We start from the raw sequence: 288,358 nt of genomic DNA on the forward strand, positions 1-288,358 counted from the left end.
ACAGACCCATGTTTTAACCCAAGGTCTGCTTGTTTCAGGAAGTTGCTCAGTGACTTCACCTGTAAACGGGGGACAGGATGAGATTTCCAGGAACTAACAACTGCGAGGGAGTGGGCACAAGAGGCATGCTCCGTAAACAAAGCCTGAGCCCTTCCACTTCCTGCTGGGATGGATTCTCCCATCCTGGTACTGCTTGTTGGCATTGCAGCCCCATCCAGACATCCTTCCTTTGAACCCCCAACACCAAAGCTGGGTGTCCCTCGTGAGCCCTGAAGAAATTCTCTGACCAAACTCTGCTTGACCTTCTCCCCATCCAGACCTTGAAGTCACTGTCAGGAGCCCAGATCCCTGACCAGAGCTGCCGCTGCTCCTGTTTCTCCTATTTCTCATTTCTCTCATCACTGGGTTGTGTGCAAACCAAGAGACAGGCAGCTGTGTCACCAAAATGTCCATGCCACTCTGACTTCTCATTGTGTAATTAATTTAAAAATTGGGGAATTACCGTCATGGCTCCGTGGTTAAAGAACCGACTAATATCCATGAGGATGCGGGTTCTATCCCTGACCTTGCTCAGTGGGTTAAGGATCCATCGTTGCCATGAGCTGTGGTGTGGGTCACTGACAATGGGAACGCCAGATCGGAGCCTCATCTGCAACCTTCACCACAGCTCATGGCAACACCAGATCCTTACCCCAAGGATCAAACCCACATCCTCACAGATGCTAGTCAAATACGTTTCCACTGAGCCACAACAGAAACTCCGAGTGTGCTTCATTTTTTACAATTCTCTTTTCTAACTGATTTTTTCCATTAACCACTCACTGCATAGTTCAGCTTTATCAGCTGAAGAGGTGGGTATATTTGGTAGACAGGTAACAGCCAAATGCACTCTGGACATGCTGCTTGAATCAGCTGGACAAAACTCCATCCACAAGCATCAGAACCTGAATATCTCATCACCAGTGCAAATTAAACATGGTCTAACATATCACCATTTTTCTACAGCTCTGCATGGTACCAAGTTCTCTTATCCCAGTGGACACCCCAACATTACTGGCCACCCAGTAACACTGACCAATGAAAATACAAAATGAAGTCAACTATACTCCAATAAGATTTATATTAAAAAAAGAAAATATAGGGAGTTCCCATCATGGCTCAGTGGTAATGAATCCGACTATGAGGACATGGGTTCAACCTCCTTGCTCAATGGGTTAAGGATCTAGCTTTGCTGTAAATTTTGATGTAAGTCACAGAGGTGGCTCGGATCCTGAGTTGCTGTCGTGTAGGCCGGCAGCTGCAGTTCCGATTCAACCCCTACCCTGGTAATTTCCATATACTGTGGGTGCGGCCCTAAAAAGGCAAAAAATAATAATAATAATAATAATTACTTGTTTATGCAGCAATATGGATGGACCTAGAGATTATCATGAGTAAGTCAGACAGTAAAAAGCAAATATCATATGATTTCATTTATATGTAGAATCTAATTTTAAAAATGATACAAAAGAACTGATTCATAAAGCAGAACCAAAGTCATAGATTTCAAAGCCAATCTTATGGTTACCATAGATGAAACTGTTGGTGGGAGTGCAGAATTGGGAGGGTGGGAATAACATATACACAGCATGAAATAGATGATTAATAAGAGCCTAGTATAAGAGTTCCTGTTATGGCTCAGGAGGTTAAGAACCTGGCAAGTATTCATGAGGATGTGGGTTTTATCCTTGGTCTCACTCAGTGGGTTAAGGATCTGTTGTTGCTGTGACCTGTGGCGTGGGTCACAGACACAGCTCAGATCCAGAGTTGCTGTGGCTGTGGTGTAGGCGGGCAGCTGCAGCTCCAATTCCACCCCTAGCCTGGGAATTCCATATGCTGTGGATGTGGCCCTAAAAAAAGGCACCTCCCCCCCAAAAAAAGAAAATATAATATGAGCCATAGATGGTTTTTTGGTTTTTTTTGGGTTTTTTGGGGGGTTTTTTTTTGGTTTTTTTTTTTGGTCTTTTTGCCTTTTCTAGGGCCACTCCTGAGGCATATGGAGGTTCCCAGGCTAGGGGTCTAATCAGAGCTGTAGCCACCGGCCTACGCCAGAGCCATAGCAACTCAGGATCCTAGCCACGTCTGCCACCTACACCACAGCTCATGGCAACGCCCGATCCTTAACCCACTGAGCAAGGCCAGGGATCGAACCCTCAACCTCATGGTTCCTAGTCAGATTTGTTAACCACTGCGCCACGATGGGAACTCCCCATAGATGTTTTCTTTTTAAAAAGTACAAAGGAGTAGGTGAAATTAATTTTATAATAATAATAAAAATTTTAACCCAATATATCCCAAATATCTTTTCAACTTGTAAACAATATTAATGTATTAATGAAATTTTTTCATACTGTCTTCAAAGCCTGTTGTGTAATTTACATGGCAGCACATCAGCACAGTTCAGACCATCCGTATTTCAAGAGCTCACTGGCCACAAGTACATGGCAGCTGTATGGGACAGCTGAGATATCCTGCTGTTCTTATATTCCTATCTTCTCAAATTAATTCCTTTTGCTTTATCTTTCCAGTTAATGCCTTGGTCCAGGTTGTGGTTAGTTCTTGCCTCGTCCCCTGAAGATTACTTCTCTAATCACTGGTAAATCTCAGTTTCTAAGCTTGCTGCCAATACCACATTCGCCATCATGCACCCCGATGAACCATCCACCATCGTTCCGTGTCCATTGCTCAACAGCTCAAAGCCCAAGCCATGATCCTTTTCCTTAGGGAATGTCATCAGTGAGCCCTAGGAAATCTCTTTGTGCCTCCTGCTATTTCTTTCCCTACCACATTTTCTCTCTTAAATTCCTACATCATCGTCCCCCAAACTGCAGTGTAGTTACATCTACCCCACCCTTACCTCTGTGTTGTCCTTCCCTCTCCCAAGGCCACCCTCAGTGCCCCCCATTCCTGTCGTCCCCACTTCCCCACCACTTGCCTGAAATGTCAGCTCCTTTCTCTCCTGGCATTTCCCTTTGGTCAATCCTCTTTTCTCCTCTGGGCGGTGGTGGGGGGGGGGGGAAACGGGGGACCGGAAGTTCTCTGGAGTTTGCATTCCCTGTTAATTATCATCCAAACGCCTCAATTTTCTCAGAGCTCACTCCCTCTCCCGCTGGAGTTCACTCTGTGGATTCTACCCACCCAACATTCCCTGACTTTGCAGGGCTCCCACTGCACATGCTCAGCTGGCTGACGTCATCGACACCTATGTTGCCAGGTCTTACTTCTCTGCTGCCCTGTGGGTAACTCCTAAGACTGTGTCCTGTATCCAGTCCCTCCCACAGAGAGATAGAGACTTGCCTTACTTGTGTGTTTGCCTCCACAGCCCAGCATGGTGAAAACTATGGCCCCCCGGGCTTAACATGCTTGCAGATGAGTGAATGAACTACTCAATGTGCTACCAACTTTCTTCTACCTTTGGCACTCAGACTTAGGCCTGTGTTTTTAATGCTCTCTTAAGTTCTGCTGCAGGATCCCTTCCTCCATGTAACACCACCAGTTTCCTCTTCACTCATCAAAGGTATTTCCCAAGTTGCTTGGATGTAACAAGCCATTTGAGTGCTCTTGCGTCTGTGTAATTCCTCAATGTAGCTCCTATTTCTGTCTACCTTATTTATTATTGTCTGTATTATCATCTGTCTACCAGATCACAATTACAATATTCAGAAAAGTGGATTTTCCATTACATTTTTATCTTTGGAAACCAAATTACTGAAATGAAAACCAAATTGCCAATTTCCAACAGATAAACCTCCACAAAGAAGGACTGGTTTTCCTTTCAGCTGTTGGAAGCCAACCAACATGAAGAATGTGTGACAACCTCACACATAGGACGCTAATTTTGTGGGTCTCCAGGATTTTTTTTTTTTTTCCTTCTTTTCAAGGCCATACCTGCAGCATATGGATGTTCCCGGGCCACAGTTGAATAGAACTGCAGCTGTGATGAACACCACAGCCACAGCAACACTGGATCCAAGCCACATCTGTGACCTACACCACAGCTTGCAGCACTGCCAGATCCTTAACCCGCTGAGCAAGGCCAGGGATCAAACCCCCATCATTACAGACACTATGTCGGGTTGGTTCACTGAGCCAAAATGGGAAGTCTAGGATATTAAGCATTATGTAGATATACGAAGAAGTATAGAAATTCCTCATTATGAACAATAACTATGCCTTGTCAACTGTGATACTCTTCAATCCATAATGTTTCTTGTACCATTTTAAATCACAAATATCCAAGAAAGAAATCTGTTCACTTCTTTTTTGTTTCTGTTTTTTGTGTTTTTTTGGTTTTGGGGTTTTATTTGTCTTTTTAGGGACACACCTGTGGCATATGGAGGCTCCCAGGCTAGGGTTGAACTGGAGCTGTAGCCACTGGCCTATATTACTGCCACAGCAATGCGAGATCCAAGCCTCATCTGTGACCTACACCACAGTTCACAGCAACGCTGGATCCTTAACCCACTGAGCGAGGCCAGGGATTGAACCTGCGTCCTAATGTATACTAGTTGGATTCCTTACCACTGAGCCACAGCAGGAACTCCTACCTCTTTGTTTTATACAACACACAAAATGTCAAGGTCTCTTATTTGTGAAAACTGCGCACTTCCTTGCAAGGCTCAAAATCGCAAATGTGAGTAAAATGTGGGTTGTGTCCACACACATGTGTTAAAGTGTCTCAGGCCTTGGGCAGCATTTTGGAAGCCTCTGCTTCTAGGGGGACTGAACTAGGTGCTAATAAGGTTGAAAATGAAGCTGATCGCACAGGGAGAAAAACAAGCGAGCCAACACGCAAACCTCTCATTCATTACCAGGACCACACCCTTAATTTCAAAGAATCTCTGTGGATGACAACACACCCAACTCCTCTGAAGGAAGGCTTTACATCATCCTGTGGGGAGGTGCGCAGTCAGTCACACCATTGTTTGTGAGTAAAAGAAAAGAAGAAAAAAACTACAGCACATTCATCAAGTGGCTGCTCAGACACTCTCCACCTACAACTATGGTACCATCACATGGTCATCACTCTTGTGCACCATGGTGTGAACTGGCTGAAGACTTTGAGGTTAAACAGGGTTCTCCTATGCCACAACAAGCCTGGTGTCAGCCCTGTTGTTGAAAAGTAACTCACAGATTGAGTCCAGCTCCAAATTCATGAAGGAGAGGGTTTGCTCTATTCCCCACTTGGGTGCCTGATTTACTTCTTGAATCTGCATCCAGGGAGGGCAAGGGCTGACTCCTCTAGGAGTGAGGGGCCACTGCAGGCAGTCTGCAGGCCACTGCAGGAGATCTGCCCAGCGGGTCCTGCCAGCCCTCCATGCCTTCTCCCAGTGACTTAGTGGATTGTCTCTTTGAGGGGGAATCCTAAATTGAAAGGGATAGGGTGTGACTGAGAACTAGGCAGGCAGGATTTGTGGGACTTGCATAAGAGAGGAAGTGTGGGAAGGTGGGGATCAGGAGAGAGGGATATAGTGAGAGAGGAGGAGGAGGAAAAAATGAGAGGGAGAAGGGAAGAAAAAAAGCAACAGTAAGACAGTTGAAAAGGGTAATCAATCTCTCTAAGGGTCTTAGGAAAGAGATAAACTTCACCTACTTTGGTGTGATAAGTGTGGCAAATTTGTCTTCCCCCTGGAAGACTAGTCTTAAATCTATATCTTATTAGAGATAGACAGTAGTATAACGACAACAAAAAATTAAGAACTAGAACATTTACAATGTGTTTCCCCCTCATTCTCTAATTTGATTCTGATGATGACATCATTTCATTATCCACCTTTTACAGATAAGCCACCTGAATTCACAGAGGAAAAGTTCCAAAGCAAGGCTACAATGAGGTTGTAGATGAATATTATTATTATTATTATTATTAATTATTATTATTATTTGTCTTTTGTCTCTTGTCTTTTTAGGGCCGCACCCGTGGCATATGGACGTTCCCAGGCTAGGAGTTGAATCAGAGCTGTAGCTGCTGGCCTACACCACAGCCACAGCAATGCTGGATCCTTAACCCACTGAGCAAGGCCAGGGATCAAACCTGCAACCTCATGGTTCCTAATCAGATTTGTCTCTGCTGCACCACAATGGGAACTCCAAGATGAATATTATTAACTCAAAGACATATTTGAGAATTACTCCTTCATTTAACCTTTTGGATCTAAGCTGACTGTATTTTAGGAAAACATACTATAAATCTAGACTCTTAACAAGTTACTAGATGCCAAGAATGAATTGAATTTCTATGTTCTTCTCTCTGGCTGTGAAGAAATTGTTTCTGTGCCTTTACCAACAATAAACTTCGATACGTCTATGTAAAGGTGATGGTGGTGTCCATCAGATTTAACTTAAAATAATACATTCTGGGGTTCCTTGGTGGCTCAGCAGGTTAAGGATCCAGTATTGTCACTGCAGTGGCTCAGGATCAATCCCTGGCCAGGGAAATTCTGCATGCTGTGGGCACGGCCACCCCGCCCCAAATCCCATCCCCCCAAAATGATACACTCTGCTATTTTCAAAAGATTCTAAAAATGGCATAAAAAGATAATATAAAAGCTTACAAAATATCCTGCTAGGCCCTAGTTACCTGGGGGACTATATAGCTTTATAGGCCTTAATTTTTCCACTAATACTATACACCATGTTTGGGAATGACAATACCAAAATAAAAATCAAATGCCATGCATTCATCAGATAAATAGCACAGAGAATGACTGTTTTTTTTCTTTAGCTGTGAGATCCTGGCCATCTTATACATTTTTAAATCTTATATATAAACCAATCTTATAAATAAATAAGGTCTTTATTTATGGTGTGAGTTAAGTTGCTCAGGAATCTACAATGATAACTGTAAATATTGCACAGGTGTGCAGGGCACATCCCTCCCCTATCTCCTCTCCCTCACCTCCCCCCATCTCCTCTCCCTCCCCCTCCCCTCTCCCCTGCTTCCTCTCCCTCCCCCCTCCCCTCTCCCCCATCACTTCTCCCCATCTCCTCTCCCTCCCCCATCACTTCTCCCTTATCTCCTCTCCCTCCCCCATACTCTCCCCTATCTCCTCTCCATCACCCATCTGCCTCTCTCCCATCTTTTCTCCCTCCCCACATCTTCTCCCTCCCAGGTCTTCCAGGCACTCTCTACCACCTGCCAAGTCTTCCAATGCATTTCCTTCTTCACCCTCATCACAAGGTGATGTTTCTTTACTTGTGTTGTTTCTTTTTCTCCAGAAAGCGAGCACCTTGAGGATACATTCCTACCACCAGTCAAACCTATAAAAGAGATTCAATAAATATTTGCCAAAAAATGAGATATGTCCTAACACTTTAAGTCCACAAGAACTTTATGCCTTTTAAGCTTTAAAGATTTCAGGAAAATAATCAATGTACCTCTAAAAGAAGAATATCATTTTTAACAGCTTTAATATCTAAAACCTTTGAACAAGACACTATGAATTACTGGCTTTAATCTTCCATGATCTTACCACATTGTACAAATAAGAAGACTAAGGTTTAGAGAAGTTAAATAATTAGTACAAATTTATATGAATAGGAAGTGATGAAGTCACTGTGGTGCAGTAACACAGCATTATTTCCATGGGGTACTGCTGTACCACTATTCACTCATTCATTCAACAAACTTTTATTTAGAACTAGGTGTTTGGTTGTTGCTTGGTGGAATGTGATCTGTTAGGAACACAAAATTAATTAACATATAATTCCTACCAGAGGGGAGCTCAGAGCTCACTCTCCAGTGTAGAGACCAAACACTGTCTTTTCCAGTGATGAGCATGTTCACACATATGAGAGAATTTATTTGAAAAGTGATTTTGCAGAATTGAAGTCTGGGAAAAAAAATGGAAGAAGGGGCTATTTGAGTGTTTTAAACACCTTGAAAACAGTATGCAATAAATGTCCAATAACTAACTTGGTCAAGTAATTAATTAATTCACAGACTCAGAACACACCACACTCCAGCTGCTTGGGAACCCACTTGTGGCAAGGAAGTGTCATCAAACACAGAGTATCATGAAGTCTTCCTGGTTGGGTAAAGAAATCAGGTTCAGGAGTTCCTGATGTGGCACCATGGGTTAATGATCTGGCTTGTCTCTATGCATTGCCAGTTCGATCTCCAGTCCATGGGTTAAGCATCCCACATTGGTGTAGGTCACAGATATGGCTCGGACTCAGTTCCTGGCCCTGGGAAATTCCACATGCGCTGGGTGTATCCAAAAATGGGAAAATGGCTGATAAACATCATTGCAATGTAAAATTTGAAGGCAAGATTTTGAAGTTTCTATTTTTGGGGGGTGGGGAAAGCTACACCAGTGGTATATGGAAGTTCCTGAGCCAGGAACTGAATCTGAGCCACAGCTTCGACCTATGCCACAGCTGCAGCAACACGAGATCCTTAACCCACTGCACCACAATAGGAACTCCTAAAGTCTCTATTTTTAATAAATCTTCTAAGTTACAGTACTGTTCTAATAACTATTTATTTATTTATTTATTTATTTATTGTCTTTTTGCTATTTCTTTGGGCCGCTCCCGCAGCATATGGAGGTTCCCAGGCTAGAGGTCTAATCGGAGCTGTAGCCACCGGCCTACGCCAGAGCCACAACAACGCAGGATCCAAGCCGCGTCTTCGACCTACACCACAGCTCATGGCAACGCCGGATCGTTAACCCACTGAGCAAGGGCAGGGATCGAACCCACAACCTCATGGTTCCTAGTTGGATTCGTTAACCACTGCGCCATGACGGGAACTCCTAATAACTATTTTAAGTTTGAGTGTGCATTTGGTACTTATATAAATTTAATTTATGTAGTATATATACTGATCTCATTTTATAGAAAAATATTTGTAAAAACTGTATTATCATTTGGTGTGCATATGGAAAAATAAGAGTCTCTGATGAAAAGGATGAGTATTGATTCCAAATTTTCCATTTCCTTGACATTCCATGTGAAAAACATGAAGCAGTTAATTTAGAAAATCAAAACTCAGTTGCCTTGTTTAATTTGCAGCTTTTTGCTGTCGTTGTTTCTATTTTGCATTGGGGATTTTGCCGGGATTCTTATAGCTAACTGTGCAAGGTAAACATTAACAGTCCCATTTTATAGACAAGGAAACAGAGACTCAATTAAGCAACCTGTCCAAGGTCTCACAGACAGGCCACCCAGTGAACTGATTCCAAAGCAGGGTTCATTGTAGTTTCTATCCCCTTTCCTCAGACCTCAAGCAAAATACTGCATCATTGGCAAGGGAGTTAACTGCTGGATGGTAAATTTCTCATCAAAGTCCCAGCTCCAAGCCCTGTTCTATGTCTGTCCATTACAGAAAGGAGATTCAAGTCTAGACAAGTGATTAAATTAAATGACTTTCATTTCATTGAAGGACACATAAACATTCCAAAATTTTATCACCAACTCTGGAAAAGCTCCACTTCCTCCAGGTAAGCATTCATGCTAACAGGACATAGAAAAATATCTTCTTTCTGTTTTACAGTCTAAAAGCCAGAGTGCAGTGAGTTCTTTAGAAATAAGCAAGATTCTATAATCCTGGCCTTCTGTTTAGACTCAAAGGAGATAATAATGTTCTTACTGTTTCTTACAGGTTGGAATGTGTTTCCCCATCCCACCCCCAAAAACTGCAGTCCGAAATCTAGGACCTGTGAATGTGAACTTCCTTGGAAATAAGTTCTTTGCAGAAGATCAAGATGAGGTCACTAGGGTGGGCCCCTTTGAGACTAATGTCCTTAGACAAAAGGGGACATTTAGACACAGAGATAGACACACACGCACAACACCATATGAACACGAAAGCATAGATTTGGAGGATGCATCTATAAGTCAGAGAACAGCGGAGATTGCCAGCAACGCACCAGAAGCTGGGAGAAAGGCGTGAGACAGATTTTCCCTCAGACCGCTCCCCATGGAACAGATTTCAGAAGAAACCAGCCTTGCCAACACCTTGATCTCAGACTTCTAACCTGGAGGTTAGAACAGTGAAACAAAAATTTCTCTTGTTTTAGCTCCCCAGTTTGTAATACTTTGTTATGGCAGCCTTAGCAAAATAACACATTGTTAACTAGGTTTTGTTGGTTGTTTTGCTTTGTTGGTCTTTTTTTAGGGCCGTACCCGTGGCATATGGAAGTTCTCAGGTTAGGGGTCAAATCTGAGCTGCAGCTGCCACACAAGAGTTTTTAATCTTGATATGGATCAATCTATTATTTTCTTTCATTGCTTGTGATTTTGGACACATTGTAAGGAACCACAGGCTTGGTCAAGATCAACTCCTATGTTTTCTTGAAAGAGTTTTATAGTTAAAGCTTTTACATTTAGTACTATAATCCATTTTGGGTCATTTTATGTTTATGGGCTGGAGTATGAATAAGCATTTTTTCTTTTGCATGTGGATATCTAGCAGTTCTAGCACCATTTGTTGAAAGATGATTTTATACTCATTGAATTGTCTTGGTACTCTTGACGAAATCAATTGATTACCAGTGTAAAGTTTTATTTTTTTAACTTTTGATTCTATTCCATTTGCCTATATGTCTTTGCTAAGCCATTACCACATTGTCTTGAATATTATAGCTTCATAATAAGTTTTGAAATTGGGAAATGTGAGTCCTCCAACTTTATTCTTTTTCCAAATCATTTTGACTATTCTATGTATCTTGCATTTGCATGCACACTTTATTTTATTTTATTTTTATTTTTGGGGCTGCGCCTGTGGCTGTTCCCAGGCTAGGGGATGAATTGGAGCTGCAGCTGCAGGCCTACACCACAGCCACAGCAATGAGGGATCTGAGCCACATCTGCAATCTATGCTGCAGCTTGCAGCAACTGGGGCTCCTTAACCCACTGAGTGATGCCAAGGATCGAACCTGCATCCTCATGGATACTAGTAGTTCTTAACCTGCTGAGCTACAACAGAAACTCCTGCATGCAAATTTTAGGATCAGCTTGGCATCTTTTATAAAAAGGCAGCTGGGATTTTGATAGGGATTGTGTTGAATCAGTAGATAAATTTGGGAAGTTTTTTTTTCCTCTTCTTTTTTTGGCCACACCTGAGGTCGGTTCCTGAGCTATGCTAGCCACAGATTCATATGGAGCAGCTTATGACATGGCTACAGCATGGTCATCGTGCAGTTTTATTATTTGCCAAACAACTCAGAAATGTTCATCAGGCACTATTATTGATGTCCTTCAGGGAGGAACTAAAGATTCTGTGATTGCCCCGTGACTGATTTGCTAAGTTACCAGTCCTCTTGGCCTAACTATTTTTGCCATATCGTCTACACCCTTTCAACCATTAATTCTTGAGCCATGCTTTTGTGACTTAGGGGAGGCCCCTAGGAGAATAAAACCTTTTTCTGCAAACAAGAAATAGGGAACATAGAAGAACTTTTGTACCTGGGAGGTCCCCGCAGTGTCCTGCTCAATTTTATTAGCGTATATATAGAAATACAATTTATTTTTGTATATTGGTCTTGTATTCTGCAACCTGGCTAAGTCCATCTAGTTAATCTAATTAGTTTTAGTGGCCTCTTTAGGATTTTTTTTTTAATACAAAAGATTATGCCATGTGCAAATAGAAGTAAATTTACTTCTTCTTTTCCAATCTGGATGCCTTTTATATATTTTTCTTGCTTAATTAGCCTGTCCTAAGGTTAGCTGTGGGTTTGTGGTAGATGCCCTTTATCATGCTGGGGTAGTTCCCTTCCACTGATAGTTTGTTGAGTGTTTTCATCATGGCAGTGTTTTGTTTTGTTCCTATGGCCACACCAGTGGCATATGGATGCTCCCTGGCCAGGGATTGAATCCAGATCGTTTAACCTACTGGGCTGGGTCAGGGATCAAACCCAGGCCTCCACAGCAACTCAAGCCACTACAGTCAGATTCTTAACCCACTGTGCCATAGTGGGAACTCTGATAGTGTTGAATTTTTTTCAAATACTTTTTTCTCCACCTATTGAGACAATCACATAATTTTTATTCTTTTATTCTATTAACATCATATTTATTGATTTGGGGATGTTGAACTATCTTTACATTTCTGGGATAAATCCCATTTGATAATGGTATGTAATCCTTTTTGTATGTTATTGGATTTGGCTTGCTGATATTTTCTTGTGGACTTTTTGCCTCTATAGTCACAAGGGATATTGGTCTGCAGTTTTCTTTCTTGTGATGTTCTTGTCTGGTTTTGCTATTAGCGTAATACTGGTCTCATAGAAAGTGTGTTGAGTGATAAACAGTTGCTATTTTCTCTGTCTCTTTCTCTCTCTGGCCACTGACAAATGTTTTCACTTTCCTAAAAAGTGTGTACCTATAGGTGTTTCGGTCAACAATGATTGAACATTCATCCACTTAATATTTACATGAAAATAACTTTTCTTTTAGGTATTTTTGTCAACTTCTTCTGTTTCAGTCCAAAATAGTCACATTATCCTTTAATTTAGCCTCCCTAGTAATCCTAGACATTGTGTAGGACCTGGGGAATCTATTAAGATAAACTCTACTACAGTCCTTGAGAACTTTCCAGTCTACTGGGAGTCACGTACTAGCAAATTGATCTCTACAATCCAGCGTGCTGAGTGCCATGATAGGGGAAGAACAGCATGGAGAAGGTACATCAGAGAAGTACCCATGTTAGACTGGGAGAGATGAGATGGGAAAATGATCACCAGAGGGACATCTGATCTGAGACTGGAGAGTGTATGGGAGTTACCAGGTGAGGTCAGAAGTTCTTGGAGAAGACTGTTCCAGGCATCAGGAAGAGAATGTGAAAATGCCAAGAAGCAAGACAAAACAGGGCTTTTTGCAAGGACTGAGTTTGGAGAAGGCTAGGGAGGTATGAATAGGATCAGTTATGACAAAACTTGGTGATTATATGAAAAATGGTTATAACAACAAATTAAAATATCTCCATTAGAACCACTGATGAAGCTGGAAGAATCATTAGAAACAAACCCATTCAAACCCCGTCATAACAGGGCTTTCCTCTGTTACATACCAATCAAAGGTTCTCTAGCTGCTGCCCAAGTCATCAATGAAGGAGCAGGTAACAACCTCTAATGTTTAGAAAATTCTTTCAAAGTTTGAGTTATTTTTTAAAATCCTTAGGAATTCCTGCTGTGGTGCAGTGGGTTAAAAATCCAACTGTGGCTGTGGCAGCTCAGGTGGCTGTGGAGTCTCAGATTCAATCCCCAGCCTAGTACGGTAGGTTAAATGATCCAGCATTGCCGTAGCTGCAGTGGAGATTGCAGCTGTGGCTCAGATTCAATCCCTGGCACAGGAACTTCCATATTCCACGGATACAGCCATAAAAAGAAAGAAAAAGTCCTATAACTTTATTTCTGAGTAAGGTTTCTCTCTCTGGGGCAATAAAAAATGCCTCATCCTCTTTTATACAACAGTATGTCAGACATTCAAAGACAACTTTGCTATTTCTATTTAGTCCCCTTGTCACACACCATGCTTTCCAAAAGACCAGTGCTTTCCAAAAGATGAAAATGTTCTATCATCTACATGGTCAAGTGTCTCTCCCATGCTTGACAGAACTGCTCTAGGCCAAGTCTTATATTCACTTACACTGTTTCTGTGCCATGATTGCTAGACCTTAAGCCATTCCTGATCACTCTTGTGAATATTAACCAAAATGTGCTGTAGTCAACATGATAGGTTTTCCACATGCTCTAATGAGGGGATTGATTACCTTCTCTGCAGTCTGGGTTTGCCAATAATTCTGTAAGGTTGTTTCAATTTTGGAAGCAACTTGGTCCTTCTAGTCTACTAAAATTCTTAAGCTATTCATATATATATTGCAGTTAATCCAGGTCTGAAACTCTCACTCTCTACTTGCACAACTGACCTTTAAATGAAGGCAAAACATTTATTGGATCTTGACTCTGTCATGTAGAATAAAGTGTTAGCTTTCTTTTTTTCCTTTGCCCTAATCATAAATTTGATAAGCTCGCCTTCAATGGCATCATCCAAGCCAATGATACATGTGTTTAATAGGACAAGGGCACAGCAAAGCCTCCTGTCACCACCCTAGAAACTGGCATTAGTCAAGGTAGGTTGTATTCAGTTGTTCAATCAGATAAGAATCCAATTATGTTCCTGGCCAAAAGTGATAAAGGAGGGAGTTTCCCCTGAGGCTCGGTGTGTTAAGGAACCAATGTTGTATCTGTGAGGATGCCAGTTTAATCACTGGCCTTACTCAGTGGATTAAGTATCCAGTGATGATGTGGCTGTGGTGTAGGCTGGCAGCTCTTATCCTATCCCTAGCCTGGGAATTTCCATATGCCACAGTACAGCCATTAAAAAAAAAAAAGAAAGAAAGAAAGAAAGAAGAAAGAGATAAAGGAGGTAGTCAAATTCTTGAGTTGGGTAGTGAATGTATGGATGTGGTTGTTCATCAAACTGTAACCTTTTGTTTGTATGATGTACCTCAATTAAAACTTAACACAAGGTTTGGAGAGAGGATTAAGATGGCGGCGTAGAAGGGCTGGAGCTCAACTTCTCTCCTAAAAACAACAAAACTCACAACTAAAGGCTGAGTAATCTCTACCCAAATGGACTGGAAACCTTAAAAAAGTACCCTACACCAGAAGAAAAAGAGGAGGCCACATCAAGAGGTAGGAGGGGTGATTTCATGATATAAACAACCCCATATTTCCCAGGTGGGAAGCTCCACAGACTGAAAACTTACTGGTTCACAGATACTCACCTACAGGAGTGAGAGTTCTGAGCCCCACATCAAACCTTCACGTGCAGGGATCTGACACTGAGAGAAAGAGCCCCTGGAGCATCTGGCATTGACGGCCAGTGGGGCTTGTCTGCAGGAGCTCCACAGGACTGGGGGAAATGAAGACCCCTTCTTAAAAGGCGCACACAGACTTTCACGTGCATTGGGTCCCAGGGCAGAGCAAATCTGGGTCAAACCTGACTGCAGTTCTTGGAGGACATCCTGGGAAAACAGGGGTGAATGTGGCTTGTTGTGAGGGAAGGACATTGAAAGCAAAGCTCTCGGGAATATTCAGCGGCCATGCCTTTCTCTGGAGGTGGCCATTTTGGGAAAATCTGGCCCCACCCATCAGTCAGTGCTGAGAAGCCCCAGGGTAAACAACAATCCAGGTGGGATCACAGCCCCACCCATCAGTAAACAGGCTGCCTAAAGACCCCTCAGGCACACAGCTGCCTCAAATCACATCCAGAGACTAAGCCTCACCCACCAGAGGGATTAGAATCAGCTCCATCTACCAGTGGACAGGCATCACCCCCTTCCATCAGGAAGCCTATAGCAAGCCCCTGTACCAACTTCAGCCACAAGGGGGGCAGACACCAGAAGCAAGAGAGGCTACAACTCTATTATGTGTGAAAAGGTCACCACACCAAAAACCTATAAAAATGAAAAGACAGAGAACTATAACTCAGATGAGGGAGAAAGGAAAAACCCCAGAAAATCAGCTAAGTGATGAGGAGATTCTCAGCATCCAGGAAAAAGACTTTAGATTACTGATGCTGAAGATGATGCAAGACATTGGAAATAAACTGGAGGCAAAGATGGATAACTTACAGGAAACACTGAGCAAAGAGATGCAAGATATAAAACTTAAACAAGAAGAGATGCAAAATACCACAACTGAAATAAAAAATTCACTAGAAGCAGCTAACAGCAGAATACAGGAGGCAGAAGAATGAATAAGTGAGGTGGAGGACAGATTAGTGGAAATTACAGATGCAGAACTGAAAAGAGAAAAAAGATTGAAAAGAAACGAAGAGAGTCTCAGAGATCTCTAGGACAACGTTAAACTTGCCAACATCCATATTATAGGGGTTCCAGAAGGAGAAGAGAGAGAGAAGGGGGCAGAAAAAATATTCCAAGAGATGATAGCTGAAAACTTCCCTAACATGGGAAAGGAACCACTCACTCAAATCCAGGAAGTACAACGAGTACCATATAAAATAAACAGAAGGAGTAATACACCGAGACACATATTAATCAAACTGACCAAAATTAAAGACAAAGAGAAAATCTTGAAAGCAGCTAGGGAAAAGAAACAAGTAGCATACAAGGGAACCCTAATAAGGTTATCGGCAGATTTTTCAGCAGAAGCTCTGCAGGTCAGAAGGGAGTGGCATGATATACTTAATGTGATGAAAGGAAAAACCTCCAACCAAGATTACTCTACCCAGCAATGCTCTCATTCAGATTTGAAGGAGAAATCAAAACCTCAGATAAGCAAAAGCTGAGAGCATTCAGCAACACTAAACCAGCCTTACAACAAATACTAAAGGAACTTCTCTAGGGAGAAAAGAAAAGGCCTCAATCAGAAACAAAAATACCACAAATGACAAGGCTCACCAGTAAAGGTATATATACAGTAAAGATACGAAATCATCCATGCACAATTATACCACCAACATCAGAAATCATGAGGGAGTTCCCGTCGTGGCACAGTGGTTAACGAATCCGACTAGGAACCATGAGGTTGCGGGTTCGGTCCCTGCCCTTGCTCAGTGGGTTAACAATCCGGCGTTGCCATGAGCTGTGGTGTAGGTTGCAGACGCGGCTCGGATCCCGCATTGCTGTGGCTCTGGCGTAGGCCCGTGGCTACAGCTCCGATTTGACCCCTAGCCTGGGAACCTCCATATGCCGCGGGAGCGGCCCAAGAAATAGCAACAACAACAACAACAATAAAAGACAAAAAAAAAAAAAGAAAGAAATCATGAGAAGAGGTGGTTACAAATGCAGGACACTGGAGATGAACTTGCAATTAAGAGCACAACAACTTAAAACAATCTCATATACATGAAGACTCTTATACAAAACTTCAGAATAACTGCAAACCAAAGGTCTACAATTGATACACAAACAGGGAATCTCCGGAGAAGAAATATATCTCATAGTAAATAAGTGCATAATCCACCATGAAGGGGGTCATTTGACATCATTCTTGGAATGCTGAAGTCTTCTTAGATCTGATTCTGATTTCCTGTCCATCAAAGAATTTATGATAATTATAATTAACTAATGCCACTGTACAATTAAATAATACAGTGCTACAACTGTATTATTTATAACCATTTCTCCCTATGGTACAATGTAAGGTCTATAATGTCTTGTTTATCACATCACCTAGAATGGTGTAATGCCTATACTGAAGAATCAATAAGATGTAACAAATTGTGAAGACATATTTATATAGTTACACTGTTTTTAACCAATTTATGCATTTTACATTTTACTTATTTTCAGAGGGTGTATTATTTTTGTTATTCTTACCAGTTAAGTTATTCTTTTTATTATGCTATATAAAATATTTAATGGTATATAAGGCTTTCTTTATAAACTTTAGTTGCATAATATACACAATTTTAATATAATGCTAATTGTTAAAGAAAAATTGAAATGTAATAGATAATTCTAAATAGTAAAGATGGAAGCCATACAAAGTGGGAAAAAGTATAGAATAAATTTCCTATTTGTCTCAGCATATTTTCCATTCCACTTCTCCAGAGGGAGTCACTTAATCTCTTTCTTAAGAGCCATGATATAATAATCTGTGTGAATGTAATTGTGTTTAAATATATGTATTTTATTCTGTAAAAAAAAATTAATAAAATTTCAAAAAAAAAAAAAAGACTCTAAGCAGGTTTGCATTAAATCCAAGCTCCCTTACTGTGCCCTCTGCCTCAACTCTCTCATCTTTAAAATGGGAAGAATAATAATAACTTACCTCCTAAGTTTGTTATAGGAGTTAAATGAATTTATATTTATAGCACTTATGACAGAGCCTGACATTATATTGATTATATACTTAATAAACATTGTCCCATTTTGCTCAGAAAAAAGAAAAAAACTTAATACCACAGTATTGCATAATACTGACAAGCAGCATTGAAAGCTCTATTCAGAACTCTGTTTACAAAGGTTTTAGGTCACAGGCCCCCTTCTTCAACTTGGCATAGCCACCCCTCGCAGGGAGTAGGTTTAGTCTCTGGATAAATTGAATAGAAATTGAACAAGAGAGGTTCAAGACTCTCTAGGTACTGGGGGGCCTTGGGTGAGGTAGGCTTGGGGCTGAGAATAAAGGGATTTGTGAAAGGGCACTCACTGCATTTGGAGATCCTAGGTCCCCTTTCCATATCTGATTTCTAGAATGATGGCACTCTTTTCCCAGACAGAGATTAGAAGATTCTTCTCTGGAGAAACTGAAGCCAATTTACAGAAAAAGACAACGTCTGAAAAGACTGAGTGCTGCCTGACCATCTAAAATAGTTTCAGAATCACATTTGCAAATCCTTTCCCTCCTCAGAAATGTAACTCATTTGAACTTGGAAACTTCAAAGTTCATTTAAAGCTATTAGGTGCTTGAGGAAATAGCTCCTCCCCTATATTGGGATTCAGTTCCCTCTCAGCAGGCTATTTTGTTCCTTTCCCACCTTGAAGATGACTTTCCCTTGATAAAGAAGTGAGAGGAGGTTCTGAAGCCCCTCCAGTGTGTTAACCGTATGTCATCCACCCATGAGGAGTCGCCCCTTCTTTATTCTCATGACCTCCTTTTTTAAAAATTTTTTGTATTTTTATTTTTTTATGGCCAGACCAGGGATTGAATCCGAGCTGCAGCTGGGACCTACTCTGCAGCTGCGGCAATGCTGGATCCTTTAACCCACTGTGCCAGGCTGGGGATCGAACCTGTACCAATGCAAGTGACATGAGCTGCTGCCATTGGATTCTTAATTCACTTCTCCATAGCGGGAACTCCTCATGGCCTCCTCCTTACCGTTCTATCACTAGCAGATGAATTATTTTATAGCAAAAGAATGCTCATAGGCTCTTCGTGGAATACAAGAAGTCTGGCTCAAATCTGCCAATAGACTAAAGCAAATTTTACATTTTATTTATTAGGTAGACAGTTTTTGCCAGGTTAAATATTTAAACATGCCCTCTAATCTGTAATTTGTTCCCTAAAATAACATATCAAGCTGCATATTCCATGAGAATCTGCACCCATGAAATCAAACCTTAGGATTCTGAAGCATCAGCATGCAGTCAGACTTCGACCGGCCCAGGCAGCCCCATACCTGGCTCTGGCTTTGATGTAAACTTCAGATACTCCCTCTCTACCTGATGCTCCCCTATATTCACTGTCATTACTTAAAACTTTCTGAATTGATTGTTTAAACGGCAGTGTCATTGCCAAGTCCTACATTAAGACCATGAAGACGCTATTAGAAGAGTTCCCGCTATGGCTCAACATGCTGGGATGCAGGTTTGATGCAGGTTTGATCCCTGGGCCAGCACAGTGGGTTAAGTAAGGATCTGGTGTTGCCACAGCTGCAGTGGCAACTATGGCTGCAGGTCACAACTATGGCTCAGATCCAATCCCTGGCCCAGGAACTCCTTATGCCCTGGGGCAGCCAAAAAAGAAAAAAAAAATGAGGGTGCTATAACAACGTTCTCCCCCTTTTTAAACTCAATAGACATTTCTCAAGATTCCTACTATGTACAAGGCATTGCACCAGGTGTACAGAGGATATGGGTATGCGTCGGGGGCAGGGGCGGGGGCGGGGGGGGGGGGGGGGGGAGATAGAGAGGATCAAATTCACAGCTCTGCCGCCAGCACAGCCTCTCATGACCTGCATGACTTTGACCTTATTAGTAATACTCACTGATCCTGTTTTGGGCTGAGAGATTATCATGAGTGAAGGTGCAGAAGAATGAAAAGTACAGAGTGGCAAAATAGGTCTTTGGTTTAAAAGAGGTAGCAATACAAGGCAGCACACGCCGAGGCATGATGGGAGAAACACAGAACTGGGAGCAAGGGAGGGTGGTGAGGGGTCGCTGTCACATGAGGCAGGAATAAGGCCTCAGGGGGAAAAGTGGGGCTAGTGCAGGGAGGCTGGAGCTGGTTCATTAGAGAAAGGCCAGGAATTTTTAACAGAATAGCCAACACTTAGCGTGCGCAACGCCTACTTCAAGAAGAGTGTCTTGCTTTATCCTCACAAATGCCCTATGAAATGTTATCCTTCTCATTTCACAGTTGAGGAAATAGGTGTAGAGTAGAAGGAGGGCAGTAAGGCTTTCTGGGAAGTGACCAGTTACTTGGAGCAAGACCTGCTGTCATAGCAGCTGTAGCTCTGTCCTGTCCTGTCTGCAGCTGGGTTGTCTCCTGTGAGCAGCTTGCTGGGGGAGGTACCCTGAGCCTGCACCTGGCCCCTGGGTTTCACATTTGCTTTTCCTTTTTTTTTTTTGTTTTTGTTTTTTTGTTTTTGTTTTTTCTAGGGCCACACCCTCGGCATATGGAGGTTCCCAGGCTAAGGGTCTAATCAGAGCTGTAGTCGCTGGATCCAAGCCGCGTCTGTGACCTACATCACGGCAACGTTGGATCCTTAACCTACTAAGCGAGGCCAGGGATCCAACCGGCAACCTCATGGTTCCTAGTCGGATTTGTTGACTGAGCCATGACAGGAACTCTTCTTTCTTTTTTCTTTTTTTTTTTTTGCTTTTTAGGGCCACACCTGCAGCATATGGAAGTTCCTAGGCTAGGAGTCCAATTGGAGCTACAGCTGCCAAGCCTACACCACAGCCACTGCCATGCAGGATCCAAGCTGTGTCTGCGACTTACACCATAGCTCACGGCAACACCGGATCCTTAACCCACTGAGCAAGGCCAGGGATCGAACTGGTGTCCTCATGAATACTAGCTGGGTTCGTTACTGCTGAGCCGCAGTGGGAACTTCTGACATTTTCTCAATAGTTTGAAGGTAGTATTTCACATAGTGGGTTCTGCCCTCTCACATCCCCTTCCTGTCAGCATTTGGAGCACAACAGTACCCTTAGCATGTTGTAAAGACATCTTACCGTGATGATTATACAGAAGAATGTCAGCATTTGATAGCCACCTGCCAGAGCATCCGTTTAACCAAGGGCACGTGGTTCTTCTGATTATCGGCTGAAAGATTCTGATCTTTTCAAAGAAAGGAGCTAAATCCTCAGAGGTAAACACACAACCAACCCTCTGTGCCCTCACTCATGAAGCCCTTGAGTAGCATCTTTCTCCAGCTAGGGGCATTCAATCACCCTAGGCTTTATGTGAGAGAATAGGAATTGGGGGTTGCATGAAAATTTCTTTAAATATTGCAGCCCAGGTTTTTACAAAAGTCTAAATGTCTTTAGATTATATAGAAAAGAGTAAAATACTCTTTTAATTATGACATTGTGGATATTAATTTAACTCTGAGCCTATTCCGCCACTCATCTTGATTACAGCATTAACTTTAAGCTTTGATATTACTCCTTAAGCAAAATCCGAATATATATTCAAAGAAACAAAGGATCTCTTATTTTCTTCAGCAGACTCAGAGTTATGTATTATTTTTATACTCCGGTCTTCATATTTATTTATTTCTGCCTTACTGTCAAGTGCTAAAAAACAGATACTTTAATTCAGGTAATTTTAAAAGAAGTCTGGACAGTAAATTATATCAAAATCTATACTGAAGTGCTCATGAATGAGTCTACTTTCCGGGTGGCTACTGGCTTAGAACTTTATTTTCAGGAGTTCCCATTGTGGCATAGTGGAAACAATCCGACTAGGAACCATGAGGTTTTGGGTTCGATCCCTGGCCTCTTTCAGTGGGTTAAGGATCTGGCGCTGCTGTGGGCTGTGGTATAGGTTGCAGACACGGCTTGGACCTGGCCGTTGCTCTGGCTGTGGTGTAGGCCGGCAGCTACATCTCCAATTCCACCCCTAGTCTGGGAACCTCCACATGCCAGGGCTGTGGCCCTAAAAAGACCAAAAAAAAAAAAAAAAAAACTGGGCGTAAGAATGAGGGGGAAATTCTGGGGAATACCCCGAGATTTTCTTAAAGATGACGTTAAGTTTGCAGCGTGGGAATACAGTGGCCACAGCCATGGCTTCTAAAGTCTAGTCTGACCATATGGGTGTGGAGTAACTTCACCTCTCAAACAATTCCTTCATATATGAATGGAAGAAAAGCATCTTTCTCAGAGAGGTGAGTTCATGCATTAAAGCCCAATTCAGGGTACACAGTCAGTGCTCAGGAAATGGTAACCTGTATAAAATTAGAAAACACCAAGTTGTTTTAAGTACTTAGCACCACGTTCAACAGTAGGTGTCACTCTCTCCCCAAGAGCTGGGAGACGTGGCTGTCTGCTCTTAGCTCAGAAGCCTGAGTTCTTGAGTCCCGGGCATGAAAGAAGACAAAAAAGGAATCCTCATAGAGATCCTACACCTAAACAGCAGTTTTAAATGTGGTTCCCAAATTGCTGTTTGTGATTTAAGAGCTCACAAATGTATTAAATCACACACACACACAGGTGCAAGGAGGGCGGAAATGGAGAATGAAAAGGTTCAAGTTAGAAAACATAATCTAGTACTCTCAGCTGTGATGTTCTCAACCCTTATTTGAACTGTTTCACTGTATGTTTTAAAAATATATAAAGGAACTAACTAGAAAACAGTTCTATATTTTTAAAAAAGTAACAATGTGGTTCTTCCACATCAGTGTTAGAATTACCACCTCTTGGGCGTTCTCTTGAGGTACTCTGGGTTAAGGATCTGGTGTTGTCACTGCAGTGGCTTGGGTCCCTGCTGTGGCAAAGATTCTATCCCTGGCCTGGGAGTTTTCATGTGCTGCAGGCACAGCCAAAAAACCCCCCCATCACTTCTTGATTTAAATTAGACTCCAGATGTTTAAATTAATCTAGCCCTAAAAAGTTTAGCTCTATTCCTTCATCTGTACCTTTTCTAAGTAAAAGAGCTGCTTTAATATACTCCACTGTATTAGGTCAACAGAATTTCCCACAATAGATTGCCTAATAAATATGTTAAAATCGCTGGAGTTCCCATCGTGGCTCAGTGGTTAACGAAACCGACTAGGAACCATGAGGTTGCAGGTTCGATCCCTGGCCTTGATCAGTGGGTTAAGGATCCAGCGTGGCCGTGAGCTGTGGGATAGGTTGCAGATGCGGCTCAGATCCTGCATTGCTGTGGCTCTGGTGTAGGCGGGAGGCTACAGCTCTGATTAGACCCCTAGCCTGGGAACCTCCATATGCTGTCCTAGAAATGCCAAAAAGACAAAAAAAAAAAAAAGTTACAATTGCTGAAAAAAAGTTTAGCAAAATGAAACATTTAAAATGCTGAAACAATTCCTTCTACTACAAAATTTAATAACTTAGTGATTTCTATACTTTTCCTGGTAAGAATGAAAGGTGACAACTGATGTTCAAAATTGGAAACTAAATAATCAAACAAAATCACATTTATTTCAATAACTTCAAGTGCAAATACAGCAAGTCAGTTCACAAAGTCTCAAGATATAGCTTTAAGTATAATGAAAAATTGATATACAAAAACAAAAGGGTAGTTAGCAGAAATAAAGCTCAATTTTAAAAAAATTCAAGTAACCCGAAAACCTGTAGACTAAAATATTCTTACATCAATTTGGAAATGCCTTAATTTATAGATAACAGTAGTATGTTGCAAAAAGACTCCTCAAAGAAAGAGAATCACCTCAAACTGGTCAGCTCCAGATAAGAGTAGAAATTCTTGGTGCTGGCTATTTCGGATTCGGCAGCCTCACTCACACTGTATGGATTGGTGTAGGTCAACCCATGGTATTTGATTTTTAAGGAAATTCCAAAAGTGTTTAAAGTTCAATATGAGGCCAACACCACTACTAAGAGTTCTTGAAGTGGCCACTATATATAAAAGATTTAAAGACCAATTTCTGCTTCAGGTCTCTGGTACAACTGGGTGAACAGACATAGATTAATACTCCGTTACTTAAATCCTTTTTGTAAGGTTAGCAACATGTCCTTTAAAGTTTCCTCATGGAAATTACTTAAATATATAAAAGTTCCCACCAGGAAGATAATGAAAGGTTGTTAATGTTCTTTTGATCACTTTGCAGCCAAGAGACATGTTTATTTCTGCTCCCCAGAAGCAATGTTAGCTACTAGCTTCAATTCAGGAAAATGTGTATCTTCGGGAAGGTTTATGGGAGATGTTTTTATTCAGTCTTTTTCTCAGCCTTTTTCCTCTTTTCATTGTAGGCATTATATTGAGAGTCTGTTCCAAAAATTCTGTCCCACCATGTAAATGTCGATGCGTAGTTTCCAATGAAGTTCATGTGGTGGAAGTCATGGTGACGAGAACCAGCATAGAAAGGGATGAGATGTAAAGGGTTGAGAGGGATGTCATAACCACTGGGGGGGAAAAAAAATGATAAAGATCATTAAGGACATAAAGACACAGTAAATAATCAAAGTTTTCACTGCTTGTTAACCAGTTCATTCTATTTTACCAAGTCACAAAAGACAAAAACTCACAGAAAATGGTGTGTACTCTAGAAATCACTTTAAGAAATTAAATAAAAAAAATTTTAAAAAGAAATTAAATAACAACTTGATGGTATTCTTGTTGTAGCTCAGCGGGTTACAAACTCGACTAATATCCATGAGAATGCAGGGTTTTTTTTGTTTTTGTCTTTTTTTTTTTTTAGGGCTGCACTCACGGCATATGGAGGTTCCCAGGCTAGGGGTCTATTCGGAGCTGTAGCTGCCAGCCTACACCAGAGCCACAGAAACACCAGATCCGAGCCGCGTCTGCAACCTACACCACAGCTCAGGGCAACGCCAAATCCTCAACCCACTGAGCAAGGCCAGGGATTGAACCCGCAACCTCATGGTTCCTAGTCGGATTCATTTCTGCTGTGCCACGACGGGAACTCCCGAGGATGCAGGTTTGAACCCTGGCCTCACTCAGTGGGTTGGGGATCTGGCATTGCTGTGGCTGTGGTGTAGGCCGGCAGCTACCCCTAGCCTGGGAACGTCCATATGCCGCAGGTACAGCCCTACAAAGAAAACAAAAAAACAAAACACTTGATCGACTTATAGAAATTAATACTGTCCATTAGGGGATAAAAGAGAGGGGTTATAGTAATGAATCTTTAGCCAAGGATTCTTGTTTTTTCTGTTTTTGAGGAGCTTTCTCACCATAGTTTGTAATGCCCATAATACCACTACATTTGTCTTTTAGGAAAAATGATACGAAACTAGTACCAACATTAAGAAGGTTAAACCTGTGGATCACTGTGTAGCAACTTTTTTTAGAGTGGGTTAAGGATCTTGCATTGCCATGAGCCGTGACGTAGGCCAGCAGCTGCAGTTCCAATTCGAGCCCTAGCCTGGGAATTTCCATATGCCACGAGTGCGGCCTTAAAAAGAAAAATGAAAAACAAAAAACAAAAAAAATGTTAGTCAACAAGCACACAGACAGCTGTGTGGCCTCACCAGCCCCTGGGGAATCCATATCATAACCCTAAATGCTCTCTGCTCTCCTACTGACCAAAGTAACATGACTGTAACATCCAGACTGGAAAGGGGGCAGGGAAAGCGTTCTTACAGGCCTCTGCTGGGCATGCAGAGGGGGGCAAAATCTTATTTCATTTTCTCAAGTAATTCATGAATGAATATTCCCTTACCACAAAAATAACAGCCATAGATAGACAGGAATGTAAAAATAAAATAAAATAAAATAATCTATTGTTTGAACTTTTATCCAATGTTTATATTCTCTTGTTTTCTTAAAAATAACAACATTGACAAGATTAATGTCTCTTATTAGTCTACTTAGGAAAAAAAAAGCTAATCTATGACAATGATTACAGTGGGTGAAATGGGTGAAGGTGGTCAAAGGTAGGAACTTTCAGGTATAAGATGAATAAGTCCTGGGCATGTAATGTGTGTTGACTACAGTGTAATAAGGACTATAGTCAACAATCCCGTGAATTTGAAAATTGAGAGTAGATCTGAAAAATTCTCATCATAAGAAGAAAAAAAACCTGGAGTTTCTGTCGTAGCTCAGTGGTTAACGAATCTGACTAGGAACCATGAGGTCAAGGGTTCGATCCCTGGCCTCGCTCAGTGGATTAATGATCCAACATTGCCATGTGCTGTGGTGTAGGTTGCAGATGCAGCCTGGACCCTGTGTTGCTGTGGCTGTGGCATAGGACGGCGGCTACAGCTCTGATTAGACCCCCTAGCCTGGGAAGCTCCATACACCACAGGTGAGGCCCTAGAAAAGACAAAAAAAAAGACAAATAAATAAAAACAAAAAAATAAGAAAAAAAAGTAACTGCATAGTGATGATTGATGTGCTGATCATTTTGCAATACATACAGATATCAAACTATTATGTGGTACACCTAAAACTAACACAATGTTATGTGTCAATTACATTTCAACTTAAAAAAAAGAAAGACAATCTACAACCATGAAAACAGAATATTTTGATAGCTTCTACTTGAATAGAAATTGTTAACTCACCTATGGACATCGATAGTTTCTATCAAACGAACGGTCACCCAGGCCCAAAGAAGAATAACATGATCACATAACAGCATGATTCCAATGAAAAATCCAGTTCCCAGAATTAGGGTTTCCAGAGGGTGTGCATATTCAGCTTCCATCCCAAATGGAGCCTAAAACAAATCAGAACTGCTTACTGTACTGTGACAGTTAATGTTATGGATCAACTTGCCCAGACCGTGGTGCCGAGCTGCTTGGTCAAACTCCAGTCCAGATGCTGCTGTGAAGGTCTTTTTTTGGATGTGACTGACACTGAAATCAGTAGACCCTGAGTAAAGAACAGGACCCGCCATAACACAGGCAGGCTGCATCCAATCAGTAAAGGCCTTAAAAGCAAAGCCTGAGGCTTCCCAAAGAACAAGGAATTCTCACTCCTGCAATACAGAAGCCTTGCCTGGTTTCCAGACTGCTGCCCTGAGGGATTAGGACCCAGGATGCAACACCAACTCTAGTCCACATCTCCAGCCCGTGAGCTGCCCTACAGATTTCAGATTCACTAGACCCTACAACTGCACGAGCCAATTCCTTACAATAAAACTCCTACTATGTGTGTATTTCCTATTGATTCTGCTTCTCTGCAGAACCCTGACTAATATATATATGCATATATATATTCTAATTTATTTATGCATATAATTTTATAAAATGATGTCCTTTCTATATGTGATGGTGGTACAGTCATCCTTTGGTACCTGATGGGGTTCCAGGATCCCCATGGATACTAAACTCTGAGGATGCGCAAGTATCTGACATAAAATGGACAGTATTTACACATAACCTGCACACTTCCTATTTACCAATAATACCTAATAAAATGTAAATGCTATGTAAGTAGCTACAAACACAGTTTAAAGGTTATTAAATAGTTACCCGCTTAAGACAAATTCAAGTTTTGCCTTTTGGAACTTTCTGGAAATCCCCCCCCCCCATTATTTTCGATCTGAATTCATGGATTCAGAACCCATGGATTCTGAGGGTCAACTGTATATTCAGCCATACATATATGAACATCAACAGTGATTCTCAATAAAAATCTTTTTTTATTCTTACCAGACATCAAAAGGTCTTGGGATGTCCTTAATACAATCTATTTCAATAGCTATCTCTGAAGACATAAGATAAAGGCATTACACAACTGACTTGAATTCTAATTTTGATTTATGCACCTGAATTTGATCTTCCAAGAAAGGGATGTTTGGTTTGGCATATCATGTAATCAGGATAATGCAGAACATACCAAAATAACCAAAATCTAACGACAAAGCTGTTCTGACACACACACACACACACAAATCACTGTTTATGAGAAGGAGTTAGCAATGAGATAGAAAAGGCATTAAAACTAAGCTGGCAGTTGTTTTGGAATTTTACTGATTCGAGGTTTGTTGTTTGGGGTCCCACTTACAACATCAGAGCTGCTCTCAAACTGCCAGAAACCCAACTATGTCAGGACAGTGCCCTGGGCCCCAAAACATAAACGAACCATTTCATGGAACATTCTTCTTTCCAGTTTCAATTTACCATGAAATTAAAAAAAATAAAGAAAAATTGTAGAACTGGCTTTGTGTGTGTGTTTATTACATTCTTAATAATCATGCTCAAAGAAGAAGAAAGAAAAATATCACTGACAATTTTTTTTTAAGTCTAGGGGATTTTTAAAAAATATTATTGCCTCCAATAGAAAAAATGTATATTAAATATAATTCTTACATACCTGAAACTCATGATGAATTTTATGAATATATTTATATATTCTTTTGTGGTGTAAGAGCCTATGCAGGAAATAGTGCCAGGTATCCTCAATCACAGCACAGCCAAAGCATCTTGCCAAAAGCATGTACCTTTAAAGTGAAAATGCCATAATGAGGATAAAATAACTTTTACTTAAATAATCTAGACTTTTTACCTGGGTCACTGCTGGAAACACTGCATAAAACCAAATACCAGGCGGTTCCCGTTGTGACTCAGTGGTAATGAACCTGACTAGTAAGTATCTATGAGGATTTGAGTTTGATCCCTGGCCTTGCTCAGTGGGTTAGTGATGCGGCGTTGCACTGCTGTGAGTATAGGTCACAGACACGGCTCAGATCCTGCATTGCTGTGGCTCAGGTGTAGGCAGGAGGCTACAGCTCTGATTAGACCCCTAGCCTGGGAACTTTCATATGCCATGGGTGTGGCCCTAAAAAGCAAAAAAACAAAAAACCAAGAAAGAAAAAACCAAATACCATCCTGACCTAACTGGATATACTGATCAACAAATTCTCAAAACTGCTAGATACAATTGGCTAAATGACAGAAACTAAAGAGTTAAAAAGTCTGTGACCACCACACCAATTCCAGTTCATTTAAGAAAAAGTCACAGGTATAAAATCAGAGTTAAGAAATAAGATTCAAAACTTCTAGGAAAAGAATAACATTGATGAAGGACTCAAATTATGAGTAGCAAAAGTAAAATCATTAGGGGTTTTTTTTCTGCCAAAGAGAAGGACATAGTGCAATGGGCAAGAAAGACTTTATATACATATGAACACACACACAGACATTCTTTTGAATACTGAATATACATTAATAAGAGAAACATACATCTATATATTGTACATCTATACTCAGGTTATGTCAAACAGTTAAATATAAATGTTATGGGAACAAACATTTATGCTCAGATAATATACCTTTGTGTCTGTATGGACATAATTTTTATAAACCTCACAAACTCTCTTATTTTTTTCCACTCATTTTTGACTTAAAATGCAATGTATTTTTTCTCAGCATAAGCATAAGGATGCTATGGAAACTTCTGATACAAGAAACTCACCTTCTGGTAAGATATTACATAAAATTAGAAACATAAAAACGGGAACATTTTAAGTTTCTACTGTGGTTTACTTTTTCTACATTTTTACTACTCTCAAAGTTTCAAACAAATAAACATTAACCAAATGAGGAAAGAAGATAAACATTAAGGATATTTTAATCAGATGATAAACCATGACTGAGTATAAAAACCATATTTATCCACATACCATCTTGGCATTGTTTCCCAATCGTAAGGAATACTGAAATACTCCGTAAAATAATAAGTTCCACAAATCAAAGGAAACTGGATACAAAAGTGATTAAACAGAAGTACTTTAAAGCATTTCCACTGGTTTTCCCATGTTTCTGGTTTATCCTATGGAGAAAAATCACAGTATTTAGTTTAGCTTCTGCTATCATGAATTTCACCTGAAAACACGATAATTATTAATTTTTCCTCTAATGTTTATATAGGACCTTAATTATGTTATTTAATTAATCCTATGTTATCTGAATTTTATGTTATAAGCACATTAACCCCCCTTCTTAGTCCCTGACCAACTATTACCACCACTTTAAATAGGTAAAGAGATTGTTAATAGACAAACCAGCAAAATAATCCCAAAGACCTCAACAAACCAAAGCAACACCACAGAATGAAGAGCTCTTGTCTTTTCTGCCTGCAAATCACTTGTCTTGTACCAGGAATTCCAGAGGGAGGAGCGTGTTCTGCTAAGACCACAGTCAGATTGTGCACACAGCATTGGAAGACTTGCCATGCAGGTAAACCAATGCTTCTAGCCATTCAGAATATTCATCCCCAGAAATAAGTGCATTTCTGTCCAAATACACTAATAGAATTATAAATTCTCTGAGCTGGAAGAACTTGAGAAACAAACATGTCCAGGTGGTTCCCAAAGAATGGAGAGCTACTTGCCCATAGATGCAGGAGTTCAGATCAAAGTCAAAATATGGAAGTACAATCAATGGAGTTCAATGTTACTAAAACCTCATCAGGGTGATCGACTTGCTCAGCAAACCATATGGAAAAACCTAGATTTATTCCATTTAAAGGGCTGTACTAACACTACTCACAATAGCCAAGACGTGAAAAAAACCTAAATGTCCTTCGACAGATGAATAAATTAAGAAGATGTGGTGCATATACACAATGGAATAGTACTGAGCCATAAAAAAGAACAAGATAATGCTACCTGCAGCAGCATGGATGCAACTAGGGATTCTCATACTAAGTCAAGTCAGAAAGAGAAAGACAAATACCATATGATTATCACTTCTATGTAGAATATAAAATATGGCACAGATGGACCTATCTGCAAAACATAAACAGACTCACAGATATAGAGAACAGACTTGTGGTTGCCAAGGGGCGGGGAGGAGGGAGTGGGATGGACTGGGAATTTGGGGTTGGTATATGCAAGTTATTACATTAAGAATGGATTAGTGGAGTTCCCGTCGTGGCACAGTGGTTAATGAATCCGACTAGGAACCATGAGGTTGGGCGTTCGGTCCCTGCCCTTGCTCAGTGGGTTAAAGATCCGGCGTTGCCGTGAGCTGTGGTGTAGGTTGCAGATGCGGCTCGGATCCCGCGTTGCTGTGGCTCTGGCGTAGGCCGGTGGCTACAGCTCCGATTTGACCCCTAGCCTGGGAACTTCCATATGCCGCAGGAGCGGCCCAAGAAATAGCAACAACAACAACAGACAAAAGACAAAAAAAAGACAAAAAAAAAAGAATGTATTAGCAATGAAGTTCTGTACAGCACAGGGAACTAAATCCAATTTCTTGGGGTAGAACATGATGGAAAATAGTATGAGAAAAAGAATGCATAAATATTTATGACTGGGTCACTTTGCTGTACAGCAGAAACTGACACAACATTGTAAATCAACTATAATTTAAAAAAACTTTATAAAGGTCTACATTTAAGAAGAAGTGCATTTGGTTTTACCAAAAGATGGTGATAATAAATAGAAAGCTATTACTTTGTTTTAAATGTACTTACTTCAAAATTCAGAAACTTGCTAATCAAGATTTTTTACCCAAATCAAAAGATCCCAAGGATGGAAACCACTTGCCATTGGCAGAGGCCCAAAGAAGTCAACCACCCTGCCCAGGATCACACATGCTGTTATTAGCAGAACTTGGACTAAAATCTATGTCTCCAGTGTTGTTTTTGAAATTCTTTAGGACAGTCACTTCCCCTGACAAAAAAGGAACAGCAATCAACTGGTAATCAATCTGGAGAGCTGGCTCTAATCTCAGGGCCTCTGAGGCTGACAACTCAAGTTCCTCAGCAATAAAATAAGGGGTTCAGGCAAGACAATTTAAAACTGTCTATTTCTACTCTGAGCATGATCTGACCTGGCTCCTCCAAAGTTCTAGTCTGTGACCGGGGTCAAAATAAATGGAAGATTCTGGCTTGGGTTGGCAAAGGGACTCTTTTCCCCGTAGAACTATGTTTAACAGACTTTAGCAGATATCCTGGCTAGAATCTAATACTCACGTGGCTGCAGAAATTAATAAAAAATGAATCAACTGCAACTAAAAAAAAACCCTGTGCTTTACTTTTTACCAGGCCCACGGACTTTAGAAAGAATGTTTTCAGTGGACACATCCTTGAAGAAAGTTCCTAGAGAATTAAGATGTATGACTTTTTATTTTTTGCCTTTTTAGGGCCATACCTGCAGCATGTGGAGGTTCCCAGGCTTGGGGTCAAATGGGAGCTCTAGCTGCTGGCCTATGCCACAGCCACAGCCATGCCAGATTTGAGCCGTGTCTGTGACCTACGCCACAGCTCATGGCAATGCCAGATCCTTAACCCCCTGAGTGAGGCCAGGGAGCGAAACTGCATCTCCATGGATACTACTCAGATTCCTGCTAACCCATGACGGCTTGTTTTTAAACCCTCTTAAGTTGTGAAAATTTGTACTGATTCACAATTTTAGTATCAAAAAAGCTCAAAGCAGGGACTTTAATGATTGCAAAACTCAAGACATGTCAAGTACAGACCTAAAGCCCATTGATCTCAGTTTTTAAGTTACTAGTTGGAACCCATTAGATTACTGCCTGTCCTTTCTTTTGCCACATTTTATTCTAAAGTCTCCATAAACTTTGACTGGAACATATCTTTCTCTCTCTGAAAGTGTGTTACCACCTCTGACCAGTGAGTCAACCGCAGAGGGCAGAAAGCACAGAGATACTTTGGCCTGGTCAGCCATACAACCCATCAGCCCTATAAAGAAGCCAGTGGGTGACCCAGGGCAGCCAGAGCTCCAACAACAACTCAAGACATCCAAACTCAACTGTGCCTTTCAAAGTAGGCCTTTTTATGAAAAGCATTTTGGAAATTTTGTGCTGATGTATCATTTCTCTAACAAGCTGGTCCAGATTCTTCCCTGGGAACTGCGCCCAACTCCATAGTCTACACATTACAAGAGCCTGCTATTTTCTCTACGTTTAAAACTGGGTATATCTCAGCACCTTGTCATGCACAGAAATCTCACAAGAACCAGAGCTCTGTAGTTCCCATTGCGGCTCAGTGGGTTAAGAACCTGACATAGCCTCCACAAGGATATGGGTTTGAGGGTTCAATCCCTAGCCTCGCTCAGTAGGTTAAGGATCTGGCATTGCCACATGCTATGGTGTAGGTTGCAGTTTGGCTTGGATTCAGTGTTGCTGTGGTAGTGGTGTATGTGGCAGCTGCAGCTCTGATTCAGCCCTTAGCCTGGAAACTTCCATAAGCTGCACCTGTGGCCGTAAGAAAAGAAAAAAAAAAAAAGAAAGAAACAGTGCTGTGAAGCAAATATCTGGAAGCTAGGAGTATCATCACTTTTCTAGGTTGATAGGAACTACCACAATATATTTTGGGTAAAAACAAAACCTCAACCATCCTGATCAAAGTCTTAGAATATTAACATACATGTAGGAGCTGAGACATCAGAGGTTAGAGTGAACTGCAAATAATACCCATAAATCTCCATAATCTTCTTTCCAGCTAATTTAAAAATTTAAAATTTATATCTGATAAAACCTCTCCATAAAGTGGATATAGAGGGAATATATCTCAACATAATAAAGGTCACGTATGATAAACCCACAGCTAACATCATACTCAGTGGTGAAAAGCTGAAAACATTTCCTCTAAGATCAGGAACAAGACAAAGATGCCCATTTTGACCACTTTTATTCAGTATAGTATTGGAAGTCCTAGCCACAACACTCAGACAAGGAAAGAAATAAAAGGAAAACAAATTGGAAAGGAAGAAATAAAACTCACTGTTTACATACACAAATACTAATCAGTCATTATGGCACAATGAAGTTTTGCCACTTGCAACAACATGAATAGACCTGAAGGATTACACTAAGTGAAATAAGTCAGACAAAGACTACATGTTCATGATCACTTATATGGTAGGGAGAAAAAACCCTATACAAATGAATGAATAGAACGAAACACAGACTTCACAGGTGTAGAAAACAAAATTGGTTACCAGTGGGGAGAGGGAAGGAAGAGTAAGATTAAGAGGATTAAGAGGTACAAACAATGAAATATAAAACAGATAAGCAACAAGGATATATTAAACAGCACAGGGAATATAGCCGATATTGTATAAATTTAAATGGAGTATAATCTGTAAAAGTTTTTAATCAGAATGCTGTACACCTAAAGCTAAAATATTATAAATCAACTACACCTCAGTAAAAAATTTTTTAATTTACAATTTATAAACCCAAATGGGATAAATGTCATATCTACCTAAGGCACAATTTAAAAAATTATTCTTAAAACCTTATCAGTAATGACATAGGGCAGTGCTATCTAATATGGTAGCAGCTAGAAACGTGGCTAGTGAACATTTTAAATGCAGCTAGTCTTACCTGAAATGGGCTGAAGTAATATACACTGGAATTCAACGACTTATTTTAAGAATAAGAACAACATATCCCATTAAGAACTCTTAAACTTTGATGACTTTATTGAAATGACAACAGTTCAGATTTATTGGGTTAAATAAAATATATTGTGAACATTATTTTCCCAAATAATTTTTACTTTTTAATGTAGTGTAAGAAGATTATATATGTGGTCTCATTACTTGTCTATTGGTCGACCTTGATCTAGAGTCTACTTTCAGTTATGAAGTTACATTTACTTTAAAGATATTCAACAACACTAACGATAACATTCCATTCCAAGTTCATCATACTCACCTTCTGAATTTTGTACTTTTTCATGTAAGGTATAAATTGAAACAAAAATCCAGGTAAACAGATAAAGAAATAAAGGGCCTCATGAACTATGAGGGATCCCCACGTTGCAATCTGGAACTTTGTATAATTGTTCAACATATAATTCCAAGCATTTTTAAATGGTTCCTGCAGAGGATTCTCAGGTAGAAGTGAATCTACATACTCCACAGCCAAGGATGCCGAACTAAAGATGCTGATACTTTCATTTGTTGCCATTTTTCAAATGTCTGCAGACAGCCTTATAATTCTGTAAATATAAATAAATAAATAAGCATGCAAGCAGAACAATGAAATTCTAAAAAACAGTTTTTTAAATGCTTCTGATTAATTTCTAAAGGCCAATCTCTCAGGTCCTAAACATGTGATTTAAAAATACCAGTCTAGAAGTTCCTTCTGTGGTGCAGTGGGTTAAGAATCTGACTGCAGGATTTGATCCCTGGCCTGGAGCAGTGGGTTAAAGGATCTGGTGTTGCTGGAGCTGTAGCATAGGCTGCAGTTGTGTGGCTCAGATTAAGTTCCTAGTTTGGGAACTTTCATATTCTATTGGTGTGGCCTTAAAAAAAATAAAATAATAAACAGGAGTTCCCGTTGTGGTGCAGTGGAAACGAATCCAACTAGGAACCATGAAGTTGCAGGTTTGATCCCTGGCCTCACACTGTGGGTTAAGGATCCGGCATTGTTGTGAGCTGTGGTGTAGGTCGCAGACGCGGCTTGGATCCTGCGTTGCTGTGGCTGTGGCTCTGGCGTAGGCTGACAGCTGTAGCTGTGATTAAGTCCTTAGCCTGGGAACTTCCATATGCCGTTGAGTGCTGCCCTAAAAAGCAAAAAGCAAAAACAAACAACAAACACCAGTCTACAGGATGTCATCATCATCTACATTTGTAGATATGATTTAAAAGCCACATGTTCACTCTCAAGAGCAAGATATAAAGAACAATAGTGGATAAGAAATTTCAAAACGTTTTTAAAGAGATTTTTCAGTGTGGTCTCTAAGATAAACCTTGTCATTTCAATGAACAATAGTTGAGTTTAAAAATGTCAATTAAAACCAAAAGAATCTATAAAGAAAAAGTCTGCCAAATTTGACTACATAAAAATTAAATACTTACATAACTGGGAACTAAAAAAGCAATTATAAATAAAGTCAAAGATCAAATGACAAACTGGAAAACATATTTCCAAGAATCATGATAAAGGGTCACAAAGCACACTTTGGAAAAAGCCTAAAAACCTAATAGAAAAATGACAAAGACCATTCACAGAAGGTTCACAGAAAAATAAATACAAATGCTCATGAAGCAAGTGAACAGTTCAGTTTGATTCAAATAGGAAATTCATCTTTAAATCTCTAAGTTTCACAATACTTAGTACCCAACAATTTGGAGGAACAGGCACCATGGTATATTGCGGATGGGAGGATTAGTCTATCTTTGAAGAAAAAATTCACAGTATTTATTACAGTTCAAAATGAATACACCTTTTGGAGTTCCTGCTGTGCGGCAATGGGATCGTGGAGTCTCTGCAGTTCCAGGAAGCAGGTTTGATCCCCATCTAGCACCCAGCATGGTGAGTAAAAAGATGCCCCAGCTGTGGCTCAAATCTGATCATCCCTGATCCAGGAATTCCATATACCTTGGGGCAGCCAAAAAAAAAAAAAAAAAAATATATATATATATATATATATATATATATATATATATCTTTTGAACTCCCCAGTAGCTCAGCAGGTTAAGGATCCAGCGTTATCACTGCTGTAGCATGGGTTTGATCCCTGGCTCAGGGAACTTCTGTAAGCTATAGGGGTAGCCAAAACAAAACACCAAACCAACAAAATAAATACAACTTTTGACCCAGCATTTTTCTCACTCGAGTGTACAAAGACACTAAGACTGAAGGAAGCATTGCTTATAATAGCAAAAAACAAAGAGAAAAAAGAAAAATAAACTAAGTCCAACAATAAGAAATAAATAAATTCTATCATGTCCTTCCAAAGACACACAGCCACTTAAAAGGAAGATGTTCTACATGTTCTACATACAAAGATGTCTAAAGACAATGTTAAATGAAATAGCAAGTTGTGGAATGTATATAGCAAGAGCCCCACTTACATTTTTGTGAAAAGTTTGTATACTTTAAGCACTTTTATGTATCTGTGCACATCAGACACACACACACAAACACAGAAAACATAGAAAATGCATATACACTCATGGTGGGGGGGGGGAGTTACAAAGAGGAGACAAATTCAACTTTATACTGTATACTTTCTTACAATTTAATCTTTTTTCATGAGCATGTTTTATTTTCATGATAAATAAGTTTAATAGATCAATCAAAATACAAACTTATGAAGAATGACACTTTCCTGAAAACGTTTACTTCCATCCCTAAATTACAAATGGACCACTAAAATTACAAATGGACCACTGAAAATAAATATATGAAGCCTCAGAAGCACTCTTTAATATTGTTTAAAATGATCCCCCATGGAGTTCCAGTGGTGGCTCAGTGGGTTGGGGGACTGATGTTGTCTCTGTGAGGATGCAAGTTTGATCCCTGGCCTCATCAATGGGTTAAGAATCTGGCACTGCAGCAAGCTGTGGTGTAGGTCACAGATGCAGCTCAGATCCAGTGTTGCTATGGCTGTGGTGTAGGCCTGCAGCTACAGCTCCAATTCAACCCCTGGTCCAGGAACTTCTATATGCCACAGGGAGAGCCATTAAAAAGGCTCCCCCTCCCTCAACTTGACCTCTTATCAAAGAGGATACAGGGAAGCTTAGCCAGCTTACCCAGGACTCTGAATTCACTTTGCATCCTTATCTAGTCACTCTGTGACTAGAATGTCACAGCCTGAGCTCACTCACCCTCTCCTCTTAGACTTCCTGGCCTTGTGTTCTAATCCTACCTCATGAAGAACTTGTCCATCACTTACCCTTTCTCACCTTCCATCTTTCCCTCTTGACCGAGTCCATCCTGTCAAGTTTTAAAACATACCCAAGTCTTCCTTCCTTGAGAAAAGTTTTCCTAACCTCCATCCATAACCTCCTCTCAAGCCACTGTTCCTTTTTCTTTGGGCCAACAAACTTATCTCAAGGTAGAGATCCCCACACAGCCTCTTACTGCTGAATTCTCACCCATACAATTTGCTCAACTACAGCTGACCCTTCTATAACACAGGTCTGAACTATGAGGGTCCAGTTAGACTTGAATTTTTTTTCAATAAATACAATGGAAGATTTTTTTTGAGATTTGTGTCAATTTGAAAAAAACCAAAACAGGTGAGCCTCAAAGCCTAGAAATATAAAAAAATTAAGAAAAAGCTAAGTATTTCATGAATGCATAAAATATATGTAGTTACTAGTCTATTTTTACATACGCATAAAGTGAGCGATGTTTCATATAAAATTAATGTTACATTTTCTGTTTTACAACTCTGCTTTCAAAGAATTACATCACCATACACTATTCTCTCTCTCTTGCAATTGGAGAAACTGCAAACCAGTCTATTGTCACAGGCAAAGTGGTTTTAAAACATAGTAACAATGTTTCCAATACTATATCATGAGTATAACAAATACTGTATGCTATAAAACTTCATAATGATTCACTCATCAGTGTGCAACCTAGGCTACTGTGAAGCAACTGTAGCAATTATACTACTCAACCACAAAGCAATCACACTGCTGCTTTTTCATCATTAATGATGAATCCTTACACCTGTAAATAAGTATGAATTCCTTTTTCAAGTCATCTTTTTCATTTCTGATGTCTAGTGTTAGTAGTATGTATAATATCTACAGTGTTTTGATCATCTAAGACTAGGTTGTTTTGATCATCTAGGTACTGACATAAACTTACAATGTCAATAAATATGGCACAGAACTGTACAGGTGTTTTCCTTATTTTTTAACATTTTCTTTTCTCAACTGTTTGTGTTATTCAACAGTAGGCTGTTAGCAGTTCAGTTTGTAGGGGCGGAGGGAGTCAAAAGTTATGTGTGGATGTTCAATTGTCCAGGGGGTTGGTGCTGCAACCCTCAAGTTGTTTAAGGGCCAACTATACTTGCAATTAGCTCCCCACACACATGAAAAGTCTTCAATCTTCTAAATTACAAAATAAATTTTGTTCAATCCTCATTTTTCATGAGATCATCATCAAATCTGACAATGTTGAACCAACACCACTTACTAGCTGTGTGACCTTGAGCCAGTTAAGTAACTTCTCTGAACCTGTTTTATTATCTGCAAAATGTAAAGAATAACAATAATAACTTGATGATGTATATGTATATCAAATTACCCCAATGTACCCCTTAAATGTCTTACAATTTTTTCAATTATACCTTGGTAAAGCTGAAAAAATAAGGAAGAGCAATATGGTTCTTCTAATGAATCTAAGGAATAATGTATGTGACATACTTAACATAGGACCTGACACACAGTAGCTACAAGAAGCTAATGGAGTTCCCCCTGTGGTGCATCAGAAATGAATCCGACTAGGAACCATGAGGTTGCAGATTCGATCCTAGCCTCGCTCATTGGGTTAAGGATCTGGAGTTGCCATGAGTTGTGGCGGAGGTTGTAGATGCAACTTGGATCCTGCGTGGCTGTGGCTGTGGCTGTGGCTGTGGCTGTGGCTGGCAGCTGTAGCTCTGATTCGATCCCTAGCCTGGGAACCTCCATATGCCCTGCATGCTGCCCTAAAAAGACAAAAAAAAAAAAAAAGAAGCTAACATTCACTAAGCACTTTCTATAACCAGTAGCTATGTTCTAACAGTGTTACATTACTCTTTATTAAAGACGTTAATACTTTAATCCCTACCATACCTTCAAGGTAGGCATTTTTATTATTGCCATTTTACAAACGAAAAACTGAGGTTTAGAAAGATGAAGTTTCCCAAGTTACAAAAAATGTGAAGTGGGGTACCTGTGCTCTCATCCACCACACTATACTGCAATCCTAAATTTAAAAAAGCACATAGTTAAATATTATAATAAGGGGGGAATCATTCCTACAGTTTACTTAAGCCTCCTGAAAGAGTATGCTAGTTAGGCTGTCTTCATCTTCACATTTCCCCACTATTTAATCTGTTCCCTAATCAATATGTTGAATCTACTCTTAGTAAATGAAAGGGTCTCCTAGCTGCCAGATCTAGCCAACATTTTTGGGGGTTTATGTGGCCACTCTGGAAGATTTGATACTTCTCTCCTTGAAACACCCTCCTTTCCTCATATGTATTCACTCTGATTTAATGTTGCTAGTATGTGCTGCCACTGTGCTCACTGCTGCCCTTGGCCTTGACTTCAAAACATATAATCTAGTGAGGAATCAAAGAAGTAACCAGACTATCACAAAACCTGTGATAAGAACAATAAGGGGCTGGGAATTCAGAGTGCTGGAATGGAGAGGCCCAGGGGAGAGAAAGATGCACCTAAACTAAAAGCTGGAGCTTGGAGGGGCGGGACCAGATTGGAAAAGAGTAATGTAGGGTAGGATGGGGTGGGTAGGCCTGATTTGAGTAAAGGAAACATCAGTTCCTAAAACTCAACCAGGAGAGGATAAAGGACACGGGCCCATTCTGATTCAGTGTGTCTGTGGTACAGCTTTTGAGAGAGGAAGGCTCAAGAATTAAGGCTCACCCCTAAATTCCCAGGGATGTTTTCCTTACCCTTTTCTAATTATTCCAGATTACCTGGAGAGTAATCTGTGTTAGGAAGATGCTGATATTCAGTCTCTCTCTCCAGGCCTCATTCCGAAACTCCAGGTTCTGATTATCCAAAAATCCTCTGGCCACCTCCAACCAAGACAGTTAGTTCTGAGGCACGTCAAGCCGCCGCTCCCTGCAACCCTGCCCAGAGGCTCCCTCACCTCCTACACCTCGTGACCTGGTTCATCACCTATTTAGTCATCTCAGAATGTTCCAGGTCTCTATCTCTGCTGCCTGGGTTAAGTCTTCAATCACTTACCTGATTTACACATAACAAGCTTAATGAATATTCAGGAGTTTACTCTCTGGACTCAAGGGAGGGAAATGGGTACACTGTTGCCAACTGAACAAAAGCGAAAAAATTGGAGTGAAAGAGGAAAGAGTGAATTTTCTTCTCCTTTTCATATCCCTGCACAACCAGACTGCCTGAAAGCCGGCTAGGTGCTCTGACAGAAGAAATGCAGCTGTTTGCGGATTCCTTGAGAAACCTGAACTTGAGCTGTCTCAGGGCTGCCAGCCGTGCCTGCCGCGAGCCGAGCCCCACCGCACCTCCAAGCACGCCCTGCCTCACCCCTCCGTCAGGTCACGTTCATCTAAACAGCAGGCAGCTTCCCCCTTCCCCGGGCCCTGAAAATTCCAGGGAACTTCTCCCCAGCTAAGGACCCGGGCCTCTGCTCTCCTCCTCCCTCACCTCCTCACCCGCACTCTCCGTTTTCCTACACGAAGGCCGCGGACTGTCCTGCGCTCCAGGCCTCTCTGACCACGCAAAACAGCTTCCTCTGTAGGTGCGGCCTTCTGCCCAACTCCTACTCATTCTTCAGTACCCTCCTCGGATGCCCCTTCCAGCCACACGCTCGCCGCGCACACACACAGGCCCTGCTTCCTCTTTGTAAACGTCTGGCCTTTGTCACTCGGTGCTATGACCATTGTCCCCAGTGACCACTGACTGCTGTGAGCCATACCCGGCTCGACACTGACGATTCCACCCGCGCCCGCCACAAGACGGCCTCCACCCGCGAGCGCCGGCCAAGCTCTGCATCCCAGCCTCTCACCTGCACGCTGCGCGGCCGCCGCCTCCCAAGCTCCACTGGGATGCGCAGCTCGGTGAGGCCTCCAGCTCCTCTGGTCGTTATTCGCTTGCGAAAGCCCGGCCCCACCTTCCAGGCTCTGTGATTGGTCGGTGCAGCTGCCGTCATCGTGTGACTCTACTGAAAGGAGGGCTGGCGGCTCGGCCATTGGCTGCACGGATGGAGTGAGGATCGTGAGAGCGAGGCATCCGGCCAGTAGCGGCGTCCGGTGCCTGCTGGCAGGAGCGACCTTCAGTCCGGGAGGTGGGCGTTCCCCCACCCCGCCCCCGGCGCGGGTCGCTTGGCAACCGCGGCTCCAAGAAAGAGCTGGGAGGCTGCGCTCGGGCTCTGAAGTCTGTTTTCGCTGCGGTTTGTTCGCAGACCGCCCTTTCCGCAGTCGCGCCCGTCTTCAGACCACCTTCCCTCTAGTCCCAGTCCAGCGCCCTTTGATAACCGTTACCTGTACGTGGGAGATGAGAACTTCCGGTGCAGTGCTGCTCTCGTTGGAGGAAGGGAAGCCGAGGCTCCGGAGGTTTAGTGGGGTGGCGCGGCAGCTGGCTGGGCCCCCAAGGACACCGACGCTACTGACTCGCACGGGCTTACCCTTGCAGCTGGGCTCGGGTGTGCACAAATGGGGAGCACCTAAGAATTTAACTTGAACTTAAGAGTGCCTTTTAAAACTTTCATAAGGGTGTAGTGGAAGGCACTTACTATGAAGGACTTTATACAAACAGGACGCTGTCGCTTCTCGCGGCTGTAATCAGACTGACTCTTGCCTATAATTTAAGGGGCCAGCAGTTCCTCCCCTACCCATGGATTCAGGAACTATCTGCTTTAGGAAGTCCCTTCTTGAGAGATGTGCCTCCTCTGAGGTTCAGGGACCTCTGTCCATTCGTCTGTGCCATGTTTTTGACACCCATGTCCTTTGTAAAGTATCCTGACATAAGTCACATCAAATGAAAAGAAATGGGGTCTGTCCCATTTCTGGATGCTCAGACCTGTCTTTAGGAGGCCTGTTGATGTCCCGCTCAGGTCTCCCTCTTCAGGAATGAATCAGGCCTTCAGCTGCTGAGTGTTGGCAAAGAAAGCCACTTTCCCGTGGCACACATCCCTTCCCAGGAGGCAGCCTAAGTCCAGTGATTGGTTGATGCTAGATTATAAAGGCCCAGCCCCTCACTCCAATTTAGGCATCCTTTGCTTTGCAGGCTAGCTCCAGAGCAACCCCCGCCTCCACCGCGCCCCGGCCCCGCCCCTCCTACTGGCTGAGGTTGTGGTATGACTGCACTGCAGCCCATTTTCTCCTCAGCCCAAACCTGCTGCCCTCCATCAAGTAGTGTTAAAAGCATGCACCCCGGAGTTCCCATTGTGGCTCAGTGGTGAACGAATCCGACTAGGAACCACGAGGTTGTGGGTTCGATCCCTGGCCTTGGTCAGTGGGTTAAAGTGATGAACCTGTGGTGTAGGTTGCAGACACGGCTCCGATCCTGCGTTGCTGTGGCTCTGGCGTAGGCCGGCAGCTGCAGCTCCCACTGGACCCCTAGCCTGGGAACTTGCATGTGCCGTGGGGGCGGCTCTGGAAAAGGCAAAAAGACAAAAAAAAAAAAAAAAAGCACCCTGGGTCAGACCTACCAGGCTTTGTCACTCGCTGTGTTTCGGTAACTTAGCTCTCAAAATTTTATCGAGTACATTCATAAAATGGGTACTATAATAACGTTAGCTATGGCAATAAATGTGATCATGTACGTAAGGCCCTCGGCACAGGATCTGGAATACAGGAAGCACTTAGTAATATGGGTTGGTTATTATCTCTGACTTAGAACCCTACCACAAGCATGTATATATATATATATATTTAAACATCAGAGCTGGTGTATGTATGTGGAGGATCAAATTCCTATTTTATATCTTGGAGATTTAGAGCTGAAAGGAAATACAGATATGGCTTAAAAAATACAGAAATAAGCTCACCTCATTTCCTTATAATGGAGAAATGGGAGGTTCAGAGAATTGCAACAAGAGTGGTAATCTAATAAAGGTCTTCTGTATTTCAAGCACACTAACACATATCATTTCTTTTAAACTCCAGTGACCTTGTAAGTGGCATAGACACTACTGTTGCCATTTTAGAGGAGACAGAACAAGGGTCAGAGGTTAAGAAATGTGTTTAAAGGCACAGCTAGTAACTGACAGAAGGGGTGCATACACAGCCATGATCATGGGCTGTGCAATACGTCCCCTACTTTCTTCCTTAGAGTTGTGAAGTCAGGGTCAGAATGCCAGAAACTTGACTCAAAGCGTGATTCCATTTTCCCATGTAGCCTCCTCTCTAAAACCAGATGCAGGCATACAAGCCAGCAGGAGGCAATTTGCTCAGGACCAAACTGAAACAAGCAGCAACCCAACCCATTACATCACTATGTAATATTATGCTACGCTTATACCAATAAAACAGAAGTCTCATAATTCACCAACAGGATTATAAATACCTGAGTCCTCATCCTGTCTCTAAAGGATAAAAAAAGCAGTAATCATACGCCAGAGTGCCTAAGGAATGGGAGGGGAACTGAAAGTATACGTATACACACCTTAACTCCAACCATCACTGCTTTCAGCTAAGAAGGTGCAAAGCCAAGCAAAGTAGGCAGCAGAACTGCTCCACAAAGCATGTACATGAAATCTAGCCTTGAACTCTGCTCATACCTGGTGCTGTTGCTTTGGCAGGATTTCTAAGACTTCTGACCTCTCTTTTTTGTACAATAATAGATCAAGCCAGGAACACTTTTATAAGCCTAACCAAAACTTCCAAAATGGAGAGAAAAAAGGCTACATGGGGTGTATATTCAAAGCCTTTGAAATCAAAGGGTTATGCATCTAGCTGCTGACAAACCTCGGCAAACTGTTTTATGGTACAGCTATTAAAGCTTCATAGAAAGAAAAGACAAATCTGACGTGCTAAGATTTAAGACTTTGTTAGCCTAACAGATTATATTTAAGGAAGAGCTTTAAAATTTTTAGGTAAATCTTTGATAGATTTATGGAGAGTTTCATGGAACATTAGTGTTTATAAGTGACCAGGAAAGGTAAATGGCACATTCTTCTTGGTGCACTGTCAGAAGCAACTGGCAGTGCTCCAAGTTCATTAGATGCTTGACATGTTAGTTGACAATGGATGTCCCTGGAGCCACACTAAAGCAGAAATTCATATTTTCATAAAGTGAGCACAGGTTTTTACTTTTTCTGATTAAATTCTTTATATTTCCACTTATAATGGAAATTCAACTAAGTATTAAATGCGGTTCTCTGTTTAAATGTGAATATATTAACTAAACAGTAATTTTATCATAGTTCTTTCCTCTTAATTATCGACTGTTCTGGCAATAGCTCACACCTACCTTTTAAATTCCTGAGGAATAGCCACCATAACCCATCACCCCCTCCTATCTCCTCCTCTTCTGTGTCTAGCACCTCACCTGTCCATCCCACTCCTCCCAGTCCTATTTCCTCAATTCCTTTTATTTGGTATTAAAACCACAATTTATTTCTCAGTTGTTTCAGAGCAGATATTTTTTCTTTGACTTTCTTTTTTGGTCTGATGCTATTTATCTTTATCTTGCGCCCTGCCAATATTAGGGACAGAATATAAAAACTTTAAATTTCACCATTCCTTGGGAGACTTTTTCCTTGATTGCTGAGGTAGCTTTTTCTTGGAGAACAGTTTTCAGTGACTTTAGTTACTGATTTAACAGACTTGCCTTGTAGGTTACTCTGGCAACAAACTAAAAATATTGGTTTAGGATGTTAGAAAATGCAAATTTTATAAAAACACAGAAAGTGAACAAGCAACTTTCTTAATAGCAAATTAAAGAGAGAAAAATCAAGGACAATGTGAAACAAATAATATACAAACTTTTATTCAAAGTTAATTCAAGAAAGACATGTTTTGGTCATTTTTAAAGTGAGATTAATTGAAGATCTCAGAAAAATTGTATCTGATCAACACACATGGCTACTCACAGAAAGTTCTCTCTTCTGTTAATAGCAGCTAAATTTATACACACAGAAAAAATTCTTAAGACCATGCAAATTCAGTTGAATTCCATACATTCATTAAATTCATCAAAAACCTGCAGTAATGTTCATGCCAAAGTGTTACTTTAAGAAAAAAAATTAGAAATACACACCAAAACATGACCAAGATTAAACCAAGGAAAATAATAAATAAGCATAATTTATATTTTATTTAAAAAAGTTTGGCATCACACATTTATTCAAGTGTGTTACACCATGTTCATTCCTCAGAAGTGGCATTTTAAAGTGTTAAGCAATGTTAAATATCAAAAAATACAACTCTGTTTTACAATGTAGTACTGGCATAATTCAAAGTACTGTGCCAATTATAAATAGTATAATCAAGTTTCAAACATCTTTTCAAACATATTTAAAGGAAAGCATATAGACACACATTTATATGCACACAATTTATTATACTCATGTAATCAAACATATTTTATAAAAGCAGTTTTATCCCTCGACTAGCTTGTATACTTACATAGATTTTAATGCCTGTTCAAAGATTTTCAGTTCCTGTGTATACAGATTTTCAAGAGAAGGAATAAAGATGAAATTTAATTTTACAAGAACACATATTACTTTATCTCCCTTCACAAAATAACCCATGGTCACTCAAGGTTGGTAACTAGTCTTTATGGAAGCAACTGTTGTCCAGAAACCACAGAATAATACTGCAGGTCCAAGTTTCTTATTAAAATTCAGTCAGCTGCTGCTCGTTGCAGAAAAAGCCTACACGGTGCATCTACCAAAAATAATCTTCAGTATGTGAGGCCTATAAAGGCAGATGATCTTATCTTCTGCTGAGACTTAAAGTGCAGCTACAAGTGGAGAAGTGCTAGACTCTCGGCAACTTCAGAAGTACTTGTTGAAGCCTGCTTCTCATGTGGAAATGTGCCGAAAATGTCCTTTAGGCTCATAATGGTTTATCAATAACTGTGACCCCTGAACAAAGAAAAGAAGAAATAAAACGTAGTCCTGGGAAGCATTCTATATCTCTGAGAAAATACCGAGTCTTAAAGTAGTTTATTATTTAAGTAACAGGGACTAACAGATCATGATGTTTCAAAGTCTCTTTCTTAGCAACTTTAGGACTACCATCATTTTAATCTAAATGACAATGAAATCTTTGTTCAAAAATTTCGACCAAAACTACGTCTGCTACTTGATATAGAACTAGTCTTGTGCTCTTCACAGTTACAATTAAGGGGAAAAATTTTTACTCAGGGAATACTAAGATCCACCTAATACTGAAAGGGGCACAAAGAAACTTTTGAGAGTGATGAATATTTGCATTATCTTGATTATGATGATCCTTTCATGATTATATACCTATGTCAAAACAAATAAAACTGTATACTTTAAATATATGATATTTATTCTATGTCAATTATAGCTCAATAAAGCTGTCTGAAACAAAGTTCACATAATTTTGAGGAACACTATCCTAGGATCCTACTGTATATAGTTTTCTTAGGTGGTGTTCTGTATGACACATAAACAACAGTCATGGTTAATTAGTATAAAATTTTTTCCTCTATTGGATCAATATTAGGATATTGCTGAAATGTTCTAATGTTTAAAGCAATATAAATATCATCAGAATAATTAATATGCAACATATAGTTTTAAAGGCTCATCTTTATATTTATTAAAGAGTATTACTATTTCTTTTACTAAGAGAATGGACCAAAATGGCATTTTATAATTCAATCAGTACTGTGCTTAAGTGAGAAAATTACTCTGTAGCCTCACTATAAAACTACCACATGGAGCCCTGCCAGGGGAGATGTTGCAGGGGGGTTCTATCTTTTGGATATATGAGTAATTAAACCCTTGCCACAGTCATCAGATGACTGGTGACACTGCATACAGGTGTTAGCCATATTAAATTTTATTGTATGATTCCACAGTGGAAAGATTTATAATTTTTTCTGTCTGTGTCTTTTCTGTCTTTTTAGGGCTGCACCTGCAGCATATGGAGGTTCCCAGGCTAGGGGTCTAACTGGAGCTACAGCTGCTGGCCTACACCACAGCCACAGCAACTCGGGATCTGAGCCGGGTCTGTGACCTACACCACAGCTCACGGCAATGTTGTATCCTGAGCAGGGCCAGGGATCAAACCTGCGTCCTCATGGATGCTAGTCAGATTTGTTTCTGCTGAGCCATAATGGGAACTCCAAGATTTGTAATTTTGAATTACAAATCAAATGACTACAGAATGACCAAAGAATACCAGTGCTTTATTTCAGAACGTACATATCCAATATGAATTATTTTGAGAGTTAAGAAATAAAATATACTTTGAGAGAAGACCTTCTTCTTATATAGGAGAAAAACATTCCTTATGTAAAAACTGTAAGAAAAATGAACAATTATTACCTGCATAACTTCTTCCTGTGCTCATACAAGATGACACGACTGTCCATTTATCAGTTGTTGGATTATAATATTCTACTGATGCCAAATTACAGGAACCATCATCCCCTCCAACTACGTATAACAGACCGTTAACTGCACAAACACCTTTTAAAAAATTACACAGAGATAAAACAATTATTTTAAAAATTTGGATGAATACAAGTACCTTTAAACCTGTCTGGTGAGGTGATCCAGAGACGTACTTCCTTGAAAGAGGCAAAAGGAGAAGATGCGGAGCCTAGAAAGAATTTCTTTATGTGAGACTAATACCGACTATAAGCTCCTACTCATGTTACTCATACAGCAGTTGCTTTATTATATGCATTGTTTCACTTAACCTTCACAATAACCTTAACTTCCGGGTTAGAAACTATTTTAATCCTTGTTTTTATTAGAAACAATAGAAAATTTAGAGTTAAAGAAATTTAGTAACTCTCCCAAAGTCAGCTTCTAAGGGAATCATAAGGAAAAAGAATATATATATATATAAATAAAAGGTAAAAATGATTCTGAATTTCAATTATTATACTGACTGGCTAATTATCTCCAAAATGGTAGAATAGTATAATTTAATTTTATTATTAGGATAATATGGTTTTTTTGTGTGTGTGTGAAAATTCAAAACATCTAGAAAATTATGAAGAAAAAAAGACCATCACTAATCCTATACCACTTAGAATCCTGACCACTAAAATTACCATTATTATCTTTTGTCAACTTCGGGCTGCACCCATGGCATATGGAGGTTCCCGGGCTAGGGATCGAATCAGAGCTGCTGCTGCTGGCCTATACCACAGCCACAGCAATGCCAGATCCGAGCCGTGTCTGCAACCTACACCACAGCTCACAGCAACGCCAGATCCTTAACCCAGTGAGCGAGGCCAGGGGTTGAACCTATGTCCACATGGTTCCTGGTCGGATTTGTTAACCACTGTGCCACGATGGGAACTCCAACCTCAGCTTTCTTAAACTTGTTGTTTTGGCGTTTCCATTTTCTAGAAATCCTGATCTGTATTAAACTGGAATTGCCATCTTTACGCTTCCCCTCCAGATTCGAATAAACAACTAGCTTTTTAATCTGGTATAAATATTTACTCAACCAGAGTAAATTCCCTGAGAACTGGACTCTAGAACATGATACACAGTAGGCAATCGAAAATGTCTGTGGTAAGAATGGATGAATTCAAGTATTAGTTAAAGAGGGTTCTTCCTATAAAATAGTCTCTATATTTATTACCAAAAAGTAGCCTCTAATTGAAATATACATTAACAGAAGGATCACATTAACCTGTTATATTCCAGACACTATGCTAGGTATTTACTATATTGGATTATTAAAAAAGTTTCTGCTTTAGAGAGAAAGTCTATTAGGAACCCAGATCAGTAAAAGAACAATGGAAATATACAGTTAAGCTAGTAAAACTATGAACACAATTCAATGTAAATTTCATAATCATAAACCAGACAGATACCTGCATTTCTTCTGCACATGTTCATATCTGCAACCTGTCTCCAAGTGTTGCTGGCAGGATCATACACTTCAACACTTTTTCGTACTAAAGGGCCATCATGACCTCCTACAGCATACAATAAGTTGTTTAACACACCAACACCTGTAAAACACAAAGAACCAACTACAGTAGAGTAAAAGAGACAAGAAATCCGTAACATATTAGAGCAAGTCAATATTAAAGTATACAATCTAAGAGATGGAAGTGAATACAATTATAAATGAGAATCTCAATAAGATCTATTCTAAAAAAGCACACCAAATACAATAAAAATATGTAGGTAAAACACAGAGAGGGAAGTCCTTTAACACAATCCTTCTGGAAACACTTTCGCAATAAAAGCAAATCAGTAGTAAAACACAAAATTTGTAACAAATGGATATGAAGAGAGTTGATTCTCCAATAAGCATTAAAAACAAAAACCTTAAAGTAATGCCAAACAATATAATTAAATGAAACAGAGAAGACGCCTTTAATACAGCACTTTAGGGATTTTACAAAGTGAAATTTAAGTGCAGCTACCTATCATTCTACCTACATAATTCAACACACATTTTAACAGTGTCACTAGAATCAGTATATATTTTCTGCTAATATAAAGAGGTGTCATCATTTCACTTGTTTAATTTTTTTCCATCCTTTCCATGCTTCAATTGTGGAATGAGGTTCCTAGTCACCTGCTCCACTCCGCCTGGTGCTCATTTCTGCTATATAGGTCCACTCATTCGCTGTAGCGTTGTAGCATTCTACTGTGCTGAGACACTGGCGTGAAGCTCCATCATAACCCCCTACAGCGTAGAGCAGACCTAAACATGGAATCACAAAGAGAGCCGAATTCATAAAGTGCTATTTTTCAAGTCAGAAAATAATAAATTTTCCTCCATGGTAGCAGAGTTTCCCTTTAAAACATAAAGCAGGGCTTCCCTTTAAAACATTACTGATTTTTATGAGTTTTATGAACTATTAAAATCTAATGGTGACAATGGGTGGAGTTACAAATCCTACTATAAAGATCTGTAGGATATATATGATCTTAATTTAACACTTTCATCAATAATCTGACTGACAGAACAGAAAGTACACTAATTATACCTTTGGATAACACTACTTCTTAGGTCAACAACATCCCGGAAAACCAAATTAAATATCAGTTGTCTTGGTAAATTGAAAAAAAAGTTAAATCAAGAGTTAGTACTAGTACACAATGGAATATGATTTGGCACTAAAAAGAAATTAGGTACTGGCAGATGGTACAACATGAGTGAACCTTGAAAACATTATACCAAGTCAAAGAAGCCAGTCACAAAGGACCACATACTGAATGGTTTCATTAATATGAAATGTCCATAAGTGGAAAATTTATGTAGAGACAGAAAAGTGGAGTAGTGTTTGTCAAGGGCTGCAAGGATGGGGGTGATGGCTAGGAGAGTAGGGCTGCTTTCTGGTGTAATAAAAATGTCCTAAAATGAATTGTTGTGATACATGCACACTTTAAATGAGTGAATTGTATGATGTGTGAATTCCATCTCAATAAAGCCGTTTAAAAAAGTGCAGAGGATTATACCCACCATGGGGAAGGCAGTGGGAACCCAGAAATTTTCTCAAATAAGAAAAAAAAAAAATCATACTTACAGCCTTCCTTAAACTCTGTTGGGGGACAAAGTAGGATATAAATAAATAACTATGGCAACTCATCCCTTAAATGTTAAACAACTGCTTCTCTACATGTAAAATTTCATGTTCATGCCATCTGGTTTGTTCCCCATAGGGCTGTATTAAGATCTGTTAATAGAGATGAAGGGCCGGAGGAAGGAGGAGAGAGGGAGAGAGGAGGGGGAGAAAGGGAGAGAGAGAGACAGAGGGGAAAGAGAGGGAGAGAGAGGGAGGAAGAGAGAGGGAGAGAAGGAGGTGGAAGAGAGAAAGAGGGAGGGAGAGGAAGAGAGGTGGGGAGAGGGAGGGAGGAGAGGAAGAAAGAGAGAGAGGCATGCCAGAGGGCAGGTGTTCCTTATATAGGTTAGTTTATATAGACAAACTGATTTTTTTTTAAAAAAGGATAACTAACATTTTACGATAACCACTGTTTTCCCTTTTTAAATGATCATTTGCTTGCCCATTTAGAACACTGGTGTGTAGGTTACTGGAAGAACCACTCCTGGCCACCAGGAAGCCATGCGCACCTCCAACCACGCCAACACCCACGCTGCTCCTCCTCGTGTTCATGGGGGCCACGTGGAACCACTCGTTAGACTTGATGTTGTATGCTTCCACGGAGGACAGCCCTGTAAGGAAAAAGGCACAATGGGCTCCACCTCCTCCTCAGGCTCCTTATATGTATTATTAGGGGAAATACTTCAGCTACATTCAATTGGGCTAAAAATCCAACTGCCTGATAAAGAGGAAGAGCTCCTACCCTGGCTGCTGACATTTATTGGCTTTTTAAACTTGGGAAGATGACTGATACTGAAGCATGAGAGAAAATGTACATACTCAGCACTCTTAATGTCATTTAAAGGAATTCTGGATGGGAATTTTAAACTTATCTTCATAATGTCTGCTAGAATGCTCACACGTCTCCTAATTTTTACCATAAACATGATTGCTGTGCTTGTCCTCACAGTAGTGTAGAAAAGATAAAAGGAAATTGCCTGTACTCCCGTCGAAGCCTCCCACAGCATATAACAGTCCATTCAACACAGCGGCCCCCAGAGTGCTTCTTCGGTCCCGCATGTTAGCAACGCTGGTCCACTGATCTTTGACAGGGTCATAGGAATCCACAGTGCGGACCCTCAAGGAACCGTTAAAGCCACCAACAGCAAAAACGAGTCCAGCCATATAGACCATCCCTGAAAAGTAAATACAACCGTTAATGATGCATATGCAACCAACCACTACCACCTTCTCAAGACTGCACTCCAGTAAGTCTACAGCTGTTGCCAGAATATAAGTTCCCCTTGGGAGAAGCCAGGCTGAACAGGTCCTAAGTAATGCTATTAATTAGCAAGAATATATAACGACTAAACCGTGCTTTCTACTACTGAAAAATGCAGAGGCATGGGCTGAAATACTATTTTGACTCTTGGCTTTTTCAAATACTTATTTACAGGCTTAAACAAGAAGCCAGTATTTTCCAACTACCTGAACCTCTACATATCTGCCATGGCTTTCAATTCTGGACCTTCTACTCCATATGTTTATACTTAATTTGCATAATGCGCTCCCAGTTTATCATGTTAGTGGGCTAAATCAGGGGCTGGTAAATTATAGCCTGCAGGCTATTTTCGTAGAACCTCATTGAGTTAAGAATGGTTTTTACACTTTTAAATGGTTGAAAAGCAATCAAGAGAAAAAGAATATTTCATGACACATAAAATTAAAATTTCAGTGTCCATAAATAAAAAGTTTTATTGGAACACAGTCCAAGCCATTCATAGTGTCTACAGCAGCTTTTGACTATAGCAGCCCTTGAGTAGTTGTGACAGAGACCACATATAACTTCCGAAGCCACAAATACTCTCTGGACCTTTAAGAAAAAGTCTGGTGGTCTCTATGCTAATAGATGCTAGGGGATCCCTGGACAGAGAAACTAGACTGCAGACTCTGGGTTTCTACCATCTTTTCACTTTCCTGAGCTTTTTCATGCTGCTGTCCTGCTGAGAAGCTCCTCTTAGAGTTGCAAGCCCCAGAGAAAATTCCACATTCTTTATGAGCTTCCCAGAACCACTAATCCTGAAAGGATTACTGTTAACTTATGAACCCCTAAAGCAAATAACACCTATTTTAAGGTTAATAAATCTTATACAGTTTATAATATCATTGCTCTAAATTGTTTGCATTTTGTTGTTCTTCAGTTCTGTAATGTTGATGTCACTGCCCCAGCTGGAGGGCAGGTCCTGTGCCTCAGTTCTTTGAATCCCACTACGAGAACAGGAATTAACAGCTCTAAGTATCTGACTAGCTCAAATTTCATATGATGCCTTAAGGTAAATAAGCATGCACCACTACTCCCTAATGTCTTACCCTCTTTACCCCCCCCCCCCCACCCTGCCCTAGCTCCCCAGAAACACATGGATGTGCAGTTCTCCACATGGCATGGAGATTGCAGTTCAAATGAAGTGGCCTGTGCTGGCAGCTCCCTGTCAGAGAGGAAGGATTTTTCAGCCCCTGGTTCAATCAGGACCTGAATATTCAAGCTACATCCTGGAAAACCCAGAGTATGCTAAGAGAACTGTGAGCAATGGGCAATTTAAGTGTGAACTAGCAAACGATTCAGGGTATCCATCAGATTTTCTGAGAACCCAAAACAGGAAGGAATGTGGCAGATCTCCTGGGAGGGCCTGGGGGCCAGTGAGCAGTGACACAGCAGGCAGCACAAAGAAGCATAGAAGAAAATGTTATAAATCTACTGAAGGATATAAAAGAAGACATGAGTCCTATCAGTAGGAATAGTAATTAAAACTGTTCTGTTTTGATGCAGGAGGCAAGATAAACCAAGGGACCAGAACAGAAAATTTAGGATAAAACCCAGTAAATTTAGAAATTTACTATATGTTAAGGTAACATTTAAAATGATGGGAGAGGAGTTCCCATCGTGGTGCAGTGGTTAACGAATCTGACTAGGAACAAGGAGATTGCAGGTTCGACCCCTGACCTCGATCAGTGGGTTAAGGATCCGGCGTTACCGTGAGCTGTGGTGTAGGTCGAAGATGTGGCTCAGATCCTGCATTGCTGTTGCTCTGGTGTAGGCTTGTGGCTATGGCTCCAAATCGACCCCTAGCCTGGGAACCTCCATGTGCCATGGGAGCGGCCCTAGAAAAGGCAAAAAGACAAAAAAAAAATAATAATAATAATAAATGAGGGGAGAGAAGTTCCCGTTGTGGCTCAATGGAAACAAATTTGACTAGCATCCATGAAGACTTGGGTTCAATCCCTGGCCTCGCTCAGTGGATTAAGGATCTGGCATTGCTATGAGCTGTGGTATAGGTTGCAGACGTGGCTCGGATCTGACATTGCTGTGGCTGTGGTGTAGGCCAACAGCTACAGCTCTGATTGGACCCCTAGCCTGGGAACCTCCATATGCCATGGGGGTAGACCAAAAAGGCAAAATAAATAAATAAGTAAAGTAAAATAAAATAAAATAAAACAAAACGAGGGGAGACAAGAGTTCCGGTGGTGGCTCAGTGGTAATGAATCCGACTAGGATCCATGAGGATGTGGGTTTAATTCCTGGCCTCATTCAGTGGGTTAATGATCCGGCATTGCCATGAGCTGTGGTGTAGGTTGCAGATGCAGCCTGGACCCCCTGTTGCTGTGACTGTGGTGTAGGCTGGCAGCTCCAGCTCCAATTCAACCTCTAGCCTGGGAACTTCCATATGCTGTAGGTACAGCCTTAAAAAGACCAAAAAAAAAAAAAAAAAGGAAAGAAAAAAGAAAGAAAAACAAAAAACCCAGAAAAGAAAAATGAGGGGAGACAGACCAATAGAGGATGTTGGGACAATTGGCTAATCATTAAAAACAAAATTGACATCTTATTTCCTATATCAAAATGAAGTCCAGATGACTTTTTATATAAATATAAAAAATAAAACTGCAAAGTACTAAAAATGTCATATTATTAAAACATAATTATGTTATAGGGGAGAAACCTAGCAGACACTACCTTTATCAAGTTACTAAGGTTAAAATCACCAGAAATAATCATAATTACTACCAATCTAATCATGATGAAATATTAAACCCAAACTGAGAAACATTCTTCAAAATACCTGATCAAGTGCTCTTCAAAACAATCAAAGGCATGAAAAAAAAAAAGGAAAGACTATGGAACTGTCACAGAGCAGAAGAGACTAAGAAAACATGATCAGGATGGTAGAGTAGGGGACACGACGCTCACCTTCCCCACAAATCCATCAGAAACACATTCACATGCAGAACAATTCTCACAGAAGACTAACCAGAAACTGGTAAAAGACCTCCTTTACAGCCAAAGCTGCAACAAAGATCTCCACGTAATCAAGTAGGATGGGAAAAGAAAAGGCATTCAGGACGGGACCAGAGCCCCTGGGGGGCGATCTGTGAAGGACAGACATGGGCAGGCCCTCACCCTGGGGAGCCCCTTGCCAGCTGGGAGGTCGGTTGGGACAGACAGAGGGGCTGGAGGTGTTACAAACCTGGGTTTTGGACTCTTTAGTTGAGAGAAAATGACAAGAGGCCAGATGAGGAATTCAGGCAAAGCTTTACTGGGACACCTGTGCACAAAGGAGTGAAAAAAAGTAACTGGTTCCCTTGCTTGCTCTCTGAGGAAGGGAGAGTTGGTCCCTTAAATGGAGCGAGGGTGGGGATGAACTCTATGGGTTGGGCTTAAGGGGTGGCTCAGGTGGTGTGCCCATCCCCTTGGTGGTACTATGTGCAGGGATCATGTGCTTTTGCTCCAGTCATCTCAGAAGCAGCAGTTGGGTTTGGGCCTTTTTGTATCCTATTGTTCATAACAGCCCATGTGTATAGTTATTTTTTGTCCATTACAGTTTCTTTGTATTCTGAGATGTTTGCCCACATGCAAGCACTCCAGTAGAGGGTCCCAGGTCCCAGCCTGTTTCAGAGGTGTCTAGACTCTATTCACAATGAGTATGTAGGTGCTCGCTTGCTAGCAATCAGGGCAGAGACTGACTGGAGTTGATGGCTGCAACCCTGCCACACTTTCCAGTCCAAAACGCATGCTGGGCTGGGATGCTAGTACGCACACAAACAACTAGATGCTGAATCTTGGGCAGGTCAGCCCTAGGAGGGGACTTGATCTAGCTGCATGGAGACAGCTTGTAGGACCTGGTGTGGGGTCCTGGCTGAACCCTGGAGCCCACTATCAGGGTTCACACGCCAGGGGCAGGTCTGGCTGCTGCAGACTTTGTGGGCATGCGCAGTGAGGGGAGGTCTGGTCTAGGAGCTCACTACCAGCTCTGGCACCTCAGGGGCAAGTCAAGCCCCAGCTGACACTGTCAGCATACACACTGGGTACTGCCACAGAAATGTATGTCTTGTGGGGACAGTCTTTGGGGAGGAGTACACACGGGTTCCTTTTCCAGCTGGAGGGCTCTGGCTCTGCCCACCCTACAATGAAGCTTAGAGCCATATCTGATACAGATAGGTCCTGGGAGAGGAGTGCAGCAGGGGAAGCCCAGGTCCCAGGTGGCAGCACAATGACCTTGATTCCTACAGCCTCAGTGCCCCAGACCTCAGCATCAGCCCACTCCACATCACACATCAGAATCCAGCACTAGGTCTGGGATGAGCACAATGGAGGAAGGGACACAACCTTGGGCCACTTTTGGGCAAAACCACAGATGCCTGCCTGGGTAGCACATAGGTTCACCATGACCACATGGGCCTCCTTCATTTTAGTAGTCATCTCCTTTGGGATACAGCAAGGGCAATGAGGCCATAACGAACCTGATCCTCAGTGCTTCTACTCCAAGAACTGGGGAGCAGACTCCACTCAGCAGGGCCATGACAATCACCAAGCAAAGAGGAGGTTTCCACCCACATCCAGTGTAGGCTCTGAACAATATACCAATCACCCCCTCTTAGCAAGGGGATAAGCGGGTAGCACAGTCTGAGGAAAGATGTGGCTGGCAACAAGACCAAAAACACCCCTAGCACAAAAAATACTGGACTCATACAGTCTAAAGAAGGACAACTCCACATAAAAACAAACACTCCTTTAAGACCACATAGATAACTTAGGTCCTAAATTTACACAGAGTCAGAGAAAGTCAAGTAAAATGAGAAACCAAAGGAACTACAATCAATTAAAATAACAAGAGAAAACCTCTGAAAGAACAATGAAACAGACCTGAACAATGTACCAGACCCTGAGTTGAAAAAGGAAATTAATATAAATGCTGAATTGAGAGATTATTGATAGAAATGCAGATCACTCTAACAAGGAAGAAGAATTTACAAAGATAAAAACCAAGCAAAACTAAACAACTCAACTGCAGAGACAAAAAACAATCCAGGATAGCACACTAAATAATGAAGAAGAATGAATAAGTGATCTAGAAGACAGGATGATGGAAATCATCCACTCAGAACAAAAGACAGAAAAATTAAAGAAAAAAAAAGAAACTTATAAGATCTACAGGATAATATAAAGCATGCTAACCAACACATAATAGAGGTTCCAGAAGGAGAAAAGAGAGAAGGGGATTGAAAAATGAGTAAGTTATGGCTGAAAACCTCCCAAATTTAAGAAAGAAATAGATATCCAGGTACAGGAAGGACAGAGGATCCCAAACAATATGAAATTAATCAGACACACACTAAGATATTTCATAATCAACATACTTGAAAACCAGTGTACCCACAAATAAAAAACATACAAAAGATTCTCAAAATCCAAACAGAAAGGAACTCAAGTATAATACAAAAGAAAATCAGCAAACCACAAAAGGAGAAACAAAAAGAAGAAATTAGAAAAGAAAGGAAGGAAGGAGAAATGAAAACCAATACCACAGAATTTAAAAAAAAAAAAAATACCATAAATTGTTGTACGGCAACAAACTGGAAAACCTAAAAAAACAAAAAACAAAACAGATGTTTCTAGAAACATATAGCTAGCTAAAACTTAATCAAGAAGAAACATTATTTGAACAGACTGATCACTTAAAGTGAAACAGAATCTATAGTTTAAAACAAAACAAACTCCCTGCAAACAAAATGTCAGGATAGGCTTACCTGTACTTCTCAAAGTATTTCAAAAAATTGAAGAGCATTCCCAAATTTATCTTACAAGGCCACCATTACCCTGATACCAAAACCAGACAAAGACACTACAAAAAGAGAAAAGTATAGGCCAGTCTCTCTGATAAATATAGATGCAAAATCCTCAACAAAGTATTAGCAAATCGAATTCAATAATACATAGGAAGGATCATACACTATGATCAAGCTAGATTCATTTTGGGGTCACAAGGATGGTGCAATCCATCAATAAGCTATAACCACCACATTAACAAAAGGAAAGACAAAAACCACATGATCACCTCAATAGATGTAGAAAAGCTTTTTTTGTTTGTTTGTTTTTAGGGCCATACCCATGGCATATGGTGGTGCCCAGGCTAGGGGTCAAATCGGAGCTGTAGCTGCCAGCCTACACCACAGCCACAGCAACTCGGGATCCGAGCTGAATCTGCAACCTACACCACAGCTCATGGAAACACTGGATCCTTAACCCACTGAGCGAAGGCAGGGATCAAACCCGCATCTTTATGGATACTAGTTGAATTCATTTCTGCTGCACCACAACAGGAACGCTTAGAAAAAGCATTTGATAAAATCTAACATCCGTTCAAGACAAAAACTCTCACCAATGTGGTCTATAGGGAACATATTTCAACATAATTAAAACTACTTATGACAAACCCACAGCCAACATAATACTCAACAGTGAAAAGCTGAAAGTTTTCCCGCTAAAATTCTGGAACAGGGCAGGACGCCCACTCTCGCCACTTCTACTCAACACTGTATTGGAAGTCCTAGCCACAGCAATCAGACAAGAAAAATAAATAAAAGGTATCTAGATTGGAAGCAAAGAGGTAAAACTGTCTTTATCTGCAGATGACATGATATTGTATATAGAAAACCCTAAAGACTACATGAAAACTCTTAGAACTAACCAAATTCAGCAAGGCAGCAGGATACAAGATTAATATAAAAGAAATATGTCCCATTTCTTTGCACAAACAATGAAAGAGAAAGTTAAAAAAAAAAAATCCCACTTAAAACTGCATCAGGGAGTTCCCATTATAGTGCAGTGGAAATCAATCCGACTAGGAACCATGAGGTTTCGGGTTCAATCCCTGGCCTTGCTTAGTGGGTTAAGGATCCTGTGTTGCCGTGAGCTCAGCAACACATAGGTCACCAATGTGGCTTGGATCTGGTATTGCTGTGGCTGTGGCACACTGGGAGCCGTAGCTCCAATTCAACCCCTAGCCTGGGAACCTCCATATGCAGTGAGTGTGGCCCTGAAAAGACAAAAGACAAAAAAAAAAAAAAATTGTATCAGGAGTCCCACTATGGCTCACTGGTAATGAAGCTGACTAGTATCCATGAAGACACAGGTTCAATCCCTGGCCCACTCAACAGGTTAAGGATCTGGCATTGCCAAGAGATGTGGTGTAGGTCACAGACACAGCTCAGATCTGGCGTTGCTGTAGCTCTGGCTCTAATTTAACCCCTAGCCCAGGAACTTCCATATGCCACAGGTACAGTCCTAAAAAGACTAAATACATAAATAATAGTATTAAAGCCCTTCCCCAAACAAAAACAGAAACAACAAAACTAGGAATAAACTAAGGAGGTGAATGACTTATAGGCTGAAAACCATAAAACATGATAAAGGAAAATGAAGATGATTCAAAGCAATGTAAAGATATCCCATGTTCTTGGAATGGAAGACTCAATATTGTTAAAATGGTCATAAGTCTACAGATTTAAAGCAATCCTTATCAGAACTCCCATGACATTTTTTCACAGAACTAGAACAAATAATACTAAAATTTATATAGAACTACAAAAGACTCAGAATTGCCAAAGTATGGGGGAAGGGGGAGAAAAGTTGAAGGCATAACTCTTCCAAACTTCAAACAATACTACAAAGCTATGGTAATCAAAACAGCATGATATCAAACAAAATCAGATATGCAGATCAATGGAACAGAACAGAGTACCCAGAAATAAACCTACACAACTACAGTTGATTAATCTGTGACAAAGAAGGCAAGATAACACAATGAGGAAAAGACAGTCTCTTCAACAAGTGGTGTTGGGAAAGCTGGACAGCCACATAAAAATCAATGAAATTAGAACACTCCCCCATACCATATACAAAAATAAACTCAAAATGGTTTAAAGACATAAATGTAAGACATGACACCATAAAACTCCTAAAAGAGAACATAAGCAAAACATTCTCAGACATAAACTGTAGCAGTATTTTGTAAGATCAATTGCCCAAGGGAAAAAAAAGCAAAAATAAACAAATGGAATCTAATCAAACTTATTAAAAGCTTTTTTGCACAGCTAAGGAAACTGTAAATAAAACAAAACAAAACCTACAGAATGGGAAAAAATATTTGCAATGGATGTGACTGACTAGATGTTAATATCCAAAATATACAAACAGCTCCCTTAATTCAGTATATATTAAAAAAAACCTATCAAAAAATGAGCAGAAGACCTAAATAGACATTTCTCCAAAGATATACAGATGGCCAAAAAGGGCATGAAAAAATGTTCAACATTGTTAATTATTAAAGAAATGTAAAGCAAAACCACAATGAGATATCACATCAGTCAGAAAGGCCATCATCAAAAAGTTTACAAACAATAAATGCTGGAAAGGGTGTGGAGAAAAGGGAACCCTCCCATACAGTTGGTAGGAATGTAAATTGGTGGAGCTACTATGGACACCAGTATGGAGGGTTCCATAAAAAAGCTAAAAATATGGAGTTCCCATTGTGGCTCAGTAGGTTAAGAACCCTAATTTCTTAATTTTGCTAACTGCATAGCAGTTACATATGATATTAATATTAGGGAATTACACACACAAATATTATTATACACACAAATAATTTTTTTTTTTTTATGTCTTTCTGCCATTTCTTGGGCCACTCCCGTGGCACATGAAGGTTCCCAAGCTAGGGGTCCAATCGGAGCTGTAGCTGTCAGCCTACGCCAGAGCCACAGCAACGTAGGATCCGAGCCGCGTCTGCAACCTACACCACAGCTCATGGCAACGCCCGATCCTTAACCCACTGAGCAAGGGCAGGGATCAAACCCGCAACCTCATGGATCTCAGTCGGATTCGTTAACCACTGCGCCACGATGGGAACTCCACACAAATAATTTTTGAGTAAGGCATTTCTATACAAGAAACAAATTCTTAAATCCAAAGACAAAATTTGAGATAGAGAATTTCATAAAAACTAATATTGTCACATGGCAAAAATTACACAAAAATACCACAAGTCAAAAGATAAAAAAATTAATACAAAGAAAACTTCACAACACATGACAGACAAAAAAGCTACTTTCCATAACATATCAAATCAACAAAACAGTATAAAAAATGGCACAAAGCATGAACTGACAATTCAGAAACATGTTTAATTTTCCTCAGAATACAAGTACAAAGTGGCTGAGACAGCATTTTTCACCCGCCAGATTGTAAAATTCTAAACATTTAATTACAAGGCATTGCAGGGTATATTCTTCGTATTTTACTGTTAGTGGAAGTCATAATGGGTATATCCTCTGGTACCGTTTGAGTCATTAATTCCAGTTCTAGAGTCTTATCCCACTAAAATATACTAGCATGAAGACAAAAAAAAAAAAAAAAAGGGAGTTCCCGTCGTGGCGCAGTGGTTAACGAATCCGACTAGGAACCATGAGGTTGCGGGTTCGGTCCCTGCCCTTGCTCAGTGGGTTAACGATCCGGCGTTGCCGTGAGCTGTGGTGTAGGTTGCAGACGCGGCTCGGATCCCGCGTTGCTGTGGCTCTGACGTAGGCCCGTGGCTACAGCTCCGATTAGACCCCTAGCCTGGGAACCTCCATATGCCGCGGGAGTGGCCCAAGAAATAGCAACAACAACAACAACAAAAAAGACAAAAAAAAAAAATTAAAAAAAAATATATACTAGCATGTCTACATAATGATGTGTGTATGAGGAATTCACTGTAACACTGTTTATAAGATTAAAAACCATTTTAATGTTGAATTCAAAACTAGTAAAAATTATACTACATCCAGACCCCCCCCCTTCAAAATCCTACACAGCTCTAAGAGAATGAGGTAACTCTATGCTATTATGAAATAATCTCAAAGATACAGTGTTAAAATACTATCATGATAGAAATGTTCCATTAGTTACACAGAACTCATTTTGCCATGGGAGCTATGAATTACAGATTCGTCCAGGGCTGAGTCCCAGGAAGAGTCCTTAGAGTGTGAAACTGCCTTTTCTGACTGCAGTTTTGGCTAAATAAGGTCTATTTCAATAAATGTTGAAAGAAGACAACATGGCTTGGAAGAAGGTAATATAGCTTGTTGCTAAGTCAGGAATCTCTTATAACTAAGGGTATCAAGCTAAAGAATCCTTTTTCAACACTTCAGCAAAGGTAACTAGGAAAACATCCAGCAAATTACTAGCTACTCCACCTTATACTAGAGAATCAGAAAAATATGTGAAGTTGAAGACAGAGTAGCTCTCCCCATCAATGCCTCGTGAGTTATCAAGGTTCTCGAATCACTGTTTACCTATATAGCTACTTTAATCAAAGATTTTTGGAGTTCCCCTTGTGGCTCAGCAGAAACAAACCCAACTAATATTTATGAAGATAGGAGTTCGATCCCTGGCCCTGCTCAGTGGGTTAAGGATCCAGCATTGCCTTGAGCTGCAGTGTAGGTGCAGTTTGGATCCCAAGTTGCTGTCTGTGGTGTAGGCCAGCAGCTGTAGCTCCAATTCAACTCCTAGTCTAGGAGCTTCCATATGCTGCACTTTCGGCCCTTTAAAAAAAAAAAAAAAAAAAAGCTTTTCTAATAAAGATTCTTCAAATTAATAAAATAACGCTTGAGAGAGAAGCTCCCAACGAATGACCCAGTGGTAGGGAAATGATCACAATGCCTCACGCTTACCTGCCCTACATCTTCTGGAAGGCAATTCTGCTACTTGGTGCCATCGCTCTTCTTTGAAGTCATAGCATTCCACACTTCGGATAGCCTTTGGTGCTTGTCCCCCAACCACCACCATCAACTGGAAGGGCAGAAGTATAAGCACTTGAACAAACAACTATTGCATATTCAGGGATTTAAATTGTCTTACAAAGACAGTGATGTGAAGAGTGTTAGGATGAAAATGGCAGGCTAAGCTGGGGGAAAACAACCACCTAGTCGACATTTAATAAACATCAACAAAGGGGGCATAGGTTAGAACTACAATTCTAATATCTAGCACATTTAGTCAAAAATAAGGATATCAGAAACTAAAATAAGTTTCTGATCCTTCAAGCAAAAGCAGTATTTAAGCCAAAAACAGCAGGCAGTCGGCACTGGCAAGGCTGCATATGTCACAGGGCTTGCTGTAAACTAGATCCCAGCTTCTTAATGACCAGGGATTAGATCTCCACTGCCTAGGAGAGCAGACAGAAGTGAAATTGATGTTAGTGGGTAGATGAGGTGGAAAGGACAGTAAGGCATTAAAAGAAAGATGAAAGAAGGAAAAACAAAAAACCTATTGAAAAAGGAGGACTAACTGAATTGGCTTTCACAAGAGAGCATATTCCTGATCTCAAGTAAAGAGACCTCCCTGGACGCCCCACAAATACAACAACCAAGAGGACAGATAATGAGATACTAGAAGTCATGATGAATGAATGCACACTAGTCTAGTGCTAAGAATAAGTGAGGTCTATAAATTTCTTCAATTCAACTCAATCCAACAACTATTTATTAAGTGCTTACCATTTGTATTTGATCAGAATTATGCTAAGGTGTTCTATAGAGGAGCTGTAAGACACAGCCTCTACCCTCAAAAGCTCATCTATATCACAAAGGAGATAAGACTCTAAGGTAATTCAAGAACAATATACAATTACAAATGATCAGAAAGCTATGTGATTAGTTATAGACACTAACTGCTATTCCTGATCAGAAAATGAAACGTAGTCCTAATTTAGTGACAGCTTCCTGGAGAGGGTGGCATCTTGAGATAGATGGAATTTAGCGATGTATTTATTCATCTTTTAATGAGAACAAATGGCACACTGGGCACTCTGTGGCAACACTGAAAACACAGCTATAAATGCAGAATAACATAAAAGTTAATGATGTCATATATGGAACACGGTAAATAACGGCAAGCACCTTTCAATAGAAAGGTGAGATGATAGGAAAAACAGATGTTCAAAAGAAACCAACAAAAAAACCCAAAACAAACAGAAGATGGTATGACTCATACACATAAAACAGGGAGGTTTGCAACCTTGACTGAGCAATGATCTGACTACGTGTACTTAAAACTACAGAAAGGTGGGCACACAGAAATCAGAGTAAATCCTATTTCCACAAAGAAGCCAATTTTAGTAATTTATTAACTGGAGAGTAGAGTTTTAAAGGTCTTAAAAAGATGACTGAATATAAACCAATTACATGATTTTTTTCAGACCTGCATCTACTAGTGTTGAATGCAAATAAATAAAAGGTAGAAGTAATAAAGAAAACCTGCAATACCCCCTCCCCTCCCCAAAGGACAAAAGCGGAAGGGCAAAGTTGTGAAATCATAGAGGTGCAACAGACTGAAAGTCAAGGTGTATCTAGGGATCCATAGAAGATCTACCTGTGTATAAACTTTAAGATTCTGCCCGCCAGGAAGACAATAGTTGAAAGAGGCTTGGTTAACACTGCTGATCAAGGCCAGTTAATAAAACTCTCTGAGGGGAATACTTTTCAAAAAATACTTGAGAAACAATATTGGTTTATTAAATTTCATGATTCTCAACTATGAATCTCATGATTTCCACATAATATTTGGCTTTCATATAAAGAGGGAAGTGAGGTGGAAGCAAAAATGTGCTACTGAATCTGTCCTTTACTCACCCAAGAGAGGTAAAATGGGGAAAGGATCTGGGATTCCAGGAATCCAAGATAATGGGGACAAGGAAGAATTATAATGGGAAGACAAGAATAGGGATATTTGCATGAGCTCAAAAGACAGAGCTAAAAACCACTGCTACTACTATAAAGACGTACAATGACTCTGATATACCAATTATTTGTAAAAGACCCCTATCTCATTTGGGAAAGAAGACACTAGTCATGCTAATGTAAGGAAGAGAAAACTGAGAAGATATTTGCATGGAAAAATTAAATGTAACATATTTAAAGAAGGCAAGGGGTAGGGAGTTAACCAAATTCAAGTGACAATCCTCAAATGTAAGTCAATAAAACTTTGCTCTTTCATTTTCTTCACCTTTTAAATAGCAGTTTAAAATTTCCCTTTGAAATACCAAGTTTCATAATTTTCCAACTGGAAATCTCAATAGATATCCCGGTATAGTAAAGAAAAATATACACATAGAAATCATATGATAGCATTTGTACAAATACAGTGCCCCACACAATCCCAAGATGGTTTATTGGAGACTAATGCTTGAGATATAAAAAGACCATTCGTGCAAATTATTATGAGTCCATAGAATCAGAGCTACGGAGTCACTGTTGAAGTAGAAATATTATTATTCCAGCATTGCTACCATATTTGGTCTGGTGTGTCTTACCATGACTGTGATAAAATACATTACTATGAAATATGTCAGCATGAGAAATTAATCTCTGCCTCATTCTTATCTAGAGTTAATCTTGACTATAACCACTCTAAAATAACAAATACTGCTGTTGAAAAAGCATCTAACACAAGTGCTTTTTCAAAACACTTGCAGATAAATAAACTTTGAGAAGAGGCTACGCAAATGCAAAATCAACAGCAGTACAGCTCCCTGCTACCTGCCAGGTATGCCAGCCTCCTCCCTGCCCACCCTGTGGGGATCAGCATGCCAGCCACATGGGTCAGCATGCCTGTCGCTAAAGAACTGAGAAATCCAAAGTATAATAGTTGGAAGAGTCACTCCAAAGCCACAGAGAAGCCCAGAAACAGTGTCAACTGATCACAACTCTACCACAGAGAAAATACTTGATAGGATCCTACCAAGAACTCTTAAAATGTTTTCAAAAGTGACATGCTTATTCCAGAATTAGAAGAGAATTAACTTTCACTCTAAAGGTAAAGGCAGAGCTAAAGATAGCAAAGCTGAAGATGCTAGAAAGAGGGAATACATAAGTTGAGATCTTTTACAAATATGAAATATTTTAAAAATATTAAAGATAAAGCAAACTATTTAGAAGGAAGTTAAAAAGACTAGCATAAAAGAATAATTCAAATGAACTAAGTCTATGAACAACTTTTATAAATTGATTTTTTTGTAAGAACAAAAACTGACACCAAAATAATATGGACAAAGATGAAGTAATGAAGACTTATACAGATGGCTACTTATAAAAGGAGGTAAAAGGGTATTTGGAAAATGTAAACACTTAAAAATCAGCAGACCCAGATGGCATGCATACTAAGGTGTTAAGGGAACTAGCTAGTGTACTTACTGAGCCACTTACAATTATTTTTGAAAAATCTTGGAGAACTGAGGAGAGATCAGAAAATTTAAAAAAGGCAAATACCAATTTTCAAAATAGGGTAGAAAGTGAATGCCTTGTAAATGCTTTTTAAGTAATAATAAATCTCAGTAAAAATTTAGAATATTTTGAGAAAAGCATTCGAATTTCTAGGAGCCTTACGACATGATGATAACACGCAGAGGGATGTTAAAAAAATCATGCCAAATGTGAATCTATGTGATCCTGAATCTCATCAGATGTTATATGCCAAATTATTTATTTTTGGCTTAGATAATAAACAATCATGGACTATGTCAGTAAGTGGGTATTTCTAACGAGGTATCACCAGGGAGAATGCTGAAGTCCACTCTAAATTAAAATATTTACTAATGACCTAGAAAAAGGAGGGAGTAGCATACTGGCAAAATAAACAGTTCTAAACTGAGAACTCCTTTTAACAATGGGGCAAAGCAGAAAACACTACTAATATGGATATGAAGCAATTAAAAATGTAGATTCAAAAAATGCTTCAAAAAACATTAAAGTGAAAGAACATAAAAGATATAATTTAATGAAAAGAGAAGTTAACTAAAGATGATATAAGAAAAAAGTAGATAACAGATTAATTCTTATTTCTTAATCCATTGTCCCAAACACACATGAAGGCTTAAAATCAAACAATTAATCAATCAATCAAAGCACCACATTATGGATCACTCAGATTAGACCATACACAAAATGGTGCTTAAAGTGCTGGTCTCCTGGTACCATAAAGATGCAAACAGAGCAGAAGGAATTGCAAACAGAGACAAATGAATGGTGATTTGTAAGGAAAATTAAATCAGTAAAACATGAATGGCTTCAACTAAAAAGTTAAGAGGTAGAATATGACCTTTCACACAGGAACTACATGAAAACTGGAGATCTGGAAGGACAAATGGGAAGCCTACACTGAAATGGCTACATATGATGTGCGAGTGAACTATCAAACAGTACACAGCAGAGAACTGGAAGGAACGAACGGAACAAGTCAGCATCCTTAGTTCTTAGCAATTCTGTGAAACTACTTGATTTTCAATTATTGCATAAACATGTAGCTTATAAGGAAATCTTTCTACTTAGTCTGATTTTCCTTTCTGCTACAACTGGAGCTAAAAAACTTCAGAAGGGACAAACACCAGTGGCCTCTATTCCAAAAGGAGTGACATTATACAGTTTATAAGATCAAATGAATCAAACTCAACAGAGAAGTTGATCATACTACAGTGAGTATACACTACAGTGAATTCCTGTGTACACGGAAATTCAGGTGAGTAAAAATATTAGCAGCCTCACTATGGCTCTTTCAGATGAGATAGTAACAAGAAGGAACAGCAAATCCTACTTTGGGAAGGTTCATGGGTGTCCTCAGACGGGTTCGGACACTCTTCATCAGTATTCGCTGCTCTGTTGGTAGTAGGTGATACTTCATAGCTTCAATGAGGTAATCTTTGCAAGCACTGCTGTTCTTGACCAGCGCTTCCTCCTCAACCCTCTGGAAGAAGAAATCAATGAGGGGATAGCTACTTCATGATAAAACTGCCAAACAACTGAAGAAGAAGATAACTGGTTCAGTCTAAAAGTTAAAGAGGAAAGTTAATAAGTACCACTAAGAGAGAAGTAAATAATGCCAAAAAATGCTCAAGTATCTGGTCTGCAGAGGAAAAAAAAAGATGTAAAAAAGAAGAATTGCAATGAAAATTACATACTTCAATGTCAGCTACAGAATAATCTTTAGATAATATGATGTTCATCTATTTCCTAACTTTTTTTTTTTTTGTCTTTTTAGGGCTGCACCTGCAGCATATAGAGGTTCCCAGACTAGGGGTCGAATCAGAACTACAGCTGCTGGCCTACGCCACAACCACAGCCATACCAGATCTGAGCAGCATCTTTGACCTACAACACAGCTCACGGCAACAACCGGACCCTTAACCCACTGAGCGAGGCCAGGGATCAAACCTGCGTCCTCATGGATGCTAGTCAGATTTGTTTCCACTGAGCCATGACAGGAACTTCATATTTCTTGACTTTAAAATCAAGCCAAATGATAAAAATTAGAAAATTTAGGAGTTCTTGTTGTGGCTCAACAGCAGCGAACCCATATCCAAGTGGACGTGGGTTCAATCCCTGGCCTTTCTTAGTGGGTTAAGGATCCAGTGTTGCCATGAGCTGTGGCGTAGGTTGCAGACATGGCTTGGATCTCATGTTGCTGTGGCTGTGGTGTAGACTGGCAGCTACAGCTCCGATTTGACCCCTAGTCTGAGAACTTTCATATGCCATGGGTGCAACCCTTTAAAAAAAAAAAAAAAAGAGAGAAAATTTAGATAATGAATCCTTCAGATGAGGAAGGCAATATTTATAAAGACATCTTTAAAAAATAAAAATAAAAATCTATTTTGAAAAGGGATTCAAAACACTTAATAAAATGTGCCTACCCCACAAATAAATCTTGTCCTTGCTATCCTTGACCTCAAGTGCAGAACAGGTTTTTTCTGTTCATTTCCTTAAAGGCAGAGTACCAGTGATCATAGAGATTACAACAAACAATGAGGCTTTAAGAAATTATAAAATGCTCAGATCTAATCTCTCATAAATAAATATTTCATTAAATGGTTTTAATCATATACAAAAATGTTGAAATGTTTCTAGTAGAATGCTAATAATAAAAGAGTAAATTTAAAATTGTTCAGAAGTTCCCGTTGTGGCTCAGTAGGTTAAGAACCCAACTAATATCCATGAGGATGTGGGTTCAATGCCTGGCCTTGCTCAGTGGGTTAAGGATTCGGTGTTTCTGCAAGCTGTGGTGTAGGTCACAGATGCAGCTTGGACCCCGCACTGCTGTGACTGTGGTGTAGGCTGGTAGCTGTAGCTTCAATCTGACCCCTAGCTGGGGAAATTTCATATGCTGCAAATGTGACCCTAAAAAGAAAAAAGAAAAAACAAAACAAAAAACAAAACACAGCAACATTGTCCATTGCCATTTATTATTAATTTCAAACAACCTGGTTTTCCTGAGCTTAGAAATGAAGATCATGGGTCTGTATCTTGCAGCTCCTACCACATCGTGTCATGGGAACCTACATGCTGGCAGACCAGTGACATGGTGCCAGGCGTATTCATGTGTTCTGCAAGTGCTTTTACCTGAACTAAATATTCCCGAGGAAGCAAAGGTAACCGTACATGTTCCATCAGCCGAGCCATAAATTCTTGCCTTACATCCTTGTCATGATTCACCCAAGCTATAACTGCTTCAAATACCTTGCAGAAAACATGGGGAAAAGAAGAATAGGCAATGATTTATGTACCAAGGCATATGAATAAAATAGGATGAGGTAACATTTTATATACAACTCTTCCTTGATAAGACATTCAAGTTTAATCCATGGCTCAAATTTTTCAAACGACTTGCAATATACTTAAAAAGCCATCCATTCCATTTCTTTCTTTGTCTCTTTCTAAAAATTTGGCACTTAGTAAGTACTTTATTTTCTTCCAGTTTTATTAAGATATAATTGAGAAGCAACACTGTCAGTTTAAAGTGTAAAAACATATTGATTTGATATACTTACATATTGCAAAATGAGGACCACCATATCTTCAGCTAACACCTCCATTATGTCACATAATTATCATTTCTTTTTTGAGTTGAAAACATTTAAGAGATACTCTAAGTAACTTTCAAGTATATAACAGTATTGTTAATTACAGTCACCATGATGTACATTAGGTCTCTAAAAGTTATTCATATTATAACTAGACGTTTGTACCCTTGGACCAACATCTCCCCAATTCCCCTACTCCCAGCCCTTGGTAACCACCACTCAACTCTTTCTATGAGTTCAACTTATTTTGAGCCTGTACATAGCTGAGATCATACAGTATTTCTTTGCCTGACTTATTCACTTAGCATAATGCCCTCAAGATCCATCCACATTGTCACAAAAGGCAAGATTTCCTCATTTTTGTGATTGAATAATATTCCATTGTGTGTATACACCACTTCTCTGGCCCCTCATCCACGGATGGACACGCAGGCTGATTCCATATCTTGGTTACTGTGGAAAATGCTGTAGCCAACATGACAGGTATCTCCTCAAGATGCTTTTTATTTCCTTTGGATAAATAGCCAAAAGTGGGATTGCTGGATCACAGGACAGATCTACTTTTAATTTAGTAGGTACTTTCAAAAGGACTTTTAGTTCTTTTATATATTTAGTGAGTACTTTTTCCTTGGTATTTCCGAAGTATCTCTCCAAGTGCCTTATTTAATTTTCTTGAACTTGAGTGGTAGCAGAGACAATTTGATAATATATGACCTAAATCACTGCTGACACCTTTCCAAATTGGATCTGGTTCTACTTAGATTTAAATCTCAAGTCCCATTTGAATAAAGCTCCCCAAATAATAAAGCAGTGATGTCTGGAATGAAAATCATGTACTCTTATCAGCAATTCATTTTTTGGCTTTTTCTTCTGGTTTACAAACAAATGTTGGACCATATACTTCTAAATTAAGGATCTTCAAAATAGACTGACTCTCTTTTGTCATAATAGTAGAATATATTAAAATGTATTTTTAATTAAGAAAATTTAAATAATAAAGGCATTACAACATATACCTATGAGAAAGCTAATAAGCTAATCTGAAGACAATATTTGACTATAGAATTTCCTTCCAGACTGATGAATATATTATAACCCAATTATTTTTAAAGGCTTGTAGAAAATGTCTGATGACTGGGAGTAAAAATAGGTTATTTTGATGTGGGAATAGGAGAAACTAAAAATAATCTACATTATAATTAACATGACTCTTTAATTCATTCAGTCAACAAGTACCTCTTCGTGCTAGAAGCTAGACATAAAAACCGTGCTGTCAATTCCATCTGCTAACTAGTTCTCAGCTCTGCCCTCTCTTCTCCACCCATTTCTACCATCTTATGTCACTTCTATTGCTCACTGGTAACTTCGACACCCTCCTATCTGACTCTCACCCCACTTTTTGTCTATTCTGCACAGCATCACTAGAGAGCTAGTCTCCAAAAATGGTCCCTATAAACCACTTCTCCAGTAACCACACTTTATGTGGTAACCACCCACAGTCATCCGAGTTGGCCTGTGTAACCAGCAGAAGGTTGTGGAGGCAGCCTGCAGGGCTTCTGAAGCTGGGTCATAAGACACCTTCAGTTTCTGCTCTAATCTCTTGAAATATTCAGTTGGAGGAAGTCTGACTACTGGACAGAGTATGTTATGAGAGACCCAAGCTGGTTACAGAGAGGAAAGTGAGAGGGGAGGGAGAGAAGAGATACCAATCATCTCATAGCCCAGGAGCCAGACAGGTGAGTAAGGAGCCATCCTGGGTGTTTGGACCCACTAGATGCCATGAGCAGAAGGAATGAAGCCTCAGGTATATGGCTCCAGCAGGACCATGCCATCTGTCAAGCCAACCCCGTGAAGCCCCAGCCCTGCAGGAATTCTGCCCACAGAGTGTGAGCATAACAAAATGGTAATAGTTTTGCATTACTATATTTTGGGGTGGTTGTTATGCAGCCGTAGAAAACCAGAACAGCCTCTGTGACATTTCTACAGGGAAGGCTCAGGTGCCAAGAGGTATGAAAGAATGATTGCATTCAGTTGGTTCAGTACAATTAGAGTTTAAAGTGTATTTAGCAGAGTGTAGGAGATAAGATGTGGAGATGACCCAAAATACCTTCTTAGCCATATTAAAGAAAAAAATTGACTTTATCCTAGTGATGAAGAGCCTCTGAAGTGTTGAAAAATCCACCCAAAGAGTAAAACCTTCTCCCTCCAGTAATATGTCAAGTGGCTGACACAGGCAACCCTAAATGTAGAGATGGAGGCTAGACACAGCTGCACAAGGCTCTGGAAGGGAACTAGGAAGCACGGGGAGGGTGTGGTAGGAGCTGCAGGGGCCAATCTAAAGGAAGAAGTTCAGTCTGGAACTAGCTAAACTTTGCCGCCTGGGTGACTTCTTCCAACTCACGTGGTGGTGAAATTACTTTGGACTGAGAAAACTGTGTTTAGATCACAGTTCTTCCAGGTATCGAGAAGTGGGAAGAAACCCATTTCCCAAAAGGCCCTTTGTTTCAGATTGTTTAATATGTGCAAGTTCATACTTATAGGGTCAAGTACAAAACTCTGGTGTCTAACAATTTAGGAAAGCTTCTAAGGAGAGAGGATACAAAGTCACTTACACAACTAATAAGTGAACTAACTGAGTTTAACTTCCAGACCAAAGATCACTGGCTGTCACTACACACATAGGATCCCAAAGTTACAAAAACAAAGCAAAAGAAAGGAAAGAATACTGTATCACTATACACTGAGAAAAAGAAAATACACTTACTTTCTCTTCTGAGGAAATGGTGAGTTTATCACTTGAGATTAAGCTGCACACCTGTTCAATGCCAAGGTTGAGAAATTCTTCACTAAGTACAACATCGGCGAAATGTTGCTCTGTTTGGAGGTCACAAAGAAAATCCATTAAGGCCAACATTCCATTATCACAGTTTCAAACTACCTCTAAAAGAAGTTTTTCTTAGTTTAACCTATGCATGAGAAAATCAAGTGTGCTTCCTCATGGCAAGAACAAGACAAACCCAAGTAAACTCACCTGCAAAGTGAGGACTAGGCAGAAGCAAGGGTAGGAAGGTGACCTTAGTGTACACTCAGGTGAATCACTTCTGTTTTATAAGGTGGTAATATTCAACTTCTACCTATTCCTTATCTGGTAAGACTATCAGCACTGAAATTCATAAAACCTTTTGATTACATAAATCAGATAAAGTACATTCACACACTTGAATGTATCACATAAAACATTAGAGGGCTTTAGAACAGAATGGGGTAAGGAGAAGAAGGGGCTTTATTTGAAAATTAAAGACCAAAGAAATCTTAGATGTTGGTCAGTCTGAATATATGACCACCATTTAAAAAAATTGTTTTATTATATAAATAAGTCTGAAGTCTATGAAAGCAGTTGACTTGGGGACTACCAGTGAAATTAGTAATTCTTAAAACACTTAAAGAAAGAAACCCTTTCTGTGATTTCACAAATATATCCACTCTCCCAAGGGGGTGGGACTATTAGTGTAATCAGTGACTTTAAAACTTAAAAAAAAAAAAAAAACCAAACCACCTAATCATTCACCAAGTATCCTTTCTTCCAAATCCACCTCTCATTTCAAAGTGTGAGCTCACGAGGAAATGTGGCAGTCAAATCCCAGCTCTGTGTAAAACCTTGGGCTAGTTTGTAATTTCTCCAAGCCTTGTTTCCTCATCTATAAAATGGGGATAATAAAAATACCCTATCTGACAAGATTGCTGTGAGGATTAAATCAATTAATGGTTTGTAAGCACCTAGAACCGTGTTTGGTAAAGAGTAAGGATTCAACAATTTAGCATTTATTGTATTGTTAGTTCTATGTTCTAAAGTAAAAATCTGGCAGGAATCCTAGGTATTTTCTAGGTCTTTACAATTAACTGTATTCTAATGGTAATTTTTTTTTTGGGAAAAGGCTTTTCTATGGTGAAATAAGATTCATTTCAAATACGTGTTTCAATGTACCATAAAAAGGATTTGTTTGCTTCCCTTTCAGAGGACACAGGGCAATCAATGCTGCCAAGATTGAAGAGATCAACAGGACACGCCAGGAGGCTGCAGCTTATTCAAGCCAAGCCTTACAAGTGGAACCAGTGCTAGGGTAATAAAATCTCAGAGTGGGTGACTCTGAGAATTAAAAACCCCAGGGGAACCCAGTCACAGAGAGATCCCCACAATATCGTGAGATTTACCTCCAGGAGCTGACCAGTTTCCACAGGAAATATCTGAGATAACGCCCCTCTGGCTTCTGGTGTGGGAAGGAAAAGTGAAATAATCTAAAACTCCCAAAGTAACCTGTTCTTAACCAGGCCTGTCCTCAGGAGAAACTGGTTAAGCAGAGCCTCATCAACCCTGAGGAAGGAGCACATCCAACCCTACCCTGCTCCAACCATCTTGTCCCATCTGAGGAAGGAGAAGGAAGCTGAGAAGCACTCATGAAGTTCCCATGCAGAGCCAGAGGATCATGAATACAGAGCCCTACCCAAGCACTGGACAAGGCTTCTCTCCTCGCATCTCACCACCACGTCACCAGAGGCCTGTTCGCAATAGTTTCTTTCACTGGTACATTACGCCTGACTTTCAGGAAGAAATTACAAGGCATTCCAAAAGGCCAAAAAGACAACCTGAAGAGACAGAGCAAGTGCCAGAACTGGATGTGGTAGCAACGTTAGGTTTATCGGACTGGGAGTTTAAAACCACTATGAGAAACACACTAAAGGTTCTAACAGGATGAAGCAGACAGCATGCAAAAGCAGATGAGCAGTGTGAACAGACGGAAAGTCTGAGAAAAAAGCAAAAGGAAATGCTAGAGACTGAAAACACTCTAAGAAAAATCAAGAATCCCTTTGATGGCTTATTAGTACACTGGACACAGGTGAGGAAAAGGCTTCTGATCTTGAAGATAATGGTGGATACAGGTCATAATACACCGGTCAAAACCCACAGAATATACAGCCTAAACAAGCTCTAATATATACTATGGTCTTCAGTTAATAATAATGTATCAGGAGTTCCCGTTGTGGCAAAGTGGAAACGAATCTGACTAGGAACCATGAGATTGTGGGTTTGATCCCTGACCTCGCTCAGTGGTTAAGGATCTGGCATTGCCGTGAGCTGTGGTGTAGGCCACAGATGCAGCTCAGATCTGGCAGTGCTGTGGTTGTGGTGTAGGCTGGCAGCTATAGCTCTGATTGGGCCCCTAGCCTGGGAACCTCCTTATGCCATGGGTGCGGCCCTAAAAAGCAAAACAACAACAACAACAAAAGGTATCAATATTGGCTGACTATCTGTAACAAATGTACCACACACCAATGCGAGATGCTAACAGCAGAAACTGTATGGAAAGGGAGGATACAGGAGGAACTCTCTGCACTGTCCATTCAATTTGCCTATAAACCTGCAGCTGCTCTAACAAATAAAGATTACTAGAAAAGAATGCACTAATAAAGAATATGAATGATTAACTTGTAATGAATCAAAAGTCAAAATGGAAAAACTGGTTTTGAAAAACTATAAACTGAGGATTAAAATTAAATACCCATTTTTAAGAAGTATCTAATCCTCATAACACAGTATTACTTCACAATAGTACTTCAAAACCTAGTGGGGGATTCTTTGATAAGGTTACAGATTTTTTTAATTGTTTTTAATTTTTTTTAATTTTATTATTGTTAATTTACAATATTCTGTCAATTTCTGCTGTATAGCAAATTGACCCAGCTATACATTTATATACATTCTTTGTCTCATAAGATCTTCCATCATGTTCCATCACAAGTGACTGGATATAGTTCCCTGTGCTATACAGCAGGACTTCGTTGCCTATTCACTCCAAATACAACAGTTTATATCTACTAACCCCAAACTCACTGTCGATCCCACTCCCCCCTCCACTTGGCAACCACAAGTCTGACTACCCTCCACGTCCATGAGTTTGTTTCTGTTCCGTAGATAGGTTCTTTTGTGCCATACTTTAGATTCCACATATAAGTGATACAACATGGTATTTTTCATTCTCTTTCAGACTTATTTCACTTAGTACGAGAATCTCTAGTTCCATCCATGTTACTGCAAATGGCACTATTTTGTTCTTTTTTATGGTTGAGCGGTATTCCATTGTGTATATATACCACATCTTCCTAATCCAATCATCTGTTGATGGACATCTGGGTTGTTTCCATGTCTTGGCTATTGTGAATAGTGCTACTATGAACACTGGGGTGCATGTATCTTTTTGAATGAAAGTTTTATCCGGATATATGCCCAAGAATGGGATTGCTGGATAATATGGTAGGTTCTATATTTAGTTTTCTGAGGTACCTCCATACTGTTTTCCAGTAAATTGTAAATTTACATTCCCACCAACAGTGTAAGAGGGTTCCCTTTTCTCCACACCCTCTCCAGCATTTGTTATTCGTAGACTTACTCATGATGGTCATTCTGACTGGTTTTAGGTGGTACCTCATTGTAGTTTTGATTTGCATTTCTCTAATAATTAGTGATGTAGAACATTTTTTCATGTGCCTGTTGGCCGTCTATATGTCTTCTTTGGGGTTATAGATTTTAATAAACCATCATGATTAATTACAAAGGTCCCTTCCTTTCTACATCTGAAATATGATCCTACTATTTCCTGACCTCACAAGAAGTTTACATTAAAAATTATTTCAAAACTTTTTATACATAAGAAATAAGGCAAAACTTTTTTCCAATTGTTGGACTGGCTTTTTATAGAATGAACATAAGAAAAGCATATATTCTTTGTATTTTAAGTTCCAAAATAGAGAAATAAATTCAACTTAGTGAAATAGCATATAAATAGCATATAAATGTAAGGATATTTATGACAGTAACTTGAAAATTCAAATATAAGTACATAGTAGCTACTGAACAAAAGACATCAGTATAAACTTATTTTTTCTAGTCATAAAATAGTTTCACTTCCAAACATATGTCTCTAAGGGTTTTATACCATGCTTCTTTTATTTAAAACCTGAATCAAAGAAAGACATTGCTGGCCTCCGTATACTTTTCATGGGGGAGAAAATCTCTAGTGATAAGGAACACAACAGAGACAACATAACTTTTCTATATCATGACTATGCAAATTACCCAAGCCTCTGCATCATCAATTGGAAAAATGGACTTGCTAAAGATAGGGTCTTTTAAAAAATAATTACATAAATTTAGAAGTAATGGCATTAGTGAAGTCTATGCAAAGTCAAGTTTGGGTTCTAAATTCATTGCGTACTCTTTACTAGTGATCAAAGGAGGTTAAGAGAGCAAGGAAAGTGATAACTACTACAACTGCATGGCTGGCTCTCCCATATCCTAGACTGCAAAACCTAACTGTGTTCATCATATGGCATGTTATACAGGGGACTGGAGCATAGAGGGATGTTAGTATCATCAGGGCTCCTGGAACCGGTCCCCCAAGGACACATAGGGATGACTCTATTGCCAAAACCACAGCATAGCTATTATTCAAACAAATGAACCCCACTCCCATCACTAAGCACCAAAAACTACCCTCAAACAAAAAGTAGAGAAAGAACATTTCCATATTTTTAAAGGGTTCCAACTTTCACACACATCTACTTTCTACCTGAATAACCTCTCCTTAGTAAAATCTCTTGGTATTGGTATCTAATGTTCACCCCTCCATATTTAGTTTTCTTTGGAAAGGGTTTGGAACTATGTGAGCATTACTGAACGTGGAGGGCAGTGGTGGGCAACATCAGGAGTAAATTATTTCACTGTAAAACCTGCCCTTCCTCTCTATATCAACAGTATGGATCTTCAAATATCTGCTATTATTAACAGACAAGCAGTTCAGTAAGACTTGCTCTAACAGACACCCAGATATCCCAGATGTCTGGCTCAGTCACTGGAAGACACTATAAGGCACCAATTAACACTTTGAAATGCTTTGGTTATACAAGTTTGTCCTGTGAATAATATTCTTGATTTAATACCATCTAACTTGATTGAGCACTTACTGATTCTCCCCATGAAACGTGAAGATTTTACCCACTTACCTAAAACAACTCATACAATTTATGTGGCTTGACTTCATCCCACAAGTCAGCAAGGCTCATGAATATCCCAGGGCTACAATCCCTGGGCTACAATCCCTGGCCCAACCCTCACTAATTCCAGAATGGCTTACACTCGACATTGCCCACTGTCTGCTATTTTGTATGTTCTGATGCCTCCACCTACAGTTCCTATTGCTTCTCATCAGTCCATGCTTGCTCTGCATGATCCTACCAACCTTAACGTTTTAACCAACTCACTCAGTATCACACTAAAAACATTCAAAGTAGCATCCATTCTTTTTGATGAGATGGAAAATGGGATTGCTTCCTTAATTATTCTTTCTGATACTTGGTTGTCAGTATACAGAAATGAAAGATTTCTCTGCATTAATTTTGTATTCTGCAACTTTACCAAGTTCATCCATGAGCTTGGGGTCTTAAGGATTTTCTATGTATAGTATTATGTCATCTGCAAACAGAGACACTTTTACCACTTTCTTTCCAATTTAGATTCCTTTTTATCTTTTTCTTCTCCAACTGCTGTAAGCTAGGACTTCTAAAACTACATTGAATAAAAGTGGTGTGCATCCTTGTTCCTGATATTAGAGGAAATGTTTTCCAGCTTTTCAGTACTCAGTATAACATTATCTGTAGGTTTATCATATAGGGCCTTTATCATGTTGAGGTATGTTCCAGCTTTGCCCACATTTAGAGGGTTTTTGTTTTTTGGGTTTTTTTTTTTTTTTTGTCTTTTTGCTATTTCTTAGGCGGCATATGGAGATTCCCAGGCTAGGGGTCCAGTCGGAGCCGTAGCCACCGGCCTACGCCAGAGCCACAGCAACGCGGGATCCGTAGAGAGTTTTTATCACCAGTGGATCTTCAACTTTATCAAAAGCTTTTTTTGCATCTATTGAGATGATCATATGGTTTTTATCCTTCAGTTTGTTAATGTGGTGTATCACATTAATTGCTTTGTGGATACTGAAAAATCCTTGCAACCTTGGGATAAATCCTACTTGATCATGAACTATGATCCTTTTACTGTATTATTGTATTTGACTTGCCAGTATTTTGTAGAGGATTTCTGCATCTATGTTCATTGCTTACATAGGCCGATAATTTTCATTTCTGTGATATCTTTGGTTTTGGTATTAGGTGATGGTACTGGCCTCATAATCAGTTTGGAAGCATTCCTTCTTTTGCAATTTTTTTGGGAACAGTTTTAGAAGGACAGGTGTTTGATATAATTGACCTGTGAAGCCATCTGAACCTGGACTTTTTTTGGGGTGGGGGTTAAATAACCTGATTCAGTTTTATTACTGGTAATTAGTCTGTTAATATTTTATATTTCTTTCTGGTTCAGTATTGGAGATACTACTTTCTAAGAACTTGTCCATTTCTTCTAGGTTGTCCATTTTATTGGTGTATAGTTGATCATGGTGAAATAGTTGCTCTTATGACCCTATGTATTTCTGTGGTGGTGGTTTTAACTTTTTACATTCCTGATTTTATTGATTTGGGCCCTTTTTTTCTTGATGAGTCTAAAGTTGTTTATCTTCACAAAGAACCAGCTTTTAGTTTCAAAGATCTTTCTTTTCCACTTTTTTTTAAGCTTCTATTTCACTTCTACTTTGATATTTATCATTTCTTTCCTTCCACTAACTTTGGGTTGTGTTTCTTCTTCTTTATCTAGTTCCTTTAGGTGTAAGGTTAGGTTGTCTATTTGAGATTTTTCTTATTTGCTGAGGTAGGCTTGTATCACTATAAACTTCCCTCTTACAGCAGCTTTTACTATGTCCCGCAAGTTTTGGATTGTCATGTTTTCGTTTTCATTTGTCTCAAAGTATTTGAGTTCCTCTTTGATTCCTTCAGTGATCCACTGATTGTTTGGTTTAATATTGTTTAGCCTCCAAATTTGTGTTTTTTTGCAGTTTTCTTCTCGTAGATTTCTAGTCTTATAATATTATGCTTGGAAAAGAAAAGGAGGTAAAAGACCTTGTACTTGGAAAAATGCAAGACACTGATGAAAAACATGAAAGATGATACAAGTGGATGGAAAGATGTATCATGTTCTTGGATTGGAAGAATCTTTTTTTAATGTTTTACTCAAGTATAGTTGATTCAGAATGTTGTGTTAAGAGTCAATATTTCTTTAAGTGACTATATTACCCAAGGCAATCTACAGATTCAATGCAATCCCTGTCAAAATACCAAGGAAATTTTTCACACAACTAGAACAAATAATTTTAAAATTTATATGGAAACACAAAAGATCCTGAATAGCCAAAGCAATGTGGAGAAAGAAGAACAGAGCTGGAGAAAGCACTCTCCCTGACTTCAGACTATGCTATAAAGCTACAGTAATCAAAACAACATGGCAGTGGCACAAAAACAGAAATAAAGATCAACGGAACAGGACAGAGAACCCAGAAATAAACCCATGCACCCATGGTTAATTAATCTTTGACAACAAATGCAAGAATAGGATTTTAAAATTATCTGTTCTAGTTGTGTGAAAAACCCCCTAAGTATTTTGATAGGGATTGCACTGAATCTGTAGATTGTTTTGGGTAGTATGGTCACTTAAAAGAAATTCTGACTCAACACTTTTCTTTCTCACTGGGGACAGAAACTACTTAGGCTTATTTAGTTTGGGGATGTTTTGTTAATTTCTTTGTTTTAAAATTATCACTTGCTAATGTTTCAGCGTGGTTAAAAACGTGTTTTTTGGTCATGGGCCTAAGACATCTCGCATTCTTGCCTTCCCTCCTTATGCCACAAATATTCTCTATCCCTCCACAAATGAAAAGTGACTTTGTGGGAGTGGTGGGGTCCAGCAGCATACCCTAAAGGGGCCTGGAAGGTCTGTGTATTCACATCAAGGCTTAGTTCCTGGATCTACAACCTCCTCTCCATCTTTACTACCCTAGTTTTCACTGTTACTAACTTCACCTACTCTTCCAGTCCTCTACCCCACAATGCTGACAGATTACACTCTGTTTATACCACAGAGCTTGCACTGTGGCATTAGTGATTTACCTCTACTAGTTTACTGTGCCACTGAGTAAATGGCATATTCATGACATAGTCCACACTACCGGGAATCATGCCCCATTGCAGTTATGGGATTAGTTCAGAGAGAAAGAAGAGATTATCAAGTGCCAGTGTAATTAGATTGGCTCTACTCAGGGAGTTAATGCATTTTATCATCTTGACTTCAGCAAACAAACATCTGCTATCCTCCCAAACTGCCCTACCTTGCTGGCCTTTGTACCAAAGTTCTTTAGGGCAGATCTTAATACTCCACACAAATTGATGTACTCACATCACAGCCTCTGGCCCACTTTTAAACAGATTCAACCCCAACCCATGTACCAGCAACACATACCAGCAGTCCTCTAAAACTCATATTGGTTACTTACTTTGGCCTGTTCTGAGTTTTGCGGCTTGACTTTTCAATCATCATGCATCTTTTCATTGATGAGTTTGGTTCACCTCTTGGTCTGATGCTCAACAAAGATTCTCTGGCTGAGTCTGCTGATTAGCTCCTCAAAAAAATGAACATCTTCTGCTGGCTAAACTGTCTTTAGCCACTGCTTAAGCTAAATCCAGAAGTACCCGGTCTGAGATACTTTAAATTAGTACTGCACTCCACTGGTAGTCATCTCTTGAGCAATCAAGACTAACACCACCTACACCTTCCTCCTGGCACCTGCCTTACCTCCTGTGTTTCTTCTGGGCCTTTTTTTTTTTGTCTTTTTGTCTTTTTGTCTTTTCTAGGGCCGCTCCCATGGCATATGGAGGTTTCCAGGCTAGGGATCTAATTGGAGCTGTAGCTGCCGGCCTACACCAGAGCCACAGCAACGCAGGATCCAAGCCGCGTCTACAGCCTACACCACTGCTCACGGCAACGCCAGATCCTTAACCCACTGAGCAAGGCCAGGGATCGAACCCGCAACCTCATGGTTCCTAGTCAGATTCGTCAACCACTGAGCCACGACGGGAACTCATTTCTTCTGGGTCTTAATGGCTCTATTATCCACACTGACCCCAAGGCTAAATAAAGTCTCAGTCACAGTTGATTCCTCACTTTACCCCCCCAACTTTTTTTTTTTTATTGTGGTAAAAACATAAAAAAATTTACCAATATAACCATTTTTAAGTATATAGTTCAGTAGTGTTAAGTATACTTACACTGTAAAATCTAAAACTTTATATTGAATAACAACTTCCCTTTTCCTCCTCCTCCTCTTTAAATTCTAAATTTAACTGTTTCCAAAATCCTCAGAATTTTTCTCAGTAGTGACACAGGAAATCTTAAGATTTAATGGTGTAAGGCATCTGAAATGTAATTTGGCCACAACTTTTTTATAGAAGAGTCACCTGGAGGTTCCTATTCAGTGGATACCTGGCTATGGTTTGCACACATCAGCAGAGAGCAAAGCAGACACATCATCCTTGAGTACTTACTGTAAGTGAAGGTTCTTCTCCATGCTGCACTAAAATCTTTCTCCTTATTTTGTTACACTGACGCTACTTATGCCCACCACAGAACACAATTAATCTCTTCCTCCCATGAAATTCCTTTACAGAGAGCATTATATTCTCCCAAATTTGCCTCCCATGGTTTATAAATTCCCACGTCTTTCTCTATACTCCATATTGTGTAGAATTGCATCTGAGAAGTGAGGTTAAGTGCATGGATTAAAAACAATATTTTAGATCCAAATACAGCTTACCTCTGAGAGACAAAGTATTTGGGGGGGGGGGGATATAAAGGTATCTCTACTTTTCATTTTCTTAATTAATAAAATGAAAGTGTTAGACTAGATAACTGCTAAGCTTCCCAACTAGTGCTAATACTTTGAATCTTTCATCTAGAATATTATTAGTCTCCAGGGAAAAAAAAATTCCCTGAAAACAGCTAATTCATCTCAGCTAGAGAAACTGTCAAACAAAGCAGGACAGAGAGACTGCACACAGTTTACCAGAACAAAAGTGAGGATCACAATGAGTGTAAGAATACAAAAATGACTAATTCTTTTAAGTGTCAGTTAAGTCAGCATGAATTCAATCAAGAAGTGGTGTACATCAAATACTTTCATTGTTCTCCACAAGATCTTCCATATCAGTAAATTAACATCACAATAGACACTTGAATAATCAGCATATATTCTTCAGTATGCACACCACAAAGTCAAGGTTGGTGATACCACTATTAAAACTACTGTCTCCAGTTTCTTTCAGGAGGTCAGCTTTCAAAATCATGAGCTTATTTTATTTTGACAGATGTTTACCCCAAGCAGTGATTTCTAGCTAAAATTATAGAAGGGTGGGTAAACTGAACGCAGAAGAAAATGTTATGGAACCAGCTTTCAGAGAATAAAGCATAATCTCGATATACTAAGTCTCGGTTGAGTGGGTTATTATTGGTCTATAAGCTCCTTGTAAGCAGGGGTTAATTCATATTGAGCCTATAATCACCCACAGCAGTTTGGGCAATACCGAGCGCAGAAAGAGAATGGTTTTGTAAGGATTTATCACTGGGTTTAACCTAGGCAGCCAAGAGATGACTGGGAGAACTGGGACCAGACAGCACAGATTTACAAGGAAGTATAGGAGCACACAAAGGCAGGAATATTGGTCAGTACAAAGGGTGAACCTTAACAGTTCCAAATACCAACAAGGTTCAGCAGTTGTGTTCTAAGGTAGCAAATGGGTTTACGGAGGGAAGATAGTGGTCACAAGGATGTAGGAAGAAGGAGTCTCAAGGGAGCCAACAGTATAGATTTTGAAGTTGCTGATGGCAAGAGAAACAAAGCACAGAGGGAAAAGGCAATCTAAGTGTCAGACAAATGCCTAGAGGCCTAGAGAGAGAATGGGCTGCAGAGAGAATGCTTAAGACCGACAGGCAGCCAGGGCAGAACAGCCTGGAAGTCAATCCTTCTACCCACCTCCCGGGTGAGTCAGGAGAAGTGTCCCTTAAAAAAGTTTGTCCTCAACATGCAAGTAAGGGAAAAGGCAAAGTTTAATTAAAGACAAAGGGAGAGGGGACACACGTGAAATCAGCTGGGCATATGAAAATGTTTGATCACTGTGCAAACATACTGGAAAGGCTAAAAGCAGGGAAGGATGGGGTGACTGGACAGGATGAGGATGTATAAACCAATAGGGTTCAGAGCAAGAAGAGAATGGGAAATAAACAGAAAGCATGTCAGCGACTGGAGAAGAGGACTTCTTCATAGGCAGCCTGTTACTGAGGAATGCCAGGAGTTTACCAAGCCCAGAGCTTCAGCTAGCATACAGGCTTGAAAATGATATTAAGAATTTCCCCAAAGGTCAGTTAGAACCCATATTAAGTAGTTTCTCAAATTTTCAGTGTGGGGAGTGATGAAATGTAGGAATCACTAAGAATCTGAAACTTAAAATCTGTTGGAAATTCTTACAATCCAACCACTGGCAACTTTTGTTTATCAACAAGGAAGGTTAAATAAAATTCACATTTCCAGTTAAAATTAAAATCTAATGTCCAGAAAAATCTTCAACTTGGATTATAAAAACGCATCTAAATTGCTAAGTTCAGTTTTTATATCCAATTTTCGGTCCAGCAAAAATGCTCAAGACAAAGGCCTTAATGATTTGGGAAGTGAGTATAGTATGGACACCACTCAAAACACCTAAGAAATAGAGTCCACAAAACAGCCTTCTCCAAACAAGTCTGTATACTTGGAGTAGGTGTGAACATTTTCATTTTTCTGTATAACACAAAAATAATTTCATACAGCTTTTTAGCTAAGAAAATAATCATTCCAGAGAATAACAAAGGCTGACTACAGTGCAGAACACCAGCCCTCAATACACGGGTCATTGTACCTGGCTGGACTGGTGGCCCTCGGCTGTCCACAGTTTGAGGCTGCTCACGACAAACCCAAGAGAAGCCTCGTGGGCTGGGGGATGGGCTGTGACTGAAGCCACAGGTGGGGGCACCAGAATGGGCAGCATGGACTCTGTGCCCCCTTGCTCAGACCTACCATCCCCACTTGGCTTCCCACATTTTTACTTTTTCTGAAGATGTTGATATTATGAAAAATAAACATGAGTTCACAGAAGAGATTTCCATGGAACATCTTAATTCTTTCATTACACTAATCCTAAAGAGCTCATTTCTAGTCAGTAAGAGAAAGGAAAAAAGCAGATCTTATGCCTAGAATTTCTGGTGAATTTTTAGAGGATAAGGAGTGCTCTAGTCTCTGAAGCGCATTCACAGTTAGATCAGAGGTTATGCAACTTTCTTCCCTTTCCATTCTCTCCCCTCCTCAGCCCCTCTTCTTCCGCTTCCTTCCCTGTACCTATGTCCCATGTCCCTGTGTATGTATATTGTTCCTTATTTCTTCCTTTCCTTCTTCCTTGCCTAGACAGGCCTGTCACAGACCCTACTTAGCCTACTACCTAGGACAGGGGGGAAAAGTAAGATATTTACTTCCTCTACTGCCACTGTTCTGGGAACACTTTTACTCTACTAGGTCTATTCACATGCTCTAACTTGAACTTGAAAGTAACTTGGGAGTTTAGGTAGGGCTTCCAAACACATGCAGTGCTTGAAATGTAAAAATAAAGGAGGGAGGGACTGACAAGCAATTTGACTCCCCACCTTCTATTTCCTTAAGTTAGCTTAAGTTAGTTTCCTTAAGTTAGCCCCCCTCCTCCTGTTTCCTTAGGTTTTTGTTTTTTCGGGTTTTTGTTTCGTTTTTTTTTTTCCCTGTCTTTTAGGGCCACACCCACAGCATATATAAATTCCCAAGTTTCCAGACTAGGGATCAAATTGGAGCTGCAGTTGTCAGGCTACACCACAGCCACAGCAACACCAGATCTAAGACATGTCTGTGACCTACAACACAGCTCATGGCAACAAAGGATCCTTAACCCACCAGGGATCAAACCTGTGTCCTCACAGATACTAGTTGGGTTCGTCACCACTGAGACACAATGGGAACTCTCCTGTTTCCTTGAGTTATAAACAACAATCTGATGTTTTCACTATGAAGAAGAGCTATTTTAGTTTAATTTTATATTGGATTATTTTAGAAAGTTTGTTGCAACTAATTATCAATACAACAAAATTATGGAAATAGCTTGATTATATGAAGTTGGTCACTGTAATATTTTATATTTAAAATTATAAAGATGAAATATGTAGCTGAAATAATATAACTGAATTGCTTCAAAATAATACAAGAGGATACAAAAATTCATCAAGCTGTAGACTCAGGATGTGCATACTTTTTATATATTCATTAGACTTCACTAAACAGTTTACACATAAAAAATAATAACAGAAGAGGGAGATGTTAAGAGGGGATAGGTGAAACAAGATTATCCATGAATTGACAATTCTTGAAGTTGGGGGATGAGTACTATTCTCTTTTTATATATGTTGCAACTTTTCACAATGAAAGATGCTATAAAATGTTACTTATAAACTTAAGAAACTTGAGCAATTTTTTTTCTTTTTTAGCTGCACCCGTGGCATAGGGAAATTCCCTAGGCCAGGGATAGTATCTGAGCCAGAGTGGTCACCTACATCACATAAACGTTAGCAATTTTAAGATTCAGATGTATGGTATAAAAGCAGTACATCTTTAAAAACAAGATTCTGATTTAAAATGTACTGCATTGGGAGTTCCTGTTGTGGCTCAGTGGTAACAAACCCAACTAGTATCCATAAGGTCGCAGGTTCAATTCTTGGCCTCGCTCAGTGGGTTAAGGATCCGGCATTGCTGTGAGCTGTGGTGTAGGTTGCAGATGTGGCTCGGATCTGGTGTTGCTATGGCTGTGTTGTAGGCCAGCAGCTGTAGCTCCAATTCGACCCTAGCCTGGGAACTTCCATATGTCATACCTGCAGCCCTAAAAAGTAAATAAATAAAATATACTGCATTAAAAATGAAAAGCCAATTTTCTTTGTAATTCTGTTCAAAGTGACAAATTTTCCACAAAAAATTCTCGGCATAATTAAGAAGAAAGAAGACTCTGTAAACTAAGACACAGAGGTATTCTAATTCTGGTGGAAAATTGTTGACATTTTGTAGTATTTGACAATAAATTTAATATTATCAATATGAGAAAGAAATAATAAAATCTAATTCTCTCCTAAAAACAGTAAATGAGCTGGTTCTGACATGAGTAAAACTAAGAGTTCTAGTGTATCATGTGAACTACCTATGGACATCTTTCGCATCAATTCTGCTTTATTTCTTCTCTTCCCAGCCCCTCTTCCATCTCTTTAAGATTTAGTTACATTTACTGAGTACCATGAGACAACTAGAAGCCCGAGAAAAATATATTAAATAGTGATTGTCTTATACAGAAAAAACTATGCAAAAAAATAAACGGGCCACCATGATTTTCCTTATATAAATCAGTTACAACAGGTGCATCATGTCTAGCAATGGATTTTATGCATTTAGAAGGAATATTTTCCATTTGGCTGAAGAACAAATTGGTTGTACTAGAACACATCAATGAATCCAAATTTGTCTTTGGTTTTTCTTAAAATACCTCATCCCACTCGAAAGGACTATGTGAATATCATTACATATTATAGGCATTCTCCAACTTAAAGAAGGGTTATGTTACTAAAGTTCATCTGTAAATAAGCATTCTGGAATTCAGACCGCCTTTTCCCACGGAAACAATTTTATAAAGGATAATGTGGCCAACCAGGCAGCCCCACAGAAATCTAAAAAGCTCAAACTTACTGGACAGACCATGTTTTACTATAGCACCGTGTTTTTCTTTGTCCCAACTAATCACCTTGGACAACTATTTCTTTGATAAAGGCAATAGGGATTCCAGACACCCTTCTCCTGTTAGATGTCTGTGCACACATATATGCCCGTGCGTGCATACACACACACACACCCACACCCCATACCTGTGGCTATGCGCCAAAATCTTCCTTCATCATCAGAGAAAGCACAGTGGAGCACATTTAGATGAGGGACTCTTGTACTGGAAGGCTGTAAGAAGTTGGGGTCCTACAGTTTATGAAGGGGCACTGGTCTTGGAAGGTTCTAAGTAACTGTTCGTACTAGGCCTCAGAGCTATGGGGCAGAGATGGCAGATTATAACTCCCACCAGGTTTTTCTTCTAGAAAAATGGTTTTAAAAAATTAGAAACTTCCTAATAAGCAATGTTTGGCCACACCCATTTTCCTGGGCCGTGGATAAAACTTGCACCCTAGCAGCGACAGGAGCTACTGCATTGACAATGCCTTATCCTTAACCTGCTGTGCCACAAGGAAACTCCAATCACTTTTAATATGAATTTTTAACTTTTATTACTATTTTTTGCTTTTTAGGGTCTCACCTACAGCATATGGAAGTTCCTGGGCTAGGGGCTGAACTGGAGCTGTAGCTGGCGGTCTACACCGCAGCTTGCAGCAATGCCAGATCCTTAACACACTGAGCAAGCCAGGGATCAAACACACATCATTATGGATACTATGTTGTGTTCTTAACCTGCTGAGCCACAACAGGAACTCCCTAATATGAATTTTTTAAATTCTTAAATACTCAGAGCAAAATAAATTATAGGTTACTTTTTTGTACTTCAGCTACATCCAAATCTTTAACAAGAACCTCTTCTCCCCAAATGGATAGCCACAGCCCTCTGTTCACCACAGGGAGAAGATGCCAGCAGGAGGTCCCGGAAACCACTATTTAATGCAAGGAGAGGCGCCTATATTTGCAATCAACTTTTCTACCCCACCCAAAGGCAGCGAGATTTCACTCCTTTGAAGATTTTAAAGCCACAAGATTGTATTCATGGACACAGGGTATAAATAGCCACAGAGATAAAATGACTGACTATCACATGTAAACACTTTCTCATATGTCTATTAATCTGACAATTTGAAAGAAAAATAGATAGGGATTCAGTATTTGCATGAAACTAGCTAAATATTATTTAGGCCCAATAACAGCTATAATTTTTTTTTTTAAAATTTGGAATTCTATGAGCATGCTTCAATTACGTAGTATTATATATTTAAACGCATTTTTATAAAGTCCAGATCCAGAAACCTGACACAACTTTCCAGGAATCACTACAGAATCACATCAGAACTCAGTATGATATGAGTTTCCCTCTTTCAAACTCAGCAGAGGTCTAGTCCACTTGCCTGCATAGGTGTTGGCCTTGTTGAGGAGATCCGTACATGCGTGCATATCAGCAAAAGCTCGGATCCCTAAGCAGTTGACAGGATGAAGCTGAGATTCCAAAAATTCACAGCAAGTCTTCTTCACATCCTGTAACTGTAACAGACCAGCTGCCGGGAGAAGTACCTGTTAACACGTAAGTAAGTACGGTTAGGCAACTGGCTAGAAAAAGTGGCACTGTTCGCTGTGGTTAGGGGTCCAGCCACAGCTCAAAATTTGCATCCAGACCCCAGCATGCCACAGAAAAGTAATGTAATAATTATTTGCAAAAAGGATGACGTCTCCTTCCATTCCGCATAATTTCTATGGAATCTTTCAAAGGTTTCTTCTTAGTCACAAAAATATAGAGATAGTAGATCATATTAGATTATGATTTTTTTTTGAAAAGCATAAACAAAATGTTCCTTTGGATTTTAAAAACATAAATTATTAGGATGCTAGGGGGTGCTATGGTTCAGTGAAAATGGTTTTGTTCCCTTGGTTCCAGTAGTTACAAAAGCTTCAGTGATTTGTGGGGAAGGGGTGAGCACAGAGTGACATATGTCACAACAAAGCCTCAGCTTGTTTTTCCATTGTCTGAAAAACACCACAAACTGCTTTCCTTAGGAGGCTAGAACAATTTTAAACTCAACAGTCTCTAACTACAAGCAGACAGTTTCTCTGAAATGTAATATATGTACTAAAAAGGAAAACATAAAAATTGCCTAATAATAACTTTTTAATTTGTATTTTTAATTTAAGAACACTAAGAGATTTTTTCATTTTTTTAAAATTTTATTGAAGTATAGTTAATTTACAATGCTGTGATAATTTTTACAGTATAGCAAAGTGATTCAGTAATACATGTACACATATGTATAACTATTCTATTCAGATTATTTTTCAGATTCTTTCCCCATATAGATTATCACAGAATATTGGGTAGAGTTCTCTGTGCAGGTCCTCGCTAGCCAGTCATTCCATATATCATAGTGTGTGTAAGAGATTTTGTATTAATTAGGATACTCTTTGAGATTTAACCAGTATCTTCACCATAAACACTATATCCAACATTACAATTGCTTTTCTAACAAGTCAATGATGGAAACATTTTTCCTTCTAAATTAATTTGTATGATGCTATGTTATTTGAAATTCAAATTGGAAAACTTCGTAAAAAAGTAGTCAAGTCCTTCTGTATAAATCAAAAAGAAAAAAACCTCTCAACTATCAGAACAACAGAACAATAGTCAATCTTAGAAAAGGTCATATTGGTATATTAGCATGAAAAATAAATAAGATGTAAGTTCCTTCAGGAAATGATTTTCACCAAGCTGCAGCCCAAAGAGAAAAAGATAAAACAGTACTTTTGAATATCCTTTACCATTTTCCTCAATGTACATAGTTAAGCCCTAAATGTGGAAGGGAAAGAGTACATCTGCATTTTTCTGTAATATAAACTACTCTATTTTCTTAAAGGAAACACAACTGCTTTAACTCTCAGATCTGAAGGCTCTGTACCCACACATACACAATCAAATGGTCATGAAGCACAGACTAAGAGGACAACTTTTTGTGTTTTGAGTCCAATTTTACCAATACTAGTTTTCCACGAAAACATCAGAACAGTCTGTGATAATGCCTTTTCTTTATGAATTTAAGAAAAATGAAGTACAGAGTTCCCGTTGTGGCTCTGAGGGTTAAGAATGTGACTAATATCCATGAGGACAGGTATTCAATCACTGGCTTTGCTCAGTGGGTTACAGATCCAGTGTCGCCACAAGTTGTAGCTCCCTAGCCTGGGAGCTTCCGTGTGCTGCAGCCGTGGCCCTGAAAAGACAAAAAAAAAAAAAAAAAGACAGTGCAAATAATTCTGTTTATAGCCAAATCTTTTATATAATATGTACAGTGTTTCATTATCTTATAGGAATGAATCTCCATGGAAGGCTTTAGTTGCTGATAATTTTCAAATTGGAGTTTTTCTACACTGGTATAATTGTGCTCTGAAGTAATGTAGAGTACATTCTAAGATGCTTAACTGTGAAGCCATTTAATTCAGCAAATACACAAGAGTTAACAAAGTGGTCTTTGGCGTAAGATTCAATCTCTGTGAAATTTGCACAAATAGTAAGGCTCACCCATCTAATTAGCATTTTTCCAAAGACAGCTAGAGTAGTATAATAGCATTCAAATTGCTTGGTAATGAAGACAGGGATCCTCTGCGGAGGAGGCGGGGAGAGGTCAAGTAGATGCAGGCTCACCCACTCATTGCTGGTTGGTGGATACCCTGGTTCAACCTCCATGAAGAACAATTTGTCTATTTACAAATGCATACATCCAAAATTGCAAATGCAAATATCCTCCAACCCAGTAATTTAACCTATAGGTATACTAACATATGCACAAATCTCACATGCACAAGACATTCATTAGAGCGTTATTGTGGGTAATAGCAGCAATTAGAAAAAGGCCTAACTGTCCACCATAAGCAGACCGGTTAAACCCTGATAATCATCCATTTGATGGAACACTGTACAGCTATTCAAAACAATAAGGAGATTATATCAATGGGACAATTTCTGAGATATATTCTCAAGTGAAAAAAAATCAACGATCGGCTCATACCACCCTAACATATACACACACATCGACATTTACATACAGAAACAACTAAAGAAGCAGCTGTAACAAACTTCCAAAAAATTTTATTTTGCTTCCTTGATTTCAACTTCATCACTACAAAGTCTAGATCTACCTCATCAGGAGACCGAAATTCAGAAAATTATAGGATCTCAGATCTGGAAAGGATACATATCACGTAGGCCAGGGATAAAAAGTTTATTTCAAATGTAGGCTATGTGGCTAAAATTCACAAAAATTATTTTATTGATAGCAATAATAAGTCAAGTGGTTCCATCCTTATTTAGCAATTAAATACACCTTAAATGTTAGTAAAATTTATAGAAAGAATTTTATATTTTCCTTTTATCAGTAAAATCCTTCAAAATCTTCAGTTTTATGACAATCTTACTAGGGCTAAAGTTCAATAGCTCATAATTACTAACTAATTATATACATACTTCAAAGACAATTAATAATTGGCCCAGGATTACTAACATGACCCCTGCTGACCATCAATCACTCATGATGAAAAAATAAATGGGGTCATACCAACTGTTCAGATTACCTGTGTTTATTAGAGTAAAAAAGCTAAAAAACCCAATCAAACAAAATATGGTCCACACTTCAGATGTACCATATTCTACAATCAGAACCAAAATGGCAGTCTATGAGCTGGATGTCTTGGGATCAAGCAAAATCAAACCTTCTAATTTGCCTGACGAAGAAACCAAATCCTACAGAGGCCAAAAGATCTGACCAAGTTACACAGCCTAGTAGAGAGCTAAGGATATAATCAAATTCGCTAACCTTTTGGGCTACCGTTCTTTCCACTACCTGGAGCCCTATCTATAGAGGCAGAAAGGAGGTACTTATCTAATTTCCAAATCTGCAGTATTGCTCTGTTGTCAGCAAAAGCAATAAAGACGACAATCATCCCGACAATGCATTCCTGCAGTTGCTTCCATCTACTGATTACTATGTCAAGCACAGTGCTAAGCACTTGGCAGGCAACAACTGGTCATCACCCCATTAGACACAATGAATTCAGAGGCTGGGAGAAGCTGGTAACTTGCAGAAGGTCAGACACTTGGATGGGACAGGTCGAGTCTGCTAGGAGACTGCTATTAACCAAAGTGGGTATTACACTTTTAGAGGGTACAGATAAGCATTCTCATGTTAATAGTCAGGAATATGTTTTTAAAGTTCTGTCTATTTATTTCAATAATATAAATTTTTAAGTAAACTCATGTAAGCAAAAATAGAGTCATACAGAGAAAAACATTAAGTATTTAATACTTTAAAACATTAACTACAGAATATAGCAAATCATGAAGATGGCACTGATTTGGGAGATCAGATTTAGTACTCTACCCTTTTAATCAATATCTGATTATCATTATGATTTCTGTGGTTTTTACATATCACTGAAAAGGAAGAATGTTCTTTTTAATCTGGGGCTGTCATAATCCCATGTCTTATTTTTTACCTGTACAGTTAGTAACAGATGTGGGAAACACCTATATTGTAAAGAGATGGTTTCTTAATGTGCTATTCATGTCACAAAAATATCTGGGCATTGAAATTAAGAGGTCTGAAGAATAAGTTTATGTTTTTTAAACTAAGTTTTCTGAGCTCTCAAGATGTAAGTGCTGCTTCTTACATGAAGTGGAAGTATATTGATACAATAAACCTCCAGCCACAAAGCACTATAATGTCATGGAAACTTTTCATTTGCTTAATTTTCCATATGCTTCACTAGTATTAACCCTGAAATTGATTTAAAAAAAAAAACCCAGGCACTCTAAGATCCTGAAGTGTATTCTAAATCATCAAAGAAAAAGCAATTATATTTGCAATATATTCTGCATGCTAATGATATATTCTAAGAATCTAAAAGTAATTAATTCTTATACAGTGTATATATTGAGGGAAGGCCATATTCCAAAAGCCAAACCATCTCTCTCAGGCACAAAAAATATAAAGTAGGCAGTGTGTCATGGGGCCGGCGCTCACTTCTCCTTTCTGCCACCTCCTCCCTACGTGCCTCCCCATTAGCACTACTCCATCAAGCCTGAGTCTCTCCACTCACTCTGGTGCTCTCACCAAAGTCTCAGTCCCTTCAGTTCACTACTAACAGCATCACTCTGCTTCATTTGCTCTGTTACAATTAGTGCTGTCAGAGTCAATCTTACATATTTGCCTCCACATTTACTCTCTCTCTCTTCCTGCAAAAGCAAAAGAACATACACTGTAAGTTGGTAGAGTCACATTGGTTTTACCCCACTGTATCCTCAGGAGTGGCAGAATATGCAGATGCCTAATAAATAAATCAACCTGGATATAAATTAATTTGTTATTCCGGTATTGTTTTTTAAAAGGGATACTATTTTTGGAGTTCCCTTCACGGCTCAGTGGTTAATGAACCTGACTAGGATCCATGAGGATGTGGGTTCGATTTCTGGCCTCGCTCAGTGGGTTAAGGATCCGGCATTGCCATGAGCTGTGGTGTAGGTCGCAGACGTGGCTTGGATCCCGCATTGCTGTGGCTGTGGTGTAGGCTGGTGGCTGTAGCTCCGAATTGACCCTTAGCCTGGGAACCTCCATATGCTGTGGGTGCAGCCCTAAAATAGCAAATAAATAAATAAATAAATAAAAGAGATACAGTTTTTGATGTGCTTTGACCCAAGAATACAAATTCTATTTCTAAAAGGTATGTGGGACACTTGTGTGGTATTGCAAATCCTCTCTGTCCTACCTCTTGCTCAAGCCACAACTGCAGCAACCAAGTCCAGGTGGGACTTGATTACCTTTGTAAAGATGTACCGTCGTAGTGCCTTATCCCAATGCCCACCGTACCTCTCACTAGCTGCCTACTGCAGGGTGCACTAAGGACCCACAGCTGCACAATCTGGAAGTACAGGGGAAATGAGGCTTGTGTACAAGTCAGAAAGAGAAAGACAAATACCATGTGATATCACTTATATGTGGAATCTAAAATACGACACAAAGGAATTCTTGTCGTGGTGCAGTGGTTAACAAATCCGACTAGGAACCACAAGGTTGCGGGTTCGATCCCTGCCCTTGCTCAGTGGGCTAAGGATCTGACGTTGCCATGAGCTGTGGTGTAGGTCGCAGATGCGGCTCAGATCCCACGTTGCTGTGGCTGTGGTGTAGGTCTGATTAGACCCCTAGCCTGGGAACTCCATATGTCCATATGCTGTGAGAACGACCCTAGAAAAGGCAAAAAGACAAAAAATAAAAAATAAAAAATAAATAAATAAAACTAAAAAATTAAAAAATAAAATACGACACAAATGAACATCCTACAAAACAGACACTGACTCACGGTGACAGAGAACAGATTTGTGGTTGCCAATGGGGTGGGGGTGCGGAGCGAAGGAGATGAAGTTTGGAATTAGCAGAGATAAACTAGTATATATAGAATGGATAGACAACAAGGTCCTACTGCATAGCTCAGGGAACTATATTCAATAGCCTGTGATAAATTAACAGAAAAGAATATGAAAAAGAATGTATATATACACAGAACTGAATCACTTTGCTATAGAGCAGAAATAAACACAATATTGCTATTCAACTACATTTACAAAAAAAAATAATAATAAGAAAGCAAAAGTCGGGGAGAAACAAGTAAAGAAACGACTCCTGGGGAGTTCCCATCGTGACTCAGCAGAAATAAACCCGACTAGTATCCATGAGGACCCAGGTTCAATCCCTGGCCTTGCTCAGTGGATTAAGGATCTGGCATTGCCGTGAGCTGTGGTGTAGGTCACAGATGTGACTTGGACCTGGCATTGTTGTGTCTGTGGTGTAGGCTGGCAGCTACAGCTCCAATTTGATCCCTAGCATGCGAGCTGCCATATGCTACAGGTATCCCCTACCCTCCCAACAAAAAGAAAGAAAAACAGAAAGACAGACAGATAGACATCCTGGACCTCTAGAATTCTAGCCAATATAGCAATGGTAAAGGCAGCTGTTTATTTAATGACTACCACCCACCACTCACCAGGGACTGCCTCAGTGTAGCCTGTCCCCTGAACACTGTGAGGCTGAAAGGCCTTTGTCATAAAGCCAGTGCTTCATAGAACACTGCATAGGTTCTACTCATTATCCATCTTGTTAATGTGAATAGCAATATCTTAAGTGCTCAGAGAAACATGAACTAAAAGAACATACCATCTGATTAAATAATTTCAAAGGCTATCATCCTGTTAAACAGAAAAAAATAAACTTCATTTAGATATGTTGATTTCCAAAATATGGAGACAAATAAAGCCTAAACATTTTGTACTGTGGAGATATTTTCTGCAATGAGCAAAGAGGTGGGGGGAAAGCTGCTCCTGATTCCTGAAGACAAGCAGAACACTAGACATGGAAGACACCCAAGCCAAACAACGAGCACCCAAAGACACTCTTAACCAGCTGCACATTTTAAAGGAAGATGCTTTCATCCTATTTCATGTTGTCTGACAAGCCAAATTACACAGAAGATGTTTCGTTTAGACAAGTACACTCCTTCTGCTTGGCTATCAGGATCTGTAGTTTATTTTCAGCTTGGGCACTTACTCCACAGGGGGAAACAATTTATGTAGTAAATCTTTTATTTTTATTTATTTATTGTCTTTTTGCCATTTCTTGGACGGCTTCCGCGGCATATGGAGTTTCCCAGGCTAGGGGTCTAATCGGAGCTGTAGCCACCAGCCTACGCCAGAGCCAGAGCAACGTGGGATCCGAGCCTCGTCTGCGACCTACACCACAGCTCACGGCAACGCCAGATCCTTACCCCACTGAGCAAGGGCAGGGACCGAACCCGCAACCTCATGGTTCCTAGTCGGATTCGTTAACCACTGCGCCACGATGGGAACTCCGTAAATCTTTTAAATCCTGAACCACTAGCAGTGTGTTTATTAGAAGACACTACCAAGAGATCTGATTATTCCATAGACGTAAGAATTCCAGATGTCTAGGAAAACATGCAAAGACGACGCTTACAGTTCAGTCACTGTTAATATTACAGTCAGTGTACACCTAAAAAGCAGATTTTTATTCATTTACCAGCCATTTTATATTTGTATCAGAAGCGCTTGTTTATTTAAAGTGCCAGGAATGACATAAAAACAAACAAGGAAACAGCTGTCCAAAGGGCATGAGCGGAGGGTAGAAATAACCCCCAAACTTAAAGTAGCTATACATTGTTAAGACTAAAAATGTCTCATTATGAAACTTAACCTGTAACTTTCATTAGCACACATCTTCTAAAATCTACATTTGGGAGTTCCCTGGTGGCCCAGTGGCTAAGGGGCCAGCATTGTCACTGCAGTGGCTCGAAACACTGCTGTGGCACAGGTTTGATCCCTGGCCTGGGAACTTCTGTGTGCCATGGGCACGGCCAAAATAAATAAATTTTTAAAAAACCAATCTACATTTAAGTCCCCAATTTATAAATAAATCATGTTCCACAGTTTATTTTTTCAACTGGCTGCATGACACCCACTGCACATTTACTCATAGAGATGGTATTAAAAATATTAATAAGCCACAAAAGCAATGAACACGATAATACTACTTGACTGCTTAACTTCAGGGGGCAGTGGGTACAGGGAAGGAAGAAGAGAGTTTCCTTCCTCTTTCTGGGATGCAGGCCTGACCGGAGACAGAATTTTGACATAGGAAGTGTTTGTAACTGGCATCCTGCCCTCTCTCTGCTGTGCACCCAGCTGTGATTCTCCACCCAGATCTGCCTTTCCGGCTAAGTGATTCACCATCTAAATACATCTACTCCCCTCCTCCTTCCAACACACTCCAACTCAAGCTCCACCCCTCAAGCTAGCTACTGCCAGCAGGCTCAAAAGGAAAGCTATCTCGGGAGTTCCATTTGTGGCTTATCAGGTTAAGAACCTGACTAGGATCCATGAGGATTCAGGTTTGATACCTGGCCTTGCTCAGTGGGTTACAGGATCCAGCGTCACACAGTGTAGGTTGCAGATGTGGCTTGGAACTGGTGTGGTTATGGCATAGGCCCACAGCTGCAGCTCCGATTTGACCACTAGCCTAGGAATTTCCATGTACTGCAAGTTCAACCGCCCAAAAAAACCCATCTTATTAATTCATATTAATAATTAATAACACAACACTTATCCAGGACAAATCCATTCCAGAAGTATTTAAAGTTTTAAGAAAGGCTTTTAAGCAGAATACATCTGTAACTGATGTCATTTCCAATGATATATAAATGCAGGGGAAAGGTAAAGGTGTCATGGAAAGAAGAAAATGGGGGTGTATGGCCTTCAGGCATACCTCCCCCATACCACCCTTTTTTACAGCTGTTTCTTCCATTATTTTTAACCCAAGATTTCTCTAAAATCTCCAACTCTGGATAGATGTCCAGGAGTGGGATTGCTGGATCAAATGGTCACTCTATTTTCAGTTTTCTGAGGAATCTCTATACTGTTTTCCACAGTGTTTGCACCAAGTTACATTCCCACCAACAGTGTAATAGGGTTCCCTCTTCACACCCTCTCCATCATTTATTGTTCACAGACTTTTTGATGATGGCCATTTTGGCTGGTGTAAGGTGGTAACTCAGAGTGGTTTTGATTTGCATTTCTCTAATGATTAGTGATGCTGAACATCTTTTCATGTGTTTTTTGGCCATCTGTATGTTCTTTGGAGATCTTCTGCCCATTTTTTTGATGGGGTTGTTTTTTTGGTATTGAGCTGCAGGAGGTGTTTATAAATTTTGGAGATTAACCACTTGTCAGTCACTTCACTTGCAAATATTTTCTCCCATTCTGTGGGTTGTCTTTTTGTTTTGTTTAGGGTTTCCTCTGCTGTGCAGAAACTTTTAAGTTTAATTAAGTCCCATTTGTTTATTTTTGGTTTTATTGTCATTACTCTAGGAGGTAGATCTGAGAAGACATTGCTATGGTTCATGTTGGAGAGTGTTTGGCCTACGTTTTCCTCTAAGAGTTTTATAGTATCTATCCGGTCTTATATTTAGGTCTTTAATCAATTTTGAGTTTATTTTTGTATATGGTGTTAGGAAGTGTTCTAATTTCAGTCTTTTACATGTGGCTGTCCAGTTTTCCCAGCATCCAGCAATCCCATTCCTGGGCATCTATCCAGAGAAAACCATAAAAAGGAATGAAATAATGGCATTTGCAGCAACATGGATAGACCTAGAAATTATTACGCTAAGTGAAGTTAATCAGAGAGTGAGACACCAACATCATATGTTATAACTTACATGGAATTTAAAAAAAGGACAGGAGTTCCATCGTGGTTCAGCGGAAACAAATCTGACTAGCATCCATGAGGACGCAGGTCTGATCCCTGGCCTTGCTCGCTGGGTTAAGGATCCGGCATTGCCATGAACTGTGGTGTAGGTTGCAGATGCAGCCTGGATCCCGCATTGCTGTGGCTGTGGTGAAGGCCAGAAGCTATAGCTCTGGTTTGACCCCTAGTCTGGGAACCTCCATATGCTGCTGGTACGGGCCTAAAAAGACAATCAATCAATTAATCAATACAGGATACAATGAACTTCTTTGCAGAACAGATACTGACTCACAGACTGTGAAAAACTTATGATTTCCAAAGGAGATAGGTTGAGGGGTGGAGGGATGGGCTGAGGGTTTGGGATGGAAACGCTGTAATATTGGGCTGTGATGATCATTGTATAACTATAAATGTAATAAAATTAAGTAATTTAAAAATATCTCCAACTCAGTCAACAGTGACTCAAATGTATCATGAGGATAGCACCTACCGTACTGAGTTATTGAAAAAATTAAATAAGTTCGTCAACCATTCAACACACAAGACCAGAGTAGCAATATTAGCTGAAATTCAAGGTCTTTTTTCTTAGTTTGAACATTCAATCCCACTACAATGAAACGCCCAGACTTCCTTTCTTCCTCACAAAATGATGTTCTATGCCAGATGATTCACAAGCAGCATAAAGTTGCCTTCTTTTTGCAGCAAATATTCCAGAAGTAAAAGATAAAACCAGGGACAATTTGGAAAAGAACAAACATGACATACAAAACTGGAAAATACTTCACTAGTCACCAAATAAATATAAATTAAAATGAGAGTATTTTATGACTATTGATAAAAATTATCATACATTCAGGTCAAGGTATAGTAAGCCCTGGACCGTAGCATATTTTTGCTGTCACTGGAAACTAGACAGTTCTCTCAGAAAGGAAACAGGCAACATTCTTCAAGATCCACCAAAAAATATAAAAGTTTAAAGCCTTTGACCCTGAAAGTATGTTCTGGGAATCTATCTAGAGAAAACAGTTCAAATAATGAAATAGGCTACATCCATGAACTCTATCCTAGCATTACTTAAAAGAGCAGGGAGGAGTTCCCACTGTGGCTCAGTGGGTTAAGGACCTGATGTTGTCTCTGTGAGGATGTGGGTTCGATCCCTGGCCTCGCTCAGTGGGTTAAAGATATGGCAGTGCCACAAGCTATGGTCTTGATGGCAAATGAAACTTGAATCTGGGGTGGCTGTAGTGTAGGCTGTAGCTGCAGCTACAATTCAACCCCCCTGGCCTGGGAACTTCATATGCTGCACGTGCGGCTGAAAAAAGAAAAAAAAAAAAAGAGAAGGGAAAAAAAACAGAAACAACTCAAGATTTAAATATGACAAATAAATACGTTACACTCACATAATAAAATACTATAATCAATGACAAAAAAGAACAATAATGGTTGAAAAAATATTTCTAAAATATTTGCAGTAATATAGCAGCATTATAAAATCAAATCTTTTTCCAGAAGAGTATTTTATTCTATTTCTCCTACTATTTATCTGAATTAATCCACTTTAATCTTCTCTCCTCTACTTCCTCCTGTCTAAAATCAGTACAAATCAAAAAACATGATTGCTGGTCTCTTAACATACCGAGCATGTATTTTACTCCTAGGGGTCAACATTCCCTTCTGTATCTCCATCAGATCCTCAAAGATTCTTCCTTTCTACAAATTTAGAATTTCATAACTAAGGAACTGACCATCAATGACTCCACATCCACCTTCCAAAACCGGAATTTAAGCTGGTTAGATCAAGGTTGTGAGACTGAGGCATCTAACCACTGTCGAGAGAAGAAAAGAAGGACTAACAAGAGCCATCAGTAGGCCTCAAAAATATTTTTAAAAAACTAAAATAAAAACAAGCACATTTAAGGGAACAAGATTATCAGTTAACTCAAAGAAGTAAGATATGTCTCTCAGACTCTGAATAGGGGATGAAGAACAGGGGATGAAGGACACCTCCGACTTTTCAAAGGTACTGTGTGGATATATTCACAACTGCAGACCATCACCAAATTAACTGCCATATAGACTTGTCAAAATAGTTCATATTTATTGCCTCCTTTTTGTGTCAATCATTAGGTCTATGTACAAATAATCTTTCAAACCATTATGAATATAGGATTGGATTAAACTTTCATTTAAACATGTAGGGAAAACCAGAAATTTTTTAATGGAGGAAAAAAAATTTCAATTTGAGACATCCTTTAGCAAGGGATTACTATTCTACCAACAAATATTTCTTCCTTACTCCAAAATCTGTAATGTTGATAAAAATGGGAGAGTCTTTATCCAATCACCATTGTTCACTAGGTATCATAGAATAGTTAATGGGGAACAACTTCACATGTGTAATGAAATGAATAAGGCCTTAAGCAAGAGCTCTAGTTTTAAAAAAACCTGGGTCCTATGGGGGCACGATGTGACTCAGTGACACACGACACCCTTCTCTTCCTCTTCTGGTTCTGTCTTCTCCTCATCCTTACCCTCTTGTTCTTTTGTCCTTGAGTGCTCCTTTTCCATCTTCTTTCTGAATGGATTTATATTATTCAGAGGTCCCCACAAATTATCAAATTTATTCCAATGGGATATTTCATGGCTGAAGAGATTGCTAAATAATTTTTAAAGTGTTATTGTTTTTCTGTAACTGTAATGTTAAATCAAAACACAGACATGTGTGCATGTGCATACTGCACATTCTCTCACACACAGACACACACACACATGTAACACACTTAGTCCACAGACAAATAGCTCTTTTCAGGTACGTGCTATTTTTTATCAGAAATTATTCTATATTCTCTCTTCTCAACCCTGTCTGCAATCAATATTCATAAATTATCTTTCAACTTAGTTCCTCAAAGCCCATGCCTAACATGAAAAAGACATTTTAATATAAAATCAAATTACTGCCGCAGAATGGAAAGTGAGTAAATACATGATAAGAAAGCACATGTTAAGCAAAAAAGAAAAAAACCAAATCATATTTAATAGGCAATTAAATAACTTCATCCATCTTATAAATAGCTTCTTCCTGACCCCAACCAGAGCTTAATTCTAGAGTGTGTGTTACTCTTAATACTCCTCATTAAAGTGCTTTTAGTGTTATTCATAACTGCCAAAAACTTTAAACACATGTTCATCAACATGCTAAACTGCAGTAAATCCATACAGTGGAATACTTAACATATTTACAAAGACAAACAAACTACTGGAACATGCTAATATAGATAAACCTCACAAATGCTTAAGTTGTACCAAAAAAAGTCAGCCCCAAAAGAATACATTCTGTGTGATTCTATTTACCTGAAATCATATAGGTGGTTGCCTAGAGTCAGAGTGAGGGATTTATTAGGAAGAGCCTGAAGTTATAAATGTTCAATATCTTGATTTGGGTGGGGTTGATGAGTTTCCATATTTGTTAAAACTTAGTTAAAATCAATGGTATGGAAACTATAGCTCATGGGGAGATGGGGGGAAGGTAGAATGATTAAGCTCATACTGAGATTAACCAGAGGTCATTAGGAGGCATTTATAAATTATGAAACAAATGTCTTTTTTTTTTTAGGGCCGCACCCACGGCATATGGAGGTTCCTAGGCTAGGGGTCGAATCAGAGCTATAGCTGCTGGCCTATGCTACAGCCACAGCCACGACAGATCTGAGCCACATCTGCAACCTATACCATAGCTCATGGCAATGCCAGACCCTTAACCCACTGAGTGAGGCCAGGGATCAAACCTGCGTCTTCATGGATACTAGTCAGATTCGTTTATGCTGAGCCATGATGGGAACTCCCTGAAACAAATTTTTTAATGAAAAATAATCCTATCTGATAGAATCCGAAAAGAAAGGTAACCCCTCCAAAAAATCAAATATATTCACATGATGAAATTTCTACACTAGTAGTCATAAAGTTAATTTACAAAAGCAGCTATGAATACATGTTAGTGATATATCTATATTTTCATAAAAAGTAAAGTTTTCATAAATTATATGTCCTGGGAAAAGACATAAGTACATTTACACCAGATGATCAGAAGAACACTAATTTTACTAGACTGACAATGGGATTAAGACATTAAGGTCCAAAAGGTAATAATTTTAAAAACTGTATGTCAATAATGCTAGGGTTTATAAAATCCTTGGCTTATGCCAAACCACAGATAAATTTAACAATTCAAGACTCTCACCACCTAAAATGGTTTGGAGAGAGAGGTGTTAACACTGGCCACATGCCTGATGTAAACGTGCTATCCCCCACATTGGTTCCACACCTAAGCATGAGGCAAAGACCAAAGATCAAGAAGAAGAAAAAAAAAAAATCCACCTGATAAGGACTTTGATTTTTTTCTAACTTTTTTCATCCCCAATCAAATTATTTCAATATTGCTTAAGATGCTAAGTCATAATCAGGACAAAATGATTTTTTGTTCATCAAGATAAATACCTTACACATAGCACATTAAGTCCCTTAAAATATGAACTACAAAATGATTCAACCATCTGGACATCTTCAACGATTATATATTTTTAATGACATGAAGCCACAAAAAATAACATAATTACTAATGCCTCTGGAGTAACTTGCTTTTCTCCAAATAAGAACTTTAAAAATGGAGTTCCCATTGTGGCTCAGCAGTAACAAATCCAACTAGTATCCATGAGGACACGGGTTTGATTCCCTGGCCCTGCTCAGTGGGTTAAGGATCTGGCACTGCCATGAGCTGTGATCTAGGTTGCAGATGTGGCCTGGATCCCCCATTGTTGTAGCTGTGGCGTAGTCCAGCAGCTGCAGCTCCTATTCGACCCCTAACCTGGGAACTTTCATATGCTATAGGTGTGGCCCTAAATAGACCACAAAAAAAAAAAAGAACTTTAAAAACCACTTCAAGAGTTCCCCTGTGGCTCAGCGGGTTAAAGATCTGGCATTGTCACTGCTGTCGCTCTTGCTACAGTTGATGCTCAGTTCAATCCCTGGCCCAGGAACTTCTACATGTTTCAGGCATGGCAAAAAACAAAAAACAAAAAAACAAAATCAAAAGCAACCATTTCAAATGTGATGTCCTTCTAGTTCTATTAGATGGTCTTACAATAAAGCTTCCAGATTTTCTCAAACTAGCTGACCTCAACGGCTTCTTTCATATTCAGATTTAAACAGGTTTTTCTTCTGTTACGTACTCTTAATTTATATAGAGTAAAATATGATTTAACTGGCAAGACTGAAAACTGGATGTTCTATGTGGTCAAATATTTTGGTTAAAAATTATAAGTATTACCAAGTTTCAACTTACAGCATAATAAAATACAATTAAGATCAACAAAAAAAATTCAAGGGGAGTTCCCATCGTGGCCCAGGGAAAACAAATCTAATATCCATGAGGATGCAGGTTCTCTCAGTGGATAAGAATCCAGCATTTGCCCTGAGCTGTGGTATAGGCCAGCAGCATTGCTCCAATTCGACCCCTAGCCTGGGAACTTGCAAATGCCATGGATGCAGTCTTAAAAAGACAAAAAAAAAAAAAAAGATCAAAACTCAATTGCAAATACTTTTAAATTTTATGATAATTATTAATATAAAAAATTCATCATTTTGTGCCTCTGGATGATAATAATAATAAACTAAAATTATCACTACTCTGGTAAGTGATAAAATGCTAATAAATACCCAGATTTCTGGGTATTATATTATCAGATAAATTCATTCCCATGATAGGACTTCCATTGCTATACCATTAACAACCACTAATCCTGAAGGTTTGACTCAAGACTTCAAGACATTTTTTTTCCTAAGTTTTAACCCGTGTATTGCAAGCACATCAACTGCCAAAACCCTTACAGACACAAAGAACTTAATTTCTATCTCCTTAGAGAAGCAGAACTCAAAGAGAAAATAGTAATAAGCCTTCTGCAGACTCTGCTAGGAGAAATACCTCTGGCCACCACACATTAAACCAACAGAAAAGCCTGTGATATGTTACAGGTAGAAAACTAATGCATCACCCCAGAATGCTGTCTCCACACTAATTCTAATATTAAGGCTTGGTGAGTGGAGAGAAAATTCAGCAAATTAAGAATCTTTTTTTTTTTTTTTTTGTCACAAATATACATTCTGGTTATGAAGAGTGAGAGTATGAAGAGCGAGGGAAAGACTACATGAGCACTTTTTTTACCCAGTGATCCCAAACAATGTCAAATGAGTTCTTCCTCATGGCCTCATGTTTTTTATTGCTGCCCCATTTCTTATTTCTAACATTCATAGAACACTTTAATATTTTTAGAAGCTTTAACTGGTATATTTCACAGCATCTCTATGAGGTGTCAAGGAATTATTAGCTCATTTAATAGCTGTAAAAGAGACAGAAAGGTTAATGTCTTACTCAAAGCCATTCCGGAAGTCGATGGTAAATTCAAGATTTGAGCTCTGAATTCTAATAGGACAACAAACCAGAGTCCACTGGTCCATGAAGTTTTCTAGCAGAGAGCCAACTTAAGACTCCTTATTATGTTCTGAGTTGTTCATTGATAATTTATTTATTCATTTATTTATTTGGTCTTTTTATCTTTTTAGGGCTGTACCGGTGGCATATGGAGGTTCCCAGGCTAGGGGTCCAATCAGAGCTGTAGCCGCTGGCCTACAAGACAGCCACAGCAAGACGGGATCCAAGCTGCATCTGTGACCTACACCGAAGCTCATGTCAACACCAGGTCCTTAACCTACTGAGCAAGGCCAGGGATTGAACCCACATCCTCATGGATGCTAGTTGGGTTCACTAACTGCTGAGCCACGACGGCAACTCCTGTTCACTGACAATTTAAATATGCAGTATTAGTCACTCACGTAATTTTATGCTAAGATGCCACTGTAAACATTTGTAAAACTGCTCAGTAGGTGTTTTCATCTTCACCTTGAAGATGAACCTTCTTCCTTATTGAACTTCTTCGGTATTTAGGCAACGTCTAAATGTGTGGCTGAGGTTGGAAAATGGTCGTCAATTCAAGATAATTAAAGGGCAAATCTAGAATATGACTATAACCAAGCTTAAACCATAATCAAGTGTATAGTCACAATCTCTGTCAGAAGAAATTATTTTTAACGCAAAGTGCAAAACGGTCCTTGTTATTCAATTTCCATGTGAAGACAGAAGGGAGTTCAAAACTACTACGGCCCTCTGCCCTCTAGTTAGAATTCTGGCCTCATTAAGCCACTGTGGTTGGTAGACTGTCACATCCTCAAGTGTCTGAGGGGAGAAAAGACACCTACCAGAATATAAAATGTTCAGAAATGGGTTATCTGAAGAACAGTTATTTGTCAGAGTTTTTCTGGGCACCACACAGGGTGGAGAGATATTGGACTTGAGGGCACTCAGTCAATATTCTAGTCACTAGAAGTGTGTGTTTGACAGAGGGATTAGAGCCCTCCCTTACCCATTTGAAGTAAACCCTCCCTCTCCATGATTCCAGCTAACCACAAATCCTTTGATTGATAAATCTATCACTTAGGTACCTAGACCCAAGGAATGATGCACACTGAATAATGTAACCTCTATACAGTCAGTAGAAACACCAATTATTTATAAAGTAATAGGCTGTAAAGGGTCTCAGGACAGGGGCCTTGTCTGTCTTGCTTGATATTGCATTGCCAACGGCATTGTCTGGCATAAAAAAGATGTTCCATAAGTTTTTAGTGAACTATTATTGAAAACTGGAATGTATCTGGATCAATAGCTGCAGTTAAAAAAAAAAAAGGGGAAAGCTAAATAGCTTAGAAGTATGAAAATGAAAGAATGAACCATGTATAAAAAGCAGAAAAATGGTTATTAATCTTTATCTGAACTTGCTTGATATAGCTGTAAACCTTAAAAGCCTTCGATCTTCAAGTTCAGAACTATTTAGTCCTAAACTAATCCTGATTGGAAAGTTTATTAGAAGGCTAATCAGTGATTATGGTCATTAATCTTGCTGCCACATAAACCAGTTATCTAATCATGACGTCCCAAAAGCTCTTACTTAAGAAAGTACAGAATCATCCCCGTTTTTTAGACAAGAAAATCAGGCTCTGAGAAGTTAAGAAATTTGGACAAGGTCACATGGCATTTAAATAACAAAGGCAAGATTCAAATCCAGTTTAAGTCTATACTCTATTCATTATATTTTGTTTCTTGTTCATTTTTTGGAGCATCAAGACCATCAGGCCAGGCCTGAATACTCAGCAGATATTCTGTCAGTGTCTGTCTAACTGATACTGTCTTCAACACCTATTTTAAAAATAAATAGCCATCAACAGGAATCTCATTTCAATGTCTATCTACACAATGCAGAAATACAGCAAAAGCATCTCTCACCAACCTCCGCTTAACCTACTCATCTGACTAACCATCTCTCTCAGGCCCCCTGTACACTTTAAAGATTGCACCTCTTCAGCTGAGTTGCAACTTACCAACCCACACATGTTAGATTTGCTCCCAAATCTGTTTATGACACTTGTACTTGTTACTGAGATTACGTAATTTAAATAAATATATGTTATCCAATGAGATGTGAGTATAAAGAGTTTTTTCTAGGAAAACTAAGTTGATTGCTTCAGAATGATTTGTTTAATGTGTTACCACAAAAAAGTTTTTTAAATCAAATTACACGTGTGAGGAATGACAGGAAAAGGGTATAATCCAAAGACAACTCTGCACGGAGATTTCTTTTCAAGAGTCTCAGTCAGTTCTTGTCACATCTTAAAAACACTGGGAGATTACGACTGATGCATCATTATGATGTGGCACATGCAAGAACAAATGTTGGCTCTCCAAGCAGTTGGCCATACTGTTTTACAACAAAACACTGGCTTACAATTGTACATTATGTGTTTTGGGTTAAAATAAAATATTTAGGGCATACAAGTACTCTTTTAATGGTTCCTCCACTTCAACAGCCTTTTTAAAAATTTATTATTTTTAAAATTTTATTGAATTATAGTTGACCTACAAAGTTGTGTTAATTTCTACTCTACAGCAAAGTGATTCAGTTATACGTACATATACATTCCTTTTCATAATTTTTTCCATTATGGTTTATCACAGGGTATTAAATATGGTTCCCTGTGCTGTACAGTAGGACCTTGTTGTTTATTCATCCTACACATAATAGTTTATAGCTACTAAACCCAAATGCTCTCTCTATACCTCCCCACATCTTCCTCCCCCACCTGCCAGCAATCACAAGTCTGTTCTCTGAGTCTCAACAGTCTTTTCTTGATTAAGTGGTCAATATCAACAGGGCTCCTCCTGTGGAAGCCTCTCCTGGGATGCACTCCTATCAGGGGCCCTTATGGGTAAAAGGCTTCACGATAACACACCCTGGCACTTTCGCTCTCAAACAACAAACACCCTACCCTATACCACCATGGAAATGGTCTACTGAATGGTCTACTGGACTGAGGGTATGTTAAACATTCTGGTGTGTTTATTATCAATCATTAATTTCAACCGTCTCTTCAAAGACTCTTGTTTAAATTCTGTTCCTTTTTTAAAGGGATGAGATTTTTATCTCAAAGCCATCCCTTCAAAATTATCAGATGCTTCTTAAAATCTGCTGAGGTGATGAAAGTTCTAATGTAGACACAACTTGTAGATGAATTCTCATAATATTACTTTGGGAATAACATCATTTACTTACATTGGCACTGTCTACTAACAGCCTTACCTTAGTTTTTCATATACATCAAGTGAAAAACACTCATCTACATTTAGCAAGCCAAAATAAATAGCAAAAAGTTGAAAAGTAAAAATGTATGTATCAAAACCACAAATTTAGCAATAGTAATTATTTTTAAAAATTCAAGATCCTTTAGGAGTCTCCAAAATGTTAATCAACACATCAAATGAAGAATAATAAGCCTTCAATAATATCTGGATACTGAAGTTTTTTTTTTTCAGTCATAAATGTATTTTAATTTTTGAATTTACAAATTTTCTTTTTAAGCAAACTAGTAGTTAAGGACAACTTAAGTATTCCTATATGATGCTGAACTTATTACTTAACCTTCCTGAGCTTCCTCATTTTCAAAATTGAGTAACACCTATCTAATATGCTGGTGAGTATCAACTGAGACACATGGAAAATGCCTAGCACACAACTGAAAGTAAACCCAGGTGAAAACTCTTCACACACACATGAAACCTAGATATAGATATATATATATATATAAATATATATGTGTGTTTATTAAAAGCATTAAGAGTACATGACCTGTCTGAAAGTATACACAAAATTTCATGCTTACATGCTTTTTGTGCACTTTATTTGGAAAAGGCTCCAGAGTTTTTCATTAGCGTCTCAAACGAGTCCATGTCCCCAAAGAAGTTTAAAAGCCTACTTTTATAGTAGCCTTTGGCTTTATTTTCTCTATTCCCAGATTTATAAAGTTTATTAAATTTGACTGGAAAATTTGGACAAGTAATTTAAATTTTTCAACAGCAGAAATAGCAAAAAAGTAGAATTAAAAGTGTATTAATGGCAAGATATGTATTCTCCTTTAATTTTTCTTAAAAAAGAAAACAAATTCATTTGGCTCTCCAACTATTCCCCAACTTTCCCATAATTAAAAGCAAATATCTAGAAGAAAACTGGATTAAGATGGTGGAGTAGGGCTGGAGTTTACCTTCTCTCATGAAAACAACAAAATTACAACAAACTGCTAAAGAGTCATCAACAAAATAGACTGGAAACTACCAAAAAAGATACCCTACACCAAAAGACAATGGTAGGAAGGGTGATTACACAATATCAGCAACCCCATACCTGTTGGGTTGGCGGGCCACAGACTGGAAGGTAGCTATATCAAAGAGGCTCACCTACAGGAGTGAGAGATCCAAGGCTATAACAGGTTCCCAGGCCTGGGGGTTTGGCATTGGGAGGAGGAGACCCCAGAGCATTTGGCATTCAGAGCCAGCGGGGCTTGTGCACAGGAGCTCCAAGGGATAGGGGGAAATGAAGATCCCATTCTTGAAAAGCGCACACAGGCTTTCATGTGCACTGAGTCTGAGAGCAAAGAGACTCCGTAGGAATCTGGGTCAGACCTGACTGTGGATTTTGGAGGTTCTCCTGGGAAAACAGGATGACTGTGAGTCCTTGTGGGGGAAGGATACTGGAGGCAAAGGTCTCTGGAATAATCATCAGCATGTGCTCCCCTACAGGTGGCCCCATTTTGGAAAAATCTGGCCTCAGCCATTAGGGCTGAGAAGCTCCAGGCCAAACAACAAACCAGGTAGGAACACAGCCCCACCCATCAGCAAACAGGCTGCCAAAGACAACCCAGGCACACAGCCCACAGCTACCTCTAATCACACCCAGAGACAAAGTGCACCCACCAGAGGGATGAGAATCAGCTCCACCAAATCAGTGGGCAGGCAGCAGTCCCTCCCATCAGGAAGCCTACAGTAAGCCCCCATAGCAACATCATCCACAAGGGGGGCGAATATCAGAAGCAAGAGAGGCTACAACCCTACTGTCTGCAAAAAGGAGACCACATTAAAAGCAAAGGAAAAGGCAGAGAATTATGACTCGAATAAGGTAACAGAAAAACCTCCAGAAAAACAGCTAAGTGATCTGGAGATTACCAATCTCCACAGAAAAAGACTTTAAATTAATGCTAGTAATCTTGTAACTAATGAAGCAATCTTTTTAAGATAATAATCTTATTAAGATCTTAGATTCAAGATCTTAGATATAAACTGATGTCAAAGACTGATAAATTTACAAGACAGTGAACAAAGGATAAAAGATTTAAAGCTGAGGCAAGAAGAGATGCCAAATACAATAACTGAAATTTTAAAATTCACTAGAAGCAACCAAAAACAGATTACAGGGGGCAGAAGAATGAATAAGCGAAGTCAAAGAGAGATGTGGAAATCATTGATGCAGAACAGAAAAGAGAAAAGAGACTGAAAACAAATGAAGACAGCCTAAGAAAACTCTGGGACAATGTTAAACACACCAACATCCATATTATAGAAGTGCCAGAAGGAGAAGAGAGAAAGGGCCAGAGAAAATAATCTGAAGAGATAAGAGCCGAAAATTTTCCTAACATGGGAGAGGAATCACTCACTCAGATGCAGGAAGCACAACAAATAACATCTGAGGAGCAACACCTTAAGACCTATATTAACCAAACTGACCCAAATTAAACACAAAGAGAAAATACTGAAAGCTGCTAGGGGAAAGAAACAAATAACATACAAGGAAACCCCAACAAGATCACTGGCTGATTTTTCACCAGAAACTCTTCAGGACAGAAGGGAGTGGCACAACATACTTAAGAGTGATGAAAGGAAAAAATGTGCAACCTAGATTACTCTACCCAGCAAGGCTCTCATCCAGATTTGAAGGAGAAATCAAAAGATTTATAGACAAGCAAAAGCTAAGAGAATTCAGCACCACTAAACCAGTTTTACAACAAACACTGAAGGAAATTTTCCTAGGTCTAAAACTACAGGCCACAACCAGAAACAAAAATACTACAAATGACAGGGCTCACCAGTAAAGGCAGGAAATCATCCACAATCAAATATGATACCAAAAGCATAAATTGTGAGAAGAGGAGGGTACAAGTGCAGGATACTGGAGATGCATTTGCAATTCAGAGACCAACAATTTAAAACAATCATGTATATAGACTCCTATATCAAAACTTCATACTAACCGCAAACCAAAAATCTACAATAGATACACATAAATAAGAAAAAGCAATCCAAACATAACAATAAAGATAGTCATCAAACCGCAAGAGAAGAGAACAAGAGAAGGGAAGGAAAAAGACCATCAAAAACAGAGAGCTCCCATCGTGGCTCAGCAGAAACGAATCTGACCAGTATCCATGATGAAGGGGTTTGATCCCTGGATTTTCTCAGTGCGATAAGGATCTGGCATTGCTGTAAGCTGTGTGTGGTGCAAGTCACAGACATGGCACAGATCTGGCATTGCTGTGGCTCCAATTTGACCCTTAGCCTAGGAACTTCCAATATGCAGTGGGTGTGTCCTTAAAAAGAAAAAAAGGACCAATAAAAACAAATCCAGAACAATTAGTAAAATGGCAATAAGAACATACATATCAATAATTACCTTAAAAGTAAATGGATTAAATGCCCCAACCAAAAGGCACAGACTGGCTGGATGGATACAATAACAAGATCCATATATATGCTGTCTTTTGTTTTGTTTTGTTTTGTTTTGCTTATTAGGGCTGCACTCACGGCATATGGAGATTCCTGGGCTAGGGGTCGAATCAGAGCAGTAGTTGCCAGCCACAGCCACAGCTACAGCAACACAGGATCCAAGATGTGTCTGCAACCTACACCACAGCTCTTGGCAATGCTGGATCCTTAGCCCACTGAGCAAGGCCAGGGATTGAACCTGCTTCCTCAGGGATGCTAGTCAGATTTGTTAACTGCTGAGCTATGACAGGAACTCCTAAATGCTGTCTTCAAGAGACCCACTTCAGTTCTAGGGACACATGCAAATTGAAAGTGAGAGTATGGAAGAAAATATTCCATGCAAATGAGAATCAAAAGAAAGCTAGCGTAGCAATACACATATCAGACAAAACAGATCTTAAGGAATATTGTAAAAGACAAAGAAGACATTACATAATGATCAAAGGCTCAATCCAAGAAGATATAACAATAGTAAATATATATATGCACCCAACACCAGATAACCTCAATATGTAAGGAAAATGCTAACAGCCATAAAAGGAGAAATTGACAATAAACAATTAAGAGTGGGGGACTTTGACACACTACTTACAGCAATAGACAGATCATCCAGACAGAAAATCAACAAGGCCTTAACGATGCATTAAACCAGATGGACTTAGTAGATATTTATAGAAGACTCCATTCAAAAGCAGCAGAATACACATTCTTCTCACACAAGAACATTCTTTAGGACCAATCACATTCTGGGCCATCATGTATCAAGCCTTGGTAAATTTAAGAAAACTGAAATCATATTAAGCATCTTTTCCGACCACAATGCTGTAAGACTAGAAATCAATGACAAGAAAAAAGACTGCAAAAAAACCCACTAACACATGGAAACTAAACAAGATGCTACTAAACAAACTAGAAACCAAAGAGGAAATTAAAAAATACCTAGAAACAGATGACAACAAAGACAGAACACTCCAAAACCTATGGGATGTAGCAAAAGCAGTTCTAAGAGGGAAGTTAACAGCAATACAAGCCTACCTCAGGAAACAAGAAAAAGCTCAAATAAACAACCTAACTTTACACCTAAAGCAACCAGATAAAGAAGAACAGACAAAACCCAAAGTTGGCAGAAGGAAAGAAATTATAAAGATCATAGCAGAAATCAATGAACTAGAAAACCAAGAAAACCACAGAAAAGTTCAATGAAAGTAAAAGCTGGTTCTTTGAAAAGATCAACAAAATTGATAAGCCCTCAACCTGACTCATCAAGAAAAAAGAGAGAGGACTCAAATCAATAAAATTATAAATGAAAAAGGATAAGTTATAACTCACATCACAGAAATACAAAGGATCATAAGAGACCACTACAAGCAACTATATGCCAATAAAACAGAAAACTTAGAGGAAATGGACAAAGGCTCAGAAAAGTACAGTCTTCCAAGACTAAACAAAGAAGAAATCGAAAAGATGAATGGACCAATCACAAGTACTGAAATTGAAACTGTGATTACAAAACTTCCAACACACAAAAGTTCAGGACCAGATGGTTTCACAGATGATTCTATCAAACATTTAGAGAAGAGCTAACACCAATCCTTCTGAAACTATTCCAGAAAATGGCAGAGGGAGAAACATTCCCAAACTCATCTTATGAGGCCACCATCACCCTGATAACAAAACCAGACAAAGACACAACAAAAAAAGAAAATTATAGGCCAATATCACTGATGAACATAGAGTCAAAAATCCAGAACAAAATACTAGCAAACTGAATCCAGGAATACATTAAAAGAATCCCCCATGCATCCCAGGGATGCATGGATTCTTCAATATCCGCAAATCAATCAGTGTGATTCACCACATTAACAAACTAAAGACTAAAAATCATATGATCCCTCTCAATACAGAAAAAGCTTTTGACAAAATCCAATACTCATTTTGGGTACCAACTCTTCAGAAAGTGGGCATTGAGGGAATCTACCTCAACATAATAAAGGCCGAATACAACAAACCCACAGCTAACAACATCCTCAATGGTGAAAACCTGAAAGAATTCCTGTTAACATTAGAAATGAGATAAGGATATCCACTCTCACCACTACTATTCAACATAGTTGTGGAAGTCCTAGCCATGGCAATCAGAATAAAAAGAAATAAAAGGAATCTAAATTGGAAAGGAAGAAATAAAATTATCATTGTTTGCAGAGGACATGATATAATACCTAGAAAATCCTAAAGACACTACCATCAATGAATTTGGTAAAGTTGCAGGATGCAAAAGTAATACACAGAAATCAATTGCATTTCTATACATTAACAATGAAAGATAAGAAAGAGAAATTAGGGAAATAATCCCATTTACCATCACATCAAAAAGAATAAAATACCTAGGAATAAATCTACCTAAAGAGACAAAAGATCTGTACTCTGAAAACTCTAATAAGACACTGATGAAAGAAATCAAGATGATACAAACAGATTGAAAAGGTATACAATTCTCATGGATCAGCAGAATCAATATCATCAAAATGACTATAGCTACCCAAGGCAATCTATAGATTCAATGCAATCTCTACCAAATTACCAATGGCATTTTTCACAGAACTAGAACAACATACTTTAAAGTTTGTTTAGAAGCACAAAAGACCCAAAATAGGCAAAGCAATCCTGAGAAAGAAAAATGGAGGTGGAGGAATCAGACTCTCTGACTTCACAGTATACTGCAAAGCTAGAGTCTTCAAAACAGTATGGTACTGGCACAAAAACACAGATCAGTGGAACAGGATAGAAAGCCCAGAATTAAATCCACACACCTATGGTCAACTAATACATGATAAAGGAGGCAAGAAAATACAGTGGGGAAAAGACAGTCCCTTCAATGAGTGGTGCTAGGAAAACTGTAGAGCTAAATGTAGAAGAATGAAATTAGAACACTTCCCAATACCATAGACAAAAATAAATTCAAAATGGATTAAAGACCTAGATATAAGACCAGACACTACAAAACTCTTAGAGGAAAACATAGGCCAAACTCTGACATAAACCAGAACATTTTCTCCCATCCACCTCCTAAAGTAATGACAATAAAAACAAAAGTAAACAAATGGGACCTAATTAAACTGAAAAGTTTCTGCCCAGCAAAGGAAACCCTAAACAAAACGAAAAGACAACCCACAGAATGGGAGAAAATCTTTGCAAATGAAGCTAATAAGAGATTAATCACCAAAATATACAAACACCTCCTGCAGCTCAATTTCAAGAAAACAAACAACTGCATCAAAAAATGAGCATTAGATCTAAACAGACATTTCTGCAAAGAAGACATACAGATGGCCAAAAAACACATGAAAAGATGTTCAACATCACTCATTAATAAGAGAAATGCAAATCAAAACAACGAGGCACCACCTTATACCAGACAGAATGGCCATCATCAAAATGTCTATGAACAATAAATGCCAGAGAGGGTATGGAGAAAAGGGCACCCTCTTACAGTGTTGATGGGAATGTAAACTGTTGCAACCACTATGGACAACAGTATGAAGGTTCCTCAAAAAACTAAAGGTAGAATTACCTTATGATCCATCAATCCCACTGCTGGGCATCTATCCAGAGAAAACCATGACTCAAAAAGATACATGTACCCCAATGTTCACTGCAGCACTATATATGACAGCCAAGACATGGAAGCAACCTAAATGTCCATAGACAGAGGAGTAGATAAAGTTGTGGTATATATACACAATGGAATATTACTCAGCCATAAAAAGGAATGAAATAATGGCATTTGCAGCAACATGGATGGACCTAGAAATTACCACGCTAAGTGAAGTTAGTCAGACAGTGAGACACAAACATCATATTCTATTACTTACAGGTGGAATTTTAAAAAGGGATACAATGATCTCATTTGCAGAAAAGAAACAGAAACAGACTCACAGACCTTGAAATTCTTATGGTTACTACAGGAAACACGTTGGTGGCGGGAGGGTTGGAATGGGGGTTTGCGATGGAAATGTTCTAAAATTAGGTTGTGACAGTGACATCAGTCAGACAATGAGACACTAACATCAAATGCTATCACTTACATGTGGAATCTAAAAAAAAAAAGACACAATGAACTTCTTTGCCGAACAGATACTGACTCACAGACTTTGAAAAACTTATGGTTTCCAAATGAGACAGGGTGGGGGATGGGGGAATGTCAGGAGACATGTTTCTACAATATTTTCTTAGCCTCTTTGCTTCTATTTTCTATGCTGAAAACTCCATCTTGTCCTGCTTTACTTTATCCGATATTCCTGCTTGAAAAACAGTCCCAGTGCTGGTAAATGCCTTAAGCTTAAGAACAAAGACCTAAAGGCCTAAGTTATTCATGTGGTCAGCTGAATGAGGACATAATGTGTTGGTCTAGGCACGCCGGGCCTGTGCAGATTGGCACACTGTTTGCACAGCAAGATATGTCCTATTAAAATAAGAGAAAGAAACCTCATGACCCCAAGTGGTTTATGAGCAGTCGTTAGCAGAATATGCATCAGCAGAGAGAACCGAGGTACAAAGCTAGGCACGCCAGGTTGCCACAGATAGGCTTGCCATTTGCAAAAGCACAATGATGGTTCTCTAGATGCTATGCATAGATAGCTGATGCCAAGCTTCCTCAATGCTAATGACTGTTAAATGCCTAAAGGTCAGAGTAAAAGCTTAACCATCTACCAGCTATGTGGCTTTTAAAATAATAAAATAACTTTTTAAATAATAAAAAAAAAAACTGGAGTTCCCGTCGTGGCGCAGTGGTTAACGAATCTGACTAGGAACCATGAGGTTGCAGGTTCGGTCCCTGCCCTTGCTCAGTGGGTTAACGATCCGGCGTTGCCGTGAGCTGTGGTGTAGGTTGCAGACATGGCTCAGATCCCGAGTTGCTGTGGCTCTGGCATAGGCCAGTGGCTACAGCTCCGATTCGACCCCTAGCCTGGGAACCTCCATATGCCGCGGGAGCGGCCCAAAGAAATTGCAAAAAGACAAAAAAAAAAAAAAAACTATATCCTGCACCTGCAACCCCTTCCTCACTTGACCTAATCCTAAAGAGCACAATAAAAGCAGTGTGGTATCTTGAGGTGGGGCTCTTGGTCCCTGAGACCTTGAGTCCCCTGGTTCCCACCTTTAATTAAGATAAATGTCTCTGTGTCTTGCTTTATGTTAACTTTTTCCATAAGTTTCACAGCACCCGTTCTCCAGCCCTCACCTGCTGAGCTGGTCTCAGCAGGGGGATGCACTGAAGGTTTGGGATGGAAATGCTATAAAATTTGGTTGTGATGATTGCTGCACACCTACGAATGTAATAAAATTCATTAAGTGATTAAAAAAATAAACTGTATCATAAAGTAATCTTAAAAAAGATAAAATTAGGTTGGGATGATGCTTATACAACTATAAATATAATGTTCATTGCAGCACTATCCACAATATCCAAGACATGGAAACAACCTAAATGTGGATTAACAAGATGTGGTACGTATACACAATGGAATACTACTCAGCCATAAAAAAGAACAGAATAATGTCATTTGTGGCAATATGGATGGAACTAGAGATTCTCACAGTAAGTGAAGTAAGTCAGAAAGAGAATGACAAGTACCATATAATATCATTTATATGTGGAATCTAAAATATGGCATAGATGATACTATCTACAAAACAGAAACATGGACATGGACAGCAGAAGTGTGGTTGCCAGGGGAGGGAGTGGGATGGTAGGGGATTTTGGGGCTGGTGGATAAAAACTAATATTCGGAATGGATGGGCAATGGGCTCCCCCTGTACAGCACAGGGAACTATGTGTGACTGGGTCATTCTGCTGTACAACAAAAATTGAAGAAACATTGTAAATCAACTGTTCTTTAATAAAATAATAATAATAAAATTCATTGAATTAACAAAAAAGAAAATATCTAAACTTAAAATCAAAGTTTGAAAACCCTGAACAAAAAAATAACAGCAACACCAAAGGGGGTAAAAATATCAGGAAACCCTAAACAGCCAAGAATTAAAGCCCTATTACTTACACAATACAGTGACAACTGTTCCCTATTTAGAATTAATCTTTCAAATTACTTCATTCCCCATTCAGACTCAAAGTTAACAAGCCTCACCTCAAACAGCTATTATATGTATTTTAAATCTATGTAATAAGGAGATTGCAGAGTATCACAGAAGGAACCAAAAACTAGCAATCAAGGAAACCAGGGTTATGGTTCTGTTACCAATGTCCTCTCAGACAGCTGGACCTCAGCATTCTATGGTTCTGTGATTCTACAAATTAGAATCTCAAAGTAGACAACTAAGATACCAGCTATCCTAAGATTATACTTGATTAATAAAATGGAAGAATACAAAAGCAAGATTACCTGACAAGAGATCTGATTCTAGATCTAATGAGAAAATCCACCCACACTGATAAACTTCTGATTCAGAGAAAGTTCTGCCCCCACTGTCCACATTCTCCCAGCAGATAGACTCAGAGCAGGGCTTCTAGCTGGGGCTATTTAAAACTTCAGCTTCACATTAATAAGAATACCAGATACCTCCCCCAAAGATACCCTCCCTTTCCTAAGGTGAACAGCACTTAGAAGAAAGTTTTAATGAAGTACAAAGAAAAAAAAAAAAAGACAAAGTACAGAAAACAAAAAATAAGAGAGGAAGAAAAGAGCAGTTTGGTATATCTTGACAGGTAAACCCTCTACTTCATTAAAAAATACTTGTTATGGAAAAGATAGCTGATTTCAATCAATTTTATTTCCAAACTGACTTTTCCAAAACAAGTATTTTTCAATGGAGTATAAAATAAGGCTTTACACACCAAGACATTCCTATGCTGAAGAAACATCCCTCTTCCAAAAAACTACAAAAAACCACAATGTGACTGTTAAACATTTAATGAGTCTGCCAAATACAACTCCTTGAATGTATTTCCTATAAGAACTAGCAATATACACAAAAGGCAAATTAGCAGGGAGGTTTCCTGAGGGTTGTGATGACTAACACCTCAAGATTGGAACGTGATAGTTATTAAAAGATACATGAGAGGCGTTATCCCAGCTCCTCATAGGCCAATATCTCCGCCCCCAAGAACTACTACAAACAGCGTTCAGGGCTGAATTCACAGTCTAGTCTCTCAGGCCTAAACCACTTTTTGCAATTTTCTCCCATGTGATGCATTATGTTAGTCAAAGAAACCAAATTAATAATTCATTTACTAAAGGTCAGATAACAGCACAATGAGACTCATGCACTCAAATGAATAAAAAGAAGGAAAAGAGGAGTTCCCGTCATGGCGCAGTGGTTAACGAATCCGACTAGGAACCATGAGGTTGCGGGTTCAGTCCCTGCCCTTGCTCAGTGGGTTAACGATCCGGTGTTGCCGTGAGCTGTGGTGTAGGTTGCAGACGCGGCTCGGATCCCGAGTTGCTGTGGCTCTGGCGTAGGCCGGTGGCTACAGCTCTGATTAGACCCCTAGCCTGGGAACTTCCATATGCCGCGGGAGCGGCCCAAGAAATAGCAACAACAACAACAAAAAAAAAAGACAAAAAGACAAAAAAAAAAGAAAAGAAACCCGAGATAAGGGTCTTGTTGAAAACAATGCCCCCGAATCCAGCAAACAGCATAACTGTACAGAAAAGACCAGAATGAGATGACATGTACCAAATATTTTATTCCGTGATAAAAATATGTTCACCTAGCATCTGATTCATACCTTTGAACCACAACTTCAGTATCAAACAAGATCTTTCAAATGCTTTACCTCATGAATAGCACTTCCAAGCAGAGGCTAATTGAGGCCATTGAGGACAAATCTCCAGGAGGCCTTAAGATTTAAGATTTAATAACAGCATGTCCTAACAAGTTAAAGTACAATGATTTCCATCTTCAAACACAAATATTCTGTAGAATATTTCAACTAATCACAAGGGACAAAAAATTAACTCACAATTTCCTATTTGTGCAAATAGAATTTAGAGATTATTTAAGAAGTTAGTCCTAGTTTGTTCTGCTATCCTCCAAACAGTCTACCTATTCAAAAGAGCAGAAATAAATACTATCTTTTAGATGCTAATTTGGTATAATGATCAAAAGTTAAAAAAGGCATGTACCTTTTGACCTAACAATTACATTTTGAGAAATCTATCCCATGAAATTTTTGAATGCAAATTTTTATGTTCATTCACTGCAGCATTTTTGTAAAGGTGAAAAATTATGTATGCTGATTAACATATAGGACACTATACAAAAGAATGAACTGACTCACATTACTGACTTGTAAAGAACTCCAAGACACTTTGTTCAGTGAAAAAAGCAAGTTATAGAACAAGCACAGTAAAAATATATTTATGTCCAGCAAATGGCACATGAGTGTGTGTGTGTACACATCACCATATAGAAAATGGTCTGAAAAGATTAACACCAAACAGATAACATGCTACGCACTGGGGAAAGAGAGTAGATCACTGGGTGAGATGGGTGGGCGGGAAGAGAAGAACACTTTTAAAGAGGGACTTTCAACTCACCTGTATTATTTAAACATTTAACATCATATATAAAAAACATCAGTTCTCTTAGAAGAGAGATGCAATGTCAAACTGTAGCTAAAATCTAGAATCACTAACAGAGGACGCTGAGACAGTCAAAGAAGTAAAGGCTGTCAGCCACCAAAAACACCCTCTACAGACTTAACCTGTCAAGGAATAAAGGAAAATGTGGGCAGCACTGAACAGTAGTTAAAAATGAACATGACCATGTAAGAACAAGCATCATTCACAGAACTAAAGGTTCTGTATCTTAGAACTTTAAGAATATAAGAAATACCGAAATCAGGAACATTATTAAAAAGGTATACTAATTTTATTTTATTTTTAATTTTTTTTTAATTTTTTTGGCAAGGTATACTAATTTTAAATATGTCTTAGAAATACAGTTTGAACAACAAAGTCTATCACCTTGGTATAAAGTGTCTATGTATGGGTGTGCTCTTTTGCATTAGAACACCGGAATGTGTAAACAACCAGGTGGTATGAGGTGTCACCTTTACCTGCACATTCTCTTCAGTCACCTGAATCTCCGCCGTGTAAACATAGTCAATCAGCATCCTCAGGGTCCAGCCGTCCACCTCCTTGATTCGCACCCTCTTTGCTCGGCTCTCACTCATCTCACCTGAAACACAAGGAGCAAGGCTGACACTGCAGCAGACACCCAGTGGGAAGACCATGGCCTAGGCAGAGGTTTACTTTATTCAGTCGGCAACATGGTCAGCTGCTTCAGCAGACCTGTACATTCCCACACCTCTCCTAGCTCACCTGAACAAACCATACAAGGTACTTCTGCTACCTTGTATGGTAATCACTATGCCTAGAAATCACATCATGATGATGAATGGCCACGTGTCCAACTGCTTAACACCCAGGACCTTACACTGTCCATGCCTTTTTTTGATCCATGCTGTGGACAAAGGTCACCTGCCACATGAGTAAACAAACAATATTGCAGCCATCAAGCAATCAGCTACTATGGACAACCAGAACTGTGCACAATAAGGGAATTCAGGATGGGGAAAAAAAGAAAAAGAAAAAAAAAAAAACCAGACTACTGACTCTAGACAGTTAAGATGCACATCAAAAGAATGATGTCAATAAGTCTAGACTCTTGCACCTCCCCATACATAGAAAAGCACCAAATTTAGGAGTTCCTGCCATGGCTAAGTGGTTAAAGAACCCAATGAGTATCCATGAAGACGCAGGTTGGATCCCTGGCCTCGCTCAGTGGATAAGGATCCAGCGTTGCCATGAACTGTGGTGTAGGACACAGATGCGGCTCAGATTTGGCATTGCTGTGGCTGTGGTGTAGGCTATCAGCTACAGCTCTGATTCAACCCCTAGCCTGGGAACTTCCATATGACAAGGGATAATAAAATAAAAATAAAAATAAAATAAATAAAATAAAATAATAAAATAAAATAAATAAAATAAAATAAAATAAAAATTTTAAAAAAGCACTACATTTATTCACTTGAGATACCCATTTTTTTCTTTAACAGTCATCTTCTGATGTTTCAACTTTGTTTTCGTTTTCGCAAAAACTCCAAAACACCTTAGCTCCTTTCCTAACCTCTTCCAAGAAGTCCCTCAGAGCTATCTGCGAGGCTGTCTCCTGGGCTTAAGTCCTTAGCAACTCCACCAAATAAAACATAATTCCCAACTTTGGAGTCATGCGTTTTTTTCAGTGGTCAGTGCTTTTGGGCAGTTTATTTTCCTTTTGGATTTTTACTCAAGACTAGAATGCAGGGTTACCCACTTCAGCTGACAGCAAGGAGCACATGCTGAGGAGAAGAGCCAGGTTCGAAGCACATACTCAAAAGCAGGGATGGACACACCTTTCAGGCAGGAAACATCAGAACACAAATTACAGAAGACACAGAGGGACTTTAAGTCAAAAGATGGATCATAAAGAGGTGAGTCAATGGCCAAGACAAATGGCAATGAGCCTTCTAGACCGAGTTCTGCCTCTGTTTGTCATTTCTGTGGCAACTTCATCATGAAGTCATCTCCATACCAGCATTTATTACTAAAGCCAGATGCCCTTCTACATCACTGCCTGCTACTAAGTGCTATACGACCTCCCTCCTAATCCCCACTGAACTAGTTAAGGATCACAAAGATGATCCTCTCCTGTGGAAACAAACAGGGAAGCATAAAAGAGAAAGGATGGCCCCTGAACTCAGGGGATTTGGGGAGTAAGAAGGTTTGGACACACCGGTGCAGACAACATGAAATGACCCAAAATTAGGGAGATATAAGCAGCAATTGTTCAGGAAAGAAAACTTCAGCTGGAAACAAGACAGTCTAAAAATAATGTTGAGCCCTAGGCAACACCTTAGCAAAAGGTTTGGTTTCTACATTCATCAGGTTTCAAAGATAAAAGCAGCAGCATGAAAAACAATGCAGCTCTATCACCTCACCTTCACCTCCATCAGCATTTCCTGTTAGAAAAACAACATAAAGGCCTCAAGATTTCTTGAAAGCTCAATTCCTTTTCAGGTACATGACCATAAACTATCAGAAAAGCCTAGATGAATCCATAATTACACAGAATTCCTTTGCAAACACAAACCCTGGGAAGAGAGAAATAATAGGGATAAGATATACTTAATTCCCTGCCTTCCTGGAGATTGTCTCTGAAAGGATCTCAGAAAAAAAGCTGCTCCCCTGGAGTTCCCGTCGTGGCGCAGTGGTTAACGAATCCGACTAGGAGCCATGAGGTTGCGGGTTCGATCCCTGCCCTTGCTCAGTGGGTTAACGACATTGCTGTGAGCTGTGGTGTAGGTTGTAGACGCGGCTCGGATCCCAAGTTGCTGTGGCCCTTGCACAGGCTGGTGGCTACGGCTCCGACTGGACCCCCTAGACTGGGAACCTCCATATGCCGCTGGAGCGGCCCAAGAAATAGCAAAAAAAAAGACAAAAAAAAAAAAAAAGCTGCTCCCCTAAGAGCTAAAATAACCTAAAAAACTTCCCAGGTGGAACATCCCCAGTACTATAGGGGAAGAGCGGAAGTTCATGATACAGTCCTACTATAAGCCTATACAGCAGAAAGACAAGGGGTTGAGTTATGCGTCTGCTACCTCAGCTCATTTCTTTTTTCCTTTTCAAGAAAAGGGGAAAGCCCATTTCCCCCCTTAAAGAAATGGGAAAAAAGCAGGATGGAGGAATATAGAAAGATAATTCTTCATCTGAATCTAAGGCACCTTTCTCTGCCCTCCTCTCACTAGATCTTGTAGTTGATGGAACTTGCGTCCCCTGAAAGTTCTTCTGTGCCTAAAATAAAGGAACCTTGGTAATTTCCACCTGGATTTAGCTAAGGACCACTCTAACTCATCTCTAGGGCTCTAGTGATGTGCAAAGCCCCATAGGGCCTGGGACCACAAGAGTGTAAAACCACATAATTAGATTTCAAGGAATGAATTCATTCCCCAGGACTCAGGCATGATTTAGACAAGCTTGATGGTGGAGCTCCTGCTGTGGCGCAATGGGATCATCCATCTCTGCAGCACCAGGATGCATGTTTGAAGGCCTGGCATAGTAGGTTAAGGATCCAGCATTGCCCCAGCTGTGGCGTAGGTGACAACTGCGGCTCAGATCTGATCCCTGGCCTAGGAACTTCATATGCTGTGGGGCAGCCAAAAAAAAGCCTGATTTTAATTTACATATATGACTGAAAAATTATCAGTCCTTCGTTAAGCAGTTTTTGATATTATAGTTTTAAGGTATTGCCATATGATGCATTGTGTTGATTCAGACATTCCTTGTGTATCATTTTTAATAATTACCTCTCTCTGAAAAACCATCATCTACTTTCAACAAATTCAATCTCTAACACATATGCTTTAGAAATGTTCTCATCTTTATTTTCCATATTAATTTACAAAAAGTTATAAAAACAAATAGCATGCCACAGACTGTGTTAATAGTTTAAACATTCCAGTAACTACTAAGAATCAAAACACATACTAGAATTGTAAAAGCTATTTAGAGCTAATTTTAGTTGTTACATATTACTTACTGCCTTTTACCTGTTTATAGAGGACATTTATTTTTGATTATGAATTTCTTAAAAGATACCCACCAATAGGGTAAAGAGTTTGTGTTTAAAACACTTAAAATTAGTCTTGATTGTGGGTATTCTAGCTCTGAAGGATTTCAGTCAACAAGCGTTTCCTGAACATTCACTACACAGGCTGAGCTAAATAGTGAACACTGCACCATCTCTACTTTTTTAGGGAAAAGAAATAAAAGTCCTCCAAACTGCAAAACTTTATGGACATATATGTATGGAAACATTTCCATCTCAAGGATTCCTGAAGCCCAGAACAAACTGGTAACTATTTACCCATTCTGAAGTTCTAAAAAGTGACTAAGTTTAAGAGGGCAAACCCTAAGATCCATTTCAATAATAGGCTCATATGATTCTAATTTTAGTTACTGTTTAGCACATAAAAACATCTGAAAAATAATAAAAGCTTAACAAAGTAGACTCTATACTAGCTGAAACCCTAAGAAATGAATGATAAATTTACAGCCACATTTCATAAATAAATTTTATTCTATCACTCTTCAGGTTCCACTTGTCACCCACTCTAATCACTATAGCCCTTTTGTTCGTTATTAGTCCTAGGTTACAAAGAAGATTCCGAGACACTGGTGTCTTCATTCCGGCAAGTTGACCCTAATGCCCCAGCCAGCCACTGGCTAATAGTGGCATGGTACACAGTCTCCCAATTCCACAACTAATACAAAGCGAACGTGGTAATCGCATTACCCTGCCAATTTGAGTAACTTCTGGAAGAAGTCTCCTAGCTCCTAAAAGAAAACAAGAAAGAGACAATCCCTGTCCTTCATTGAGATTTTGGATCCACTCTGGGAGGCATATTGCACTCAGGAGGGGAAGTAAGCACAGGATATAACTTGTATTGGGGACAGCAGGGTGGGTGGCAAGACAGAAGGAAGTGGATCCCTGATGATCCGACCACGCCTGGTGCCTATTTGCCAGTTCGGAGAGAATATATTTCCTTGCTATTTAAACAAGTTTAAGGAGATTCTTTTGTTATATTCAGACTTATGCATTCTAACTTAGGCACCTTATGCGCGACACCCTATTTAATATTCTTCACAGCAGTCAGTGATGTGAGAAACTATCTTTCTCCAGGTTTCCTCTGTCTAACCTTTCCTTCTCTCCCCAAACCCTAGGATAATGCCTATCACACAGACGCTGCTCAATAACTACTCCTTGATGAATGGAAGCATGAATCTTAGAGAAATACAACATTTACACAACTTCAAAAAAAAAAAAACCAAAACTCACATCTTAATCATTCAAATGATAATTTATCTTCTTCTATTCTAATTTACCTTATACTAAATCATGTTCAATAAAAAGAAATAATCAAAAAGCCTCCTCAAGAAAAAAAAAAGAGTAAAAATAAAAATTCAACATTTCCCACTAGATTTCAGATATGTTAGCCTGAGGCACCAAAGAAGCCTCAGATACACTTGTTAAGGAAAAAGCCATTTTCAATGCCACATTTGTAAACAAACAAGTAATTTAAAAACACAAGAACCAATCTGATATATTCTTTCTCAAGTAACAGTTAAACAACTTGGTTGTGATTTAAATAGGCCCCTACTTCACAAAGGAAAAGCCTGTGACTAAATCACAGAATTACTTTTCACCTCCCTTCTCTACCCAAATACTTGGAACAACAATGAGTAAAAGAATTCTTTTTTTAGGTGATAATCTGAATGAAAAATTCACCTACAGTTTATGAGAGATAAAAAACAAGGGCCAAAAAGGACATGTGTAGTGTCCCCATTTCCTAACAGGTGAGTCCCAAGGAACAAGAAGGATGCAGGGGAGCAGGCTGAGCCACTGCAAGCACCTCCACTTACTGCTCATCACTGAGCTAGAGGACACAACATCACCATGGGTCACGGATGGTAACCATGCCAAGGTCTACTTGTGGGCCTCACCTTACTGTTCATGACAAATATAACAGGGCTTCAAATCAGGAAAAGACATAAACAATGGGCTCATAGTCTAGCAAATCTTAAATATACATATGTACACTAAACAACCTAGACCAAACCTTAATAACCTAATCTCTGCTGAACTGCTGACTATTTAGTGGATTCAAAAGAAGAAAATGAACAGTGATTGCCAGAAAGATAAAGAACATCTAATGCTGAAGAACCATAAGTCTAGCCTAACGAGCACAGGAAAAGACACTCAACTACATTAGTTATTAGGGAAATGCAAAGTAATACTTTATAAGAGAAGCAATTTCACACCCATTAGAATGACTACAATTGAAAAAAAAAAAAAAAGAGTAACAAGTGTTGGCAAGGATGGGGATAAATGAGAACACTCATACATCCATGCTTGGGAAAAAAGCATATCAAGTTTTTTTACGTTAAATATAAATTTATCACATGACCCAGCAATTCCACTCGTAGGTATCTACCACCAAGAGAAATAAAAATACTTGTCCACACAAAGAACTGCAAATGAATGTTCATAGCAACATTATTCATAATAGCCAAAAATTAGACAACAACCCAAATGCTGGTATATGGATTGTCCAAATGTGCCATTTTCATACAATGAAATCAATTTAGCAATAAAAAGGAACAAACTGATGATACATATTATGACGTGGATGAACCTCAAAAATACTACGTGGGAATAAAAATGTTCTAAAGTTGATTTATGGTGATGGCAGTACTACTCAGGAAATTTACTAAAAATCACTGAATTCTACAATGGGTAGAGTTTATGTAAAATCTGCCTCAATAAAATTGTAAAAAAAAGTCATAATCGAAGTACTTAATTCACATTTTTTATGTTTCAGAAATTAACACAGTATCCCTATTTTGCATCTACCTCAGAATAGAGCAATCTAAGATCTGACCAAGAATTCTCAGGCAGAAACAGGCTGAACTGCAAGAAGTACCCATCCACCAGGCAACTAAGATAAATTAGGAGTACCTAGAGTCAAAATGTCTTTAGGGCCTCATTCCCATCATTAGGCAAAGCTCACTTATCCATAAATTGCATGTCAGCTAAAACAGGAAGAGGTGAGAGCCACTGCGCCCCCAAGAAAGCTGGGGGAGAAGCTGAAATATAGTTTAGATTATAAAGTAAACAGAGAAGAAAAACAGAGACCTAATAATACCTCCCTTCTCTGGCATCCATGACTCTGGATGTCTAAGGCGCAGGGAGTCTGGGACTTCTAGTGCCACCCTTTGAAGTGAAATGAAACTAAACTTCATCTTGTAATTTTAGGTTAATCATGACATTCTATAACTAGAAGGTAAAATATTATCAAAAAAAAATTCTAGTTTAAGACGTTTCAATCTCTTATTCTTATAATATAAAGACATTTAGGAATTGGGGGTAAAAATAATAATGATGATCACAATTATTGCCATCATTAATTGAACATTTTCTATGTGCCAAATAAAAAGGTAAAAATGTACATATATGATCTCATTTAAACTTTACAAAGATCCTAGGAAGTAATATTATCATCTTCATTTCCAAGATGGGGAAACTGAAGCGCAGGCTGATGAGTGATAAACAATCCAAAGAGGAAGTAGCCATAACAGTGTCACCTGAAGGAACTCCATCACGAGGACAACACTTTACTCAGGAACACCTATGTTAGGCCAACACATTCCAGATCAAACACTCCTTTTTGCAAACCTAGAGATTCTGTTTAGAAAAGTGTTCAGGAGTAATAAAGATGGTATGAACCAAGAGATTGAAGTAACCCAGGACATAAAAATCCCACTTCATTCATACTGACTCTTCAAACCAGCCACAGCTAAAGGCACCCTGCCCAAACCATTTACCCAACTTGGCTCACGGCTTACAGACCCTCTATTTTTTCCCTACATTCTTGACTATTTCAGTTCAGGAACAGTGAGACAGCAACAGGGTGAAAAGTGAGGTGTCCTCCAGACTCCTCTCTACTCCCAAAACACTGAGCTTACTCTCTCCACATTGCCTTCTGCACTTTTCTTCACCTGTGTAAACACTCTATATCCCTTATGTTTCAGGAAACATCAGATCCCCTTTTCTCAATGCCACCCATCACATTTCTCGCCATCTGTATTACTGCTTCGGGCACACAGATCTTCCGCCCACTATTTTGTACTTAAAGTGTGCACATCTCATTTCCTCAATGACATAATAAACTACTGAGTCAGGAAGTACACTAATATTGTTTTATATTCCTTGAAGTAAAACAAAATATAAGTCACAGGAAATATTTAATAGTTTCTAGAGTATGAACAGATTGTACTTGTGCTTTTTTCTGTCGATATATATGTTTATGAGAATTTTGTTTGTGCAACTGTTAGGTAGCTAGTCAGACAGAATCGAGTCCTGTCCCATCCATCCCTGATGGAGTCATCCTCCTCCCTCTCACTGGGACACTGACCAAAACATGCCCAGAGATTTTCCCTTTTGTGATTAAGGACCACCAAGTTCCCAGCCTTATCAGGCCCAAGTATAAGGTCAAAAACACAGCCGGGCTTTCCAAACTGCTAACACTACCTGGCACATGAGTGTCAAGACCTAAGAGGTGAACCAAAATGACCTAGGTTCATTACACCATATTTATAAAATATAATAAAGTGGTATTCTGGGTTTTGCCTCCTACCCATGGGTTTTGCTTGGGTGCTTATAGGTAGGTGCCTGTGCACAAAAAGAAAAGTTAGATAACCTAAAGCTGTCAATCACCTTGTCAATCAAATGATGCAGGACACAGGGAGGGACCCCCCCTCACTGTGGGGCTGCTTCTGTTTTCCAGCCAGATAGCCCAGTCTATTCTTTTCAGGAGTGTACTTTAACTTGCTTTGTTTGATAAAACTCTGGCTGCTTGAAGCTGCTCTGTCTCTTATTTGAATTCTTTCCTTCGGGGGACAAAAGGACCAAGGAATTGTAACACTACCAATAATCTAAGACTATAAGCTCATTCTTGGAACAGATAATAACTGTACAGTATGCTTAAATTTTGTCTTTTTAAGAATAAGATTAAGGGAGGGTGTGGCCAGGTGGCGGAGTAGAAATATCCTGAGTTCATCCCTTCCTACAGACACAGCAAAATTATAACTACTCACAGAGCAACTATATGAGAATGTCCCAAACACTCTCAGATAAGATTTTACACATCTAAAGACATAGAGAAGGAACCACGGTTAAGATGGGTAGAACGGGAAATGACATGACCTAGTCAAGACCCACTCACTCAAGTCAGTGACCCATAAATGGGAGGATAATCACAACTGGAGAGCTTCTCCCTAAGAAGTGAGGAGTTCAAGCCCCATGCCAGGATCCCCAGCCCAGGGGTCCTACACCAAGAAACCCTCAAATATCTGGTTCTGAAGGCCAGAAGGGCTTGGGTACAGGAGAGTTAAGAGGGCTGCAGGAAACAGAGACTCAACTGGGAAGAGTGTGTGCAAAAGCTCACACACTCTGAGATCCAGGGCAGAGGCCACAGTTTGAAAGTAGCCTGGATCAGACCTATTTTCTGATCTTGGAGAGGCTCCCAGAGAGACAGGAAAGCTGGCCCTGGGGACACAGGTGCTGGTGGCAGCAATTTGGGGGAGCTCACTCTACCATAAGGACAATGGTGCTGGCAAGCATCATTTTGGTCTACCTTCTAGATTATTAGTGCCAAGGGCTTACCTGCCAACCAGTGGCCCAGCAGCAGCCCTGTGCTCCACCTGGGCCACACAGACAGCCATGTGGGAAACCTATCCCAACCTCTAGCCCGACCACAGCCACTGTGCAAGGCACGGCTATTCAGCCAAACAGGCCAGGGGCCAGCCCTGCCTACCAGACTGCCTACAGTTCTCTGGCCACCACAACAGACAGGGGTCACAGCCCATATTGGGGCTATATGGGCCCACTGAGCATATAGCTGTGATAACAGGAGTGGAGTGAACTACTGGGCCCCATAGGATGTCAACTGCATAAAGCCACTTCTCCAAGATCCAGAAACATAACCAACCTACGTTAAATACATAGAAGTAACTATGGAAAATTGAGCAAAATCAGGAAACAAAGAAATATGTTCCAAACAAAACAAGACAAAATACCTCAGAAAAGAACTAAACGAAGTGCAAATAAGCTACCTGATACAGAGTTCAAGGTAATGATCATTAAGATTCTCAACAAGCTTGGGAGAAAAATTAGCTGAACATTGTGAGAATTTTAACAAAGAGTTAAACAAACCATAAACAAACAAACAAAAGACAGTGAACCAGGCAAGGCAAACAAAAACAAAAATTAATAAATGGGATAGGAGTTCCCGTCGTGGCGCAGTGGTTAATGAATCCGACTGGGAACCATGAGGTTGCGGGTTCGGTCCCTGCCCTTGCTCAGTGGGTGAACGATCCGGCATTGCCGTGAGCTGTGGCGTAGGTTGCAGACGCGGCTCGGATCCCACGTTGCTATGGCTCTGGCGTAGGCCAGTGGCTACAGCTCCGATTCAACCCCTAGCCTGGGAACTTCCATATGCCGCGGGAGCGGCCCAAGAAATAGCAACAACAACAACAACAAAAGATAAAAGACAAAAAATAAATAAATAAATAAATAAATAAATAAATAAATAAATGGGATACATCAACTAAAAAGCTTTTACACAGTGAAGGACACCATCAACAAAGGAGGCCTACCAAGTGGGAGAAGGTATTTGCAAATGAACTACCCAGTAAAGGGCTAATATGTAAAATATACAAAGAACTCATACAACTCAACATCAAAAAAACCAAATGACTTCATTTAAAAAGTGGGCAGAATACCTGTACAGACATTGTTTCAAAGTCATACAGATGGTCAACGGACACATGAAAAGATACTCAAAATCACTAATCATCAGGGAAATGCAAATCAAAACCACAATGAGCGACTACCTCATACCTGTCAGAACAGCTATTTTCAAAAAGATAACAAATAGGGAGTTCCTAATAGGCTCAGTGGTTAACGAATCCTACTAGGAACCATGAGGTTGTGGGTTCGATCCCTGCCCTTGCTCAGTGGGTTAAGGATCCGGCGTTGCAGTGAGCTGTGGTGTAAGTTGCAGACGTGGCTCAGATCCCGCATTGCTGTGGCTCTGGCGTAGGCCGGCGGCTACAGCTCTGATTGGACCCCTAGCCTGGGAACCTCCATATGCCGCAGGAGTAGCCCTACAAAAGGAAAAAAAAAAAAAAAAAAGATAACAAATAAATACTGATGAGGACGTAAAGAAAGGAAACCCTTGTGTACTGTTTCTGTGATTGTAAACTGGGTGCAACCACTATCGAAAACAGTATGGAGACGCCTCCAAAAATTAAAAATAGAACTACCATGTGATCCAACAATTCCACTTTGAGGTATTCACCTGAAGAAAACAAAAATAGTAAGTAACTGGAAAGATATATATGCACCCCTATGTTCACTGCAGCATTATTTACAACAACCAACATATGGAAGAAACCTGTGTCCACCAATAGATGAATGGATAAAGAAGATGTGGTGTGTATATACATACATACATACATACATATATATACACACACAATGGAACATTACTAGGCATAAAAAAGAATGAAATCTTGCCATTTGCAACAACATAGATGGACCTAGAGGGTATCATGCTAACTAAAATAAGCCAGAGAATACAAATACCATATGACTCATATGTAAAATCCAAAGAAACAAAACAAAATGAAAACAGAGATACACAGAACAAACAGGAGGTTGACAGGGGGGTAAGGGGTGAAGATGGACAAATTAGGTGAATAGTTAAGTGGTACAAATCTCTAGTTAAAATAAATAAGCCATGGGGATATAACATACAGCACAAAGCCAATACTGTAGTAAGTTTGTATGGAGACAGACGGTTAAAGGACTTTTTGTGGTGATCATTTTATAAAGAATGCAAACCTCAAATCATTACACAGAGCTCCTGAAACATAATACTATACATCAACCTTATTTCAATTAAAAAGGGGGAGAAATGAATTTAAAAGCTTCCAGTGTGGCACGCATAAATTACGGTTTTATCAGAAATACTAAAATCATTCCATGTATTTTTACAGTTGCCTAAATATCCAATCTACTTTCTTATATTTCTGAATCAAAAGGCATTAAATAAACATTTCTTTGTTCACAATAAACACTGGATGAGGCAAAAGTGAAAATAACTTGAAAAAATGTAAAATAATAAAAATATTTTCTTTTGGTAAAAGAAGAAAAGTGTCAAAAGCTATTATAACTGGCAAGAAGGTAAACTTAGCCAACATATGTAAGTATAAATGTAAAGGGGGGAAACTGAGCATAAAATTGTATTTTTATGTAATAGACACATATACACAACATGATCACAATAATGAAAAACAAAGATGACTAATTTGAAATAAAGCAAGAGTATTTTCTTCTATAATAATGCTCAATTTCATTTCAGTAAAATGTTAGTAAGAAAATATGGAAAGAATAGCCCAGATCTGCATACATTTTTAAAAACCTCCCTACCAGAGTTCCCATTGTGGCTCAGTGGTAATGAACCTGACTAGAATCCATGAGGACATGGGTTCAATGCCTGGCCCCACTCAGTGGGTTAAGGGTCCTCCAGCATTGCTGTGAGCTGTGATGTAAGTCACAGATGCGGTGCAGATCCCATGCTGCCATGGTTGTGGCTGCAGCTCCAATTTGACCTCTAGCCTGGGAACTTCCATATGCCACAGGTGAGCCCTAAGAAAACCACAAAAAGCCTCCATACCTAAAACAACATACCTGTAAACATGGCGTGAAAGTAAGGACTACAGGCAGCCAGCACCACTCTATGAGCAGAGATTTCCATGTCTTCAGCTACAATTGTGACATCACACAGCAAATTCTGACTGTTTACAAGACAAAGAGAAAAAATTTTAATAACAGTAAATGTATTGAACATCTTGAACATTCTATGCAAAAATTTTACAATTTTTGCCCAATTTTCCAAAGTTGAGACTAACTAAAAGCTGCCATTCTTTTTTTTTTTTCCTTTCGCCATGCTTATGCATACAGATGTTCCTGGGATCAAACCCAAGCCATAGCAGTGACAATGTTGAGTTCTTTCTTAACCACTACATCACCAAGGAACTCCCAAAACTGCCATTCTTAAGAATGGCATGAAGCACATGGTAAAGAGTTTTGACACAAGCCAGGATGCCTTGGCCCTCACTAGAATCTTGCCTTTGTTTAAGAGAAATCTTTCCAAACTTGATTTCTGATTTCTCAATCTAATGAAAATTACTGACAAAACCATCAATGGAGTGTAAGAGCAGAAGTTGTTTGCATCAGCAGAAAGGGCAGATGGCAGTAGATGCTAACACAAAGACAAAATAAAATACATGTAGAAAACTAAACTGAGTCAAAGTGTCCAAAATACACGCACACAGAAAATACCCTAGGTCACCAAAGATAAAATTACATTCAATTACAATTGCTGCTTAAAAGGCACTTGAGCACTTGAAGTATAACTTAGAACATTTTTCCAGTGTAAAATATCTAATTCATCAGAGCCAAAAATACTACCATATATAAAATTTAAAAGCATTGTTACCTGAAAACAATTATTTAGCAAACATAATTATACCTCCAGTTCTAAAATATCCATTTTAATCCATTAAAAACATGCAGTGAATACTTTTCTCATGCTATATAAGCTGCTAGATGACTCTCCAGCTAAATAAGAATTTCACAGTGTATCTTTTTTGGTGAAAAAGGTTGCTGATGCTAATTCCAGAAACAAGAAGGGGCTGGTTTGAAATCCTAACACCAGCCTTACTTACCATTAATCACGTCATTAAAGACTGAAAAAGGTGTGAGGAACCCAAGGTCCTTTCCAACCTACAAAGTCTTTGCACTAAATGTGTACAGTGTACACAGGTCTTGATGGACCTCCTCCTCCACCATTCTGCCTATTTCCTAAAATGGTGCCTGCTGGCTTCCATAATTTCTAGAAGCTTCTGAGCAACATTTTCGCATTTAACTCAGTCCTTGAGTGTTTCACTGTTCACAAACTTATTTCTGTGGAGTTCATACCAAAACTTCTGTTGATCCTATTGGTACTACTGTCCCTCCAGTCTAGGAGAAACTGTGAGAAAAGGGGCCAGCTCAGCCCTGGTGATGAGCTCACTGTGCTCTGCAAATTGAAGCATGGGTCAAAACTGCCATATGAGACATCAACCAGGTCATGTAGACTTTCTGAGTAGACTCGTAAGGAGGCGGCACATCACTCATCTGTAATTCCTCCAGATCAGTGGGGAAAACTGACAAAGTCCATCGTCTACTCTGAGCATATCCAACCACTCTGTAATTCTATGACTTCCACAGGTTGATAAATAACTCGGGGGAGTCAGCGGTATTTTCAGGAAGGTGTTATGCAGGAGCTCCACTAGCATATATTATTTCACTTAGACCCTGCCAAATTCTTATGAAGTACATGTTCTTGTTATTTTCACCCTTAAAATTTATAGCTGGGAAACCAGGGGGAAGACGACTGAGCAGTGTGATGTCACAACTAGTGGCAATGTCAGGATTCAAATCTGTGGAGGCTAGCTCCAGAGCCTCTTACACTACACAAGACAACCTAAAGCTGTGCCTTTTAAGACCTGTTAAAACCTGAACAAATCAGGGAATAGAAAGTATAAATAATAAACATCACCCATTCATTATTTGACATATTGTATACTGAAACTACCTTTTAAAGTTCTGTATATAGTTTATAGAAGGCCCAGTTTTAGTGGGTTTTTAGTACTCCCTCTACAAGAACAGTGAGAGACATCAAATTCAATAAAGCCTGCAAGATTACCTCTGCCCTTAAGGAGACTAGCAGAAAGGACTGCCAATGCAAGGATTATGGGACAAAGTGGAAAGTGCCAGAGTAAAGATGCTAGGAGAACAGGAGAGTATCTAAACCAGACTAGGGGTCAGAAAAGGCTTCCTGCAGCTACTGACCTTAGTTGAGTTCTGAACACAAGCGTTAGCTGGATGGAGAAGGAGCAAGAGGAGCCCACACAGAAAGAGCAGCTAGTGCTGCTGGGAAGAGACCTGAAGCAGCAAAGCATGATTGGGCCTGTGGACCAGGAAGCATGTGCAAGAAGGAGAGAGGAGTGCTGGGGCCAGTAGGGCCATCCATGTGTCCCATGGTGACCAGGGCATTGAGACACAGCTCAAACATGAGACAAGTGCATCTTTATGTCCATTTTCCTTTTGTCAGTAATCTTTCCTAGTTTCAAGATGGAACTTGAGTGGAATTACACTTAACATCTCAAAATTACAGAATTACATTCAGCTTCAATTACAATTACTCATTGACCCAAACCTCCTATCAGAAAACCTGCTGGCTGTCACACACTTACTTTGGCCTTACTGGCATATTAGTTGACGTCTGTTATGAGTAAGGTAAAAACACTGCCAAACCGGTTTTCAGCCACACCCAATGGTTTGGTTACATGGAGCCCAAAGGCATGCAAGCCACCTCACAGATCAAGGACATACTTAGTTTCAGTGTTCAATTTGTTCTCTTTGTCTCCAGCAATAACATATTTTTAAAACAGATCCCCTTACAGATGGGAGAGATCTGACCAAACTTCTTATCTGTCAGCCAGTGTGTTTATGTGCCAACCTTGGCCCTTACCTCGTCTTTCCAAGTACGCATGCTCACAAGGTGAGTGACTCTAGGTGAGAAGAGGGCCACAAATAAAATCCAACAGTTAAAATAACACATTTCTTTGAGCAGCCCATACCCAAAGTCTACATATGTCCTTACTATGTAAAAATCTAATGAGGAAATGGACTGCAGAAGGAAAAGGCTTTCAAAATAATAAAGTTGTTTACTTAGCAAAATATGCATTTATTCACTGAAACATCTAAAGTGCCTACTGGGCACCAAAGACTCTGTCAGTTTACCAAAACAAACAAGATAAAGTCTGTGATAACACAGAGTTTACAGTGGAGCCAGGGAGAGAGGCAAGCTAAGGAGTGCTTAGGAAATGAACCAATGACTATTAGGGCAAGCCCAACCTTACAGGAAAGGTCTGCAAAGGAAACTGCTCCTAAGAGGGGAATGGGAGTTACATGGGTCTTGGGTAAAACTCAGACGGTGAAGAAAAAAAAGATAGGCACTTGTCTCTTGAGTGAAATGTCATGAAAACTTGTCCTTATCAGGAAAAAAAAATGCCTGAAAATGAATCATGCCTAAGTACACCAAGGTATCCTTTGGTTTTCTGCTGTCAAATGTGTGAATTCCTAAGACTATAAAACGCTATCACTGCTGTATATATAGAAGTTTCCCTTGTCCACAGGGATGGGTTCCAAGACCTCCATGGATCCCTGAAAACCACAGAAACAAACAGGTACTATGTTATTTCCTATACAAACACACCCACAATGAAGTTTGACTTATAAATTAGGCACAGTAAGAGATTAACTGTTACTAATAACACAACAGAACAATTACAACTATACTGTAGTAAAAGTTAGGTGAATGTGGCCATGCTCCCTCTCAAAAATCTCTTATTGTACAAATCTAATTCCTTTTTCACCTTAACCAAGCAATTATCGTGCCCTGTGGATGTAACTTTCACAGTTTGAGGTGTGACAGTAGAACTAGCGCAATTTTTTTTTCCTTTTTCACAATTTTACAGAGAGAAGATTCGCTCTTACTGAAGATCTTAGCAACCTCAATATAACAATTTTTTTTTCTCTTTTACTAAGTCAAGAACATTCACCCTTTTCACTTGAAGGAAGCACTTTACAGCTTCTTTTTGGTATGTCTGAATTGTAAGCATTATTTCTGAGCACTGATGAAGTAAAATAAGGGTCACTTGAATATCAGCAACTGTGATACTACAAGAGCTGACCTGATACTGGAGAAGACTACTCAGGGACTAAGGGCCGGGACATGCTGGACAGGTGATTCACATCCCAAGCAGGACAGAGCAGGATGGTGGGATTTCATCACACTACTCAGAATGGTGCTTAATTTAAAACTTGTGAATTGTTTATTTCTGAAATTTTCCATTTAATATTTTCAGACTGTGGTTGACCACAGTAACTGAAACCTCAGATAAGGGGGGACTAATGTATGTATACCTTCTTAAAGTAAAATGTACCATCAGGCTCTGAGATATCAAAAATAATTGGTAGTTCATGAAACAAAAATTTACTTTCTGAAGTTCCCACTGTGGCACAGTAGGTCAAGGATCCAATTGCAGAGGCTCAGGATTTTTTTTTGTTTGTTTTGTTTTTTTAGGGCCACACCTGTGGCATATGGAGGTTCCCAGGCTAGGGGTCTAATCGGAGCTATTGCTGCCGGCCTACAACAGAGCCACAGCAACACCAGATCCAAGCCGTGTCTGCAACCTACACCACAGCTCACAGCAACGCCGGATCCCCAACCCTCTAAGCGAGGCCAGGGATCCAACCCGCAACCTCATGGTTTCTAGTCAGATTCGTTTCCGCTATGCCACGATGGGAACTCCCAGAGGCTCAGGTTTGATCCCTGACTTGGGAATATCCATATGCCACAGGTGCAGCTAAAAAAAATAAGGGGGAGTTCCCGTCGTGGCTCAGTGGTTAACGAATCCGACTAGGAACCATGACGTTTCGGGTTCGATCCCTGGCCTTGCTAAGTGGGTTAACGATCTGGCGTTGCCGTGAGCTGTGGTGTAGGCTGTAGACGCGGCTCGGATCCCACGTTGCTGTGGCTCTGGCGTAGGCTGGTGGCTACAGCTCTGATTCGACCCCTAGCCTGGGAACCTCCATATGCCGCAGGAGCGGCCCAAAAATTCGCAAAAAACCAAAATAAAATAAAATAATTTAAAAAAAAATAAGAAAGGATTTACTTTCTACTGATGTGGGGGTGGTGGAAAGATACACAGCATCTGTCCATCTTTGTCCCTCAGTGCCAGGCTGAGATCTGGACACACTCCTGCCACACGGAGCAGAGTCTGAATAATAGCCAAGGTGCCAGGCTGGTGAGATGCACTCCAGCCAGAGACCACAGGGCAAACACAAGCCACAGCCTAGGAATGTGCCCAAAGGCATCTTTGGGATAGCATCAGGTGTTAGGATAAAGAAACAAGAGTGGGTAGAGGGAGTAGGATGGACAAAGAGTTTGGGGTTTGTAGATGCAAACTATTACATTTAGAATGGATAGGCAATGAGGTCCTACTGTACAGCACAGGGAACTATGTCCAGTCTCTTGGGATAAAGCATGATGGAGGATGGTACGAAAGAATGTGTATATTCATATGACTGGGTCACTGTGCTGTGTAACAGGGAGTGGCCCAGCACTATAAATCAACTATAATTTTTAAAAAAATGTTAAGTAGCAGCACACAAAAAAACTGATGTGTGGTTGGATTACAGCATTGTGCCAATTTCGGCAGTGCGGCAGTGACCCAGCCACACGTATACATGCATTCTTTCTCTCATGTTATCTTGAGTCTTGTTCTGTCCAGGAGGTTGGCTATGGGTCCCCTGTACAGTGGGACCTCATTGCTTATCCAAGTTTCATACTTTTAATAGAAGTGAAAAGTTGGCATTCAGTCCTTTATTTGTAAAAACATATGGTAATTATAAAAGATGCATTTAAATATTTTAATGTACCATGGGCTGAATTTAGACACAAATGCATTGTCCCATTTTTTTTTTTTTTTGCAGAAGTTCATCCTATAAGGTCTGTACGATTATAAGACACATTTTTATTTTTTAATTTGAAATTTTTTTTTTATTAAAGTATAGTTGATTTACAAAAAATAAAAAGGAAAAAAGAAACAAAAGGAAGTTCCTATTGCAGCACAGCAGAAAATGAATTCAACTAGTATCCATGAGGATGCAGGTTTGATCCCTGGCCTCACTCAGTGGGTTGGGGATCCAGCGTTGCCATGAGCTGTGGTGTAGGTCAGACATGGCTCCGAGCTCCCATTGCTGTGGCTGTGGTGTAGGCCAGCAGCTGTAGCTGCTATTCAACCCCTAGCCTGGCAACTTCCATATGCCACGGATGAGGCCCTAAAAAGCAAAATAAATAGATAGATAGATAGATAGATAGATAGATAGATAGATAGATAGATAAAAGAGTGAGACATAAAAAGAAGTTAGGCAAAAGGTTAGAAGCCAAGGAAGTTGAAAACTAGTGAGGAAGCAGACAGGGAGGCAGACAGAGTTGTGTGCAGCTGCTTCATGGGGTGCTGGCTGCTGGCATGAAGGGAGGTGAGGGACAAGCTGTTTTAACGGCAAAAGGCTTCCTGACTGCTGATTTCAATCAGTCATATTTAACCAAATCTCCTATAACTGATAATGTCATTTAACAGACAAGGGAGATGAAACTTAGTTAAAAATGTCAATAATCTTGAAGAGCAACACAACTCCATGACAAATGCCACAACTGTCTTTCTTTTCTTCTTAAAACTATGATGGTTTGAATTTGAATTTCTGTGGCAGTTAAGCACCGGGAAAACCTAGCATCTGGGTTTACTAATAAGTAATAATACCTGAGAGGAGATGAAAAGAATAAACAGAAATAAAGCAAAAGAAGATATTAGCAACAAGGAAAAGATGACAGGCAGGAGGCAAAGTGGAGAGATGAGGATTTCAGAGAAGGAAGAAAACAGTAATAGCAGTGAGTTTCTAAAGGTGTGACAAAGGCTTGACTACATGGAGAAAATGTAGAGTATGTACAAAGAAAACTTCCTCATTAAAAGTTATTAAAAAAAAAAAAACTTGGTGAAACAAAATATGAGCTAGATACTCTTAGCTACAATAATTTAAAATAAAAGCAGCAAAGCACCCTGAACAGGCTAGGCACCCAGCAACCCAGGCAAAGTGAAAAAACTGAAACAAATTCATTCACTGCTATCCACTCCTCACATCTTTGAAATGTTTAATAATGCTATCCAAACTCAATAAACACATTCTAATAAGAAATATACCACAAGTGCTTAAGATACACTACAAAAGATTACCAGTTAAACTGAGCCTGTGAACTTCAAAATGTCTCAAATGTTCTTAAATAAACAGGCTTGCTTGATTTGGGGACTCTTCCCAACTGCTCTGTCCTTCAAGGAATATTTTATATTCTACTTTAGTACAACACAAAAAACAAAATAATCTGACATTTTATTTCTATAATATATATAATGTATATTATACATATGTGATTAAAAAAATCCACACCCTGTGTAGATTCCTAACATCGATTTTAAAAACCGTGATAAAGCTATGGAGAAAAAGGCAGTCTCACTTCAGTTAGTTGTTTAATTCTCTTGCCACCTAAGCAATGAAGTACAAATAACCAAAGAAGAGCCACAGCTCAGTTTTCATAGATGCAGAGCAGAGAGAATCCTAGCAGTGATCTGAGGCCACAGTACCTCAAAGTCCTGGGGGAAAAATACAGTAAGCATTTCCTTGAGACAGATCTTCAGGCTCTTTCTTTAGATTATCTTCTGGAATGTAAGAACTGCTGTTATAACTGAACTTAATATTTACAACTTCTGTGGGATATATAGGCAAACATTCTAATCACTTCACAGGATTTACCCTTACTAACAACTTTCAACTCCTAAATGTAACTTAAGGATCAAACTTGTCTTCCTTGTAAACAAATAATACTCTACCCCCACTGATGCTTATTGAAGTTTTTAAAACTCAGGTCTGGTCTTATCCCATATGCTAGAAAACAGATGTCTTGGGGTTTTGGGGGTTTCTTTTTTTTTTTTTTTTTTGGACTTTTGTCTGTTTCAGGGCTGCACCCACGGCATATGGAAGTTCCCAGGCTAGGGGTCTAATTGGAGCTGTAGCCACCAGCCTACACCAGAGCCACAGCAACGCCAGTTCCGAGATGCATCTGCGACCTACACCACAGTTCACGGCAACGCCAGATCCTTAATCCACTAAGCGAGGCCAGGGATCAAACCTGCAACCTCATGGTTTCTAGTTGGATTCATTTCCGCTGCACCACAATGGGGAACTCCAGTGTTGTTTTTTTTTTTGTTTTTGTTTTTTTTAATTTATTTTAAAGGCAAAATGTTATATTTGACAGTTCCTTTTTGGTCATCTCAAAAAGCTCACTGTGTAATGTCCTCAAGCAAATGTGTGTCAGGGAACAGCCTACTTCTGTCTCCTCCACAGGCCCAATACAGTGTACTGTACATAATGAGCACTCTGTAAAGGCCTGGTTTTGAAAATGTTAGTTTGCTAGTGCTTTAAAACCTTCTTCCCCTGCCGAGCCATGCCTAGGAAATGTAAAGAGCTGAATCCCTGTCAGGGCTGTGCTGCTGCACTAGACTCGCCTCTCATTACACTGCTGGCTGCTCTTCTGACATCATTAGTCTTAAATGCTACTCCCTTTCTCAAAAACGTTTGCTGATTCCCACTGCCCATGGAGTTATCACACTGTTTTAGCCTGCTGGAATTCTGACCTTTTCTACAGACTCCTCAGTGTGAACTCTTGATTCACTTGACCAATAAGTTACATTTCTCCTGTTCCTTGCTTGTGCAATTATCCAGCCCAGAAACTGCCTTTCCTTTCTAGCCTTTTTTTCTTTTTGTCTTTTAGGGCTGCACCTGAAGCATATGGAAGTTCCCAGGCTACAGGCCAGCCTACACCACAGCCACAGCAATGCAGGATCTGAGCCATGTCTGCCACCTACACCATAGCTCACGGCAATGCCAGATCCTTAACCCACTGAGCAAGGCCAGTAATTGAACCTGCATCCGTGCTTATGGACATTAGTCTGGTTCATTACCACTGAGCCACGATGGTACCTCCCTCTCCAGTCCTTTGTGTGAACCCTACTCCACCCCTATCAGGCCCTCCTGGAACCACCTCTGTGAATCCTCCTGTGAGAATCCCTTCAGCCCCCAGTTTGCACGCAAGCTCCACCACTTCATCCTCTTCTCTGCACTTCTGTGCAATCGGTCACTCGAAGGGAAGGAGCCAAGTCAGCACCAGCTCTGGCTCCTAACCAGCCTTCTGGGCATCCTGGCTGACTTCAAAGGAGAAACAGGTCCTTACAAATACTTAATGGATACACTGTTTAGAAGTGACTGCGGGGGTTTTTAAACCAAATAATTTCAAGTTATTCATGCTCATATTGGGCTGGGACATAGAGCTACACCTCGGTCTCCTGTTTGAAAGAAACAAAAAACTAGTTTAAAGAAAATGCCACATTTCTTTTCTATAAACCAAACCAACTCTAAAACTTAAACCTTAAGAAACTGTTGTCCTCCTAGTCCCACAATCACAACTTAACACTAACTATACTGGAAGAAGAATGACTTTTACTCCTAAAATTTCACTTTCATCAGCCAAAAATTCTTAAAAACACTCTCCGTGTGTACAGCTGTTATTCTACCTACTAGAGGTGCAGCCCAAGAGCAGAATGGACAGGACCAGGATGTTCCCCCTTCCCCGAAGTCAGGAAACCACTCTCAGCTACCCATTTCTGGCAGCAGGAAGCTGATGCAAGGATAGGAAATAATAAAGAACTTTCAGCTGTACAAGAAGTAGGCCTCCTCAGAGAGGTCTTTTTTTTTTTTAAGAATTATTCAAATTGTCAATAAGGGGTAAAAGAGAATGACATTAAAAACAAACAAACAAAAAAGGAATCCTAATGAGCCCCAAAGAGAGTTCATCTTTTTAAAAGCACTGGTAGTCAGTAACTTTATTAGAACAATTCTTGTGGACTTGGCAGCCAACACTGTCAGCTCTTCAAAGGTCATCCTTCATCAACTATTGGCCGGGTTACACATGCTTGCTACTAAAACGGTGCAACACAAACAACAAAAACATACTGTTTGACAGCCTTACAGTTCACCCCCAAAAATGGGACAAACTGTTGAATGAAGGATAAAACTAAGTAACCTGAGGATGAGACAAGGGCACCACGTGACCTGCAGGTGCTCAGGAAAGCCTGCACAGACTAAGAGAAAGCCAGGGCAGCCATGAACCTTACTATGCATTCTGTTCATGCCCTTCATTTTATAGTTAAGGCTCAAAAAGGAAAATGACTGGCCCAAAGCCAAAGACTTTGTCCTAAACTTCAGGTCATTCACCCCAGGGGAAGAAGAGCTAGGTGTGGCCTTCCAGGCAATTAGTGAGTCAGGCCTGGGGCAACAGGGGCCCGTTTGCACATCAGCGGAAGGCATGGCTACCAGCACCACAGGAGTGGGGGAAAAGGCAACAAGAAGAGATCTATTAAAAGTCAGTCTTTCTAGACTTTTCAAAGAAAAAGTAAACCATTAAAGATTTCAGTCTCAAAATAACCAGACTATTTTTCTTACCTTTCTCTCAGTGTCACTTAACAATCACTGCATTTTATATCCTAATAAATACTTTTGCAATGAGATTAACAAACCGAAACAGCATAACAGGACTTGCTGTATTTCACAGCTACATTTTCTCCCCCAAAATAAATGAAAACATTCTTACTAAAAATGTTGTCAGAGAGGCACCAAGAAACAAATTAAATATCCACTATTAAGTTTAACATTTTCTTTTTTGTGTGTGTGAGCCTTTATTTTACTTTATATAACACTTAAGTATGTAAAGATGTAAAGCCCTCCACCCTACTGCCCCATACCTCACCCCACACCTCATACCCCAACACCTGCTTCCCACCATCTGATCCCAATCCCACCCCTTCTAGTTAATACCCTATTTGCTAAATGTCTTTCCAGACTTTTTTTTTCCTTATTCAAATATAAATCTATAATACACACAGCATACATATACACTTATAGAACCTTTGGAGGTTTTGTTTCAAAAAAACACAACTGGCTACCATATTTTTTTTTCATTGAACAGTCTTCACCAGATACCAGTAGCATACCCTACCCTAAAAGACTGTGACAACCACAAATGTCTTTACACATTGCCACATGTCCACTGGGTGACAAATATGCCCCTGGTTGGGAATCATGGAGGCAGTGAGGTACTTAGGAGTAGTCAGAACAAGGGTAAGAGAGTTGCAAGTTTAATATTTTCTTGTTTCTCTCTCTCCAGTCCACTCTCCACAGAGCAGCCAGAGTGTTCTTTTCAAAACACAAATTTAATCAAGCCAGCTCCCACTGGCTTCTCCCATGGCAACTCCCGATGAAGACCAAAACGTAGAAGGCCCTAAGAATGCTGGCCCTCACCCAGCCACTCAGCCTCCTCTTGCCATGACCCTCTGGCCACCACTCAGCTCCTCCAGGAGGCTAGCTCCTACCCACCACAAGACTTAGGCACTGCCATTTCCTATGATTCACTTTACTTCCTTATTTCTGTTTTCCTTTTGATCTCAGCACAATTATCCTTCTCAGGGAAGCTTTCCCTCACCACTGTTTTATTTTTGTTTGTGTTTGTTTTGGCCACACCCATAGCAAGTGGGAACTCCCAAGCCATGGATCAAAGCCATGCCACAGGAGCAACCCAAGCCACTGCAGTGACAAAGTCAGATCCTAAACCTACTGCACTCTAAGGTAACTCCTCCCTGACCACTGTTATCAATCTCCACAGCCTCTATGTGGCAGTTACTCCCATTAAAATTTACAGTAAGTTATCTGTGTGATTTTTTGAGTAGTACCTGCTTCTTGTAAGCAACCATAAGCCCCATGAGGGCAGCAACCATGTCCGTTTTGGCTCACTACTGTATCTCCAGCACCTAGCCTATAAACACTTATTGAATCTTTAATTAAAGAAGAAACAAACAAACAATGGAACAAAAAAGGGGACATAGCACAAAAAATTTAATCCATTCCTTTCATAGTTTTAAATTCATGTACTTTCACAAAAGTAATGATGGGAAAATATATGTCTTACAACAAGTGCTAAGAGAGCAAAATCATGAATGTTAATACATACGGTTTTTTAATTTAAAAAAGCTACCCATGGAGTTCTCATTGTGGCTCAGCGGAAATGAATCTGACTAGCATCTGTGAGGATGCAGGTTGAATCACTGGCCTCACTCAGTGAGTTAAGGACCTAGCATTGCTGTGAGCTGTGGTATAGGTTGCAGATGTGGCTCGGATCCAGTGTTGCTATGGCTGGGGTGTAGGTAAGCAAATACAGCTCCAATTAGACCCCTGGCCTGGGAACCTCCATATGCCACAAGTGCAGCCCTAAAAAAACAAAATAAATAAATAAACAAATAAATAAGCTGCCCAGATGGGATTTAAGATGGCAGAATAGAAGGACTGGAATTCACTTTCTCTCATAAAAGCAACAAAATTACAATCAACTGCTGAACAACTTTCAACTAAATAGACTGAAAACATTCAAAAAAGTTATCCTACTCCAGAAGACAAAGAGAAGGCCACAATGAAATGGTAAGAAGGGTGATTACACGATATAAGCAACCACATGCACACCGGGTGGGCAGCCCATAGACTGGAAAGTAATCACACCTACAGGAGTGAGAGTTCTGAGCCCCATGCCAGGTCCCCATGCCTGGGGATCTGGCACTGAGAAGAGGAATGCTGGAGCATTTGGGGTTGAGGGTAAGCAAGGCTTGTGCACAGGAGCTCCACAGGACTGGGGGAAATGGAGACTCCACTCTCGAAAGGCACACACAGGCTATCATGTGCACTGGGTCCCAGAGCAAAGCAGAGACTCCATAAGAATCTGGGTCAGACCTGCCGTGGTTCTTGAAGGATCTCCTGGGAAAACAGGAGGAGACTGTGGCTTGTTGTGGGGGGAAACATTGGAGGCAAAGGTCTCAGGAATAATCAACAGTGTGAACTCCTCCAGAGGTGGCCATTTTGGAAAACTCTGGGCCCATCTATCAGGGCTGAGAAGCTCCAGGCCAAACGATAATCCTGATGGGACCACAGCCCTACCCATCACAAAACAGGCTGCCTAAAGACCCCCTGGCACAGAGCCAACTCTATTCTTACCCATAGACGAAGCCCACCCACAAGAGTGATAAGAATCAGCTTCACCTACCAATGGGCACACACCAGTCCCTCCCATCAGGAAGCCTACAGCAAGCCCCTGTACCAACACCAGCCACAAGGGGGGCCAACATCAGAAGCAAGAGAGGCTACAAAACTATTGTCTGAAAAATGGAGATCACACAAAAAATCTATAGGAAAGGAAAAGGCAGAGAATTAAGATTCAAATAAGGAAACAAGAAAAAATCTCCAGAAAAATAGCTAAGTGATCTGGAGACTATCAACCTCCATGAAAAAGACTTTAGACTGGTGATAGCAAAGATGATTCAAGATCTTGGAAATAAACTGGAGGCAAAAGATTGACAAATTATAAGAAATACTGAGAAAAGAAAAAGATTTAAACCTCAAGCAAGCAGAGATGCAAAATACAATCATTGAAATAAAAAAATTCACTAGAAGCAACCAACAATAGAATACAGGAGGAAGAAGAACAAATAAGTGAGGAGGAAATCACTGATTTGGAAAAGAGAAGAGAAAAAAGATTGAAAAGAAATGAAGAGTCCAAGAGAACTCTGGGACAATGTTAAACTCACCAACATCCATATTATAGGGGGGCCAGGAGGAGAAAAGAGAGAGAAAGGGCTAGAGAAAATAGCTGATGAGGTAATAGCCAAAAACTTCTGTGACATGGGGAAGGAATCACTCACTCAAATCCAGGAAGCACAAGTACCATATAAAATAAACCCAAGGAGGAACGCCTCGAGACACATATTAATCAAACTGAACAAAGTTAAAGACAAAGAGAAAATACTGAAAAGCAGCTATGGAAAAGAAGCAAATAATATACAAGGGAACCCCAATATGGTCATCAGCTGATTTTTCAGCAGAAATTCTGCAGGCCAGAAGGGAATGGCATGATATCCTTAAAGTCATAATAAGAAAAATCCTCCAACCAAGATTACTCTACCAAGAAAGGCTCTCATTCAGATTTGAAGGAGAGATCAAAGGCTTTGCAGACAAAAAAAAGCTAAGAGAATTCATCACCACTAAACCAGCTTTACAACAAATACTAAAGGAACTTCTTTAAATGGAAAAGAAAGGCCACAACTAGGAACAAAAATATCAAAAATGACAAGGCCCATCAGTAAAGGCATACATATAGCAAAGGCAGGAAATCATCCACACACAAATATGATACCAAAATCAGATATCATGAGAAGAGGGTACAAATACAGGATACTGGCGATGCATTTAATGAGAGAAGGGAAGAAAAAAGACCAACAAAAACAAATCCAAAACAATTAACAAAATGGCAGTAAGAACATACATATCGATAATTACCTTAAATGTAAATGGACTAAATGCCCCAACCAAAAGAAATAGACTGGCTGAAAAGATGCAAAAACAAGACCCATATATATGCTATCTTCAAGAGACCCACTCCAGTTCTAGGAACACAAAAAAATTGAAAATGAGAGGATATAAGAAAATATTCCATGCAAGTGGAAATCAAAAGAAAGCTGGAGTAGCAATACTCAGAGCAGACAAAATAGACCTTGAAATAAAGATGCTATAAAATAAAGAATATCGTAAGAGAGACTCTCTAACATAAACCAAAGTAACATCTCAAATCCACATCCTAGAGTAATGACCATAAAAACAAAAATAAACAAATTGGGAGCTAATTAAACTTCAGTTTCTGCATAGCAAAGGAAACCCTAAACAAAACAAAAAGACAACCCACAGAATAAGAGAAAATATTTGCAAATGAAGTGACTGACAAGAGAGTAAGCTCCAAAATATATAAACACCTCCTACAGCTCAATACCAAAAAACAACTCCATGAAAAAAATGGGCAGTAGATCTAAACAGACAACTCGCCAAAGGAGATATACACATGGACAAAAAACACATGAAAGAAGTTCAACAACACTAATTATTAGAGAAATGAAATCAAAACTACTATGAGGTATCACCTTACACAGGCCAGCATGGCCATCATCAAAAAGTCTACAAACAATAAATGCTGGAAAGGGTGTGGAGAAAAGAGTACCCTCTTATACTATTGGTGGGAATGTACATTGGTGCAACCACTAAGGAAAACACTATGGAGATTCCTCAAAAAACTAAAAATAGAATTATCATTTGATCTAGCAATCCCACTCCTGGGCATCTATGCAGGAAAAACCATGACTCAAAAAGATACATGTACCCCAATGTTCACTGCAGCACTATATACAATAGCCAAGACATGAAAGCAACCTAAATATCCATCGACAGAGGAGTGGCTAAAGAAGATGTGGTACATATGTTCAATGGAATATTATTTAGCCATAAAAAGGAATGAAATAATGGCATTTGCAGCAACATGAATGGACTTAGAAATTATCTTGCTAAGCGAAGTCAATGAGACAGCAAGGCACAAATGACCTAATCTATCACTTATGGGTGGAATCTAAAAAAAGGATACAATGAACTTCTTTTTCAAACCCACAGACTTTGAAAAACTTATAGTTATCAAAGGACACAGGTTGTGGGGGGAGGGTTGGGCTGGGGGTTTGGGATGGAAATGTTGTAAAATTGGGTTGTGATGATGGTTGTACAACTATAAATATAATAAAATTCACTGAGTTTAAACACAAAAAAAATAAGTAAATAAAAATAAAAAGGTGGAGTTACCCTCGTGGCTCAGCAGTTAATGACCCTGACCAGTATCCATGAGGACAAGAGCTCAATCCCTGGCCTCAGTGGGTTAAGGATCTGGTATTGCCATGAGCTATGGTGTAGGCTGCAGATGTGGCAATTCAAACATTGCTGTGGCTGTGGTAAGCCAGCAGCTGCAGCTCTGATTCAACCCCTAGCCTGGGAATCTCCATATGCTGTGGGAGTGGCCCTAAAAAAAAAAAAAAAAAAAGAATAAAAAAGCTACCCATTTTTCAATCAAATTTTAAAATAGCTCTTTTCATTTCAGTGACTCTTAACATATTTGAGAACTGTGGGCAGGTCACTACTTCCCCAAATAACTAATACTACCATCACCACTACCAAAGACAGAGTTAGATTTTTCTGTAAAAGTTTTCTTATATTTCACACGAATGGAAATGACAAGAAAGCAACAGCAGCAATACTCATCAGACAAGATAGATTTTAAAACAAAATCTATGACAAAAGACAAAGAAGGGCATTATACAATAACGAAGGGAACAATACAAGGGGATGTAATGCTCATTAACATACATACGCCTAATACAGGAACACCTAAATATATAAAGGAAAAGGAAACATTAACAGACATAAAGGGAAATACTGACAATAACAATAACAGACTTTAACACCCCACTGACATCAATGGAAAGATTATCCAGACCAAAAAAATAAATAAATAAGGAAACAGTGGCCTTAAGTGGCACATTGGATCTATTGGACTTACTAGATATCCACAGGACAGTCAATCTAAAACAGCAGAATACACATTCTTTTCAAGTACATAAAGAACATTCACCAGGACAGATCAAATGCTGGGCCACAAAACAAAGTCTCAACAAATTTGAGAAGATATGGATTACATCACTTTTCCAAACATAACTGTAGGAAATAAGAAATCAAATACAAAAAGAAAAATGGGAAAAGTACAAACATATGGAGACTAAATAACATACCAATGGGTCAATGAAAAAACAAATGAAGAACTCAGAAAATATCTCAGGACAAAGGAAAATGGGAACACAACTTCCAAAATCCATGGAATGTTGCAAAAGCAGTTCTAAGAGGGAAGTTAAGAGCAATACATGACTTCTTTCAGAAAAAAGAAAAACATCAAATAAATAACCTAATCTACATCTAAAAAGGAATTAGAAAAAGAACAAAGCCCAAAGTCATCAGAAAGAAGGAAATAACATAGATCAGAGAGGAAATAAGTAAAATAGAGACAAAAAAATAGAAAATATCAATAATAAAAGCTGGTTTTTGGTGCCCCTGCTGTGGTGCAGTGAGTTAAGGATCCAACATTGCTGCAGCTATGGTGCATGTTGCAGCTGCAGCTCAGATTTGATCCCTGGCCTAGTAATTACCACATGCCTTGGGTACGGCCAAAAAAAAAGGGGTGGGGTGGTTTTTTGAAAAGATAAAGTTGATTAAGAGGATACAAATAAAAAAAGACATGAAAGAAGAGAAATAACAGATACCGCAGATATACAAAAAAATCATAACAGAATACTACAAATATGTAGACAAACTAGACAACCCAGAATGGACAAGCTTCTAGAAAAAAATATAACCTGCCACAACTGAATCGAGACGAAAACAACAATCTGAAAAGACCCATCACTAGTAGTGAAACTTAATTTGTAATTAAAAAAAATCAGAACAAACAAAAGTCCAGGACAGGACAGCTTCACAGGGGAATTCTACCAAATATACAGAGAAGAGCTAACTATTTTTCCAACTATTCTAAAAAACTGAAGAGGATGGAACACTCTCAATTTCATTCTACAAGGCCAGAATTACCCTGATACAAAAAAGACACTACAAAAAAAGATTACAAGCCAACATCTCTGAGGAACATAGATGCAAAAATTCTCAACATTAGCAAACAGCAGTTTCTGTCATGGCTCAGCAGAAATGAATCTGACTAGTATTCATGAGGATGCAGGTTCAAGCCCTGGCCTCGCTCAGGGGGTTAAGCATCCAGTGTTGCCATGAGCTGTGGTGCAGTTCACAGACGTGGCTCGGATCCCACATTGGTCTAGGCCAGCAGCTCCTAGTTGGGAACCTCCCTATACTGCAGATACAGCCCTAGCAAACAAGTTCAACAATATATAAATAGGATCATATACCATGAATACACCAGGATGCAAAGATGGTCCAACACCCACATTTTTCTGTGAAAAATGTGGATAGGTATCCTGACAGAGATTTCTTTAAATTTGTAGATTGCTTTGGGTAGTGTGGACATTATAACAATATTAATTCTTCTATGAACATGGGATATCTTTCCATTTTCTTTGTATAATCTTCTTTCTCCTTTGTCATATTTTATAATTTTCAGAGTGTAGGTCTTTCACCTCTGTGGTTAAGTTTATTCCTAGGTATTTCATTCTTTGTGATGTGATTTTAAATGCAATTTTTTTTTTAATTTTCTCTGTCCAATAGTTCATTATTATTAGTGTGTAGAAAAGCAACATTTCTGTATATTACTTTTGTCTTCTTCAACCTTACTGAATTCATTTATTAGATCTATTTATAGGGGGCAAATGTTAGGGTTTTCTATATAAAGTATCATGTCAACTGCAGGTAGTAACAGTTTCACCTCTTTCCTTCCAACTTGGATTCCTTTTATTTATTTATTTATTTATTACAGCTTTTGTGATACCAAAGCTGAAGGTATCACACCCCCTGACTACAAAGCTACCATCATCAAAACAGCATGGTACTATAAAGTTTTTATCATAAATGGATGTTAAATTTTATCAAAAGTTCTTCCTGCACCTACCAAGATAATCATATGGTTTTTACTACTCTACAATTTGTTAATGTGGTGTATCACACTGATTTTCGGATACTGAAAAATCCTAACATCCTTGGGATAAATCCCACTTGATCATGGTGTACGAACCTTTTAATATACTGAGCATATAGTACTTAATAGCATTTGGTTTGCTAGTATTTTGTTGAGGATTACTGCATCTATGTTCAATAGTGACATGGGCCTATAATATTCTTTTGTCTGGTTATGATATCAGGGTGGAAGATGGCCTCATAGAATGAGTCTGGAAGTATTCCTTCCTCAGCAATTTTTGGAATAGTTTCTCTAAGTATTTGACAGACTTGTGAGGCCATTTGGTCCTGGACTTTTGCTTTTTGGAAACTTTTTAATTATCAGTTCAATTTTAATACTAGTAGTTGGTCTGCTAAAGTTTCTATTTCTTTCTGGTTCAGTCTTAGGAGATCATACCTTCCTAAGAATTTGTCTACTTCTAGGTTTTCCATTTAATTGGGATATGGTTGATTACAATAGTCCCTTACGGTCCTTTGCATTTCTGTGGTGTCAGCTGTAACTTCTGCTTTTTCATTTCTAAAGAGCTCATACAGCTCAATGTCAAAAAAAGCCAAAAAATGGGCAGAAGATCTAAATAGACATTTCTCCAAAGAAAACATACAGATGGCCAATAGGCATATGAAAAAGGTACTCAATATCACTAATATATTAGGGGAATACAAATCAAAACTACAATGAAGCATCACCTCACACTGGTGTGAACAGCCATCATTAAAAAAGTCTACAAATTGGAGTTCCCATCACGGCACAGTGGTTAACGAATCTGACTAGGAACCATGAGGTTGCGGGTTCGGTCCCTGCCCTTGCTCAGTCAACGATCAGCGTTGTCGGGAGCTGTGGTGTAGGTTGCAGACGTGGCTCGGATCCTGCGTTGCTGTGGCTCTGGCGTAGGCCGGCAGCTACAGCTCCGATTCGACCCCTAGCCTGGGAACCTCCATATGCCGTGGGAGCAGCCCAAGAAATAACAAAAAGACAAAAAAATTTAAAAAAAAAAGTCTACAAATAATAAATGTTCTTTGAGAGGGTATGGTGAAAAAGGAAACTTCCTACACTGTTGGTGAGAATGTAAACTGGCGCAGCCACTATGGATAACCGTATGGAAGTTCTTTTAAAAAACAAAGTCACTATAAGATCTAGCAATCTCAATACTGGCCATAAATCTGGAGAACACTCTAATTTCAAAATATACATACACTCCAATGTTCATATTAGCACTATTTACAACAGCCAAGACATGAAAGCACTGACAGATGAATGGATAAAGAAGATGTAGTATGCATGTACAACGGACTATTACTCAGCCATAAAAATGCCATTTGTAGCAATACCTTGAGTGAAGTCCATCAGTGAAGTAAGTCAGACAGAGAAAGACAAATATAAGATATCACTTATATGTATGATCTAAAAACATGACACAAATCAACTTATTTACAAAATAGAAGTAGACTCTCAGACAGAAAACAAACGAGATGAACAAGGACTGTATAGCACAGGGAACTACACTCAATATCTTTTAATAACTTACAATGGAAAAGAATCTGAAAAAAGAATAGTTTTCTTGGTGTGTGTGTGCACATGCAAGAATAACTGAATCACTTTGCTGTACCCCTGAACCTAACACAACACTATAAATCAACACCTCAAAAAAACCCAAAAATCAAAAACAGCATGGTAGTGGCACAAAAACAGACACACAGACACATACATGAATGGAACAAAATGAAGAGACGAGAAATAAACTTGCACACCTATGGTTCATTAATCTACAACAAAGGAGGCAAGATTATACCATGGAGAAAAAAGAGTCTCTTCAACATGTGGTGCTAGGAAAAGTGGACTACACGTAAAGAATGAGGTTAGAACATTTTCTCACATCATACACAAAAGTAAACTGAAAATGAATTAAAGATCTAAATGGAGACCCAAAACCATAAAGCTCCTACAAAAAAACACAGGCACAACATTCTTGGATACAACCTGTGGCAATATTTTTTTGGATCTGTCTCCTAAAACAAAAGAAACAAACAAATAAATGAATGGAATCTAATTATACTTAAAAGCTTCTGCACAGCAAAGGAAACCATTGACAAAAGGAAAAGATAACCTACTGAACTGGAGAACATATTTGCAAATTACATGACTGATAAGGGGGTTAATATCCAAAGATATAAATAGCTCATAAAATCCAATATCAAAAACACAAAAAAAAACTGATTTAAAAATAGGAGGAAGACCTGGATAGACATCTTTCCAAAGAAGACAGGTGGCCAACAGGCACATGAAAAAATGCTCAACATTGGTAACTTTCATAGAAAAGCAAATCAAAACCATAAGATTATCACCTCGCAACTGTCAGAATGGCTATCATCAAAAAGTCTACAAATAACAAATGTTTGCAAAGATGTGGAGAAAAGGAACACTCCTACACTATGTACAGAATGGATGGATTTCAGGGATATATTGTACAGCACAGGGAAATACAGCCATTATTTTATGGTGAATTTAAATGGAGTATAATCTATAAAAATGTTGAGTCTCTTTGTTGCATACCTGAAACTATTATGATATTGTAAATCAACTACCCAATTAAAAAAAATTTTTTAGGAGTTCCCATCATGGCTCAGCAGTAAAATGAACTCAACTAGTATCCGCTCAGTGGGTTAAGGATCTGGTGTTGCCATGAGCTGTTGCACAGGACACAGATGCAGCTCGGACCACATGTTGCTGTGACTGTGGCATAAGCCAGCAGCTAACGCTCCAATTGTACCCCTAGCCTGAGAACATCCAAAAAAAAAATGTAATAAGTTTTCTTTTCCTATTCCTTGCAATAAGTTAGAAACCCTAAAACAGCCAGTCCAACAGAAATACAATGCAAATCAGAATTTTTTAGTAATCCCATTTAGAAATAAAAAGAAACAAGTGAAATTAACTTCAGTGATAATTTTATTTGCCCTAAAATATCCAATATTATAAATGTATTTCAAAATGTAATTAATATTTTTAAAACCTATTAATAAATATTTTACCTTTTTTTTGTACTAAGTCTTGAAAACCTATTACGTATTTTCCAATTCAGACCAGCCACACGTGGCCAGTGGCTATGGTGTTGGACAGAGCAGCATTACAGCAGTCACACGTCTGAAAAATTATCTGTTCTCTTCCTTCTTTTAAAAGAGAAGAAAAAAGCATGCAGAAAAAGCTTTACATGTTCTCTGTGTCAAACAAAGCAACAATGAGGGGTGCGGAATATATTCATTATAAACAACTTAGAAATAAAGGAAGGAGACCCATGGTTATATGTATTTAATGTAAAGATACCTTCTTAATTCATTCATGACTTTAAAAGCTTTCTTCATATGCCAAGGATTCACTGTCACTGGGCAGTGTTTTTCGGTATTATCATCTTTTGAATCGAGAGGCTTCTGATGACCCTGCTTTGTGCATCTGTACATGAAAGAAAATAACAAAACACAGAAAAAGACCTTATTAAAGACAGTTTAGTTAAGACTTAACAGGCTACAAGAGATACAATGAATGCTCATCTCTCCAACTTACTTACAGGAAGTCTCACCGTATATCCCAACATAAGACTAAAACACCATTCAGAACACTTTCTGATGATCACTGTGATTTTAACCAAAAAAGTAGATAATTAGCCCCCTGGTGTCAAAGCTCTCTCAAAGATGAGCACAAAAAATTCAGTACAAATGGTTTAACAGATACCTTCAAAAGAAATGCTGAGAAATTATCTTCTCTGTTGGAAGTTAACCTCTTACATTCTGCAACAGACATACATATTTACAAACCAAGGCAGGAACTGGCTATTTTAGACGTACTTCAGAAACTTAGAACCTGATTGTGAATTTTGCTGCAAGGTTATTTACCCCATATATTTTGGACCTACTCTGTCTATTGAATATTAGCTATGAGGCAGCCACTGCAGTAAATTTTCTTTCATTGTTTGTTTAACCCTCACAACAACTCTGTGAGCTAATTACTATTATTATCCTTATATAACAGATAAAGAGATTGAGGCAGAAAATAATTTGAGTAACTTGTTAAATGGCAGAGCTGGATAACAGTGGAGCCAGTCTGACTCTCAAGCCCATTCTTTTCGCTAATGTTCAATCCATTTCCTACATTAAGCAATGGATAATTTCATATTTAAATGTGTAATTTTTAAAAGTACAAAGCTATATTAGTATTGCATAAATTTTTCTTCCAAGACCCGGGAGACAAAAAATTAATAAAATTAGGGTGCCATTGTGAAGAAGGTTAACTGTAAATGGATGGACACAGGAATTTTTTGAGATGGTTACATTATTCTAGAAATTTACGAAAATCACTGACTTGCACAATTATAATGGGTGATTTTTATGGCATGGAAATTATACCTTATTAAAGGCATTAAATTAAAAAAATCAGGATAACAAATTAAGCCTAAAAAATCATATCTGTATATATATCATGCAAAGAACAGGTAAACACCATTATTTATTGCACATTTCTCTTCATGCCTCTTCCTTTCTTGACCCATTTCTGAAAGGATGATTCGTTTTCAAAATATTTTTATTAATTCATTCATCAAATAATTTTTGAGTGTCAACTTGTACCAAGCACTATTCTTGGTATTTAGAGTATATAAATAAACAAAATAAAAACTCCTGTCCTCATTGAGCTTGGAGTCTAGTTGGGAGGAGGAGACAATGCACACACAGAGAAATAAGGTAGGAAATAAGCACTACATTAGAAAAGAAGAACTACAAGGGAGTTCCCTGGTGACCTAATGGGTTAAGTATCCAGAATTGTCACTGCTGTGGCTCAGGTCGCTGCTCTGGCATGGATTTGATCCCTGGCCAGGGAACTTACACATGTTGCCGGCATGGCCAAAAGGAAAAAGAGAAAAGAACTAGGGAAAAAAGAAAAGGTAAAGAGAATCAGCAGTATGGGGTGAAGGTGCTGGAGTGATGGGACCTACAGTGTTAACAGGGTGATCAGGGCAGGCCAAATTGAGAACTGAGAGGAGATACTAGGCCAGGAGGTGAGAGAAGGCCCAGAAGGAAGGAAAAACTACAATCAAGGCCAGTATGCGCCTCGTGTGTTTTGGGACACAAGAGCAGGGCTTCAGGGAGAGGGGAGTGCAGCTCCTGCATGGCCATGATGGACGCTAACACTGACCCTGAATGAAATGGGGTGCTACTGCAGGAGAGCAACACAATCCAACTTAACGTTTTCAAAGGATTTCTCTGGCTGCTGGTTGAGACTGATATATATTGGTCAAAGATGAAAGGAGGTAAGCTACTGAGCAGAAAAATGCAGGAGGGGATGACAATAGCTTAGAGCAGGGCAGCAGCAGTGTAGGTGGGAGCAGTGATGAGAAGTGGCTGAGTTCTGGATATACTTTAAAGGCAGTGCTAACAAGATTTGTTGACAGAATATATGTGGCATGTCAGTGAACGTCCAAATATCTCCAAGGTTTTTGGCCATTAACTAAATGGGGGAGGCTGCAGATAGAACCAGTTTGGAGGCAGGAAGACCAAGAGTTCAGTTTTCACACATGTTGGTTTTAAGATATCAGACTTGTAAGTGAATATGTCATCAAACTGGCAGGTGACTATAAGAGTCCAGAGGTGGAGAGAAAAAAATCTAGATGGAGAAAGAAACATAAATGAAGCTATGAAATTTGGGCACTCACTCACTCAGATAACCCAGCATTAACCACAGCAGTTATCCTTGCTCATTCTCCCATCCCCCAGAATCAGCCCTCAATGAGACACCTGATCTGAGGGCTTGCCCAGTAGAAGTGGACATCAACCCTCCTTCCCCACCTCTTGAGTTTTTAAGGGGCACTTAGAAATAAATTAGGGCAAGATACTACCTCCAGTGGACGAGTCCCTGTGGCCTTGTGTGTCTGTTTGTGTGTGTCCATGCACCCACACACACATGTGCACAGAGGGGTGAGCTACACCTGGCCTAACTAAGAAAAAGAGTTAGTGAAGTCTAGAAGCCAAAGCTGAAAGAACATCTTGTTCTGGCAGAGGGAGCCAGGGAAGCACTTTACAGCAAAAGATATATTCTCATAATGCCATTTCCCACCACCCTTTCATAAAGAAAACAATGGGAAAAGGGGAAATTATATAGATATATGCAACCTACATAAATTTTCTGATCATGTAACACTGAATATCCACATTTGCAAGTTAATGATATTTACATCTGCTTTAAGTCTAATAACTTTAAGTTTACAACAGGGGGAAAATATAATATTGAGGACTGGCAAAACTATCACACAAGGCCTTTCAATGCTCAGAATGGAAGCAAAAGCAACTCTGCCTTACAAGGAATATCATCAATAATCAAGTGTGTTTGCATTTGCTTAAGAAAATAGAAATGAAAACCTCCTGCATTAAAGAATTAACTTTAAGACAGATACCATACAACAACAAATGTCTATATTGGTGCTTTCTTAAAGCTATTTTTAGCTCCTGCTTTTCTGATGTACTCCAGAAACTCTGCAAAGAAAAGATTCTATTCAAAGGCTAAAAGGAAAAAATAAGAAATAACACTGCATTCTTTTAAGTGTTTTTGTACTGAAAGCCACTTATAAATGCAGCACCCTGCCACAGGTCTACATTTTTAACACTAAAATCCTTTCCACAGTTTTCCAGTTCCCATGTGGTTATGTCAGAAGCAGAACTGAGGAATAGAAAATATCTAAAATTACAGATGTGGAAGATCTAGAAAGCAGCCAAGTGGCAGGGAAAGGTTTACCTTTCAAGTCACACCCTAAGTGCAGTTAACCTTCCCCCTGCTTGCCTTGTGAAGCAAAGAGCTAGCCTTTTCCAGAAAAGCTCTTCATTCTAAGAACTATCACTTCTAACATATCTGGAGAAGAGGAGTTCCCACTGTGGTGCAGTGGAAACAAATCTGACTAGGAACCATGAGGTTTCGGGTTCGATCCCTAGCCTCATCAGTGGGTTAAGAATCTGGCGTTGCCGTGAGCTGTGGTATAGGTTGCAGACATGGCTCGGATCCTGCATTGCTGTGGCTGTGGTGTAGGCTGGCAGCTATAGCTCCGATTCGACTCCTAGCCTGGGAACCTCCATATGCCATGGATGTGGCCCTAACAAAAAAAAAAAAAAAAAAAGGGGGAGAGATACTTTTTCAAATTCTCTCACTTTTAAGTCTTTCCCCAACTCTACATCCCATTATCAGTTTTAAAATTAATCAACAGCCTTTTGTTACAAAACATACTAACAGCTGAGGTTTCCCAGGGTTTGGATCCCAGAACACTGCTAACAGATAAATCCTACCTTCCTCCTGTGACAGATTCTCCTACAAATTCCCAGCAGTGGGCAAGTCAGTTTCTTAAACCAGGTAACTTTCTAACTCTGCCTCAGAACACACTAAAGGCAATAACTAAATTCTCAGAGAGGAAGCAAATGAATAAAGACTCTATTAAGGGCTGTCTTCAAATAGTTAAGATTCCATAACTAAGCAAAGGTTTAAACCTACTACAAAAATGCTGAGGATATCTTAAGAGTTCCCGTTGCCACACTGGAAATGAATCTGACAAGCATCCAGAGGATGAAGGTTGGATCATTGGTCTTGTTGAGTGGATTAAAGATACAGCATTGTGGTGAGCTGTGGTGTAGGTCGAACATGAGGCTCAAATCCTGAGTTGCTCTAACTGTGGTGTAGGCCGACAGCTGCAGCTCCAATTCAACCCCTAGCCTGGGAACTGCCATATGCCTCTAGTGTGGCCCTAAAGAGCAAAAAACAAAAACAAAAACAAAAAACTCTGAGTATATATTAGAAATAACATACAGTTTCTTTAGATGCGTATTATTTGCTCTTGAATAGTGATTTCCAGTAGAGAGGACAGAAGGACCATGTGACCCAAGCAATTTTTTGAAACTATACATACCTATCCCTCTTCACGTGAAGACTCGGGCAAGTCCTTTTTACAGGTCTGGGTATGTCAGAATGACAGCATCTCCAGGAGGAGGGGTGAAAGCCAGCTGTGTATACTTTTTCTTAAAGGGGGGGGGTGATATAATATGCCCCACTACCCACTTGCCTCCCACCACAGTATGATCATCTCAGATGGAAAACAAACACCTTAGGAAATAGAAATAGAGGTTTTCTTTTCAAGGCTTTCTGGTAGAAACAATGTTGTAAGTCATGTGAAAAATGCAGCTGCAAAACTTAACAGGGGACCAGACATTTTCATATTTAGGACAAAAACTCCAGCCCCTGGGTGGCCACCATCTCTGCTTTCCCCTTTGCCTGTTCACCTCAAAAGCTGCAAGACTCCCCTGCTTGCAATGAGTCACTCGCCATTACTCACAAATTTCTGCCAAGTTCATATCAGCAGCTGTTGTTTTCAAAGTCACCATCCATGCTGTACTGCTCTGAAGTTTTCCCTTTACATTTCTATTCTCTCTGCTGTCTCCCTAGCTAAACTTGTATTCAGAAGCTCATTACCATATTAACATTGCTCCCACAACAAAATCCAAATCCAAGATGTCAGAAGCAGAAATTCAATCATAACTTTTTTTTTTTTTTTTTGCTTTTGAGGGCCACACCCGAGGCATACGGCAGTTGCCAGGCTAGGGGTTGAATTGGAGCTGCAGCTGCCAGCCTACACCACAGCTCACCGAAAAGCCAGATCCTAAACCCACTGAGCAAGGCTAGGGATCGAATCCGCATCCTTATGGATCCTAGTCGGGATCATTAACCACTGAGCCACGAAGACAACTCCCCATAACTAATACTTTAAACTAGTATCTGTTATGCCACTCTAGTTTCCCAACAAAATGCTCTCATGCTTCATCTCACCCAAATAACCGCCAAGTAACTTGGAGGTTGTAAAAGCAAAGGGCTTTCTCCATTGGAAACATTTTGGTTTGTGGTAAGAGTTGTGCTTTCGGTTTTTGCAATTAGCAACAGGCAGACATATTTTGTAATTTTTTCCTTCCAGCGTTTGGAATTTAAACTTTTATTAGGTACGGAGCCAGTGGACCAACTGTAATCTATGAATATATGGTCATATTACCAAATAATGTTAATGTCTCCCCTACAGACATACAAGAACTTGAATTAGACTTTCAGTATACAGACCTCTAGGATTGAATATGAAGCATCTTATGAGATAAAAAAAACTTCCTAGCCAGTTACAGAACACCTTACAGATATAACAATGCCAGTGAATACATTTGTATAGCACATGTATTGCTAAAAGTTATGCTTCTGATTTCCCAGAACTGGAAAGAAAAAGCCTAGAAAAGATGGAAATGCCCAATTTTACTAAACCAGCTTATCAGTTAAAGCAGAGTGCTGAGAGATGGAGTGGGGCATTACACACAGCCCTGTCCTCCCCCAGGACAAGGCACGGGGGGATGGACTACAGGAGGAGATGGCTAGGACTCTGAGGTGGAACAGTGCTGGAAGATGGAAAGTATTGCGCTCAGATCACAGAACAATAGAGCTGTAAAAAGCTCTGCTTCAGTTCAACCCCCTCCCTCTCCTGCTTTCCCTCCCACCTACGTGACAGAGCACAATCAGGCACTTTTTGTCCCCGACAGTGACTACTAACAGGAAAGCGACCAGGGTAAAAGCATGTCTTATGCAAGATCAGTCTTATTTTAAAGAATATGTTATAAACAATTAACACAGCACTGTCAGAGTGGGAAATGTGTGAGGTGCTAAAGGAGGAGGAGGCTGATGATCCATTGCCAACATTTCCGTGTCTTTTATCACTTCTATTTTTGACCTGTCTTTTGCCCCTTTTCCGAATATTGCCATCACCTGGCTAGTAAGGGGGCAGCAAAATGACTTAGCAATTCAGTGGAGGGGGCTACATTTTCCCACACTTGAATGAAAAGGCGCTAGAAGAGGAGCAAAATCAGCTGGAAGATGTGAACTGGAATCCCGGCTTGTGCCAAAATGCTAACCAAGTGATCTTGGATTAGTCACTTAGCCTCTCTGGGCTTCAGACTGTGTATTTACAAAATAAGGTTTTGTTATTCTACAAATAATGTCTAATATGAAATATAACATGAAAGTCAAAGATAGTAACACCTCACATACCTCAGGGAGCTGTATAAGCACTGAACACTACGTGAATGTAAACACAGAGCTAAGAAGAAAAATGTTGAGGTCAGGGAACTATACTGAACATGGAGAGATATTTTTATGGGTTTTCTTAGCCTTCCTCATTTTTTTTTTTCTTTTTATGGCCACACCTGCAGCATATGGAAGTTCCCAGGCTAAGGACTGAATTGGAGCTGCAGCTGAGGCCTACACCACAGCCACAGCAACACCAAATCCAAGCCACAACTGCGAACTACACCATAGCTTGTGGTAACTCCAGATCCTTAACTACCTGAGAGAGGCCAGGGATCAAACTCACACCCTCATGGACACTATGTCCCACTGAGCCACAATGAGAACTCCAAGCCTTCCTCTTTTTTTTTTTGTCTTTTTGGCATTTCTTGGGCCACTCCCATGGCAAATGGGAGGTTCCCAGGCTAGGGGTCTAATCGGAGCTGTAGCTGCCAGCCTACGCCAGAGCCACAGCAACTTGGGGTCCGAGCCTCGTCTGCAACCTACACCACAGCTCACGGCATCACTGATCGTTAACCCACTGAGCAAGGGCAGGGACCGAACCCGCAACCTCATGGTTCCTAGTCGGATTTGTTAACCACTGCACCACGACAGGAACTCCCACCTTCCTCATTTTTAACTGCAACACTGAACTAAAGTTACTAGCAATATTCCACCACCACTGTTAATAAAAAAAGTAAATAAATCCACAGTGCCTAGATATCCAGTGCTGTCCTCTACTAAGCAGGTGAGGGATATAAAGGATGCTGAGCATAGGAGCCTTCTCCAGTTACCAGCTAAGTGAGGAGGCACATCAGAATCAACTGGAGAACGGAACAAAGTCAGGACACAGATTCAAGGTTCTGAGCTACCAGTTATAAATAGTATAGGAATACAAAGAGGAGCTAAATGAACTGGAGTAAGGGAAAGACTTTGTGAAGGAGATGGGGTTCCAATGGGGGCATTGGAGGAACTCTAAGTTGTTTTAACTGCAGACAGGATATGAAAAGGCTGGAGACTCCTGGCCCGTGATAAGATGGAGTTTACCCTAGGAGGTTAAGGCACATAATCTTGTGCCTTATAATTTTGATTTTGAACATATAAGACCAAAATGATAGAGGGCTAAGACCTCCTGGCTGAGATATCTGGTTTTGGTAATTCTTTGACTTGACTCTAGATGTTGGGGAAGTCAAAACAGTAGGTAGACTGAAAGGTGAGGAGAGAATACCTAAGAGTTCAAAAGGAGAAAAAAATTCAGGTTATCAAGGGAGGAAACTTATCCATAGGAGTATCAGCAATCAGAACAGACTCCTGAAACCAAGAATGGATGGTTCCTGGGAACTGATAAAATGTGGCAGATGATGAAAGAGAGAGAAACCAAAGGCCATTTCAAGGATTTGTGTACCCAGGACCAGAAGAATGATTACTCCATTGAGCAAGTACAGATGTTATAAAAGGGAAGTCAGCTTGAGAACAAAGATCACGAACTCAGCTTTAGACAAGCTGAATCTGATGTGAGTAGGTGTTCTGCAAGAACCTCAAAATTCAAAACTGAAGCACAGGTCTAGAGCCCAGGCCTAAGATACAGATGGAGGCACAACCTAATGATTAATAGTTGATTGAAAAGAACTGGCCAAGGCCTGCATCTACCTGTGAGAAAACAGCTACTGCCCACAAACAGAAGTCATGTAAGCCAAAAAAGTGATCAACAGAGATTAGAGTCCCAATTTCTCCTCTATTTAATAAGCTTGGGAATGTAACTTAACCTCTGAAAACTAATAACAATAAGAGATCTGAACAAGATCTGTTGAACCTACTGAATAAGGTAGGTTGTTGACAAAATTAAATGAGATAAAGTAATAAAATTAACAAAGTAAATCACACCTAACAACCTAAACACTAGAGAAGGAAACGGGGAAAAAAAAAAAAAGTGTCATAGAAGCAAGGGCTTATTTTTCAAGGAAAGATCAGTGAAAAGAAATGGTCAAAAAAAATACTTTAGCAAATGCCCGTAGCCTGAAATGTGAGAGAGAAAAGCACATAACACAGAGTACATAGATCCACTCACTAAAGTAACTATATCATATATTTGTTTACTGTCAGTTTCAACCATGAGGAAAAGGACTTTGTTTTGTTTTCTGAGATACTCTCAAAGCCTGGTCACAGCAGGCACCCAATATCAATAGAAAACCTAAATTCTCTTATTATAAACAGTAAATACATTTGGAATTTGGTAGAATTCCATAGAAGAGCATCTGAAAGGCAATTTTCAATCTCTGTATCAACTTGAAAGAAACTTCCACCTGATCTGAAGAAAGAAACTCACTTATTTTCATAAACACTCCTGGTACAGTTCAGTAAGAGCCACAGCTGAGTGAACTGACGGTCACCTTCACAAATGCACATTCACTAATATTCACTGCAAGCCTACTATCTGCATGAGAAAATGTACATTAGGAAAAAGAGTTTAGGACTATATGGTGGGAGGGGAAGGAGTGATTTCCCAGCATCAGAAAGTTTTAAGACTGTAACACAAATGCTACCTATTTTCAGAATCCACTTCTCAAGTTCCCAAATGCATCTCAAAATTTTCCTTACACATGGCACTTGTTCAACACATGTTAGTCCATGTGTCTTCTTTTAACATTACCTTATGGGTCATTATTATCCCTAAATATTTTAAACATCTCTGTTTATCATTAAGGAAACTGGTCTATAATCTGAGAGATGCCCAATTTACACTGATGACTAGTTAAACAAAACAGGAACACATTCCAATGGGCTATAAAAGACAAACATATGAATATTGGGGTAACTCGTGGCAAGATTCCATATTCATGGTCATTAAATCTTAGAGTGAACATGAAGGTCATCTGCTCCAGTAGATTTAAGATGTCTGTCTTCAATGAACTTTTTATTCATATTTCAAAATGAGGACAATGTAGTATATTTTCATAAAACTAAATGTATTCAATTTAAGAAATATTAACAACAACAACAAAAGAAAAAAAAAAAAAAAAAAGGAGTTCCCGTCGTGGTGCAGTGGTTAACGAATCCGACTAGGAACCATGAGGTCGAGGGTTCGGTCCCTGCCCTTGCTCAGTGGGTTAACGATCCGGCGTTGCCGTGAGCTGTGGTGTAGGTTGCAGACGCGGCTCGGATCCCGAGATGCTGTGGCTCTGGCGTAGGCCGGTGGCTACAGCTCCGATTCAACCCCTAGCCTGGGAACCTCCATATGCCGCGGGAGCGGCCCAAGAAATAGCAACAACAACAACAATAACAACAACAACAAAAGACAAAAAAAAAAAAAGAAATATCCTTTAGCGGGGGATTATGTCCTTCTTTGCATTTGGGGAGGGGCACTAATATGTCCTTTCTTTTACAAAAAGATGATAGTTGATAAGTATTATTTTATCTTTTTTTTAAAACTTGGCAAAACAAAAAACCTAGAAATTCTACATTGGACTTCAATTTTTGTTTGTTTGTTTTTTAATTTTACAGTCAGTGAAACCCAAAAATATAAGAATGTCTGCTCTAATTCAACTATTTTTCTGCTGCCTAAATCCCTTAGAACATGGTCAACAAGATGTGTGTCTGCCTATGCTGAATATCTCTAATGTTCAAGAGCTTCCAGTGATGTGAAATCGACTGAAAAAAGACATGGCTGTATATCTGAGGCATGAGTGCTTAGTTTCATGAAGAGCAAAAAAAGCAAGGCCTGTAGGGAGCAAGCCAACTTGTAAAAGAGGGCCAACAGGAAAACAAAAGCCAAGAAAACTCTTCAGAGACGGGACATCAAAGGGATGCACTCTGTCCTACACTCATAGCTTTCCCTCAACTTAGTAATTATGAAAATCCTTTACAAAAATAACTGTAAAAGCTAGAATGTATAAAACAATCCTGAGGTCAGCATTGATCAGTTCGCATTTCCTTGCATCCAACAAGTACCTGAGATTCCTCCTTTACTAACCTAGAAATAATTTTAGTTGCATACCTTTCTTTCTTTCTTTTTTTTTTTTTTTTTTAAGGGCTGCACTTGCGGTATATGGATGTTCCCAGGCTAGGGACTGAATCAGAGCTATAGCTGCCGGCCTCACCACAACCACAGCAACACAGAATCTGAGCCGTGTCAACGACCTACACCACATCTCATAGCAACATCGGATCCTTAACCCACTGAGTGAAGTCAGGGATAGAAACTGCATCCTCACGCATACTAGTCAGGTTCCTTAACTCTGAGCCACCACAGGAACTCCCTAGTTGAATACTTTTCAGATTCAATCTGGCAAATGTCCCAGGATCTTAAAATCACCCAGACCCCAAAATGCAACAGAATCTAAAAGCCACATAGACTCAAGGATGCAAAAAAACAATAAACAGATATAAAGCCCGTGACAATCAACATGAGAACCAAAAGGGATGAGAACTTGAAGAGCATTTGAAGTAGTTAAGCAATGAGATCCTGCTGTATAGCACAGAGAAGTATATCCAATCACTTGTGATGGAACATGATGGAGGATAATGTGAGAGGAAGAGTATATATATATGTATGCGTAGCTGGGTCACTTTGCTGTACAGCAGAAATTGACAGAACATTATAAATCAACTATAATAAAAAATAAATTAATTTTTTTAAAATAGAGAGAAGCACTTGAAGGAAAGCAGTAGAAAGAGCAGATGAGATCAAAGTACCTAATCTCAACATGGCCATCTGAAGGAACTAAGGATACTGAGCAACGTCACCCTATCCCTCCAAGACAATGTTTAACAGGCTGAAAGGGAGCAAGGTGGGACTTGAAAATGATGCAAAACTGGCTGTTAAAAGAGAAGCAGGAGCAGAAGTATCACACTCAGGGCCAGGAAGAGACAGGCATTCAAATATTTGCAGGACAAATGAATTAATGAACCAACATTCACACAGAGAGGATTTGATTCTGTGCTTCCAACATCATCCAAGGCACTTGAAGTCCACGTCAAACAACTTTTGTTGCCTTAAACCCCAGGCTAAAAATCTAACCTTATGAAAAGCTGAGCCGTCCCAGTAAACTCCACTGGCCTCTGTCCTGGCCCAGTTCTAGCACAGTGAGGCCTGACAAAGCTCCTTCCCCAAGAGCTCTCGTTTCTCAAATCTAGCACCCAGCATTCAGTGTGGAAGGAAAAAACAAGTTATTGAGAGTGGAGGCACACAGGCCAAGGGGTGGGAAGAATAACTATTTCTGATATACAGAATAGAAAAAATACTACAGTTCTGAAATTAGGGCTATTCCAAACAAACGAAAACAAAACTTTTGTATTTATTATTAAATGAACAGAAACAAAAGTCTCACCAACTTTAGCCACTCATGACTGAAAGGAGTGTTTGGTTTTTGTTTTTATTTTTTAAACCGATCTTTCATCCCTTATGGCATTCAGGCTTTCCATTATATCTCAGCCTCTCACTGTTCCAGCACCACTGATGAAGTCTCAATAGCAAAGAATGGCGCTGGACACCAAAATTATGATTAGTTTATCTGTCTTTGATTCAGTGTATCAACACTTGCATTTATTTCATTTTTCATCATTTCTATTTAAATCATTTTTTTGTCTCTATCTCCCTTCAGAGCCTGCTTTCCCCACCCTTTTCTTACCTGCATTCTAAGGTCCCTATTCTCTTTCCTTTAGTTCCCTGGTTCCAGAATCAAAAAAAGAGACTGCAGGGAACTGAGATAAAGGGGGCAGGTCTACGAAAGCTAACATACTATGTGAGATATTCTCTATATTACCTGTTGTCTATAGACAGGTAGCATTTCCTGCCTTCCCTAACTCAGAGCCTGGACAGAACACACATGCTTGTGCATTCATGATGCTGATGCTAACAATCCCGCATCATGTTTCCTAGAAGTTCAGGAGCCTTCCTGAACCCACTGAAGAGCACGACCAGATCACAAAGCCCTTGAAGCCACTGCCACCAGGAAGCAACTGATCTCTTGTTCCTACCAACCCAGGAGGAATTCAAGGGAGGAATGTATTCCCTAGATCCCGCATGACCTGTTCCACTCAAGCTAAAATTTCTGTAAGGTACTTTTAAGAAACTGTAGTTCCAGAATCCTATCAGCTCTCCTAAAAGGGCTAAACACCAAAAAATTATTCAACCCAAATCAAATATTTCTATTCTGGTTGGCATTCTGCCAAATAACCACCAAAGGCTGGTGTGGTACAACCGCCTTGGAGGGAAGCTAGCCAAATCTAAATGAAAAATGATAAAGCTCCAAAAACAAGCTGTCATGAAAAGGTACACGATTCTTCAAAATAAGATCTGCTTGCGCTTGAAAAGTCAGATTCAAAAGGCTCTTGTTCTTTCATAAAGGTTAAACTAAGACAGCAAATCAAAATTGAAGTGTTCAAAATTCCTGGGGATTTATAGTTCACTTTTAACAAAATGTTCAGAAAATCTTGTACTGAATAATGCAGTATCTTCTATGTCTACCACATTAATTGTTCGGCTGTTATTTCTGGAAGCAATTTTGTTGCAGGTGGTCTTGACTGTACTTGGGTACCAAGGAAAAAGACACCTGTGCCTGGCAGGTCGCACACTACTCATTCGCACAGGGTGCCAGGCAAACAGAAGATGCTGTGATTTCTGGATACGATTTTCTGCAGTACCAGGTAAAAGAGGTCACATGCCCTTAACAGCCGCGGCTCGGCTCGCACAGAGTGATGTGCAACCTCCTCAGAGAGAATTTTGCTAGAAATTGGGAGAATAAGGCGAGCTGAGGGGAATTCCTCTCCGCACCGGCATCGATACTTTACAGCTTCCCTTTCCGACGGCCTCGCGCGCATACAGGGTCTACATCCCGTGTAGGCTTGGCCTCCCGGAGCTCCCGCACGCCGGCGGAGGACCCTCCCCATACCCCGCGCGGCGACGCCCCGCCCGCGGGCTAGGCTGGGTTCCGCCCGCCGCCCGGCCCGCCGCCCGGCCCGGCCCGGCCCCGCCCGCTGCCCGTCCGCTCACTCACGCGGGAGGCCGCGGCGGCGTCTCCATGGCGGCTCCTCTCGGGCTTCAGCTCGCGGGCGCCCGCCGCCGCCTGCACCATTCCAGCTGCGGACGCCGGCCCCGCCCGCCCGCCGAGCCGCGTCCCATCCGCCCGGGCGCCCGCCCGCCGCCGCCGCCGCCGCCCCACGCCCGCGCCCGCACCCGCACCCGCTGCGGCCCCACTCGGCGGCCCCAGTCGGCGGGCGCGCTCCGCCTGCCAGCGCTGCTGGGGGCGGGGCAGAGGGCGGGCACTTCCGGGTGTGACGCGCCCGCGAGGCTCCGCCCCGCCCCTTCCTGCAGCCGCCGGCCGCTTCCCCGGTGGGTCCTCCAGCCCCTACGCTGGAGGTGGAGGGGTGAGGGCGCGGTCCGACCGGAAAGCGCGGCACCCCGGCGCTCGGCGCTCACTGACTACCCAACTCCACGGAGGCGCTTGCTCTATTCTCTCCCCACCTGCGCCCGGGAGCTGGGAGGGATGGGCGTGGCCGACCTTTCCTGTATGGACGGTGAAAAGGCCAGAAGTGACTCTCCCGTCCAGGGTCTCAAGCTGGAACTGGAGCCTCCCTGCTCAGGCTGCGATCCGCTCGTCGCATCTGCTGGGCAAGGTCTCGGCGCTGGGATGGGACGCAGAGCAAAACCAGGTCTCCGTGGCCACGCACCTGTCCATGTGGACGTGACAAGGGAAACTGAGCCAACGAACGGTGCCCACCGTGAGGATACCAAATAATCAGGGCGAGGAGATCGGATGCTAAATGATGGTCAAGGAAGGCCTGTCAAAACATGTCCTTTGAACAGAGATGGAAGAAAGCGAATCTTGAGTAATGCAAAGAGTGCTCAGGGCAGAGGGAAGAGCAGTGCAGAGACTCCTGGCATAGAGGGCTGGGAAGAATACAACTACAGTGTAGCTGATGGTTCCGGATGTATGCATTTTGGGGTGGGGGGTGGTTAGAAATGCAAGTTCTCCAGGCCCACTTCAGATCTACTGAATCAGAATCAGGGGGTGAGGCCCAGCAGTCTGTGCCTAACAAGCCCTCCAGAGGATGCTGATTCCCTCTAGGGTTTAGGAACCACTCTAGTAACTGAAGCATGAAGACTGGAGAGAGTGAGAGAAGATGGTGTGTGTGTTGCAGGGGGAGGGTGGGGGGGTGGGTAGTGACAGATCTCATAAGCCTGTTAGACCATCAAAAAGGATTTGAATTTTACTGAGAAAAGAAACAAGAAAAACTTGTGAGCAAGTTGATCTGGTCATTAAAGGGATGACTTTGCTGGAATTTGTTTTAAAATCCTCCCCCAAAAAAGGGAGGGTAGGTAATAAAAGAAAGAAGATGAGCAAGATGTTAGTTTTTGATGCTGAGTGATGAGTGCATGAGAGTAGTCATGTATGTGTATTTATGTTCATGTTTTAAAAGGTTCGTAATAAAAACTGAAATTTTTAAAAAGATGAGTGGTTGCTATATGAGCCATGGGTGTAGAGAAGCAAGAATGCAAGCAAAGAAGCTACCTGACTGGGATTCCCAGAGTGATGGAGAATATGGTCAGGCACTGATTTTACTGAGAAGATAAAGCAGAAGGGTATTGCTGATAGCTTAGATATAAGAGAAAGAGCAGAGTGGAAGATGATCCCAAGGGTTTTAGTCTGGACTCTTAGGGGAGTGGAGTTGATATTTACTCAGATTGGGAAAATAGAGAAGAAACGAATTTGTGGGTTGCTGGGGGGAGTATTTGTAAACTCTGATTTCGACATGCTAAGTCCAAGGTATTTGTTAAACATCTATATGAAGACAGGTGTAAACATCTATGTGAAGACAGGTATCTGGGGCGGACATAAATGTGGAAGTTGTCAGCACAGGGATGATGTTTAAAGACTTGTTGAGGAGTTCCCATTGTGGCTCACTGGGTTACAAACCTGACTAGTATCCATGAGGATGCAGGTTTGATCCCTGGCCTTTCTCAGTGGGTTAAGGATCCAGCATTGCTGAGAGCTGTGGAGTAGGTTGCAGATCAGCTCAGATCCTGCACTGCTGTGGCTGTGGCGTAGGCCGGCATCTGCTGCTTCAACTCAATTCCTAGCCTGGTAATTTCCATATGCTGCAAGTGCAGCCCTAAAAAAAATTAATTTTAAAAATTAAGACTTGTTGAGATTAACTAGAAAATGTAACTAGAGAAAGCAAAGGACAAAGAAGTAAACTCCGGGGCACTCCAACACTAAGAAAGATAAGGAGGACTCAGCAAAGGAGAGAGAGAAGGAGTGAGGTAGGAGAAATGTCTTGGTAGCCTACTGAACATGTTCCAGGAAAGGGCTGTATCTAGTATGCCTTAGCATGAGCTCACCCCTCTATAACCTGGTGGTGTTTACTGACCCACCATGAGGAGGGTGCACACGATGGATTATTTCTCCAGTGTTAGTGATGATTGTGTTCAGGCCAAAATAAAACTTCCTTGAGTTCCTGTTGTGGCTCAGTGGGTTAAGAACCCGACTAGTATCCATGAGGACACAGGTTCCATCCCTGGCCTCGCTCAGTGGGTTAAGGCTCTGGCATTGCCATAAGCTGCACCCTTAAGTGACAGATGCAGCTGGGATCTGGCATGGCTGTGGTGTAGGCTGGTACCTGCAGCTCTGATTCACACCTTAGCCTGAGAACTTCCTATGCTGCAGGTGTGGCCCTAAAAAGAAAAAAAATATAAATAAATAAAACTTCCTCATTGTGTTAATTGAATAAAATAATCTTTTTAAGGCATATAGCACCAAGAGTATAATGGGAACACTTGATAAATGTTCACTGCTATTGTTATTTCTGCACATTTCAATGACCATGAGTTATACTTGGCTCAGCTAGGAATTGAGGTTAAGGGCTAGACCTGAGAGATACACACTAACTTAGGTTTGATCAAACTTTTGCCCTGACTTCCTTATGCATGCAAGCAGAGTGAACAGGACTATTTGACCAGCCACTTCAGGAGCTTTTTCAGGACAAAACAAAATTCTTCTAATGCTTTTGTATCTTCCCACCCCAAATGTTATGGGTAAAAGTAAATGCTGAAAAGTGAGGAATGTCTATCTGACAAGGAGGCACACATCTTCAAACTATAGCCCATTTCACAGCCTCCCCTGTATTAATTTTGTTTGTTACACTTCTCTGCTTCTTAAGGGATCCAGGGCAGCCAGCATGCTAAGTGTCTACACAAACCTTTTCTTTTCACACCATCCTTAAATGTGTAGGCCTAGGAATGAGCGCTTTGCTACCCTCAAACTTGCTAAGAGTTCAATGACAGCCCACAAGCTCGAGTGTCCCTAGATGACCACCAGGTAGATCTCAAGACAGTCTATGTTCCTAATCCACTTCTCTGTCCTGATCACACTCCCTGCAGAAAACAGGAAGAACTGGGTCCATAGCTCAACATATCTGTGAATCTTGAAGCAATTTGAAAATGTAAGTCCACATTGAAACTTTGTTGTTTTCAAATGTAAGCAGATCTTTGGCTTTCAGACCTGCTTAAGAGCAGCAGCGATTTATGGGCCAAAGTTTCCATTTTCATGTTTTTTTGGGCCAAGTAACGCTACAAAACTGGTCCTTGGCCAGACTTAACCCTGTATCACCAAACGCAAGAAAAATAAAGAAAAATCCTTGACAGGATGAACACAAATCCATGTGTAGGGAAAAAACTTTTAATATGTCTTCCTTTGTAAGTCAGTTTCATTATTTTTTTCAAATGAAGGATTAGGAGTAGCTATCCAAGGCCACCACGGAGGTCCCATTTCCATTTCCTTTGGCACAAGAAACTAACTAAACATCCTAAGTCTTTTGACCTCTCCCTGCTCGGATTATTAGCTCTGACCACCTGCCAATTATACTTGAGATGAGTCTTTCACTCCCCTCAGAAGGATAAGATCTTATGAAGTCCACTCATTTGTTATACAGTTGAAATATAACAACTTAGCTATATTGGTAACCATAACCTAAAGTTAATGTAATTAACCAGAATATATCACTGGTAAAGAAGATGGTCCAGCAATCCCACCCCCAGGCATCTATCTCAAGAAAACCATAATTGGAAAAGATACATGCACCCCAATGTTCATTGCAGCACTATTTACAATAGCCAAAATATGGAAGCAACCTAAATGTCCATTGACAGAAGAATGGATCAAGAAGATGTGGCACATTATATACAATGAAGTATTAGCCATAAAAAGAATAAAAATACGTCATTTGCAGCAACATGGATGGATCAAGAAATGATCATACTAAGTAAGGTTAGACAGTGAAAGACAAACATCATATGCTATCTCCTATATGCGGAATCTTTAAAAAAGATACAAATGAACTTATTTGCAGAACAGAAACTGACTCACAGACTTTGAAAAACTTATAGTTACCAAAGGAGACAGATGGGGTAAGGGGAGGGATGGACTGGGGTTTTGGGACTGGCATATGCACACTGAGGTATATGGAATGAATGGCCAACAGGGACCTGCTGTATAGCACAGAGAACTCTGCCCAATATTCTGTGATATTCTATGTGGGTAAAGAATCTGAAAGAGAATGGAAGTATGTACATGTATAACTGAATCACTTTGTTGTACAGCAGAATAATTCACAATTATTCTGTGATAATTCACAACTTTGTAAATCAAATCTACTTCAATAAAACTTAAAAAAAAAAAAAAGCGGATGGAACCATGCAGAGGAACAAGTCTGGGAGAGTAGCTGGTAGAAAAAATTACTTAGATTGAATTGAAATCGGGGGTGCAGTGGAACTAATGACATGACATGGCAGATGCAAACACGTTGTGTAGCAAGAATCTGAGAACTGAGAATTTCTCCCATAAAGAAAAGACTTAATTTCACCAAAGAATGTATAAGATTCTGTTTCTGTGATTCCTTCCAATGTAAAGGTAACAACAATAAAATGCCTCACTTGTTCAAAAATGGGGTATTAAAGAAGATGGAGACCTTCAAAAACTCTTATTTCCTATCCTGAAGGGTTACTCTAAAATGCATTCGTTGGGAGTTCCCTGGTGGTCTAGTGCTTAGGGCTTGGCAATTTTACCCTTTCACCTCTGTCATCCACGTTCAATCCCTAGCCTAGGAACTGAGATTCCACATCAAGCCACTGCATGCAGAACCCTCTCACCCCCCAAAAAAGTAAAATACAATGAAATGCACTACTTGAGTTGTTTTACTAATTTTAAATTAGGGTTTTTTCTTTTATTATTTTGATTTGGGAGCAGTTTTAGTGTACATAATGTATTTCGAAGCATTTCAGATTATTCTTGTGGAGACTTCGCTATTTAGCAAACAGATTCGTCAATAGTAAAGGTATTTATTATAGGCTTCATGGTGTTAAATGGGGTGATGTGGGTCTTCTGCTTCAGACCAATAGAAAATGTTAAATTGAAAGAATCCTTCATTTCTATGAGTCCAGTTTATTCTACAAATGTTTTTCTTGTTTTCATAGTCTTGAAAACACAAACCTGCTTCCAGCACAATGCACCTGCCCATCATCCTATATCCTGTATCAGAGGTTCCTGGAGAAATGAAAGCAAATTGTTTACTGCAAAGTTTAATTGGAAGTCTATTGGAACCGATACAGGAAATACCCCAAAATAGACTTCTCATTAATGTATAACAGGTAAGCAGTTTCTCTGTGCTTTTTAAAGAAAAGGACATTTACATAATCTATTTTTACTTGTATATAGCTATATGGTATCTATTTATGTAGTCTGGTGAGGTAATACCTCATTATAGAATTATCTAGGACTAAACATCTTTCCACACAGGCAATAATGCTAGGAGAAGAAATAGCAGGTAAAAATTCTTGATAAATTATGGGGATTATTATGAGCTTGGTGTCATTTATCTCAGGTTACACACACACACACACACACACACACACACACACACACACACACACACACACTTCTACCCACAGTTTCTGTTTGTCCATCAACAATGACTTTAATAGCATAGACTCTAAGCTAAATTGTGAAATAGGGCTTTTTTTTTTTGCCATTCATTCTCCTTTTTACCAGTGTTCTCTTTTTTCCTTTCAGTGTCTGTATATCTAGGACCTCTGAGCCTCACCATCGGTAGGAATCCACTGTCCTCTCTTCATCCCTAATCAAACTTAGAAATTACCTAATATCAGCATGCTTTGTAGATTATACTATAATATAATGGGGCATTTTCATATTGGTATTATATTCCCCAAATGATATCCTCATACCCTATCCCCATTCTCCTTCCTCCTGGAATGCATTCCAATCCCTTCTATATTTTTTCAACTACACATTTTTTTTCCTTTTTTTTTTTTATTTTCCCACTGTACAGCAAGGGGGTCAGGTTATCCTTACATGTATACATTACAATTACATTTTCCCCCACCCTTTGTTCTGTTGCAACATGAGTATCTAGACAAAGTTCTCAATGCTATTCAGCAGGATCTCCTTGTAAATCTATTCTAAGTTGTGTCTGATAAGCCCAAGCTCCCGATCCCTCCCACTCCCTCCCCCTCCCATCAGGCAGCCACAAGTCTCTTCTCCAAGTCCATGATTTTCTTTTCTGAGGAGATGTTCATTTGTGCTGGATATTAGATTCCAGTTATAAGTGATATCATATGGCATTTGTCTTTGTCTTTCTGGCTCATTTCACTCAGTATGAGATTCTCTAGCTCCATCCATGTTGCTGCAAATGGCATGATGTCATTCTTTTTTATGGCTGAGTAGGATTCCATTGTGTATATATACCACCTCTTCCGAATCCAATCATCTGTCGATGGACATTTGGGTTGTTTCCATGTCTTGGCTATTGTGAATAGTGCTGCAATGAACATGCAGGTGCATGTGTCTCTTTTAAGTAGAGTTTTGTCCGGATAGATGCCCAAGAGTGGGACTGTGGGGTCATATGGAAGTTCTATGTATAGATTTCTAAGGTATCTCCAAACTGTTCTCCATAGTGGCTGTACCAGTTTACATTCCCACCAACAGTGTAGGAGGGTTCCCTTTTCTCCACACCCCCTCCAGCACTTGTTATTTGTGGATTTATTAATCATGGCCATTCTGACTGGTGTGAGGTGGTATCTCATGGTAGTTTTGATTTGCATTTCTCTTATAACCAGCGATGTTGAGCATTTTTTCATGTGTTTGTTGGCCATCTGTATATCTTCCTTGGAGAAATGTCTATTCAGGTCTTTTGCCCATTTTTCCATTGATTGATTGGCTTTTTTGCTGTTGGGTTGTATACGTTGTTTATATATTCTAGAGATTAAGCCCTTGTCGGTTGCATCATTTGAAACTATTTTCTCCCATTCTGTAATCAACTACACATTTTTTGCCTTTTTTTTTTAAGGGCCACACCCGAGGCATATAGAAGTTCCCAGGCGAGGGGTTGAATCAGAGCTACAGCTGACAGCCTATACCACAGCCACAGCAATGCCAGATCTGAACTGTATCTGCGACCTACACCACAGCTCCTGGCAACTCCAGATCCCCAACTCACTGAACAAGGCCAGGGATGGAACCCACATCCTCATGGATACAGGTCGGATTTGTTTCTGCTGAGCCCCGATGGGAACTCCCCAATCACATTTTTTACCACAAAATATGATGTTGAGATGTGTCTTTTTCCACATCCACCTGCATGTTCATTGCAGCAGTATTCCCAATAGCTGAGACATGGAAACAACCTAATTGTCCATCAACAGACAATTGGGTTAAGAAGATGTGGTATATATACACAATGGAATACTACTCATCCATAAAAAAGAACAAAATAATGCCATTTGCAGCAACACAGATGGAACTAGAGACTCTCATATCAAGTGAAGTAAATCAGAAAGAGAAAGACAAATACCATATGATTTCACTTATATCTGGAATCTAATATAGGGCACAAATGAACTTTTCCACAGAAAAGAAAATCATGGACATGGAGAACAGACTTGTGGTTGCCAAGAGGGAGGGGAAGGAAGTAGGTGGGACTGGGAATTTAGGGTTAATAGATGCAAACTACAGTCTTTGGAATGGATAAGCAATGGGATCCTGCTGTATAGCCCTGGGAACTATGTCTGGTCACTTGTGATGGAGCATGATGATGTGAGAAAAAAGAATGTATATGTATGTGTGACTGGGTAACCTTGCTGTGCAGCAGAAAATTGATAGAACACTGTGAATCAGCTATAATGGAAAAAATAAAAATCATTACAAAAAAAAGAAATGTGTCTTTTTAATTAATAGAGGTATGTCTGTATAACACTGTCAAAGGAATACTTTAATAAAGGTCCATGCTGAGATCGACGAAAAATGTTTTTCTTAAGCTCTAGACCTTTTAAGACCAAACCTCTTAAGAGTTTGTATTATTTGTTCAAATTGTTCACATGGTAATGTGAAAAGATAAGTCTTGAATGTTCCACATAAATCCTAAAATTTGAGCTCAGCCCAAGTCTTGGAATTATTTTTGTGAGTAGGGGGTCCTTTGCCAAGAAATCCTTTCTCGTTCTTAATCTGGTACTAGTCAGCTTCTGAATGCAGAGAAGCACGTTTAATGCAGGATATAAGTGGTTAGTCAATTCTTGAGGCATCCATACTTCTTCATTTTCCTTGTTAAGATCTTGGTAATAATCCAGCCCAAAAAATAGAATTGAATCCCAGCTGCATATGTATGAGAACTATTCTTCATTGAACTAAAAATGAAAGTAAGCTGCCATTTTGAAGTCCTTGTTAAAAGCTAAAATTAAATCATAAGAAAAATATTCATAGTCATATTTTCTGAGGCAAGCTGACAAGCCATTCTTAATTATATTATACTTAGATTGGGGGGGTTGTTTGGTTTTGGTTTTTTAGGCCTACACCTGTGACATGTGGAAGTTAGAGGTCAAATCGGAGCTACAGCTGTGGCCTACGCCACAGCCATGGTAACATCAGATCCAAAACACATCTGTGACCTGTGCTGCAGCTTGTGGCAACACCGGAGCCTTAACCCACTGAGCAAGGCCAGGAAACAAACCCTCATCCTCAGGGAAACAATGTTGGGTCCTTAACCCAATATTCCACAACAGGAACTCCTGTACTTAAGTTTTAGAGCAACTTTTTTCCCATGCAAGATGGGGAAAATACTGATAGCCCTACTTTAAGTTGCAGCTACCCCCTGCACCCTCAGCACTCCCTCAACTCCTTTCCTGATATATGTTTCTCTGAAACTCTTATCACAATTTGACAAACTATGTGTTTTACTTATATTTTCATTTATTGTCTATTTTCTCCCTTGGGATGTGAGCTTTATGACAGCATGGACTTTGTCTTTTTAGTCATCACTATACCCTCAAGGCTTAGAAAGGTACTGTGAATAATAAGCCCTCAAAAATACTGTTGGATGAACAACCTGTGTGATTCACTATGTACCAACCAAAATATTTAACCCCAGAAATATACATTTTAACTCAAGTTGATAAAATGTGCATTTTAATAGCAAAACCACATCTACATATTAATTTCCATTCTTTTTAACTTTTGGGAGTATAAAATCAATGTTCCCCATAAATAAGGAAGGCACAGAGAAACTATCTTTGATTTCAGGTAGTCAACTTTTATTTTATTTTGTTTTATTTTGCTTTTTTTTTTAGGGCCACACCAGTAGCATATGGAAGGGGTTAAATTGAAGCTACAGCTGCTGGCCTACACCACAGCCATAGCAACGCCAGATCTGATCTACATCTGCAACCTACACCACAGCTTGCAGCAATGCCAGATCCTCAACCCACTGAACGAGGCCAGGGATTGAACCCTCATCCTCATGGATTGAGCCCACATCCTCATTGATCAAAGCTACATCCTCATGGATGCTAGTTGGATTTGTTTCTGCTCTGCCACAATGGGAATTCCCGATGTTATTTTAAAAAATGTAAACAAGACTACATTATTCTCAGCTTAAAATCATCCAGGGAATTCCTATATAAAAAAAAGAAGAAGAAAGAAAGAGAAAAGCACTTAGTGGGAAAAGAGAACATGTTCAGTGGACAGTAAAGGGGATTTTTAAGACAAACGATTCCAAGGTAATAAGAAAAACCTGAGATGTTAATGTTAAGGTAAGCTCCTGAGTCTAATTGGATAGAGAGATTAGGCTTTATGTGGAGTAAGAGTCAAGTATTGGAGGAGTATGTCTGTATGTGTGTGTGGGGGGGTGTGGTGAAGGAGAATAAACAAACTCTGCTGTTAAGACTTCTAATCCAGCATTAAATTTGAAAAATTAATGATGGGTGAAAGAAATTAGTTGGAAAACTATTATAAGGGTTCATATGTGAGATGCTAGAACTTGGAGTAGCATGCTATAAATCAAAAATAAAGGCCAAATGGAGGAGTTCCTGTTGTGGCTCAGTGGTAATGAACCCAACTAGTGTCTATGAGGACGCGAGTTCAATCCCTGGCCCTGCTCAGTGGGTTAAGGATCTGGCATTGCTGTGGCTGTGGTGTAGGCCGGCAGCTGCAGCTCTGTTTGTACCCCTAGCCTGGGAACTTCCAAATGCCATGGGTGTGGCCCTAAAATAAAATAAATAAAGGCCAAAGGGCAAAGATGAACTAAGCATGACTTGATGAACTAATTTGATATGGGGGTAATTTGATTTTCAGCCTAAGACCATGGAGATAGAATTGATAAAAAGAAGAAAGCCACATGAGCTAGATGATGATGTGTGTGGTTTTAGGCCCACCAAGCTTTCAGTAATAGCAAGATAGCCAAGCAAAATGTATAGCAGGAAATTGTAGTTAAGCAAGGACAAGGACCCTTGGTACAAAGACAGAATCACTCATAAAATTACTGGACCCTAAAGAAACTGGAAATGCAACTTTCTGTGGAGAGGTACTTTGTTACAAGACATATATTAAAAAGAAAAAAGATAGATGTAAATTCTCCTGGTATTCTCCACATTTCTCTCTGCAAAGGCTGGCATCTCAGTGTTGCTCTCTTAATTTTCCAAGTTCTAAAACTGTGCAGCTAATACCTGATTACATTCTTAGAGTGAAAATTCAAATCATAAAGTGAAGGTTTCCACTGACCTCCAACCCCCTCTGTTGGGGGGGTGGTCAATGGTTTCATGTGTGTCTTTTCAAACATTTTTCTACACAATTACATACATGTGTGATACATGTAGAAATACACAGGGTTTTTGTTTGTTGTACATAAAGGGGATTGTGCTGTGTGGTACCATCAGCCCATTAGCGGCTGCTAAAGAAACCGTACTGCCAATTTGCTGTAGCTACGGGGACCCAGGCGGGAGGAGCTGAGCTGCCAGCTGCCAGTGCATCCAGGACGTTAACAGATACTAATTTCGGGGAAGATTCTGAACATCAGAAGGTTGGCTTTAGGTAAATAGAACCCTGCCAGATAAATACTCCATTGAATCCTAGTACCAAGATAGTCCCCCCACCCTCACCAAAACACACATACTCTTTTGGAAATCTCATTTTCACACTAATCCTTAGGGAACAAGATTCAAAGTCACTACTATCCCAGTAAAAATTAGTTTTTTTAAAATTGGATTTATATTTCCAGAAATCTTAGTACTTCTAGATTCTCTATTCCTGTTTTTTCTTATCTTTTGTTTCAATCTGTACTTTTTCTCTCCATAATTTTTCATTCCAGTTACTTTGTCTAAGAAGAAGTCTTTCTCTTTTTTTAATTTTTAATTTTTATTTTTTATTTTTTGCCTTTTAGGGCCGCACTCATGGCTTATGGAGATTCCCAGACCAGGGGTCAAATCGGAGCTGAAGTATCCTCATGGATAGTAGTCAGATTCATTACCACTGAGCCACAATGAGAACTCTTAAATATATTTCTTTCTTTCTTTCTTTCTTTCTTTTTTTTTTTTTTTTTTTTTTTGCTTTTTAGGGTGCAGTATATGGAGATTTGCAGGGTAGGGTCTAGGGTCTAATTGGAGCTACGGCTGCTAGCTTATACCACAGCCACAGCAACAGGGGATCCTTAACCCATTGAGCGAGGCTAGGATTCGAAGCTGCAACCTTGTGGTTCCTAGTTGGATTCCTTTCCACTGAGCCACGATGGGAACTCCAAGAAGGCTTTCTCTTTAAAACTCAGGGTATGAAGAAGATCTTGAAGAGCTGAGTTATGATGGATGTCTGTTCATTTTACATTGGTCAAGAGCTGCTAAAATTTTATTCTTTTGTGTTTTAGTTTTTTATTAAACTTTCCTAAAACTGTAGTAATTACATGCCTACTTATAATGATTTACTTTAAAGCATGTTTAAATATTGCAGTAATATGCATTTTATTTGGTACAATCCACTTTTAAAGTTCTAACTGTGAGAAGCTATATATGTTCATAATTACAGTTTATTTGAATGTGTAGTATTTTTGGAACAGTGAAGTACCATACTTTAGGGGGGTGGAATGAAAATAATTTATGTATTTTTAAATGAACTCTTTTTTTTTTTTTTTTAGTGTTCAGCGTCTAGTGTATTTTTAAAATGCATTGGTTCTATTTTATATCAGAATCTATGAATAAAAACATCTTTACACAATGGAATCTCACTAATGTAGTTTTCAAAATCCATGTCATATGGCTACCACTAACTACTTTGTAATTGTGGTGATTAAATCATCTTTGAGAGATTTTTTTTTCTCTGATACTGAATTTCATACCAAATAATTTTTGCAAGTAAGTGGAAGTGTCTTTCAAATGATAAGCTAAAAATTATTAATGTTTCATTAACAACTTATTTATAGTCATGTTATTAGAAAAGGATAGCTGAAAGCCACTTTGAAAACTCATCTGGTTTATTCACCCAGTTTCACTGGGAGTATGATTATTCCAAAGTCATCCAGGGAGTATTTCAGAAATTTCTCCAGTAAATCATTCCACACTTTTACAGTCTTTTTTAAGATTCAGCACCTAGGAAGTTCCTGTTGTGGCTCAGTGGAAACAATCTGACTAGTATCCATGAGGATGTGGGTTTGATTCCTGGCCTCGTTCAGGGGGGTTAAGGATCCGGTGTTGCCGTGAGCTGTGGTGTAGATTGCAGACTCAGCTTTGATCCCACGTAACTGTGGGGTAGGCTGGCAGCTGTAGCTCTGATTCGACCCCTAGCCTGGGAACTTTCATATGTCTCAAATGCGGCCCTAAAAAGCCAAAAAAAAAAAAAAAAACAGCACCCAGATCTGCGTTTGCTTTGGAGACAGATTAAAAAATAACCTGCCCTACCTGACCCCCTTGCTGTACAGTGGGAAAATAAAAAAAAAAAATTAAAAAAAAAATAACCTGCTCTGAGGAAATGAGATATACATACCTAAAATCATAGGAGAATATGACTCATGAGTGAAAAGATAATTTGGGGTCAGATTATCCCAGAAACACTTTCTGGAAGAGGTATAATTTGATCTGGGCTTTGGGAGACATATAGGATTTAGATTAATGGAGAAGAAAGGGAGCAGTTATGTCACACAGGGAAGAAAATAACAAATGGTGGACCTGGCAGAAATTATAGGTCTGTCCTAATTGGAGTTGAAAAGTGGTAGCTGAAGTTGGACAGGTAAGGCAAGGTGTTTTCCCAGGAGACTCCAAAAACCTGAGTGAAGGGTGGTTTGAAATTGATCTGCTGAGCTAGAAGACACTGAGACTCTTTAACAAGGGATTCAAATACACAAGTGTTACTTCAGCAAAATTTATCTGGTGAAGGGGACTGACTGGCTGGGAGTTTTTGGAAGGAAGGGCATTGCCTGAGGAGACATTACACATGCATCAAAAGTTTAAAAAGTAGATGTGTCCTGTGACAGCAATTCCACTTCCAGGAATTTATAAAGTAACCATAGATGCACATAATAAGTCAGCTACCAGCTTATTAAATCAGTACACTCATATAATAATAAATTGGAAATTTAAATTAATGAAAATGCGACTGGCCAAACATTATACAATACAGTGGACTATTATGGGACTATTAAATTCTGTACATGAGGGAGTTTCTGTTGTGGCACGGTGGAAACAAATCCTACTGGTATCCAAGAGGATATGGGTTCGATCCCTGGCCTTGCTCAGTGGGTCAGGGATCTCGCATTGCCATGAGCTGTGGTATAGGTTGCAGATGTGGCTCAGATCCTGTTTTGCTGTGGCTACCTATGGTGTAAGCCAGCAACTGGAGCTCCCATTGGACCCGTAACCTGCGAACTTCTATATGCCACAGGTGCAGCCCTAAAAAAGAAAAAAAAAATGATAGATAAGACTACTCAATGTCATAAAAATGACACTTCCTTTTTGAAAGGGAAAAAGTTAGTCACAAAATATTCTATATCGTATGATCCTAAGCCTGTATGAGAAGAAAAGAGTGTGTGTGTGTGTGTGTGTGTGTGTGTATGCATCTGTGAGTATAATGGGTAAAAGTTGAACAAATATGACACAGTTTAATTGCATGGAAAATGCACTTTTTGTTCTTTGCAACATACATCCATTGATGTTCTCTTTTCCTGCCCTAGGATGAAATGACAAACAGACCCTTAGATACAGGCCCTTAGAACAGGCTCTTAGATAATTAAAAAGTCCTTCAGCCAATTATAGTTCTAAAAAGCCAGAACTCAGTCTTAAATAATAATCAAAATTCCAAACTTTGTGTTAATTTTGCTCCCCTACTCAATCTTGAGGTAGTTAGTTACAGTCTGAAGTCTTATAGGGAAGAAAGTTGAGGAGGTAAGAGCTCTGTAATACTCTTCAGACTTAAGATAACTTGGCAGGAAATTTGACTTCTAGAACCACCTCTACAGCCCAGGCTGATAAATTAACCTCTCCAATTTTTTATTACTTCTGGTGAAAAATTAATTGAATAATACTTGGCCTACCTACCTCTTAGCTTTATTATGAATATCAAATTATATCATGAAAGCAGAATTATTTTGCAGAGTTAAACAGTGCGTTGGTTGTTTATTATCAAATACACCCCACTAATCTAGGGATCCAAAACCCAAATGCCCACAGGTGACCAGGAAGGCAATCTAAATGATGAGATCAAGCCAGGTGTAAGATGACAGATAGTAACTGGCATCTGACCTTGAGGTTGGGAAGACTGACATGGGTAGGGAAGACTGGAAACTGGATACAGAGCATTCATGCCCAGTGAGTGGCTCCCTCCTTGAATCTGAGTGGCTAGTGCCACGTAGAAATGTAGGCCATGGTGCTAGACCTTCCTATATTTCAAGGGAAACCAAAAATTCTGATATTTAGGTGAAATCTTCTAATTTTCCAATGTTAACAACTGATTTAAATATCAAATACCACATGGACCAACAAGGGAGGTGTTGAACCAGTAATGTTCCAGGATATCACTTCGTCTTTCTGGGCTAGGCCATAAACACCTGGAAGGCAGAGACCTTGACTTTCCTCTCTGTAGTCTCAATATTTTATACAATGTCTGACATATTTGGTGCTCGATAAATGCTGGTGAAACTATGGATGCATGCTGTTCACTTGAAATACTATTTCTGCAGGTAAAGCTGTCCACCAACTCAACACTACCTTTGGCTTTGTGCCTAGGGTTCTTTATATATGCACATTTTTTTTTTTTGGTCTTCTTAGGGCTGCACCTACAGCATATGGAATTCCCAGGCAAGGAGTCCATTTGGAGCTGTAGCTGCCAGCCTACATCACAGTCACAGTAACATGGGATCCAAGCCTCGTCTGTGACCTACACCACAGCTCACAGCAACGCTGGATCCTTAACCCACTGAGTGAGGCCAGGGATCGAATCCAAGTCCTCATGGATACTAGTCCAGTTAGTTACCACTGAGCCAGGATGGGAACTCTTATATATGTACATATAATTGTAACAATTCTACCTTTTATTTTTCCCAGCCCATCAAGGGGAAAGAAGTAGAAGAAAGCTAAAGGAATAGATGCAAAATAAGAGACAAATGTGAGCAAAACAATAAATTAAAAAAATAAAATCAGGAGTTCCTGCTGTAGTGCAATAGGTTAAGGATCCAGCATTGCTGCAGCTGTGGCATGGCTTGAAGCTGTGGCTTGGATTCGATCCCTGGCCTGGGAATGTCCATAGGCCACAGTATGGCCAAAATAAATGAATGAATGAATAAATAAATAAAATCACAAGATATTTTGTTGCTTCTGGTGCTCTATCCCATAAGGAAGTTAGATCAGTCTGATTGAAGTGGGTGGGTTTAACTAACTAGGTAATGAGAAGAGCATCACCTGATTTAGGGAATGTGGGTACTTCTTGCAGGACAGTGATGTTATTTCGTTCAACAAGTACCTACTGAATGTTTACTATGGAATACATCAACAAGCAAAACAAAGAACCTTGACCTTCATGGAACTTATACTTTAGTAGAGGAGACAAATCAGAAAATTATATCAAGTGTTAGAAGGTTATAGTTTAGTTTGTTTTTGTTTTTATTAGGGTTTCCATGGAATATGGAAGTTCCCATGCTAGGGGTTGATCCGGAGCTACAGCTGCCAGCCTACGCCACAGCTTTCGGCCTACGCCACAGCTCATGACAATGCGGGATCCTTAATCCACTGAGCGAGGCCAGGGTATAGTCCTTGGTTATACAATCAAACACTTATCCAGGTGTTGCTGTGAACATTATCTAGATAATCTGGGTTGACCTGATTCCATCAATTGAAAGACCATGGGAACAGAACTGAGGTTTTCCAAAGAACAAGAAATTCCCCTATGGACTGCAGTTTTGACCCATGCAGACAGGTTCTAGCCTGCCCTGTGGATTTTGGACCTGCCTAGCCCATCCCATAGTTGCAGCAGCCACCTATCTAGGTATACATATTGTTCTGGTTCTGTTTCTCCAGTGGATCCCTGACTGATACAGAAGGCGATAGGTTATAGGAGGCATGGGAGTGTAACATAACAGAAAGGAGCAAGTTGCAGTATTAAGTGGGAGAGTCAGCTTAGGTTTCATTGGGAAAGTGAGATTTGAGTAGACTTGGCAGAGGTGAGAAAGTGAGGCAAGTCTATCTTTGGGGCTGTCATTCCAGGCAGAAAGACCTGCTAGAACAAAGTCCGTAAGGTAGGAGGCATTGAAGAAGACAGTCAGTTTGGCTATTGCAGAGTGTGTGAAGGGAGAGCAAAGGAGTGGAGATCAGAGAGGAGGGATGGGAACAGAAGCCTCAGTCCACTGCAGGGCTCTTAGATTATACTTCAAGTGAAACTGAGAACAACTGCACAGTTTTAAGAGAGGGATACATAATTCGACTTAAGTTTTTCAAGGATCATTTACATTGAAAAAATCACTATGTTGAGAACAAATTATGGGATGGAGGACATAAGAGCAGAAGCAGGGAATTATGATAATGATAATTCAGGCAGCATGATGCTTGAACTGAGTCTCACAGACAGCCTTGACATTCAGGTGGTTCACACTGGATTGCTTGCTGCCCATGCCATACCAGTTGGTAAACATTTTTAATATCTCCCTTCTCAAGGCACAAGTAGGAGGTAGGCAGTCAATGAATGCTGACATGAATGTTTTAGTCATGTTCAAAGGCATAGGAGTATAAGAGGGCTTTGTGTTTTCACTAGTATCCAGGGTCACCAGTATGGCTGGAACAATTGATAAAGAATAATAACTGCTGACATGAGTGTATGCCTTGTGCCAGACATTGTTCTAAATACTTCTCACATACCACAGAAGAACTCATTTGTCTTTGTATCAGCTAACTATTGCTACATAACAAATCCTTCCAAAATTTAATGACACCATTACCACTTAATTACTCAAAGTTCTGTGGGTTGGCTATTTGGGTTTGATTGGTAAGGTTCATCTCTGTTCTGTGTAGTGTCAACTGGAATCATTCCTGTGTTTGCAATCACTTGCACTGGCTAGTTCCAAATGACTTCATTTCACATGTCTAGTGGTTGGGGGGGGATCCAGATGGACAGCTGTCACTCATCATTTAACAGGCCAATGAAGGCTTCTTCAGGTTGTGGCTGGATTCCAAAAAGTAGCAAGTATAAGAGTCTAAAAAGCTCTATTAAAAAATATACATACACCTCATTTCATAGCACTATTTACAATAGCTGATACATGGAAACAACTTAAATGTCCATCAATAGATAAAGAAGAGATAAAGATGTGGGGGGTGTGTGTGTGTGTGTGTGTCTATACACACAGATACATAATATAATATTACTCAACCATAAAAAAAGAACAAAATGACACCATTTGCAGCAACATGGATGGACCTAGACATTATCATACTAAGCAAAGTAAGTCAGAAAGACAAAGATAATTACCATATGATATCACTTACATCTGGAATCTAAAATACAAAACAAATGAACACACCTATGAAAGAGAAATAGACTTATGAAGAGAACACACTTGTGGTTGCCAAGGGGGAGGGAGCTGAGGGAAGGAAGGATTGGGAATTTGGGAATAGCAGATATAAACCAGTATACATAGAATGGATAAACAACAAGGTCCTACTGTATAACACAGGGAACTCTTTTCAATGTCCTGTGATAAACCATAATGGAAAAGAATGTATATATGATTTATGTGTAAAACTGATCACTTTTCTGTGCAGCAGAAATGAATGCAACATTGTAAATCAACTATAATTCAATAAAAATTAAAAAAACCCTCAGTACTCATGCACTGATCAAGTCTCTGCTTCCGCCATTGGCCCAAGCAGACCACATAGCCAAACCAAAGATCAGTGTTGGAGGGGATCTCCCCAGGGCTTGGCTTCAAGGAGGCATGACTCACTGGGTTTGCCATGACCTCAGCAATCAACCACAGTCTTTATAAAACCATCGAGAGGTAGGTCTTGTTAATATCCCACTTTTTAGATGAGGAAAGAGAGGCTGACAGGGGTTGAGGAGCTCTTGACCAGCAAGGCCTAGGTCTGGCCCGAGCCTGGCTCCAGGAACTGAGCAGAAGCTGGGCAGAGGATCCAGAGGTGAGAAGAGGCAGAGGAAAATGGGCCTGTTCAGGTCAGTGTGGACTGTGATGGCAGGTCTGGGGCAGCGGGGCAGCAGGGCAGAAGACTTGTGGATGTTATTCCTAGGGGAAAGGAGAGAATAAAGCTTTAGCCAAGAAATGGAGTCAGCATCACGGGCGGGGAGAAAAATACCCTGAACCAAACCACAGAGGCAGGTGGAGGCATAAACAGAAGCCAGCACTGAAGAAGGAGGGAGCAGAGTGAAAACAGAATGCTCTCTATGGGGCTGCAGACCCACGAGGTATACTTAAAAACAATATCTGGTTTTATAGCACTTTGTCTTGAATCCTGGTCATCACAGCAGAAATAAAATTCTGTTTCACTCCTTTTTGTGAGGGTGCTGGTGTATGTAAAAACAGGGAAGAGTGAGTGTGCTGAAATACCAGTGAGCGGCTCTGAGCAGCTCTGAGTGTATTTATAGATGTCAAGCACACGAAGCACGCCCACACCATACACCCGCGCCCGGGAGCCCGGAAGGTGGGGAGATGAGCACAAGGTATACACGGGCAGGCTCTACCCCACATGGGGTGAGCTGGGCATCATCTTAAAAATCCTCCAGGGTTTCTGGCCAGGGTTTAGCAAAGATGGAAGGCTTATAGACAGCATTATTATTGTTATTGTTATTTTTAGGGCCACACCTGTGGCATATGTAAGTTCCCAGGCTAAGGGTCAAATAGGAGCTTTAGCTGCCGCTGCCGGCCTACACCACAGCGCTAGCAGTGCAGGAACAGAGTCATGTCTGCAAACTACACCACAGCTCATGGCAATGCCAGATCCTCAACCTACTGAGCAAGGCCAGAAATTGAACCTGCATCCTCATGGATACTAGTCAGGTTTGTTACCACTGAGCCATGACAAGAACTCCTAGACAGCATTCAAACACAGGCCATGACATAATCTGTCTGAATCTCTCAGGGTCAAGATCTTGTGATCTCAGGCCAGAGGATTGATGAGAGGATGGCAAAGGGTTGGAACTCTTTCTTTTTAATCCACGCAGTTCTCTGCCATCACTTTTAACAATAAAATATATTGATTTTATGATCATGAATACTTTTTTTTTTTTAAGTAATAGGCTCATTAGACATAGTTGTCTGATTCTGTTGGTATAAAATGCAGAGGGGACCACAGCAGGAACAGAATGGGTTAGTACGGAGGTTAGGGGGTACTCTCCTGACACCTGGTGCCCCAAGTTTTGAGAACACAGCCCTTAAATGCTAGGACCACATTCCTACCAATAATAGACTTTAGGCATGAAAAATAGGGTCCTGCTGGCATTTTGATCATTAGTGGCAATGGAGACATACGTCATTTACCAGGGGAGTCACCAATTTTTAGCTCAGCAGAAAAAAGCGGAAAGAAATTATTGTGAGTCTCAGGCTTAGAACAGATAGTACCCAAGTTGAGGGCATTGGCTTTCCTGTCGCCAAATGGCAAGTGCAGAGAGCTGAAAAGACTGGCAGAAACTCAGAAATGCTCACTATGGGAGAGAACACAGGCACGTGCTGGCCTTTTCTAGACCAAATGTGCCTCAGGATTTTTATCGCACCAGACATCTACAGAACACCTCCTCTGTGCTTAGGAAATTTACCGGTGAACAAAACACAGCCTCTTCCCCAAGGAGTTGATAATTTGGCTCTCTCTCTGCTTTGCTTTCCAGGACTTTGCAGCAACTAAATCATGCTCTCTCTATTTCTTGGACTTGGATCTGCTGATTTGTTTTGTTTTGGTTTGGTTTATCACTGTTCTGCCCCTAGTTTCTTCAGATATTTGAGGGGTGGTGGACTTTATGTTTTATTTCAAGTCTCTCACCTCTGATTCCTCAGGAAAAGAAAAGATAACAATGCTATCTGTTGGTGACTCACTTATCAGGGTTTCTAAAGTCACAAGAACTCACTGGGATTCCTAGGGGAAAGGAGAGAATAAAGCTTTAGCCAAGAAATGGAGTCAGCATCACGGGCGGGGAGAAAAATACCCTGAACCAAACCACAGAGGCAGGTGGAGGCATAAACAGAAGCCAGCACTGAAGAAGGAGGGAGCAGAGTGAAAACAGAATGCTCTCTATGGGGCTGCAGACCCACGAGGTATACTTAAAAACAATATCTGGTTTTATAGCACTTTGTCTTGAATCCTGGTCATCACAGCAGAAATAAAATTCTGAGCTCTGTGGGCAAGAGCTCCTCAACCCCTGTCAGCTTCTCTTTCCTCATCTAAAAAGTGGGATATTAACAAGACCTACCTCTCGATGGTTTTATCTATCTGGTTTTCTCTATCTGTTGGTGACTCACTTTTCAGGGTTTCTAAAGTCACAAGAACTCACTGACAAGAGAAGACATCTCTCTTCACTATTAATTCCTCCTTTAGGTATAAATGATCTTTTCTCTAAACATGATCTCGTAATGTACTCTCCTTTAGCATGATAATAACAGCAAAAGTTATAGATGCTTCTTTCTTACTTTTAATTCCCCTTCAGTCACTGCACATGACGTCTGTGGCTCTGTGACACCAGCGTCACTCCATGTGTGTTGCTACCTGTCACTCAAAGGGGAAAAGGAAGAGCTGAAATCACCTGGCTTCTGGTCTCCCACATGTTTTGGAATTTCTTTCTTTCTTTCTTTCTTTCCTTCTTTCCCTTTCTTCCTTCCTGCCTTCCTGCCTTCCCTCCCTCCCTCCTTTCTTCCTCTTTCTTTCTTTCTTCCTTTCTTCCTCTCTTCCTTTCTTTCTTTCCCTTCCTTCTTCCCTTCCACTGTTGCTGCAGCTGTGGCATAGGTCCTAGCTGTGGCTTGTATTCGATCCCTGGCCTGGGAACTTCCATATGCCATAGATGTGTTTCCCCCACCGCCTGCCAAAAAAAAAGGTAATTCTACAAAGGCAAGATCACAATCTTTGTACTTTTTCTGAAGAAATTGTTTGCTAAGTAAATTACCAATTTAAAAAATCCAGTGAGAACTATTAGCACTCCTCAGGGAGACCTTTCAAGAACTCTTGAAATTCCATTGCTGCATTTATTTGCATGTAAATGACAACAAATTAAAAATGATCTTTGGAGTTCCCGTCGTGGCACAGGGGAAATGAATCCGACTAGGAACCATGAGGATTCGGGTTCGATCCCTGGCCTTGCTCAGTGAATTAATGTTCGGGCATTGCCATGTGCTGTGGTGCAGGTTGCAGATGCAGCCTGGACCCTGAGGTGCTTTAGCTGTTGCGTAGGCTGGGAACCTCCAAATGCTGAGGGTGCGGCACTAAAAAGCAAAGCAAAACAAAACAAAACAAAAATGATTTTTATCTCTCTACTAAAATGGTCCCAAAGAAGCTATCCTTGGAAGCTTTGTGCCAATTAGCTCATATTCCAGGGGACCTTTAAAATACAAACCTATAGATCTCAAACAGAACTTTCTAAATCAGACTTTGATTTATCTGAGTCTTCCAGACAGTTATTCTGAATAATTGTGGTAAGTGGCTTTACCCACCTACTGATGACTTTTAATTCAGCAAAGTTTAACCCAGATAAGTCAACTCTGACAGGCGTTATTGCCCAATGACCCACCTATACCACACTGCCTGCAGAGAAAGGTCACAAGAAACCCCGAAGGACTGTTGCGTTCCCCTTCCAGAATAGACTCTTAAAATAAGTCTTCCTCCCTGGGGTTCAGGTGGAATGTTCCTGTTGGTTCTCCAGGGAATGTATTTCTTTAACAGTTCAGAGTAATTACTGCACAGCAAATGGTTAATATATGAAAATGTGTGTGTGTGCTATGTAACTTGCCTCCAAATAATATATGCTTTTTGGGGAATTCCTGTTTAGTTCAGTGGTAACAAACCCAATTAGGATCCATGAGGTCATGAGTTGGATCCCTGGCCTCCCTCAGTGGGTTAAGGATCCAGCATTGCTGTGAGCTGTGATGTAGGTTACAGACACGGCTCGGATCCCACATTCCTGTGGCTGTGGTGTAGGCCAGCAGCTACAGCTCCGATTCAACTCCTAGCCTGGGAACTTCCATATGCCATGGCTGCCACCCTAAAAAGACAAACAAATAAACAAACTATACACTTTTGAACACTATTTGTCATTCTAGTTTCTGTCAGCAACAGACTTGTGACCTTATTTTTTATTTTTTTGTCTTTTTTTTTTTGTAGGGCTGCACCCGTGGCATATGGAGGTTCCCAGGCTAGGGGTTGGAGCAGTAGCCGCCAGCCTATGCCATAGCCAGAGCCATAGCAACGCCAGATCCGAGCGTGTATGAGAACTACACCACAGCTCACAGCAATGCTGGATCCTTAACCCACTGAGCGAGGCCGGGGATCAAACCCCAAAACCTCATAGTTCGACTTGTGACTTTAAAATGCTAAGTCCCTATGCATTGCAGTAAATAGCATTTTTTATTACTATACACTAACTGTATGATGAGCTATTGTTAGAGATTCTGTGTTTCTTCATAAATTCAAGGTTTTTTTTTTTTAATTTTCTCTCACCTCTTCTTCTAGAGCTTGCTGTCTCTTTCTCATCAACTGTCCCCCAACAACCCCCATCTCTCTCTCCCCATCTGTCTCTGTGCTTTCTCCTTCCCCCTCATCCTTTTTTTTTGTTGTTGTTCTTTTTACTTTTCCAATCGCCTTTAGGCCCAAACCCTTGATCTTTTGGAATTGCCACGTGGCAAAGGTTATTTTTCTCTGTTTTGGTTCTGAAATGCGGTGCCTACAATTTCTACTGAACTTGGCCTTTAATGAAGCTAAATCTCAGATCCCGCTTTCCAGATTCACAGCTTGCTGGGGAACAGACAGGCGTGGGAGGGAGGAAACTGGAACATTGGGTACTGGTGAAATCCACCCCATTCCTCTGTCACCTCAGAAAATGTTCTTAAGATCCCAGCTAAATGACCAGCTCTTTTTAACCCTCTTTCTTTTATAATAATGTTCAATATATATCAATGCTTATCAAGCTTTCTTAACCTATATGCTGATTTTTTTCCCCAGAGTTTTGCCTTCTGTAGTTTTATTACAAAAGTAAGAGCATTTCCACCCAAATATAAAATTATAATTTGAATGTTTTCTCACTTACATACACCTGGAGATTCTGAGCCAGCCCTAGTGAAGGGCAAGGGGACTGTCTACCCTCCCCCACGGCCCTCTTTGAGAATCATTGGTCCAACTATACTGCTCTCTGGGGCTTGGTTAGTAAATCTGCCCAAATTGAAAAAGAAATTCTAAAGAATAAGTTGTTGTAGAAATCCCAAACTTTGGTAAACCAAGAGCTTGGCTATAAAGTAGGGACTTAATTGGTCCTTGGGGAAAACATTTAGATTTCCAAAAGGTTTTACAGTTGGTAGTAGAAATTTGCAGAAATGTCTTATGATTTTGCAACTAATAAAAACTAGCAGCCCACGATAATCCTTGCATTTCCAGTTGTGAAATGGATTTAGAGAGCTATTGGACTAGTCTAAATTTGATTTTTCTATTTTCAATCCTTTATCCAAAATATGTGGTTCTGCATTTCAGTGTTTAAATTAAACTGGCTTATGTTCCTGAAAAAACCGAGGCAGAGGTCAAAGGACAAGGCTGAGCAACATTGGAACAATATGGTAAGCTTGCCTTTTGTTAGCCTTTCTCTGACCTTGGGAACTTTAGTGTTTCTAAAGCTGAGGGTTTTTTTTTTTTACTTTGTTTTTTAATTTAACCTTCCTTAGCAAGGACTAGAGGTTGAATTTGTTTATGAATTTGGAACATCGAAAATACTAACTCTTACACCTGCTTTTTCTTTGTGGGACTATATGTTTCCTGTTAAGTTATCAGTATGCGGTAAGCATATGTCTGACATTTCCCCCCCTTTCCTAAATATGGTTATCAATATTATCTCATTAACCCTTACTGCCCCCCTGTGGAGTAAGGCAATGCTCTCACTCTCTTTTTTTTTAAAATTGGGCTGACCAAATCTTAAAAATAAAGCAGTTTGTGCAAGTGAAACAGTGAAACAGTGCTGGAGTTGGAAATAGAATTCAAGACAACAGAACCTGAAACTGCTCAAGGTTGTGGTAGAAAATAAAGTTTGACTCAATCTACAGAGTGTCAAGAAAGATTATTTAAGACCACATTTTCTTTAGAGGATACCTAATGACATCGGTACATGAAAAAAAAAAACCTCCTAAATAAATGTGTGAAAATTTATAAAAATTATAAAGCACACATTTATTACTTCCAATATTATGGCAATCTTGCCTAATAGTTGCTGGTGTTCAGGTCAGGGAAGGGAAGACTACATCTATTTCTAAATCTATTCCGTTTCCTCTGGAACATAATACCTCTTGAAATACACTTGATAGTTCAATTACCAACCCTTGTTTCTGGCAATGACGTGCAATGTATTTGGCTTTGCCCCATACTGCCTTTTGTCCTCTGACTGCAAATGTAAATTTCCTTCGTGCGAGTCAGTGATGGTTTTCCTGACCTTGTGATATGTCCTTTTTAGTTGTTTCACCATAGGAATTTGTATAAATTCAAGAGTTAATTTGAACAGTGAATGTCACTTTTGAGTATGAATGTGGAGTTTTGGTAGTGTTAAAAGGACTGTTTTAAAGGGATGAGAGGATGCTATACGAAACTCTTTGAGGCCATGGTTTCTGTTGTTGTTTTTTCATTTTAAGGCTGCAGCTGGGGCATATGGAAGTTCTTGGGTTAGGGGTCGAATCAGAGCTGCAGCTGAAACCTATGCCATAGCTATGGCAGCGCCAGATCTGAGCAACATCTGTGAACTACAATGCAGCTTGTGGCAATGCTGGATCCTTAACCCATAGAGTGAGGCCGAGGATCGGACTATGTCAGGTTCTTAACCTGATGAGCCACAGCAGGAACTCCTGAGGCCACACGTTGGGTTTGAGTTATCTGACTCTCTATGAACCGCCTTGTTTCTGGTGTATCAAATCCCTCCCTGTGTCTGCTCTACCCTCTGAGCTTTTTTCCATCCTTCTTTAGATGGAGGATGTTTAAAAGGAGAAATGTACTTGACATCATCCTGCTCCCATATTTGTGCCAGACCACTACCACACGTATTGCCATACCAAAGGAGCTGCATTTACAGTCAATATATGAAAACTAGCTTATTGTTTTTAAAATATGATATCTACTCAGTATGAACAAAATTCTAACATGACAGAAAAGTCAAAGAAGAAAGTAAAAGTATACACCCAAATTCCCAAAGAAGTGCCTGACAGTGTGGTGACACCTGCCATATGTTTCTCAATGCACATCTACACATTTGTAGACACATACAATCTTGCATAAATGAAATCACACTGTTCACACTGCTCTGAGGCACATTTCCTTCAGTCAGTCATTGGTCCCAGACATCCTTCCATACCCATCACTACAGAGCTAATTTCTTGTCTGATAGGCTGCAGGATATCCCTTTGAGTCCATGTACCATAATTTACTTAATTATCTAGGCTGTTTCTGAATTTCTACTGCTGTAAACAAAGCTGCAATGAGTATCCTTTGGTGACATCTCTTCTCACGTATTCATTTATTTTTTTGAATAAATTCTTACATATGAGGCTTTTGTCATTTTTATACATATTACCAAACTATCCTCTAGAAATATTGTATAAACTTACATTCCCAGCAATAGGAAAGGAGAGTGTCCATTTCCTGAAACCATCTCCAATACCATTAACCTTTGAATACTAATAATGGAATTTCCCAGGCAAGGGGTCGAAGTGGAGCTGCAGCTGCCAGCCTACACCACAGCCATAGCAAGGCCATATCTGAGCTGTGTCTGCAACCTACATCACAGCTCATGGCAATGCTGGATCCTTTAACCCACTGAGCGAGGCCAGGGATCAAACCTGTGTCCTCGTGGATACTAGTTGGGTTCATTACCACTGAGCCACGACAAGATCTCCTTAACTTTTAAAATTTCTCAATTGGACTAGAAAGTGATAGTTCGTTGATAATTTATTTGGCTAATTTTTTTTTCTTTTTGGCCACACCCACCACATGTGGAAGTTCCTGGGCCAGGGATCAAACCTGTGCCACAGCAGTGACCCAAGCTGCTGCAGTAACAACACCAGATCCTTAACCTGCTGTACCACAATGGAAATCCTATTTGGTTAGTTTTGATCCTTCCTAATAACGTTAAAAATCTCATTGCTTTATTGGTCATTTGGATTTCTTCTTTTTGTTAAGTTTCTTGCTCATTTATTTTTTCTTTTGTTTTGTCCCCCTTACACGTGCGTAATAGATTTTGCAATTTTGAAATGTTGCAAAACATTTTCCTAATTTTTCATCTATATTTCTCCCTTCTTTATACTATAAGTTATGATTTGATTTTTGTTTGGTTATTTGCAACACAGAACTTTAAAAAGTCAAAGTTATCCATCTTAGCCTTTTTGGTTCCTGGTTTTTCATGGCATAGTTTCAAAAGGGGCTGCCATATTCCAAAGTGAGAAATAGTTATCCATTTTTTGTTCTAATATTTCTAACATTCCATCTGTCACACTTAGAACTGTGATCCATCTGGAACATATTTACATGTAAAGAGTTGAAATCTTGATCTCTATTTTGTTTTTTGCAGATGACTGACCTGCTGTGCCAAATCCTGAATGGTCATCTTTTTCTTTTCTTTTCTTTTTTTTAACCACTTATTTGAAAGGCTAAACTTTATCATGTAAGTTAATATATATGGGTATATTTAGCATAGTGATTAAAGCATTGTTTTTGGAGTCAAACAAACCTCAATAAAGTCAGATCATTTTCTTTATTTAGCACTTATTGTTAAGGTTTATTTTTTCTTTTTTGGCCATGCATGTGGGACATTCCTGGGCCAGGAATTGAATCTGTGCCACAGCAGTAACCAGAGCCAAAGCATTGACAATGCCAGATCCTTAACCAGCTAAGCTGACAGGGAACTCTATGTTTTTTAAAAAATATACCTTACATTTTTGTTGCTATTGAACAATATATTTTCCCACTAGGTGTTTTTTAAAATATAAGCCAACTATTAAAAAGTAATGATAAAAATATAAGCCAACTATTAATTTTATATATGTAATTTAAAATAATCTATAAAAATGATAATTTTGCTTCTTCTGTTCTAGCTCTTATTTGATTCCTTGGCTTGATATATAAACAATATCTCTATTTTATTCCTGATTTTAATGAATTAAAATATTCATCTACTTCTACTAAGCATTCTCATTAGAAATAGATGTTAAATTTTATTAAATGTATTTAATGCAGTCAAGATGATCTTACAGTTTCTCTTCTTTGACTTATTAATATACATACAGTGAATTATTTTAATAATTTTTTAAAAAGTTATATACCACATTTGTGCTTCTGAAATAAATCCCACTTGATCATGAAGTATAAGTCTTCTACTGTATTTCTGGATTCTGTTCAAGAAATGCAAGATTATTTTGGCATTTATAATTTGATTGTAAACAATGCATGTTAACAGTTCCATCATTTTGGGGGTCCTACTTCATGTAAATTCAAAGTCAATTCATTTAAAATAATGTATGTGTTATAAAATGGAACTATTATCACATGTGAATATACTCCTAGGAGTGAAGCAATATGAAGCTGCTTAAACAATAGTTATTACGTTAAAATTTTGAAGTCAAAGGTATATACCCAAAAGAATTTAAGCATATGGCCACACAAAAAATGTGTACACTTTTTTTTTTCAACTGCTGTACCTGTGACATATGGAAGTTCCTAGGCTAGGGGTCAAATTGGAGCTGCAGCTGCAGGCCTATGTCACAGCCAGATCTGAGCTGCATCTGTGACCTACACTGCAGCTTGCAGAAATGCTGGAAACTTAACCCACTGACTGAGGCTAGGGATTGAACCTATATCCTCATAGACACTAATTGGGTTCTTAACCCACTGAGCCACAATGAGAACTCCTACACAAATATTCATAGCGTTATTCATAATAGCCCCTCATAGCCCAAATGTATACCAATTGATGGCTGAATAAACAAAAGATGTATATCCATACAATGGAATATTATTCAATAAAAAAAGGAATAAAGTACTGAAACATGCTACAAGATGGATGAAAATTTTAAAAACATTTTGGTACATGAAAGAAGCCAGTTTGAGAAGGCTACATATTGCATGATTCCATTTATATGAAATTTCCAGAATTGGCAGCTCCTTAGAGCTGAAAGGTAGATTAGTGGTTGACAGGGACTGGCAAGAGTGGGAGATGGGATGGAGTTCTAGTCGCAGCTCAGTAGTTAACGAATCTGTGGAACCATGAGGTTGTGGGTTCGATCCCTGGCCTCACTCAGTGGGTTAAGGATCCGGCGTTGCCATGAGCTGTGGTGTAGGCCACAGACTCGGCTTGGATCCTGCATTGCTGTGGCTGTGGCGTAGGCTGGTGGCTACAGCTCCAATTCCAGCCCTAGCCTGGGAACCTCCACATGCCATGGGTGTGGCCCTAGAAAAGACAGGGAAAAAAAAAAAAAAGTGGGAGATGGGGAGTGACTGCTAATAGGTGCAAGGTTTCTTTTTTAGGGTGATGAAAATGTTCTGAAATTAAATATTGGTGATAGTTGCATAAGCCTGAATATGCCAAATACCACCTACTTATAAATTTCTTTTTCTTTTTAGGGCCACACTTGCAGTATATGGAAGTTCCCAGGCTAGGGGTTGAATCAGAACTTCGGCTGCTAGCCTACTCCTGACTGTATGCTTTAAAAGACTAAATTTCATTATATGTGAATTACATTGCCAAAGAATTTCATTCCCTTCTTATTATGGCTACAGTGCAGCATATGGAAATTCTCAGGCTAGGGTCAAATTGGAGCTGCAACTGCAGGCCTATGCTACAGCCACAGCAACATCTGTGATCTACAATGCAGCTTGTGGCAACACCAGATATTTAACCCACTGAGCGAGGCCAGGGATTGAACTTGCATTCTCATGGAGACTACATTAAGTTCTTAACCTGCTGAGCCACAATGGGAACTCCCTAAAATTGTTGTTTTTAAAAAAGAATTATATGAGGGGAAAGTATTGAAATGAAACCACAGATGGGAAGCGATTGTTTACTCCATTTTTTCCCCTCTTTCCGAAGGCTAGGCAGGAATCTTGAAGACCCCTGTTAAAAACTGAAGCTTTGAGGCAAGAGGAACGAAGAATACTCCAAATGTCTTGACTAACACAGACTGAGAAATGTATGAGGTTCTCAGTCACCAACCTTAGACCTGCACTATCGAACTATAGTTTAATTTTCCTGGATCTATAAAATTTTGCTAACATAGGGCTTTATATTTTAGAAGATATAAACTTAAAATACATTTGCCCAAATCTAGATGACTTTCAGAGTTTCTGTCGTGGCTCAGCAGTAAATAACCTGAGTAATATCCACGAGGTCGCTCAGTGGGTTAAGGATCCAGCATTGCCATGAGCTGTGGTGTAGGTTGCAGATGTGGTTCAGATCTGGAATTGCTGTGGCTGTGGTGTAGGCCAGCAGCTACAGCCCGGACTTGACCCCTAGCCTGGGAACTCCCATATGCTGCACATGTGGTCCTTAAAGTCCAAAAACAAACAAACAAACAAACAAACAAACAAAAGTTCCAGCTGACTTTCTGTGTCATACTGCTACTATGACACAGGTAAAGCAAATCTGCAGGGACTCGGACGGCAGATGGAGGAATGGAGAAGGGTCTGCAGAGGGTGAAAAGGAAGTTGCAGGCCGGGGCAGGAGAATCAGATGTGTTTGTAGAGAATGGTGTTTTGATCCATGAACATTTTCTCCAGGCTCCGTACCCTTCTTGGGAAGGCTATAGTCATCGGACCTCAGAACTGTCCTGAGGCGTCTGGTCCTCCCCACCATCTTGGAAGATGACATCAACTCATAAGAGTCACCCGTCAAGACCCAAATTATCCTTCTGTTACTTATTATCCTTACTGCCCCTAAAGGGTCTGGGTGCTTTACGCAATCAGCCAGCCAAAGTCTGGCCTAGGGAACTTTTAGGAAAATGTAATCAAGTCTGTGTTTAATATTAACTCTGAATTTAGTGGGGTATATTAATGAACACTAACCTAATTTGGAAATTATAGTACTGTAGGGTGCTCTTGCACTGATTTCAGTTCTCACGCAGAAAAATTCTACCTCTGTGTTTGCCCTCACATGCAGTCAGTGTTGATTCAATCTTTCAGAAACTTGGATTTAATTTCTTTTTTTTTGTCTTTTTTTTTTTGTCTTATTGCTATTTCTTTTGGGCCGCTCCTGCGGCATATGGAGGTTCCCAGGCTAGGGGTCCAATCGGAGCTGTAGCCACTGGCCAGAGCCACAGCAACGCGGGATCCGAGCCACGTCTGCAACCTACACCACAGCTCACGGCAACGCTGGATCGTTAACCCACTGAGCAAGGGCAGGGACCGAACCCGCAACCTCATGGTTCCTAGTAGGATTCGTTAACCACTGCGCCACGACGGGAACTCCATGGTAGTGTTTATCACAATATGTGAAAGATAGAAATAGCTCAATGTCCATGTGGATGGATAAACAAGATGTGGTAATATGTGCAATGGAATATTCCTCATCTGTAAGGAGAAATGAAATTCTGATACACACTACAACAAGGATGAAATTTGGGAAAAAATATGCAAAGTGAAGTAAGCCAGACACAGAAGGACAACTGTTTTATAATTTTACTTATATAAGTTTCCTAGAATAGGCAAATTCACAGAGACAGATAGTAGAATAGAAGTTACCAGGGGCTGGGGGCCAAAGAAGATGGGACATAACAGAGCTTCTGTTTGGGATAATGAAAAAGTTCTGGAAATGGATGGCCATCATGGTGGTTAGGGTTAGGGTACATCATTGTAAGTACATCATTGTAAATGTACTTAATATCACAGAATTATATACTTTAAAATGGTTAAAATGGTAAATTTGATGTTATATCTATTTTAGAACAATTAAAAAAGAAACCAAGACTGGTAGCCGCAGCTTCAATTTGACCGGTGGCCTGGAAACTTCCATGTGCTGCAGGTGCAGCCATAAAAAGAAAAAAAAAATCAAGAGACAGAGACACACAGAGAGACAAGAGACACATAGAGAGAACAGGAGGTTCAGGAGCCTCAAGTGACTTGCCTGATGCTGCCGCATCAACAGAGGCCAGAGAGGGAATTCCAGTTCCCCCCAACTTTGGTCCTCTCACCATGAGAGGTGGAACAAGGTAGGAGGCATGTTCTGCCTCAGCTGGGAAGTTAAGCATCCTCTACTCAGACTTTTCAAGATTCCGCACATGTCCTCGAATGACCTCAAAGGGCCACAAGTAAGGATTTGCGGGTTATAAACAAATTTTAGCAAGTAGGGAATTCACAGATATGGAATCTGCAAATTATGAGGATTGAATGCATTTACAAAACTGTGTTTTTAAGCTTGTGAGGCTTTGGAAGTGACCTCCCAAGGAGAGGTACTGGTGTGGGTGAGGTGCACGGTCCCCTGCTGGCTTTTTCTGGATGGACATTGTTCAGCACACCCACATATCAAGCTGTTTATACTCTTTCACGCATGTAAGAATCACCTGGGGAGCATGTGAAAATGCAGATCCTGGGCCTCAGCTGAGGCTCAGGTGATCTGGGATTAAGCCCGGGAATCTTCATTTTTAGAAAAGGCACAGATGATCCTGACATTTTGATAAGAAAATATGTAGAAATTCTAAATCTGAGCCTGTCTCTTGTTGATGCATTGTGGCCAAAACCCACCAGTAATACACCCGTATTCACACAAATTTGGGTTTATTAGCTGACATCATGGCAACCATAGAGACCACGTAGCATGGAGGACCTATGGGGTCTCTCATCAAGAAAGTTGGAAGGGAGTTCTCATCATGGCTCAGTGGTAACGAACCCAACTAGTATCCATGAGGAGGCAGGTTTGATCCCTGGCCTTGCTTAGTGGGTTAAGGATCCGGTGTTGCCGTGAGATGTGGTGTAGGTCGCAGATGCAGTTCAGATCCTGCGTTGCTGTCACTGTAGTGTAGGCTGGCAGCTACAGCTCTGATTTGACCCCTAGCCTGGGAACTTTCATATGCCTCGGGTGTGACCCTAAAAAGCAAAAAAAAAAAAAAAAGATAAGAAAAGAAAGAAAGATTTGGAAGGGACTTTCTATGGGAATTTGGCTTGTTACATGTTTTGGGGAGATGGCTCATAAAAGCAGGCATTTGCCATGGATTGGGCGCTGTCAGGAATCAGTGTTGTCTAGAAGGCAGGAGAAATGAAGAGGGGCTTTACTGTGCTGGGAGAAGGGGCAGACACTTGACCATTTTTATGATTTCCATGACTTTTCGTGCTCTCAAGCTCAGTGACACATTGGTCTTGCTTCTGTCTCCTTCCGTCCCTGACACAGAGAGACCTCACCAGTATTGATGGCCTGGGAGCCTAGCCTGTGCTCAGTGGAACAGCAGAGCCAGTGGCACCGGCCATCAGCCCCAACCAAGGTGGTTGGTAGGATCAGGCCCAAACCAGCTGTGAAGTGTTGCTTTTTGCCTTTCTCACTTGTGGATGTCCTGTTTTTGTCCTTTCCCCTCCTTCTTCCATGGCCCTTTCATGTTCCTTTGTCTTATTTTTGCTGATGTCTTACCAGACCCAAATCTATCACTGCAGACACTGGAGGAACAGCCATGTTCATCATCCCTTTTACCATTAGTTTGTCTAATATACTCATAAAGTTGTCCATGTTCAAATGGATACCAGCTCCTGTATTTCTAATATGTAAATAGTTGTTAGAGAAAAATGCTCCCCAATACCCACAAGAAAATAAAAGTAAAGTGATTCTTTTTTTATGTATGTATTTTTTAAATTACAGTTGATTTACAATGTTGTGTCAATTTCTGCTGTACAGCAAAGTGACCCAGTCATACATATACGCATTCCTTTTCTCATATTCCATCATGTTCTGTCCCAAGAGATTGGACATAGTTCCCTGTGCCGTATAGAAGGAACTCATTGCTTATCCATTTGAAATGTAATGGTTTGCATCTACCAACCCCAAACTTTCCTTCTTCCCTCTTCCCTTTGGCAACCACAAGTCTTCTCTCTATGGCTATGAGTCTGTTTCTGTTTTGTAGATAGGTTAAAAATATGGAATGTTCCATGAATTTGCGTGTCATCCTTGAGCAGGGGCCATGCTAATCTTTTCCTTATGTTCCAATTTTAATAAATGTGCTGCCAGAATGAGCACTAATGTGCTTCTTTAAGTTGTTATCTCAAGGAAAGATATTTCATCTTTCATATGTTTCTTGGCATATCATAAACGTTAAGCAAGTATTAAATGGGGTATGATGGTTTTCTTGGGAGACAAAGAAGAAGCAGTGGCATTAAATGGAGTCTGAGGTCTTTAATCTCATTTTAAACAGTTCAAAAAACTCTAGCCACCTCTAACAAACAGCTTTAAATATGTTGGAGTAAAAAGACATGGATTTAATGATCATAAGGTCGTTAAGGAAACCAAAACAGGAGCTCCTGTTATGGCACAGTGGTAGCGAACCTGACTAGTATCTGTGAGGATGTGGGTTTGATCCCTGGCCCCGCTCAGTGGGTTAAGGACCCAGAGTTTCTGTGAGCTGTGGTGTAGGTCACAGACACAGCTCGGATCCCACGTTGCTGTGGCTGTGGCTGGAAGCTGTAGCTCCAATTCAAACCCTAGCCTGGGAACTTCCATATGCCACAAGTGTGGCCCTAAAAGAAAGAAAGAAAGAAAGAAAGAAAGAAAGAAAGAAAGAAACTAAGAGAAATATAAAATGTGTGTACACCTGAAGCATATGATGTTATAAATCAATGTTATTTCAGTTTTTAAAAAAATAGCAAAATCTCTGCTGTGTTTACACGGTGAATAGCAACCAAGAATAATACAAAAGGGAAAAGTACCTTAATTAGAAGAGGAATGAAAAAATGCCTCAATTACATGTCTGTAGTCTTGAAATTTATATATACATAGATAGCTTATGGATGTTTATGAAACTAAACCAGTTTTTCTGCAAGACACACATCCGTAATGCTTTTTGAGAGCAGACATGTTACAAAATAGCATAATCACAAGAATGGCATTTAGGTGTTCTCTTTCAGAGTTAACAAACTACAATTTTCCTTAGTCTGTTCATGTGTTTAATTGCCTTCTGTTATTATTTTTTATGCAAGAAATCCAGCCAGAGATCAGTGAATTGGAGCAATGATGTTTGGCTTGTACTCCTTGAATGAGAACAGAAACTACTAATTGAAATGAAGTTGACCTTCACCTGCGCTTTCAGAAATCTGCCTCAGACCACCTACACAGGCAGGATGGAGGCTTAGAACATTGTGCAGGTAAATCAAGCCCCTGAAAATAACTGGGAGGAAAAAAGTATTTCTAAAATAAAATATGGTTACTGACTTACACTGATTGATTTTCTTTTATTTTTTAATGTTAAGGCTGATTTTATTCAAGACGGTCATGATCGGTATAGGTACTGTTACTGAACCAAGCTTGGGTCCACTTGTCCACATGCAGTAAAGCCAACCTATTGACATTGGTTATGGTGAAGGAAAGTGCAGTATTTATTTTTATTTTTTATTTTTACTTTTTTTTAGGGCTGCACCTGAAGCATGTGTTAAGTTCCCTGGCTAGGGGTCAAATCAGCACTGCAGCTGCCTGCCTATGCCACAGCCACAGCAACACTAGGTCTGAGCGGCATTTGTGACCTACGCCAAAGCTTGTGGCAATGCCAGATCCTTAACCCACTGAGAGAGGCCAGGGATTGAACAGTCATCCTCATGGATACTAGTCAGGTTCTCAACCCACTGAGCCACAATGGGAACTCTGAAAGTGCAGTATTTATTGCAGGTACCAAACAAGGAATCCAAGGCAGTTAATGCTTGAAAGACCCAAACTCCCTGAAGGCTTTCAGGGAAAGGTTTTTAAATACAGGGTGAGGGGTGGGGGTAGTGGGGTGTGTGATCAGCTCATGGACATCCTTCTGACTGGTTTGTGGTTAAGGTAACCAGGAGTCAACATCATCAACATTCTGGTTCCAACAGGTCTGTGGTCTACAGGCTTGTGAGCAGCAAACAGTTAACTTCTTCCACCTGGTGGAGGTTTCAGTTATCTGCAAAATAACTCAGAGGACATGGCTCAGAATATTATTTATAGTCCTTGAGGAGGAACTAAAGGGCCTTGACTTCGTTTAATGGCTAAAGTGTTATTTTTGTCTTGCTTGACTATTTTCCTTTCTCTGCATTTTCTCACTTCTCTGATTAAAGGTATTCTTTCACTAAAATTTTCCTACAGTCAGAAAGCAGGTAGAGGACATAGTAGGGGGAGGGGTCTGTTCTGGGAATGCCCCCTAGGGACTACTCAGTTACAAAACAACTGCAATGGGATTTCACAGTGAGGGAGAAAGATGGGAACTCAACTCAAAATACAGTGTGGACAAATGGGACTTTGTTGCCAAGGAGTTGGGGAAATGGTGTCATACACTGATTGATTTTAAATGTGCATTTTATCAACCATCTGTCCATAAAAAATTATTTTTCTTAGGTATATATTTTTTGTGTGATAGTGTGTGTGATACTAATTATAAAAATGAAAAGAGGGAGTTCCCGTCATGGTGAAGCATAAATAAATCTGACTAGGAACCATGAGATTGTGGGTTCGATCCCTGGCCTTGCTCAGTGGGTTAAGGATCTGGCGTTGCCATGAGCTATGGTGTAGGTTGAAGACGAGGCTTGGATCTGGCATTGCTGTGACTGTGGTGTAGGCTGGCAGCTACAGCTCCAATTAGACCCCTAGCCTGGGAACCTCCATATGCCTCGGGCGCGGCCCTAAAAAGACAAAAGACAAAAGAAAAGAAAAGAAAAGAATGGTTAGAATCATGGGGAAAAGAATAAATCAAGATGAACCCAGTCTTAATACTTGGAGAATCATTGTCACATTCCACACATTACATGGAATGGAGGTGGTGACATACTCCGCCAGACTTCAAAATGAACATTTTCGTGTTTCTGATTTTTATCATGTTCACGTGTTCAGGATTAGATCTTTTCTTTTCTTTCTTTCTTTGGATTTTAACGCTGGCAGTTACGAAGTACTAGCAACTTCCCCTCCTCCTCTCCACACAAAGGCCCCTGTTGTCAGCTCACTGGGCCCCTGTTGTCAGCTCCCAGACTAGCTCACGGGAGGCTTCAGGAACGTGGTTCTAGGTGGGCTTAGAAAGCTCAGAGCGTATTTTTGTTTTCTTGCTGTTTTTTTCCTCAGTAAAGTACACTTATTTCTAAAATACTACTTAATATTGTCACCAAAGGTGGGGTCTGGCAGCTTGCCACTCTAAAGCCAATAAAGAGGCAAGATTGGTGGAAGGAAAGTTCGCTTTATTTCGGATGCCACAACCAAGGGAGAGGGCAGACTCCTGCCCAAATGTCCAAAGGCCAGTTTCCATCCCTACCCTGACAATCAGTGGGCAAGAACATTTATAGGAGGAGGGAGGGGGCCACATCAGAAATAGCACAATCAGCTCTGACAGTCATCTTAAAACTGGTTATTGGTTAATAGGTGGTTTGACCAGCATCATCTTGATTGTTTTAAGTACAGTTAGTCTTCAATTCCAGGGTCAGTTTGTTCCCATTTCTTTGAGGCCATTTCTCAGAATTGTGGCTGATTATGTCATGGCTACAGTCTGGTCATCATGCAATTAACTTCTTCCACCTGGTGAGGGTTTTAGCATCTATAAAATAGATCACAGGATATAGCTCAGAATATTATCTATAGCCCTTGAGAAGGAATTAAAGGTCCTTGATTTTGCTTAATAACCAAACTATTATTATTTGGTCTCATTTGACTGTTTTCCTTTGCTTCTGCATTTTCTCACCTTTCCGATTAAATCTATTCTTTGATTAAAGTTTTTGTACAGACAAAAGGCAGGTGGAAGACTTGAGGGGGGGGAAGGACCATAGGGTTCTGCTCCATTTTGGTGTGTTTTACTGTCAGTTTTACTCCTATCAGTTAACTTGTTCTACCGCCAATTCCGAAATTTATTTATTTGACATAATTGCTAAGTTTTCTCTCTTTGTAGAAAAGGATGAACATTTTGGATTTTATTTTGGATTTACATTATATTTCAATATAGTTTTTCTCCTTATTTTTATTTCAGTTTACTTTTCTGTTCTCTAGTACATTTTCTCAGTTTAATAATGTCTTAATTTTCTGACCGGAACTACCTTGAATTTGGTGTTATTAGAGCTAGGGTCAATCTTTGACTTATCTATAATATAATTTAAACTAATACATATGTATATATATATGTTTATTTATACACACACACACACATACACATATATATACTGTGTCTTAGCTAATTTCCTCTTTGGCTCCATCCATTTAGCATTGTCCCTCTTTCTATAGCATATTCTCACATTTTACATACATTCTTATACATTTTTATCCCTTTAGGAAAAGAAACTCGGGTGTCCCCTGATGACTCGGCAGGTTAAGGATCCAGTGTTGTCATTATAGTGGCTCTGATTATTGCTGTGGTGTGGGTTCAAACACTGACCTGGGAACTTCCACATTCCATGGGTGCTGCCAAAAAAAAAAAAAAGGAAAGAAGCTCACATCTGTAGTTTTAACCTAGAAGTTTTAAAAACTCACATTTTTTGGATTGTTCAATTTTCAATATTTTTTTGTAGACAATATTGGAAATATGACTGTATTGCTATGACCTGTGGCATGCTGTGTTTTACCTTAATCTTTTGAACTATCAACAGAGATTCAAGGTTCTTCTACTAATCTTAGCTTATGGAATTGGTATTCTGCCCTAAAACTGGCTTAAAGTAGATAAATATGCTAATAGTAGCATGTATATAAAGAAAAAAATCAGAAGACTACAGAAGGTCTTTAAAACTTGGGGAGTTGCCATCGTGGCTCAGTGGTTAAAGAATCCGACTAGGAACCATGAGGTTTCGAGTTCGATCCCTGGCCTTGCTCAGGGATCCAGCATTGCCTCGAGCTGTGGTGTAGGCTGGAGATGTGGCTCAGATCCTGTGTTGCTATGGCTCTGGCATAGGCCAGAGCTACGGCTCCGATTGGACCCCTAGCCCGGGAACCTCCATATGCTGTGGGAGCGGCCCAAGAAATGGCAAAAAAAAAAAAAAAAAAAAAAAAGAAAGAAAGAAAGAAAGAAATAACTTGGGGAACCAATAATTTGCTTATATGATGTTAGTATCTGCAAGTAGGTATCTATTGATCACAGCTGCTCATCATACTGGCTGCCTTTGTTAAATTTATGTTCTTGTTCCTGAGGAAGGTTCTTCTGGACCTGCATATGTTGGAAGCAATTCTAGAATGCCTGGGCCAATGATCAAAAAATAAATTGAAATGATTGTAGGAATTCAGAATCCTAGGGAACAACATGGTAATTAGGACACATGGTAACTGACAGTGCTTGTTGCTTCCCTCTCTGCTGCTGGCCTCCTTCCCCACCTAACAGCGAGGGCATCTGGAAGTGTCTTTGCATTTTGAAAGAAAAAGTTCTAGGTTCAACTTGACTTTTCCTGCTTCAAGACAGAGGATCAGATATTTTAAAAAGCTATGGTTCTTTCTAAAAGAGAACAAGGAGTTCCTGTGGTGGCTCAGCCTTGACGAAACCAGCTAGTATCCATGAGGATGCAGATTTGATCCCTGGCCTCTCTCAGTGGGTTAAGGATCAGGTGCTGCCATGAGCTGTGGTGTAGGTGGAAGATGCAGCTCGGATCTGGCATTGCTGTGGCTGTGGTGTAGGCCTGCAGCTGTGGCTCTGATTCGACCCCTAGCCTGGGAATTTCCATGTTGTGGGTGCAGCCCTAAAAAACAGATAGATAAAGAAATAAGGAAATAAATAAAATAAAAGAGAATGACAGTAGAGAAAAAAGAAAAAACAGGAGTTCCCTAGTGGCTCAGCAGGTGAAGGATCTGGTATTGTCACTGCTGTGGCTTAAGTCTATGCTGGTGTGTGGGCTGGATCCCTGGCCAGGGAACTTCCATATGCCACAAGCACAGTTAAAAAAAAAAAAAAAATAGGACACTGGAACTATTTAATGCACTGTTTAACATGACTGCCGGAAGGAGGTGGGGTGACAGAGAAGACACTTCTCTAGTTACTGTGCTACCAGCAATCATCTAAAAAGAACAGATGATGAGTTCATGTTAATGGTTTCAATTTATCTCCACTTAAAGTCCCTTTTGTCTTCTTCTGTTAAAGGAGGTTATTTTTCAACTTTATATAATAGAATTATTCTGGTTTACATTCACTTTAAGATGCCCTACTATTCATACCAAACCATGTGTCTTAATTATTGTGTTGTCCTCTAAAATGTTAGATTCTTAGAATTCTTCTAATTGTTGTTTTTATATTTATTTATTTATTTATTTATTTATTGGCCTTTTTACCTTTTCTAGGGCCGCTTCCTGTCATATGGAGGTTCCCAGGCTAGGGATCTAATTGGAGCTGTAGCCACCGGCCTACACCAGAGCCACAGCAACTCGGGATCCAAGCCACGTCTGCGACCTACACCACAGCTCATGGCAATGCCAGATCCTTAATCCACTGAGCAAGGCCAGGGATTGAACCCACAACCTCATGGTTCCTAGTCGGATTCATTAACCACTGCGCCACAACAGGAACTCCTTATTGTTGTTTTTAAAGTTTTATTGAGATATAGTTAATTTGCAGGGCTGTGATAATTTCTGCTGTATCAACAAAGCGACCCAGTCATACATATATACTTATCCATGTGTCTTAATTTTTGTGTTGTCCCCTAAAATGTCAAATTCTTAGAATTCTTCTAAATTTTGGAGAGGGGGATCATCAACCCAGGTATACTGGAATTGTCGCCAACACATGCAAGTCCACAGAGCTCTCTCTGACTGTTATCAGCACCATCAGAAATGCCCACTCTCCTAGAAACATAAAGGACCTCCCTCTCCTATCTCAAGAACACAGCCACACATCCAACCTAGCCCAGTGGGTAGAACAGACACTTAACTGAAGATGATGATAACCGATACCCAATGGGCAAATCATTGGTTCTCTAAGTTTTGTTGTTAACAGTACTTCTCTAGACTTCTCCTTTTGAGCAGATTTTTCCCCTCGTTTTTTTCTTCCTCATAGTTGAGCCATTGTTCGTCTGCATATTTGCTTATTTTAAGGCTGTCTTAGGGCTGAATTCCGGTGTTAGAAGTTCTCAAATACTATTATCTCGGTGTTGCACAATGCCCATGATCCAAACAAGGCAAAAGAATCTGATAGCCTGGAAATAAAATTAAATTACAGATGGAATCATTGGGAAAGCATATTGAATGGAATAAAAAGAATTCTCTCCTTAGAATTTACGTTTGAGTTCCCGTTGTGGCTCAAACGATAACAAACCCAACTAGTATCCAAGAGGATGCAGGTTTGATCCCTGGCCTCGCTCAGTGGGTTAAGGATCTGGCATTGCCATGAGCGGTGGTTTGGGTCAAAGACTCGGCTCAGATCTGGCATTTCTGTATCTGTGGTGTAGGCTGGCAGCTTCACCTCTGATTTCATGTCTAGCCTGGGGAATTCCATTTCCCTTGGGTGCAGCCCCAAAAAGACAAAAAAAAAAAAAAGGAATGTTTACTTTGAACAACTTCTGTTTTATTTATCGTTGACTCTGATGAACTCCCTAAGAACAATTTCATGAAGGACAAAAGCTCAAATGAATCACATTATTTCATGTTCAAAGAACTTTTAGCTATTCTGCTAATAACATGATTTCACCTACATGTGGAATCTAAAAAGAAAAACAAAACCAAACCCCTGAAATCTCATAGATTCAGAGAACAGACTGGAAGACTGGTGGTTGCCAGATATGTGGGGGGTGAGAGGTGGGCAAGATGGGTGAAAATGGTCCAAGGGTACCAATTTCCAATTATAAAATAAATAAGTAATGAGGCTTTAATGTACAATGTGGTGACTATAGTTAAGAATAGTCATATTTAACATTTGCATGCATATTTGACAGTTGCTAAGAGTAATTTTTTAAAAATTGAAGTATAGTTGATTTTCATCGTTGTGTTAGTTTCAGGTGTACCAAAGTATATATATACACATACATATATATACAATTTTCCATTGTAGACTATTTCGGATTATTGAATATAGTTCCCCTGCTGTAAGAGTATATCTTTAAAAGTTTTGTTTTGTTTTTTTTGTTTGTTTGTTTTTTTCTTTTTAGCGCCATACTCACGGGACACAGAGGTCTATCCCAGGCTAGGGGTCGAATCAGAGCTACAGCTGCCAGCCTACACCACAGCCAGAGCAACACAGGATCCAAGCTGTGTCTGCAACCTACACCACAGCTCATGGCAACGCAGGATACTTAACCCACTGAGCAAGGCCAGGGATCAAACCCGCAACCTCATGGTTACCAGTTGGATTCATTTCTGCCGCACCACAACAGGAATTCCTGAAAAGTCTTCATCACAAGAAAAAACATTTTTTATAACTCTGTAGTGTAATGTAACTATCATGTTAACTGCATTTATTGTAGTGATCATTTCAGGATATATACAAATATGGAATCATTAAACTGTACATTAAACTAATATAATGTTACATATCTATTATGCCTCATTAAAAAGAAAAAAAGAAGACTACCCTTGAGTTCCCTGGTAGCCTAGCAGTTAAGGATCCAGCTTTTCACTGCTGTGGTTTGGGTTACTGCTGTGGCACAGGTTTAAGCCCTACTTTGGAACTTCCACATGCCATGGACATTCCCCCCTCATGGGGGGAACCCAGATTTGAATGTTTAATAAAATTAACTAAATTTTAAAAAATTAAAATTTCAGGTTTAATTAAATAACAGATTTAAAATGTGGATAGTATAGATAATTTGAATTTTTGTAATATAAATAGATTATTTCTTTTTTTCTTTTTATGACTGCACCTATGGCATATAGAAATTCCCAGGCTGAGGATCGAATCAGAGCTGCAGCTGCCAGCCTATGCCACAGCAATACTGGATCCGAGATCTACCCTTCTGCTTACAGTGATGCCAGATCCTTAATCCACTGAGTGAGGCCAGGGATTGAACCTGTATCCTCATGGATACTATGTCAGGTTCTTAACCCAGTGAGTCACAATAGGAACTCCAGATTATTTCAATTATTTTAGAGACAAGAAACTTAAAAAAAATAAGAAGCTAAGTACTGTATGGATCTAGAGACTTCTTAAAGAGATTGTGACAATCATGACATAACATAGTGGTTTATGTCATTAAATTAAAATATTTTGTCTTTTCTTTGATAAAATTAATTCATGATCTGCAATAATGTTGTAGAGTTTGATGTGACATGAAAAATTCATGGTTTGTTTCCAATTTAAATACTGCTTGAAGCATCTTTTTTTTTTTTTGGAAAATGCCAGTTATTACTGCATTAGCAAAGTGTATTTTGTAAAATTGAAAATTTTAAAGCAAAAAAGCTCTGAGAACAAACATTTAAAAAAACTTGTTAAGGAGTTCCCATTGTGGCCCAGAGGTAATGAACACAACTATATCCATAAGATGTGGGTTTGATCTCTTGGCCTCCATCAGTGGGTTAAGGATTGGCATTGCTATGAACTGTGACATAGGCCTGCAGCTGCAGCTCCAATTCGACCCCTGGCCTGGAAATTTCCATATGCCATGGGTGAGGCCCTAAAAAGACAAAAACAAAACAAAACAAAATAAAACTTGTTAAAGAGTTCCTTGGTGGCTTAGGTTGGATTCTTGGCCCAGGAACTTCTGCATGCCATGGGCAATCAAAAAAAGAAAAGAAAAAAAGAAGACTTGTTCAAATGGTGTTACTGTTGGTAGAAGGTATATTTTGTGAATGTCTTACAACAGCATAATTTTCCCTGAAATTAGGGCAAAAGAAAAAATATAAAACAGGAGTTCCCATCGTGGCTCAGTGGTTAACGAATCCAACTACAAACCCTGAGGTTGCAGGTTTGATCTCGCGTTGCTGTGTCTGTGGCGTAGGCCAGCAAAACTCCGATTGGATCCCTAGCCTGGGAACCTACATATGCTGTGGGTGTGGCCCTAAAAGGACAAAAGACTATATGTGTGTGTGTGTGTTGTGTGTGTGTATTTATTTATTTATATATCCACATACATATATAACGTAAAATAATTAATGGATTATATGACTTTTTTTTCTCATACAAGCCCATAAACAGAACACCAAAAAATGTGCAACAACAATTGTATACAGTTACATTTACTTGCATATATTTAAAATGTGGCACTTGATAAGATTTGCCTATCACTGTAATCATGCTAATAGTCATCTTCTATATCCCCAAATTCTTCCTCATGTTTGTGTGTGATCTCTTCCTTCTGTTCCTCTCCTTTTATCATCAGGAAACCACTGATCTTTCTGTCACTATAGGTAAGTTTGTATATTCTAGAATTTTATATAAATAAAATCATACTGTATACATTGTCTTTGGCTTGGCTTCTTTTGTTCAGAATAATAGTGAACCAATAGTTCATTCTTTTTACTTCCAAGTAGTATTCCACTGAATAGCTATAACACTATTTGATCATTCATTCACCTATTGATAAACATTTGGGCCCCAAAACATCCCTCCATGGGGAATAAGAGTTGATTTTTTAATTCATCTCCTTTCTTATTAGCAATGACTTCATAGATCAGTTAAACTGCTTTATTAGCTTGGAAATGGAATATAGACTAGCCTTAGACTACACTGAGAAAAGCTCATCAAGCCCCAATAAAATTTGTGCAAAGATAGCAACATAATTCACATACACATACAAAAAATATACAGATAGCCCTTCAACAAATTTTAAATTTCATTTACCATGTATTCTTTGTAAGTATGTATGCTTAACCTGAAACAAACCTTTAGCCGTTGTTTTCAGTTTACCGTTGCTATGGACTAAATGTGTGCCCCCAGAATTCTTATGTTGAAGCCATAATCCTCAATGTGGTGATATTCGAAGGTGGAGATTTTGGGACATCATTAGGTCATGAGGTCAGAGGCCTCAGAAAAAGGATAAGTGCACTTAAAAGAAGCAACAAGAAAGATATGACCTCTTTTTACCACAAGAGGACAAGCAGAAGGTGACCATCTGCAAGCAGAAGGGGGCTTTCCCCAGGAATCAAATTGACCAGCATCCGGGTCTTGGACTTCCCAGCCTCTTCCCAGAAATGTCAGAAATAATAATTTTTTTCTCTTTCTAAGCTGGTGTATTTTTATGTATGCACAGCTACATGTAAAAGAGTGAACTTAGAACATTTTCTCACACCACATAGAAAAATATATTGTAAAAATAAACTCAAGATTAAGATGGAAAAATAGAAGGACTGGAACCAACTGCTCTCCCAAAAACAATAAAATTTATAACCAAATACCGATCAATCTTCAACCAAATGGGCCAGAAACTTTCAAAAAGATATCCTACTCCAGAAGACAAAGAGGAGGCCACATCAAGAGGTAGGAGGGGTGATTATGATATAAGCAACCCCATACCTCCTGGGTGGGAAGCCCCACAGACTGGAAAGTAACTGTATCACAGAGGCTCACCTACAGAAGTGAGAGTTCTGAGCCCCACATCAAACTCCCATGTCTGAGGATCTGGCACTATGAGAAAGAGCCCCCAGAGCATCTGGAATGGAAGGCCAGTGAGGCTTGCATGCAGGAGTTTCATGGGGGTAGGGGAAATGGATACCTCATTCTTAAAAGGTGCACACAGACTTTCACATGCATTGGGTCCCAGGGCAAAGCAGTCTCCATAGGAATCTGGGTCAGACCTGACTGCAGTTCTTGGAGGACATCCTGGGAAAACAGGGGTGAATGTGGCTTGTTGTAGGGGAAAGGACATTGGAAGCAGAGCTCTTGGGAATATTCAGCAGCATGCCTTTCTCTGGAGGTGGCCATTTTGGGAAAATCTGGCCCCACTCATCAGTCAGTGCTGAGAAGCCCCAGGCCAAACAACAATCCAGGTGGGATTACAGCTCTGCCAATCAGTAAACAGGCTGCCTAAAGACCCCCCCAGGCACACAGCCACCTCTAATTGCACCCAGAGACAAAGCCCCACTCCCCAGAGGGATAGAAATCAGCCCCGCCCACCAGTGGGGAGGCATCAGTTCCTCCCATCAGGAAGCCTACAGCAAGCCCCTGTACCAATTTCAGCCACAAGGGGGGTAGACACCAGAAATAAGAGAGGCTACAACTCTATTATCTGTAAAAAGATCACCACACCAAAAACCTATAAAAATGAAAAAACAGAGGACTATAACTCAGATGAGGGAGAAAGAAAAAAACCCAGAAAAACAGCTAAGTGATGAGGAGATTTCAGCATCCAGGAAAAAGACTTTAGATTGATGCTGAAGATGATGCAAGACATTGGAAATAAACTGGTGGCAAAGATGGATAACTTACAGGAAACACTGAGCAAAGAGATACAAGATATAAAACTTAAGCAAGAAGAGATGCAAAATACAATAACTGAAATAAAAAAATTCATTAGAAGCAGCCAACAGCAGAATACGGGAGGCAGAAGAACGAATAAGCGAGGTGGAGGACAGATTAGTGGAAATTACGGATGCAGAACAGAAAAGAGAGAAAAGATTGAAAGCAAATGAAGAGAGTCTCAGAGAACTCTGGGACATTAAATGAACCAACATCCATATTATAGGGGTGCCAGAAGGAGAAGAGAGAGAAAGGGACAGAAAAAATATTTCAAGAGATAATAGCCAAAAACTTCCCTAACATGGGAAAGGAACCACTCACTCAAATCCAGGAAGCATAAGTACCATATAAAATAAACCCAAGGAGGAATACCCAGAGACACATATTAATCAAACTGACCAAAATTAAAGACAAAGAAAATCTTGAAAGCAGCTAGGAAAAGAAACAAATAAGATAGAAGGGAACCCCGATAAGGTCATTGGCAGTGTTTTCAGCAGAAACTCTGCAGACCAGAAGGGAGTGGCATGATATACTTAATGTGATGAAAGGAAAAAACCTCCAACCAGGATTACTTTACCCAGGAAGGCTCTCATTCAGATTTGAAGGAGAAATCAAAAGCTTCACAGATAAGCAAAAGCTAAGAGAATTCAGCAACACTAAACCAGCTTTACAACAATTACTAAAGGAACTTCTTCAGGCAGAAAAGAAAAGGCCACAACCAGAAACAAAATCCACAAATGACAAGGCTCACCAGTAAAGGTATATATACAGTAAAGATACAAAATCATCCACGCAAAATTATGCCACCAAAATCAGAAATTATGAGAAGAGGAGGGTACAAGTGCAGGACACTGGAGATGCACTTGCAATTAAGAGACCAACAACTTAAAATTATCTCATGTATATATATATATATATATATATATATATATAATACTCATATCAAAACTTCAGAAGAACTGCAAAACAAAAATCTACAATCGATAAACAAACAAATAAGGAGTTCCTATTGTGGCTCAGTGGTTAACAAATCCAACTAGGAGGTTGTGGCTTCAATCCCTGGCCTTGCTCAGTGGGTTAAGGATCAGGCATTGCCGTGAGCTGTGGTGTAGTTCATAGATGTGGCTCAGATCCCACACTGCTGTGTCACTGGCATAGGCCAGAGGCTATAGCTCCAATTAGATCCCTAGCCTGGGAACCTCCATGTGCCGTGGGTGTAGCCCTAAAAGGACAAAAGACAAAAGACCAAAAAAAGAGAAAAAAAAAGAAAAGAAAAATCAACTCAAATACAATGCTGAACATAGTCATCAAACCACAAGAGGAGAGAACAAGAGAAGAAGGGAAGAAAAAAGACCAACAAAAACAAATCCAAAGCAATTGATAAAATGGCAATAAGAACATACATTTCAATAATTACCTTAAATGTTAATGGACTAAATGCCCCAACCAAAAGACACAGACTGGCTGAATGGATACAAAAACAAGACCCATATATATGCTGTCTTCAAGAGACCAATTTCACTTCTAGGAATGCATACAAATTGAAAGTGAGAGGATGGAAGAAAATACTCCATGCAAACAGGACTCAAAAGAAAGCAGGAGTAGCAATACTCATATCAGACAAAATATCTTTAAACTGAAGAATATTTTAAGGAACAACAAAGGTCACTACATAATGATCAAAGGATCAATCCAAGAGGAAGATATAACAATTTTAAATATCTATACACCCAACATAGGTTCACTATAACATATAAAGCAACTGCTAACAACCTTAAAAGGACGAATTGATGATAACACAATAATAGTGGGGCACGTTAGCACCCTACTTACAGCAATGGACCGACCATCCAGACAGAAAATCAATAAGGAAACACAGGCCCTGAATGAAGCATTAGACCAGATGGACTTCATAGATATTTATAGGACATTTCATCCAAAAGCAACAGAATACACATTCTTCTCAAGTGCACATGGAACATTCTCTAAGATTGATCATATCCTGGGCTACAAATCCAACCTCGGTAACTTTAAGAAAATTGAAATCATATCAAGCATCTTCTCCGACCACAACGCTATATGACTGGAAATCAACAACAGGTAAAGAACTGCAAAAAACACAAACACGTGGAGATTAAACAACATGCTACTAAACAACCAATGTATCACTGAAGAAATCAAAGACGAAATTAAAAAATACCCAGAAGCAAATGACAACAAAGATATGACACTCCAAAACCTATGGGATGCAGCAAAAGCCATTCTAAGAGGAAACTTTATAGCAATACAAGCCCACCTCAGGAAACAAGAAAAAGCTCAAATAATCAAGCTAACTTTACATCTAAATCAGCTAGAGAGGGAACAGACAAGACCTAAAGTTAGTAGAAGAAAAGAAATCATAAAGATCAGAGCAGAAATCAATGTAATAGAAACAAAGAAAACCATAGAAAAGATCAATGAAACGAAAAGCTGGCTCTTTGAAAAGATCAACAAAATTGATAAACTCTTAGCCAGACTTATCAAGGAAAAAGAGAGAGGACTCAAATCAATAAAATGAAATGAAAAAGAAGAAGGAACAATGGACATCACAGAAATACAAAGGATCATAAATCATAAGAGACTACTATATACAACTATATGCCAATAAAATGGAAAACCTAGAAGAAATGGACAAATTCTTAGAAAAGTACAATCTTCTAAGACTAAACCAAGATGAAATATAAAAGATGAATGAACAAATCACAAGTACTGAAATTGAAACTATGATTAAAAAACTTCCAACACGCAAAAGTCCAGGACCAGATGGCTTCACAGGCGAATTCTACCAAACATTTAGAGAAGAGCTAATACCTATCCTTCTGAAACTATTCCAAAAAATTGCAGAGGAAGGAACACTCCCAAACTCATTCCATGAGGCCACCATCACCCTGATACCAAAACCAGACAAAGATACCACAAAAAAAGGAAACTACAGGCCAATTTCACTGATGAACATCTATGCAAAAATCCTCAACAAAATACCAGCAAACCAAATCCACAATACATTAAAGGGATTGTACATCATGATCAAGTGGGATTTATCTCAGGGATGCAAGGATTCTTCAATATCCCCAAATCAGTGTTATACACCACATTAACATTGTTGGTGGGATTGTAAATTGGTGCAACCACTGTGGAAAACTATGTTATTTGTAGATTTTTGATGATGGCCATTCTGGCTGGTTTAAGGTGGTACCTCATATAGTTTTGATTTGCATTTCTCTGATCCCTGCCTTTGATTCTTTGGCTTTTGCACTCAGATTTTAATTTATACCATCATCCCCCAATCCCTATTCTCAGGCCTTTAGCCTTGGACTAAATGACACCACCAGCTTTCCTGGTTCTCTATATTGCAGATGGCAGATTGTGGGACATCTTGACCTCCACAACATGTGAGCCAATTCTGATAATAAATCTCTTCTATCCATAACTATAGCTATATCTTTATATAACTTATTAGTTCTGTTTCTCAGATACCCATCAAACTGTAAGAGTGGAGTTACCTCTACAGAGGGAATTAGGAATGAAAGTGGAGTGAATAGGAACCCAAATTGTTACTCTGTAAACTTCTGTATTGTTTGAACCATTTGCAATGAGAATTTTTTTGTGTACTATCTGAGCAATTTTAAAAATGGAGGGAAAAAAACCAAAGCATGCAACTGCTGCAAAACCAGAAAAAATTTGACAGATGGTCTGTCAGAACTACCAGGAAAAAAAACTGCAAGCACTGGGAAAATAACAGAGAAAAAATTTCAGGGAAAGGTTCTCTGTTAATTAACATTAAGAAAGAAAAGGAAGAGAGAGGTCATAAAATAATCTAAATAATTGGGATCTAAAACAAAAGCAGAAGATCTGAGAAATCTTGAAGAGCTGTTGACCTGACCACAGCCCATTACATCTGTGATTGATGAAAATCATTTTATCAAAATGAGAACATCACGAGTCTTTCTCACAGCTCTATTTCAGAAAGGCTGGAAGGCATCATTTCATTTTAACACCCAAGAGGAAGTGATCATGAGCCAAGAAAGATTTAAATATCCTCAGAGACAGGAGTTTTTCTTGCCAACGTTTAAGGAGCCAAGATTTACTTGTCGTGATGAACCAAGATGCTGAGCAGAAAACAGATTCTCAAGAAAAAGGCAGGGACCAAGCAGAATGACATCTGCAAGTCGGATGTTTTTACTGAGGAGTTGGGTTTTTTACATTTTTAATACTTTTAAATTTAAAAATTAACTGACTGAGAACTCGACCCAATATTCTGTGGTTATCTATATAGGAAAATAATCTGAAAGAGAATGGATGTGTACATGTATAATGAAACTGGTTTGTTGCATAGCAGAAATTATCACAACCTGGTAAATTAACTGTATTTCAATAAAACTTTAAAAAAGTGAAAAAATATTTAATACTTGCTTCTGTAGTCGAAATCAGATCACATCAAAGGGGAGATGCAGCATCTTCCTGGAAGTTTAACTGTCCCTGTTCCTGTCACCCTTGTTCTTGCATGTTGCCCAGTGGTTTATAAAATATTTTCTCGTGCATTATCTCATGGAGTTCTCACAACAAGTGTAGAGCTGGTCCTTTTGATCTTATTTCATATGTGGGAAACAGCTCAAGGGCATTGCTTCAAAGGTCACATGAGTGAATGGCATAGCTGGGACCCAAATCTAGGACTGCTGACCCCAGTGTGCCCACAAGGATCTCTCAGACAGATAATGAATGCATCTGACCTTTTCTTGAACAATATTTGTGTATTAGTTCAAAAGAAGGAAAGCAGATAGTCTTGGATAGAGCAAAAGAACTAGGACAGAAAATAACATAAAATAAGCTTGGGAAGCATGGAAGGAGCAGTATTGATTTTGCTGGAGGGTTTTTTTAATCTGTTATGATGAGGCATTCCAAATGCCACTACAGAACTTTGAAAAGGGAAACACCACTGTGAAAACTGTGTTTAAGGGAAATTATTTGAAGAATTCAGCTTCAGAGGAAATGAGAAAATGGTATATTAGAAACAAGGAGAAGTGGGGTGATATGGCAAACTATGGTAAGAATCAGACCTTATCAAGAACAGGAAGGTTCTTAAGACCCTGGAAGAAGAACTCTTCAGACTGTGAGTGAAGAATCAGTAAAAAATATAGCCTAAGATTTGATACCAAGTATGCCGGACTGGTGGGCATGCTACGAACCAGTGGGAACGTTGACAAGGTGGGTAAAGCTGACCCAGCCAGTTACCAGTATGTAAATCTTCAGGTGTCAATAATCAGGTGAAACCCTTATAAGGAGTAGAGAGTGTAAATCTGGAGAAAGATGAAAAATGAGTGCTAGTCTTTTATATGTGAAAGCTATTTATTTAGATAGGTGACCATGACAACTAGGAGAATAGAGAATTGCCCAGGCATCAGAAACATTGGAGAGGCCCACTCACTGCAGCCAGGAGGGAAATTCCAGCCAGGCAGAAAAAATGGAGAAGATAGTGATAGTTCTTCACTAAGGCAACCAGAGCATTAGCCAAAGTTGAAAGAACCAAATGAACTTATTTATAAAACAGAAATAGGCTCACAGATATAGAAAACAAACTTATGGTTACTGAAGGGGAAAGGTGGGGGAGGGATAAATTGGGAATTTGGCATTCTAAAGGTGACGTAAAGGCAGAAAAACCAAATCCAAAGATCAAGTTTGAGATAGCTCACAATTAAAGAACAGGAAAAAGGTTGGAGAAGGAGAAAGAGGGAACGAACAGGAGAAGGAAAGAAGAGAATAATTGTAGCCATGATCTCAGACTAAAGTAAAGCAGAGATAGCAATGCTGTTAATCTAATTTGAAAAGATCCATGCACCCCAATGTTCATTGCAGCACTATTCGCAATAGCTAAGACAAGGACAACCTAAATGCCCATCAACAGATGAATGGATAAAGACGTGGTCCATATGTACAATGGAATAATGCTCAGCCATAAAAAGAATGAAATCATGCCATATGCAGCAACATGGATGGACCAAGAAATTATCATACTAGGTGAAGTAAGTCAGAAAGAGGAAAACAAGTACCATATGCGTTAGGACAGAAACATGGGTGTGGGGGTAGAGGGCTGGACTTCATCCGAGTCTCTAAGGCACTGTGGTTCTGAGGAAACAGGGTAAGAGAAGCAGGAATGAAGAAAACTTAGAACTCAACAGTCAGGCAGAAGAGCCCTGGGAAGATAGATAGCCATGGATACTTTCCAGATGGTACCATCACTAGTGCTATCAAAGAGGACCCTTGGAGTACAGTTGAATAGCATTTCAATTTTAATATATTTATTATAAGATATATTGTATAAATGTATCACATAATGTATTTATTAAAAATTCAGTATATTTATAATAAATTTATTAAAAATACATATGATTTATATACAAAATTAGAAAATCCAAAAAATATAATGAATTTTAAAAACTTACATAATTCCATAAATGGGAGATAGCCACTATTAAAACAGCGTTATAGCAGTTTCATTGTTGCTCAGTAGGTAATGAACCCAAATAATATCCATGAGGATGCGGGTTTGATCCCTGGCCTCTCTCAGTGGGTTAAGGATCCGACATTGCTATGAGCTGTGGTGTAGGTTGCAGACACGCCTGGGATCTGGCATTGCCGTGGCCGTGGTGTAGGCCAGCAGCTGCAGCTCGGATTCAAACCCTAGCCTAGGAACTTTCATATGCTGAGGCTGAGGGTTTGGCCCTAAAAAGACAAACCAAACCAAACCAAACCAAAAAACAGTGGCGTATTTCCTTAGTTTTGTTTTCTGTATACATGTGTATATGGAAGTAAGAAACACTTTTTTCACTTATTACATCATAGCTTTTGTCTAGATGCCAACTTATGGACATACTATCCTTTATTTACCAAATAGCTACATTTATCAAATAGTATATTTATCAAATGTGCTATTGAACATTTAAGAATTTTCAATTTTCTCTGATATAGGTATTGAGTAATATTAATATCAGTGCATCATTTACAGCCCTTGCACAGTGACCTATTGCGTTGCTAAACCTTAATTTACTTAGTCATGTGATCCTCTTATATTTGATATTTTAATTTTGTTCTTTTTCTTTGATCTTTGTTATTGAAACAATGTTATAACAAACATATGTATTTTGTGTGTTGGGGATAAATTCCTTTTTTAAGAAATAATCAGGTGTTCCCATTGTGGCTCAGTGGAAACAAAACTATCTAATATCCATGAGGATGCGGTTCAATCCCTGGCCCTGCTTTGTGGGCTAAAGATGCAGCATTGCCGTGAGCTGTGGTGTAGGTCACAGATGTGGCTCTAGATCTGGTGTTGCTGTGGCTGTGGTATAGACTGGCAGCTGCAGCTCCAATTTAGTCCTTCGCCTGGGAATGTCCATATGCTGCACCTGCGGCCCTAAAGAAGAAAAAAAAGAAATAATCAATAATGAACAATGATCATTTTCTCAAATTCATTGCCAAATTGCTGACCAAACTAGTAGTTTTTGCTCTACATTTTATTTTATTATTGGGAGTTTCCACACATAAATTCTTTATTGGCCTTTTTTTTTTTTTTTTTTTCTTTTTAGGCCAGATCTGAGCTATGGTTGCGACCTACACCACAGCTTTAGCAATGCAGGATCCTTAACTCGCTGTGCCCAGCTGGGAATCAAAACTATGTGTGTCCCAGTGCTCCAGAGATGCTGCTGATCCCCTTGTGCCACAGTGGGAAGATCAACACAGGTTGCTTTTAAACCCTCTTTAAGGCAAAACGACAATCACAGAAGCCTATTTTTTTTTGGGGGGGGGGGCACACCTGCAGCATGTGAAAGTTTCTGGGCCAGGGATCAAAACTATACCACAGCAGTGACCCAAGCTGCCATAGTGACAACACTGGATCCTTAACCCACTGTGCTGCAAGAAAACTCCACAGCAGCCTGTTTTCTTTTTTAGCACTTTTTTTCCCCTTGGGCAGAGCCCTTTGCTAACTGCTTTTTTTTTTTTTTTGCTTTTTGCTTTTTAGGGCCGTACTCTCAGCATATGAAGGTTCCAGGCTAGGGGTCGAATTGGAACTGCAGCTGCTGGCCTACATCACAGCCACCGAAACGCCAGATCCGAGCCACATCTTCGATCTACACCACAGCTCACAGCAAGGCTGAATCCTCAGCCCACTGAGCAAGGATAGGGATTGAACCTCAACCTCATGGTTCCTAGTTGGATTTGTTTCTGCTCTGCCACGACGGGAATTCCACATAATTTTTTTTTTTTGTCTTTTTAGGGCCACACCCATGGCACATGAAGGTTCCCAGGCTAAGGGTTGAATTGGAGCTGTAGCTGCCAGCCTAAGCCATAGCCACAGCAACACAGGATCCAAGCTATGTCTGAGACCTACACCACAGTTCATGCCAACTTTAGATCCTTAACCCACTGAGTGAGGCCAGGATTGAACCTACGTCCTCATGGACACTAGTCAGATTTCTTTCCACAGAGCCACAATGGAAACTCCCAAGCCTGTTTTCAATTATTATTACCAAAACCCCAGAAATAATGCTTTCTGCAAAATCTTAAGAGGGCCTTGTTCTGTCTCCTTTCAAGCTATAGCTGGCTAACAGGAGCATTTGGTTCCAACTGCCAATAGCTCTTCATTATTTAAATGCTGGGTTGGACACACTTGTGCATATATGAGAGTATTTGGTAACACAGCCATTCTTACCTTCTCCTGAATGGTATATTCTAGTCAGTCTTCATTGCAGTTCACTGAAAGGCCAGGTTGAATAGACTCTACATTTTTCTACCATCTATGATTAAGTGCCCCCTCTTGCTTCAAGCGGGAAATAGACATGGGACACTGAAAGTACTGACTATAATTAATTTTCAAACAAGGCAGTGGGTATATTTCTTTCTTGTGGCTGGAGGCAGTAAGGGAACCATAGAAATTTCAAACAGAAACAATCTTATATAGATAGATGAGACCATAAAGATCACAACAGTGAAAACCTATTTAGGAGTTCCCGTCATGGCGCAGCAGAAATGAATCTGACTAGGAACCATGAGGTTGCGGGTTCGATCCCTGACCTTGCTCGGTGGTTTGAGGATCTGGCATTGCTGTGAGCTGTGGTGTAGGTCACAGATGAGGATCATATCTGGTGCTGATGTGGCTGTGGTATAGGCTGGCAGCTGTAGCTCTGATTGGACCCCTAGCCTGGGAACTTCCATACGCCTCGGGTGCAGCCCTAAAAAGACAAAAAACAAACAAACACACAAAATCTATTTGACTGCCAAATTTCTCTTTTTCTGGGAACTCTTTCCTTTTCTTCTTATCCCTGAAGTCTATCTAAATCATCGCTAATAAGATTGGTTCTCCTGAGGACAACTTTCCAAGCCTTGGGAATCAGAAATTTCTTTCACCAGGTGGCTGGACTTGCAGGCTAATAAAAACTTGGGGTGTTTTGGCAGCCAAGTTTTCTGTCATGTGGCCTGGGAAACAGAGAAAGTTGGTCATCGAGTAGAGAAAAATGGTGCCGAATATTTCCTTAGGATTCTGTAGACTTCTGAGAGGGGCATGTGCCCCTGCTTCTTTATAGTAAATTTTCTCAGGTTTCCCATCTCCCTCTTTCTCTCCCTTTCTTCCTTTCCCCAAACCTCTCTCTGCCCTCTCTCTCCTTCCCCTCCCCTCTCTCTCCCCATCTCCATCTCTCTTCTTAGTGCTGGCTAGGGTTGATTTCTGTTTGCAGACAAGACAATTTTAAATCATACAACTACCCACATCTCCCTTTTTAAACCACACTACCTGGGAATAAAGAGCATGCTAATTATTTTAAACTGGTGAGGAAAGGATATATTTTCTCCCCTACTGCCCTCATTCCATCTGTTCTCTTTTTCTTTAGAAAAACACTCATAGGCCATTTATTATCACAGTGTTCTTATAAATGTAATCAATGTAACTGTACATGTAATCTATTCAATTAGCAAATGAAATAATTTCATTTTTATTTTTTCTAGTATTGATACGTTTATTTCCATGTATTCAACAACAGAAAACTTTTCTTCAGGAAATAATTTTAATTGTAGGAAGACGTTATTATATCATTGCCTTGGCTATTCCTCTTACTCAAAAGAATCCTAAATCTTCTACAGGGCATTCCAATTAATCATTTTTCTAGGCAGAGTCTTACAAAGTAGGCATGTTTTGAGACAAACTGTTGAAAGAGTTTCCTGTTCAAAAACATTTCCCCCTTTGGAGTGATGAAAACATTCTGGAGGAGTTCTCTGGTAGCTTAGTGGGGTAAAGATCCAGCGGAGTTCCTGTCGCAGTGCGGCTGAAATGAATCCGACTAGGAACCACAAGGTTGCAGGTTTGATCCGTGGCCTTGCTCAGTGGGTTAAGGATCCAGCATTGTGGTGAGCTGTGGTGTAGGTCACAGACGCAGCTCAGATCCTGAGTTGCTGTGGCTGTGGTGTAGGCTGGCAGCTGTAGCTCTGATTAGACCCCTAGCCTGGGAACCTCCATATGCCGCGAGTGCAGCCCTAAAAAGCAAAAATAAATAAATAAATAAATAAATCCAGTGTTGTCACTGTTTGGCTCTGGTCACTGCTGTGGTAAGGGTTTGCTCCATTGCTCAGGAATTTCTGCCTGCCTCAGGCATGGCAAAAACAAACAAACAAACCAAACAAACAAAAAACTATTACAGACTTAGATAGTGGTAACCTTGAAAAAAAATATATTTTTGGCCACCCCCATAGCATATGGAGTTTCCAGGCCAGGGATCAGATCAGTCTCTACCTATGCCACAACTTTGGTAATGCTGGATCCTTAACCCACTGCACCAGCTGGGGATCAAACCTGTGCCCTCCCTAGTGCTGCAAAGATGCTGCCAATCTCCTTGCCCCACATCGGGAACTCCCAAAGATATATTTTTATTTTTTAATTTTTTTGTCTTTTTTTTTTGTATTTTTAGGGCTGCACCGTGTCATATGGAGGTTACCAGGCTAGGGGGCTAACTGGAGCTACAGCTGCTGGCCTACACCACAGCCACAGCAATGCCAGGTCTGAGCTGCATCTGCAACCTACACCACTGCTTAATAGCAATGCCAGATCCTTAATTCACTGAGCAAGGCCAGGGATTGAACCTGCAACCTCATGGTTCCTAGTCAGATTCGTTTCTGCTAAGCCATGACGGGAACTCCGGATATGTTTTTAAATCACTGAATTATTCACTTTAAGTGATAATTTTATGTAAATTAAATATCAGTAAAAGTTAATGAAAGCAAAACCAAACAACAAAAAAACTTGGTCACAGTGGGTAATACATGTTCAAATTAGAACATGATGTAATAAAATAAGTTTGTTGATGATATAATACAGAAATAAAAAAAAAACCTCTCCCCAAGTACCATTCTAAAATGCCTCTAATTCTATTAGTGGAGAAATCAGTCCTTTAGCTAAAACATTGTCACTTCTGGAAACTCCTGTTTGTAAGCAATACATTTTGTAGGGTTACATAAAAAACAAAAAACCAAACCAAAACAAAACCAATGCTATTGGCTGTTTACTGCTTTAGTTAACCTCTCAGGTGAGCAGTTGTTGCTTATCAGGACCTCGAGGGGAAGACATGTGATGAAAAAATATTAAGTTATTTTCAATGTGGACAGTTGATGGGGAAAGCATAGTGGTGAGAATGTGGGCAATGGTCAAAGAATGAACTATGTCCTTCTGGTCCTGAATACTAGAAAGCAGCATTGATGTTTGGAGTCTAAGGTGAGTAGTAGGGAGAAGAAAGAAGATGAAGGAGGTTCTGGTGTCCGGGAAGGAGGACGCTGTGCCCTTTGCTGAGTGTTCCAGCATTGTCTCGGACCACAGCCCAGCCCAGCCCAGCCCAGTCCCACCGCTCTGCTTCCTAGTTTGAAATCCAGGGGTTTAAAAGTAGATGGGAAAGATCACTTGTTTCAGCTGGAAGAATCCAGAAAACTCTGTTGAACGGAAAAAAAAAAAAAAAATCTACTTGACCCTCTTTTAGTTTTCCCCCAAATGCAGAGTGATTCTTGGAAACCAGTGTTGCTGCGTCTCTGATGCAAAATACGTGGTTGAAAGAACCCGTTTGTCAGGGCCCTCATGGACCATCTGAGTTGAGAGAGCTGGCCTTTGCTGAGAAAGAGAATCTTACAAGTCTGGAAGCTTCGTCATGACAGTGGAAAATGCTACATGGCCCATTTGTTGGGCCGTTGGGATTTATCAGGCGGCAGCGTAAAGCCTCCCCTCCCCCCGCCCACTGGCTCGCTAAAAAGACATAGTCACATAGACTTTTAAAGTGAGTTTCCTTATCTATAAAATCAGGATGATTTTGTTATTCCTCTTGAGAATTGTAAGGATTTTAAAGTAAGACACATCCTGTTATAATGACACCTGTTTGTAAAGGTTAAAAAAAAAAAAAGATGAAGAAGGAGTATAAAAAAGGACAGAAGTCATTGGCAGGTAGGAAAGTATTAAGCCGCACCCTTATAACTGTCCCAGAGTGGATCCAGTCTGTTATCCTTTCTAGAATCCTATGCTTTCCATGGAAATTGGTGTCAAAAACAAATCTTGGAACAAAACTAAATTATTAATGGTCCCCTGAAGCAAAATGGACTTATTATCTCTGACAACACACTTGTTTTCCCTTGCTTGGAAACTGCTGATCACACAGCTTACATGTCCCTTTGTTCTCACCGTGACACATGCACTTTTGGAATTCTTGCCATATGACAGAGTGACAGGATGGGTTTTCTATATGAGGTGTGAAAGTCAGTCAGGTACACAGGCAGCCAGCACTAATCTTTCCCCTAAGTCAGACCCTGTTCCAAACCCTCTTTTAAAAAAAGCAATTAGGAGTTCCCGTCATGGCACAGTGGTTAACGAATCCGACTAGGAACCATGAGGTTGTGGGTTCGGTCCCTGCCCTTGCTCAGTGGGTTAACGATCCGGCGTTGCCCATGAGCTGTGGTGTAGGTTGCAGATGAGGCTCGGATCCTGCGTTGCTGTGGCTCTGGCGTAGGCCGGTGGCTGCAGCTCCAATTCAACCCCTAGCCTGGGAACCTCCATATGCCGTGGAAGCGGCCCAAAGAAATAGCAAAAAGACAAAAAAAAAAAAAAGAAACTGGCTGAATGGAAGTATTTCTATTCAATAATATGGAGAAGACCATGGAGGAGAAGAGAAGAAAAATAAGAGTTCTTTTTTGGATATTTCAAGTTTGAGATGTCCTTTAGATATTCAAGTGGCAATATGCAGTAGGTATTTAATATGTGTGTCTGGAATTTAGAAGAGAGGTACCTTCATTTTTTCCTCTCCTTCTACCATGTTCTCAGGCAAAGACTTAATCCATATCAAGCTGCACATTTTGATGGAAAGTTTACACAGTCTCCTTTTAGACATTAATTTCAATACGGGACAGTGTTATGTCGTTTTCTGGTGGCAAAATTTCAGACATTCATATTACTCCAATTTGGGGTGCTCTTGATTTGTATCCCATAAGTTAGTATTTACAATAATTTATAGTCAGTCCTTATGAAAATCTTGATAAAGAATCAGATATCCTTAGAGAAATGCCAATGAGTATTGTGACATTTTACTACTTTGCAAAGGAAATGTCTTGGATTAAATTGTTCTTAGATTAAACAGATAGTTGCTAAAACTGTGCTTAAAATAAACTGACTTTGGAGTTCCCACTGTGGCTCAGAGTGTTAAGAACCCAACATTGTGGAGTTCCCGTGTTGGCACAGTGGTAATGAACCCAACTAGCATCTGTGAGGTTGTGGGTTCGATCCCTGGCCTTGCTCAGTGGGTTAAGGATCCAGCGTTCCTGTGAGCTGTGGTGTAAGTCGCAGACGAAGCTTAGATCCTGCATTGCTATAGCTGTGGTGTAGACCTGCAGCTATAGCTCTGATTCAACCCCTAGCCTGGGAACTTCCATGTGCCATAGGTATAGCCATAAAAAGCAAAAAAGAGAAAAAAAATAAAGTAAAACAACTGACTTCATTTTGCTCAATAAATGACACCAGTTTTTTTAATATGTCAGGAAATACATAAAGACATAAGAATCATAGCACCATATCAGGATGTGTAAGAAAAATACAATATATTAAAAATGTTTTAAAGTTAGTCTTTTTCCATGCAAAACCCACAAATTTTCTTTGTAAAGTACACTTAAAATTAACTCTATAGCTCAATATATAAATTAAATTTTTAATTGGATGTGCAGCTGGAAAAAAGATAATTTTTCCTAATGTGTTCCAACAGAAAACATTGCTGAAATCACGTTTATTTTTATATTATTGCTATTCTCAGATATTCTTCAAAATAAAGGCCTTCATCTTGCAAATTCCCATTGTGGCTTAGTTGTAATGAGCCCTACTAGTATCCATGAGGACGTGGGTTCAATCCCCGAAGAGGCTCGGATCCTACTTTGCTGTTGCAGTAGTGTAGGTCGGCAGCTGTAGCTCCAATTGGACCCCTAGTCTGAGAAACTCCATATACCACAGTGCAGCCCTAAAAAGCAAAGGGAAAAAAAAAAAAGGACCTTTATCTTATTATGTTTTGCCCTAAATTTAGTGTTGTGTTTAACTAGCATATCTAAGACATAATACTTTACAAAATGTATTTACATGTGTTATCTAGTTGATCTCTACAACAATATTTTGGAGCAAATGTTATTAATACCCCCATTTTGCAAGGGAGAATATTTGAGTCTTAAAAGGGTAAATGATATACCTAAGATAATATAATCAATTGATGGCTATAGTCTGTTCTTTTTAGACTCCATGTCATGCTGTTTCTTTGCAATTTTCCTCCCCCCAACCCACAGAACTGACTCAACTTTAACTGGTTTTTCTCTGACTTGAAACAGTAACTTTTCTATCCATAGTTTTTTTCAAGAAAATACATACTGTCCTTGCCGAGATACTTACCTTTGTCAAGGGTGAAAAGATAATCAAATGCCTGACAGAGACAGGGAAAAACTTGACAGTGTATATCATTTGTCCCTCTTTCTCCCCTACTTCTGTCTTCTACCTACAAATCCTATTCCCAGTCTCTGTTCTGAGCATATTTCCAATTACCTAATTGAACATAATTATAATATCTGCTTTAAAGTCCTGTAAATTCGAACATCTGGGTCATCATATAGTTGACCTCTGTTTATTGTCTTTACCTTGAGAGTAACTCAGATTTTCCTGGTTCTTTATATGTCAAGTAAGTTTGGATCATATCCTAGCACTATTGATGTTATATTGTAGAGACCCTGGATTCTACTATATTTCTCTGAAGAATGTTGACAGTTTTATCTTAATGGAGAGTCAACTCAATTAAAGGCAATGCAAACTTTATCTCACCTGTGGTGGGTAGCAGCTCAAATCTCAGTTCTGTTCTTTTATTTTTAGTTTTAGTGCTTGCAGTCTGACACCATGCATAATTCAGAAGTCAACCAAAATCTTGGGCAAAGTTTACACACAAAATTTTTGGCTCCTTCTCCAGCTCTTTCCTTTCTGGGATTCCTCTCTCAGGTTCTGACTGCCCTTATTTGCCTAGATCAGAAAAGTAGCTAGCTTTCTATTGGAGTTTTAGTTTCTCTGTACCCTGCTCTGACTGTGACCTGCACTCAGGGGAAAAGATGCAAATAAATGGTAAACTCATGTATAGTCCATTTTTACAAGTTCCAACTCTTCTCAAAAAACTTCCTGCTTTGGGAGTTCCCCTCGTGGCGCAGTGGTTAACGAATCCGACTAGGAACCATGAAGTTGCGGGTTCGGTCCCTGGCCTCACTTAGTGGGTTAACGATCCAGCGTTGCTGTGAGCTGTGGTGTAGGTTGCAGACGCGGCTCGGATCCCGCGTTGCTGTGGCTCTGGTGTAGGCCGGCGGCTACAGCTCCGATTCCACCCCTAGCCTGGGAACCTCCATATGCCGCGAGAGTGGCCCAAAGAAATAGCAAAAAGACCAAAAAAAAAAAAAAAAAAAAAACTTCCTGCTTTATCCAGACTTCATAGCTCTTGGGTAGTTGTGTTTTTTTAATATTGTTTTCTCAGAGTTTATAATTGTTATCTGCAGGTGGTTTGATCTGCTAGCTTCTCCTACCACACCAGAAGTATATATCCCCATATAGATGTCTGTTTTGGTTATTTGTTGCTATTGTAACTAACCACTCCGAACTTTGGGGATAAAAATAACAACTATTTATTTGCTCACAAAACTACAATTTGGGCTGGATTTAATGGGAGGTTCTTCCCCATGTAATATTGGATTTAGCCATCTGGGAGCTTGAATGGGACTGCAAATCCAGAAGAGCTTTGCTGGTATGCCTGACATCATTTCTCTCATCTCTTTTCCTCCGTCCCACATCATTCTTTCTTTCTTTCTTTTTTTTTTTTTCCCTTTGTGGTCTTTTTGTCTTTTTCTAGGGCTGAACCTGTGGCATATGGAGATTCCCAGGCTAGGGGTCCAATTGGAGCTGTAGCCACCCGCCTATGCCAGAGCCACAGCAATGAGGGATCCAAGCCATGTCTGTGACTTACAGCACAGCTCATGGCAACACAGGATCCTTAACCCACTGAGCGAGGCCAGGGATTGAACCCACAACCTCATCGTTCCCAGTCAGATTCGTTAACCACTGAGCCACGATGGGAACTCCCACATCATTCCTTCTAATGCACTTTTTTTTTTTTTTGGTCTCTTTTTTTGGCCATTTCTGGGCCATTCCCGCAGCACACGGAGGTTCCCAGGCTAGGGGTCTAATCAGAGCTGTAGCTGCCGGCCTACACCATAGCCGCAGCAGCTCGGGATCTGCAACCTACACCATAGCTCACGGCAATGCCGGATCGTTAACCCGCTGAGCAAGCGCAGGGATCGAACCCACAACCTCATGGTTCCTAGTCGGATTCGTTAACCACTGCGCCACAACAGGAACTCCTTCTAATGTACCTTCTTGATCATATTTATCCCACTGCTCACCTTCCACTGGTATCCTATTTTTACACTTTCCCTCTTGTCTCTTTGAGTTCAATTCAACCACCGTATGTTTCATGTTCAGTTATAGGCTGTCTAGAGTTTAGCTGAGGGATTAAGGACATAACCGTGAAACTCCTCCTGAAACAAAAGAGAATGTTTACAATACCTATATTCCAGTCAGCTTTGCTTCTGATTGATTTAATCACTGTTGTTTAGTTAATGGGTGTATGTACTTGAAATAGTCAACAAGATTGCTAGGGATGGGAGTTCCCATTGTGGCTGAGTGGGTTAAGAACACTGAACTTCAATATGCTGCGGGTGTGGCCCTAAAAAAAAAAAAGTAATAAAAAAAAAAAGGGAGTTCCCGTCGTGGCGCAGTGGTTAACGAATCCGACTAGGAACCATGAGGTTGCGGGTTCGGTCCCTGCCCTGGCTCAGTGGGTTAACGATCCGGCATTGCCATGAGCTGTGGTGTAGGTTGCAGACGCGGCTCGGATCCCGCGTTGCTGTGGCTCTGGCGTAGGCCGGTGGCTACAGCTCCGATTCAACCCCTAGCCTGGGAACCTCCACATGCCGCAGGAGCGGCCAAAGAAATAGCAAAAAGACAAAAAAAAAAAAAAGATGGCTAGGGGTGTCTGTAACAGGCTTCAGATAGCCACAAGTCCTTCAGTGGCCCAGATGTAGCATGAAAATAGTGAGGAAGGAAAAAGTATCCCATAGTCAGTCAGATTTTCTTGCTAGGAAAAAATTTTCATTCCCTCATTAACCTTCTCTTAAAAGGCTGAAGACAACCTGAAATGAAGAACCAAACATATTATTGCTATGTTAGCATGTAAATTTCCTGTAGTCTCTGACTAGAGCAAAAAAGGAATCTCCATAAAATGTGGTCCATTTGAATATAATATCTGCTGAGGGAATTTCTACTGTGGCAAAGCAGGTTAAGGATCTGGTGTTGCCTCTGCCGAGATGTGGGTCTGAGGCCTGGTGTAGTGGATTAAGAATTCTGTGTTGCCACAACTGTGGTGTAGTTTGAACCTGCAGCTGGGATTTGTTCCCTGGTCCAGGAACTTCCACAGGCAGATGCAGCTGAAAAAGAAAAAAAAAAAAAATCTGCTGAAAAGTCTGCAATAAAGCAGTTTTATACTGCTTTGTATTTAGTTCAAGAAACTCAGTCTGTTCCCTGTGCTACACTATATCCAGTCTCTTGGGATAGACCACGATGGAAGATAGCATAAGAAAGGGAATGTATATATATGTATGGCTGGGTCACTTTGCTGTGCAGCAGAAATTGGTGCAACATTGTAAATCAGCTATACTTTAATAAAGAAAAAAGAAAAAGAGAAGAGAATCTTCAATCATCTAAGACATCTATAAAAGCAGTCAATATTGAAAATAGCTTAAAAAACAGAATGAATGTACAGCATTGATTTCTAGAAAACACAGCAACCTTATTCAAGTTTTCTAATCTTGCAATTTTAAAATAATTTCAGAAAACTGAAAACATTCTCTCCTATGGGAAACATCTGCTTTCCCTTTGTTGTTGTAATGTGTATGTCTAGGGTGGAAAACTACTACTTTGGTGTCATATATACTTGGGTTCACACTTTGGTGTCACTGTACAAGTTTGGCCAAGTCATCTGGCTTTTCTAAGCCTTAGTTTCCTTTTCTGTAAAAGGAGCATAATATCACTTACCTCATAAAGCTATGAGGTTTAATAAGATAGTAAACAACATCATATCTATTGTATAGTGAGCATTTAACAAATAATCTCCTTTCCTTGCTCTCCTTCTCAAGAAAGAAAAAATAAAGACACCCAGAATGCCTCTTCCCAAACTCACAGATAAAGAATTTTTTTTCTGTTATCTGGTTTCACATTCCTACCAGCAGTGTATCTGGGTACACAGCAACAGCTTAATACTGAAATAAGAACTCCAGCCTGGAGTCTCTATTGTGGCTCAGCAGTAGTGAACCTGAGTAGTATCCTTGAGGATGAAGGTTCAATCCCTGGCCTTGATCAGTAGGTTAAGTATCTGGGGTTGCTGTGAGTTGTAGTGTAGCTCGAAGATGTGGCTAGAATCCTGTGTTGCTGTGGCTGTGGCGGTGGCTGGCAGCTGTGGCCGGCAGCTGCCACTCCAATTTGACCCCTAGCCTGGGAACTTCCATGTGCCGCATGTGCAGCCCTAAAAACCAAACCAAACCAAAAACTCCATCCTTAGTGATGATGAAAATTATAATCACTGATTGATGATGATCACTAATTAATGTCTCATATTTTAAAAGTCTGTCTTTTGTGGAATGGAATGGGAGTTTGGGGTTAGTACATGCAAACTGTTTCATTTGGAGTAGATAAGCAGTGAGGTCCTGCTGTATAGCACAAGGAACTATATCCAGTCACTTGTGATGGAACATGGTGGAAGATAATATGAGAAAAAAATGTATATACATGTATAACCAGGTCACTTTGCTGTACAGCAGATAGTGACAGAACATTGTAAATCAACTATAATAAAATTTTTTAAAAACTAAAAAAGAAAACAAACAAACAAAAAAAACTGTCTTTAGGTATTCTGGTATGTTGGCTTCCTAGCACAATGCCTGACACATACTGAGAGCTATTAAATCACAGCTTACTTTACTTATTTCGTGTCCACTAAAGAGCCCCTTCATACACATCCTGAAAAGGAAACAAATATCAATCTTTAAGCACTTAGCCGGAAACACCAAATATTTTATCTATTTGATGAGAAAGATTACATTTCTGAGGCCATTGGCCATCTTACTAGTGGAGAAGCAGCACAGTTCAGCAGGCGGGGTGAGAGCTGCACCTATAAGTGCAGGTGTGGTCCAGGGAACTTACAAACACATTGTTCAGCTTTTGTGAAGCAAGTCAGTTCTGTAAAGTTGCTAGCTAGATTGCCATCCTGAATTCAGTGAGATGAGTGGTCCATCCTGCCTAAACTTTATGGCTTGCTCCTAGGGGGCAGTGACCAGAGCAGTGGAGGGGAGGGGTGAGAGTTGAAGAGGAGGAGGAGGGGTGATGAGGTAGAGAAGATTCTACACTACAGAGTATCTCCTTGGGAGAGCTCTGAGTTTGTTTGGAAGCTGCTAGAGGAGGAGGGCAGGGCATCAAGAGCCTGACCAGACAACAAAAGATGGAAGCAAAGAGGAGGGCAAAGGACTGAGCCAGTAGGATGGCAGAAAAGGCAGAAAACCCTTTCCCAGATCCTCAGAAAATTCTACAATCCACAAATACCTGGTATAAATTGGTTTCTTGAAGAAATCAGTGAAGGGAGGGAGTTCCTCTTATGGCTCAGTGGGTTAAGAATCCGACTCGTATCCATGAGGATGTGGGTTTAATCCCTGCTCATTCAATGGGTTAAGGATCTGGTGTTGCCGTGAGCTGTGGTATAGGTCACAGACAAAGCTCGGATCCCTAGTTGCTGTGGCTGTGGTATAGGAAAGCCAGCTGCAGCTCTGATTCAACCCCTAGCCTGGGAAATTCCATACGCTACAGGTGTGGCCTGAAAAAGAATAAAAGAAAGAAATCAGTGAAGGGAGAAGGGCCAGGAGACCCCAGCTCAGACCTAGGTTCCTACTGAAAGCCTCATCTCCCATAGCTGACCATCTTTTTCTGACCTTTGAAGAGATGGTGACGGTGAAATTGCCAAACTACATCATCAGTCTATCTGACCAGCCTGCAGCTTAAAACTCTTGCTTCTGTCTTCAAATCCTAGACATCTGACTGCCCAATGGGATAGAAGTGAAGTTGTGAGACAGGTGTGAGAAGTAGCATCCCATCTTGGGGAGAAATGAATTCAGGTGTCATTCTGTGATTTGCCAAAACAACACTCTGAATTTAGCATTGGTGCCATGTGAATTTCTGCCAAGGAAAAAAACATCTAATCAGGGTGATTGAGCAGAGTGCTTTTCGCCTGCTATGATGATGTTGAACTTAATCAAAAAGCATTTGTGAAGTACTTAATTATGGGTGTCGCTCCACTGGATACACACAGAGAGAACTACGGGGCCCCCCTCCAGCAGTTTACGCGACGGAGAAGTGGGGAGGCAGGAAGGAAGCTAACATGACACGAGTTCCTCATTTGTGCCAAGTCTCAGGAAGGAATTCAACATGTGACTCAATCATTATGACACCTATGAGACAAGTGTTATTTTGTCCATGTTGTAGATGAGGAAAAGGAGCCACCAAGCAAAGTTGAAGAACTGGAATTCAAGCTGAATTTGCTGACTCCCAGGCTTTTTCCTGGACGCTATAGTGTCTGAGAATAGGACAGCTGACATGGGAAGTGTGTTTAGAGTAGAAGCAATTAAACAAAAGGCTGCTTCTAAGGGAGTTTCCATAGTGGCTCAGTGGGTTAAGAATCCGGCCAGTATCTATGAGGATGTAGGCTTTGCTGGCCTTGCTCAGTGAGTTAAGAATCCAACATTGCTGCAAGCTGTGGGGTAGGTAGCAGATGCAGCTCAGATCCCAGGTTGCTGTGGCTGAGGCAAAGGCTGGCAGCTACAGCTCTGATTTGACCCCTAGCCACCAATGGGACCCAAAATCCAAAAAAAAAAAAAAAAGACTGCGTCCTAACAGTGGGGGATGGAAGACAGAGATGATGGATGAGATATAATTGGAGATCAAATAAAGTATATCCTCAGACAGTCTGAAAAAGATTTCTTTATTCAGACACAAAAACTTAAGGCAGAAACATTTTGCTGATTCTGTCAGGCTTGGGGTGCAGCACAGTTGGGGGGACCTGAGAGGTGGCCTTCCCTCCCTTGATCTTCCAGGCTTCCAGGAGATTCTGAGATTGCCCTTGGGATTTAATGCTTCTAGGGGGTGAATCTTCTACACTCCCAGGGGCATTCTGAGAGTAAGGCTGCTAGGCCAAGGCAGGATCCACAGAAAAATGCCCAAGGGAGGAGCCTGCTTCTGTGGGTGGCCCAGCAAGGTGCCAGGAGACCAGGAGGCCAGGAGGACCAGGTCATCATGGAACCATTGGCTTGCCGACTGACATCAGTCTGCCACTCACCGTCAGCCTGAGGGTCTGTGGGTTTGGTGCCTCCGCTCCCCTACCTCAGGCACCTACACGATCCATCTTCCATGCATCTAGCAGCCCGTGGTGTTTCACATAGTTCTTGTTCTCCACATCCTGCACTAATTAACCCTGGGCGTGATGATTCTGGCGTCAGTGCCCTCCGGCCTCTTTCTGTCCTTCTGCTCAACTGCCACAAGTGTTCTTTTCTGTTCTTCCACTGTCCCCTTCCCTCCTCCTCCTTCCCACATCTCTCCTTCGAACCCATCCTTCTCCATCATATTTATCCCACCCCCACCTTCCACTACCATCTTATTTTTACACCTTTTGTGTCATTTCTCTTTAAGTTCAGTTCAGCCACACATTGCCTGCTCAGTTCTGGGCTCCGTGCGGGGAGCACACTTTAGAACATTTGATGTTTGGGGCAGGTCGTGGTGGGGGCGGGCACAACCATGAAATCCTTGGCAACCACAGGGAATTATTATTATCGGAAGCCATAGGAAAAAAAAATGGTGTAATCTGGGATCTAAAGAGATGAGAAAGGGCTTGGTCATTTTTTTTGTTGTTGTTTTATTTTGTTTTTAACCTTCTAAACTCTACGTTACCTGCCTTAAAATTTGCTAATTTCTCACTCACTAAAGAATAAAGGCCAAGTAAAATGTATGTGCAAAAATAGGAAAAAAGGACAACTTTAAGGAAGAAATTCAGGTTTGTTACCTTCAAGCGGCTGGAGAAAAGCTGCTGTTAGGTTGGGAAGAGGAGCTGCTGATCAAGGACTATAAAGGAGCGCAAGGGCCTCAGCAAGGCTCTCTCCCTGAGTCTGGCCTGATCCTGCTCAGGAAACACTTTTTCTCCCCTTGTTTGCAGTCACCGAAACTCCTCCCCACATTCCTGGTGATACTTGTTTTCCTTATTTCTTTATTTTTCTTAAATTCTTCAGTTACAATTTCTCATCTTTGGAGTTTCCATCACGACTCAGTGGTAACAAACCTGACTACTATCCATGAGGATGCGGGTTTGATCCCTGGCCTCGCTCAGTGGGTTAAGGATCTGGGGTTGCCATGAGCTGTGGTGTAGGCTGACAGCTGCAGCTCCCACTTGCCCCCTAGCCTGGGAACGTCCATATGCCGAGGGTGTAGCCACCCCCCCCAAAAAAAAGAGACAAGTTCTCATTTTTGATTCAAGATATGATGTAATTCAAACCATGTTTCAGGCAGGTAGATGATGAAGTAGCTTTTTAAGTCATTTTCCCCCATTGTATTTCTCTTGGCTGCTTTCTAATGACACATAGACATCATCGTTTAAATATATATTCTAGAATTCCCTGGTGGCCTAGTGGTTAAGAATTTGGCATTATAACTGCTGAGGCAAGAGTTTGATCCCTGGCCTGGGAACTTCCTCATGCCGGCGGTGGGGACAAATATATTTGCATTGTTAGATATTTATATCTAAAACTTTTCAAATTTATGTCTACCAGCTTTCCAAAGCATGATTCTTTTACAAACTATTTTTAATTGTAAAAAATAACATACTGGCACCAGAAAATGCACTAAGAGGCACAGGTTTACTTAAAGAAGGAAGTAGAAATTCATTTATTGTATTGCTTGAAATACCAAAAAAATGAAAACAAGTGAAATATCCATTATTTGAGGATATTAATATGTGAGGATATAGTCACTTGAGTTTAAATAAATTATGGTATTCTTAATCAGAATACTATTCAGCATTTTCTTAAAAAATAAAAAGGATCTATATACATTACCAAAAAACTTAGCTGGGGGTTCCCGTCATGGCACAGCAGAAATGAATCCGACTAGAAACCATGAAGTTGTAAGTTCGATCCCTAGCCTCACTCAGTAGATTAAGAATCCGGTGTTGCCATGAGCTGTGTGTAGGTCTCGGACGTGGCTCGGATCCTGTGTTGCTGTGGCTGTGGTGTAGGCCAGCGGCTGTAGCTCCAATTAGACCCCTAGCCTGGGAAACTCCATATGCCCCAGGTGCAGCCCTAAAAAGTAAAAAAACAAAAAACAAAAACAAAATTCAGCTGTACAGTGTAGAAAAAATTACTTACAATGTAATTTTATTCCTGAAAAAATATATACATAGTAGAAAAACCAAATGCAAAAATATGCTATTAAAGTATACAGAAAACTGTCTACAGGTATACACACATCAAACTGCTTATGGTATAGTCATGAATTACCTGTTTAATTAAATATTTAAAATTAAGTTCTCTTGTGGCACAGTGGGTTTAGGATCCAGTGTTGTCACTGGAGTAGCTCTGGTTGAATCCTTGTTCTGAGAACTTCAACATGCCACAGGTGCAGCCAAAAGAAAGAAAGAAAAAGAAAAGAAAAAAAAGAAAGAAGGAAAGCACAGTGAAAAATTAAGTGTAAAAAGTCGTACATAGAAAACATTTCTAGGAGTTCCCATTGTGGCTCAGTGGGTTAAGAACACGATGTAGTCTCTGTGAGGATGAGGGTTTGATCCCTGGCCTTGCTCAGTGGGTTAAGGATCTGGCATGGCTGTGAGCTGTGTCACAGGTCTCAGAGGCAGCTCAGATCCAATGTTGCTGTGGCTGTGGTGTAGGCAGCAGCTGTGGCTCTGATTTGACCCCTAGCCAGAGAACTTCTACATGCCGCAGGTGTGGCCGTAAAAAGAACCCCCCCCCCAAAAAAAAAACAGAAAACACTTCTAAATATGGAAAAATTTAACCTGGAAAGATAATATTCAACACCCTCAGTCCTACTCAGCAGAGGTAACCATGATAGAAATATATATACACATATGGTTGCAAATTGGAATTTTTTTACTTATTTACATCATTCTGTAGCAGGTGTAGATTAGCACATATAGATCTACACCTATACTTTTTAATGGTAAATTTCATTGGTGCATTTGTGTGTGTATTCCAGAATTTTTTTAAAGCTATATTTTTATTGTGGTAAAATATTCATAATATATCATTTGCCACGTTCCCCATTTTTAAGTTTACAATTCAGTGGCATTAATTACATTTAGGTAACCATCATCACTATTTAATTCCAAAGATTTTCATTTCCAAAAACAGAAATCCTTACCCATTAAGCAATAATTCCCCACTTTCTCCTTTCTCCAGACCCCTGGTAACTTCTAGTTTCTGTCTCTATGAACTTGCCTATTCTAGATATTTCATATATGTAGAACCATATAATACTTGTCCTTTTGTGTCTGGCTTATTTCACTTAGCATAATATTTTCAAGGTTCATCCATGTCATAGCATGTATCAGAACTTCATTCCTTTTGATGGGTGGATAATATTCCATTGTATGTATAACTCAAATTTTATTTATCCAGTCATCTGTTGATGGACTCTTGGGTTGTGTGGGAGGAGAGGTGTTGGAAGGGAGAGGCCTTGTCTTCATACCCCTACCTCTGCAGAGTTATGCTAGTGTCACTGAGAACCCAGAGTTCAGGCCAGGTGCTGGGGTGTGACAGCCCTGTGTGTCTCGCCATGCTCCTGTGAGGAACAGCTCAGCTCTGAAGCTGTAGCTATGATTTGACCCCTAGTCTGGGAACTTCCATATGCCCTGGGTGCAGCCCCCCCCAAAAAAAAAGAAAAAAAGAATACTCTATCCAGCAAAGCTCTCATTCAGATTTGAAGGAGAAATCAAAAGCTTTATAGACAAGCAAAAGCTGAGAATTCAGCACCACTAAGCCAGCTTTATAGCAAATACTAAAGGAACTTCTCTAGGTAGAAAAGAAAAGGCCACAACTATAAACAAAATATCACAAATGACAAGGCCCACCAGTAAAGGCATACATATAGTAAAGGTAGGAAATCATCCATACACAAATGTGCTACCAAAACCATAAGTCATGAGAAGAGGAGGGTACAAATGCAGGATACTGGAGATGCACTTGCAATGAAGAGACCAACAACTTAAAACAATCTTGTGTATATATAGACTCCTATATCAAAATTTCATGGTAACTGTAAACAAAAAATCTACAATAGATACACACACAATTAAGAAAAATCAATCCAAACACAATGCTAAAGAGAGTCATCAAACCACAAGAGACCAAGAGAAAGAAAAAAGACCATCAAAACCATATCCAAAACAGTTAACAAAATAGCAATAAGAACATACATATCAATAATTATCTTAAATGTAAATGGACTAAATGCCCCAACCAAAAGACATAGACTGGATGAATGGATACAAAAACAAGAGCCGTATGTATGCTGTGTTCAGGAGACCCACTTCGGTTCTAGGGACACATAGAAATTGAAAGTGAAAGGATGGGAGTTCCTGTTATGGTACAGGAAAACGAATCTGACTAGTGTCCATGAGGATGCGGGTTCAATCCCTGGGTCAGGAATCTGGCATTGCTGTGATCTGTGGTGTAGGTTGCAGACACGGCTCGGATTACAAGGTGCTATTGCTGTGTCTGTGCTGTCGGCAGCTATAGCTTCAATTGGACCCCTAGCCTGGGATTCCATACGCCACAGGTGCAGCACTAAAAAGCAAAAAAAAAAAAAAAAAAGAGGATGGAAGAAAATATTCCATGTAAACGGAAAATCAAAAGAAAACTGGAGTATCAATACTCATATCAGACAAAATAGACCTTAAAATAAAGAATATTATAAGAGAAAAGAAGGACATTACATAATGATCAAAAAATCAATCCAAGAAGAAGCTATAAAAATTGTAAATATGGACTTCCCGTCGTGGCGCAGTGGTTAACGAATCCGACTAGGAATCATGAGGTTGAGGGTTTGGTCCCTGGCCTTGCTCAGTGGGTTAATGATCCGGCGTTGCTGTGAGCTGTGGTGTAGGTTGCAGACGCGGCTCGGATCCCGCGTTGCTGTGGCTCTGGCGTAGGCGGGTGGCTACAGCTCCAATTTGACCCCTAGCCTGGGAACCTCCATGTGCTGTGAGAGCAGCCCAAGAAATGGCAAAAAGACAAAAATAAAAATAAAAATAAATAAAAAAATAAAAATTGTGAACACATATGTACTCAACATAGGATCACCTCAGTACATAAGGCAACTGTTAACAACCTTAAAAGGAGAATTGACAATAACACAATAATTGTGGGGGATTTTAACACCACACTTACAGCAATGGACAGATCATCTAGTCAGAAAATCAGCAAGGAAACACAGGCCCAAAAGATGCATTAGATCAGATGGACTTAATAGCTATTTATAGAATATGCCATTCAAGGAGTTGGCTTAACAGAAACAAATCTGACTAGTATCCATGAGGGTTCAGGTTCAATCCCTGGCCCTGCTCAATGGGTTAAGGATCTCCCACTGCTGTGAGCTCTGGTGTAGGTCGCTAGACTCTGGCATTGCTGTGGCTGTGGTATAGGCCAGTGGCTATAGCTCTGATTTGACCCCTGGCCTGGGAACCTCCATATGCTGCAGCTGCATCCCTACAAAGACTATATATATATATATATTCCATCCAGAAGCAGCAGAATACACATTCTTCTCAAGTGCACATGAAACATTCTCTAGAATCGAATGTGTTCTGGGCCACAAATCAAACCTTGGTAAATTTAAGAAAATTGAAATCATATCAAGTATCTTTTCTGACAACAACACTGTAAGAATAGAAATCAGCAACAAGAAAAGAACTGCAAAAAACACCTACATGTGAAGACCAAACAATCTGCTATTAAACAACCAATGGATCACTCAAGAAATCAAAGACGAAATTAAAAAATACCAAAGAGCAGGAGTTCCCATCATGGGGCAATGGAAACGAATCCAACTAGGAACCATGAGGTTGTGGGTTTGATCCCTGGCATTGCTCAGTGGGTTAAGGATTCCAGCGTTGCCATGAGCTGTGGTGTAGATCACAGATATGGCTTGGATCTGGTTTTGCTATGGCTGTGGTGTAGGCTGGCAGCTGTATCTCCTATTTGACTCAGCCTGGGAACCTCCAAATACCGCAGGTGCAGCCCTAAAAAACAAACAACAACAAAAAAGAGAGAGAGGGAGATGCAAATCAAAACTATTACGAGGTACCACCTTACACCAGCCAGAATGGCCATCATCAAAAAGTATGTAAACAATAAATGCTGGAGAGGGTGTGGACAAAAGGGAACCCTCATACACTGTTGGTGGGACTGTAAATTGGTGCAACTACTATGAAAACAGTATGGTGATTTCCCAAAAAAGCAAAAATAGAATTACCATGTGATCTAGAAATGCTACTCCTGGGCATCTATCTGGAGAAAACCAAGACTTGAAAAGATACATGCACCCCAGTGTTCATTGCACCACTATATACAATAGCCAAGACAAGCAAGCAACCTAAATGCCCATTGACAGAGGAGTGGATAAAGTAGATGTGGGATAGATACACAATGGAATATTACTCAGCCATAAAAAGGAAAAATAAATAGCATTTGTAGCAACATGGAAGGACCTAGAAATTATCATGCTAAGTGAAGTTAGTCAGTGAGACACAGACATCATATGCTATCACCTATACATGGAATCTGAAAAAAGGATACAAAGAACTTATTTGCAGAAGAGAAACTGACTCACAAACTTTGAAAAACTTAGGGTTACCTAAGGAAACAGGTTGGGGTGGGCTGGGCTGGGGGTTTGGGCTGGAAATGTAAAATTAAGTTGATTATGGTTGTAAAACTATAAATATAATGAAATACATTGAATTCCAAAATAAACAATTTTTTTTGGATTCCCTAAGTTTTTCTAGATGTAGTATCATGTCTCCTGTGAATAGAGATAATTTTATTTCTTTCTTTCTGATTGAATGCCTTTTATTTCTTTTCTGTTACCTAATTTCTCTAGCTCTGAATACTTTCTTTCTTTCTTTTTTTATGGGCCATACCTGCAGCATATGAAAGTTCCCAGGCTAGGGGTCAAATGGGTCAAATTGGAGCTGGGTTAGGGGTTAGCATGGAAGGTCTCCCTTTACTGTAAGACTACTTTAAAAATGTTCTTTTGGGAGTTCCCATTGTGGTGCAGTGGAAATGGAAACGAATCTGACTAGTAACTATGAGGTGGTGGGTTTGTTCCCTGGCCTCGCTCAGTGGGTTAAGGATCTGGCATTGCTGTGAGCTGTGGTGTAGGTTATAGACGTGGTGTGGATTCTGCATTGCTGTGGCTATGGTATAGGCTGGCAGTTGTAGCTCCAATTAGACCCCTAGCCTGGGAACTTCCACATGCCTCAGGTGTGGCCCTAAAAAGCAAAATAAATAAATATAAATCTTTATACTTTAAGGAATTTATTTTGGCTTAAAGAAAGTGGGAGTGATCAAGTTTCCTTTTCTTCTAAATGGCTGTTTGATTTTCCTAACATCACTCACTAAATAATCCATCAGTTGGGGTTAGTACTTAGAAATATAAAGTTCTTATATTTATAAATATATTTATAAAGAGCTTTGTGTTAATAGAAGTTCTTATATGGTACTTAGAAATAGAAAGTTCAAGTTGAAAAAGGACTGGGACATTTTGACTCCTAGAAGAATTTGACAGAGGAAGACTCACACACAGGATCATGTGTCTCTTGAAAGAAAGTGAGCCCTACTCATTATTGGGAACTGAACTGGAGCCAGATTAGGGAACTACTTCTCAGCCCAGTGTGTGAGACAAATGCTTCTAATTTGGGTTCTTTGCTCATTCCCTTTAATCCCAATACCTCCCCCCCCCTTTTTTTCCTTTCCATGTGCTACACCTGTGGCTTATGGATGTTCACCAGCCAGGTAGGGTTCCAATCTGAGCTGCAGCCCCTGGCCTACACCACAGTCACAACAACCAGATTCTTAACCCACTGAGCAGGGCCAGGGATCGAACCCACATCCTCAGGGACACTATGTTGAGTTCTTAACCTGCTGAGCAATGGGAATCTGAAAGTGATTAGTTTTTTGTTGTTCTTTGTTTCTTTTTGGCTGCCCTTGGCACATGGAGTTCCTGGGCTGGGGATCAGATCCAAGCCACAGTTGTAGCCCTATATCCTTAAACCACTGGGCCACCAATCCCATTGCACCACAGCGAGATCTCCCTGACCCTTTCTATTTTTCTGTGTGAAATCCAACTCAGTTGCCAATTCATCTATAATGAAATATTTTTTCATTCTCCAAAAATTTCTATTTTTCCTCCTGCTCTACTTCCAACACATCTCAGAATATCCAAGAATTCTTTTTAACTGTCAGCTGGGAATAGGAAGCTGAAAATGGGAAAGGGTTGACAGGAGATATCAGAGAACTGGGCTGAGGCTGGAGACCAGACACTGTATAAGGGCAGAAGTTGGAGAGAGGTGGGGTCTGATGGGCATTTGTGAGCAGAGTGTGCTCAGTCCACGTAGAAATTCAGCCTAAAGACCAGTCTAAGGGCAAATCTAAGAGCATCATTTGCAAAGACTCACCAGGGGCTAAGGCCTCGAGACAAGGAAAAACATAAGACTTTCTAATTTTTTTATTTTCCCACAGTGCCTATCAGAGTCCCACACTGCAGGATTTTAGTAAATATTTATTGATGAATGAATGAGTGAGGGAGTGCTGAACATGACACCACACCCCAGTTTCCCTGTGACTAACAGGTGATCATGGGCACGTCATTTAAGCATTCCTACCAACTTTTCTCAACTGTAAAATGCAAGCAATAGTATTGTAAAATCCCATCTCTGAGGATTGTTGTCAGGACCAAAATAAAATATTTAAAAATGTGGGAGTTCCGGTTGTGGTGCTGCACAAATGAATCTAGTATCCATGAGGACTTGGGTTCAGTCCCTGGCCTTGCTTGGTGGGTTAAAGATCAGGCATTGCTGTGAGCTGTGGTTTACATCACAGGCACGCTCCAGATCCTGAGTTGCTGTAGACTGTGGTATAGGCCCGCAGCTGCAGCTCTGATTTGAACCCTAACCTGGGAACTCCCATATCCCGTGGGTGTGGCCCTAAAAAACAAACAAACAAAAGTCTAAGGCTTTTTAAATTGTCATGCCCCCATAAATGCTATACCTAGGATCCTTCCTAGAGGCAGGATATACACATGCCTATCTTCAAATTTATATATTATATCCCTTAATCTTCTGTTTTTTTTATCGTTTTTAACGCTCTTAAATAACTTAATTTTCACTAAAAAAATTTTTAATCAAAATGTTTATTTAGGAGTTCCCCTTGTGGCTCAGTGGTTAACGAATCTGACTAGGAACCATGAGGTTGTGGGTTCTATCCCTGGCCTTGCTCAGTGGGTTGGGGATCTAGCGATGCTGTGAGCTCTGGCATAGGTCGCAGACATGGCTCGGATCCTGTGTTGCTGTGGCTCTGGCGTAGGTTGGCGGCTATAGCTCTGATTAGACCCCTAGCCTGGGAACCTCCATATGCTGTGGGCGTAGCCCTAAAAAAAGACCAAAAAAAAAAAGTTTATTTAAACAATGTAGAACAGATAAAATCACAGGATACACAATAGCATTTTAAACTGAAAAGCAAAAGATTGAAAAATATCAAATACATAAAATTCTTGGGAGTTCCATCGTGGCTCAATGGTTAATGAACCCGACTAGCATCCATGAGGATATGGGTTCAATCCCTGGCTTTGCTCAGTGGGTTAAGGATCTGGTGTTGCCATGAGTTCTGGTGTAGGTCGAAGATGCAGCTCAGATCCCACATTGCTGTGGCTCTGGCGTAGGCCAGCAGCTATGGCTCCCATTGGACCCCTAGCCTGGGAACTTCCATATGCCTAAAAAGACAAAAACATTTTAAAAAATTTAAAAAATATCAAATACATAAAATTCTTGAGTTCAAATGATAATACTAATAACAAAGCCTATGTATTGTTACTAGGTCACCAATATAATTTTTTTTTCCTGTGGTGTGCAGTGGTCTGATGTGGGATCTCAGTTCCTGGACCAGGGATTGAGCCCAGGCCACAGCAGTGAAAGCACAGGGTCCTAACCACTACCCCACCAATACACTTTTTTTTCCCCTTTCTTTTTAGGGCCACACTCAGTGGCATTTGGAAGTTCCCAGGCTAGGGATTTAATTGGAGCTATAGCTGACGGCCAGATCTGAGCTGCGTTTGTGACTTACACCATACCTCATTGTGGCGTCAGATCCTTCACCCACTGAACTGGGCCAGGGATTGAACCTGTGTCCTTATGGATACTAGTTGGGTTCTTTACTGCTGATCCACAATGGTAACTCCCCAAAAACATACTTTTAGTGATTTGGATTAAATGAGCCAGGCTTTCTACCATTTGCCACTGTGATATTTCTGCTATGTGCCAGGGTCAGGCTATGTCCAGGAGATTCACAGTGAATAAAGCATATCCACTTTCTTAAGTTAGCTCACCTGAGCAGCCTGCTTAATATTTAGCTTTGGAGATCTAAATGTCTTGAAGGCAACAGTTTTTTGGCTGGTACTTCACCTCTTTAACTCTTCATTTAGGATTGCTTTTTTTTTTTTTTTTTTTTTTGTGCCTGTGCATGTGGCATATGGAAGTTCCCAGGCCAGGGACAAACCCAAGCAACAGGGGTACCCACTGTGGTGCAGTAGGAATGGTGGCATCTTGGGAGCACTGGGACACAGGTTCAATCCCCAGCCCAGCACAATGGGTTAAGGATCTGGCATTGCTGCACTTGTGGCTTAGGTCACAACTGTAGCTCAGATCTGATCTCTGGCCCAGGAACTCCATATGCCCGGGGAGGGAGGGCAAAACAGCAGCAACAACAACAACAACAAACAAACAAACAAACAGACAAACAAACAAACAAACAAAAACCCCCATGGCACAGCAGCAACCCAAGCCACTGCAGTGACAATGCCAAGTCCTTAACCACTAGGCCACCAGGGAACTCTTGATTTTCACTTTTTTTAAAAAAGAATAAATTCATCTCTACCTTATATATATTAACAAAGGTGCTTGAACAACAAATCTTCACCCGTCCTGCTTTATATTGCTGCCCCCCAAATAACTTCAGAGACTCTGAAATTACAAGCTTTTCTAAATAGTGGAAAATCAAAATAATTATTTTATTAGTTATTGGAAGACACCGTCAAATGTATTTTAAACCTCAGAATACAGAATTGTAAATTGTGTTTTAAAAGAAATAATTTACGGAGTTCCCCTCATGGCACAGTGGAAACGAATCCGACTAGGAACCATGAGGTTGAGGGTTCGATCCCTGGCCTCTCTCAGTGGGTTAAGGATCCGGCGTTGCCATGAGCTGTGGTGTAAGTCACAGATACGTCTTGAATCTGGCGTTGCTGTGGTTGTGGCTGTGGCTGTGGCATAGGCTGGCGGCTACAGCTCTGATTAGACCCCTAGCCTGGGAAACTCCATATGCCAGGGTGTGGCCCTAAAAGGAGAAAAAGACAAAAAAAAAAAGAAAGAAAGAAAGAATCTGCTTCAAAGATGTCTAGAACTTGATTAAATGAGATATCACTGCAGAAAGTGGAAAGCCCCATCCTCTGGTTATTTCTGAAATAAGGAAATGCTCCATGAAATGCTAAGAACCAATCTGGCTGGATTGCAGTGCCTGGGACCAAGCACCAGAGTAGGATCAGGAAGGAGCAGAGATCAGATGAGACAGCTCTAGAATTACTGAGTAATAGCCTTGATTTCCATGAAGGTTACAGAATTCATTCTGAGTTCCTATAAATGCTTTTTTCTAAACTTTCTGAGAAATTTTGGCTTTGATCTAAAACTTCACATATTTGATGTCTATCCAAGGACAGATTATTTTTGGAAGTTTTAGCAAATTTGTTCTCCCACTCCCGAATTAGTCAGTGAAACCAAAATAAAATTTTTCTGCATTCAAAAAAAAAGTGTGTTTTTAAATGTCAGGCACAAGAACTCCTGGAGAACACCAACTAATAACGTGGGAGGAAGTGTTGGATAATAAGTTTGAAATCTCATAGGTTCTAGGACCTCTAATAGACCCTTATCATCTGAATTTGAAATGTTTGGTTACAGTTGGATTCTATTTGTGGTACACTGTGCTTTGAAAAACACAAACATTTATGGAACAAATACGGAAACTGGAATATTTCCAATTGTTCACAGTATCCTTAAATTTCTTTCTAGAAAAAAAATTTCTAGAAAAAGTACGTAAGCCAAAAATAATTTGATAGTCTAAAATAACTGTTGACTTTTTTTTTTTTGTCTTTTTAGGGCCACACTAGCAGCATATGGAGGTTCCCAGGCTAGGGGTCAAATCAGAGCTGCTGGCCTATGTCACAGCCACAGCAATGCCAGATCAAATCTGTGTCTGCAACTTACACCACACCTCACGGCAACAGCGGATCATTAACTTACTAAGCAAGGCCAGGGATCAAACCTGTATCCTTACGGATGCTAGTCAGATTCGTTCCCACTGATCCACTAGGGGAACTCCCCTGTTGACTTACTTTTTATGAGTGTTCATTGAAAGGGAAATTTTCAGTGCTACATCTCTGGGTATCTAAGAGAGCCTTAGCTACAAAGCATTGTCCAAAACTGGAAATTGGAATATGTGCATTCCAGATAGAGGTACAGGAACACTTTTTTGGTCTTTCTTTCTTTTTTTTTTTTTTTTTTTTTTTTTTTTAAGGGCTGCATCCACAGCATATGGAGGTTCCCAGGGTAGGGAGGGGTCGAATCAGAGCTGTAATCCTGGCCTGTGCCACAGCCACAGCCACAGCCACGCCAGATCCTTAACCCACTGAGTGAGGCCAGGGATCAAACCTCTGTCCTCATGGATATGAGTCAGATTCATTTCTGCTAGCCTCAACAGGAACTCCGAGGTACAGGACAACTTAAGAGAATTGTGAAAAGATATAGCTTGGACCGATTCAGTCTAAAATTTGACTAAGAGTTCCTGTTGTGGCTCAGGTGGATAAGAACTTGACACAGTCTCCATGAGGATGCGAGGTCAATCCCTGGCCTTGCTCAATGGTTTAAGGATCCAGCAGTGTTCCCACATGCTGAGGCTTAGACTCCACATTGCTGTGGCTGTGGCATAGGCTTCAGCTGCAACTTTGATTCAATCCCTAGCCTAGGAACTTGCACATGCTGCAGGTGTGGCCACAAAAAGAAAAAAAAATTTTAAATCAGTATCAGTAGAAAAAGAGATCCTACTTAAAAATCAACAGTAAATATTAATTAGGCACTTATTATTTGCATGATTCATGATACTAGGTATGTTAGGCTGAATAATGTGTGAAATAAAACTTGTATTTGATGGCGAGACAAGAAAAATTTAAACATAAGGAGTTCCCTTTATGGTGCAACAGGATCAGCAGCATCTCTACAGTGCCGGGATGCAGGTTTGATCCCTGGCCAGGCACAGTGGGTTAAGAATTTTGGGTTGCCAGAGCTGGGGCATAGGTTGCAACTGCAGCTAGGATCTGATCTCTGGCCTGGGAACCAAAAAAGAAAAAAAAAATTTTTTTTCTCTGCCCTAGGGCCTCTTCTCTCTTCTTCTCTGTGCTTTGTTTACCTGTATTATGCATTGACCAAACATCCCCATTGGAGAAACACCTGTTCAACCATAAAGAGCAACATTCTCCTAATACCTACAAGGCAGCTCCTTAAAAGATAACATTCCTTCTTAATCTTGTAAGTGGCTACAGTGTCCCATGACCCACTGCTCACTTTGTACGTATAGACATGGATTGTGTAACTGGCAATAATATGTACATCAGTTAATGTACAGACCTCTGTCTCAAAAAAAAATGTGTATATATATATATATATATAGGTCTTTTTAGGGCTGCACTCATAGCCTCTGTCTCAAAAAAAATGTGTATATATATATATGTGTGTGTGTGTGTATATATATATATGTGTTTGGTCTTTTTTAGGGCTGCACTCACAGCATATGAAGGTTCCCAGGCTAGGGGTCAAATTGGAGCTGCAGTTCTCAGCCTATTCCAGAGCCACAACAACGCGGGATCCGAGAGGCATCTTTGACCTATACCACAGCTCATGGCAATGCTGGAAACTTAAACCACTGAGCGAGCCAAGGATCAAACCCGCATTCTCATGGATGCTAGTTGGTTCACTAACCTCTGGGCCACGACGGAAACTCCCTGTCTCAAAATCTTATATAACTCTGTTTGACCTCTAACAGATGGAACAGTTCTCAAAGCTTTCTGAAAGGCCATTCCTGGGTTATAATCCTCAAATTTTTTTTTTTTTTTTTTTTTAGTTTTTTAGGGTTGCACTTGTGGCATATGGAAGTTCCCAGGCTAGGGATCAAATAGGATCTACAGCTACTGGCCTATGCCACAACCACAGCAATGCAGGGTTGCCATGAGCCATGTCTACAACCTACACCACAGCTCACAGCAACACCGGATCCCCGATGCACTGAGTGAGGCCAGGGATCAAGCCCGCATCCTCATGGATACTAGTTGGATTTTTTTCCTGCTGCGCCACAACAGGAACTCACCTTCAATTTTGCTTGAATAAAATTTTCCAGTTCTTTCTTAGATCGACTGATTAATTTTTCATTGACAAATGGAAGTTCTGGTGAATTAAGGACACATTTAATTTTGACATTGGAAAAAATGAGATACTATTAACACTTAAATATCTGTGATGGGGCTAAATGCTGTGTTTGGAACTTGGTTGATGGTGACAACACTCAGAAAAGACGGTGTTTCATACCTGAATCTTCACCAGGTGAGCTGTTTGGCAGAAAGACAAATTTTCTGCTCTCCTCTCACTCCTCATAGGTAAATAAGCGCAAGGATCTTCTCCCCAAATATTTTAATCATGCAAAAATGAAGTGTCAGGGAATTCCGACTGGTATTCATGAGGTTGCAGGTTCAATCCCTGGCATCACTCAGTTGGTCTGGGATCCGGCATTGCTGTGAGCTGCGGTGTAGGTGGTAGGTCACAGATGTGGCTCAGATCCTGTGTTGCTGTGGCTGTGGCAAAGGTCAGCAGCTGTAGCTCTGATTTGACCCCTAGACTAGGAACTTCCATATGTTGCAGGTATGGCCCTAAAAAGAAAAATAATAATAATTTATTTATAGCCACAGGGAGGACTGTAAAAAGAAGGAGGAGGGGGAGGGCTATGATTATTTCTACCCTAAAGTATAAGCAAGCCCTTTAGCCTACCAAGTACACATCATCTTTGTCCCCCTGTAATAGGGCAGAAACTGTATTCTGTTACAAATTAATGACTAAAGGGATGCCGCCTATAAGCTTAAATTATAATCACGTCCCATCTCCTCTGCCTTCCAGGGAATGCGCATTAAGCTAAAATACCTTTGTTTAGCTCACAGGAAACATCCTGAACTGGGCCCACCTGTGAATGGCTACTAGAAAGAAGAAATTAACACATCCCCTCCAGAAGCTGATGGGAAACAGCAAATGTTTGACTTCACTCCCTTCCCGTAAAAGAAGCCTGAATTCTAACCCAGGCAAAGTGGTTCTTTGAGTCCACCATCTTCTCAGTCTGCTGGCTTTCTGAATAAAGTTGCTATTTCTTGCCCTAACAACTTGTTCCTCAATTTATTGTCCTGTTGTGTGGTGAGCATTATGAGCTTGGACTCAGTAAAATCCTCGACTTTTTCATTTAGAAAAAATATTGGGAGTTCCAATTGTGGCTCAGTGGGGTAAGAACATGACTAGTCTCTGTGAGGATGCAGGTTCGATCCATGGCATTGCTCAGTGGGTTAAAGGTCTGGCATTGCCATAAGCTGCAGCGTTAGGTATGTCACAGATGCAGCTTGGATCCAGCATTGCTGTGGCTGTGGTGTAGGCCTGCAGCTGCAGCTCTGATTCAAACTCTAGCCTGGGAACTTCCATGTGCCACAGGTGCAGCCCTAAAAAGAAAAAGAAAGAAAGAAAGAAAACACTGACTATATATGTAAATAATTCTTAAATAATGCTAAATTAGGAAAATAATGTGACTAATATTGGACTGGGTGCTTTATAGAGACCACACTGCATCAAGAGCATTACATACTCATTTAGTCAAATAACCTGCTAAATTGGAAGTAGTAACATTCCATTTTTAAAAATCAGGAAACTGAGCCCTAGAGAACTTAAGTGCCCAAGATGCTGAATTCAAACCTCCATGACTAATTCCAGAAACCTGGCTTAACCAGTGTGTTTTACCTGTAAAAATACATGCATTGACATGATAGCTAAATGCAATGTGTCAACCTTGATTGGATCCTGGATTGTGGGGTATGGGGAGGAAGCAGCAAAAAAGACATTTGGGGGACATTTTGGAAATTTTTTTGCCATGGATTTACAAACATGGAATTACTATTAGTTTTCTTAGGTATAATGCTAATACTGTGGGGAATTTCCTGGTGGTCTAGTGATTAGGATTCAGCACTCTTACCTCTCGGCCCTAGTTCAATCCCAGGTCTGGGAATTTAGGTTCTACATCAAGCTGCTGCATTCTGCAGCCAAATAACGATGATGATGATGATATTGTAGTTAAGTAGGAAAATGTCCTTATTTTTAGGCCTTGAAGTAGCTGGGAATAAAGTTTCATTATGTCCTCAGCCTACTTTGAAACAGTTCAGTTAAAAAATGCACACAGAGCAAGCACCTTCGCACAGAGCGACTGTTAGTGTAATGAGTTGGTGTAATGTAACTGTTGAATCCATGTGGGGGTACATGGATATTCACTGTACTAGTCTTTCAACATTTCCATAGGTTTTTAACATTTTAGAAATAAAACATCAAGGGGAAAAACATATACAGATAAGGCTCTTAGGAAATAATTCATGGAAACTCAGGAGATTTTAAAAATTTAAAAATTTTGTGAGATTTTCAAAGAGCAAGTGGAGAATTAGGCTATCTTTTTCTTTGCTGATATTTAAATGATTTTATTTCACCAATGGTGTAAACAAGATTACACCAAAAACAATGTACAAATAAGCATTAAAAAGTATGATAGTATTTGCTACTCTAGTATCAGCATTATCTGTGGGGACTGGTTTATAAACAAAATTTTACTTTCCTTGTTGCTTAAGAGTACTAGCGAATTTTCAGAAAATGTAATCGTTTCATTTTCAGTTCCACTTAAAAACCCATAGATGAGTTATCCATGTGGCTCAGCTGCTTGAGAACCCGACTAGTATCCATGAGGATGTGGGTTCAATCCCTGGCTTCACTCAGCTGTGGCTTGGTTCTGGCATTGCTGTGGCTGTAGTGTAGGCTGGCAGCTGCTGCTCTGATTCAACCTCAAGCCTGGGAACTTACACCTGCTGCAGCTGCGGCCCTAAAAACAAACAAACAAGCAAGCAAGCAAGCAAGCAAGCAAGCAAGCAAACAAACAAACCTGGAGAATTCCTTGGTGGCCTAGAGGGTTAAGGATCCACACTATCACTGCTATGGCTCGGGTGGCAACTGCAGCTCAGGATCAGTTCCTGACCCCGCCCCCCCCCCCCCAACTTCTGCAGACCAGTGGGCTACGCCAAAAATAACAAAAGCAAAACAAAAAAACATCCTCCCAAACCCATGACAGCCCTAAAAATTCCTTACGGCCTCATGTACTGGTGAAATCTGTTAAATGTATCACAGAAATCAGTCTTTATTCGCTTTGGCTCCCTCTACTGGTGGAGTTCTGATCTATAAATGCGAACCTGGGATTCTACCGCTGGTTCTATGCACAGAGGTGTGCTGCAAGCGAAAATTAAGGAACACCAAGGAAACTTAATGTTCAAAGAAATGAGTGGTGGCCGAAAGTAGTTCAAACTCTGGGACTTGGAACGCATGCTTTAGTGCCCAATTCTCCTGCCAACCACGCACTGGACAAGAGGTCGCACCCAAGGCACTCTCAGGCACCCAAGACCTCTCACCTGCACCAGCCTCCCTGGGCCAGTCTTCGGCGAGAGTCACTGCCCCTTCTCCTCTGCCAATTGAGATCGAGGTGTCTGTGTCGCTGTCTCTGCATCTGCCAATTGGAAGCGAGGGGCGTGGCCAGTCATTCCGCTCCCTCTGCCAATAGGGAGTGAGGGGGCGGGTCCTGGAACGCTTCTGCAAGTGGGCCCTTGAGCGAAGAGCTGGAGCCCGCCCTCTGCGCCTCTGCCAATCGGGAGCGAGGTGCCGGTCCAGGGGCGGGTCCCGGAAGCAGGCACCGAGAGCAGGTTTGGAGGCCAGGCGGCGGGGCTGCGGCCTCCGGCGGCGGGCAGTATGGAGGATGTGAGTGTGCAGATGCAGGTGGCCGGCGGCCAGCCTGGAGCCTCTCTTTCGGTGCTGGGCGCGCTGGGCGGAAATGGGGGTGGGCGCAGCCTTGACTGGAGGGGCGTCTCCTGCGCGGGGCTGCCTGGGCCTGGGACCCTGGCAGGAGGCAAGCGGGAGTCCGCGGAGTACGCCTCGCGCCAGGCCGGCTTATTTAATGGGGGGAGGCCGGACGCTTAGCCCCGTGCGGGTGCATCTTGGGTCCCAGAGCTGGAGCAGCCCGCGGTGCACGTGTGGACCCGGGCGCAGAGCCGAGTACTGCTCCTCGAGGCCCCAGGCCTTGGCCCGGAGGGCTGTGACCTGGACCGGCTTCGGCGTCCCACGGGCAGACCTGTCGCTGTCATCGCCCGGAAACCCACATTGGAGAAAAACAATGTCGAGATGTTTTGAATCATGGCATGGTAGGAATGAAGGGATTTTTAAATTTCTAAGTAGATGGATCCAAACCGGATTACTAAAAAAGCAGTGCCCTAGTTATAAGCAAAAATTTTTGCTTGAATGTATTAAAACGTTTTTAGGGGAAGCGTATATTTGTGTCCCTAGGTTGCCCATTGGCACAAAATAAATTATTGCCTATGAGAAACGCAAAGTTGGCAGTTATATTAAAGCACTAATTTGGGTTAATAAATTAATAGAAATATTACTGTGATCCTACTACTGAATGAGGTGACTCCAGCAGGACACATGAAACACAGTTCCGGCCTCACAAGGCCCCATATTATGCAAATAATGACTGAAGTTCAGTTATCTTGACTGAATAAAAACCAGTTTCTCGTAATAAGACTTAAAAATTCAGTTTCAGTTGAGAAAATGAATGCTTACTGTAACTCCTGGAAATAGATTTGAGACATATTTAAAGAAAAGTTCTTTGTTTCTAAATTTTTTAAGGATGAAATTCATGAACTGACAATGTATGGAGAATATGAGTTTCTGAGAGGAAAAGGAGAGACTCTTAGAAAAATATGTGTAGTAAATGCCTCTTGGTTGGTGCTAGGCTGCCCTAGGATTCTTGAATCTATAGCTTTTAGTTTTAGGATGCATGCAATCCTAGGAATTTGTTTCACCAAACATTGGAGAGTAATGTTTCACCAACAGCTACATAGCTAAATCACTTTAGATCTGAGAAGGTTGTCTGCTTTTGATATTTTATGGATATGATTTCTACCACTCAGTAAAAAGCTAAAAACTGTGTGCTTTATCTTAGGCCCAGACACCTCAAAGCGGCAAAAGCTTTTTAGTTAGGATTCATTGTTTATAAGCAAGCACACCCATTCTGGTTGCTTATTTTTTCATTTTTTTGGTCTTTTTCTAAGCCCGCACCCGCTGCACATGGAGGTTCCCAGGCTAGGGGTCTAATCGGAGCTGTAGCCGCTGGTGTATACACACACGGCAACACTGGATCCTTAACCCACTGAGCTAGGCCAGGGATCTAACCCGCAACCTCATGGTTCCTAGTTGGATTTGTTAACCACTGAGCCAGATGGGAACTCCCATTATGGCTGCTTTAAGGAAGAAAGTGAGAGTTCTCTTGTGGCACAGTGGGCTAAGGAGCCTGTGTTGTTACTGCAGTGGCTTGGGTCGCTGCTCTGATGCAGGTTTGATCCCTGATGTGGAAACTTCTACATGCCATGGGTTTGGCCAAAATAAAAGGGATTTATTTGTAAGGATATAGGGAGATGAACACCTGGGCCTCTGAAAGGCCAGACAAGGGCAGCTCAAGGGATCCAGTTACTGGAGTCCTTTCAGAATCTGTCCTGGGATGGATGTGCCTTAACCATGGCTTCCCTTTGCTTTGCTGCTCAGAGAGGGTTGAATTGGCCCAGCCCTCTTTGGTGCATTACTAGCCCTTGGCTAAGGAGGGTGAGGAACATTGAAGGATGTTCCCCTTGAGAGTGCAGAGTTAGACATTGATTCCCAAAGGAAGCAGTTATTGTCACAAAAGAAGTGGGAAGAGATGGTGTGGGCAAGACAACAGACATCTTCTCCAGGACGCAGTGTAGTTGTTAATTGTGGAAATGAAGAGAAGGTTTGGCTCAGGGTTGTCTGCCCTTTACCTTTCACTTGCAGATGATGAGTTACAGAGACTGACAGCTTGCTGCTTGTATGGTTTTCCTACATTTCCTATAGGATCCAGAGGACAGTGTATTTGATATAGCCACCATACACATTGTATTTCATGAACATAGACATAATGTAGAGGAGAGACCATATTGCCCCCAACCCCTTCAGTGTAGTCAGGGAAAACCGAGGGCATACACATGAAGGAAACAACACAAGGCAGCATAAGAAATATTCCAGGAGTTCCCATCGTGTTGCAGCGGAAACAATCCAACTAGTATCCATGAGGATGAAGGTTCAAACCCTGGCTTCACTCAGTGGGTTGGGGATCTGGCATTGCCGTGAGCTGTGGTGAAGGTTGCACACACAGCTTGGATCCAGTGTTGCTGTGGCTGTTATGTAGACCAACAGCTGTAGCTCCGATTTGACCCTTAGCCTGGGAATTTCCATATGCTGCTGGTTTGGCCCTAAAAAGCAAACAGCAAAAAAAAATCCAAATTAATATTATGGGCAGTATGTTTTTGTTTTGGGTTTTTTTTTTTTTTTTCCAGGGCCACACCTGCAGCATATGGAGGTTCCAGAATGGGAGCTACAGCTGCTGGTCTATGCCACAGCCACGCCAGATCCGAGCTGCATCTGTGGTCTATACCACAGCTCCTGGCAACACTGGATCCTTAACCCACTGATTGAAGCCAGGGATCGAACCCTCAATGGTTCCTAGTCGGATTCATTTCCACTGCACCACGATAGGAACTCCATGGGCAGCATGTTTTATAGGAGTTTTAAAGTAGAAAGGTAACACTTGGCAGGACACGTTTTATGGGAACATAAGTCTTGGTTGGATCTTGAAAGATGAGTTAGATTCTGAAAATGATAAGAGAGGGGAAGTTCCTTGGTGGTCTAGCATTCAAGGATCCAGCTGTGTCACTGCTGTGGCTCAGGCTCCTGCTGTGGCTTGGTTTGATCCCTAGCCTGGGAACTTCCGCATATCTTAGATATGGCCAAAAGATAAATGAAAAGTTAAGAGAGCATCTGTGGGCCATTCCAGGAAGCCCATGCAGCCAGGAGAAAATGCATGAAGGGGATCTAGTGGGAGATAAAGTATACTCTTGTTTTAACAGTCAAGGTTTCAGTGCTGCCTTTTTTCCCAGATCCCAACTGTTGAAGAAGGTGAGCCATCTTTCATTCATTCAACACACATATTGATCGTTTGCTGTGAATCAAGTACTAAAGGTACAAAGACCATAAATATAATGCAGAGTTCTGCCCTTGTGAAGTGCACCTTATTCCACCCACTTTCTGCTTGTTTTTGCTTTTTAGGGCCGCACCCATGGCATGTGGAAGTTCCCAGGCTAGGGGTCAAATTGGAGCGGCAGCTGCTAGCCTACACCACAGCCACAGCCACGTGGGATCCAAGCCTTGTCTGCAACCTACACCACAGCTCACAGCAACACCAGATCCTTAACTCACTGAGGGAGGCCAGGGATCCAGACAGAATCCTTATGGATACCAGTTGGGTTCCTTACTGCTGAGCCATGATGGCAACTCTGCCACCCACCTTGATAGCTTGTGCTTCTGCCTGAAAGAACCAAAAACCTGTATATAATATATGAAATGCTTTTTGAAATAATGACTTCAGGCAGTGAAGGACAGTGATCTTGAGAGATGGGAAACAAATGATGTGAGACCTATGATTGCCTCAGCCCACCACCTCGACAGAGTCTGTGGGATAGGGCAGAGGAAGGGGGCCCGATGGAGTTCCCGTTGTGGCACAGCAGAAGTGAGTCCAACTATTATCCATGAGGATGCGGGTTCGATCCCTGGACTTGCTCATGGGTTAAGGATCTGGTGTTGCCGTGGGCTGTGGTTTAGGTTAGAGACATGGCTTGGATTCTGTGTTGGTGTGGCTATGGCGTAGGCCAGCAGCTGTAGCTCCAATTCCACCCCTAGCCTGGAAATTTTCATATGCCACGGGCGCAGCCCTAAAAAACAAAACAAAACGAAACAAAAAAAAAGAGGAATGGGGCCCGAGTTGAGGAGAAGCTGAATTTGGGGAGACTCAGTAGCTGGAGTTCACAGGACAGAACCCAAAGAGGAGAACACTGCTGCAGAGGGAGAGCCTGGAAGAGGTGCAGAGTCCCCTTGGGTATTCCGCTGAGTCCTGCTGTGTGTGCCTCTGAGGAAACTCCCTGATAACTGGGAAAGAACCACTCAGAAGGATTAGAAGGAGCAGTACTTTCACACAGGGCCAGGAATAGTGCCTGTTCCTAAGAAGCACCTTGAAAGAAAAATCAAGTGTTCCCTTGTGGTATAGCAGGTTAAGAATTGGGTGTCCTCACTGGTTTGGGTCCCTGCTATGGCATAGGTTCACTCCCTGGCCTGGGAACTTCCACATGTCATGAGGGTGCCCCCCCCCCCAAAAAAGAGAGAGGGAATATAGGATTACAAAAATGTCCAGCACCCAAAGAGGTAAATTTTGCAATGTCTGACATCCAATCCAAAATTACCAGGGATTGGAAATTAGTTTTATTTGTTTGTTTTTTCTTTTTTGGCCACCCCAAGGCATATGGAGTTCCCAGGCCAGTGATTAGGTCCAAGCCGCAGTTGTGATCTATACCTGTTAAGCACTGTATCCTTAACCCACTGTGCCGTACCAGGGATCTAACCTGTGTCCCAGAACTCCAGAGGTACCTCTGATCCTGTTGTGCCACAGCAGGAACTCCACAGGCATTGGTAACTAGTGATGTGGTAGAGGTGTTAGCTGATGCTAGGTTGGTAATCGCTTTGCAACATGTAAGTGTATCAAATCAACTTACTGTACTCTACACTTAGACAATGTGCCATGTCAATTATATCTCAATAAAGTGAGAAAAATGACCAATATGACATATAATGAGTCAATTAAAAGTGATTCAAAGATGACACTCTAGAAATAGCGAACAAGGACATTAAAAAATTATTGTAGCTTTTCCAAACTCTTTTTAGACACGTAGAAGATATAAAATAGACCCACTCAAACTTGTAGAAATGAAATCTGCAATGTCAGGTGAAAAGGGCAGTAGGAAGAGCGTTGAGGCATCAGAAAAGGCAGCTTTTTTCTCAGGCATTTGTCAGATGGGGAGGATGAAGAGGCACAGAGACTGAAAGGGTCCGAGAGAGACTGATGAGCAGTCGACATCAGGAGGAGGAGAAGCCAATCCTGAAAAGTTGCTTGGGAATAGATTGTAAAGATAGACTAAGACTTTGGACTCAAGAGTTCTCTATTGTGGCTCAGTGGGTTAAGAACCCATTAGTATCCTTGAGGATGTGGGTTCAATCCTTAGCCTCGCTAGGTGGGTTGAGAAACTGGCGTTGCTGCAAGCTGCAGTGTAGGTCACAGATGCAGCCAATGGCATTGCTGTGGCTGTGGCATAGGCTGGCAGCTGCAGCTCTGATTCATCCCCTAGCCTGGGAACTTGTATATGCCGCAGGTGTGGCCCTAAAAAGAAAGAAAAAAAAAAAAGAATTTGGACTTTGTTCTCAGGGTAATGGGGATGTCCCCAAGGTTTTGGGGGAAAGAAACTTGAGTGTTGGTTTTGGAAGAGCTCTAGCTTGAGTGAAAAAGGTCAGTAGGGTCTGGAGATTGGAAGGCATTAGGAAAGGCCACTGAAAGTCCCGAGGACCTGGACTGGTATAGTGAGAATAGAAAGGAAAGGAATAGAATAGATCTGGGAGTGAGAAAGTCATTTAGGGAGCAAGGGAAAGCAGAAGTTAGAGGATCATAGCAGCTGATTCAGGGATCCTTAGTCTGTGCCATGTCGTAAGCACTTTTATGGTCAGTAAGTCATTTCATCTTCCCAGCAGAGCTGTCCAGCGATTGTTATTCTCCTTTTAAAGGTGGGGGACTTGAGGCAGAGAGATGAAGTTGCTTGCCCACAGCCAGGAAGCCGTGGAAGTTATATTTGCACTTGGGCAGTTTGAGGAGACTTCTCTTAACTATAGCACTTACTGCCTCGGGTCAGAGTTGATTTTCCCCACAGCTCTTGCTAATCTCTCTGATTAGCCTGGATCTATGATGGTGCTGTAGCTGAGTCAGGAGACAGGCAAGGACAGTTTTGGAACATCATTTGTTCATCTTGTGTTGGCTGAGTGCTGATCATGAGTCACTGTTGGGTGCAAGGATTACAGGGAGGTAAGAAATGGGGAGCGGGTCATGTGGGGGAAGACAGATAAGTAAGACAGTGTGAGAGGGGAGATGGGCATAGAATGCTTGGGATCGGGCTTGGGGGAGTGGTGTGGGTGCTTGTGGGGGATGCTTAGAGGGTGGAGATACAGATGTCCAGATGCCCAGAAGGGATCCTGTGGGAATTGTCCCAGTCTGGAAGGAGGGCCCGGAGGGCATGAACGTTAACTAAGGGAGGGGCTGTGGAGGTGTGACGGCTGCTAACCAGGAAAGCTAGAAGCAGTGGAGTCTTGAAGGCAACAGAAATCCTTAGATTTGCTCTGTGAGTTATGGCAAACTAAACAGGAAGCTCTCCAGGCATTGAATCAAAAAGTTGCAGCAGCACTGAATGCTTGTGAGTGGAAATTGAGAAGCCTGCCACAGGTCTGGTCACTCCCCAGATTGCTGTGTTATCCTGGTGCCCAGTGACCCAGCCTTACACTGTTGGTCCCCTTCCCTACCCCTTCCAAAGTGAAGAGCCCTTATGCTCTGTCTCCACGTCCTATTCTCAGGCTTCCCCTTTCCCCACTGTATTCATTTCCCACTTGTTCTAGTGCAGTTATCTAACCTCAATTTGTTGCATCATCTGTGCTATTCATTTGCTAATTTATTATGTAATGTCCTATAGTATGGTGTGCACTGTATTCTATTTCTCTTTCTTTCTTTCTTTCTTTCTTTCCTCCTTTTTCCCTTTTACAGCTGCACCCACCAGCATATGAGGTTCCAGGTCAGGGATCAGTTCCCAGCCACAGCTGCGATCTGTGCTGCAGCTGCCCCAAAACTGGATCTTATCGCAGGCTGGGGATCGAACCTGTAGAGATGCTGCAGATCCTGTTGTGCCACAGCAGGAACTCCTATTTTTTTGTCTTCTCCCACAGCATGAGGAAGTTCCCGGGCCAGGGGTCAAATGCGCACCATAGCAGCAACCTGAACCATGTTATATATTGTTTAGTCCTGCATGCCTTTGTTCCTAAACTCCTGGATGAAAATGTAATCTCGTTTTGGGCAGGGACTGTGTCTTATATTCTTTTATCTCAGGAACATTACCTTATATGTCATAGTGTTCAGTAAGACTCTGAGACCCAGAGATTGTTATATGCATCCAGTATTGTTACTGTCCAGACAATACATGGCCAAGTAGATTTTGAGGTTGCAGCTCAGCCTTTGCTGGCTACTTCAGTGACATTGCAACTAGTTGTTTTTATTAAGAATATGGTATTGGAGTTCCCATCGTGGCTCAGTGGTTAATGAATCTGACTAGGAAACATGAGGTTGCGGGTTTGATCCCTGGCCTCGCTCAGTGGGTTAAGGATCTGGCGTTGCTGTGAGCTGTGGTGTAGGTTGCAGACGTGGCTTATATCCCGTGTTGCTGTGGCTCTGGTGTAGACTGGTGGCTACAGCTCTGATTTGACCCCTAGCCTGGGAACCTCCATATGCCCTAGCAAAGGCAAAAAGACAAAAAAAAAAAAAAAAGACTATGGTATTAGGAGTTCCCATTGTGGTGCAGTGGAAACAAATCCTTCCTGCTAGTATCCATGAGAATGCTGGTTCAATCCCTGGCCTCGATTAGTGGGTTAGGGATCTGGCATTGCCATGAGCCGTGGTATAGGTCGCAGACCTGGCTTGGATCCCAAGTTGCTGTGGTGTAGGCTGGGAATTGCAGCTCTGATTTGACCCCTAGCCTAGGAACTTTTTGTATATGCCACTGGTGGTCATAAAACGCAAAAGAAAAAAGAATATGGTATCTACAAACTATCATTTCCTTGAAGGTCTGTCAAGGTGATCTGTTTTCATTAGCACTTTAAAACATTTCTATCATAACTGAAAGTTTGTTTTGAAACCTCTTAATAAAGCCTCCACAAACTTTATGGAATTTTGTAAAACACTGAGATATAGTTTAAGAATTGCAATCATATGTAATTATTTTATAAATAATGTTAAATCAACATCTTAAGTTTTGAGGGCTTGAAGATAATTATTTGCTTTAATTTCATATGTATTACCTCACTTGAAGATAAATGAATTAAGGTTACCTCTACCTGTTTTAATAATTGTTTTCACCAATTTATTTACAGTAGTCATCAAGAGATTTATGGTATTTTTTCAAAATTGGCTTTAGGTAGGGAGTATGATTTGTTGCCTGTAATTTGTGTAATGGATTTTGAAGCTTTACAGTTTAGTAGATTTGTCTTGGAAACACAGTCCAGAAAGTGGTGATTATAGCTTGCTTCCTTTTTCCTGCATCCCAGGGTTCCTTGGATCTCATCCAAAGTGTTGAAGATGACCCCCTTCTGGACACCCAGCATCTCCCACGCCACTCATTACATGCTCATTTTAGGCCTAGATTCCACCCACTTCCCACAGTCATCATAGCAAATCTTCTCGTACTGATCCATGTAAGTTGCCTGGAAGAAGGTGATCCATCCAGAGGTGATGTTTTTAAAAAATGTGTAAGCTCTTCAGAGGGCAGTTTGGCTCTATCTGTCAACACTGAAAATGTGCATGCATTTTTACTCATATTTCTACTTCATAGAATTTATTGTAGACATATTTGCACACATGTAAGGAGGTTGTTTATGATAGCAATGTTGTCTGTAATGAGGAAACTGCAAACCACCACCATCTAGAGGTTGCTTTGTATATCTGGTCCATATGAAGGAAGGCTTATGCAATGTTAGAAGAGAAACTTGGTGTTCCATGACAGGAACTCCCACCTTTATCATCTTTTGTAATAAATTTGTAACCTATTGAGTAAATAGGTCTCCTGAGTTCTGTGATCTCCTTTAAGCAATTTAAACCCAGAAAGATTAGGACCCCCTGATTTCTAACCAGTTGGTAAGAAGCACAGGTGACAACCTGAATTTGCAGCTGGTGTCTAAAGTCCAAGGAAGGGATTGTGGGAACCCCTGATTTATAGCTAGTTGGTAAGAAGCACTGGTAGGGAGATCCTATTGTGACTCAGCAGGTTATGAACCCGACTAGTATCCATGAGGATGCGGGTTCGATTCCTGGCCCCACTCACTGGGTTAAGGATTTGGCGTTGCCGTGAGCTGTGGCATGGGTCACAGACGAGGCTTGGATGGATCCATAGTTGTGGCTGTGGTGTAGGCCTACAGCTGCAGCTCCAATTTGACCCCTAGCCTGGGAACTTCCATATGCTGCAGGTGTGGCCCCCCCAAAAAAAGAAGAAAGAAAAGAAGCACTGGTAACAACTTGAATTTACAGACTTGCAGTTGGCATCTGAAGGGGGGCAGTCTTGTGGAATTGAGCCTTTAAACCATGAGATCTGATGCTCTCTCCAGGTAGTGTCAGAATTGAGTTGAATTGTAGGCAACCCAACTGGTATCAGAGAATTGCAACCTACCCCCACCAACACACACACATTGGGATTAGCACTGGAACTATTAATGTGTGTTTGTTCCTGTATTCTATAACAGAATGTTTTCAGAAGCATTCACAAGACTCTTTTAATACTAGTTGTATTGAGGGTCTCAGTGAAAGGGACACCTCATGTATTTTACTGTTTACTTTTTGTACTATTTGAATTTTTTTTTAACCATATACATTTACAACCTTTTCAGTTATAAAAACAAAGATACTTGGAGTTCCCATTGATTGTGGTGCAGCAGAAATGAATCCAACTAGTAGCCATGAGGATGCAAGTTTGATTCCTGGCCTCACTCAGTGGGTTAAGGATCTAGCATTGCTGTGAGCTGTGGTGTAGGTTGCAGGCACAGCTCAGATCCTGAGTTGCTGTGGCTGTGGTGTAGGCCGGCAGCTACAGCTCTGATTCAACCCCTAGTCTGGGACTTCCGTATGCTGCACATGCAGCCCTAAAAAGGAAAAAAAAAGAAGTACTCCTTTTGGTTAGATGGGATTTGGGATGATTTTTTTATTCTCTTATTTGTGATTTTATCTGCTTTCTAAATTTTCTGCAAATTTTTCTTCAGATTATCTGTTTAAAAAGCTTATAAAACTGGCCCAAAAAAGTAATTTTAGTTATAAGAATAGGATAGTGAAAGTCATAGGTATAAGAGTATGTGCTAGGGTGATGATTATTGTGTTTTAAATCCAAGTATTGAATATTAATCCCACTGTTTTCTTTCCACCAGGTTGTGTTTGTTGTTTTGGCCTTTTTAACAGGTGTACTTTGTTCTTACCCCAATCCAATTGAGGACAAGTGCCCAGGGAACTACACCAACCCCTTGAAAGTCCAGACAGTCATCATCCTTGGCAAAGTTATTTTGTGGATTCTACATTTCCTTCTTGAACGATACATCCAATATCACCACAGCAAAGTAAGGAACCGAGGCTATAATAAGATCTACCGGTCGACCAGGCATCTTAAAAGCCTTGTGCTGATGATACATTCCACTGGTAAGCCAACTTGTTTCATCAGCTGTCTGGCAGCTTGCTTGAGTGGAAAAAAATGACAGCAGAAAGAAAGTGTTAAGTTTTTGTTTGCTTGTTTGTTTGTTGTCTTTTGAAGGTCACACCCTGGGCATATGGAAGCTCCCAGGCCAGGGGTCCAATCTCGGAGCTGCAGCTGCTGGCCTACACCACAGCCACAGCAAAGCCAGATCTGAGCTTCTTCTGTGATCAACACCACAGCTCACGACAATGCTGGATCCTTAACACACTGAGCAAGGCCAGGGATTGAACCTGTGTCCTCATGGCTCCTAGTCCAGTTTGTTACCGCTAAGCCACCATGGGAACTCCTGTTAAGTTTTATTTTATAATCAAATATATTCTCTCATTTTTGTGAGAGTGATTGACACTGAAACTCGAATCCCCTTAGTGTCTTGAAGCTTTTCTTCTATTTTCCTTTGAAATCTGTGTCTATTATTGTGGAGGAGGAAAAATAATATTCCTGCTACCTTTCTGTGTTCTTGGCTGAGGTTCCACTCTAATAAAAGACAGGTAAACAGGAGAAAAGCAAACAGAAGTTTAGTAATGTGTATACCTCCTGTATACATGGGAGATAGTAGACCACCAGGGAAAGAAAGACAGTTGACCTGAGCAGTGAGAACTCAAGCACAATTTATTGACAGGCAGAGTGGCTGGGAGCCCTGAGCAAGAACTCAGAGCCCCCCTCTGATGGGAGAGAATCAGGTTTTATAGGCAGAAGGTCATGTGCTGAGTTCTGTAGGTCCGGGATGGCAGTTGAGATCATGGTATAAAATTTAACTTTCTCCTAGAGGCTGTCTTTATTCTTGGGAAGTCAACTGCTTCATGGGGTTGGTTGTTCCACCTGTGGAGGTCTGATAAAGTGGAGACTGCAGATCTGGGTCTGGGTGGGTCACTGAGTCATGTGGACTTACTCTTTTTTAGGCCTTCATTTTAGTTTCCACCTAAGATTCCTCCCTGTTTTTAATAGGAAAAGGGGCAAAGTTCTCTTCTTCTGTAGCTTCTTCCTGCTGAATAGGGGTGTCGATTGGGGGTGGGGGAGGTGGGAGGAATCTGGTGGTATCTGTAGGTCTGTAAGGCCAGAATGGAGTTGACCTGTTTGTCTGTGATTGATTGGATGGTTTTGAGTCAGGTCCAGCATCCTGGGCCAGCTGTCTACTTCTGATGTCTTCTCGTCCTGCTAAGAGGTTTTTTTTTTTTTTTTTTTTTGTCTTTTTGCCTTTTCTAGGGCTGCTCCCGTGGCATATGGAGGTTCCCAGGCTAGGGGTTGAATTGGAGGTGTAGCCACCAGCCTACACCAGAGCCACAGCAATGTAGGATCCAAGCCATGTCTGCAACCTACACCACAGCTCACGGCAATGCCAGATCCTTCACCCACTGAGCAAGGCCAGGGACCGAACCCACAACCTCATGGTTCCTAGTCGGATTCGTTAACCACTGCGCCACAACGGGAACTCCCTGGTAAGAATTTTTTAGAGCTACTTGAAGGGGAAGCATTTTTTATAGAGACATTAGAGTTAAAGCCATTAACTGCCTATAATGACAAAAGACTTAAGGTACATTTAAGATCTGATTCAATGCAGTTGACAAAGAAACTTGGTTACTGTTGAGACATCATACTGTATAATCTGAGGAGGCTTATCACTCATTTATATTCTCTCCATGTATTTTCCTAGTTCATTTCACTCTCCCCCTCCCCCTCCTCTGGGAAGCCTTGGGGCCTCTGAACCATCATAAAGTTAGCTGAAGTCAAAAAAACTCAATTAGAATTTGATAGGAAGTTCATTATAAACATTTGGACAAATAGAATTATAAGTCAGTGGATACTTTTCCCAAAGTTGCAAGAGATCTCGAAAGCAAACACAGATTGCTTAAAGACAAAGGATTTCACATAATCTGTTATTTTAAGAAGACCTTGTTCTCTTAGCAGAGCGAGAAAAGCCAAATTCAAGTCTTGGACCAGCTTACTTTTAAAATTAATTTACTCAATTAAATTCATTCTAAACTTAGTCCTGACCATGCACAAAATTCTTTTCTCAGTGTCCACTTTCCACACTCCTTGCATCACTTTCTGTATCCTTACTAGTCTGTCCCTTTTGTTTTTCCATTCAGAACAACAAGCTACAAGACAGACTGTCTTTCTTTTCCCATAATAAAATGCAATTCCATTCCTCATTCTTCTTTTACCGAAAACATACAGCACACATCCTATTTTTTTAAAGCAACCACAGACTGTCTTTTATAATTTCTAAAAACATGTTTTTCTTATAGAGATCTTCTCAAGGTGGCACCGAACATATTAATAGATCTAAATACCTTTAGTTTCTGTTTAGTAATTGATGTCTTTGTATTTCACTTGACTTCTATTAAGCCTAGGTACAGTAAGTTTTTATACTTAATTGATAACTATAAAGACATGTCTATATTAATTAGATAAACTTTAGCTTTAATGCTAGATATTAATGTAATACTGAATATTTCCCAGTTCACGTAAACCTGAAATTCTGGCCAGTTACCTTCTGTATTTTTGAGAATTTGTGTAAGTGCTTATTTTCCTTTAAGCCAATTAAGTAGGTCCCGTTTACCTTTATATTTTTGATAATACCATCCCAAAGTTAAGACATATATGATACACATATACATAGACACAGAGATGTCATAGCTTCATTTTCTAAGCTTAGTCATAAATCAGATATTAAAACTCAATAGTTTTATAAATAAGTTTTTTTTTTTGTCTTTTTGCTATTTCTTGGGCTGCTCCCGCGGCATATGGAAGTTCCCAGGCTAGAGGTTGAATCGGAGCTATAGCCGCCAGTCTACGCCAGAGCCACAGCAACGCTGGATCCGAGCCTCGTCTGCAATCTACACCAGAGCTCACGGCAATGCCGGATTGATAACCCACTGAGCAAGGGCAGGGATCGAACCCGCAACCTCATGGTTCCTAGTCAGATTCATTAACCACTGTGCCACCAATGGGAACTCCTATAAATAAGTTTTGAAAAGACTTCTTTCTTCTCAGCCTCAGGAATCAGAGATGGTCTGGATAAGATAGTGTTCCCGAGAGCCCAGGTCTCAAGGCACAGGGTGAGAAAAGCAAGTTCTCCTAGAAGGACTTATTCCGTCAAGGTCAGAATTCTGAAAAGATGTTTTCTCAAGCTTGCTTTTTTAAATTGTATATGCAAAAAGAGTAAACAGAAATGTCTTGGGTCTTCAAAGGTTTCAAAAGGAGAAAAAAAGAGGCCAGCTTTGGTTTGAAAAGAGAAAAGGGAGAGGGAAGGGGAAAAAGTCAACAAAGTGTCTTGTCCCTTATGGTCGGCACTCTGGCCAGTTGTCCACGTCAGGAGGAGACCAGGGACTAAAGGTTCCCAGTTGTGGCTGCTGGGTCTGATCTGTTGGTGGGCAGGTTTGTCCTTAAGTACTTGAGTGGTTAGTATCTGTGGCTAAGGCTTGGCCAAAGAAATGTGAGCTGTCTCTAAAACCCTGAGGAAGGACTGTCCAGGTTAACGAGAAGCTGAAACAATATTGGGGTCTATCCTTGTGAAAGCAATGGAGTCCTGGCATGTAGGGTCTAGAAGAATTGTTAAAAAAAAAAAAAAAAAAAAGGCGTCTTTTAAGTCAAGAGCTGAGAAATGAGAAGTATTAGGAGGTAGATGAGAAAGAAGAGTATAGGGATTTGGGACCACTCGGTTAATGGGAAGGACTGTTTGACTCATGAAGCGAAGATCCTGAACTAATTGGAAAGATCCATCTGGAAAGGATAGGAGTGTTGAATGGAGAGTGAGAAGGTTTGAGGATACTGGCCTTAAGGAGGCGCTGAATTACAGGCTTTAGTCCTCTCTGAGCATTTGGGCTGTTAGGATATTGAGATTGGTTAGGAAATTTAGTAGGATCCTTTAGTCTTATGAGAATGGGAGAATGATGTCTAGCAGTGGAGTGCGTGCTGGTGTCCCAAACACTGGGATTTACATCAGAGGCGAGGTGGAGAGGACTGGGAGCAGTGGGCCCCAGATCTGGCTGGCACAGGAATAGGAACTTTGCGATGCTTATGTAGGAAATTGAATGTATGCCTGGGACTTAGTTAAAATATCCCTCCCCATTATAGGGATTGGACATGTGGGAATAACTAGGAATGAGTGGCAAAAAGTGGTGTTAAAAAGTGTGCAAACTAAAGGTCTGGTCTGTTGGGGTGTAGTGGGCACCCCATTTACCCCCACTGTAGAAGTGGAGGAGGTTAGGTAACCCTAGAAACTAGGTAATATGATACCCCCATGTCCAGTAAGAACAAAACGGTCTTACCTGCTACCTCCAGAGATACCCGAGGCTCTAGAGAGATGGTGGGAAGGTGGCGGCCTGGTGGCCTCAGGCCCCGTCAGTCTTCCATGGCCAGGCCTAACAGGTTGTGTATGTTGAGTCTCCGAGGTGGGTTTTGTGGGGAGATGGTGGGCTGCTCTGGCTTTCCCACAGTCCACTTTCTAGTGTCTGGTTTGACCACTTTTGCAGCAAGGGCCTGGGGGCTTTTGCCTAATGCACCTCTAAGCCCCCAGAGGGAAGGTTGTTCTTTTTTTTTGTCTTTTTTTGTCTTTTTTGCTATTTCTTGGGCCGCTGCCGAGGCATATGGAGGTTCCCAGGCTAGGAGTCTAATCGGAGCTGTAGCTACCAGCCTACGCCAGAGCCACAGCAGCGCGGGATCCGAGCCGCGTCTTAACCCACTGAGCAAGGGCAGGGACCAAACCCGCAACCTCATGGTTCCTAGTCGGATTCGTTAACCACTGCGCCACGACAGGAACTCCAGGTTGTTCTATAAGTTTGTATGCCTTAGGGGAAGCGGGGGGTCCTTGGTTTTGTTTTTGAGGATTTCCTGTATAGCAAAAGCAAGAAACTGATATTTGGTCATGAACTCCTTTAGTTTCTGGGCCTTTTTATCTTCCTCTCTATTGTTAAAAACTTAAAGGCAGCTTTAATGAGGTCCCTTTTGTGGGGTCAAAGGACTGTCCTCTGACCTCAAGTTTTTGTAATTTTTTATATCTGGTGCTGATTGGGAAATGGTATATGAAGATAAGTTTTTCCTTCTTCACTCTCTAGATTTAGGGTAGTATACTTAAGAATAGGCTCTGTAAGCCTGGACATAAAAGGGGCTGGATTTTCTTGGGGGTTCTTGTATTATTTCTCTAATTTTATCATAATTAACTTTTTTTTTTTTGGTCTTAGGGCTACACATGTGGCATATGGAGTTTCCCAGGCTCGGGGTCAAATCAGAGCTGTAGCTGCTGGCCTATGCCACAGCCACAGCAACGCCAGATCCGAGCCTCCTCTTCGACCTATGCCACAGCTCATTGCAACGCTGGATCCTTAACCCACCAGTTGAGACCAGGAATCAAACCTGCATCATCATGGATGCTAGTCAGATTCATTTCCTCTGAGCCACAACAGGAGCTCTCATAATTAACTACTTGTACTGAGGACTTCTTCATTCCTTCTATTAAGCAAGAGATAGGATGGCATCTCTTGCATCTGTCCAATAGTCTACCTGATAATTCCAATTAGGGTCCACATGAGGGACAGCTAGAGTTCCAACGGGATTGTTAGTGGGGTCTTGAGTACATAAGGTGTCTGCATGGGCTTGGGCTGCCAGCCAAATTCATTCCCTTTCTTCGGAGGAGAGAATAGAGCTAAGGATGACATAGATATCTTGCCAAGTTAAGTCATAGGAGTGAATATATTGGAACTTTTTTGTGTAGGTAGTTGGGTCTGAGGTGAAGGAACCTAAACAGTTTTTCTGTTTGGGATAAGTCTCCCAAAGAAAAAGGCACATAAACTCTGACTGTTCCTTCAACTCTTACAACCTCTCTTGAAGGATTGCTGGGAGTTTCTGTTGTGGCGCAGCGGAAACAAATCCTACTGGGAACCATGAGATTGCGGGTTTGGTCTCTGGCCTCGATCAGCAGGTCAAGGATCTGGCGTTGCTGTGAGCTGTGGTGTAGGTCACAGACGAGGCTCGGATCTGGTGTTGCTGTGGCTGTGGCGTAGGCCAGAGACTATAGCTCTGATTCGACCCCTAGCCTGGGAACCTCCATATGCCAATGGTGTGGTCCTAAGAAAACAAAAATAAATAAACAAATGAAGGAAGGATTAGGGCCTTGGAGTATTGCTAATAGAAGTCTTGTTAAGGGGGGAATAAAAGGGTTTGTTATTTTGGAGGGTGGCATTTTGGGAGTGGGAATTAGGATTCTGGGGGCAGGGAGGAGAGGAGGAAGAACAGTGGCAGGAGGGGGGAGAAGAAGGTATAGGAGCTACAGGAGTTGGAGGCATAGAGATGATGAGAGGAGCCATAGGGGCTGTAGGAGGTGAAAGTACAGAAACGGCAGGCGGGGGTGGCAGGGGGGTGTGGTGGGGGTTGGGGGAGCGGATGGGAAACATACAGGCTGCAGGAGCCAGGGACACAGGAGCGGCAAGAGGGGAGGATAAGGTGGATTATGGCTATGAGGGATTGAAGGGGTGCTGAGGCATCAATAGGATCAAAGTCAGAGATGGAAGAAGGATAAGGAGGGAAGGAGGTTTAGTTTCTGCCTGTGAGGGAGGTAAAGTGGGAGGAGGGTGTTCATTTAACAGAAGAACCTGGTATGAGTTACAGTTAGAGCAAAGAGAAGGTCAAGATCTTAAATAGCTGAAAACTTGAATGTAGGGAACCTCTAACCATTTTCCATTGCATTGGAAAAAATTCTCAAGATAGCGTTGAATTTGGAAATTGAATGTGCTTTCTTGGGCCATTGGGTCCCTTTATCTAATTCATACTGGGGCCAGGCCACCTTGAGGAAGAAAATGAGATGCTTGGGCTGGATATCTGGGTAGAGTCCCAGAGGTGAAAGGTTGCAAGGAAGTTACCCTAAAGGTGTATCTCATGGAGGCTGAGAGAAGGAGGCGCCAATAGTGTTAATTTGGGAGAGAAATTTTGAAATAAGGAGTCTAAAAGCCCACCCAGGTGCTCTGAGAGGTGTCCCCCTGAGAGGGCCTCGAATCTGAATGAGATAACCATTTGGATATTCAGAGGGTCACCCCCTGTGAAGACTAGGGTCTGAATGAGGCTGGCTTCTGATCAGGAAACATCTTTCCTGAGAAGGGGGAGCACCCGGTCCCTGGGACCAGATAGAAACTTGGCTGACTGGATGTCCAGATTTTATTTTATTTATTTATTTATTTTGGTCTTTTTTTGTCTTTTCTAGGGCCGCACCCATGGCACGGAGGTGCCCAGGCTAGGGGTCTAATCGGAGCTGTTGCTGCTGGCCTATGCCAGAGCCGCAGCAACGAGGGATCCAAGCCACATCTGTGACCAATACCACAGCTCACGGCAGTGCCAGATCCTTAACCCACTGAGAGAGGCCAGGGATCAAATCTGCAACCTTATGGTTCCTAGTCGGATTCGTTAACCGCTGAGCCACGACGGGAACTCCTGGATGTCCAGATTTTAATGAGGAAATGAAAAGTGGGCGATGAGATCAGACCAATTTTGGGAAGAGAGTAGGGGAGGGGACTCTAGGATTTACTCACCTTCCACTGATCTTGAAGTGGAGGCTGGTGTAGGGTGTGCTATGGTGGGAATCGTCAGAGGGCGCCTGAGATCTTAGAGCTTGACAGTCACAGGAAGAGGAGACTTTCACTCTTCCCACAAGCCGTAGTTGCTGGGATAGAGAGCTAGAGAAACATTCAGAGCTTACCAGGGAGTAGCCCTGGCCTGAGTCTTCAGCTGTTCCAATAGTCTCACTCTGTCCACTAAAAGTCTCTTAGGCTTAGGAGAAAGAGTTTAGGAACAGAGTAGTCTTCCGCTCTTTTGGGCCAAAACTACTTGCCCCTAGACCCTAGAGGGACATTCAGAATACCCCAGGGAGTAGCCCTGGCTGTCTCTCCAAGCCTTGGAGAATTCGTGGAAGCTTGGAAATTGGAAATGTCACCCTCCTAGGTTTCAGCACCAAAATCTTGGAGCACTAGGGAAAGAAAGTTGACTGGAAAAGTGAGAACTCAAGCAAGATTTATTGACCAGCAGAGTGGCAGGAGCCCTGAGCAAGAAGAACTCAGAGCCCCCCCCTCTGATGGGAGAAAATCAGGTTTTATAGGCAGAGGGGTCATGTACTGAGTTCTATAGCTCCGGGATGGTGGTTGAGATCATGGTATAAAAATTTAATTTTCTTCTTGGGACTGTCTTTATCCTTAGGAAGTCAACTGCTTCACGGGCTTGCTTGTTCCACCTGTGCAGGTCTGATAAAGTGGGGACTGCAGGTCTGGGTCTGGGTAGGTCACTGAGTCATGTGGACTTACTCTTTTTTAGGTCTTCATTTTAGTTTCCACCTAAGAGGAGAGACTGGGGAAAACTGGGTAACTCTGAAGTAGCCTATGCTGCCCCCTTAAATAACCTCTCTAGCTAAAGATCAGGATGAAGGAGGCTGTTAGTTGTGGGAGGTTTTCAGGAAAGGCAGTTAATAAGAGTCAGGTTGTTGTTGGAGTTTATGTTGTGGCTCAGCGGAAATTAATCTGCCTAGTATCCATGAGGACACAGGTTCGATACCTAGCCTCACTCAGTGTGTTAAGAATCCGACGTTGCTGTGAGGTGGCTTGAGCTGTGGCATAGGCTGGCGGCTACAGCTCCAATTTGACCCCTAACTTGGGAACCTCCATATGCCTCAGATATGGCCTTAGAAAGACTAAATAAATAAATAAGTTTGTTGGAGTTGCCATTGTGGCTCAGTGGGTTAAGAACCCAGCACAGTATCTGTGAGAATGCAGATTCAATCCCTGGCCTTGTTCAGTGGGTTGAGGATTCGCTGTTGCCACGAGCTGTGGTCTTGGTAGCAGATGTGGCTCAGATCCTGCGTTGCTATGGCTGTGGTATAGCCTCACCTGCAGCTCTGATTTGACTCCAGGTCTAGGAACTTCCAAATGCCGAAGGTGTGGACGTAAAAAGAAAAAGAGTAAGGTTGTTATGTGGATGAAAGGGCTTGCCTTTTCTAGTGATAAGAGTTTCTAGAAATTTAGAGTCATCCTTCTCTTCCTAGTATAGCAAGGGACACACCCTAACACAGAGAGATTTCCCTTATAAACATAAATGTCTTTCACAAAAGGTAACTCCTACTTGTTTTTCAGAGCTTCATTTGTGTGTACTGACACAGGCATTCTAAAGGCTTAATGAAATTGAATTGAACTTGTTTAGGTGTTTTTGCCTTATTGTCAAAGTTTCTACCTTAAAAAAAAACAAAAAACAAAAAACTTTTTCAATTTGAGTATAGAATAATTTTTTTTTTTTTTTTTTTTAGGGCAGCGCCTGTAGCATATGGAAGTTCCCAGGCCAGGGGTTGAGTTAGAGCTTCAAGTGCCAGCTTACACAACTGTAGCAACATAGGATCTAAGCCACGTCTGTGACCTACACCACAGCTCACAGCAACACCAGATCCTTATCCCACTGAGCAAGGCCAGGGATTGAGCCCACATCCTCATGGATCCTAGTCAGGTTCATTAACTGCTGGAGCCACGAAGGGAACTCCCCAGAATAAATCTTTGAACATTTTGAAACCAAATTAGAAATTAATTTTTCACTACAAAAACAGCTCCATAGAATTGAATTTTTTCTGTGGTGTGGTAGAGTTATTTTATTAAAGGGTAGGCTGCGAGTTCATCTGATCAGTGAGGTTCTCATGGGGCAAGAGGGCCTGGTGGAGAGCAAGAAAGAAGCACTGCAGTGGGATGGCTGGTCTTGATGCATCTCCAGGAGCAGCCTTTTTTTGCTCCCAGAGAAGTCTTATGTTCTCCTGCTATTGTGCAGTACTTGGTTTTGGCCAGAAGGTGGCTGTAAAACCTCTCCTATCCCCTGACATACAAAAAAAGCAGAAACCTATTTGTAAACTGACCAAAATAATGTTTGGTTTCTCCAGTGGTGGTCTGGAATAGTATTTTTTTTTTCTTCTTACAGCCACACCTGAGGATATGGAACTTCCCAGGCCAGGGGTTGAATGGGACTGGCAACTGCAGGCCTACATCAGCCAGGGAAGCCCCAGATCCAAGCCAGATCTGTGACTTAAACATAGCTTTCAGCAATGCCAGATTCTTAACCCTTTGAGCAAGGCTAGGGATTGAAGCTGCAACCTCATGAGGGCAACTTTGGGTCCTTAACCCACTGAGCCACAACAGGAACTCATGGAAATAGTATTTTTGAGGCCCACCAAGAGATTGTCTGATCTTTATTTGAATTCTGACTTTCAGACCCTTTCTAAATATGTGACCCTTAATCAGAGTCTGTTTTCTAAACAGCCGAACCCTTAGTTTTATCACAGATGGCATCACATTTATGTTGCTCATGTAAAGATCCAGAAAATCCAAGAGATTGGGGGCAGGTGTTTACTTTGTTTCCATTTGTTAAATTTTATTTTTCCTATTTGAAGAAAAAGATCAATCTTTGAGAACATAGAACTTCCAAGGAGTTCCCGTTGTGCCTTAGTCGTTAACGAGTCCGACTAAGAACCATGAGCTTGAGGGTTCGGTCCCTGGCCTTGCTCAGTGGGTTAAGGATCTGGCGTTGCTGTGAGCTGTGGTGTAGGTCGCAGACACGGCTTGGATCCCACGTTGCTGTGGTCCTGGCATAGGCTTGGCAGCTACAGCTCTGATTTGACCTGTGGCCTGGGAACCTACATATGCCACGGGAGCAGCCCAAGAAAAGGCAAAAAGACAAAAAGAAAAAGAAAAAAAAAGAACATAGAACTTCCAGCTAATCTGAATGGTGTCCCCTTTCTTTTTCTGCTTGTGCTAGTATTGCTGAGTATTGTTTAGCTTCATCCTGATCCTTGATATTCTCTGCAGAGAGAAAAATAAATCAATTTTGCCTTGTTTCATGGAGATGGGAGAGGGGGGCTTTGCTTTCCTTCCACATAAGTGGAAAATATGTATATATGTGTTCTCTTTCCTTAGATTGAAATGCATCTCAAAATCTATCTGATATTATTACCTACATAGCAAGTGGCATTTGCAGTTGTTCTTTTCATTAAAATGAAAACTTGGCCCTTCACTGAAAAGCAGCGAGCTTCAACCTGTCAGATGTACACAGGAAGACTCCTCCCTGGGTCTGAAAGGGTGAACCCAGAGGCAGAGGATGGGCCAGGGGCAGTGTGAAGGAATTACTAGAAATTCAGCTCCGGAAGATTGCTTGCAAGAGCGGGTCCTTGGAGGAGTTGCAGGGCCCCAAGATCAGGGAGATGGAGACCTACAGACCCCTCAGCAGAAACACTGCTCAAGTCCTGCTGTGGCTGTACCCTTGCTCCTGGGCTCAGTGGGTGGAGCAGAGCCTGGGTAGTGACTGTAAGTCTGCCCTGGGGCCTGCTTGGAGAAGTTGTGATGGATTCCGTAAAACCATTGTTATTGTAATAATGTTGATACTTGCTACCATTTATTGAACACCTACTTAGGAATTGTTCATTTTCTCCTCCAACAGGGCTTGTTTGGGTTTATTTCTGCAGTTTTACAGAGGAGGAGTATCTGGGGCTGGTGTGAGGCAAAGTTTTAGTTATGGACCTTGTGTTGCTGGAACTCAGCCTTAGAAACGTGGAGACAGAGTTTTGGGTGTAGGAGGAAAAAAACAGCTTTATTGCTTTGTCAGGCAAAGGAAGCCACAGCAGGCTAATACCCTAAAGACTGTGCCCTCCCTTGGGAGAGAATAGGAGGTAGTTTCATAGTTTAGAAGTAGAAAATAGGGCCACGGATAAGGATCAGGGAAGGCACAAGCTTGTATTCTTCAAGGTTGGTGTTTTGTGGCCCCAGTTCTGGTGGTCCTCTTCTCTGGCTTCCATTTGGTGGGGGTTTCGTTTTGTAGTAGAGCTCAAAGGTACTGTTGTGTGTGTTCCTTAAGGAGGAACTAGGACCCTGCCTCTGGGATGCCTTGTCTCTGCATCCCCTCCCTGTCCTGATTAGCAACTGGCTAAACCTGCCCTTTGGAACTCAGGGAAAGCTGTGGAAGCTGAAGCTTCCTCCCTAAAATAATCAGTGGGGGACACAGAAAGGGTTTTGTGCCCAGGAGCCCCACTGGGTCCTGCTGGGTTTCACTTACAAGAGGTGGCAGGTCCTGCCTGGGAGCCTAGCCTCTCAGAGCCCCTGCACCTCACACTGTACTATCTCCCCCACGCACAGGAACTGGTTTCTTCCCAGGATTTTTATGGATAGTAAGTATCCCATTAACTCGGAGAACCTTTTTTACATGGCAAATGGAATAGTACACAAAACAGGCTTATGTCTTTGGTTATAAAACAATTTGAGGGAGTTCCCGTTGTGGCTCAGAGGTTAACCGACTAGGAACCATGAGGTTGTGGGTTCCATCCCTGGGCTTGCTCAGTGGGTTAAGGATCCGGCGTTGCCGTGAGCTGTGGTGTAGGTTGCAGACACGGCTTGGATTTGGCATTGCTGTGTCTGTATCTTAGGCCAGCAGCTATAGCTCCGATTCGACCCCCAGCCTGGGAACCTCCATATGCCACAGGTACAGCCCTAAAGACAAAAGACCAAAAAAAAAAAAATCATCTGTAAACTGTTCACTTTCCAAGCAAGGGAGTATTTCCCCTAGCTTTTTCCTCTCCCTCAATGTTGTCAGTTATATTTGTCTTGTACACAAAAGTAATTCAAAAATTGAGCCATCAGTCAACATGCTAAGACACTGTGACATTTGTGAGTTTAAGGGGAGGACTTAGGGCTTTGTGTAGGACTTCTTATTTATTTATTTATTTTGTCTTTTTAGGGCTACACCTTCTTCATATGGAGGTTCCCAGGCTAGGGGTTGAATCAGAGCTGCAGCTGCCAGCCTATGCCACAGCCACAGCAACCCATGATCAGAGCTGCCCAGAACTTCTGCATGCCACAGGTGTGTCCCGGGGGGCGGGGTGGGGGGGAAGTGCAGAATGAGGTTAGATGGTCTTCAACAGTGAATAATGGCTATGCTGAGCAGGGGGAGACAGCTCATAATTACTGAATACTTACAAACCAGGCACCATTCTGAGTATTTTGCATACACTACCTCATTTACTCCTCACAGCAGTCCTGTGGGGAGGTGCTGTCACATCATCTTTCAGAGGAGGAGCAGAGGTGTTTGATCAGCAGCCCAAGGTCAGCAGCGAGTCCTGGGTTCTTCTGGATCCTCCCTGAGTCCTCGATGGTGCTGCACCAGCAGAGAGGGCCACTGGGTCCTCATAGAAACTCACTGCTTGGTTTTTAAGCCCAGATTCTTACCTATTTGTGTTATGGGGGCATCGTTTGCTCTTAGCCATGTTGTTGGTTTGTGTTTGATCTTCATTCTCAGCCTTTGCCCTTTTGGTGGTGGTGCCCCTGCTGCGGGAGTGTGGGCCCCCTGACACCCACTGGTGCACCCCCTCCCCCTGCAGGCAGCACTGCTCTTCTTCTCCTGCTCTGCCTCCAGCACTCCTTCCCGGAGCCCAGCACCCTGTACCTGGACCTCATTCTGGCCACCCTGGCCCTGGAGCTGCTCTGTTCCCTGACGTGCCTGCTCGTGTACACAGGTGAGAGTCACAGAGCCTTTTTATTTTTTAATTGAAGTCGAGTTGCCTCTCACTATGCCCTCTTGTGGCCTTTGCTTTGTGCAGGCACACTTCTGGTGTCTCTTCCATCAGATCGACACCCCCTGCCCCCAATACTTTGTTTTTGCTGTAATATCTTCACCAGTGGTCCTGTCTCCAAGGATAGTCATGTTGGGTTTGGGGCTTCAAGTTTGTGGCCTTCAGGTCACCAAAGTCCCAGCTACTCCAGGTGTCTTCTCTTCTGGGCAGGGAGCATTGCCAGCTCTTCCTTGACTTTCCAGCCTCTCCACACCAGAATTTCCATTTCCTTTCAGCACATTTTGCCTACTTTTTTTTTTAATTCCCTTTATAAAGCCTTTTTTTTTTTTTGCATGTTCACTTATTTGAAAAGAATCGCTAATTACTAATGTAATTGGCAAAAATGGAAATAGAAAATCTATCATGATTGAATAACCTGACAATAATGACCTTATTATTTTAGTGAAAATTCGAAAATTTAATAAAGCCAAGCCACAGCCTGATGTACTAGAAGAAGAAAAAATCTATGCTTACCCCATCAATATGACCTCAGAGACGGGATTCAGGTAAGTGCTGAGCAAATGATTAGAGAAAGAATTAAAAGTCTTTCCTTCTGGAACTCTAGAGACAATTCTCATGGTTAGAGTCGAGGACTCTGCATAGGGTAGAATTTGTTTTGAATTATGTTTGATTTGTTTACTGTCTCTTGGCTGTGCTGAAACCACCTCTGTTGAAAGAATCTCATTTGGAGATATTGCCTTGGCTTAGAACATATGAGGTGTTCCTGTTGTGGCGCAGTGGAAACAAATCTGACTAGTATCTATGAGGGTGCCAGTCCAATCTCTGGCCTTACTCAGTGGGTTAAGCATCCGGCACTGTGGTGAGCTGTGGTGTCGGTCACAGATGCAGGTCATATCTGGCATTGCTGCGGCTGTGGTGTAGGCGAGCAGCTACAGCTCTGATTCGACCCCAGGCCTGGGAACCTCCATATGCTCCAGGTTCTGCCCTAAAAATAAAATTTTTAAAAATCTAAGAAAAAAACCACAGGCATTCACTCATGGCTCGGTGGGTTAAAGATTCAGCACTGTCACTGCTCTGGCTTGGGTCACTATTGTAGTTTGGGTTTGATCCCAGGCCCAGGAACTTCTACATGCCATAGGAATGAAAAAAAAAAAAAAAAAAGTAACAGTACAACATTGCTGTATTGTAAACTAGTAGGAATACATTTGGGAAGAGACTATTGAACATGTGTAAGCCATGGCCAATTTGCTTCTGTGCAGGACTCTCTCAAGCCTGGAGGAGATTGTGGAGAAGCAGGGGGACATCATCCTCTACCTGAAGCGCCACAATGCACTGCTTAGCAGGCGGCTATTGGCCCTCACGTCTTCTGACCTCAGCTCTCAGCCAAGTGGGATTTGACAGCAACTCTAGAGGAGCCCGAGTAATTTAAGACTGACTGCCTGCTCTTAAGACTGAATGCCTGCCTGACAAGCTGTCCCAGCAAACTGCAGCTTTGCCAAGTAACAGTCTACAATTGTTGTTGGAAACCTGAACTTGGTTCTCACCTGCTTGGACGTTTAATAAGCAGGACCCGTGGAGTGTTTAAAGGGCACTTTGTAGAGCCTTTCTAACTCAAGGGGAAGGTCTGTTTGCACATTTGAAATTATTGCACTGCTTGGTTTATTCCAGGATCAAAGGTAACATCTCTGAGCAACTCTCCTTGCATCCTCCTTAGCAGCCAGTAATCATTTGGTGTTTTAGAGAGGAAGTCTGACATGACAAACTGTTTAAAGTGGGGCTTTGATCAAATGAGTTTTTCCCACTTTATCCTGGTGAGTGAAGACATTCTTTTCTCCTGGTTAGTGTTTTCTCCGCTGAGGCCAGGTGGATCTTGTATGCATGTGTGGTACCGAGTGACCTTGGCCCTTGGATCCTTTCTAGTGAATTTCCTCGCTATAGGACCAAGGTCCCCATAGGGGATTTTCTTTGCACCTCCTGTGGGTTTCCATTCTCCAGAAATAAGACTTGAGGATCACTTGCACCGGAGTTAGGCCCACCAGTGCTGGCTGTGACAGCAGCAGCGCCTGCCACTGGCAGCAGCTGAAATACTTAGGGAAGACTTCAGGCTTTAACTTTCCTTTGGCCCTTTTTCAAGACATTGCCGTGTATTTCATATTGACTGGACTGTCATTGGATCAATAAGTTCAGGGACAGGAAAGGAGTCTTTTGTGGCTTTAAGTTTGTCTGAAAGAAAAAAGAACTAAACAGTATTTAGTCCTGGAGTACCCCCCCCCCCAAAAAAAACCAAGGAATTCCTGTTGTGGGTCAGTGGTAAGGAACCTGACCAGTATCCATGAGAACGTGGGTTCAATCCCTGGCCATGCTCAGTGGGTTAAGGATCCTAAGCTCCCGGGTTGCTGTGAGCTGTGGTATAGGTTGCAGATGTGTCTCAGATCTGGCGTTGTTGTGGCTTCGGTGTAGGCCAGCAGCTGCAGCTCCTATTTGACCACTAGCCTGGGAACTTCTGTATGCTATAGGTGCAGCCCTAAAAAAAGACCCAAAAAAAAAAAAAATTTCCTGCATTATTCTTAAAAATTATGATGGAAAAAATGTCCTATCAACTTATATATGGCTATTAAACATATTATAATTTCCCAGATAAAAAGAAGCATTTTTATGAGTAAATGGAATCTTTTCTACAGTTCTTCTACTGTGCCCTTTTAATCTATCAGTTTGCTTTTGGCACCTTTACATGCTGCCTTAGAAAGACTCTGGTTGAAAGCGTAAAATGAGGGAGGGAATATTTGTAATTAAGTATGCTGCTAAATTTTTTTTTAATTTAGCCAATTAATCAATATTTGATATAAAAATCCTTGAGTTTCACCTAACCATTTGCCAAGGGATGTATTTATTGATCATATCACACTTATGAAGGGCAAACATTGGTTTCCTTCAGATATGGCCACTGCAGAGCATTTTGAAGGTTTCCTGCTGAGGACAAGGTGACTGTCTTGTCACCTGAAGCCAATACCATTGAATCCCCAAAATGACAACATTGACAAACTAGAGCCCAAAGTGTATTTTTAAAGTTCAGACTGTATCCAAGTTTCCTGACTTTTCCTCCCTCCCTTCTTTCCTGTCTTTTTATTTTGTATTTATTTTTTCTTCCTTTTCAATAAGTATAACTCAAGGCCATTGCCTTCTATGGAGATCTGTCTCTATGTTCTGGAACAACTTTTGAGTTTACCTGTTTTACTTGAGGAAAACACTGGTGGTAGATAGTTAATTCTCCTTTATTATTATTATTTTTTTGATCTTTTTTTAAGGGCCTCACCCACAGCATATGGAGGTTCCCAGGCTAGGGGTCCAATCAGAGCTATAGCTGCTAGCCTACATCACAGCCACAGCAATGCCAGATCCAAGCTGTGTCTGCGACCTGCACCACAGCTGACAGCAACGCTGGATCCTTAACCCACTGAGTAAGGCCAGGGATAGAACCTTCGTCCTCATGGATTCTAGTCAGATTCGTTTCCACTGAGCCACAGTGGGATCTCCAATTCTACTTTATTTTTAAATTCATTTTGGATCCATGGTCAGTTTCTAAGGTATATGAATAAACTCTGGTTTACAGAGAAAGGAATAGTTAGAATGCTGGAATATTCACGTTCTGATGGGATGTTTGTAGGATCACCAACACTCTTTTCTAAACTCTATAATGAACAGTTCAAACAGTAAAAGAAAGTGAAACTATCAGAATTAGCAGAAAGGAATGAAGAAAACTATTTATTATTTATTTTTTAATTTTTATCTTATGAGGGCTGCACCCTGGCCTACGGAGCTTACCAGGCTAGGGGTCAAATCAGAGCTGTAGCGGCTGGCCTATGCCACAGCCACAGCAAGTTGGGATCTGAGCTGCATCTGCAACCTACACCACAGCTCATGGCAACCCTGGGTCCTTAACCCACTGAGAGAAGCCAGGGATTGAACCTCTCTCCTGGTGTATACTAGGATACAGATTGAGAAGAAAACATTTTAAATCATTCCGTACACCAGGCGGATACTGGGCTAGCACCTTGGCTACAAAACTCAGTAAGACCGTCCTGGTTTGTGCTCACATTCTAAGGAGAAGACAAGGACTTCCAGGCTCTGCATCATCCAGAAATGACGGCAGAAAAGCCCAAGGTACCTCAGGGACTGCAGATAAGAGAGTTCCCTGGGGAAGGGCTTTAGGATCCCAGGAAAATTCGCAAGTAAACAAGAAGAGTGACCACTGCAGATGAGCATGAGCCCCATGTACGGCTCGAGCCCAAAGTGTGAGGCGAGACTTGGGAGGAGGGACGACCAGCAGCAGTTTCTGGGACCCCCGATGCTCTCTAGGCCGAGGGGCCTGCACTGGAATGGAGTCCACTGAAGGGGTGGTTGTTTTTCACCTCAGGGGGATCAGAGTGTGCAACGTGGGAAAGTGTGTGGCAGATTACATGGTGCTGAACTATGGCGTGTGTGGTAACATTTTATTAAGCATAGATCTGTATCTGATGTATTTCTGTACTGCTAATTTGGAGATTTTATTTGAAATGATAATAGCATCATGACTTAATTGCATTTCTTTTCTTTTTTGCTTTTCTTTTTTTTTTTTTTTTTTTTTGCTTTTTAGGGCTATACTCGTGGCATATGGAAGTTTCCAGGCCAGGGGTTGAATTGGAGCTACCGCTTCGGCCTATACCACAACCACAGCAACATGGGATCTGAGCATCGTCTGTGACCTACACCACAGCTCACAGCAACACCAGATCCCCAACCCACTGAGCAAGGCCAGGGATTGAACCCACGCCCTTATGGATACTAGTTGAATTCCTTTCCGCTGCACATAACAGGAACTCCTTAACTGCATTTCTGTGATTACTAATAAATTTGAGCTTTCGTTCCTATACTTTGGCCTTTCATAAATCTTCTGTGATGTACGTGTGTAAGTCTTTTGCTCATTATCCTCCTAGGATATTCTTTTTCTTAACAAACATGGTCTTCCTTCATTTTATACTTGTTGGAAAAATTTCCTGATTTGTTTTGAGTTCTTTTGCCTTGTACTCTTCAAACCCTGCAGATTGGATTCTGTCCCTTGCGTCCTGGTGGAAAGTTTACCCAAGTGGATCTCTAAAGCCACACTGGGTGGGAGTCAGCATTGGCTTGAGGGAAGTTTATTTATTTATTTATTTATTTTCTTGGTCTTTTTGCCTTTTTTTCTAGGGCTGCTCCTGAGGCATATGGAGGTTCCCAGGCCACAGGTCAAATCAGAGCTGTAGCCACGGCCTACGCCAGAGCCACAGCAACGCAGGATCTGAGCCGCTTCTGCAACCTACACCACAGCTCACGGCAATGCCAGATCCTTAACCCATTGAGCAAGGCCAGGGATCGAACACACAACCTCATGGTTCTTAGTCAGATTCGTTAACCACTGAACCACGACGGGAACTCCTTGGCTTGAGGGAAGTTTAATACATCCAGGCTTCTGCTGGAGGCCCCGTTTCTCCTTTTTCCTTTGAAACCAAAGTCTTATATGAATTAATAATTTTCCTATTTACTCTAAGCAGGGTTCTCCAACCTTGGCACTACTGACATTTTGGGGTGGATAATCTTTGTTGTGGAGGCTGTCCTGTGTGTCGTAGGATGTTTATCATTTTTCTTGGCTACTAGGATGCCAGGATCAACCTCCAGTTCTGACAACCAAGAATGTCTCCATGCACAGGCCTTTCAGTTCACACTTTGCATTTAACTGAGAGCTGCCACCCATCAGAGAGGGAACCAGGGTCATTCAGACAGAGAAGGTTTCTGTTCTCACAGAGTCTACGCAGGGGTTGGGGAGAAGGTGGGGGAGGGGTAGAGGGAAGGTGGAAATGAACACAGTAAAGAGATCAGCCACCCATCAGGTTTGATGAGCATGATTCTTCCGTAGATTAGCCCTCGTGGAGATTCGGACACTAATGTGACTTGTGGAGAGAATTTAGGTTACATGTTCTGTGAGCATTTAGAAAACTGAATGACAAACAAAATGAACCGTAAGTCCCCTCCCCATTCTTTTTACAGAAGACGTAGTTGTTTAATGATCTCACAGCCTGATCAGAGATGCTCTTATGCATCTTGAATACAAAACTCAGGTGGGAGTCTCTTGAATTCTTGAAGAAACAAAGCTCAAGTATATGAGAATATAAATCACAAAAATCTTGAAACATTTCCTGTAATAGTTTATTTGTAAACCAAGTAAGCCTGTCTGTCTCTAATTCTTCCCCTCCCTTTCTCTCTAAACCAGTCTATCTTTTCACCTGGCTGCTCCACTGGAACTTTTTTTTTTTTTTTTTTTGGTCTTTTTAGGGCGACACTCATGGAATATGGAGGTTCCCAGGCCAGGGGTCGAACTGGAGTTGTAGCCGCCAGCCTGCACCACAGCCACAGCAACGCCAGATCTGAGCCACGTCTGCAACCTACACCACAGCTCACGTCAATGCCAGATCCTTACCTGCTGAGCGAGGCCAGAGATCAGACTCCTGTCCTCATAGATACTAGTCGGATTCTTAACTTGCTGAGCCACAGTGGGAAATCCCCTAAGAGTTTTTAAGATGGGCATACACATTCCCTGGTGGTTCAGCGTCTTAAGTACCCAGCATTGCCAAAGCCTCATGTATTTAACTATATAAAAACTAGCATTTCCCCTTGGGAAAGACTCTTTTAACATGAACAAGACAAGATTATAGGACAAAAAAAGAAACTGGATAAAAATATTTATAAGTCACAGATTAAGAGTGTGGTTTATGATAAGAGGGAAATACATGGCACATCCTTGGAATTCCCTATGTGATAAGAGCAATAGGAGCACCTTTGGTCATAATATTTGGTCTGCTGTCATCATTCTTGAATAGCTGCACATCCATAGAACTGAGAAGATAACAAGCCCTTTCAACCCCAGCTGAGCTGAGGTTCATGAGGTGACGTGAGGCCCTAAGGATGGGGTTTTGCTGCCTGAGAAGCCAGCCAAGTGATTAGAGGGCTGGACCCTACCATCCCTTCCCTAGCAGCCTCCAAGAAGGGAGGGGGAGAGGCTGAAGGCTGATTCAGTTACCAGTGGCCCATGATGTCACCTCTTGAGCCTATGGAATGATGCCTCCATAAAACCCCCAAAGGATGGGGCCCAGGTGTTCTTGGTGAGCACTTGGAGATGGGGAGAGTGTGCTGTGCCAGAGGGGCTGGCAGTTCTATGCTAGCTAGTCCCACTCACCTTGTCTTGTGCATCCTTTCCAGCTCGCCATTCCTGGGTTATTTCCTTTTAGAATAAACCAGTAAAGGTGTTCCCATTGTGGTGCATCAGAAACAAATCCAGCTATCATCCATGAGGATTCAGGTTTGATCCCTAACCTCGCTCATTGGGTAAAGGATCCGGTATTGCTGTGAGCTGTGATGTAGGTCGCAGACACAGCTCAGATCCTGGGTTGCTGTGGCTGTAGTGTAGGCCAGCAGCTATATCTCCAGTTTGACCCCTAGCCTCGGAACTTCCATATGCCACAGGTGTGGCTGCAAAAAAAAAAAAAAAAAAAAAGAAAGAAAACAAAACAAAACAAAAGAAAAAGAGAGAATAAACCAGTAAAGTAGTAATTAAAATGTTTCCTGAGCTCTGTGAGCTGTTCTTGGAAATTAAAGGAACCCAAGGTGGGTTGGGGGTTGGTTGTGAGCAACATCCTAAATTTGTGGTAACTCCAGAAG

The 288,358-nt window shown here is 40.5% G+C and overlaps 3 protein-coding genes and 1 non-coding gene across 7 annotated transcripts; 1 reads left to right on the plus strand and 3 right to left on the minus strand.

Annotated features, from left to right (window-relative positions):
* Positions 1-23,316: 23,316 nt before the first annotated feature.
* MSMO1 (methylsterol monooxygenase 1) lies at positions 23,317-41,375 on the minus strand. 2 transcript variants are annotated; one of them, XM_047799021.1, is made up of 6 exons: positions 41,273-41,375; positions 34,475-34,760; positions 29,467-29,615; positions 28,158-28,284; positions 26,402-26,556; positions 23,317-24,280 (listed from the first exon to the last, which is right to left on the minus strand). In XM_047799021.1, exons 2-6 carry the CDS (start codon positions 34,727-34,729, stop codon positions 24,085-24,087), a joined length of 882 nt encoding a protein of 293 aa, XP_047654977.1. In that variant the 5' UTR covers positions 34,730-34,760; positions 41,273-41,375; the 3' UTR covers positions 23,317-24,084. The 2 variants fall into 2 exon arrangements, with proteins under 2 accessions (XP_047654977.1, XP_047654978.1); XM_047799022.1 differs by lacking the exon at positions 41,273-41,375 and adding an exon at positions 35,991-36,107.
* A 3,807-nt stretch (positions 41,376-45,182) lies between these two features.
* KLHL2 (kelch like family member 2) lies at positions 45,183-169,883 on the minus strand. Of its 2 annotated transcripts, none has more exons than XM_047798218.1 (15): positions 169,730-169,883; positions 155,946-156,071; positions 133,943-134,049; positions 121,647-121,768; positions 89,386-89,548; positions 72,913-73,022; positions 69,688-69,804; positions 67,889-68,038; positions 62,974-63,091; positions 51,933-52,130; positions 51,465-51,566; positions 49,965-50,093; positions 49,249-49,389; positions 47,738-47,881; positions 45,183-46,300 (listed from the first exon to the last, which is right to left on the minus strand). In XM_047798218.1, exons 1-15 carry the CDS (start codon positions 169,753-169,755, stop codon positions 46,272-46,274), a joined length of 1,782 nt encoding a protein of 593 aa, XP_047654174.1. In that variant the 5' UTR covers positions 169,756-169,883; the 3' UTR covers positions 45,183-46,271. The 2 variants fall into 2 exon arrangements, with proteins under 2 accessions (XP_047654174.1, XP_047654175.1); XM_047798219.1 differs by lacking the exon at positions 169,730-169,883 and adding an exon at positions 155,654-155,791 and having other exon boundaries at positions 155,946-156,061.
* A 33,922-nt stretch (positions 169,884-203,805) lies between these two features.
* LOC125110462 (U6 spliceosomal RNA) lies at positions 203,806-203,911 on the minus strand. Its single transcript, XR_007130636.1, has one exon. It is a non-coding gene; the product is annotated as a U6 spliceosomal RNA (small nuclear RNA).
* A 52,322-nt stretch (positions 203,912-256,233) lies between these two features.
* Positions 256,234-282,902, plus strand: TMEM192 (transmembrane protein 192). 2 transcript variants are annotated; one of them, XM_047799040.1, is made up of 6 exons: positions 256,234-256,336; positions 264,884-265,030; positions 266,747-267,011; positions 280,439-280,573; positions 281,073-281,175; positions 281,890-282,902. In XM_047799040.1, the coding sequence occupies exons 1-6, from the start codon at positions 256,328-256,330 to the stop codon at positions 282,026-282,028; spliced, it is 798 nt and encodes a 265-aa protein (XP_047654996.1). In that variant the 5' UTR covers positions 256,234-256,327; the 3' UTR covers positions 282,029-282,902. The 2 variants fall into 2 exon arrangements, with proteins under 2 accessions (XP_047654996.1, XP_047654997.1); XM_047799041.1 differs by lacking the exon at positions 256,234-256,336 and adding an exon at positions 256,356-256,776.
* Positions 282,903-288,358: the final 5,456 nt, after the last annotated feature.

Source organism: Phacochoerus africanus, chromosome 10, assembly GCF_016906955.1.
Source record: "Phacochoerus africanus isolate WHEZ1 chromosome 10, ROS_Pafr_v1, whole genome shotgun sequence".
NCBI classification, from domain to species: domain Eukaryota; kingdom Metazoa; phylum Chordata; class Mammalia; order Artiodactyla; family Suidae; genus Phacochoerus; species Phacochoerus africanus.

What these genes read in the sequence shown, in the direction of transcription:
- MSMO1 (XM_047799021.1), bottom strand. Translation starts at nt 34,729, where the DNA reads ATGGCAACAAATGAAAGTATCAGCATCTTTAGTTCGGCATCCTTGGCT. An exon ending in TGGGAAACAATGCCAAGATG is followed by an intron (nt 28,285 to 29,466) that starts GTATGTGGATAA and finishes TTCACTTTAAAG; the next exon opens with GTACATGCTTTTGGCAAGAT. An exon ending in GAAACTATCGATGTCCATAG is followed by an intron (nt 24,281 to 26,401) that starts GTGAGTTAACAA and finishes TTTCCCCCCCAG; the next exon opens with TGGTTATGACATCCCTCTCA.
- KLHL2 (XM_047798218.1), bottom strand. Translation starts at nt 169,755, where the DNA reads ATGGAGACGCCGCCGCGGCCTCCCGC. An exon ending in GTCATGAATGAATTAAGAAG is followed by an intron (nt 134,050 to 155,945) that starts GTATCTTTACAT and finishes TCTTGTAAACAG; the next exon opens with TCAGAATTTGCTGTGTGATG. An exon ending in AGGCTTCGACGGGAGTACAG is followed by an intron (nt 51,567 to 51,932) that starts GCAATTTCCTTT and finishes TTTTCCTTACAG; the next exon opens with GGCTGTCCTCCGTGGAAGCA.
- TMEM192 (XM_047799040.1), top strand. An exon ending in ATCTTCTCGTACTGATCCAT is followed by an intron (nt 265,031 to 266,746) that starts GTAAGTTGCCTG and finishes TCTTTCCACCAG; the next exon opens with GTTGTGTTTGTTGTTTTGGC. An exon ending in GTGCCTGCTCGTGTACACAG is followed by an intron (nt 280,574 to 281,072) that starts GTGAGAGTCACA and finishes TTATTATTTTAG; the next exon opens with TGAAAATTCGAAAATTTAAT.